Source organism: Lutra lutra, chromosome 8, assembly GCF_902655055.1.
Source record: "Lutra lutra chromosome 8, mLutLut1.2, whole genome shotgun sequence".
Taxonomy (NCBI): Eukaryota; Metazoa; Chordata; class Mammalia; order Carnivora; family Mustelidae; genus Lutra; species Lutra lutra.
This window is the reverse complement of record NC_062285.1, coordinates 85,403,226-85,691,583: the sequence shown is the minus strand read 5'-3', so window position 1 is coordinate 85,691,583 and position 288,358 is coordinate 85,403,226. Positions and strand designations below refer to the sequence as shown.

Sequence of the window (288,358 nt, the reverse complement as noted above, 5' to 3'; positions counted from 1 at the left end):
CTTCTAGGTCAAAGTAGCCCTAGCTTCACTCCAAGCCATCCTACAAACCACTGCCAGACTGACTGTCCCCAAAATACAAATAAGAACACGTGACTTAAAATATCTACTTTCACTCCCAGTCAAGGAACCATATGAATGGCTTTGGTGGACATTGATGGGCTGGTCCCCACACATAGATTTAATCAGGGGGTCTGCCTGATCAGAAGAGGGGGCCAAGAAGAGGGATTTGTACAGAAGTTGTATTTAATTCCCTAGAGTTGCAGAAGCAGTGGACAGAAGGCGGCTGTGCCCGGGAAGGCGGATATTTCATGAGGGTCAGAGGCAGCAGAAGCCATCCTACGGATACAAAACAGAGAAAGCTGGGTTTAACACATAAATAAACAGCAACGTCTACAAAAAAGAGCAGCTGCCACACGGACAACATTATATAAATATCTGTCATTACGATCAACATAATTCGATCACTGAAAATCAGTATGATCTTATTTTTAGCCATAAGCTGTTAAGGCTGAGACCTCTAAAATCACATTAATCATATATTTTTTTAAGATTTTATTTATTTATTTGACAGACAGAGATCACAAGTAGGCAGAGAGGCAGGCAGAGAGAGAGGAGGAAGCAGGCTCCCTGCAGAGCAGAGAGCCCGATGTGGGGCTCGATCCCAGGACCCTGGGATCATGACCTGAGCCGAAGGCAGAGGATTTAACCCACTGAGCCACCCAGGCTCCCCCACATTAATCATATTAATGCTCTAAGACCTTTAGTACCTCCCTGCTCTCTTCAAAAGGAAACTCAAGTTCCTTAGCATGGCAGAAACCAGGCAAATCATGAACAGCCCTACTACTCATGTCCTGTCCTATCAGCCTTCTGCCTCCACACAACAGGCCCTCAAACTCAAATATATTGAATTATGAGCATTTCTCCAAATATGCTCTTCTTTCTTTTACCTCAGGACACATGATACTGTCTCTGTGTGTAATTTGCTTTCCCAAACCCTTCACCTGGTTGTGTCTCTGAAACTCAAGCTTTGGGGCACAGCTCAAGAGTTATCTTTTCTAAGGAGGCTTTCCTGACTAGAATTCAGCTTAGGTACCTAGCTTCCTCTATTCCTTCTCAGAACCCTACAAAGCCTTATATATCATCACCCTGCATTGTTAGGATGTTTACTTATCTGCTTCCTTTTTATACCAGGTGCTCCTGGAGTGCCTGGCCGATATAGGCAGGATGCAGTCATATTTGTTAAGTGAATGAACGGTCAGTAATCCTCTTGGTATGCTGTAGTCCCTGCTCTAGTCCTAGGAAATTTGCATGTACCATTACTTCTTTGAAAGTCATGTGAGCTGGAGGCTGGTTCTTCATTTAATGTGCAAGTAAGTTTGACCAAGATTGAAATTAGTGAGGAGAGCAGAAAAGAACTTAAGAAGAAAACATTGACAATATTTTCTTTTCCTTCCTTCCTATATTCACTGAAGGTTATTACTGATTTTTTCATGTATTATATGAATTACATTGATGATACTTAGAATGTCCCCAAATGTTTAAAATAAGGGTATATTATTTATTGCTTCCAAAAGGACTGCTAAAAGAGGTCTATGTTTCTTTTGTGTGCTCACGAAGTAGAGTTTCTCACAGTGAACACTTTTAATACTCCTTTCTCACTATGAAGAAGAAGAAGGAGAAGGAGGAGGAGGGGAAGAAGAAAGATATACTTTCCCCTTAACAAGGCACAGTATTTGAAATGAATGAGTACTCTCTTTCAGGAAACAAAGATTCGATTAATTCTCCCAATCCATACCAACTATGATTTCACAGGTCTTTGTAAAGAAGTTTTTCACCATCCTGTCATTTTTCTGGCACTGTCATCCTATGCATGGAATAGAAGAATGCACTGCTCTGATCCTTGACCTAATAATAAATTTCATCAAATTTTAAATGAATCTGAATTTCAACAGTCTGTAACAGAGAGCAACATTTGCTTTTTAACTTAATATATTTTTATGGAACAGACTGTTTTCACTAAAAGTTTCTGTCCCAGATTTTACGATCTCTCTAATTTAAATTATCAAGGAAGAGCACCCACTAGTTCCAAATTATTTTGTTAGTATTTTATTGCATAAAAATGGATACAGATAATGACTCGTCAATCATGTTGACACCCTTTTACACCCTTTTCTTCTAGTTGTGAAGTGGAGGTTTTATATTTTTAATATAATTACATTAATACTCAACTAATAGCTTTTCTCTCCACCATTGGTTGAATATTGCTCTTGCTTTATGTTCTGTACAGCTTTGTCCCAAATATGTATCTGAAAAAATACTTAAAGCATTATTCTTTTTCAACACTTACCCAAATCAGTGTTAATAGGCTTCATAGGCCATCAGCCTCCCTGTCAAGATTTAATTTGCAAGGATTACTGTCAATTTTCTTAGTTATAAGATATTTCATACATTCAAAAAGGAGGAGAAATGATAAACACATAAAAAGATGCTCAATTTCATTAGCCATTAGAGAAACGCAAATTGGAACCATAGTGACGTTCCACTCCACACTCCGTAGAATGGCTATATGCAAAACTAAAGATGATAGCAAATGTTGGTGAGGCTGTGGAGAAATGAGAATCCTCACACACTACTCGTGAGACTATACAATGGTACAGATGCTCTGGAAACAGTTTGGCAGGTCTTCAAAAAGTGGCACACAGAATTAACAGATGACCCAGCCATTCCATTCCTAGATAATGCGAACACATGTCCGCAGAAAAACTTGTACACAAACGTTCATGGCAGCATTACTCACATTGGTCAAAAAGTGGAAACATTATAAATGTCCACAGCTGATGAATGAATAAACAAATATGATATCCCCAAACAATAGAATAGTATTTGGCCCTAAAAAGAAATGCAGTACTGATACATGCTACAACACAGGTGAACCTTGAAAACATGACGCTAAATGAGAGAAATTAACCACAAAAGATCCATATTGTATAATCCCACTTATGTGAAATGTACAGCATAGGCGACTTATCTACAGAGACAGGATGGAAATTAGTGCTTTCGTTGGGCAATGGGGGGTTTGGAGGAAGTGAAGAATGACTGCTAATGGGTACATAGTTTCATCCTGGAGTGCTGAAAATATCCTAGAATTGATTATAGTGATAGTTGTGCAAGTCTGTGACTATACTAAAAAATCATTGAATTGTATAATTTCAATGGGTGAAGATATATGGTATGCAAATTACATTTCAGTAAAAATGATAGAAAATACATAGAATGAAAAAAAAACCCTGCATATTACACACATAATACATAGTAGACCCATAAACACATGTTCAAGATTTCAAAATACATTGTTTGGCCATTTTTGCACCAATTTTTTTTAAAGATTTTATTTATTTGTCTGTCAGAGAGAGAGAGAGTGCGCACAAGCAGGGGCAGCAACAGGCAGAGGGAGAGGGAGAAGAAGGCTGCCTGCTGAACAGGGAGCCTGATGCGGGACTCGATCCCAGGACCTTGAGATTATGACCTGAGCCGAAGGCAGACACAACCGACTGAGCCACGCAGGCACCCCTGTACCAAATTTTTTTTAAGAAACAGAAGGCTACAAAAGAACTTGAAATCCCTGGCCTTCACATTTGTCACCTGAAAAATAATTAGTTTCATAAAGTTGGTATGTATTATTCCCATGCATATTTGATCCTTTTCTACTTATGTGTATATCCATAAATTACATATGTATCTGATTTGAATGCTGGGACATTTTACATGCATGGTATAATAAAAATAGCTTTCAAAGCCTGCATTTTTACACTTAGCATGGTGTTTGAAATGTAAAACTGTATCCATGTATACATATGTAAACAGTTCATCCATTTAAATTCTAGAAATTCTTTCACTGTGCTAAAATAGCACAATTAATTTACCCGTTGTTTCAGCGATAAAAATTTAAGCTGTTTCCAAACTTTTGCTACTGAATAAAATACTGGAACAAACATTCTTTGAACATGCTTCTAATGGACATGTTTACAAATGTTTATCAAGAAGTATATATTTGGGGCGCCTGGGTGGCTCAGTGGATTGAGGCCTCTGCCTTCGGCTCCGGTCATGGTCCCAGGGTCCTGGGATCGAGCCCCACATCGGGTTCTCTGCTCTGCGGGGAACCTGCTTCCTCCTCTCTCTCTGCCTGCCTCTCTGCCTATTTGTGATCTCTGTCTGTCAGATAAATAAATTAAAAAATCTAAAAAAAAAAAAGACGTATATATTTAATGTCACAAGTCTCTGGGTTAAAGTTTATGATCACTTTAAACAATGTCTAGGCTAATTTCCAAAACATTTGTGTCAGTTTTCATCCTTGCTGACAGAATTTGAGAATATGAATTCCTGAATATGAATTCATTGAGAATATGAATTCACCCTGGCCATTACTTGGTATTATCATCATTTCAAATTATTGCCAGCATGATTGTGGTAGTATAATATACCATGATATTTTGGGCCACCTGGGTGGCTCAGTTGGTTGAGCATCCTACTCTTGGTTTCAGCTTGGGTCATGATCATGGGGTTGTGAGACTGAGATCTGCATCAGGCACCGAGTTCAGTGGAGAGTCTGCTGGAGCTTCTCTCCTGCCCCTCCCCCGCTCCACCGCTGTCTCATATTTGCATGTACTCGCTCCCTCTCTTTGCATGTACTCGCTCCCTCTCTCAAATAAATACGTCTTTAAAAAAATATGTATCATTGTATTTTAATTTTTTAAAAAAGATTTTATTTATTTGACAGAGAGAGACAGTGAGATAGGGAACACAAGCATGGGGGGTGGGAGAGGGAGAAGCAGGCTTCCCACCAAGCAGGGAGCCCGATGTAGGGCTTGATCCCAGGACTCTGGGATCATGAACCTGAGCCAAAGGCAGATGCTTAATGACTGAGCCACCCAAATTTTTTTCTTGAATTTGGGTGTGATTGAACATCTCTGTCTTTGTTATTTTTTGGATGTTGTTTCTATATTTTTTCTCTATCTGTTGCTTATTTTCTTCTTGAGTTATTTGTCTTAGTCTTACTGAGTCACAGGGACTCTTCATGTATTCTGGCCTGTAATTCTTTGTACGTTAGATCTAGTTTAAACATTTTTCTCAATGTTGGCTTGCATTTTAAGTTTTTAAATAACGTCTTTGTCAAATGCAATTTTTAAATTTTTATGTCATTAAATTTAACAATCCATTTCCTTATGGCAGGTGCTTTTAGTGACATGAATGTGCTGTGCTATATGTTCTTCTAAATGTTTTAAGGTTTCACTTTTCATATATGAACCTTAATCCCCCTGAAATTTATTTTTTGTATTGTGTGAAGTAGATACTCTTTCTTTTTTCTTTAAAGTCCACTTATGCTAGAACCCTTTTCTTTCTGATTAATAACTGTTATAAACGAAGTTCCCTGTATAGATTTTTGTCTATTTCTGGATTATTAATTCTTTCCCCTTGGTCTATTTGTCTTTTCTTGTGTTAATACAATGCCATTTTAATTATTCTACCCCCTAAGTCTTGCTGTCTTGCTATTTTTTCTTGTACCCTATCAGCATTGCTTTGACCAATTACATAATAAACTTATAAACCTGTAAAACAAAATATTTGGGGAAATAAATTTCTCAAAATGATAAGATGTTGGCATTGATTCTGGAATGTTGTTTGGAATAATTCACGGCGGTACCTGTTAGTGATATGTGCAACTATTGGAACATGTTTTGAATCATGGCCATCTGCCTCTGGACCTTGAATATTGTATCTACTGTGGCAAAGGATTTTCATCTAAAGGTGCACAGAACTCTATTAAACCACTGGATCTATGAGAAATACATTAGAGCCTTGTTTTCGATTTTTTTTTTTAAGATTTTATTTATTTATTTGACACAGAGAGAGAGATTACAAGTAGGCAGAGAGGCAGGCAGAGAGAGAAGGGGAAGCAGGCTCCCTGTTGAGCAGAGAGCCCGACGTGGGGCTCCATCCAGGACCTTGAGATCATGACCTGAGCCGAAGGCAGAGGCTTAACCCACTGAGCCACCCAGGTGCCCCATCAAGTTTTCATATATAATATAAAACTGTGAATGGGAAAATTATTTTAAAAGCAAAAGAACCAAATTCTGGAATAATAAGACATAGTAATCATTATGAGTTTTATGGTGTATAACAAATATCCATATGTACCTTATATTGAAGTATTACTTCAAAATTATTGAGTATACTTAAACATACAGGTAGAAAAATTAAGAACATGGAAAAAGTCTTACCATAGTAGTAGTCTTACCATAGTAGTAATTAGCAGTGTCAAACAGGAACTTTTCTAATACTGATTAAAAAAAAATCCTCAATAAAGCCTGCTAGGAAATTTCATCTGAATAATAGCATTATTTAAAACTCAACATTTCTCAAGATGATTTGCCCATATGCCAGTCACCACTCTCAGCTGCCTTATTTCTGACATTGGTAACATTTTCTTTACATTTTTCCAGATTCAAAATCTTGGAGCTACGCTTGATTTATTTTACCTCCATATAATCTACACACAGTAGGCAGAAAAGACCCTCCAAAAAAATGTCCGTGTCTGAATCCCTGGAACTTGTGAATATGTTCTGTTACATTGCAAGGGGAAATTAAGGTTGCAAATGGAATTAAAGTTGTTAATCTGACATTAAAATAAGGAAATCATCCTGTTTGTATGGGTGAACCACCATGTAATCACAAGGATCCTTGAAGTGGCGATGAGGGAGATGGAGGAGTTCGTGTTAGAGTGACTTGGCTTCAGAAACACTCAACAGGCCAGTTCTGGCTTTGAAGACAGAAGTTGAGCCACAAGTCAAGAGAGGCTGGCAACCTCTAGAAGCTGGAAAAGACAAGGAAACAGACCTACCCCCAGAGCCTCTGAGAGGAATGCAGCCCTGCCAACACCTTGATTTTAGCCCGGTGGAACCATTTTGGACCTCTGACCTTTCAGAATGGTAAAATGATAAATTTGTTTTGGTCTAGGCCAACCATCAAGTTTGTGATAATTTGTTAGAGCAGAATAAGAAAAGAATATGCTATCCAATCACCACTCACACCTTCATTAGTTCTTACTTTACACTTCCTCTCAAATGTCTTTTTCATCTCAATTTCAAACGGCAGTATCTAGTTCAGGCCTTCATCTGTGAGCATCGGATGTTGCAATAGATTCCTAACCATGATATAGGGGAAATAGTCCTAAGTTGTGAGTGAAGACACCTAAGTCCCAGTTTGTCTCTTGACAGACTCTCACCATAGCTTGTGACCTGAGGAAACCTTTGTTCCAAACATTCTTATCCTCCACCCTAACACACACACACACACACACACACACACACACACACACCCCTTATCAGAAAAGGAGGGAGTTGAATAAGATGATTATTTAATTCATTTCTAGCTCTTGTTAGGGTAGTCTGTCTAAATCTTAGCTCCTGAAGTCTTTAATCTATCTTATATGTCAATTCAGAATTCTTAAAATCTGCTTTGTATATATTACACACTTATGTCAATTCATGTTGACTTTTCATTGTTTACAAGTTAAACAAGTTCCTATTAAAGTTTTTCACAGGGGTGGCTCAGTTGGTTAAGTGTCTGCTTTTGGCTCAGGTCATGATCTCAGGGTATGGGGATCAAGTCTCCCGTCAGGATCCCTGCTCAGTGAGAAGTCTGCTTCTCCCTCTCCATTTGCTCCCTCCCCTTGCTCATGTTTTCTCTCTTAAGCAAATAAAATCTTTTTTTTTTTTTAAAGGATCTGCCACAATTTGCCTACTGTCCCATATCTCTCCAACATCTTTTTCTTTCCCAGAGTACTTATCTTACCTATTTCAGCAAAAAGTATCAACTCACTTATTCCTCAAACATGGGCTGCTTGAGCTCTTCTCCTTCCCGAGATATCCAGTCCACATCTCCAGTTATTAAGCCCCACTCCTTCTGTAAAACATCCAGCAACCACCATGCCCCACACTTACTGCCACGTTTATTCCTCTTCCTCAATTACTGCCTACACTGTTTCTCAAATTAAGCTATGATGAGAACTTATAAATGATCTAAATTTTCCAGCTTCTCAGGACTGACGACGATGGTGAAAGGATGATTGGAGAGGAATAAAGGAAAAGAGAAACTAGTTCAAAGGAGTAAAGCTATGCGTCTCAAGTTTCTGGAGAGAGAGGAAACAAATATGTTCAAAACTAATCTGGTGCAATCTTGAATTATTATTTCTCTTTTTATGGATCTGTCTTGTCTCCCAAGGTATAAGCCCTTAATAATAGGGTCATTTCTGGTATTTCTTTTTATTCACACCGCCTAGAAAAAATTTTATGTTTTACCAACAAGTTACTTAATTGTTTGCTCAGTGTTGGAATACATATATGATAATGACATCAACACACCAAATCTGGTTTTAGCCTCCACAATTCATGAGGGATAGGAAATACTTAGAGAAGATTTAATCAATGAGTTCATCAATCAAGTTTATATCAAAAGCTCACTTGAGCTCAGTGTATTTTATTCAAATAATCCCCAATGCTGGACGATACAGACTCTCACTTAATCTCCTTCATTTCTTGGCTTCCAGGGTCCACGTTTTTAGCAGCACTTTTTGGTATTTCCAAACATGACTCATAGTTCTTAGATCCCTCTGGAATTTTTCTGGTTTCTGGGAGGGAGTTCTTCCTACCAATGGTCCAAAGCCTACTTCATGGCAAGATATAGTCACAACCATATCTTGGAGCACTCAGGCAAGACGATGGCGTGAATGAATCCAAAAGGTGTCTCATTTTCCAAAAAGAGGGCAATTTCTTAAGAAACAAGGCATTCGTGGAGGGTCATATAAAAAGATATATTCCCATTCTGCAACTTTATGAAACATTTGTAGATTTCCTTAATTTATTTAACTCATAATAGCACTTAGGTTCTTTTCTTAAAACTCTGTCCTGAAACCATCCTAAGCCCATATTTGCAATTCCGAACACAGCACCATCTTCACAGGGGTGTCATGACTTTCTCATTTTATTCTGAAACCAGAAGGACTTCTGCCTGACCAACTTACACTCCTATACTCCACCGGCCTAACAGCTGAGTCTCCATGACAGAGGAAGCTCTTGGCTCAAGTCTGGGGTAATGATTTTAATCCAAAGAGAACATAGTACTTGGTTGCAAATCTTAGACACCATGTCAGCACAGATCCATCACTGTGTATCTGATGTGATGATATTTAAAATCATTACATATGGCTAAGCATTTTATTTTTTGTATTGGTGTTCTCTGTCTGTAGTCTGTTCTCTCTCAGTTTTCTCTTTCCTTTTTTCCCCCACACTTAAATTCATTTCTACATACGTATTTTATCAACTGTCAGTAGAATCCAAATGCCTCTTTCTTTGGCTAGTCAACGACATAAATTTTCTCTAATATATCCTGGCAAGGGCAGTGTATTTGCAATATCATTTCCTTCTCTCATTTAGTCACAGATTTTGAGTCTTTTTCAGACATTCTATATCTTTTTCATACAAATTCCCTCACCTGTACAACATTTCTTTCTTATGCAGAACATGTATTTCTATAAGACATAATGAAACTCATAAGGAGATAACTACCCCGGTCTTTTAAAACCATGATAATATCTTGGACCTAACATGCTATGAGCTAGTCAGTTCAGTCATATATAAGTGTGTGTGTATATAGATACACTTACAATACACAACTACCTTTAAACGATGTATTATATACAGACTCATTCACATACATAGTCATACATCTACATTAACTGTTGCTGATCTAGACATACAACACGGGCCTACCCATACAGCCGTAATCTCTAACACTACCATTTTCTCCTTAACCTTATTTGTCACCACCAGGACCATGGTGTACTGATGGATAACCTGATTACTGTGCCCAAAACTATTTGGAAGAGCATTCAGATGAAAGTGCTTTACTGGAATAAACACAATTAGACTTTACATGGTAATGCAAAATATTTCTTTAATTTTATATTACATCATCTCATTTGAGAATACACAATAAACCTTCTGTGGGCATTGTCAAATTACCCTTTCTTCTAAGAAATCACATTTCTTTTTTATTTCTCAGCATTGTTGTTGTCACCCCATAACACTGGTTCTATCTTAACACTGGAGACCAAAGATGCACTTATGATTCTGTAGAGTCCTTTATGAAGGACTTATGAAAGTAACCTTAGGGGATGCCTGGATAGCTCTGTTGGTTAAATGCCCAACTCTTGATTTCAGCTCAGGCCATGATCAGGTTGGGAGTTCAGTTAGGAGACTGAGACTTGTGTCAGGTTCTGCGCTCAACACAGAGTCTGCTTGAGATTCTCTCTCTCTCCCTTGCCCTCTGCCCCTCCCCCTCACTAAGTAAATAATTAAATAAAATCTTAAATTAAAAAAAAAAAAAGAAAGTAGACTTAGGTGTTTCAGATTCTCTAGATTCTCCAGAGCAGAACAACTCTAACATAAACAAATCCTTCTCTTTCTAATACTGGTCTTTATTCAAAACAAAATGTCAGTGCACAATCATGCTATGAAGAACGAGAGCTGAGGCTAGGAAGAAGGGGCAAAGAACAGGGAGCCCTCTCCTACCACAAATGTGTAACAGCTAGCTGGGCATACCTGATACACAGACCCATAGTCTTGAGGCCCAACTCAGGGCTATTAAGCAATGGCCTGGGCAAAACTCTGACTGACCTAGTCTTCAGGCCTAAAAGGAACAATTGCTTTACACAAAAAGTTACTTTGAATGGGTAGTGAGGCTTTGAGGAGATCGCCTGGGATTATACCTGGAGGAACTCAATCCAGTCTTGATGACAGCAGTGTGGCTTCTGGGGTATAGGCACACGCAAAATCTGACAAATACATGAGACTTAAGACATAAATAACCACAGACAGTGGAGCAACAGGGAGTGTGAAAACTGAAAATGAGGAAGAGACCAGTGCAAGCTTAAGGTAATGTTGACAGTAGTTCTTGAGTGAAATGGCATAGGATGAAATCCTTTAAACCAGTAAGAATCCTAACCTCAGAATGTAAGCTCTGTAAGGGCAAGGATCTAGGGCTTTTGTGGGGAGGAACAATCTGTTTGTGGGCCCTGAGAATCCCTGCACAGCCTGGCTATATATGACAAGAATACAAGACCCTCAGTGGTCTTTACCTGGGCCATTTTTCAGGATTACATTAGTATCCGGCAACTTTGAAGGGAAGAAGCAACATCTCCCAGACAAAGGACAGGCTTGTTACCATTTACTCTGAAATTGATAGATTCTCCAAGGGCAGTGTTCTTCACATGTCATGTAATCCAATGGGTGTGTGGGCACTTACTTATTTTCCCCGTGTCACCCAGTAGCATTTGGGGGGAGTTAGAAATAGATACAAGCAAACACGAAGCTTATTCTGCTTGCTGTGTCATGAGCAATGAAGTCCTGTTTCTCTGACTCAAGAGTCTCCTCTCTTTTGCCAGCATCATGACACAGCACGGTGACAGGCTAGCTTACTAGCTTGACAGTAGAGTAAAATGCTAGACCCTTCACACACAGTTTCTCATAGCTCTAGTCCCAGCACCCAGAATAATACCCAGCACAGAGGGGTCATTCTATTTGTTAAATGAGTCCCTTACTTAATGAGGATTTAAATTTGGTTTATCTCACTATTAACCTCATTTATGAGCACTAAGTCAATAAATTCTTGTGAAATCCCATGGCGTATAATTTATTCCTGGTTAAAAGATCATGCTAGGTGTTTGCTGCTCAAATTCAAATCAAATGGAGTTAGTGCAACTTCTATTAAGAAATGCTGCTGATGGGGCGCCTGGGTGGCTCAGTGAGTTAAAGCCTCTGCCTTCGGTTCAGGTCATGATCCCAGGGTCCTGGGATCAAGCCCCGCATCAGGCTCTCTGCTCAGCGGGGAGCCTGCTTCCCTCTCTCTCTCTCAGCCTGCCTCTCTGCCTGCTTGTGATCTCTGCCTGTCAAATAAATAAATTAAATCTTTAAAAAAAAAATACAACAAAGAAATTCTTTAAAAAAATGCTGCTGATAATTTCTATATATTAATAATGAAGCAGCAGAAAAAGATATTAAGAAAACAATTCATTTACAACTGCACCAAAAATAATAAAATACCTAGGAATAAACATAACCAAGAAGGTGGAAGACCTGTACCCTGAAAGCTACAAAACTTTGATAAAAAAAATTGAAGATGAGACAAAGAAATGGAAAGACATTCCATGCTCATGGACTGGAAGAACAAATATTGTCAAAATGTCTATACTACATAAGACAATCTACAGATTTAGTGCAATCCCTATCAAAATACCAGCAGCATTTTTCACAGAACTAGAACAAACAATACTAAAATTTGAATGGAACTACAAAAGACCCCAAATAGCCAAAATAATCTTGAAAAACAAAATGAGGGGCGCCAGGGTTGCTCAGTGGGTTAAGCCTCTGCCTTCAGCTCAGGTCATAATCTCAGTGTCCTGGGGTCAAGCCCCGCATCGGGCTCTCTGCTCAGCAGGCAGCCTGCTTCTCCCCCTCTCTCTGCCTGCCTCTCTGCCTACTTGTGATCTCTCTCTTTCTGTGTCAAATAAATAAATAAATAAATAAATATTTAAAAAAGAAAAGAAAAGAAAAAGAAAATGAGGCATCACAATTCCAGACTTCAAGTTATACTACAAAGCTGTAGTAATCAAAACAGCATGGTACTGGCACACACACACACACACACAAGACATAGATCAATGGAAGAGAAGAGAGAGCCCAGAAATAAACCCACAATTACACAGTCAGTTAATCTTCAATAAAGGAGGCAAAAATAGGCACTCTGTCTTTGACAAATGGTGCTGGGAACATTGGACAGCTACAGCAAAAGAATGAAACTGGTTCACTTTCTTATTCCAAACACACACAAAAAACCTCAAAATGGATTAAGGACCTAAATGTGAGACCTGAAATCATAAAATTCCTAGAAGAGAGGGCAGTCAGTAATTTCTCTGACATTGGCCATTGCAACATCTTTCTAGATGTTTCCTGAGGCAAGAGAAATAAAAGCAAAAATAAATTATTGGGACTACATCAAACGCAAAGGAAACAACCAACAAAACTAAAAGACAACCTACTGAAAGAGAGAAGGCATTTGCAAATGACATATCCCATGAACACTTAGTACTCAAAATATATTAAGAACTAATAAAACTCAATACCTGAAAAAAAATCCCAATTTAAAAAATGGGCAGAAGACATGAACAGACATTTTTCCAAGGAAGACATTCAGATGGCCACCAGACACGTGAAAAGATGTTCAACATCACTCATCATCAAGAAAATACAAATCAGGGGTACCTATATGGCTCTGTTGGTTAAGCATCTGCTTTCAACTCAGGTCCTGATCTTAGGGTCTTGGGATGGAGCCCTATGTTGGGCTCCCTTCGATAGGAAGTCTGCTTCTTCCTCTCCCTCTCCCCCTCCCCTCTGCTTGTGCTCTCTCGCTCTCTCTCAAATAAATAAATAAAATCTTAAAAAAAGAAAATACAAATCAAACCCACAATGAGCTATCACCTCACACCTGTCAGAACGGCTGAAATCAATAACACAAGAAACAAGTGCTGGCAAGGAAGTGGAGAAAGAGGAAGCCTCGTGCACTGTTGATGGGAATGCAAACTGGTGCAGCCCCTGTAGAAGGCAGTATGGAGGTTTCTCAAAAATTTAAAAATAGAACTACCCTAAGATCCAGTGAATGCACTACTGGGTGTTTCCCCAAAGAATACAAAAACACTAGTTCGAAGAGATAAGTGCACCCCTATGTTTAAAGAAGCACTATTTGCAAAAGCCACACTTTGGAAGTGAACCGAGTGCTGATAGATGAATGGGTAAAGAAGAGGTGGTATATATATGCAACAGAATACTGTTTGGCCATAAAAAAGAATATTGCAACAATATAGATGGATCTATAGAGTATAATGCTAAGTGAAATCAAGCTACTCACAGAAAGACAAATACCATACGTTTTCACTCATATGTGGAATTTGAGAAACAAAACAGTGAGTAAAGGGGCGGGGTGTGGGAAACAAACCAAAAAACAGATGCTTAACTATAGAGAACAAACATGGTTACCGGAAGGAGGAGGGGTGATGGGTGAAATAAGGTGGTGGGAATTAAGAGTACACTTATCTTAATAAGCACTGAGTAATGTATGGAATTGTTGAATCACTGTGTTGTACACCTGAAACTAATATAACCTTGTATGTTAACTACACTGGAATTAGAAAGAAAGAACAAAAGAGCAAAAGAACGGTAGAAAGAAAGAGAAGAAATGCTGTCAATAATTTCTGAATATTTGTCAAATCATGTGCTAATTAGTTACTGAAGATATTTGAGAAAAAGTATCAAAATCTTAATTATGTATCATATTTTAAATTCATGTGTTTAATATAAAAATGCATTTTATGAAGACCATGAGTAATGATTAATAAATATTAATAAAATTAATAAAATTTTTTTGTATTAATTTTTCATTGTATCCAGACCAGAATCCAGAATAGGATGCTTTAGATAAATAAACAACTTCATTTTCCCCTCCCACGGAAAGCTTTGTTCTCAGATTCTCTGAGGCTATTTTCCATTAAGACCTCAGGGGTAATCCTCTCACATGTGTCTTTAATTGACTTGTCAATAAAATGAAAACCCATTGATTAATGATACCTTTCAACTGAGTCTTTATTCCCTGATATGCCAGAGAATAAAGCAGTTTAGACTTGAACTAACATTTGTGGCGCATGTGTTGTGTACTGGTCTCTGTGTTATGTACTTTCATATCCACACTGATGCATAATCTCTTCACAACACACGGCCAGTGTTAAGTCTCCATAACAGGTTCATTGTATTTTCCTCAATATGTCGCAATCCTTTTTGCATGTGGGCTCCACACCTCTCTAAGTACTTGGTAATTTATGGGAAAGGCAACTTTTTAAATTTTTTTCCTGGTGAGATGTTGTAGAATTTGTTTTAGCTGAAAAGAACTTCTTTTTCATTTCAAATAATGTGAAACTGTAAGCCACCAACAGAGGCATAAATAATACTGGAACAAAACTTCAGTGAGCAAAATGGATCATCAATATTTAATCCAAATCTTTAAATATGGTGATTGCCTTGAAATGATCTTCCTGCATAATCTTCTCTAGATGACTAAGATTATGTTGAAGATGCAGAGTACTTTATTATGTAGAGAGAATAAAATCAGACTTTGAAGATAAGCTCATTATACTTTTTCGCCATCACTCTTTCTCTAAGCAATTCATTTTTATAGGATTTGGGAGCCATAAGATTTAGACTAACATGACCATTAAAATCCCATCTTTATGAATGAATGTCAAAGAAAACATTTAGATTATTCAGAGCATCACATCTGGCTGGAAGAGAAAGAAACATGGAGATAGGTAAATTTTCTACCAGGTGTTGTACCAAATAATAATGCAAGACTTTATAAAATGTATATGTATTTTCTATGTCATCACATAACCAGTATGACAAACATGAAGCAGATTTGCCTCACATCTGCCTAGAAACAGAATTTGCAATCATCAGTGATCTCGTTATGGGCAAATAAAATTGTTTTCCTTTTGTTTTCACTTTTTTAAAAGATTTTATTTATTTGAGAGAGAGAAAGAGTGGGTGAGTGTGCACACGTGAGTGGGTAGAGGGGCAGAGGGAGAAGTAGGCTCCCCACTGATCAGGGAACCTGATGTGGGGCTTGATCCCAGGCTCTGTGATCATGACCTGAGTCAAAGGGAGATGCTTAACTGACTGAGCCACCCACGCATATCTTTTAGTCTTCATTTTTTTGAAGCCGTCGCTAGTCATACCTACCTTTTTTAATACTCTTTCTCTGCTTAATGTATATCACAACCATCTCCTTATCAGGCTGTCACCCCCACTGGAGGACTGAAAATCTTTGATTGGAGAGACTACTTCTTATTCCTTTAAGTATATTTGTACAATTAAACATAGCTAAGTGTTTGTAACATTCTAAATAATTAATAAATATTGACTGAATAAATGAATTTGTATCCCTTCTAATTAGTCCTCAACTTAGAGGTTTTTTTTTTTATCTCTATACATACTTCTTTGGCTTTCACCTTTATATGGAAATCATCTAAATTAATCTGTTCCTCCATCCATTCCCTCTGACCTTTGAGTCTTTCAACTCCAAATCATGGCAGGATATTTCCCATTGGATGCCCTGGAAGTCTGTTATCTCAACATGTATTAAATTCTTAATAGTTTCCACTAATTCAGCTCATCTTCGAAAATACAATTCAAAAGTTATTTGTTGTCAGCCTGTGTGAAGGGCATTGCCCTAGACATTGCAGATGAGATGCTTAAGAGTAAGCCACAGTGTCTGCCTTCAAGAAGCTTATAAGATAGTAAGGGGGATGAGCATTTCAAAGTATAGCATAAGAGAAGTAAAAACCAAGGATGGAAAATTTTGAAACTACCTCAGAAGCACTAACCCTTTGGGCAGGAAGAAAGATTCATCTAGAATGGTGCCTGGGTGGCTCAGTTGTTTAAGTGGCCCGCTCTTTATTTTGGTTCAGGTCTCAGATCAGGTCATGATATCACGGTTGTGAGATCGAGCCCTGAGACAGGCTCTGCACTCAACACAGAGTCTGCTTGAGATTCTCTCCCTCCCCCTTTGCCTCTCCCTTGCTTGCATTAAAAAATAATAATAATTAAATAAATAAAATCTTTAAGAAAAAAAGATTCATTTAGAGCTTGATGTGAACTTCAAAATATTTTCGAACATGCTTTGTTCCATGTTGACCCCCAGATCGTCCACTGATTCTTCACATTGGTGTCAATGCTCTAATTAATCCAAAATTTTGGCTACAATTTTTGGATTCTGATGGGCTTTCCCCCTTGCTCCACATTTTTATCATTAACATGCTAGAGGTGGTTTATGTTAGCTCTCCAACCCTAAATCCCTACTTGATGTCCAAGACCATTGACATCCTGACTCTCATCCTGCCTGCCTCAGGTTGCTTCTAAATCTGTAAGGTATATACCAGGAGGAAGTAATATCCATTGTTCAGGAAATACTTTAAGAAGTGCTAGTTGACTTAAATATTAAAGCATGGGTTTGATTTTTAATAGGTCGAGAAAGTGAGAAAATTAATTAAGGTTGAGAGACTGGTATGAGCTAAGACATCAGAAGAAACATAAGGGCACATTTCAGAAAGTGTGGACAGGTTAATTTGGTGTGCTTCTGTCTATTAGGTTCCCAGCTACTTACTTACTCCTCTGCTCACAAGAACTATTTGACCACATTATCCTCATACTCAAAGACTAATCCTTATATTAGGGAAAAAACTAATATGCTAGAAAAGGCAATATGGAGATGGGAAAGGAAGAGAATACACAGTAAAATAAAGCAGGAAATAGCTCAAGGGTGTAGCAGAGTTGCCCAAAGGCAATTTGAGCTTGTTGGTGCTTGTGCATACTAGGATTCCCCATTCATTGGCCTAAGGGAAGATAGTCAAGGGATTTTGAGTATCAGAATTATAAAATAGGAGATACTCCACAGAGTCTCTGAATGAGTACTCACTAGGTGAAATCTATCCTAGCTACCCAGATTTCCTTTCTTTTCCCAGGCAGTATCAGAGGGATCAAGAGCTCTCCATGTTGGCCCATGAGTATGCTAATGACAGTAGTCTCTGCTGGGAGTCTAAAGATGGAAGTGGTGCTGTTCTTTTTGATGAATGCCTCCTCTCATCGATTCTATGGCATTGCCCAGTACCATTACTGCCACCAACTTTGCCTTTCCTCCAAATCTGTCTTACCATTGTGGCTGCTGCTCCCCGCCCCTCCACCATCAATAAACCCAAACCATCTTCTTAGGAGTTAGGAGGTCTTTTGTTACAGCCTGGAGTCTGGGCTGTGTCAATCCAACTGTATGTTATGGAGATGAACAGATAGAATAGAGGAATATTCTAGCATAGAATAGAGAAAAGTAAAATGGTTCTTAGAAAAGGTAGACCTTGTCCTGAGCTATGAAACATGGAGGAAGAGAAATTTTGAAGGGCAGCGAAGACAAAGAGAGCTTTCTGAGATTGAGGTAAAATATCACCTACAGAATTACGTTATGTTTGTGAGTCACACCGTAGAACTGTTTAGCAGGTGATAAGAATTCACATAAGGGACTGGTGACATTATATTTTATCTCAGAGCTAAATATTTTCTTTGAGCTGTCATGACAGAAAAGTAGAACTAACGAACAATAGCCCTTTATGAAGCTGGAATATTTTTCTCTCTTTCTCTAATGAAGAGAGTTGAAAGTTGTCTTTATGAGTTGAAAATTTTCTTCTTCTTCACATGGTCTTCACACAGAGAAAGGAAGGCACACACTTTAAACTCGAATAGGAAAAGTCAAGTTCTCCAGGTACAATTGATACATTTGCTTGGGTACCAAGAGGGTGAACTTCAGTAGGGCCATCTACTATAAGAATGCCAACTTCATCCAATATCATCCTATATTCCCATGTAGGCACATAGATTGGCAAGCTAAGTGAGAACTGAATTTAACCCACTTGCCCCCTTAGCCAGATGCCCTTGGGTAGCACACACCCTGCAGTAAAACAAACAAACAAACAAACAAAATAGGAAATCCTCAGGCTCTAGCTATTTTAAAGTGAATGTGGGAGGCCCTATCCCTCTCTCCTGTTTGACTTGAAAATAGATAGAGGTTTCAAATGACAATTTATTTTCTGGTGCAGTAAGACATAAGCCTGGATTTCCCACCCCCATGCCTATTTTTCCTTCATCTGTTTCCTTGAGATTGCATTACTTGTAGCCTTGAGTGTTTAAAAGGGAAGATCCAATCCATTTATTCAATGTCACTATCAATATTGATCCCAGGGCTATCTACTTGAATGGATTCTCTGTAGGCAGTGCTTACTCTGACTTTCAGGAATTCGGGGAGAATTTACGAGCACAATTCTTTGTTCGGTTAAAAAGGAAACACATTCAAGATATACTAAAATAGCTGAAAAGAAGTGTAGTGCCCTGCTTTACGAGCACAAGATGAACTTGTATTTACTAGACAAAGAATTTATGGCTGGGAGAAGTAGACTTCAGCTTATAAGAATCTCTAACTATCTTTCTACTTACCCCAATAGTGCTCACTGTAGAAAATTGGTTTCTGAGAGACTCTGAAAAATGATAAGGTCATAAACAATTGGATAATAACATTCAAGTACTAGCTTTCTCAACTAATAATGTTGCTGGTATGATTTAATGCAATTTATAAATATCCATTTAAAATATATTCTCCCATTACATAAGTGAAATATAACTCTGTAGATAGGTTATTACATAGAATGTACACAGCTATAAACCATGCTTTCTAGTCAAAGATTTGTGGGAATCTAAAGAAAGTGCAGACTGGGAAGTACTTTTTCAACTTACATAACTATAAGACAAGATGGAGCATTTTATACTTTATGACATCTTTTAATTAGATGAAGAATTAATATCCTGTTTTGTTGTCTCTGATATGAATATGCAATTACATGTAAGGCTACTCACGTTTTTTCAAGTTGTGAGATAGTGAAAAAATTAATAGGGTTTTCTGTTTAAAACAAACAAAAAAATTGGACAAAAGGATCCTATGTTAACACTTTGCAGGATGACATGGATCATGTCACTTCGTATTTTGGCATTTTATTTTCCATGCTTCAAATGGGTATTTTAATCCCTGTTACCTTAAGGTCTGCTGTGACAAAATGAGAACAATGATAACTTCTCATTTCAATAATCCAAATTCTACTTGTAACCCAAACCAATCTCAAGCCTCTGTAGGAAACCCTCCTCGATCCATCTCCTCTCCTTTGAGATCCTCTATCACTCATACCCATATATTCATTTATCTCATTTTAATGCAACCCCATGCAATCTTTTTTTTTTTAAGATTTTATTTATTTATTTGACAGAGAGAGATCACAAGTAGATGGAGAGGCAGGCAGAGAGAGAGAGAGAGAGAGGGAAGCAGGCTCCCTGCTGAGCAGAGAGCCCGATGCGGGCCTCGATCCCAGGACCCTGAGATCATGACCTGAGCCGAAGGCAGCGGCTTAACCCACTGAGCCACCCAGGCGCCCGCAACCCCATGCAATCTTGTATTATGTCTGTCTAATATGTACTAGCTTTGTTTCCTTAGCAACACTATAAGCCCCAGAATAGGAAATGAGGCTTATCCCATTTTTTTTTTCCTGTAGAGAGTTTGGTATAGAGCTGAGCACGGAATTGATGCTACTCAGTTTAATTCAGTAAATTCGAGTCAACTTCCCCCCAAAATACAGACTGTGTAAATTCCCAGGATGTTTGGCTATGTGTGTGAGCATCTCTACACACAGCTCTTTACCCACCACAACAAACTGTATATATTTTTTTCTTTTTTTAACTACCAACACTCACAAGATTTTATCAGCTCTTACCTGTAGTCTACCATTCAACCTCAACTGAAGAACACAACATATATAATCCAAATATGTTAAATGAATTTTGCATTAAGATTTCCTTCTCTCAAGAGACTTACTAATAGTTTGGAAATGAAACATGTTTGTTAAAGTATAATCAGCACCATAATATGTGAACAGAGAATCAATGTGGACGACCTCATCAACTCCATGAAAAGGAGTAAGGAGGAGCTCTTAAAGTTGAGGAGACTGGACAGGGTATACCAAAATCCTCCACAAAAATACATGGGATTAAGAATTTAGATTTAGATAAATTCATGAATGACAGATGTACTACAGATCACCAAGAGGGGAATATAGAATATAAGATAATGTCCAGTATTTACTAGGCACTTACATTGTGTCAGGCTCCATGTAAAAGGTGTCTTCTTAATCCTCATAATGATGCTTGAGTGGGGGTACTATCATCTTTATTTTTCAGAGGAGAAAACAGGCACAGAGGTAACGTTGCACAGTTAACCCACGACAGAGCTGGGATTCAAACCCACACAGTTTGACATAAGATCTGGGGTCTGAAGATAGGACATGCTTTTATCCATTTGGATTGACATTCTAGTGGTAACTACTACATACTCAACATACCTAAAGTTGCTCCTCCTCCCCACCCAGGCCCTGTTCACTGAACTCAAAAAAACTAAAAACCACTTTGATTTGAACTTCTTCCACAGTCACTCTGAGTATACTTTTTCCGGCAGACTCACCATAAGGTGACTCTCAGTGAGTCACACCTTTGCATAATTTCCTTGAGTGTTGGATAAAAGCTAAGCATATGGGAAAGGTAATGTCACTCCCATGATTAGATTACATCAGAGAAGACTGTTTTAGCAGACTTGAGAAAGGTATTCTAGTGTTCAAGAAGCAAACATCTATGTTGTGAACTGCCTGTGGAGGTTACATGGCAGGGGGCAAAGGGTACCCTCTAACACTGGTGAGTGTCACCTAGCCAACAGCCAACAAAAATCCAAGGTTCTCAATCATACAGCCAGCTACAAGGAAATGAATCCTAACAACCTGAATCAGCTTGGAAGCACATTCTTCCTCAGTCAAACTTCCAGATGAAATACAGTTAAGTGGACGCTTTGATTATATTCTTTATTTTTATTTTTTTTATTTGACAGAGACCACAAGTAGACAGAAAGGCAAGCAGAGAGAGAGGAAGGGAAGCAGGCTCCCTGCTGAGCAGACAGCCCAATGTGGGGCTCGATCCCAGGACCCCGGGATCATGACCTGAGCTGAAGGCAGAGGCTTTAACCCACTGAGCCAGCAAGGTGCCCCTGATTACCTTCTTATAAGAGTGATAAACAGGATTCTAAGATTGTCCCCAAGACTCCCCCTCCCCACTGGTGTACACTTCTTTTCTCCCAGTTTATTCAAACATTAACCTAAGTGCTGCTGTGAAGGGTTGTTGCAGATGTGACTAAGATCTCAAATCAGTTAACTTTAAAACAGGGAGATTATCCTAGATAATCAGACATCCTATCTTAATCAGGTGAGTCTATAAAAGGGACTAGGACCTTCCCTGAGAGATCTGAAGTGTAGAGAGTGCTCAACCCGAAGTAGATTCTCCACCACTGGCTTTGAAGATGGAGGGGGTCATATGGCAAAGAATGCAGAGATCTCCATGAACTGAGAGTAGCTCCTTGCTGACAGACAGCAAGGCAATGCATGCCTCATTCCTATAGTCACAGAAACTGAATTCTGCTTGGAAGAGGACCCTGAGGTCCAGACGAGAATGCAGCCTGACCAACACCTTCATTTTAGCAACTTAAGAGTCTAAGCAGAAAATCCAGTCACACTAAACTTTTCACCTATAAACAGTGACCTAATAAACGCTAGGTGTCTTAAGCTGCTAATCTGTGGTAATTTGTTTAATTTGTTACATACCAGTAGAAAACTAATACACTGTACATGTTTGAAACTGACATAAATTGAGGCATTTTGAGTAAATAAAAGTGAAAAAACCCAGTACAGTGCCTGAAATACAGAAGATAGTAAATATTTGTGGGATGTTTTTCCCTAGTGAGCCTCTGAAATACAGAATTTCTTCCTTCATTGTCAGTGATCCCCAGTAACATTTGCAAGAGAAAAGATTCACCACGAAGAACAAGTGAAAAATATTATACAACCGTCTACGGAAACACAGCACAGCCAAACTATCCTGTGGACATCTACAATTTCTCAGGAACCAAAACAAAGAAAATAAAAGTCCGTAAACTGTACCTGCTCATCTCAGAACTCGGGTACAGAAAATCCAAGTTACTGTGCTGGTTCAGGAAAATAGACTTTGAAGTATTTCATATTTTAGTTATTATACTTCTTATTATTTCTCCAGCTTCCAGCCATTCACTCTCTAAAGTCTGAAGATGTTGAGATCATGGAAAAAAATGTCAAGAAATCATGTTCTGACTGAATCATACAACTTGGCAGCTGTGAATTTGTTTGTTGTCTATGTAAGAAGATCTCTGTGCTGAGAATTCAAATGCTTAAATTCTGGCCCATGTATCATAGATAATTTGAATATCAGTTCCAGGGTTCGGGGATCGATTCCAGGGTACATATGTGTTGTCTGAAATTGAGCAGTTCTCCTATAGTTTAAAGCTTTTCACTTTCTGCTTTAAGAGATGTTATGCATCAAGTTGGTACAATCTGAGATGACGTGTCTGGCCCCAGGGGTAGTTTCATATCACGGTTAAAAATAAATGATTCTCATGTATATGTCTGTTAGCCATTTTAGCCCCTCGGATATTGAAATTTGTAAGTGATCCTGACCGTTTCAAGATTCCAAGAATGATGATTGAAATGAGTGCATTTAAAAATCACTCTTTGGGGCGCCTGGGTGGCTCAGTGGGTTAGGCCGCTGCCTTCGGCTCAGGTCATGATCTCAGGGTCCTGGGATCGAGCCCTGCGTCGGGCTCTCTGCTCAGCGGGGAGCCTGCTTCCTCCTTTCTCTTTGCCTGCCTCTCTGCCTGCTTGTAATCTCTCTCTGTCAAATAAATAAATAAAATCTTTAAAAAAAAAAATAAAAAAATAAAAAAAATAAAAATCACTCTTTGACAGTGTAGAGAGAGTCAGCATCTAACATGCTGATTTTAGCAAGGTTACAATTGACATTTGAGCACTACAAGAAGGTACCTTATAAAGAGCTCTTTTTTGTTAGAAACACATTTGAACAATGAACAAAGTTACTTTTCAAGGTTGTGCTGGTAAAGGGAAGTATGGGGTGAGATGTCCCCAAATGTTTACTTATGTAAAAAAATTTACTTATGGTCCACTTGGATATAAATGTATTCTTAATAAGAAAAAGTAAAGTATTTGAGACAGTGATCTGTTCTTTGTTGGTTGTGAGTTTATCATATTTATTTCATTTTTTAAAGCAGACCCTTTTGCTTTTGAATGGAGAAATGGTTCAATACTCAGTTAAAAAAGTGTTTTTTCCTCTCTCCTTTAAAAATTTTTTTTTAAGATTTTATTTATTTATTTGAGAGAGAGACAGTGAGAGAGAGCATGAGCGAGGAGAAAGTCAGAGGGAGAAGCAGACTCCCCATGGAGCTGGGAGCCCGATGTGGGACTCCATCCCGGGACCCCGGGATCATGACCCGAGCCGAAGGCAGTTGTCCAACCAACTGAGCCACCCAGGCGTCCCTCCTTTTAAAATTTTTTTTAAAAAAGATTTTATTTATTTATTTGACACATAGAGAGAGAGAGAGAGAGATCACAAGTAGGAAGACACGTAGGCAGAGGGAGAGGGAGAATCAGGGAGGGAGGGAGGAAGAAGGAGAAGCCCGATGTGGGGCTCAATCCCAGGACCCTGAGATCATGACCTGAGTTGAAGGCAGAGGCTCAACCCACTGAGCCACCCAGATGCCCCTCCTTTTTAAATTTTTAAAGATCAACTAACTTTGCTACCTTGTAGTCCTGCCCTTAGGAATAACTGTTTTTTTTTTTTTTAAAGATTTTATTTATTTATTCGAGAGAGAGAGAGAGAGCACCAGTGGAGAGGGAAGTGAGGGAGGGAAGGGTAGAGGAAGAGGGAGAAGTAAAGTCCCTGCTGAGCAGGGAGCCTGATTTGGGCCTCCATCCCAGCACCCCAAGATCATGACCTAAGGCAGACACTTAACCAGCTGAGCTACCCAGGTTCCCCACTCTGCTTGTTTTGAAAGACAATGTACTGCTGTAGAAAAGTAGATTCATTTTTTTTTTCCAAAGGAGCATGACGTCTTTTGCCTATGAAAATATTATCTTCAGGGATTCTACTAGTATTTAAGAATTTATTGCTTCAATTTTATAAATTTAATACTGCTGCTTACCAAAAAGTCTTACTTACAATCTGATACAAAAAAGTATAAGGGAAGTGTCATTCTTTAAGGGTTCTGGAATGTCTAAGACGTTCTTATTATATGTTGAAAAGTAATTTCCTGTTATAATGACCTAGGGGCTTAGTAGCTCTCTTCCTAAATCTTACCCTTGGAGTAGTACTGTAGGATCAGTAAAACACAGGGAACATACATACACTAGATCAAGGGGTCCTTATATATAAGGGAAAAGAGAGGATTCTGTTAGGGCTCTTCCACACACAGTATATTGAGAGGTTCTGAAAGCCTGAACAAATGATGAGAAGGAAAGAATCATGGCCCTAGCTATGAAAAGATAAAGCCCAGTGAAAGCGCAGTATTATAAATAACTCTCTCGGTTCTCCAGCTACCTCTTGAATCGAATTTCTTCTATTTGCTTTACAAGCCCCATTATTTTCCTACCTCTTGGGTCCCCAAACAGAATTCATTATCTTTCCTACAGCACTGCCGTCATGGATGGCACCACCAGTCAAATATCTAAGAGTTGTCCTAGACTCTCTCTTTCACGGCCTATGTACGATCACCAGCTCCTATTGCTTAAAATTTCCAGATATTTTTCAGATCCCTCCCCTTTGCTTCATTCCCATCGCTTTGGCTTTAAGACCAACCCCAGGCACGTCTTGTCTGAAACACTGTAACAGCCTCCTTCTAATTGGTTTCCCTGTCCCTGCTGTCACATGGCTACCCCCCTCACACCCGGAGCCAATTTCTACAGCGCCAGAATGATCTTCCTAAAATACAAGTCTTGTCTTTTCACTTCCTTGAATGATTTCCCATTACCTAAAGAATAAAGTCCAAACTCTTCAGCATGATATGTGGGTTTTTCATGATTTGGCTTTGAACAGTTCAGCTTTTTTTCCTCATAGTTTCTCCATAGGCAGAATGTGCTTCTCACACTTGATGCCTTTCTCACATGCTCTTGTCTCAGCCTACCCTCAGTTCCCTTTTCCCCTGGTCCATACGATCAGCCTTTACATTTCCTTCTATTTGTCCCGATTGTCTTTTCAGTGGATCTCATCTCCTTTATTTGTCCATGTGCAAGTAATTATGAAGATGTAAAGCTGAATCAACATATAGCCTCTCAAGAATCTTATAGTCTAGGGGCACCTGGGTGGCTCAGTTGTTAAGCGTTTGCCTTCAGCTCAGGTCATCATTCCAGGGTCCTGGGATTGAGCCCCACATAGGGCTCCCTGCTCAGCAGGAAGCCTGCTTCTCCCTCTCCCACTCCCCTGCTTCTGTTCCCTCTCTTGCTGTGTGTCTCTCTGTCAAATAAATAAATTTTAAATCTTTAAAAAAATAAGAATCTTGTATCCTAGTGGAGTTCAGTGGAGCTATAATAGGGTGAGGTGGGTACAAGTAGCAGTTCAGGAAGGAAATAAAATGGCAGTTTTGGGGCACCTGGGTGGCTCAGTGGGTTAAGCCTCTGCCTTCAGCTTAGGTCATGATCTCAGGGTCCTGGGATGGAGGCCTGCATCGGGCTCTCTGCTCAACGGGGAGAGCTGCCTTTTTGTCTTATTTGTATAAGTGTCTGTTCTCTTCCCCCTCTCTCTCTGCCTGCCTCTCTGCCTACTTGTGCTCTCTCTCTGTCAAATAAATAAATAAAATCTTTATTTTAAAAAGTAAATAAAATGGCAGTTTTTGCTTTTGCAACCTTTTGACATCTTCCTTAGCAAATATAAAAACCACAGACCATAGACTGATCCAATGTAGAGTTTCATTTATTCCCTAAACATTTTATATTTAAATTTATTGCCAACAAAAACCATTACTAAATGCAGCAAAGGCATTACTATAACATCATACATAAGCTAATGTATTTACTTAATTCTCTTTACTGCTTTTTGCTAGGTGCTAATAGTCAACAAATACTTGCTTCATTTACTTATTTGTTTTTTAAAGATTTTATTTGTTTATCTGAGTGAGGGAGATAGAGAGCATAAGCCAGGGGAGGGGCAGAGGGAGAGGGACAAGCAGACTCCCCACTGAGCTCAGAGCCCAGTTCCAGGGAATCTCACAACCCCTGAGATCGTGACCTGAGCCAGAATCAGGAGTCTGATGCTCAACTGACTGAGCCACCCAGGTGCCCTGACAGATACTAGCTTCATTACAAACAGACACTTCTCCAAATAAGACATACAAATGATTAACAGACACATAAAAAAAAATGTTCATCATCACTAGCCATCAGGGAGATTCAAATCAAAACCACACTGAGATACCACCTTACACCAGTTAGAATGGCCAAAATTAACAAGACAGTAAACAAGTGTTGGAGAGGATGTGGAGAAAGGGGAACCCTCTTACACTGTTGGTGGGAATGCAAGTTGGTGCAGCCACTTTGGAAAACAGCGTGGAGATTCCTCAAAAAATTAAAAATAGAGCTTCCCTATGACCCTGCATTGCACTACTGGGTATTTACCCCAAAGATACAGATGCAGCGAAAAGAAGGGCCCCCTGTACCCCAATGTTCATAGCAGCAATGGCCAAAATCACCAGACTGTGGAAAGAGCCAAGATGCTCTTCAACGGACAAATGGATAAAGAAGATATGGTCCATATATACAATGGAATATTACCCCTCCATCAGAAAGGATGAATACCCAACTTTTGTATCAACATGGAAGGGACTGGAGCAGATTATGCTGAGTGAAATAAGTCAAGCAGAGAGAGTCAATTATTGTATGGTTTCACTTATTTGTGGAGCATAAGGAAAAACACAGAGGACATTAGGAGAAGGAAAGGAAAAGTGAACTGGAGGAAATTGGAAGAGGAGATAAACCATGAGAGACTGTGGACTCTGAGAAACAAACTGAGGGTTTTTGGAGGGAGGGGGTTGGGGGAATGGGTGAGCCTGGTGGTGGGTATTGAGGAGGGCACATATTGCATGGAGCACTGCGTATGGTGCATAAACAATGAATCTTGGAACACTGAAAAAAATAAAATTAAGATGTTAAAAAATAAACATGATACTGAAATTTGTTCAAGTTTGCTATTGTGCTTTATATTTTGTTCTGGTTCTTAATGAAATATCTTTTTCTACATATACTTAAGCTATCTATACAGTAATTCGGCCACAGTTTATGTTCATTGTGGCTTCATATTTAGTTAAAACACTCACTAAAATACTGTAGTAGCATTGCTTTCCTGTATTGTGTGATTTCCAATTGTCAGGAAATTTACTGTGTACCTGCCTGACACACGCCAGTATTCCATGACATCAAAACATTTCTTTTGAAATGAGTGATTTCCATTTTTCAGGGTTAAAGGTTAAAAGTTCTGCCTACCCAGAATTTATGACTTCCTGTTGGATTATAGTATTCAGTATTTACACAAAACAAATAATACATGTTTCCTCACAAAACCAATTTCAATGTATGTTTGCTAATATCCACTCATTACCATAACACAAATTTTATTATAAACTGGTAATATATTTTACCTACCAATAAATGGCAGCAAATGGAGTACTCCCAGTCAAGGGATTTGGGGAAAGATCTATAGATGAAATAACATTTAAGCAGGGTTGTGATAGATGGTTCGTTATGATAGACAAGACTGACAGAGAATGAAACCAACTTTGTGAGGAAATTTCATGAAGGTAGGAAAGTTGAGAGCATAATTGTGATATTGCTATAACTCAAGAAGACTAAATCAGTGTGTGTAAAAGGAATTTTAGGAGGTAAAACTGAAAAGCCTGATTGGAGCCAGATCATGGAAGCCCCTGAATGACAGGTTATAGATACAGATGTTCATGTTGTGAGAAACTGGGAGCCATTGGAGGTGTCTTTCTGTTTAAAGATTTTATTTTATTTATTTGTCAGAAAGAGAGAGAGCACAAGCAGTGGGGAATGGCGGACAGAGGGAGAAGCAGGCTCACAGCTGAGCAAGGAATCTGATGTTGGACTTGATCCCAGGACCCTGCGATCATGACCTGAGCTAAAGGCAGACACTTAACTGAGCCACCCAGGAGTCCCATTTGTTTGTATTTTATGTACGTTGATAATACAGTGAAGGGTGCCCTTCCGAAAAGATTACCCTGGCAGCAGCACTTTAAGAGTATTAGAAAGGAGAGCGGGGAGATGGGGGACTCCTGCAGAGGGGATCACAATACAGAAAATGTAGCATAAAAGTAATGAGAATCTAAACTAAAGCAGTAACACAGGGAGCCCATAGAAGGAGCAGAAAGAAAAAATGGGGTAGAGAGTCAATCAACAAATTTCATTAGTTATTTGGATCTGGAAGGCAAAGGAGAGAAGAGACTAAGGTTGCCCTTGGTACTTGAGGGAATGGTGGTATGAGTTAGGACAGAACGAATGCACTCATTTTAGAAAGCACTGAATCACTGAATCCGACATGTCACCAGATCATTTCCAAGGAGCTTTCCAATAGGCGGTTCACAATTTAGAAGCAAAAATCTCCACGTCTGGAGATGCTGCTTTCATGGTTGTGGCAGCCAGCCGTGTGAATGTATCCGACAAACTTCTCACCACAGGGAAAGTAGTTAACTGAAGGCTCCAGCTATTAGACTTTAAACTCCCCTCACGGTTTGAGCTGAGGACATGCATGTCACCGGTGGCTCCAGCCAATGAGCAGGTGCGGCAGAATACCAAGGCAGATCAGCCTAAGAAGACAAAGGATTTCTTTGTTGACGAACTTGAGCTCAAGGACTCACCAAGGGCTTTGCTGAGCCTTCTTTTCGCTCTACAGGGCTTCTACCCAAACTTCCCTCTTCCCAATCTTCTCTTTGTCTCTCCTTCACTTGGGATCAGACCTGTCTCTCAACTTCTCTGGACTCTTCTGTTTCACACCCACATAAACTCTTTCCCCATTTAACGCTGTCTCGGCATCTGCTTCTTAAAGCACCTAGATTAACACAACAGTTATTTGAAAAGAAATGATAAATATTCCATATGTCACTTTGCATAATTAGAATTAATGTTCAAAATACTGATGCTAAAATTTTCTAAACTCTTGAATCATTAAAGCAATGTTAAATAATGAAATTTAACTCATAAACCATAAAATTATGTTTAGTAGGTTATAGCTTTAGGTAAGGATGTTCTTTATATTTTAAGAGGTTACTTTAAATGGAAAGGTGGAATCATTATAAAAAATTCTAGTTGTTGGATGTATTAACCTTTAACAAATATCCCCAAGTTATGAATCATTGAATTGGAATCATAAATAAGAGAGACTATTTATTTATTTATTTATTTAAAAGACTTATTTATTTGACAGAGAGAGACCACAAGTAGGCAGAGAGGCAGGCAGAGCCAGAGTGGGAAGCAGGCTCCCTGCTGAGCAGAGATCCTGATGCGGGGCTGGATCCCAGGACCCTGAGATCATGACCCGAGCTGAAGGCAGAGGCTTAACCCACTGAGCCACCCAGGCACCCCAAGAGTGACCTTTCAGCAAGCAAAACTTTAGACAATTAATATTTATTGTTTTCCCAGTATTCAGAAAGATGTACCTCCATTTATGTTGTTCTTCAGTACTCTACTGCTACTTTTTAAAGCTTTTGAGCAACACTACTGCTTCTAATACTAAAAAATACATTCTGATAATATATGTATTTGATAGATGAGGTGAATAAATACATTAAAAAATTAACTTATCACCACTATAGCATATTGCAGTAAGTTTAGCAGACACTGAAGGTCTTTTTGACTGTAGGCAGCGAATAATTTTAAGGGTTCTCTTATACCAATGTTTCAAAACAAAATCCATGTTCTCTAAAAAGACGTGGTTTAGAATCAATCAAAATCAAATGGCTTAGTCAATATAATAATTAGGCTAGCATCTGAATCATTTAAGCTATTATAATTTTTAGGATTATTTATGTGAGAATTCCAAAGGCCAATGTAAATTGAAAATTGTTGCTTTGGTTGCTACAGATATGGGTAACGTATCTCTTCAGATATTAGAATTTAACTTTGAGGAAAACAGTGTATGGATAAGCCTTTACTCAAAGGACTTGGGTTTCTTTACTTTCTTAGGAATTGCTTACTTTCTCTTTTGCATTAGGTTGTGGTTTAGAAATCTAGTATGTTGTTAATTCTGTCTCTATTGGATGCCTTTTGACTCAGGAGACTAACAAACAATCTTAGCAGGAACATCTGTTGATCTTTTGAAAAGTAGCCAATGAATTTGGAGTTTCCTCGGCCAGACAGATCGTGGGATCACAGCCCAGTCCTGAGCTAAACTTAAGGACAATAAGATTAGTTCTGACATCTAGAAAAGAAATGGAACACATGGGAAAAGGCTAGACTTAGAAAAATTAATACCCTTTGATTTTTTTCACAGTTAAAATGAATGGAAAGTTAAGATTAGCGCCTGCTAGAAAAGGCTGTAAAATTTTATATATGCACAATTAAAGGGTCGAATGATTGCATGGAAAATTTGGATCATATAAAACTGCCATGAAAAAACCCAAATATTTGGTCTTGTGCTGCTCAAACTTGATGGTTCATTAACAATAGAATTATTGTATTTGATACTGAAATGCTTAAAATAACTGTTTCTGGAAATAAGGCATCTCTCACTAGTGTACACTACCTTTGGATATTATAGATGACCTCTCTGTAAAATTTCAGGTTTCAACTCTTTTTAGGGTTTTGTTTTTGTTTTTTTTTTTTTACATTCTCTAATTACTCGATAGACTACCATGCAGTAGACTACCTTGTCTTCAAGCCTTCCCTTAGGTGTTATTCTACAGGCTCTTCAATTCCCTACAAATCTTTATTCCTTGTACTTTTCCTTGGTGATAATATTAACTCCCTTGCCCCCAATTGCTATTTGTCTACATGCATTTCCTACCCACATCCATCCTCCTATCCCTATCTTGCTCTCTGCCATTCTAACTACTACATCTTAAGCCCCACCTCTAACCAAATTTATTAAGATAATTTTTAATGGTCTTTGAACTATCATATATCCCCAAATCTAATTCTATTTTCCTCTTACTTGTTTGCCATTATCTGTATATTTCATCTCTCAACTATGCTTGCAAACTTTAAAAGTTACATATGCTTATACGCTACCTTTTTAAAATTATCTCTCATAGGTAACATTTGACTTTACCTCGATCCTGGTAACGTATAACATCTTCTTCACAGCCTCTTTATTTTATTTTTTTTTTTTTAAGATTTTATTTATTTGTCAGAGAGAGAGGGAGAGAGAGCAAGCACAGGCAGACAGAATGGCAGGCAGAGGCAGAGGGAGAAGCAGGCTCCTGCTGAGCAAGGAGCCCGATGCGGGACTCGATCCCAGGACGCTGGAATCATGACCTGAGCCGAAGGCAGCTGCTCAACCAACTGAGCCACCCAGGCGTCCCAGCCTCTTTATTTTTAATTCTCACTTCTAACAAAAATAAAACATGATCAACATGGACAGATGTTTCACTGCAAAACACTCTCCCATTGGCTTCTTCATGAACCCAGAGTCTGCTCATCCTGCTACTCCCCAGGCAGTTTCTTTTCTGCCAACTTTGCCGATTCCTTCTCCTCTACCAGCCCTCAAAAACCCAAGCTGTTTGTGACTTTTTCTAGGTCTTCCTTTCTTACAAATTCCTGTCACTTCAGGTGATTTCTCTTCTTCAATAGCTTCCATTGTCTTTTCCATGGATGTGAAGATTTTAAAATATGGCTGCAAATTCTTTTTTTTTAAATTTTTTAAAAAACTTATTTGACAGACAGAGATCACAAGTAGGCAGAGAGGCAGGCAGAGCGAGAGGAAGGAAAGCAGGCTCCCTGCTGAGCAGAGAGCCCGATGTGGGCCCCGATCCCACGACCCTGGGATCATGACCTGAGCTGAAAGCAGAGGCTTTAACCCACTGAGCCACCCAGGCGCCCCTGGTTACAAATTCTTGAACAATTTATCATTGCCAAAATATTAAGATCCAAACAATATTATCTACATGGGAGACAGTTAATTCTTTGCTATTCACTGGCTACCATTTTCAGGGACTAAAAGAGAGCTCCTTTCCAGATTCATCTTCTCATGCGACTTTCAGGTTACTGTATCAGTTGTCTATTGCCTCATGGCAAACCACACCAAAACATGGTGGCTTAAAACAAGGCAATTGTTTGGCTTACAAATTCACAGGGCTCAGCTGGGTGGCTCATTTCTGCTCTCTGTAGTGCCAGTCAGCTGGAATGGCTTGACTGGGGGTCTGGAGGATCCAGTTTCAATATGGCTCAGTCACATGCTTAGCAAGTTGGAGAGGGCTGTCAGCTGGGAGTCAGCTGTGGCTGTGGCCAGGGACCTCAGTTTCCCTTTACATGGGTCCTTCCATTGATTTCTTGTGTTTCTTTATAGCATGGTTGTTGTTCTGATAGTGAGTATCCCAAGAAAACAACGGGATGTGGGTGACATTTTCATGACTTTGCTTTATTTGAAGCAGTCACAATGGCCTTCCCAAACTCAAAGTAAAGGACCTAGACTCCAGTTTTTGGGTGGGGGCATGGGTCTTGAAGAGCAAATGGGTAGGAGACACCACTACAACTTTTTTTTTTTTTTAAATCACAGTCTGGGGCAATGGGCATTAAGGAGGGCACATGATATATGTGTTAACATGAGCACTGGGTGTTATATGCAACTGATGAATCACTGAACGCTACCTCTGAAACCAAAATGCACTATATTTTAATTAATTGAGTTTAATAAAATAAAATTTAAAAGTAAATAAATTTTAAAAATTTTAAAAATAAAATAAAATAAAGGGTGCCTAGGTGGCTCAGTGGTTTAAGGCTCTGCCTTCAGCTCGGGTTGTGATCTCAGGGTCCTGGGATCAAGCCCTGAATCGGGCTCTCTGCTTAGCGGGGAGCCTGCTTCCCCCTGCTCTCTGCCTGCCTCTCTGCCTACTTGTGATCTCTGTCTGTCAAATAGATAAATAAAATCTTTTAAAAAATTAGAAATAAATAAAATATAAAATAAAATTACAGTCTGCTACAGTGACTAAAGTGCCAAGTCAGTCTCTTTAGGTTACTTCTGGATTATACACATAATTCAAATGCTAACCCATATGCCTCTCTAATTCTAATCAGTACAACTTTTTGTCTAGCTTTCCCCAAGTGTTTAAAGATAGTAGGAAATTGCTTTCATACATTATGTTGCCAAATTGTTACACATTATAATATCATCTATTAACCTATTCTATGTATATAATACATAACATACACTATATATGTATTACATATATGTATTATATATAATACATATGGATTATATAATGATTGCATAATGTAGTAATGCATATCATGTAAATAATTTCATGCATTACAATATCAAATTAGATCCCACAGTAGCATCTAAGTTAAATGCTGATTGATAAGTCTATACTCGCCATGTGTCATCTTTCTTTTTCCCAGCTTCTGGAGGTTAGAAAGTAAAACAAGCAAATAAAAACAGCCCTTTGAACATGTCATCAAAGAATAAGTCCTACAAAAGTGAGATAGTCAAATAGACAGTCAAATTCAATTTATGTCCTTTCTGCCAGATGGCCAATTTTTAGAAGAAGCATTAATTTCCTAGAATATGAACTGTCTCCTTAATTTATTTCTCCTAGAACATAATTTTTAAAAGACTGAAAAAACTATAGTTGGCACCTTTGTAAACATAAACTAGAGAACTTCAAAATTAATACTTAATGTCTCATTTAAAAAATGCGATGAAGTCTTATATTTAACTCAGCTTCACTACCTAACACATAGCAGAATGTAACTTTTAGGATCATCTATCATCTATCACAGGCAGAAAATAACAAATAAACCAACATGCGACATTCCTACATCTCCAGGGTCACCAAAATATTACTCTTTCATAAAAGACAAAAGAGAGCAAGGAAGAGATAATGTTTTATTTTGTTATTTCTTTCCAAATACAGAGTATGCAAGCTAATATCTTGTTTTCCAAAGAAAACACTTGCCTGAATCTAAAGCTCATATATTATTAAGTTTTCAGTAAAAGTCTTGATTCTGTTCATTAACCCTATGCAGAGTATAGATCTTTTATTGGTTTTATGGGTTTACAGACTTGCCGTTCTTAGCCTGATGGTCTGGGGAAAAATTACTTTATCAGTTTCATGTGAAATGAATAAAATTCTGTTTAGAAACAGCAAACCAAGGGGTGCCTGGGTGGCTCACTGTGTTAAGCCTCTGCCTTTGGCTCAGGTCCTGATCTCAGGGTCCTGGGATCAAGCTCCGCATTGGGCTTTCTGCTCAGCGGGGAGCCTGCTTCCCTCTCTCTGCCTGCCTCTCTGCCTACTTGCGATCTCTGTCAAACAAATAAATAAAAAAATATATATATATAAAAAAAAGAAACAACAAACCAAGACACATGGGATGCACTTTATCTTAATAACTTATGTGTTCTTAAGTACGGGAGCTATAACATCTTCCTCATAGTCTTAAATGTTTTTTTACATACACAGATTTTGGGAATGATACTATGAATCAGAATTATGTGGTAAGAGTTGTTTAGAGGATACACAACACCAAAAGAATAAGCTAAAAAGAGAAAAACATAGTGAACCAACTGATTCTTAATTAGTCGTGTAGTATCTGTACCAGAATGAGTTTATATTTAGATTAACTGGGTTCAAGGCCAGGTTCATATATTTATTGTGAAATGAGAATGATTAATAGTCTCTGCCTTTTAGGGTTAGCAGGATTAAATGAGAAATTCCCTGTAAATCTCATTAGCATAGTGGCTGACACAGAGATGGGACTTGATGACTCTGAGCTATTGTGATCATTGCCAAGCTCAGCTGTCACCTCATCTGTGAAGCTCATCTCTTGAACCTTCCCAAATACTTTAATGAGAACTATCCCTCTCCTTCTGTACTCCTTTGGCATTTTGCTTACATCTCTCTTATACTCCTCTCTATTGCATATATTAACATAGATGTTTGTCTTCCTCATTAGATATCAGGTTCCAAAGGGCAAGGTCTATGTTGTCTTCACCTTTACATTTTTCTCTCAGTATACCTTTTCCAATACCTGATACCAGGCATATATATAGATATATATATCTATATATATCTCTTATAGATATATAAGAGATCTTATATATATCTTATATCTTATATATATATCTCTAAGAGATATATATATATATAAGTCTAATATATATATATTAGACTTTAAAAAATATATATTTATTTATTTATTTGAGAGAATGCGGTGAGAATGCATGGAGGGGGGAGTGCAGAGCGAGGGAGAGAGAGGGAATCTGAATCAGACTCCCTGCTGAGCACAGAGGCAGATGCAGAGCTCGCCTGAACCAAAATCATCAAGTGTTGGAGGCTTAACCGACTGAGCCATCAAGGAGCCCCTATATCTTAGACTTTAAATGAATGATTATTAAGTTAAGATGACAGGTTCCTTTTCATCCTTCAGTTTTCGTGTCAAATGTCAACTTTCTGTTAACTCATTCTAAAGAAGCCTCCACGATCCCACCCACCCCCTATCAAAGTAACTCTATTACCTTGTTCTTTTTTTATTATTATTTTGGGAAATTATTTAATTGACATATGTACTTACTTACCTGTCCTGATAAAATGCAAGCACTATGACAGCAGAACCCTTACTCACCACTGAATTCTTAGCACCAAGACTTAAGTGTCAATTTAAGTATTCAGGAAGCATTTCTTTTCTTTTCTTTTCTTTTTTTTTTTAAGATTTTATTTATTTATTTGAGAGAGAGACAGTGAGAGAGAGCATGAGCTAGGAGAAGGTCAGAGGGAGAAGCAGACTCCCCATGGAGCTGGGAGCCTGATGTGGGACTCGATCCCGGGATTCCGGGATCATGACCTGAGCGGAAGGCAGTCGTCCAACCAACTGAGCCACCCAGGCGTCCCTCAGGAAGCATTTCTTAAATGAATCGTTACAGGGCGCCTGGGTGGCTCCATTGGTTAAGTGACTGCTTTCAGCTCAGGTCAAGATCCCGGAGTCCCAGGATCTGAGTCCCGTATCAGGCTCCCAGCTCCATGGGGAGTCTGCTTCTCCCTCTGACCTTTTCCCATCTTTCTCACTCTCTCTCAAATTGATAAATAAAATCTTTTTTTTTTAAAGATTTTATTTATTTATTCGACAGAGAGAGAGAGAGATCACAAGTAGGCAGAGAGGCAGGCAGAGAGAGAGAGGGAAGTAGGCTCCCTGCTGAGCAGAGAGCCCGATGCGGGGCTCGATCCCAGGACCCTGGGATCATGACCCGAGCTGAAGGCAGCGGCTTAACCCACTGAGCCACCCAGGCACCCCTGATAAATAAAATCTTAAAAAAAAAAAAAAAATCTCTACACCTCCAAAGGGCCAGGTATGACAATGGCAGCAAAAGTGATGAGTCCCAGGGACCCTTATTTAAATAACTAGTAAAGTTGGTGATGACTTTTGAATATGAAAAAAGCGATACTCAGGAACAACTGTGAATGAGGTGTCAGTCCCTGCCTCACCTCCTTTGCCTTTGTCATTGCCAGCTGCTTCTGCTCACAGAGAACCCCACCTTCAAGTTTAAACTCGAATTCTCAAACCAATCTTAGCATGAAGAAGGAAAGCCACAAGCAGCTCTTGGAGCCATGACTGGAACAGAGTTCCTAAGGCCTTGGTTATACCTGAATGGGTTAGACCAACTTTCCTTACATGGAAGGATCAGCCAGATAACGCTCCCCAGGCAAGTACTGCCTCTTACCATAGATAATGAAAGAGCCTGGTTCACCAGAAAAGAGCAAGGACATGACACCATTTGAATGATGCAAACAAAGTTTTCAGTCACTATTATTAAAGATAGTGAATGGAGATGGGTCTTCCACTTGGCTCATTCCCGGGGTCTGGTCAATAACTTGGTGAAAACTGATCCAAAAGATCTGGCAGGATCTTTGGTAGAAATAGTGTTGAAGCCTGAGAGTCATTACAGAACAAGGTTTTCTTATTCTTTTTCTGACTGCAGATTACAGGACGCCTAACCAATTATACGGAGCATGGTGTCTCTTAGGGCATGGAAAAGAAACAAATCTTTTTGGCAGAAATCTATGACCGTAGTGTTAAAGAAATTACATGGACTATGTCATAGTATAAAATTATCAATGCTGAGTCTCATCAACTAAGAATGTTACCACTTGGACCACAAATCTTGACTCTGGAGTTCCCAGGGTGGTAAAGATGTAGAGGTGCTGGGAGAGTAGGACACTCAGAGAGGGTGTGGAAACTCCACCATCCTTTCTCACATACCTTGCCCTAAGCATCTCTTCTATCTGGCTGTTCCTGCTTTTTAATAAACCAGTGATTTTAAACACAGAGAGGACACCACACAAAGACAGAGGCAGACTGAAGTGATGCATTTACAGCCAAGGAATGCCAAGGATTGCTGGCAACACCAGAAGTGAAGACAAAGGCATGAAACAGATTCTTCTCTAGAAACTTCAGAGAGAGCACAGCCCTGCCAACACCATGATCTTTGTATTTCTAGCATCCAGAACTATGTGGGAATAGATTTCTGTTGTTTTCATCCACTTAGTGTATGGTACTTTGCTATGGCGGCCCAAAGAAACAAACACTGGTTCCTTTACATGCTGCCACCCCCACGTATAAATCAACCACATCATAAAATTTTCCTCCGAGCACGGCATTCACTTCAAGGTAAAAGAGGCACAAAGATGGTTTGGTTCTTGGAGAATTTATTGTAGCGGCTGGGTTATCCTTTATTGAAGGATTCAGTGCATTTGCAGGTGTGATGGGTTACTGAGATAAGATTAAAGAAAGACACACTGGGGCATGTTCTTTTCTGTGAACATTATAGAAATAACCATGGAATCCTGCCATTTGCAATGATGTGGATGGAGCTAGAGTGTATTATGCTAAGTGAAATAAGTCAGGGAAAGACAAATACCATATGATTTCACTCATATGTGGAATTTAAGAAACAAAACAGTTGAATATAGTGAAAGGGGAAAAAAAGAGAGAGGGAGGCCAACCATATGAGACTCTTAACTATAGAGAACAAACTGAGGTTGATAGAGGGAGGTAGGTGGGGGATGGGCTAGATGGGTGACAGGCATTAAGGAAGGCACTTGTTATGATGAGTGCTGGGGATTATATGTAAATAATGGATCACTAAATTCTATTCCCAAAATCAATATTACACTATATGTTAACTAACTCGAATTTAAACAAAAACTTAAAAAAAAGTGAACTATTTAACTATACTTTACTTCGAATTTTTAATAACAAAAGAAAAAATATCTTTACTGCAATTTTGTCTCTGCTTTCATTTATGCTTTTAACCATCACTATAGCTGCGATGTAAATTACAATTTCAGGGTTAGTACATTGAAACTGACACTAAAAATTGGGGAACCAGGGTGGCTTCCTAGAAATTAAAATTTTTCTAAGTATGTTTTGCAAACATTAGTTCTACAAGAAGGTTGTGGGGAAAAAAGGGAAGTCCAGGAGCAAACATATGTGGTGGAAAATGCATACATTGTACTGGTCTTTTGTTATGTGTGAATCAGAATATCACAGGCTCTGTTATAATCCGTAATAAAACTGCTTTAACTTTGTTCAGTCAAAAAGAAAGAGAGAAACATGAAAAGAAGGCCCTTCAAAGTTTATTATGTAATACCGGATGTAAGATGAGAATATAATTGGTTTAATTGCTTTCCAGAGATAATCTAGCAAGTCAGGATTTTAAAGTATATTGCCTTTTCTGACAGAAGCTACATGTCCATATTCTCAATTGCATTCTATTGGAATTGCAAATTTTGATGTAGGATGAGGACTTAGCTAGACAAATAAGTGATAAAATAGATGACCAAAAAATACCTACTTAAAGCCATAAAATAAAAATAAAAACCAACCTCAGGAAGTTGCTTGAATAAACAGTAGTCAAAGCAGAAGAGAAGCTGTATTTTATAAAGCATAATATAGGCATTTAATAAATGTGAATGTTTTCACTAAAACAAACCTTGACTCTTTGCCTTCATCCAATCCATTAACATATTTTGTCTGCTTTTCCTTCAAAACACCCTAGAGTCTGACCACCATGTTACCACCTCCACTGTACCACAGTGATACAAGTTTCCATCATCTCTCCAGGGGATTATTGCAGTATGCTACTAATTAGTGTCCCTTTGTTAACCTCAGATCATCTCACTCTTCTGTTCAAAACTTTCCAGTTGGCTTCCTACCTCACTCTAAGTAATAGCCAAAGTCTTTGCAACATTCTGAGAGACCTGCATGACCTTCCCTTTGGCTGCCTCCATCTCTCTCACTTCATCTCCTACCAACCTCCAACTCGACAACTACACTCAAACTTTGGTGGCCTCCTTGCTCCTCTCTTCCCTGAAATTTTCTCACTCAGGTATCCATATGGCTTACTCCTTTATTTCCTTTGCATAAAATGTGACTTTGATTTGAAATGACTTTGATAAAATGTGACTTTATCAATGATACTCCCTGTAGCCCATTATTTTTCACCTCAGCTCTCATCACCATGGGCCACACTGTGTATATTACATGATTATGTATCTACTCTCTCTGTCCCCACTAAAATGTAAGTTCTATGAAAGCAGAATGCGGGTGCCCACATATATCGGTCAGTATAGCACGCAACTCTTGATCTCAGGGTCATAAGCTCATGCCCCACGTTGGGCACAGAGACGACTTAAACAAACAAACAAACAAACAAAACAACCCAGAAATATTTGTGTGTTTTGTTCACTGCTCTAGCCTGGTCTTAAAGACACTGCCTGGAACACAGCAGCACTGTAAATCTGTATTTTTCATACACTATAATTCTACATTTTTTTTTGACTCCTTCACTAGGTTCTATGTAAAGCTATGTCTTATTCGTCTATCCCTGTGATCTACAGTGTTCTTTGGATGAATTAATATGAAAGGTTTTTAAAAGAACTGCACTGATTTCGAAAAATCTCTCTACATTCACACCAAATCACAATTAATAGGCACAGATGGTGTTATTTTTAAGTTTGTTTGTTTGAAAAGATGAGAAAAATAACTGAAGAGCAACGCATATTCATTTTGAATATTGACTTCTCATCTTCTTATTTTAAAATTCAAAGTATGCTCCGCCACACACAGAAGGACTGAAGCAGACATTTTTAATTCTCTAGATACTGAAGCCGTATTTCTTAGGCTGATGCAAAACTTAGGCTCCCCGTTTCTCTTATTTGAATTCTCCTTTTCCCCATTGCTATATGCAGAGGATAAAGAAAAACATTCATCCTCATCGAGTATTACAGCAAGCAAAAGAGATGAGGGCTGCTCTCTAAGAGGATTAAACACACAAAGAAGATAATTAACTTGCTGAGGCCCCACAGAAAATCATGGAATAGCAAGAACAGCATTCAGAGTTCCTGTTAGCCTAGGAAAGATTCTGTCCAATAGCTCCGGTTCATGTCACAGAGTTCCTCTGTAGCCTCAAGTGTTAATATAAAATGAGAAAAATATTGAACCTCACACATAATGCAAAGAAAATAAGCTGTTAATAATTAACAAAACTGGTTTGTTCTCGAATATAGTTTGACCTCTATTTTGAGACCAAAAGGCGCTGTATTTTTTGCTATGGTTTTTAAAATCATTCACAACAGCAATGAAACTCCAAATAGGAAAATGTCACTGGGCAAAATGATGAGAATGCAGAGATACAGATTTACTTCTCAAAATACAAGCCCTTATAATTGGGCTTATACTTTGGGATACTTTCCCTGGGTGGGGAAATTAAGAGTGATTTTAATTTTTCTTCTCAGTCGATCTGAAAAACAGTTCCAAGTCTTCCAAATTTGACTTATTCCCTGAGTACTGTTTATTGTAAATTGAAAATGGAATGCCAGGCAGATAAGTCATCATCTAACTAAAGTGAAGCATAGACAGGAATCATTTTTAACAAGCAACTGGACATGGAAGGAAAGGGATAGAGTAAGAGAAAACAGCCGGAGAGGACTTGGGACTTCTTTGATGCCTGCAGTTTCCTATATGCAAACAGCAGTGAGAAATGGGCAATAATTAATTTTTTTTAAAGATTTTATTTATTTATTTGTCAGAGAGAGAGAGAGAGCAAGCACAGGCAGACAGAATGGCAGGCAGAGGCAGAGGGAGAAGCAGGCTCCCCACTGAGCAAGGAGCCGGATGTAGGACTTGATCCAGGACACTGGGATCACAAGGCAGCCGCTCAACCAACTGAGCCACCCAGGTGTCCCTAATTTTTAAAATCATGCCTAAAATTCTGGTATCCTCTAACATCTTAGAAATAAATATTATCAATACCCCTGACTATATTATCTCAGGGAAGATTTTAAATCATTCTGCCATAGTTACGTGTCATTAGGACATTCTTCACCGAATATCCCTTCACCTACTGCTCTCTGACTTTGGGAAGCTTGACTGGATATTTAGGTCTCTGCGCACATGGAGTTGATAGTCTCCTAGCCCTGAATAGCATTGGCTAGACAAAGTAATTCCTGTGGGTATCATCCTTAAGTCTAAAGGTCTAAGTCAAGAATAAAGCAAAAGGAAATTCAAGCATGAAAGGAATTTCTGCCTTCTTTTAAGTAGTGAGATGGGACTATTAGACTACAATTGTTTGTGAGGATACCAATAAATGTGAGGTGTTTAAAAAGAAAAAGACAGGGGCGCCTGGGTGGCTCAGTGGGTTGAAGCCTCTGCCTTTGGCTCAGGTCATGATCCCAGGGTCTTGGGATCGAGCCCCGCATCCGGCTCTCTGCTCAGCGGAGAGCCTGCTTCCTCCTCTCTCTCTCTGTCTGCCTCTCTGCTTACTTGTGATATCTCTCTCCCTGTCAAATAAATAAAATAAAAAAAGAAAAAGACAAATTTTAGATCATAAAACCCACAATTTTCTTATCATGTATTGCAATATCTTCTAAATATAAATATATTATAATTTGTTAGTTGAAAAATAAAAATCTTTGTGTAAACCTTGCACAATCCCTACAAAGGCGCGTCAAGGTTATAAATGGGCCAACACATGTGAAGGGACTGCCATCTGGTGGCTAAAGAAAAAATATTATTTTTGTGTGGGATGGGGGTAAAAACTTGTTAAAGCAAACATTAGTATTTCCCCATTATCACATTTTATTAATCAAACACTTTAATCTTTAGGAGTTAAAGACGTTCAGATAAATAAATATATCTTGTATTTTTAAATATATAAATGATTTTGCTGATAATTTTTTTTTCTGTTTAACAGTGTAATATATGCTAATATAGAAAATTTCTAAACTACGGAAAATTATAGAGAAGAAAGAAAAGTCTATAACCCCACCATCTAGAGACAATCATAGTCAACATTTTCATTACTTTTGTTCAAGTCCTTTTCTATGCATTCACAATTTTTCATATAATTGACATCCCAGAAAGTAATCTATTTTGAGGGATACTTTAAAATATTAAAGTTACATTATGTGTTTTTAACCATGTGATTAAAACTTGCTGTGGTCTGAATGAGGTTCCTTTCCTGTAGGGAACAAATTATGCACATGCATGGAGAAGTGAAAGAATATCTCATGTTAGAAATTGCAATTGGCTCAATGCTGTTGGAAAATAAAGTGAGAAGTTTACAGTTCAGTGAGAATGTTAGGAAGCAGAATTAACAGGAGTTGGAGAGGTATGGACCAGGCACCAGGAGCATGCCAGTTGGATACATGGTTGCTAAGGATAACTGCTGAGGAATTTTGGGTCATGGACCGACATTATTGGATTTGTCTGTCATATGATAATAATAAAATAATTTGATACTAAATACGGAGGGCAGACTGAAATAATGGTTCTCAAAGCTGGCTGCACTTTAGAACTACCTAGGAAGCTTTAAAAATGTGGATCCTCAGACTCCAATCCAAACCAGTTAAATCAGGATCCTTGGGGATGAGATTTTTTATAAATTTTCCCAGATGGTATTATTATATAGCATGGGGTGAGAATCTCTAGACTAAAGAGAGATGAAACTAGATATAGAAGTACCACTTAAAAGGGTGTTACATTAGATCATGTGAAAAATGGTGTGTTCCTAAACGGGATGAGTGACAGCACACACAGCAGTTATTTAACTAGCATAAGTTGATAACTGCACACGAGGAATCAAAGATTATTCTCTGATGGTGCCTTGGTAAATGATGGTGTCAGCAGGAAATACAGTCAACTGGGCACATATGTGGGAAGTGGGGAGCTTATTAAGAGGGTAGGATCTTCCTTTAGATTCATCACCAGTGACACAAACACACTTGGATATATTTCCTGTTTTCCCTAGTATAAATCCTTGGGCCAGCTTATTCCTCTTAGCTCCACCCACTCTTTAATTCACTCCTATGCAGTGGGGGACACCCGGACTCCACAAATCGCATGTTAGGCTCTTCCAGCAGGGGCAAGAAAGGAAATCTACAATACGAGAGGAAGAAAGGATTTGCTCTTTCCTGTTTGATTCTTGGGAGGCTTCCTATCTGCTAAGGGTTCTACTAAAAATCTCTCTGGCTGTACTTGTTCACCCCTGTAGCAGTCACGCTATTCTGTAGCCGCCGCCGAATCCAGTTCGCAATTTTTACACTCACAGAACGAGCCTCATCACCAGCCTCCATAGACACAGCACTAACTGGCTGGTGTCTGCTCCCCAGAAGTCTAGGTTTCAACCCCCAGGGCTCCTTCTCTAAGTTTTTCTCTTTGTTCCTTCAGGCCTACACCTGCTTCCACTAGACCCACCTTACAAAAGATGCTTAAAAGAGTTATTCAAGGTGAAACAAAAAGATGCTAATTAGCCAACAGACATAAAAACATACAACCCTGGTAGAGGTGTGTTAGTGCCTCAGTCAGGAATATGAGGGACTGTTTACCACTTAACCCTAGGATAAAGGTTAACGTACCAGGGCATTAAAAAATAAGTATAGCTACAATAATTTGTTAATGGATACATATCACAAAGGTGAGATAAACTGTGACATTAAAAACATAAAATGGGAGGGGCACCTGGGCGGCTCGGTGGGTTGAAACCTCTGCCTTTGGCTCGGGTCATGATCTCAGGGTCCTGGAATCGAGCCCCACATCGGGCTCTCTGCTTGGTGGAAAGTCTGCTTCCTCCTCTCTCTCTGCCTGCCTCTCTGCCTACTTGTGAGCTCTGTCTGTCAAATAAATAAAATCTTTTTAAAAAAAATAAAATGAGAGAGTTTTGTATGCAATCGAATTTAAATTGTTATCAGCTTAAAATAGACTGTTATATTTATGTTTTCGGTAAGCCTTGTGGTAATGGCAAAGGAAAAAACTAGGAAACCAAAGAATATCACATGGAAAATCATCAATTTCAAAAGAAAGCAACAAGAGAGGAAGAAAAGAACACAGACTTACAGAACAGTTCCAAAACAATAAGATGGCATCAGTAAGTCCTTACATACACACAGGCTCAAAGTGAATATAAAAAATATGTCCCATGCAAGGAAAAACCAAAAGAGGCAGGGGTAGCTAAACTTACATCAGACAAAACAGACTTTAAGCCAAAAATAATAATGAGAGACAAAGGAGGTCATTATATAATGATAAAGGGATAAATTCATCAAGAGGAAATAAAGTTATAAATATATATACACTTGGGGCACCTGGGTGGCTCAGTTGGTTAAGCAACTGCCTTTGGCTCAGGTCATGATCCTGGAGTCCGGGGATCGAGTCCCACATGCAGGCTCCCTGGGAGCCTCTTCTCCCGCTGACTTCTCTCTTCTCATACTTTCTCTCTCTCAAATAAATAAATAAAAAATCTTAATAAATATATTTATATACACTCAACTCAGAGCACTTAAATACATTAAGCAAATACCAACCAATCTGTGGGTAGAAATGGGAAACAATGCAGAACTAGTAGAGGACTTCAGGTGTCCTACTTTCAACAAATGATAGATCATCTAGACAGAAAATCAACAAAGAATCATTGGATTTGACCCATATTTTATTTTATTTTTTTAAAGATTTTATTTATTTATTTGACAGGCAAAGGTCACAAGTAGGCAGAGAGGCAGGCAGAGAGAGAAGGAAGCAGGCTCCTTGCGGAGCAGAGAGCCCGATGCAGGGCTCGATCCCAGGACCCTGGGATCATGACCTGAGCCGAAAGCAGAGGCTTTAACCCACTGAGCCACCCAGGCGCCCCTTGACCCATATTTTAAACCAAACATATTTTAAACCTAACAGAAATATACAGAACATTTTATCCAAGAGCAACAAAATAAACAGTCTTCTCAGAGAGCACATGGAACATTCTCCAGGAGAGATCACATAAGTCACAAAACAAATCAGAGTGAATTAAAGAAGATTAAAATTGTGCCAAGTGTCTTTTCCAACCACAATTGTATGAAACTGGAAATAAATAATAGGAGAAAAGCTGGACCAAAATTTATGAGATGCAGCAAAAGCAGTTCCAAGAGGGAAGTTTATAAAAACATGAAAACAAAAGAATAAAAGGGCACCTGGCTGGCAAAGTCAGTAGAGCATGACTCCTGATCTCTGGATTGTGAGTTTGAGCCCCATACTGTGTATAGAGATTACTTAAAAAAAAAATCTTGGGGGACGCCTGGGTGGCTCGGTTAAGCAGCTGCCTTCGGCTCAGGTCATGATCCCAGCGTCCTGGGATCGAGTCCCACATCAGGCTCCTTGCTCAGCAGGGAGCCTGCTTCTCCCTCTGCCTCTGCCTGCCACTCTGTCTGCCTGTGCTCCCTCTCTCTCCCTCTCTCTCTCTGACAAATAAATAAATAAAATCTTTAAAAAAAAAAAAAATCTTGGGACACCTGGGTGGTTCAGTTGATTAGGCTTCTGACTCTTGATTTCAGCTCAGGTCATGATCTCAGGGTTGTCAGATCAAGCCCCTCATTGGGCTCCATACTTGTACAGAGTCTGCATGAGATTCTCTCCCTCTCTCCCCTCTGCTCCTCCCCCTGCTTGCATGCTCTCTCTAAATAAATAACTAAACAAAGTCTTTGAAAGAAAAAGGAAAAAGAAAGACATCAAGTAAAAACAACAACAACAACAACAACAAACCTAACTTTGTACATCAAGGAACTAAAAAAAAAGACAAAATAAGTCCAAAGTTAGCAGAAGAAAGGAAATAACAAAAATCCCAGCGGGGAAAAGAAGGAAAGCAAGCAAGCAAGCAAGCAAGCAAGCAGAAAAGAGCAAGCAAAGAACTGATTTTTTTGAAAGATACACAAAACTGACAAATCTTAAGTAGACTAAGAAAAATGAGAGAAGACTCAAATAAATAAAATCAGAAGTAAAAGAGGAGACATTGCAATATACCACAGAAATAAAAAAGTTCATAAGAGATTTTGAACATTTATCCATTTATATGTCAACAAACTGGATGACCCAGAAGAAACAGATAAATTCCTAAAACATACCTACTAAGACTGAATCATGAAGAAATAATAAAATTGCAATAGACATATTAGGAGCAAGGAGATTGAATCAGTATTCAAAAACCTCCCAGCAAAAAGCCTACTACCAGATGGCTTCACTTGTGAGTTATACCAAATTTTTTTTTGAATGAATACTTTTTTTTTAAGATTTTATTTATTTATTTGACAGAGAGAGAGAGAGAGAGAGAGAGAGATCACAAGCAGTCAGACAGGCAAGCAGAGAGAGAGGGGGAAACAGGCTTCCCACTGAGCAGAGAGCCCAATGCAGGGCTCGATCCCAGGACCCTGAGATCATGACCTGAGCTGAAGGCAGAGGCTTTAACCCACTGAACCACCCAGGTGCCCCCCAAATATTTAAGTAAGAATTAACATGAATCCCTTTCAAAATCATTCAAGGGGCGCCTGGGTGGCTCAGTGGGTTAAGCCTCTGCCTTTGGCTCAGGTCATGATCTCAGAGTCCTGGGATCAAGCCCTGCATCAGGTTCTCTGCTCAGCGGGGAGCCTGCTTCCCCCTCTCTGCCTGCCTCTCTGCCTACTTGTGATCTCTCTCTCTGTGTCAAATAAATAAATAAAATCTTTTAAAAAAAGTTGCAAAGATACAAACTAATGAAAAGATATTTCATAATCACTGATTGGAAAAATTAATATGGTTAAAATGTCCATACTACCCAAAACCATCTGTAGATTCAATGTAATCGCTATCAAATTTCCAATGGCATTTTTCATAGAAATAGAAAAAAAAATCCTAAAATTCGTATGTAATCACAAAAGACCCCCAATACAGGTAACAGTCTTGAGAAATAAGAACAAAGCTGGAGGCACTCAACTTCCTGATTTCAAACTATACTACAAAGCTATGGTAATCGAAACAGTATGGTACTAGCATGAAAACAGGCATATAAATCAATGGAACAAAATCAAAAGCCCAGAAATAAACCTTTGTATATAGTGCCAACTAATACTTGATGAGGGAGCTGAGAATAGACAATAAGGGAAAGACAGATAATTCAGTAAATGATGTTGGGAAAACTGAGTAATCATATGCAGAATAATGAAATTAATTTGAGATGGTTTAAAGACTTAAACATGAGAACTAAGTGATAAAACTTTAAAAAAAAAAAAAAAACAGGGATACCTGGATGGCTCATTCAGTTAAGCATCTGCCTTTGGCTCAGGCCATGATCCCAAAGTCCTGGGATATAGCCCCAAGCTCAGTTCCTACTCAGCGGGAAGTCTGCTTCTCTCTCCCCACCGTCCCCCCCCACACACAATTTCTCTCTCTCAAATAAATAAATAAAATCTTAAAAAAAAAAATACCGGAAAAAAGAAGGACAAAGCTCCTGGACTTTGGTCTTGGCAATGATTTTTGGGATATGACACCAAAGGCACAAGCAATAAAAGCAAAAATCAGTATGTGAGACTACATCAAACTAAAACACATCAGCACAGCAAAAGAAATAACAAAATGAAAAAGCAAGCTATGGAATGGGAGACATATTTGCAAACCATATATCAGATAAGGAGTTAATACTTCAAATATATAAAGAACTCATAAATTCAACAGAAAAAATCAACCCAATTTAAAAATCAGCAGAGGAACTGAATAAACATTTTCTCAAAGAAGGAATACAATGGCCAACAGGTACATGAAAAGGTACTCGACATCACTAATCACCAAGAAAATGTAAATCAAGACCATAAGATATTATTTCCCAAATCTGTTAGAATTTGGGATGCCTGAGTGGCTCAGTCTGTTAAGTGCCTGCTTTCAGGTCAGGTCATGATCCAAGGGTCCTGGGATTAAGCCCCACAATGGGCTCCCTGCTCAGCAGAAAGCCTGCTTCTCCCTTTCCTTCTGCTACTCTCCCTGCTTGTGCATGCACTTGCTCTCTCTCTCTCTGTCAAATAAATAAAATCTTGAAAAAAAAGATGTCAGAATGGCTATCATCAAAAAGAGAAAAAAAATACAAAGTGTTTGCGTGGATGTGGAAGAAATGGAACATTTATGCCTTGTTGATGGAAATGTAAATTGGTATAGCCACTATGGAAAACAGTATGGAGTTTTCCAAAAGAAAAAAAAAAAATTGAGCTAGTCTATGATCCAGTAAGCCCATGTCTGAGTATATATTCAAGGAAAATGAAATAAGTATTTTGAAGAGATATCTGTACTCCCATATTCATTGTAGCATTATTTCAATGGCCAAGATATGGAACCAACCAAAGTGTTCATCCATGGATCAATGGATAAACAAAATGTGATATGTATGTAATGCGGTAGATATGTATAATGGAATATTATTCAGCCATAAAAAATGAAATCTTGCATTTTGTAACAACACGAATGGAATTCGAGGGCATTATGCTAACTAAGTCAGGCAGAGAAAGATACTCCATGATCTCACTTATATGTGGAATCTAAATTTAACAAAGCAAAACAAGCTGATACTGAGAACAGATTGGTGGTGTTCGAAGATGGTGACGGGGAGAGTGAGGAAAGGGGGGAGAGAGCAAAATGGGGTCAAAAGGTACAAAATTCCACTTCTAAAATAAATAAGGCATGGGGATGTGATGTACAGTATGGCAACTATAGTTAATAATACTGTACTACATATTCAAAAGTGATCATTTTGCAATACATACAAATATTGAAGCATTATATTATATATCTGAAACTATTGTATGTCAGTTATACCTCAATTTTTAAAAATTAACAGCTTGAGGGGTGCCTGGGTGGCTTAGTCATTAAGCATCTGCCTTTGGCTCAGGTCATGATCCTGGGGTGCTGGGATCAAGCCCCACATGGGGCTCTCTGCTCAGCAAGAAGTCTGCTTCTTCCTCTTCCTCTGTCTGCTTGTGTTCTGGCTCTTACTATCACTCTCTGTATCAAATAAATAAAATCTTTTTAAAAATTAACAGCTTGAAATATCACAAATTTGTTATCCCACAGTTTCTATGTGTTAGGAGTCCAGCATGTTTTAACTGGGACTTCTGGTCACTATTTTAAAGGCTGAAATCAGGGATGCCTGGGTGGCTCAGTTGGTTAGGCCGCTGCCTTCGGCTCGGGTCATGATCCCAGGGTCCTAGGATCCAGTCCCACATCCGGCTCCTTGCTCAGCGGGGAGCCTGCTTCTCTCTCTGCCTCTGCCTGCCGCTCTGCCTGCTTGTGTTCTCCCTCTCTCTCTCTCTGACAAATGAATAAATAAAATCTTAAAAAAAAAAATCTGTAAAGGCTGAAATCAGGTTGTGGGCCCACTGTTTACTCATCTGGAAGCTGAACTAGAGACATATCTGTATCAAGTCTCCCTCAAGAACTTTATTAATATTATTCCCCCCTCCCTAATCCACACTGTCGCTCTGTCATTAATTAGATTTTTCTATATATGGACTATTATTTTGTTCCTTTTTTTCTATTTTTATCCGGTGCCATTGCCACAGTGGTTTTTTTTTTTTTAAGATTTTATTTATTTGTCAGAGAGAGAGAGAGAGCACATGCAGGGAGAACAGCAGGCAGAGGAAGAAGCAGGCTCTTCACTGAGCAAGGAGCCCAATGCAGCACTCGATCCCAGGACCCTGGGATCTTGACCTGAGTGGAAGGCAGACACTTAACCACCAGGTGTCCTGCCATAATGTTTACTACACTTCAAATTGAAAAAAAATATTCATGATATCTAAAGAAGTCTTCTCCCTTGTTTTTCTTCATTTTTTAAAAGATTGTATTTATTTTAGAGAGAGAGAGAAAAAAAGTGTGCAAGGGAGAGGGGAGGTGCAGAGGAAGGAGGAGAGAATCTCAAGCCGACTCTGTCATGCTGAACACAGAGCCTGTCTCAGGGCTTGATCTCATGACCCTGAGATCATGACCTGAGCTGAAACCAAGGGTTGGATGATTAACGGACTAAGCCACCCAGGTGCCAGTTTTTCTTCTTTTAGAGTGTGTCAACTAGTTTTTGGTCTTTTGCTATTCTATTAGCATTAGTATGTAGAGGTTCATTTTAAACAATTGGGACTATTATTTGGAATTCTATTGAATCTGTCTATCAATTTGGAAATGTATTAGTTTTCAAGGGTTGCCATAACAAAATACCATAGACTGGGTGGCTAAAACAACAGAAATTTATCTTTTTCATTGTTCTGGAGGATAGAAGTCCAAGATCAAGGTGTTACAGGTTTGGTTTCTTCTGGGCCTCTCTCCTTGGCTTGCAGATGGCTGCCTGCTCCTATGTGGTCATCCATTGGTCTGTGTTGTCTGTATACTCATCTAATAAAGTCACCTGTTACATTGGAATAGAGCTCACCCATATCTCATTTTATCTTCTTTACCCCTTTCAAGGCCCTACCTCCAAATCTCCAAATATAGTCATGTTCTGTTGTTAGACTTGAAGGTATGAATTTGAGAGAGAGGCATAATTTAGTTTGTAATAGGGGAGCACTGACATTTTCCCAATATTGAATCTTCCAATTCATAAACACAATGTATCCATCTATTTATTTTTATATTCTTTAATGCTTTTCAGTAAAATTTATCTTTCCCCATAGAGGTCTTAAAAATTTTGTTGAATATTCTCAATTTACTTCATCAGATCCTTATTCCTTCATTTTGCACTATGTTTCGTGTCTTAGAGTGTTGACATTTATGGACTCCATCAAAAGGTTTCCTTGTCTCCTGACTTCTGAATAGGTTTAGCTAGTGAGAAGCATGGACAGGAGATCTGAGTATTTATTCCCTCACTGCTTGTCTATTACTGAACTCACCATGGTTGGATGCAGCTGTGTTCCTCTCCTGAGTCTTGCAGTTCTAGCCTTCTCTTGCCGTCATAGCTCTGGGAATTCAGGTTCAGATAACAGCTCCCTATCAATTAATTGCCCACTCAAATTTATGGTTAGAACCCCATCTTCTCCCTGGGTTTCACCATTCCTTGTTGCTTACTTTTTTTTCCCTTCTTTTTTTGAGAGTGAGAGAGAATGAACACATAAGGGATAAAGGAGGGGAGGGAGAGGGGGAACCTTACGCAAGCTCCAAAATCAGTGTGGAGCTCCACACTGGGCTTGTTCTCAAGACACTGAAGTCATGACATGAGCCGAAATCAAGAGTCAGAGGCTTAAGTGACTCAGCCACCAGGTGTTCCCTTATTGGTTACTTTTGATCCTGAGTATATCTTAGTAAACTGATCCATTCATTAACCTCTCCTCAATTTCTACATTTCAGTGTGCCACATTTTTTTTTTGCTGGGAAACATACTTTAATTTCAGATTTAATTTCAAGTACTTTTTATGTCCTGATGCTATTTTATACGGCACATTTTTTTAAAATATTTTATTTATTTATTTGACAGACAGAGATCACAAGTAGGCAGAGAGGCAGGCAGAGAGAGAGGAGGAAGCAGGCTCCCTGTTGAGCAGAGAGCCCGATGCGGGGCTCGATCCCAGAACCCTGGGATCATGACCTGAGCCGAAGGCAGTGGCATTAACCCACTGAGCCACCCAGGCGCCCCTATACGGCACATTTTAAAATTACATTTTGTTTGTTGCTAGTTATAGAAATGCAATCAGTTTTGCAATACTTTTTTTTTAAATCCAGCAACTTTGCAAAAACTTTCATTACTTCCAAAAATATATGTTAGATCTTTAAAACATTTTTCTTTATATATAATTTCCATAAATAATCTTTAAATCATTATAGATTTATAACTTCCTTTGCAACACTTATGCCTTCTTGGGTTTTCTAAACATCTGATAAAAAGAATACTATGTTGGAATGATATTACACTAATTGCATTAATCTGTCCTCTAATATTAAACTCCCCTTGAAGTCCACACCATTGATCAGGATACATAATACTCTCAAAAATCAGAATCCAAATGAGGAGGAAGTACACTTTTTCAAAACCAGTTTTTCCCTCTATTTTCTTTTTTTTAAATTGAAGTATCATTGACGTACAATGTTATATTAGCTTCAGGTGTACAACATAGTGATATGACAATTCGGTGAATTATGCAATGCTCACCACTATAAGGATAGTTACCATCTGTCACGATATAAAGTCATATACATTCTTTAGAGATAAGGTAGTTTATCAGTTAAATGCTTACCTACACACAATGAACAGCAAATGGATATATAAGAGTATTTTACTGATTAGCTGTTTTAACTTGTCTTATTTGATTCAGTAATGCGGTTATCCAATCAGTAAACAAACATTTGTTGAGCTTCCACTAAATGCCATTCACTCTTCAGAACTAGAGTACAAAGATGCCAAAGCCATAACCATTGCCATTAAGAAGCTCATAATTTTGTGAGTGAATGGAGTCTCCGTGTGTTTTAGGATCACAGGGTGAGGTTGGCCCAGAGGAAGTAGAACCAAAGATAATGGACAACGCATATGGGAAGTCTATATACAGATGAACAAAATGCTAAGAAAAAAGAATGTGGAAGTACTTCAAGTCCCCACAAAGACTTGCATTTTGAAATATGATACATTTATTACAAAAAAGATGAGGGAGAAGGAAACATTCAGTCATTTGTGATTTATTAGATGTGCTAAAATATTACAGTCTTGGGGCTAAAGTAGTGAAGGAATCACAAAAATCTCTGTCTCTGGTTTACATTCTAACATCAAAGGAAAGAAACAACTTGCCCCAGAAAGGACGTTTCCTGCTTACAAAGGTTTTGTATGAAGAGACAACCGAGAGGTCCTGTTGTTACACAGAGCAGCAAAACCCATACTCTATGTGGGCTGGCTGCAGGAAGATAATACCAAAGTTTCTATTTATACTTAGTTTTTAGATTCTTCTACTGTGTTTTTGCCTAATTATAAAGTACGTGTGTTTACCATACTCATTATTATCTCCATAATAGAATGCAGACTCAATTTTATTGATGGGAGTATTTTATCAAAAAAGTTTGGGGACCACTGTTCTAGAGTCCTTCCAACTCCTTAAAAGGGAAAGTGATTTAAATTTAACTGTATTTAAAGTCACAGAACACGTCTAAAACGCGAGCAGTACAGGAATTTCTATAGAGTGCCTGGAGAAATTGTTTTCTTACGGGCCTTAACTTGTAGACAACCCGAGGGGTTGCCTTTGTAGTTGTTAATAAAAACTGGAAAAAAAAAAAAAAAACCACACCAAAAAAAACCCACCAAAAATTCTCAAACGATGTCTGCTGGTTTGGGCCGCCCTGGGCACAGCTCTGCTTGTTCTGTCTAGATGTTCAGATAACAAGCACAGTCCAGCTAGTTGGATTGCTGGGCGCCTAATCCACACGAGCCGCGAGGTCCAGGGTCTGAGACGCGCAGTCACTCTCGCACTCACCAAACTCCGCCCGAAGACAGAAAGACCGTTTGTGGCTTGTCAGAGCTGGGCACGGGGGCGCCCACCCGAGAGTCTAGAATTCCTCCAGGCAGACGTAACCGGCGTGGGCCTAGCGTCACGTGCCCAACGTGTGCCGATTTCGCGCCTGCGCGCTGCTGTCCTCATGCGCTCTGCGACGGGGCTAACTTGCCTCCTCGCTAGATCGTCACTTCCGACGGACGCTTGGCGTCATTGGGATCGTCATTTCCTGCCAGTACCGGTGTGGACGGTGCGGGTCGTGGCCGCCGGTTCTCCGGTTCTCCCCCTTCCCTACTTTCCTCCCTCCTTCCCTCTCCCTCCCTTGGCGGCTGTCGGTCGCCCGTCGCAGACTCCCTGACCCATCCCCAACCCTTTCCTGACCTCGGTCCTACCCGATTGGTCTCTTTTTCCTGTTTTTTTTTTTTTTTTTTTTTTTTTTTTTTGGCCCAGTCCCAGCCGCCAGTGTCAGGGCGGGGGCCTTGAGCCAGAGGCTGCGGCGGAGGAAAGAAAAGACGAGACGACCCTCGGCTCCGCAGCGGGATCGCTCGGTTCGCTGCCGCCATGGCAATGAGGCAGACGCCGCTCACCTGCTCGGGCCACACGCGGCCTGTGGTTGATTTGGCCTTCAGTGGCATCACGCCCTATGGCTATTTCTTAATCAGCGCTTGCAAAGGTGAGCTGGGCCCCTGGATCCGGGTCCCTGAAGGCTAGGACTGGGCCGGAAGGTAGAGTGGCGGGTATTCCCCGTGCGGAAGCGGGACCTCAGTCTTTGAGATCCGGGCCAACAGGGGTCTGATGGGGAAAACGGTGTATTAGGGAATTCTGCAGCTGGAGCCAAGGGAGGCTTTTCCGATTGACGAGCCTAAGTACTGCCCCCAACTTAAGCCTCTCATTTTACTTTTACTTTTTGGCCCTGGAGAAGCGGGACTGTACCCTTGCCTAGACGCCCCAGCCATCATATACTGTAAATAATCATTCAAGGATGTGGGGAATGGAGAAAATAGGCCAGGCGAAGTAGTATCTTATCTTTTTTTACAGACTTGGTATTGCCTTTATTTTACTGGACATTCTTTTGTGGTATTAACCCCATTTTTTCAGTTGGAAACCGAGGTTCAGGTTAAGAAGTTTGTCCAAAATAAGACTCAAATCTAGGTTATTTTGATGCAGATCAATATTCTTCCCACCGAATTACAAATGCTTCAATGAGAATGTCTGGCTCAGCTCTTCAGTTAATTTATTTCTGGACGTTTTTTAGTGACCCCAGTGGATGAGAACACTTACACAACAAAAGCATTTTAACACTTTGTTATTTAACACGATCACTTTATGTTTGAGTCTTAGATTTTAAGTGATTCGAACTTCTAAATCACACGTCTTTTTAAATGTGTTTTAGACGGGAAACCTATGCTCCGCCAGGGAGATACAGGAGACTGGATTGGAACATTTTTGGGTCATAAGGGTGCTGTTTGGGGTGCAACATTGAATAAGGATGCCACTAAAGCAGCTACAGCAGCTGCAGATTTCACTGCGTAAGTATAGCCAAATCAGCCAGTTTGGAAGATCTCCACGGGTTGTGTTGTGAAGTCCTCAGATCTTCAGCCTCAGTTATTCATAAAATTCTGCCCCAATGCCTACCATATAGAGTACATGATGTTTGACCTCACTAAAATTCTACTCTGGTCCTTCTTGCTTTTGTTCCTCTTCCGTGGTTCTCATCAATTTTCAGAGACTTTAAATGACTTAATCTGTATGTCTGGATTGGGACCGAGGAATCTGCCTTATTGACAAGCAGTCTACATAATGAATCCTGGAGGTCATGCTTGAAAATGCTCAACATGTGCTTCCTGAGTGGTGTCACACTCTTCTGTGATGCCCTAGTGCTGATGGCCTAGATTTTAGCCTTCTCTCACTCCGGTTTTGTTAACTGGCTTTACCCATATTTAAAACTCCTAAACTCAGTTACTCTTTATTTTCTAAGTTTTTTAAGGTTGAAATTTAAATATTCTTGATTTTTTTCTCTTATGTCTACGTTGATTCTACCAGCAGAGTGTCTCCTATGATGTTTTTTATGTCTCTACCACTAGTACCTTTCCGTCTTTTCATCTTCAATAGTCTTCCTAAAAACAAATTTCATGTCACTTCTCTAATGATCTTTCTGGCCTTCCTCTGCAGTTTCAGTGGTTCATGACCTTGAGTGAACCCAAATATAACCTGAGAAGCTTTAAAATACTCAGATGCATGTGTCTGACAAATTCTGATTTAATTGGCCTGTGGATGGAATCCCGAACATCATTTTTTCTTTCCTAAAGTTCTTTTAGTGGGTTCTGATGTTAAGCCTTAGAATCACTGGCCTGGGGGGGTGCCTGGTTGGCTCAGTTGGTTAAGCAGCTTCCTTTGGCTTGGATCATGATCCCAGAGCAGGGAGCCCGATGCGGGGCTCGATCCCAGGACCCTGGGACCATGACCTGAGCCAAAGGCAGAGGCTTAACCCACTGAGCCACCCAGGTGCCCCTCTAGCACTTTTATAATACTTAATTTATGTGTTCTTGCTTTTTGAGGTCAGGTTCTATTTTTTATATTCTCTGGCTTATTTAATACCTTATGTTTGTTGAGTAAATAACTAGAAGTTTTCTAAACTACAGGGCAAAGAATGGGTGAATGATAGATCTTCATTTTGCTTCTGGAACACTTGGCATCTGATACCCATGAGTTTAGCTTTTTGTCCCCCTTCATCTCCTCCAAAGTTTATTTTTTGCTCATTCTAGTAGGAACATTATCATTGGGAATGAATGTCATTGATTCTATAACAAAGGTAGAAATCGGGATTTTCAACTCTAGATTTCAGAGGTTTGGTAGGTTGATTTTATTTATTTACTTATTTATTTATTTGGTAGGTAGGTTTTAAAAATACATTGATCATTATTGAAACTAGGTCCCAGTCTGCTGTGATAAGTTAGTAGTTAATAAAGTGGTATTTAAAATTAAATATAATTAGGTTTTAAATGCAACAAGATGTTAGATGCTATAAACAGCTTTAAAAAAAGACAAGCTTTTGAATTGCAATTCTGAAAGGATACATTTTTGTTAACCTTATTTCTGGGCCCTGTCAGTGTTAATTACTTGAGCAGAATGCTCTGTCACCTCCTGCCTCATGGTCTTGCCCTGATTTTTAAGAGACTTGTACAAAAGCTTGTTGGGAAAGATGCCTGTGTCTGTAAAATCTGTGAAGACTTTTGGTTTGTACGTTTGATCAAGTGATAATACAGTCCTTGGGAAGATAAAGAAGTAGACAAAAATTACTGCATATGATAACGGCCTCTGAAATGGAGAGTGAAAAAGGGGTGGAAAAATATGGCACTTTAAATACTTAATATATTGAGTCTGGGGAAGAGTAGTCAGCATTGTATCTTACTGCCAGAGGAACAGTTATCTTTATTTAGGTCACTTACAGAACATTAATAACCCAAGTCCCACATTCCAGGACATGACTCTGGGTAGGTATTCAGTGTTGTTTTAACATTTCTAGTCTCAGTGTCTATGTTTATAAGTAGCCCTGTGTGAGTGTGAGCCCTGTATCCTGATTCTGTACTCAAATCCTATGACCTTGGGAATTCATTTAACCTCTTAGTGTCATCATCTGTAAAAATAAGAATATAAATAGTACTTATCAAAAAAAAAAATAGTACTTTAATGTCAGTTGTGAATATTAAATGAATTAAAATATTTCTTTTTTTTTTTAAAGATTTTTTTTTTTTAATTTATTTATTTGACAGAGAGAGATCACAAGTAGACGGAGAGGCAGGCAGAGAGAGAGAGAGAGGGAAGCAGGCTTCTTGCTGAGCACAGAGCCCGATGTGGGACTCGATCCCAGGACCCTGAGATCATGACCTGAGCCGAAGGCAGCGGCCTAACCCACTGAGCCACCCAGGCGCCCCAAAATATTTCTAATATTTAGAACATTACCTAAAATCTAATGAGTATGTAAGTGTTATGTGTGTAAGGTAAGGATGATAGCTATCATTCCCACTAGATCAAATTCGTATTTGTCATTTTGGAACTTATGTGGCTAAGGCCATGAAATGTTCTGGTTTTGTGCAAGGAAGGTTGAGTAGATTTAAATATTAAGAGGAAATGCTTTTGGTCACCCCTCCCCGCACCCCACTATTTCCTGCTTTATCATGGTGAAAAGATTTAAGCATTCACTTTGGTTAGGCCTGAGTTGATGTGCTAGCTATGCTTTGTGTTTCTAGTTTGGTCATGGGTTGCTTCTTAAAACTTCGGCTTTGGTATCTTAAAATGGGTGTAAGACCACATGGTTATTGAGAGGATTTGAGAGATCTTTTTCCACTTACATCCTTGGAGTCCAGCATAGCATCTTTGCATAGTAGCTGCTCAGTAAATAGTAGCAGAGTCTTACTTCTCACTTGTTCAGTGTCTCTCTTTTAGGAGTGGGAGTGTTATGTATATTCTCTTATAACGATTTATATAGAGCTTGCTGTTATGGACCTTGAACCAGCTAAAGAATAGCGTCCTCAACTTAACCTGATGACTTGTAGTTGGTATAAATAATTTTTAGGAAGTTCTTCCCCCTCCCCCATTCTTATGTTTCCTGGAGAATTCATGAATGTTATGTTTATGTAGAAGTGAATTTTGCTCTTATGGAGCAAATATATTCAGAGCTGCTCTGTGGGTCAGTTGGGAATGCTATCTTGAGGTAAATTCAGGCAGTTGAGTCAGGTGATAAGTAGTACACTATTGTATGAAACTCCCTGCTCTTACTATCTTTAAATTTATGAAGCTAATATAAGCTTTATTTCTCATGATCCTCTTCTTAGCATCTCCACTTTCATCTCATTAAAATCATCTAGAGGGAGTGCCAAAATAGAGATTATTGTGCTCTGTTCCAGAGGATAATTAAATAGATCTGGAGTTGGACCCTGAAGTCTATAGGTAACCAAAGAGTATGATCACTTTTCTTTCTTTTAAAAGACCATAGAGAGATCCATTTTTCTCTGAATAAGGTTGTTGATAAATTGAAGGTGGTGTTTTTGATGACTTAGTCAACATGTTACAATAGCTAGGCAATGTTTTTCACCCAGAAAAGCCTAATTTTTTGTTAATCCTTTAAAAAAGTTAAGCAGCTCCTCTTTTGAGACTTGAGATAAGTCTGTTCTCAGGATATGAAAAGTATTGAACAGATAGCATTAATCATTACATGCATGAAACCGGATATAAGATGGGTCAGTAGTTTAGGGAGGTGACAAGTACTTCATGAGTTGTGCAGAAGATAAATGCTGCGGGGTTACCTGAGGAAAGGATACTGTTAATGATGCCTCACTGTCCTGATTTGAGCCCTGCAGACAGTTAGGTAATATCAGTTTCATGCCCGGAGATTGAAAACATTTAGGTTATTCCAGAATATTTTTTGGGCTGTAAGCTCTTTTTAGGACTCTTAAGTGTTTAAGTGTGAATAATGTATGTCAAAGTACAAAGTAGTATAAGTGACTGGAGCATGCTGTGTCAGAGTGTTCTCTTCAGTTTTAGTAGTGCTTCTAAATAGGAGGGAAAAGGCTATAGATCTGTTGGGCCCTCCTGGATGATACTACTTTGATCATGTGCTCCCCCACCCCTCTTTATTATTCCCTTTATTTTAAAAAATAAATGCCAATTATATTAAAACGAAAATCTTCATGGAGTATAGCTTGTTCACTCTTAACAGTTCTTTTCCCAGTAAGTGAAGTTTTCTTGTTTATTTTTCAGTTACCTCTTCTGTTATAAAATGAACATTTTTTTTCTTCTTTAGTCTTTTTTATTGGGAGAACCCCTTACAGTATTTTTCTAATGTATTATTTAATCATTATCCCCTGATGTAATGCATACATATGTATGTGTATAGACACACATAGATTTTGGGTTGAGGGTGTCAGAAAAACAGTTGAAAGGTTAAAAATCCTGTGTTAGCATTATATAATAAAGGCTGATATTTTGGGGGTAAGTTAATTGGATTAGAATTTGAGAATTTTAAGAGTCAACTTTGAGGAAGAGATGGGGAGAATATTTTTTTCATCACTGCCTTGACTTAAAATTTTATGTAACCTGTATTAGGGCCTTTCATTCTCCTATAAGTTTTTTTTTAGGATTTTTTGTTTTTCATTCTTTTTTCTTTTGTTTGCATGTATATGAGAATAGAGAAACAAATTGGAAAGATGAAATTTAAAATTGATGAAAGTGTTTTACAGTCTTGGGGTGCCTGGGTGTCTCAGTCGGTTAAGCCTCTGCCCTCGGCTCAGGTCATGATCCCAGGGTCCTGGGATCAGTCCCTCATTGGGCTCTCTGCTCAGCAGGGAGTCTGCTTCCCCCTCTCTCTCTGCCTGCCCCTGTGTCTACTTGTGATCTCTCTCTCTGCCAAATAAACAAAATCTTAAAAAAAATGCTTTACAGTCTTGCTAAAAGGATATTATGGCTGTAGGCTTAAAAGTAAGGATGGGCTGGTTCATGGTTCTCATTTACTTAAATTTGTAGGTCTTTTCCATTGTCAAAATAAGATTTGTTATATGACTTCTACAGGTAAATTTCCTTTAGAATCATTGAAATATTTAGTCAAGTGTATCTTAACAATGAGGGATGTTAGAGATAATGGGAGACTTAGTCATTTGTATAACTTCGTATACTTAACTTTATTTGGTTATCAAAATTGCCATTATATTTATCTTTTAATTTTACATTTTGCTTTCAGCAAAGTGTGGGATGCTGTCTCAGGAGATGAATTGATGACCCTGGCTCATAAACACATTGTCAAGACTGTGGATTTTACGCAGGTATCAGAAAATAGAATTTATTTTAGGGAGTTAAATTGCTGTTATTATAGGACGTAATAATGGTTGTATATTTGATTGGTTTGTATATTTGGTGGGGGATAGAAGGTGTATATGGCTTATATATGATTTAATTGCAAATTAAGCTGTACAAATTGATTTATTTGGTTACTCCTAAAATACCATGGAACTCTTGGATCACTTTTCCATAAGTAGCAACAAGCATCTAAAATGTGCAGATAATGTTTCCTTACTACTTTCAGAAGAGAGAGGATATATTTGAGATCATCAAAGAAGTGTTACTTAGAAGGTAGGGGATCAGGGCAGGAGCAGGGCAGATGGAGAAAATTCTTGTTGTAGGTGGGTAATACATTTGAACCGGTGGGTAATACATTTGAACCGTAGAGCTTAAAAGGTTTGGCAGTTATAAGAAAGATAAATGTTCTCTAGTATTCTCTCAGAAGTAATTGGCATTTATTGCATCTCTTTGTGATGTCTGCAAACTTTATTTGTATTTTAGTTGGTGTTGAAGTTTCAAAGAAATAATAGCTATTAAAATGGCTTACTCTGCTAACAGTTGGCTTGTGTGTGTTTTCAGGATAGTAATTACTTGTTAACTGGGGGACAGGATAAGCTGTTACGCATATATGATTTGAACAAGCCTGAAGCAGGTAAGTGTAATTTATATGTGTTATATTATATTTTCTTTTAATTTAAATACGTTTTCTTGATTAAAGGAATCATGTTCAGTACTCAAATTTGAAATTAAAGATAGTCACAAAGAAAAATGAAAACAATTTATCATCCATTATTAATCACTATTAATATCTTTTAATTTTTGGTTCATAGTCTTCCAGTCTTTTTTTCTGTGCAGTTATCTTTTTCTAATGTTACTACATTGCGCTTGTATCATTATCTTAAAAATGCAAAATTTATCTTGCTAAGTTTTTATCATTTAAGTTTAAAAAGGTATGACAGTGTTACTACTTTTTGGCAAGAAGGAATGGTTGTCTGTAGAAGGTGAGAAGGGTGAGAATTTTAGTGTGTGCATATTTTGTTCATATTTTCGAACCATATGAATATATTAGCTAATCAGAAGAATTTTTAAAATTTAAAAAAATTACAGTTTTTTCATGTCTTTAAATATTCTGTCAAATGGATTAACCAGTCTCTTACTGTGGCCTGCTTGGGCTGTTTACAAATATTAAATATAAGCGGTGTTATGCTTAACTGCCTTATAGTTGCAGATATTTCCACGATTATTCTATAGAATGACTACATAGAAATAGAATTGTTGGGACAAAAAGGAGGTGTACTTGGAAGACATTGGTAGGTGTTACCAAAGTGTAATACCAAAGTATAAAAATAAATATCTGTACCTTACCTGTTTTAGCAAACACTGGTAGCTAACTTTGTCTTTTCCAATTTAATAGGAGAAAAATGATTCTGTGATGTTAATGTGAACTTGAAAAAAAAATTATTCATGAGATTAAAATACTGTTGACTACTGTTTTAGTGTGTTCTTTGTAATAGTCTATTTATGCCCTTTGCCAATTTATCTGTTGTGATGTTCATCATCTTCTTCTGGTTTTAAGATTCTTTATTATATTCTAATTTGTTGTTTGCTTTTAAATTTTGTTAGTAAGTTTTTGGTGGTGAAATTTATTTCCTTTATGAATTCTATTATTGCACAGAAATTGGAAAAGATGCCTTTTCTTTCCTGGTCCATATATTCATCTCTTTTGTGGTATCTTAATGCTTTTCTAGACACATAACATATAATACATATTTCAGAAGCTACCAGATTATGATGAGCAGGATTTTGTCTTTTTTATTTTGTGTTCTTACATTTTGTATCGTGGGTATTATTTATTCATGAATCTGAACTTCAGAAGTTTGTAGGAAAGTCAAAGCTATATTGGATATTAAGCAGTTATTCTCAAGATAGGCTCTTTCCTAAAAGCATTTCTGAGATGAGCAAACAGACTACATTTATAGATGATTCTTCATTGGCACCTGGAGCTATTTCTCTTTATTCTCTTTGATAACTTTGTGCCAAAACATAACAAAGTCCTCGGACATCCATCAGTGTGTTTTTCTGACTCAGCAAGGCAGTTCAGGCCTTGGGCAGACATTTTTCATTTTTTGCCTTTCTCAGCTACTTTCTGAAAGTGGCTCTTCCACTGTGCTGGCGATGGAAATAATAGCAATTAACTGCTTTTACTGTATGTCAGACTCCAGGTTAGAACCCTTTGATGTGTATTCTCTCTTTTTTTTTTTTTTTTAAATTTTATTTATTATTTTGACAGACAGAGATCACAAGCAGGCAGAGAGGCAGGTAGAGAGAGAGGAGGAAGCAGGCTCCCCGCCGAGCAGAGAGCCCAATGTGGGTCCGATCCCAGGACCCTGAGATCATGACCTGAGCCGAAGGCAGCGGCTTAACCCACTGAGCCACCCAGGTGCCCCTCGATGTGTATTCTCATTTGATCCTCATACTCAAACTATGAGGTGTTGTAACTGTTGTCATCCCTTTTTACAGATGAAGAAATGAAAGGGTTAAGTAACCTTTGCTTCAGCAGATTAAGTAACTTGCCCAAAATCAAAGTAGTTGTTGAATGGCTTTGCCTCCAGCATCTGCTTTTGCCCAAAGATAACACTGAATGGTGGTTCTTTTTTTTTTTTTTTTTTTAATCCTTTGAAGGGAAAGTCTCCAACAGAGACAAGTTCCTGTTTTGTTTGTTTTAATTCTTTGCTGTCAATGTAGAAATATTCTTGGGAATTACTGCATTGCATTTTATTCTTGTTTTCTCCTCTCAGCCTCTACTTCCCTCTTTTTTCCTGTTTCTATCAATAGTGGCTTGGACAAGGGTCCCAGTGTTAGTGATAATGTTGGATTAGCTTCTTTTATTTCATTGCATTATTCCATAATGCTTTTGAAAGCAGAAACAGAGCCTGGAGGGAGTGATGTATTTACTCCCAGATACATATAGCAGCATTGTTCTTGGGTTCTTTGTCATGCAGATAAATTTTTGTTCCAGTGTAGAAAAACTTACTGTATTCTTTGGAAACAGTAGGTTTTTATTGTGTTGAGCTTTGAAAAATTACAGTTTAAAGTGTGCTTTTCTTTTTACATATTTAGTTGTTCCAGTATTGCTCAGTTTAAAAAAAACAAATATTAACAAATGTATTTTAAATTGTTTCATTTTAAGAACCTAAGGAAATCAGCGGTCACACCTCTGGTATTAAAAAAGCTTTGTGGTGCAGTGAGGATAAACAGATTCTTTCAGCTGATGATAAAACTGTCCGGTAAGTAATTTTTCTTTAGTAATTTAAAGTTGAAAAATATTTGACCTTAGTGCTTATATTTTAAATATTTCTCATAACTGTATGTAGGAAGAATTATCTCTAAACATTGAAACTTAAGCTGCACATAGGTTTCATTTTTTAGATGCTGACCATTTACTGTTGAAAACCTGGAGCAGAATCCACAAGACAATTAAAATTACATCTTTATAAGCTTGTGCTCTTAACCTGATTCAGTGAACAAGCTGGCTACAGAGAGGTCCATGAAATTCTCGAAATTGTATACACAATTCTGTATGCTGGCACCTGATGTTTTTTCCTGTGGGCATATATATAGCCATCATCAGATTCATACATTTAATATTGTATAGGAACCGCAAATTTCTCTGTGTCATCTATAACGTATGAGTTGGAATAGAGGAGATTTTATTACAACTGTGATTATTCTTCATTGCTTAATCTATAGATATAATTAGGAATTAAGCTTTTTTCTTGAATGAGTAAATACCACCATATTTTCCTCTTCCTTTTTTGCAGCCTTTGGGATCATGCTACCATGACAGAAGTGAAATCTCTAAATTTTAATATGTCTGTTAGCAGTATGGAATATATTCCTGAGGGAGAGATCTTGGTAATAACTTACGGACGATCTATTGCTTTTCATAGTGCAGTAAGGTATGTCCAAGAAATACCTTTTTTTGCTTGTTTTTTTGTTTTTTTTTGTAACTTAAAAATAGGAAGGCACATGTGAAAGGTATTTAACTCTTTAACAAGGCAGATCTTGGCCTATACTATATAATATGGGGAAAATGTTTCCATATCATTAATAATGTATATTTTAAGTATTTGATATACTGAGAAATTAATCCAGTTAATTTCCAATATTTAGGGGATGTTATTGGTAAATTTAGTAACTTTAAAATTTTCTCTTTTTAAATTATATTTTTCTTAAAAGCATCCCTAGACTGGTGTTATAATTAATGTTCATCACTGTATAAAGCCACAGTGATCTTGATTCTCTTCTTAATTTTCCCTTTACAATTTCAGAGAAATAGTGACTTTTTTCTTCTATTCCGAAGTTTGTGTAGACCTAATGATGTTTTTTAAAAGCAGGTTTAATTTGTTTTGTGACTATAAATATAGTTAAATGCCTTTGTTGAAAATTTGAAAAAGATAATTCAAAAAAATTTACCCACTCTTCTTCAACCATAGATGCCAGAATGTTAATGGTAGTTGTATTTTCCTTTAGTCTTTTTTTCTTCGTTGCACATGTGTAACATTATATGTGTATATTTGTATGGGTATTTTTTTTTTTTCAGTTATTAGGGACTTTGTAATTTTAATTTTTTTTAAACTATCCTTAGCTATTAAAAGTTGTTTGAAAATATTTTTGCTTGGCATATTGCATTATTGGTTTTACTAAATTATGTATCAAATTCCTTGAAAAGAGCTGATGTCCAAACTCATTGATGTTCATGTGAAGCTGTTTGTATGCATTGATTTTTATTATATAGCTATAGTTTCAGATTTGGTTATTCTTTCAAAAGTTCAATTGTAGGGGCGCCTGGGTGGCTCAGTGGGTTAAAGCCTCTGCCTTCAGCTCAGGTCGTGATTCCAGGGTCATGGGATCGAGCCCCGCATCGGGCTCTCTGCTCGGCAGGGAGCCTGCTTCCTCCTCTCTCTCTGCCTGCCTCTCTGCCTGCTTGTGATCTCTCTCTGTCAAATAAATAAATAAAATCTTTAAAAAAAAAAAAAAAGTTCAATTGTAAAAACAGAATCCTCTTTAGCAGTTTTATATTTTTGTGGTATTGATGGTTTTGTTGTAGAAGCTTATAAATTCTTAGCAATTGAGAATAATGTATAAATAATACATTATGTTACTTACTATAAAACATTTTCTGTTCTTAAAGATAATGTGTGGTTGTCATGGAAAAATCAAACAATACAGAATTAAATTTCTTAAAATGCAAAAATCTGCATATATTAGCCAAACTGTTGTTAATTAGCCAGCACAGTCATTTCCAGGAAAGCATTCACTGCACAAAGTGTGTTTGTATTCCTGAAATGAATTCCACTTGGGCATAGTATCTTTCTGGACATTATTTGCTAATATTATTTAGAGGGGTTTTGTTTTGTTTTGTTTTTGTCTCTGTTTTTGTTTTTGTTTTTTAAACATCACTATTTATGTTTGACTAGATGAAGATACAATTATTTCTTGGGTTTCAGAAATTAGGAAGAGTTTAAAAGTAACTGATTATTTCCTGATATTATTTATGTAGTATTCAAAATTTATAAATATTATTTAAATTATTTTCCAGTTTGGACCCAATTAAGTCCTTTGAAGCTCCTGCAACCATCAATTCTGCATCTCTTCACCCTGAGAAAGAATTTCTTGTTGCAGGTGGTGAAGACTTTAAACTTTATAAGTATGATTATAATAGTGGAGAAGAATTAGGTGAGTTCTCTTTTTCCTTCTTTAAAATGATATGGGTTACATTTATCAAATGCTGGGTTTCAGTAATTAACACCTAGCAAATTTTTCAGCTCACTAACTAAAGCTTGCTATTTCTAAGTGAAAAAAGGAGAGGATTTTTTTCCACTTTCGGTAGAAATATTTATAGAGCTGTAAACAAAGTATGCCAGACCCTCAATGCCAGACCCTTGTCCTTTTAATGTAAGTTCATTGTATTCTGATAGTCTGTACAATGGTGCAGTATATTTATTGGCGGTAGGAGGTGGCATTCTTACATCAAAATCTTGCTAAACAGGTATAAGGGTATTTGTTCTTTCTGAAATGTAGTGCTGGTATGTAGCCCATCTACCTGGCTCCCCTCTTTGCCAATATGAGAATCTCTAAGCTCTGTAGAGAATAGTGTGGACATGTATGTAATAGTGGTATATATGTAACAGCTATGGTATATTACAGGGACACCTTAGGCATCTGAATTGGAGGGGATTTTGTTTGGATTTTTTTGGAATCTGACTTTTGTTTCACTTTCATAATAGTCCTTCATAAAGGGAGGGGAAGTGCATGTAAGATGAATTTGAAGTAAATGTACATCCTAATTTTACATTTATCTGATTGACTAGGTATGTCATAATCATGGTTCTTGGTATCTACTTCTACCCTTCACAGAATTTGCTTTTTGAACTATTATATTTAGTTTTTATAATTTCTTTTTCTGTAAGCTGCTGCTTTGTCTAGCTGTCCTGCTTTATCACCCAATGAAATTTAGCTTGTTAGAATTATATACAAAAAAAACAAAAGGCAACCTTATGTTTTGTTTCTTTGGGAAACTAATGGATTTGGGTTGGAGAAGTGGAAGTTTGGTGAATGGGCCATATGGAATATATTATAATTGCTTATGGTTCATCCTTTGTTGTTTGAATATGAGACTTTTAAATGAGAGACCTGTTTTATTATCTTTAATGTCAGTTTTCAAAGTTTCAGAATATTTTGGCCATTTTTTTTTTATCTTTTTTGAAAAAGAAATAAATTATTTGCCTGAGCTCTATGGTCACGGTGAACACTATACCAAACCTCTCATTCTTTGTACTCGCATGAAAATTTGTACTCTTGTGATAATACTCTCTTGATATGCACTGGTTGGACAGAGGTGCGGAAAGATGAGGGTCCTTGAGTTGAATGGACCTGAAAACAGAATAGAAGCAACCATTGGTCTAGTAAATAGTAAAGACTTGGAAAACTACAAAGGTGATAAGGCATTAGAAAATAGAAGAGGAAAGTTTATAAATAAAGATATGACTTAAACAGAACAACACTATGACTGATCTGTACATTTTCTCATTTGATTCTTCAACAAAATATTTAAGGCATTGATCTTGTATCTTCATGTTCTATGTGACAGAATGACTAATAGACCCTAGCTAGTCTGGTAGGAAATTAAGAGGCAGAGTGTGTAAAAGAGCTCCATCTGGTGGCTCTCTGTAGTCATAATAAGAATTGGTTCCCTGGTAAATAGGCCTTGATTTTTGGATGTGGAAATTGGGATCGAACTGACAGACTTTAGATCTGCTTTCTGTAGAATTTACTCCCTTCCTTCACCCATTTTTGGATGTGAAACCTCTTTTTTTTTTTTTTTTTTTTTTTTTTTTAAAGAGGGACAGTATGACATCGTAATATGTGCTGCAGTTGGAAGAGGGTAATTTTACAGAGAAATGTTATGTACCACTTTGTGATAAGAATCACTTTATTTTGGGGGGCGCCTGGGTGGCTCAGTGGGTTAAAGCCTCTGCCTTCAGCTCAGGTCATGATCCCAGGGTCCTGGGATCGAGCCCCGCATCAGGCTCTCTGCTCAGTAGGGATCCTGCTTCCCTTTCTCTCTCTCTCTGCCTGCCTCTCTGCCTACTTGTATTCTGTCTGTCAAATAAATAAAATGTTAAAAAAAAAAAAAAAGAATCACTTTATTTTTAATGAAGTTTAGTTCTTTGAGTTTGCACTTAAGGATTTCACATTTTCCAAATAGTACAGATAGTATTTTCCTTAGTGTATCAATCAATACTTAACCAACATTTAAGTATTAAATTATATAATAGCCCTTCTCTTTTTCAGAATCCTACAAAGGACACTTTGGTCCTATTCACTGTGTGAGATTTAGTCCTGATGGAGAACTCTATGCCAGTGGTTCTGAGGATGGAACATTGAGACTATGGCAAACTGTGGTAGGAAAAACATACGGCCTTTGGAAATGTGTACTTCCTGGTAAGAATTTGTATTCAAAGTTATCAAGTTAAGGGGGTACCTGGCTGGTTCAGTTGATGGAACATGTGACTTTTGATCTCAGGGTCGTGAGTTCAAGCCTAATGTTGGCAGAGTTTACTTAAAAAAATAAATAAATAAATGAAAAAGTATCGAGTTAAGCTTCATAGTTTTATGTCATTTTTCATCATTAATTTTATTTCTCTGTTTTTGTCCTGTATAGATTTTAATTTAGATTACATAATAACAGTTTAAACAGAGAAGCCCATAATTATAAATTGGCTACTGTGTTACTTTGGTTAGATTTTTTTGTTGTGTTTTCTGTTCTGTGTGTGTATGTGTATTTTCTGTTCCTGAATTTTTTATACTAGATCATTTGATGAATGATGTGGACCTATTTCAAAATTTGCTGGAGGACAATATAAAGAATTTCTGAGTAAATGTATTTAATTTGTGGTGTTACTCACTGATCCTTACTAATAAGGTGGACATGTTTTTAATAAAAATACTTATTGATCCCAAAGTAGTTTGGTATGAACTTAAAAGTGAACTTTGAGGAAAGACATACTCTTTTAGAATCACAGTTATTAAAAAAGAGGAGGTTCTTATTAGGTTTGGTAGCTCATTGCTTAGAATAGTGTTGGTGTACTCTTCTTACTAATTAAATACTGGAAGTTATTGATAATATTGTAATTGACGTAATCATGGTCGCTTTTCATTTCATAGAAGAAGATAGTGGTGAGCTGGCAAAGCCAAAGATCAGTTTTCCAGAGACACCAGAAGAAGAGCTAGGTAAATACCAATGAATGAACTTTTGTAGAGTCCTGGGGGCTTTAAAATTGGAGTGTTAGGGGGGTGCCTGGGTGGCTCAGCGGGTTAAAGCCTCTGCCTTCCGCTCAGGTCATGATCCCAGGGTCCTGGGATTGAGCCCCACATCGGGCTCTCTGCTCAGCGGGGAGCCTGCTTCCTCCTCTCTCTCTGCCTGCCTCTCTGCCTACTTGTGATCTCTGTCTGTCAAATAAATAACTAAATAAAATCTTAAAAAAAAAAAAATTGAAGTGTTAGGTGAGTTTTACTTGTTGGCGAAAGAAATTTATTAAACATGAACATACTTAAACAATGGGAAGTTTATATATGTATATTTTTATATGCATGTTTATAAAATAAATAAGTATCCACTGCATAGTAGCGGTCGAGATGTAGTGTGGATCTGAGGTGGTTACCGTTACAGTACTTGGAGTCTAACTTAAGGAGGCAGTCGCTGAGATAAAAAAGCAAATTTGATAAGATAAAAAAGCAGTTGTGTTTGTTATTTAACATTTATTAAGCACTTACTGTGTACCAAGTATTGTTTCCCAGATCTAGAATTACAGATTGTAAGATACATCGATCATAAAATATTGTTTGAAACTTGAATAAATAAAGGAGGGGGCCAAATCTTTGAAGATATCACTTCAATTCAGTGCTTATTAGATAGTTGGAATCACTGAAAGCTTAGCCCAGAAAAGGGGGCCCTGGGAAGTTATGGTGTAAAAGAGTTTGATGGGTGAAAAGATGAACTATTTTTTCATTGCACTTTCAGTGGCTTGAGTCTAGTCATGAATGGTATGTGCCCTTGTTCTCTCTTGCCTCCCCTCACCAGCACACTGAAAAAATCTTTTTATTCCTTCATTACACAGAAATGTGTTTAACACAGAAATTTACACAGAAATTTTCTTTATTAAGTTGACTAATGTGGTCATCGTTGTTGTTATTTTTTCATTACAGAAGAAATTGCTTCAGAGAATTCAGATTCCATCTATAGTTCAACTCCTGAAGTGAAGGCCTGAGCATTGGGCATATGCCACAGATAATGTACAAGTTATGGACTAAAACAAACAAGCAGAGAAAAGCATCAGCCTCCCAGAGTTACTCTCTGCTTAAGGCAAACATGAGCAGTAAATAATGGGGAATATGAATAGCTCCAGTGCTGGAACTAACTTGGTGTTACCTGTACGTGAAAAGGCAAGAGTATCAGATGAAGGCAGGTGGAATTAGGCCCTTGTGGTATGATGGTGGCCTATTGTCTTTTTAATGAATATGTGTGAGCCAACAACCAATTTCTCTTATTACACTTAGAGTTCTTGTAGCTGTTTATGTTATTATGGAGAAGAAAAATATATTGGCCTATTTTTCTGACTTTTCCCTTAAAGCAGAAAGCCCTTTTTTTTTTTTTTTTTTTTTTTGCTTTAGTTGTAAAGAGGGAATACGTGATAAAGTAATTGGTTTGATTTCTCTTTCATTGTACACTGCTTCTGAACATCTAATTGTTTTAGTTGTCTAAATAAAATGCCTCTAAAACAAAACAATGTTTGTTTCCTGGGAAAAATACAGATTTGAGTTTATAAATGGAAATTGTCAGAGAAGTTTTTTTTCATCATAACTATATCAAAAGACAATATGGTTAAACAATCTTTAGTAAACATATTGTTTCCTAATTTTGAAATTCAGTTACTTGTACTGGATTTTTAAAATTTCCATGTTTTTTGCTGGGTTTGCACTTAAACCTTCCTCCAATATTGGACAGAAATGCTTGACCTGCTTCTTAAAAAATTTTTCAGAGTAATGACTTAAGTGACACATGCCTAGTTATAAGAAAAAAAATAAGGTGAGTCAGAATTGGCTGAAAGCAGGAAAATCACTTAAAATCATACCATCCCCCAAATCTGTTAAAATTCAGTGAGCATTAATGGCCCTTTTGTGTATCTGTATGTCTGTATGCAGTTAGAAAATATTTTATAAAACTGGGATAATTGTAGCTCTGCAATGTTTACTTTATCTTTCAAGTGCAGATGGCGTTCAAAAAACCTTTTTACCAACCTTCTAATAAAGTGGGTCAACTGGGTTTAGACTTGTACTTGTTTTTTAACACTTGAGGGGTATATTAAACTAGTAATGGAAATACTTTAGACCAAGGAATAACGTCTCTGTCAAATTGCTTTTTGTCTCCTTATTCATCTGTGAATGACCCTTGATAACTTTCCTTAAAAGAAATAACCAAGCAAACAGTAAGTTTCCTCTGTCTTCAAAGCCAGCGGCTTAGTATCTTCAAATCTTGGACTCTCGTGACACCCTCCTTCACTTTAAAGGATATGTGTGACTACATTGGACTTACGTGGATAATTTCCCCAGTTCAAGATTCTTAATGACATCTGCAAACTTTTTTTGCCATATAAGATCATATTTGTAGGAATTAGGACATGGACAATTTTTTTGTGTCTGCGTGTGGGACATGGACATCTTTGGGAAGCCATTAGTCTGCCTATCACACTATGTAATGGTAGAATTTTCTAGTAGAATTAAGCAAAAAGGTCAAGCACATATCTACTTAAGTTGCACTTGTCAAAGTCTCCACTGTTCTTTATGTTTCTAACCCAATCACTTTTCTGTTCTTGTTTTACTAAACCTTCAGCAGCATTTAATAGTTGTCTGCTGACTTGTTTTTAAAGATTTTATTTATTTGAGAGAGAGAGCGAGAGCACAGGCATTACTTCTCAGTTGTAGTATCATCCAGAGGTTTCGCCCAAGAAACACCAGGATTGAGTGTGTTCAGTAAATTGTCTTGAGAATTTTTCCAATCAGTAAATAAAGTTCAATGCATTCTTTTTAATGGCTATAAAATAGTATGGTAAATATATGCCATGATTTATAATTTAAGATGTTACATTTTTAGTAGTTCAACTTCAGTGGAATTATTAATTGAGCTGCCTTTTCTTCTTCGAGACTAAGGGCAGAGGGGTGGGGCACACAGATGTAATTTTCTAGGAGGAGCAACAACAAAATGGGAATTGAAAATCCAGACTAGGGGAGAACATTTCTTTAGTAGCTACCTATGTTTTACATCAGGATTAATATTTTGAATCAAAAAGTGATTCCTGTTGAGTTGCCATATAAGTTAGTGTACCTGTTGACTCTTATACTAGGGGGATTCCTAAGGGAAAAAAATAACTGGAGCAAGACCATTCTCAGGTGGTTTAGCTCTTCTCTCTTTACAAGAATGCATGCACAATTGCCAGTGGGTAGAGTTCCACCTAGACTAGTTGAGAATCAACAGAGTTCCTGAAGGCACAAAGGAGGCATCTAACAAATTCACCTGTGGAAACAAGGCCAGAGCCTCTAAATGATAGCTAATGAACAGTAATAATACTTTACAGGTTGAATCACTTTATATAATAGAATAGAACATCAAAATATCTCCAATAACCCAATGAAGGTAAGATATCACCCATTTTATATACAGAAAACCTGACTTTCAGAGGTTAGATGGCTGGTCTAATGAGTTTGGCTTCAACAAGATAGTGGGAACAGCACTTGTATGGTCTGTAGGGTTATATTGCCTGGATTTTAAACCACCCTCTAGAACTTAGACTAATTTCTCTGAGCCTTAGTTTCTTTCTGTAAAAGGAGATGGTAGGTCTCACACATAGATTTTCTTTTGAAATACCTAACAGTTTTTTGAAACACTGATAATTAGTGTAAGAACTTAACTCGTAGGAAGCACTTAGTATTATATATTTATTCTATCAGTGATTCTCTAACTTTGGGATTTGGGGACCAATCAAAGAAAAAAAGGAATAGATCAGGGCAAGATAGAATGGTTTGCTTCTAAACTTGGCAAGTGTGGGGCGCCTGGGTGGCTCAGTGGGTTGAGCCGCTGCCTTCGGCTCAGGTCATGATCTCAGGGTCCTGGGATCGAGTCCCACATCGGGCTCTCTGCTCAGCAGGAAGCCTGCTTCCCTCTCTCTCTCTGCCTGCCTCTCTGTCTACTTGTGGTGTCTCTCTCTGTCAAATAAATAAATAAAAAATAAAATCTTTAAACTTGGCAAGTGAGGTGGTTAACATTTTTTTTCCCTACAAACAGTCTTCATAAGAGAAAAGATTTTTAAAAATCCAAGTTGGTAGTGAAAGAGCTAGTCTCAGAATAAAGAACTGTTACTTAAATTGAATAAATTTAGCTTCTATAAAAGACTCAATATAATTCTTATTATCTTATTTCACTGTGAGGTAGGAAGTTAGATACTCTCTAAATGTCCTTCCAGTTCTGAAGTATGTCAATTCTCACATTCATACTTTTGCCTAGTTCTACACCTTCCCTCTTTTGACTTAGAAAAACTGGTTATAATCCGTAGTCCAAGTCAGTATTTACCTAAGGAATCTGTGCATGCATTTCGAAATCATGGGCAAATGGAATTGGACTAGATAAAACTGTTACCACTGTAAGAAAAATAGCCCCGCTAGAAATATGCAATCGTTCATCTAACAAATATACATCTGTGACTACTATGGGGCAATGATTCCACCAGACTTTAGGCCTATCAAGAGCCAAACACAAACGGTCCATGCCCTTTGGAAGTTAACAGTTGAATTACTCCTAACTCCCAGGTCTTGTAGGTTCTTGAGGCTTCAAGATAAATGTGATATATCCTTAGAGCTTTAATTTTAACTGAAGGAATGGGGATGGGAAGGGAAGGCAAGTAATCTATCTGGCAATTTAAAAGTTATATTAAAAAAAGTAAGAAAATTTGCATGGATTAGAAAAATAATACTTAGTACTTGAAAGGATTTTACTCTTGTAAGAACCAGTTTTGGCCATAACTCCAGACTGGCATGCATAGTTTACTCTTCTCTGCCCCTGGGTTGATGATTCCTTACAATTAGGTTACATTAACATCATGTGAAGGAACTTGTTAAAAATATGGATTCCAGGATCCTAGAGATTCCGATTCAGGAGGGCCGTGGTAAGCCTAGAAACTGCATTAGTCTTGGGAGAAAAACTCTTGGGAAGTTCCAGTGTAGCCGTGGTAGACTACAGATCATTCTTTGAGAAGCCTTGCCTTAGGGATACTTCAAAAGTTTCAGAACGCAGTAAGTTTAAAAGGGAAGTTCACAAAATGAAAGTTGCCCTCCTCCATTAAGTTTTTTTCCATGGGGTTCATGGCTGGCTCAGTTGGTAGAGCATGTGACTCTTCATCTCAGGGTTGTGAGTTCAAGCCCCATGTTGGGCAGAGCTTACTTGGAACAAATAAGTCCAACAACAACAACAGCAAAAAACCCCTCACCGTTTGCATTCTATCCCTACTATCCTGAATCCTGACAATTTAACTTATTTTCAAACTACAGAGATTAATTACATATTAGTATTAGCAACAGGTCAATTTTAGAAAAAGTCCTTGAGAGATTTTTGTCAGATATGTTGCTAATATGTCAGCTGTAGGAGGCTACCCGGATTCTGGTGTTTGAACTAAGTTAGGATTTCACAGCTTTTATTTGTTTTAGTAAGTTTACATTATATGTGGATATATAAGAAATGGCTTATAATTCGGCTTAGAGTTCTATCTGCCCCAAAAAGCAAAATTTATTGTCTTTGTATCTTTTAGGGACGTCAGTGCTTTCTAGTTGAAGACCACAGGAACCATCCTATAGTTGCATACATTAGGTTTATTTGATTTATTGGATTTATTGGGACACGGAAGAACACTCACCATGTGGAAATGTGAGATATCTCAGTAAGACAGTGTTTGAAATGACATAGGATTTGAGCTCGTGTTACATGATCTGGAGAAGGTTCAAGGAAGCAGAACATTACTCTGGATTGGATACTGGCAGGAAGTGATAATACCCTGACAGGGCATCTTAATTCTTACTTAAAATACAAGAATTATAGGGTTATGTTCAAGCTGAAGGATAAAGAAGTGACAGTTACTTACATTAGCCAGGATAGGAACTGTTTTTGTCATTTTTGTGGTTTGGACAGGTTCATGGTTTTTTTGGAGTACGCGTGGTCTTATTTTTGTTGATTGATCATGGTTACAGTGACCTTGGATGATGTTGATATTCTGTGAAGTTGTTGATGTTCCACTTGGGAGTACCGTGGTCTAGCTGCAAGGACTCCAGTCTGCCAAGGCCTGTTTTTCACTTTTTCCAGGTTAAAATAAAAATAAAGGAAAAATGCTATTATAAGAATGAGTAGAATCTAGACACATTCAGAATACTGAGCAACAGCTGTGTCTTGAGAAAGCAGAGAGGCAACTCGGTGTAGGGGAGTAAGACTGGGATTACTTTTTCTATTTAGCCCCATAGTTGTTGTGTGAACCTGACAATGACAGTAACAGCTTCCATTTGTTGAGCATCTACTACATGTAATAATGTTTCTTAGGGGCTTTACACACATTCAACAGCTTTGCAAGGCATATGGATTTTGATCTCCCCATTTTACAGACGAGTAGTAACATTCCTAGAATCACCTATTTATTAAGTGGAATTGCTGATACATTAAGGGATTTGAACCTTTTGGAACCTACTCAGTTTCCACTATATCAGGATGCCTCTTTATTCAGAACCTTGGTGTCTGCAGGTGTAGCAATAGAGACATAATGCGTACTTGGCAGGATTGTTCCGAGACTCAAATGCTATCATGTATCTAAAAACACCAAGCACAGTGACTGGCTCGTGGTGGATAAGCCACAACCAAGTTTTCCCTCTCCCAGCAAAGTGGAGGTGCCTCTGATTATGAGTAGAGATGAATCGACTAGTAGTCTATGTTGAGTGACTAGACAATTTTAACCTCTGGTTACAGAAAAGTTAGGCTGAAAAAAATGTTAGTATCACAGATTCGGAAGTTAGAGCTCCAAGAAATTGTCAAGGTCATTTCTTAGAGATTAGGAAAGTGAAGCTTAGGTAATTGATGTGCCCAGTGTCCCACTTAATTACTATCAGTGCTATGCTGAGAAACCTGACTTCTCGCGCCTGGGTGTCTCCCCCGCCCCGCCCCGCCCCGCCCCGGGCTCCCGCTGCCAGGCAACAGAACTGCTGCTCCTGTCTAGGTTGGAAGTCAGTGTGCTCTGGGCCCCTGTTTCTCGCTGGCCGCCCTTACACTGCTGCCCTTCACGTATGGGGCTGCAGAGTTCTGCACTTGGACAGTAACTGGGAGGGATCCTCTCCCCTCTCGTTATTTAATCTCACACTATAAAGTTTCTAAACGTATTTATTCAGTGCATTTGGCACCTCAAACATTTTAAAACGGGTTTTGGTAGCATTATTTCGGGAGCCAGTGCTCGAGTCCCACAGCTGCGGGCAGAGGGCAGGAGAGGGGCGGCAGGACCACCCCGCAGGGCCGCGGACCGAGGTCGCACCCGGAGACCGAGTTTGGACGTGGGGACCGAGGTCCACGGCCCTGCCCCCAGAGGCAGCGGGGCGGGGCTAGCGCAGCGACGCCGCGAGGCGGGCGGGAAGCAGGAAGGGCTGGCCGCAGGGTTACTGGGCGGAGAGGAGTCGGCGACTGCTGCAGCGGCCCGCGCCATGTCCGCGCGCAACCGGGGCACGGAGCTGGGTAAGGGCCCCGCGGGTCGTCCCCGCCCGTCTCCCTCGCCTCTCGCCGCCGCCGCCGTCCGCCGCTCGCGGGGCTCGCCGCCGCCCGGTGCCCTGGGGTCCGCTGCCGGGGGTGCTCGCCCTGGCGGGAGGCGGCGGCGCCGGGTCGGTCCGCCCCCACCCGGAGCAAAGGCCGGTCCGCCGAGACTTAGAACTCTTGTGCACATTGGCGCCCAGGCCTTGTGTGGTGAGCGGAAGACATAGGAAAGGATTCGACTTCTCATTTTCCAGCTTAAGTCGTTCACCTTCTAGCTCCCTGGTTGCAAAGAACAAACTCCAAAAACAAAACCCCAAAACCCTCGAACCCCAAAACAAACAAAAAACCCCAACGCAAATAAAACAAGATAAAAACCTTCTTTACCCGCTCAATGGAACCCCTGTGCGATTTAATGCTGGATTTCCGTAGATAATTTTACCACAGCCGTACCCCTAAAACGTCCGTGCTAATGGAAAAGTTATCAGATCGCTGTGCTGTATAACTCACTGTAAATTGTGTATGATTTTAGAAGTACAGAGATTTGTGAAAGCGCCTGAATTATTTCATCATTTTTCATTTTACTGATATTATCAAATATGACTGGCAAGAAAAATTTAGTTCTGATTTCCTAAAATGTAAAAACTTTGTAATTCAAACTTGAGACCCATAATCAGAGCCAAAGGTTAAGGCTCTCAGTTTAAGTATTACAGCTGGGATATCTGTATCCTGGATCTTTATTTTAGCTCTGTGACTTTGGGCAAATTACTTGATCACTCTGTGCTTAAATTTCTTAATCTGTAAAATGGTTGTACTTCTAAGAGCGATTTGGAGATCAAATGAGAGGATTTAAAGTGTTTGGTACTTTGTGGGTAACTAGGAAGAGTTAATTAATAATAGTATGGTATAGAATTCTGGTTTTAGTCCTGATTTTCAGAAAATTAGTTATGATTCTATATAATACATACAAGGCACTTTTTTTTCCCTTTGAAAGTGACTATCCTGATGAAATCGTCTACACTTCAAGAGGTAGTCCAGAACTTTTGTTAAATGGTGACCATGAGTCTTTATGAATACACTTGATTTCTTCACCAAATTGATTCTCCTTTAGTCATTGCCCTTTAGCAGATTATGTTTTAAATTCTAGTTGTATCCCTGAAATGTGGACTTTGGTAATAAATGAGTATTCCCTAGATTAGGAGGTCCAGAAATATAGTGAATGGGGCACAGGAATTGAGTGTAGGTCTTACCTTGGTATTTTCAGGGATATGGCTCTCTAACTTTGTACAGATTGAGGACACTCCACTCTTTTTCCAAAACTTAGACATCTGTTTATTGTTTTTCAAGAAATACAATTGAAGCCATTTTTACTTTCTTTTTAAATTTTTAATTATTTATTTATTTATTTATTTATTAAAAAGATTTTATTTATTTATTTGACAGACAGAGATCGCAAGTAGGCAGAGAGGCAGGCAGAGAGAGAGGAGGAAACAGGCTCCCCACTGAGCAGAGAGCCTGATGCAGGGCTTGATCCCAGGACCCTGAAATCATGACCAAGCCGAAGGCAGAGGCTTCAACCCACTGAGCCACCCAGGCGCCCCCATTTTTACTTTCTTTTTTTTAATTGGCATAATTGACACATGACATTTTGCTTTCTTTATTAGAATTAGCATCATATCCCTACATTTGTTAAAGTAGCAATAAAGATAAAAAACAATTGCTATATAGAATAATAGTAAATTTGATTTTTATGCAACTATTTAAAGGATCATAGTTTTGTTTTATTCTCTTTGTTTAAATAAAATCAGATAAATTTCAAGGATTTTTTCCTTCTCTGGTATTAATCATTAATCCAGACAGAGGTTTAGCCTAAAATGTAAAATAAGTTATTTGAATTATTTATGTACTGGGGAAAAAAATCATTCAGTATTAACTTATGCAGTATATTAACTGATGCCTTTTATAATTTTCTAATTAAAAGTCTTTTTGAATAAACATGGTCACTACTTTTTTAAAGAAATTAACTTGTATTTCCTTGTTACAAAAGGAATTCATGTTTATTGTAAAAATGTTAGAAAATACAATTAGCACAAAAAGACTAATATTATTACTAATCCAATCAGTTATTTATATTTTAGTGTATATAGTTCTAGTTAATAGACTTTTTTAAAATAAATAGGCTCATTTGAGACTGAATCTCACCCTCATGATAAGACCCTTTAGGGAAAACATTCTTTTATCATGGCATTTTGATATGTGAAAGAAAACAAATCCTCTAACTTTAATGTTAATTTTTATGTCTGTGTTTAGGATCAGTGCTGTCTGCTTAACGTGTTTTATACTTAAAACATTCTTTTCTGATTTTCTCCAACTCAAGCATAAAGCTAAAAAACCTTTTTCTTTGGGCAGTGTTTGCCTTAAGTGGATAAGTGACAGCTGTATCCTCATAAAAGCTTAATCAGTTTGGAGTCAGAAGAGGGGAAAACCCCCTAAATCTGGGTCTGGTATTGAGTAGCCTCTGGCTCTGGCCAAGCTACTTGATTTGTTTCCAAGTAGGTCAGTGGTTGTCAAAGTTTGCTTCCTGGACTAACAGCGTTGACAGTGTATGAGAGCATATTAGAAATGTAAATTCTCAGGCCCTGTTGAGATCTTAATGAATCGGAAGCTCTGGGGTGGGGTTGGGCCTTCTGAGTATTGATCAGCCCTCTGAGGGGTTCTGAAGCACACCCAAGTTTGAGAACCACTAGCTTAATGATCTCATGGTGCTATGGAACACTTCCTGCCCTATGTATTCTATTAATTCTATGTGTTCTTTATTTTCCTAGGCACCTCCAGAGTTTTGCCTAAAATGTAGCTACAGCGCAGGCAGTGATCTTTCTTTTTGCTCACTGACGTGTCTCAGGCACCTAGAATAGTGTCCACCACACCAGAGGCCCTCAAACATGTTTATTGAATGAACAAATGAATTTAGAACTACTCCTTGCTTAGGAGAACTGGGGCATCCACCTAGACCTTCTGTGTAGGCAGGTGCTGGTGGATGAACACCTTCCTCTTTTCTGAATATTATTAAAATTTAAATTTGTTACTTTTGTGTCAAGAGGCTTATGAAGGATGTTGACTATGTGGCTTCCTTTCAAATGTGATTTTCTTTGGAGGCATCTGGAGAATGGGGCTATTGTATTAGGTGACTTCTAAGGATCTCCCTACTGGGTATCTGTATATCTGTAAGCTCTTGTGTACAGAAAGAAAAATTTCAAAGTTCTCTGAAAAACAATAACAAAAAAAGTAATTGCAAGCTGAATTTTAGTTTGGAGGGATAGAGACAATTCTCTGGCTTTTCTGTATAGCATTAACAAGAGATGGGTTTAGGCATATGTCCTCAGTTGGAATGACCACGGACCATGATTCCTGAGGAATATGAAGATTATTTTACTCTGTGGAGGTCCTCTATGTAGTGCAGGTCAGAACAAATAGAAAGGGTAGCTTATTTGTTTAAAACACAAATAAAGGAGATTAGCCTTGGCTAGTTGCCAAACCAAGAACCATGATGGATTTTGTATTTTATGAAGCATATTTATTCATTCAAAAAGTAGATATTGAGTACCCGTTGTGCCCCGGGTAGTATTACCTTGGATACAAAATGGACAAGGATAGTTCCTGCTTTCACAGACCTGGGTCTGATTCAGGAGCTGGGCATCACGCCAGAGCTACAATTAAAATGATTGCAAATGTGATAAGCAGTTATTTTTCATTTATTTTTGTCTAAGAAATCAGATAGATATGCCTAAACTGTACCTTAAATGGGTTGTGATAACCAAGTGTTCTGTCTTCTTACATTATAACTTTTATTTTCCCTTGAGGAACTTAGATAAGAACCAAGAATATAGGGAGCTCATTTTTGCCCCTCCTGATAAAGCATAACTTTGATGTAGAATGTAGATTTTGGTAATAGTGATTTTTTTCCACTGCAAAGTTATCTTTAAACAATTTTTTAAAAAATATTTGGAATGAAATTTTAAATCTTAAAGTTAGGCCAAGCACCGGATGCTTGAGAATAATTCTTTAACACCGACCATATGCCAGACACTGTGCCTAGATGCTAGGTACAAAGATAGTAGTTAACATAGAGTTCCAGTTATGTGCCCGGGCCTTGTGTTAAATACATTTTTTTGTTATCTCAATTACTCTTCACAACGGCCCTGTGAAGATTCTATTATGATGCCCTTTTTACAGATGGGCAAACTGAGGCACAGAGGGTTTTAAGTAACTTGCCAAAAACCAGTTAGGCAGAGCTTAGGCAGTGCTGATGCAGCAGAGCCAGAATTCAAACGTAGGTGGTTTGGTGCTGACACTGCCTGCTTCACCACCACAGGTGGTCTCTGGGTGCTAGTTGGGGGCACTCAATCTGTAATACAAGAGAAGGCAAGTCAACAGCTGGTGACTCTCTTAGCTTTTGCCTGTGTCTTTTCTTACAATAAGCCACATCTTTTTTTTTTTTTTTTAAAGATTTTATTTATTTATTTGACAGAGAGAGATCACAAGTAGGCAGAGAGGCAGGCAGAGAGAGAGAGAGAGGGAAGCAGGCTCCCCGCCGAGCAGAGAGCCCGATGCGGGACTCGATGCCAGGACCCTGAGATCATGACCTGAGCCGAAGGCAGTGGCTTAACCCACTGAGCCACCCAGGCGCCCCCCTTTTTTTTTTTTTTTTAACCTTTTTCATTCTTTCTTCTTTTTTTCCTTTTTTTAAAAAGTAAACTCTGTGCCCAATGTGGGGCTTGAACTCATGATGCCAAGATGAAGACTCAAGTGTTGTACAACTGAGCCTGCCAGGTGCCCCCCCCCCCCCCCAGTAATCCACATCTTAACCACTGAGATTTGTTTCAGAGAAGATGAAGTTTATCTTCAGAGAGAATGGAAATATCCAGTTTTTGGCATGTTAGGAGAGTAGGTTTACATGTTACTGAGTAAGAAATTTTCTGGGATGACATGTTAAAACCAGCCTTTCTCTGGGAACTTTTTTTTTTTTTTAAGATTTATTTATTCATCTGAGAGAGAGAGCAAGAGAGAGAGAGCAGAGGGGGGGCAGAGGGAGAGAATCTCAGATTCCCCGCTGACCATGGAGCCCAAGGTGGGGCCTGATCCCACGACCCAAGATATAATGACATGAGCTGAAACCAAGTGTTGGATGCTCACGAGCTGTTGCACCCAGGTACTCCTGGGAATTCTTTATGTAGGTATGCTGATGTGCCTCAGGGCATCATGGGGTGAGGACCTGGCAGTAATTGCCAAGTGATCAGAGTAAAGAGGTTTTAGGTTTTTTTATTTCTTTTTCTTGTCTCTGTATTTTTATAAAACTCCAGCTCTTTTTAGGTGTACCTTAGCTTGCTGGGTTTAAGAATCAGTCCTGTCTCTTGATATCATCTAAAGATTAAAAAAAAAAATAAGAAAATAAGATTAAAAAAAAAAAGAAGGAAAGAAAATAAAGAAATAAATACTGAGAATTTGGGGCATCAGTCAGTTACGCATCTGCCTTCAGCTCCAGTCATGATCCCAGGGTCCTAGGACCCAGTCCCACTTCTGGCTTCCTGCTCAGCGAGGAGTCCACTTCTCCCTCCCCCTCTGCCACTCCCCCCTTGCTTGTGCTTGCTTGCTCTCTCTCTCTGTCAAATTAATACAATCTTTAAAAAAAATACTGAAAATTTGTAATTATTTTATTTTGTTGATTTGAAATGAATTTTGTTCATTTTGCTTTTTCGATTTCTGAGACCTCTATAGTTTCCTGAGAACTGAAGTCTCTTTAGTTGTAAACAAGGCAAACAGTTTAAGGCATCTATAGATTTTAGGGGAGAAATGGCATAAATCACCCTTGAAGAATTCCATTTAGCTAGTTAGTGAGACGGAAGGATGTTAAAATCTTTCTTTGAGTTACAAAAGCCAATCCCTGCTTAAAAACAGTAGGGTAGCGTATTCTTTATTAGATGGCATGTGAAAATTTGGCTGTAGCTCAGGTTAAGTAAGAACGGAATTTAAAAATTTATAGATTTCTGCAGAGAGTGGCCCAAGTAGAGTTAACCTGTGATTTTTTTAACATTATAATTGATTTGTACAATATTTTAAGTTGGTGTGAATTTTATATCTGAATCCAGTTACTTTTTCTCCTTAATACTTAACATATGTATATATTTTTTAGGTTTAATAGGGTAATTTCTCAAACATTTTCTCTTTTAATTCTGGTAATCCTTTGTGGAAAAGTATTAATTATTGCATTGATGAGAAAACTAAAGCATTGAGAGCATAAGTAAGTTGTTTAATGTTTCATAGTAAGAGTTGAGGTCATGATTCAAATCCAGAACTTCTGGTTGAAAGTTCTTTGTACCATAGCTTCATGCGTGTGTGTGTGGGGGGGGCACCTGTACGCACACATGTGCATGTACACATGTATGCTTGTGCACGTGTTCACAGTATTCTAGGTGCTAGGAAAGAAAGATAACATGAAAGTAATTATTTTTATGTAATTATGATATTGGTAATGATGAATTTATTATCCCATTAAATATGGAATATAAACCAGAATAACAGAAAAAAATTTTTTTTTTGCTATACTTTTTCTTTTAACTTTAAAACAGCCTCAAGCTTTTAGGAAAGCTGTAAGGATAGTAGAAAGATTTTTTTCCTCTGAACCATTTGAGAAAAATGGCCGACTGAAATGATGTGTCACTACTTCTGGACGTTTGAGTATTTCATCAAGGATCTGTTTCTCAATGGCTACAACGGCATCGCAGCCATTAAAATGAGAACATTAACATTGATGCATTATTACTGTCCAGTCCGTGAATTTCATTCAGGTGTAGCCAGTTGTTCAAATAAGGTACTTTATTAAAAAAAAAATCCAGCTCAGATTCGCATGTTGCCTTTGTCCTGTGTCTTTAGTCTTCTTCAGTAAGGAATCATTCGTCTTTGATTGACTTGAAGCGTCTTCACATTTTTGCAATCTGTAAGCCAGTTGCTTTGTAGAATGTTCCTAAGTTTCTGTCTGCATTGTTTTTTCGTGGTTAGATGTAGGTTATGCATTTTTGGTATGAATATCACAGAACAGATCTGTGTTCTTCTTGTTGCATGCTCTTAGGTAAGCACACAATTTTGATTTGTCTCATTATAGATGATGCTCATTTTGATCACTCCGTTAAGGTGGTATCTGCTAGCCTTCCCACAGTAAAGTTCGTTTTTAACCTTTGTGATTAATATGTATTTTGTGGGGGTGTACTTTTTGTTGTTATTGTTCTTTTTTAACCAATGGGGGTCTTCAACTTATAACCCTGAGATCAAGACCTTAGCTGAGATCAAGAGTTAACTTGCTGAACCACCCAGGCTCCCTGTGGGGTGATGCTTTGCAACTATTTAAATATCCTGTCTCTGCAAACTTCCAATTTGTTTGTTTGTTTGTTTATATTAGTATGTATTTGAGGTTTCATATCTTCCCAATGGGTCATAATTATTACTGTTATTATTTAATATTCAGATTGTTTCCGATTTTGGTAATGGGAGCCCCGTCAGCCTGGCTTCTCTCTTCTTTTTGACATGACCGTTACTTTTTTTTTTTTTTTTTAAGATTTTATTTATTTATTTGACAGAGAGAGATCACAAGTAGGCAGAGAGGCAGGCAGAGAGAGAGGGGGAAGCAGGCTCCCCACTGAGCAGAGAGCCCAATGCGGGACTTGATCCCAGGACCCTGAGATCATGACCTGAGCCAAAGGCAGAGGTTTAACCCACTGAGACACCCAGTCGCCCCATGACCATTACTTTTAAGTACTTTCTCATTTTCCAGCTTCACGTCCAGGCTTATTTTATACTTTCCCTGCCGTAGCACCAGAGCCAGCCATTTCTCCAAGGAGTGTTTCTTCTGATGGATAATGGTATTTAGAAGCCAAGATCTGGGCAGTTGGTCTGCTCATGGTAAATGGAGTGTCTCTGTTCCCAAGCCTCCCACTTGGCAGAGCTAGAGAATGTATGTACTACACACACACACACACACACACACACACATTACTCTATATTTATCTAATTATCATCTATCTATATCTCTCTCTATAATAAAAACCTTGCTTATCCTCCCCCCACCCCGCCCTCTCCAAACAATGGTCAGAAAGGGAAGGGGGGACAAGAATACACTTTTTAAATTTATTTATTTATTTATTTATTTATTTAAAAATTTTCTTATATATTATAAATTTCTAGTTTTTTAAAAAAACAAAATATGTGGAGTGCCTGCTGTTCATGGCACTTGTTTCTGGATGCTTATAGTAATGGCTGGGATTTCAAAGTAAGCATTACCTGTTCTCTGCTCTTCCTGGAGCTCCCAGTCAACTAAGGGAGACAGTCCTGTAAATCATTACGGAGAAGTAGTCAGTTTGCAGAGATACAGAGGAATTCACAGAGAGTTTAGGGGAGGGGATATTTTTGACAGGGAGTAGTTTCTGCAGAGGGATTGAGTAAAACCAGTATGGTGTATTTCGTTACCTGTAGGAGCGCAATTTTTAGATTTCTAGTGTAATCTTCTCATTCTCTTATAAGGGCTAAGAGTAATATTTTAGTGAAGAAAGAAAATAATCCCTCCTCTTCTGTGTATGAAATACATACACAGTCAATATAACAATTATGTACATTTTTAGATTTTAAAGTGGGCATCCTTTTCTGAATGCTTTTTTACCTTATAAGTCTTCTACTGTTTGTGAGTGTTGATGAGGTTGTCTTTTATTATTCTGATACTGTTCTGATAAATGGGGAAAAAAACTATAAAGTAATAATCGGGGTTGGTTGTATAATTAAATAATTGAAAGTCCTCCATGGTACCTCTTAAGTTAAAAAAATTTTGGGGGGCACCTGGGTGGCTCAGTGGTTGGGCCTCTGCCTTCAGCTCAGGTCATGATCTCAGCGTCCTGGGATCGAGTCCCACATCGGGCTCTCTGCTCTGCGGGGAGCCTGCTTCCTCCTCTCTCTCTCTCTCTGCCTGCCTCTCCGCCCACTTGTGATCTCTCTCTGTCAAATAAATAAAATCTTTAAAAAAAAAAACTGCCTTTATTAACCAAGGCAGTTATTTTAAAATTAAAAAAAAAATTTTTTTTAAGCATCTAAGCCCTGTGGATTTTAATTGTTAGGAAGGAAGATGAACTTTAGGCGCTCACTTAAAATGGGATGCCTCTGCCAGGAAAGAAAGACTAGTAAATAGGACAGCAGATAGAGCCCTTGAGGATGTGATTTAAACATGTCACTCGAAATTGTTTAAGTGGAGAGCTCTGCCCTTTTAAAACACTGTCTGTCACTTGAGGATTGGGTCACCTTGAAATGTGTTCGTCTTTGAGTTAAAGGCATAAAAAGGCACTTTGAAATTTTTCAGTTAACTTTGGTGCGTGTTGTGTGTGTGTCTAACGGCTGTACCTCTTGTCAGCTTGCCTCAGCTGTAAGTCAGTCCCCTGGAAACCAAAGTGGTTGCAAGAGAAGGATAAATGTTTCATCTCAGCTCCAGCAAACTCTACAGAATTTTTAAAATGTTGAGACACTGGCTGCAGCTTCTGACTCTCTTTGTATAGTCAGGTCTTCCTCCCCTAAAGCAAAGTCTGAGATAAGAGTAGCTTCTGGTAATAACTTTCTGAAAGACTGCCACTTAACTGGTGCTTTGGTTCTTTTGGAATGTGGTTAATGATGTCAAGATTGCCGTCTTTGGAGTCTGGCAAGAATATCGGAATTAACTACTCTTGTAATCCAGATGTGGATAAGCTTTTCAACTGAACACCTATTGGACACACTCCTGTCCCCATGGCCACAGGGTAGGAGTGTGTGTGTGTGTGTGTGTGAAGTTTCATTCAGATTTAATATTTGACACTAAACTAGGTGTCCAGAGTACTCAAGGTATGCAGACCCCTCATCTCAGATGTTGAGATCCTTGAATGAACATTTCTGAGCCCCTCAGTAGCTTTAAGAATCCACAGCAGGGGGAGAAGCCCAGGAATCTGCATTTTCCCAAGCTCCCCAGAGGGTTCCTGTGAACACTTCAGATTCAGAACCCTTAAGGAAATTGTAGAGTAACCCAGATTAATTACAGAGTCAGAGAATCTTCAGTTACTCTAAATCATTTTTGACAAATCCTCTGTCACTTTTTTACATTTAATTACTTTATCATATTTTTTATATTTGGCTAACAACATTTCTGTAAGCAAGTTTGAGCAGAAATTAGCCTTTTATTTTTTGATTGCAGGAATTGAAGAAATGAGCATGAAGGCATTTTGGAAAAATCAAGGGGGTTAGGCAGGTACATGGTTGCACCTAACTGAAAGTGCACTGTGTCTGAAAAGGAGCATATTTTATTCAAATAATGCCAATGACTAATGGGAAATATAAGTGCTTTTCATGGTGATTTTGGAAGTTGACCTGAGTGTATCTTCTCTGTGTTCTCAGGCACTGGAGCAGACAGACCTAAACATTTCTCATTACCTGGAGATGCAAGGTGATCTACCAGGAAGAGTGATTTAGTTAATTTGTTGGTGGAAAGAAAAGAAAATATTGATGTTTCCTTGGAGATTATTAATTAAGTTTGTATTGTGAATTCGGTGGGAAGGTAGGTTGTGACAATTCTCGTTATATTTGTATTTGGCCAAGTAGCTCAAGCTCTGTATGTTTTGATGTGTTGAGAGAGATTTTTTTCTCTTTTACTATATAGGGAGAAACTTCAGTGCTTCTGATAGTTTTCCGAAGGAGAAACAAGAAACATATCTTAGTCTTCTGTCTTAATAAGCAGAGTTTATTTTCCTTTTTTTTTTTTTTTTTTTTTAAAGTAAGCTCCACGCCCAGCATGCACCCCATGCTACGCTTGAACTCAGGACTCTGAGATCAAGACCTGAGCTGAGATGAAGAGTTGGATGCTTAATCGACTATGCCACCCAGGCGCCCCTATTTTCCTTTTTCTTTATTTCCCAACGTTTGGCTCTTCAGGATACAATCATTATTATAATTCAAATTCTTTTATTCAGCAGGTGTATACACACACACACACACACACATATATGTACATATATATGTATATATATATAGAGAGAGAGAGAGAGAGAGAGTACCTCCTGTATACTCTGTACTTTTCATGTCTTTGTGAAAGGCACAAGAGCAGTAGAAATTAGGAGTCCCTGCCCTTGAGAAACTTCCCTTAATCAAACTACAGTCACTGGGGAAGCTCGCTGCTATTCCCATAGCGACTTTGCTCGTCCTCACCGTATGCAGCTGCTCTGTTTCAAATGATGAACCAGTCAACATTGGCTTATTAACCTTTAGATTATCATTTTAAAATACTGTGGGAAATCTATTCACATAGGCAAAGATCTGATCCAGATTTCTGTGAGTGAAAAACACCTCCATAGATCTGGCTTCAGGAAGAAAAAAAATCTGTTTCAATCTATAGATGGATACTGTGTTTGATTGGTTGTGGTATTCCCTTGGTAATAACATAATATAGAGAAACGGGGGGGGGGGGCAAGTAATTAGCATGAAGCATCTAGGCAACAGCCATCGATGCTAACAGTGCTCCCGAAACAAAGTTGTTTTTGCATATGACCGTGGTTACTTTTACAGACCAAGTTGAAATTTGGTATCTTGTGGGATGAATGGTGGGAATCTACTTGGCTGTGTATGCCTCACTGAATGCATTTTGGTTTATTTGGGAAGAATGTAGGATCGGGACCTCAGCATTTTGCCCTACCTCTGCATCTGGTCCTGTGATCTCGGGCAGGGGATGTCAGTGTACTGGCTTACATGATGGAGGCTCCTCGGTTGTACCTCTGTCCAGCTCTGGTGGGGAATGTTGATAATGGTGGTAGGCTGTGCATGTATGAGGCAGAGGGAGATGGGCAGTCTCTGTACCTTTTGCTCAATTTTGCTGTGAACCTAAACTTCCCTAACAAATGGAGCACTGGGTGTGATGCACAAATGGTGAATCTTGGAACACTGAAAAAATAAAGTTTAAATTTAAAAAATAATGAAGTCTGTTTAAAAAATTAAACAAAAAATCAGACACATCTCTGAGAATCCTTCCAGTTCTGAACTTTTGAATCTTCTGGTCATTACTTAGAATTACTATTCTGTGGAATCATAGGTCTATGACGTTCCCTGTGCTTGGAATTCATACGTTTTTATTCTTCCCCTGGCCATCACAGTCCTCTCTGGCTTTTGAGGCTCCGAGTTCCAGTGATTGTTTTACATTCCCCTTTCCCCCTTTCTCTGATGATTGAACATGATTGAATACATATTTTCTTTCTCTCTAGATGTTTCATGAGTGTAAATCTTGACTTCATAAATCTTTATGTAGGCAGAGCCTTTTATTTTGTATTTATTCCTCTGCATGGCAGAATATTGATTATAGTCTTACTGTATCTTCCATAAAAAATATCTTGTGGATTCACCCCTTTTTCCTCTCTTTTATTCCTATGCTCGGCTTGTTCTGTGACATATCTAAATCACAATGGTGGCCTCCTAGCTGATTTCTCCACATCTGGTCTGTCTTATTGGCCCCAGGAAAAATCTATATTCAGCTCAACTTTTTCTTGTTTGTTCACACAGAACAAATTACATTTATCTTCTTAGATTTTCTATTTTGATTATTTGGCTTCTTTGAGATGTACTTCCATTTCATGAGAAGTATATACTCCTACTTAATCAAATTAACATAACCTGTCTTTAGTCAAAGGAAATACTTGAGTTAGTGGGGACAGCAAAATAGTGCTCTCAGGAAGTAGTGAATGGGTTTAGCTAGAGAGGACGTCTCACAAGACTGGAAATAGAAATGTCTGTTAAATTCCGTTAAAGGTATATGTCGAATAGTTGAAATTAAGTAAATGTGTTCCTGACTCTACTGATTGTATGTATAACATTCTAGAAGTAAGTTGGGTATAAAATCATAGAGACCTGTGTTTGAATCTTAGCCCTGACGTGTCCTGAGTGACCTTGGACAAGTGATTTCATCTCTGAGTGTCAGTTTCCTCATCTGTCAAATGGAACTAATGCCTGCATGGCAGAGTTAGTGTCAGTATTCAATGAGAAATACTATTGGATCACCCTTAACTTGATAAGTGACTGATAGATGGTAGCCATTATTCCAGTAATCTTCCTAAAATACTGTTTGTTTGTTTTTTAAGATTTTATTAATTTATTTGACAGAGAGAGAGACAGTGAGAGAGGGAACACAAGCAGTGAGAGAGGAAGAGGGAGAAACAGGCTTACCGCTGAGCAGGGAGCCCAATGCAGGATTCTGTCCCAGGACCCTGGGATCATGACCTGAGCCAAAGGCAGACGCTCAATGACTAAGCCACCCAGGCAGCCCTAAAATACTGTTTTCATTATTTTATCTTCTCCCCGAAGAGTCTTTGTTTCCTCTATCGAACTGTTCATCACCGTCTGCTGAGGTGCTCTGCCTTCTCTTCTGGTACCTACTGATTTCCATCTTGTGTTTATATGTTGTCATGATACTTTATTAATAAGCTGCTTGAGGGTAGGATCTGTGTTTGTTAGGTCTCTGTATCCTTCCTTGCACTTAGAAACAAACAGTATTTTAGGAAGAATTACTTTTCATGATGTAATTTGTTTTTAATCAGCGTTTATTAAATGGAATGAATGAAGAAACATTGTTGCCCTTTCCAGGAACTTACTGTGGTTTTTTATCGCCTGGTGTGCAAATTCCAACACTTCTGTTCTTTCTTTGAGGATCCTGGGTCATTTGGCCTGTTCCTGTTACCTCTACCCGCCCCTGCCCAGGTCAAGCCCGATTCTCTGCCCCCTTCTATGGAAACTTACTCCTCTTGTTTGATAGCTATCTTTTAACCCTGAATTATTTTGATTTTTTTTCTCTATAAGTTTTCTTCTCACCATTTTTATCACATTTTCCTTAACACCAAGGACAATAACTACTATATAAGATGCATACCTAGCCGTGAACTTTGGAGAATGAATCACTGTGGAGTATTTAACATGCTTAAAACTTATGTCACCTGGGATGAAATTTTTGTAAAATTAAGTATCTTTAAAAGATGTTTTGGTCTACTTACAAAGGCAATACACAGTCATTATACAAGTTTTTGAAAATTCTTAAATATAAAGAAGGAAATAAAAATTCCCCAGATTTATCCCATGGAGCACTAGAACTCTGAAGGTTTCGTTCCTGTGTGATGGAGAATACACTGAGTAGAATTTAAGAGTTTTGGGGGGCTTGGAGGATCATCGTTGCAAGCATGTAACTCCTTGTGAGTTCTCAGATTGTAAGTACTCAGTAAATACTAACTTCTAGTATAAAAGGCATAAATGGACTCATGAGGCTTTTAGAGCTACTTTCCTCTAATTAGGTGGTGAGGCTGCTTTGCTTTTTTGGTTCACTGAGTGCACTTTTAAAAAACTTTTAAATTTCTTTCCTGTGATCACTATTCTGTAAAGGTTCCTACCTTCTGATTTGTTTGCTCTTTCTAATGTGCTTGAGACAAGAGCCTCAGGGCTAGTAGAAATGTGAATAAATAAACTAAGAGCAGGAGGGTTCTGGAGGAGGTTCTAGTAGCCTTCTGCAGTTGGGGTTCTGCGTGAGAGTTGAGCTTTACTGCCCTAAGGCATCCATTATATCATCACATATTAAGTTCTTTCTGGTGCATCCAGAAGGGTATTCTCCATGGGGCAGAATGAGAAAATAGTCATTCAGATCATTTTTAAATTCTCTGGTCCAGATGAGGAGCCTTGTCTGGGAAATGCTGCTGGGCTCTCCTAACGAGTGGTGTGCATGAACACCATCTGCGGATGCTGTGAAATCCCTATTCATGGATCAGAGCCCTTTCCTTTCCTTGCTCTTTGATTCCTGGCAACATGCCAGAAAGGTAAATTTGAAGCCTGCCTGCTTTTATTTCTAAGCAGTGGTTTACTGTTATCTCATGTCACCAGTTCTATATTGGGCTCCTGGAGGATTCTTAATAAATATATATTGATGGACCAATTGATTCTTTTTAACCTTTTAATTATGAAGGTTTTCAAACATTCACAGAAGTGGAGAGATTAGTGTAATAAACTCGTATACCTGTCCCCCAGTTACAACAGAAATCAATGTTGCCATACTTGCTCTACTCGCCCTCCTTTTTTGCTGTAGTAACTTAAAACTCAAAATGACATCATGCCATTTTGCCCCTACAGCTTTGATGTGTATCTCTAGAAAAACATTCTGTTGTTACAGAACTACATTTTGGACTATATGCTGGACATGCCATGGGTAAGCAGTGAGAATGGGAAAAGACCAGGGGTGTAGATCCACCTGTTTGGATCATTAATCCCAGAGTAACTGAGTCAGCTGGTGTCGGGGATACTCCTTATGAAGCAGGGGACGTTTTGCCTCTGGGTGCACAAGCCTCTTGTTGCACATCTTAAACACCTCTGAGGGGTCTACTTTCAGGGTACCCTTCTCCTTGTTTAAATACTGGGAGGGAGCACCTGGGTGGCTCAGTCGTTAAGTGTCTGCCTTCGGCTCAGGTAATGATCTCAGGGTCCTGGGATGGAGCCCCGCATCAGGTTCCCTGCTCAGCAGGAAGCCTGCTTCTCCTTCTCCCATTCCAACTGCCTGTGCTCCCTCTCTCACCGTGTTTCTGTCAAATAAAATCTTTAAAAAATAAACAAACAAACACTGGGAGAACAGAAAGTACACTTCGCACTCATGTTTGAGAGACTGATGGCATCAAGAGCTACGTGTACCTGGGAAAGCTAGCTTTAATAAGTACCAAGGAGTGATACTTTAATTTTGTAATTTGAAATATTTACCCTTAGGGAATATTGGGTGATGGGGGCGGGGCCTTCTTGCTATATCTGAAATCCCACCATTTTCTCTTCTGGCCACTCTGTGTTTTGTCGAGTCGACCTTAAGTCAAGTCTCTCAGCCTTCTCCAGCTGTTAAATTCTGCCTACAGACAGGAGTAGCCTTCTCTGGAAAACAGGACAAGACCCAGCTTCCCTAGAGAGCTGACACAGTTGCATGACTTCCACAGCTACTTCGGGTCCCCCTGGCCCCCAGAGCTGGCTACGGGAAGCCCAGGGTACCTGGGGTGCACCTCCAGGGGGAAATGCTTCCAGATGAACGTGGCCGCCACGTGTTATCCTGGAGCTCACTCAGACCAACTTCGGAGTTGGCACATCTAATGACTTTGTGTAAGGAGGGGCGGTGGGGCTTAAAGTTTCTGATGACTTGTCACAGAGCATCTGAAAGCACCGGGAAAATCAGCCACCTTGTCAAAACCTGTGCCATGAAAGAACTTGCTGAAGAGACACTGCAGAAGGAGATGAGATGCTGGGGGAAGCCGTGTTTTGAATCAGCACCCAGCAGGTGGTGAATACCACTCAGAATCAGTTTGGAACAAATACTCCCAGGCAGTGTTGGCAATCACTGTGCTCCATAATGTAGCGGGGGTTTGTTTGTTTATTTTGGAAGACAATATCAACTCGAGCCCTGTCTGCTTACAGGCAGGGTATTTAGCACATGTTAGATGCCTGCTGCTTAAGGGGTACACCTACATGCCAAGCTCCTTCTGCGTGTGTTTAAATATATTTTTGAACACAGATAAAGACATTACCAGAGAGCATGAGACGGTGGTAAGTAGGGATCTGGAAAGCATTTGATATTTTCTGCAAATCAAAGGGTACGGAGGAGGTGATTTAAGGCTTGTGTAATACATATGGTAGCTCTACCAGAAATGTTTCTCTTTCTTAAATTTTTCTTTTTCTTTCCAAACTTATTTCACTTTGGCTGTTCGCTCAATTCACATAGTTTAAGGATGAACTCTTTGTTCAAGTTTGAGAATTTGGTTCTTTAGTTCTAGATGACCCGGATTAAAATTTTCTGCAAACATCTGTGCTTGAGATGGTTACCCATTTAATTACATAGAGATTTTTGGGGCGAAAGGAAGTTGGACTTTGAAGTCAGACTGCCTGGGATTCAGATCGTGATTCGTCCATCTGTGATTTTTTGAATTTGTACACTTAAAATAAGGTGGTGGATAAAGGCTAGGTCGTAGAATGATTGCGAAGATTAAATGAGGTATTATAAGTAGAGCAGCTGGCATGGTGCCTGGAACGTAGTAAGCTACAATGAGAATTATTTACTCTTCCCTTTACACAGATTCAGTAGGGATGGTGGAAAGTTCTGACCTTAAAGCCAACGAATAACTGATTGTGAACAAGGATATTTGTTGACTAGACTGTAACATGGGATTATGAGGAAGAGATTCAAAGGACCTAGGGCAGTTGGAGCCCCAGTGTTTGCTGGAATGTAATGGGGTTGAAACTAGAGATGTACCCAATACCTTTACAGTGATTCGCTTTCCTTCATATCGAAATATGATAGAAGGTAGGTATCACTGGGGTGTTTGTTTTTTGTTTGTTTGTTTGTTTTTGGCCAGATGGTAATTTATTCATCCCATATTCTTTTATTTTTCTAATTTTTTTTTCTGCCATCAGCATTTGTGGAAACTGATCAATACCCAGACTATGGAGTAGGTTTTTCATTCAGGTCAGTCTCCTTGGTGTCACTCTATGGCCATGTTAGGTAAATAATCATAGACAAGTACTTCTATGCCATTCAACTAGAATAGCAATTTTTTTTGGTAAAAGTAGGCATGGGTTTCAAAATTCAGAGGTACAAATTTTGTTTTTATTTTTATTTTTTAAGATTTTATTTATTTGAGAGAGATAGTGAGAGAGAGACATGAGATGGGGGAGGGTCAGAGGGAGAAGCAGACACCCGCTGGGCAGGGAGCCTGATGCAGGACCAATCCTGGGACTCCAAGATCATGACCTGAACAGAAGGCAGTCGCTCAAATGACTAAGCCACCCCACCCAAGTGCCCCAAATATACAAGTTTTAGTAGCAGAATTGTAGTGATTCTCAGTAGGTCATTTAAAAAATATTTGCCTAAAAGGTTAAATATCAGAAGTAATATAAATTCACAAACTTTTGGAAATAATTTAACATCCTTTATACAACTTGTCATTCATAGTTTAGTATATCTTACCATAGAGGTAAAACTTAAAAGTAAATGTTCCTGGGAAAGGTCATCTGTTACCTTAAAATCATGAATAAAGTGCAAATGACCATTAATATGAGATTTAGGTAGGACACTGTATGGTGAGAAGGATATTGAGGTACTGGGTAGTGGAAATGGGGCAATAGGTTTCAGGAAAAAAAAGACTCGGTTTTTTGTTTTGTTTTGTTTTTGTTTTATTTATTTTATTTTATTTTTTCAGTGTTCCAAGACTCATTGTTTACGCACCACACCCAGTGCTCCATGCAATACATGCCCTTCACAATACCCACCACCAGGCTCACCCAACCCCCTCTCTCTTCCCCTCCAAAACCCTCAGTTTGTTTCTCAGAGTCCACACTGTCATGCTTCATCGCCCCCTCTGATTTTTCCCAGTTCACTTTTCCTTTCCTTCTCCTAATGTCCTCCATGTTATTCCTTATGCTCCATTAAGTAAGTGAAATCATATGATAATTGATCTTCTCTGCTTGACTTATTTCACTCAGCATAATCGCCTCCAGTCCTGTCCATGTTGATACAAAAGTTGGGTATTCATCCTTTCTGATGGCTGTGTAATATTCCATTATATATATATGGACCATATCGTCTTTATCTGTTCATCTGTTGAAGGGCATCTTGGCTCTTTCCACAGCTTGGTGATTGTGGCTATTGCTGCTGTGAATATTGGGGTACATATGGCCCTTCTTTTCACTATATCTGTATCTTTGGGGTAAATACCCTGTAGTGCAATTGCAGGGTCATAGGGTAGCTCTATTTTTAATTTCTTTTTTTTTTAATATTTTATTTATTTATTTGACAGAGAGATCGTAAGTAGGCAGAGCAGCACACAGAGAGAGAGCAAGGGGGAAGCAGGCTCCCTGCTGAGCAGAGATCCCAATGTGGGGCTTGATCCCAGGACCCTAGGATCATGACCTGAGTCGAAGGCAGAAGCTTAACCCACTGAACCACCCAGGCACCCCCTATTTTTAATTTCTTAAAGAATCTCTACACTGTTTTCCAAAGTGGCTGCACCAACTTGCATTCCCACCAACAGTGTAAGAGGGTTCCCCTTTCTCCACATCCTCTCCGACACTTGTTTACTGTCTTGCTAATTTTGGCCATTCTAACTGGTGTAAGGTGGTATCTCAGTGTGGTTTTGATTTGAATCTCCCTGATGGCTAATGATGATGAACATTTTTTCATGTTTCTGATAGCCATTTGTATGTCTTCTTTGGGGAAGTGTCTGTTCATGTCTTCTGCCCATTTTTTGACGTGAATATCTGTTTTGTGTGTGTTGAGTTTGGGGAGTTCTTTATAGATCTTGGATATTAGCCCTTTGTCTGTAGTGTCATTTGCGAATATCTTCTTCCATTCCCTGGGTTGCCTCTTTGTTTTGTTGACTGTTTCCTTTGCTGTGCAGAAGCTTTTGATCTTGATAAAGTCCCAAAAGTTCATTTTTGCTTTTGCTTCCTTTGCCTTTGGAGACATGTCTTAAAAGAAGTTGCTATGGCCGATGTTGAAGAGGTTATTGTCTATATCTCCTCTAGGATTTTGATAGATTCTCGCCTCATGTTGAGGTCTTTTATCCATTTCGAGTTTATGTTGTGTATGGTGTAAGAGAATGGTCGAATTTCATTCTTCTACACATAGCTGTCCAACTTTCCCAGCACCATTTATTGAAGAGACTGTCTTTTTTCCACTGGATATTTTTTCCTTCCTTTTCGAAGATTATTTGACCATAGAGTTGTGGGTCCATATCTGGGCTCTCTACTCTGTTCCATTGATCTATGTATCTGTTTTTGTGCCAGTACCGTGCTGTAAAAATAAGAATAAGTTTTATATAAATTCTAGGTTTCATTAACTGGTTATTCTTTATTTTCTTGAGCTTAATCTACTTAGTTAAATTTATTATATTTTAATTTTTTAAAAATTTTTAAAAAGATTTTATTTATTTAATTGATAGAGATCACAAGTAGAGAGGCAGGCAGAGAGAGATGAGGAAGCAGGCTCCCCGCTGAGCAGAGAGCCCAATGTGGGGCTCGATCCCAGGACCCTGAGATCACGACCCGAGCCGAATGCAGAGGCTTTAACCCACTGAGCCACCCAGGCGCCCCCTTAGGTAAATTTAAATGAAATAGATTTTATTATTGTTAGTTCTATTCTGTAGCATTTAAATTATGTTTCTGATATTTCCATGGGTGAACTGTGTGCAGGTTCATTGTAGCATGTCAGTATCCTTGCAGACTCTAACTTGTATGACTTGCACAGCATCTGGCACAGGTAGTAGCTTTATGAATAATCTTTTCAATTGCCTTATGATATGAACGTATTTAGTATCCACATTTTTGGACATTTTCAAATTTTAATTTAAGAAGGTCTGTCATCAACTCTCTCACTGAGAGGAAAGAGTTAAATAGATTTTCTTGGCAGCTCTTAACTCCTGGAATAATTGATCAAATCTTCTCAAAGGATTGAGAGTTAGATCTTTACCCAACAGGGGGCCACAGTTGTCTAGCTTCTTGGTGAATTTCTCTGAGGTCTAATGATTCTTTCTGAACACTAGGCACATTTAGGGGCTTGGGGGAATTCTCATCAGAAGTTTTCCTGGAGTATATTAAATTGAAAGGCTGTGTATTTGGAAATCCAGACATGGTGTATCTTCATGAAAGTGTAAAGGAGTAAAACCAAGATCTGGGCAATGAAATGCCTTGTGATGTGGGAAATTTTGTCTATTAGCAATTTTATTTAAGATATTAATTTGACCAAAAGCATGGAAGAAGTGATTTTTAGGTTACAGTTTCAAAGGGTATTGTCACTTTAAGGATTAATTCTCAGCAGTGTTTGGTATGTAAATATGTGTGTGTGAGTGTGTGTGTTTCAAATTTGACAAGCATGTATGAAATCCATGTAGATCCCAACTTGCTTTGCCTGGCAGAGTCACAGGCATAGATAGAAGCTGAATAACCACTACTTGACTTAGGTGGACAGAGTGAGTTCGTTTCTTAAAGGTGAAGGATAGGCCAGTTAGACAGTAAAAGAAACTGTCAAGGGGCACGTAGGTGGCTCAGTCAGTTAAGCGTCTGCCTTTGGCTCAGGTCGTGATGATCCCGGGGTCCTGGGTTAGAGCCCTGAATCAGGTCACCTGCTCAGCAGGGAGTCTGCTTCTCCCTCTGCCTCTGCCCCTCTCGCCATGGTCTCTTTCTCTCTCTCAAATAAATAAAATCTTTAAAAAAACCAAACAAACTGTAAAGAACTTTTTGTCTTCTTGCTTCTGAGATACTTTCTCTTACCCTTATAAAGCAAATAATCTGAAATGTAATGATATTTCAGTCATGGTGTAAGTCCGTATGTTAAGTCTTAAATGTAAGTCCTCATGGTCGGTAAGAAAGGAAAAGCTGCCTCATTTAGGCATATAATGGTTTCTAATGACATTGCTGAAATAGAGGGAAAATTAAGTAGCAGAACAGAACGTAGAGAATTATTGGGAGACAATCAGTGACCCTTAATGTTGGATGTGGCCCTGGCAGCAAATCTCTTGGGGGAATTATTAGAGTCATAAACGAATTTGTTAATATCCAGTAGTTTATAAACACTGAAGAGAGATTGGCTCTTTGGTTTTAATCTTGGGCTCAAACTCTCAAGATCTCAAAAAGATCCCTTTCAGAGAACAAGAGAAATGTAAACATTTCTCCATACCCTGTAAACAGGTATTCTCCATACCCTTCTGTTGTAAAACATAAAGTCTGTTGGAATTATCTTGATTAATTATAAAATGCTTCCCCTCTCCTCCCTTCTAAAATATTATTTTATTTTTATTGATCATATATGTGTGTATGTGTATATGTATGTATATATATAAGTATATATATATGTATTTATTGACCATAGATTATACTAACTCCATCCATGTTGTCAAAAATGGAAAGGTTTCATTCTTTTTTTATGGTTGAATAATATTTCATTATATATATATATACCACATCATCTTTATCCATTAATCTGTTGATGTACACTTGGGCTGCTTCCATAATTTGGCTATTGTAAATAGTGCTGCAGTAAATGTAGGGGTGTATATAGTTTATACACATATACATATACATATACTATACATATACATACACTATATACTATACTATGTATATATATACTATGTATATATACAACTATATACATATACATATACTATACATACACTATATACATATACATATATACTATGTATATAGTGTATATACTATATGTATATAGTATATATAGGGGTGTATAAAGCATTCTTTGGGTAAGTACCTAGGAGAGGAATTACTGGATCATGTAGTAATTCTATTTTTACTTTTTTGAGGAACCTCCATACTATTTTCCAAGTGGCCGCACCAGTTTGTATTCCCACCACAGTGAACAAGGTTCCTGTTTCTCCACATCCTGGCCAGCACATGTTGTTTCTTCTGTTTTTGATTTTAGTCATTCCGACAGGTGTGAGGTGGTAGGTATGTCATTCTGGTTTTGATTTACATTTTCCCCTATGATGAGTGATGTTGAATATCTTTTCATGTGTTTGTTGGCCATCTGTGTATGTTCTCTGGAGAAATGTTTCTTTTTTTAAAAAAAAAAGATTTTATTTATTTTTGGGGGAATGGAGAGAGCACAATCAGGGGCAAGGAACAGAGGGAGAGGGAGACGCAGACTCCTGCTGAGCAGAGAGACTGATCTCAGGAGCCTGGGATCATGACTTGAGCCGAAGGCAGACGCTTAACTGACTAAGCCACCCAGGCACTGGAAATGTTTCTTTTTCTTAATAGCTCCCTTTTCTCGTTTTGTGGATGAGGATGTTACTTATAGTCATTTTCAAGTTTTCTTCTGCTTCCTACAACGTTTTATTTCCTTTAAGTACCCTCCACTCCCTCATCTCGACTCCCCTCCACTTGTTTTTATTCTGCATCTTTCTCATTAGAAGCTTTCCTCCTGTAACAGGTAATCCTTTTTGTCCATTTATATTTAATAATGAGGCATTTGTGTGGTAAAGAATTTAATCTTGTCCAAAGAGGTGTCTCTTTTGCCCTTGGCCCATGGGTGTTAATCTTAAGCTTCTGAAATGTCCTGCCATGTAGAAGTGTCTTTGTTTACTTGGGGGCTTTGGACCATGACAGATAGTCTAACAGTGTGGTTCATGTTGAATGCTTTGGGTCAAGTGGTATCTGTTCTTACCCCTAAGGGCTGGAGACAGCATTTTTGTGGCCAATCCCCAGCAAAAACTTGGGACACCAAGGCTCAGGTGGGCTTCCTTGGTTGGCAGTGCTCCTCATATTCTCACACGTTGCTACCAGGAGGCGTTAATGCTGTCCGTTGCTCCACCAAGAGAGGACAGCTGGAAGCTCTGCATTTGGAGCTCTCCTGGACTCTGCCTCACATGTCTCTTCCCTTAGCTGAATCAAATCCATATCCTTTTGTTGAGATAAACTATCACCATGAGGATAACAGTTTTCTAGCTTTTGGTGAGTTCTGTAAGCCTTCTTGTAAATGATCAAATCTGAGGTGGTCTTGGGGATCCGTCCCCCACAAGCTTGCAGTTGGTATCAGGAGTGAGCCTTGTCTTATACATTTCCTTCAAGCTCTGTAGCAGCAAGAAGCTCATTTGAACCTTTCTGTACATTGATGGGGTTATAAACCATAGAGTGATCTTGCTGGGCCGTTTCATTGAAAGACTCCAAGCTCAGTGTCTGTGAATCTTTTTTCTCGGCCTGGGCAGTTTTTGCAGAACTGAATCCTCCAGTCTTTTGCTTAGGCTAGCATAAACCTAACTGCTGGTTGAGTAAGGGGAGGGTAGTAGCACTGAATACGGACTTTCATTTATTCCTTTTATTTTTCTCTATAATAGTCTTGACGGCAGAAGCAATACAGGGTGTTGAGTGAGCACATTAATAGGGACACCTAATGTGTATGGGGCATCAAGGAAGGATTCATAGAGAATGTTTAAATGGATACCCATAGGTGGGCAGAGAAAGCTAGCTAGGTGAGAATGAATGGAATGGTATTCAAGGCAGAGGGCTTGTAAATTAATTTGAACAGATGTGTCAGTTTTACTTGGGAAGGAGGAGCAAGGAAGGAATCAGTTTGTTAAAATGGTCCATATAATCAGAAAAGTAGTACCAGGGATATAATACCATAGACAGTTTGTAGACTGAAGGAAATACCTCTGTTGGTGGTTAATTATGTTAACTAGCCAATACCATATCTTTTCCAGATATGTAATAAAGGCATTGAGGACCTAGAGTAAATTTTTGTTTAGAAATCAGGATTTAGGGGCGCCTGGGTGGCTCAGTGGGTTAAGCCGCTGCCTTCGGCTCAGGTCATGATCTCAGAGTCCTGGGATCGAGACCCGCATCGGGCTCTCTGCTCAGCAGGGAGCCTGCTTCCTCCTGTCTCTCTGCCTGCTTGTGATCTCTCTCTGTCAAATAAATAAATAAAATCTTAAAAAAAAAAAACAAAAAAAAACCCCAGAAATCAGGATTTAAACTTACCACACTGGGTATGTGAAATTCGACTTCTCATGAAAAGTTGAATATTTAGATAAGTCATATATTTTCTTGTTAATCTTTATTGAGTTCTTTGTTGACTTTGCCTTCCAGATATCACAAGTTTTTGGTTTCATAATGGTAATCTGGCCAACTATAGTAGACAGTGAAACTTAGATTAGCTATTGCTTCTACCTAAGTATTTAGATGGCTTGAAGAACTTTTGAATTTACCTTTAGAATACTAAGGCACTAGTATTATACTTTCCAGGTTTAAAACTTTCAATCTCTTCCATTTGTCTATTTTGTTAAATTCTATCTAGTGTTAATCTTCCAGTCTTCACCTTTCATGATATGATCCTAGCCTTTCAGCCTTTGTTCTGTCTCTATGTTAAAAAAAAATTTTTTATTATTCCTGAACTAAATTTGAGTTATTTCCCCTCAATGTTTTGCTTAGAATGTTGCTCTTGCCTTCTCAGCCACCATCCCTACCTTAGAGAATGCATGTAAGGTTTCTAAGTTACAGTTGTTCAGAATATCCCTTCAGGATAGCCCCATTTTATTTATATCTTCATTTGACATTATCATTTGATATCAAAGGCAAAAGAGCCTACCCATTTGGCTTACCTTTTTACCTTATTTACCTTTTTCTCTTAACCATTTAATTAATTAATTTATTTTAAAGTTTTATTTATTTAAGTAATCTCTACAGCTAACATGGGGCTTGAACTCACAACCCGGAGATCAAGAGTTGCATGCTCTTCTGACCAAGACAGCCTGGAGCTCTTCTTTTAACCATTTTATTTTATTTTATTTTATTTTATAAAAAGATTTTATTTGTTTATTTGACAGAGAGAGAGATCACAAGTAGGCAGAGAGGCAGGCAGAGAGAGGGGGGGAAAGCAGGCTCCCTGCCGAGCAGAGAGCCCAATGCAGGGCTCAGTCCCAGGACCCCGAGATCGTGACCTGAGCCGAAGGCAGAGGCTTAACCCACTGAGCCACCCAGGCACCCCTCTTTTAACCATTTTAAATTAAGCTTTAGTTTTTCCCTTCCATGTTTTTAAAGAAGTAAGTGTTCATTATACAGAACCGGGAGAAATTTGACTACAGTTTTCCCCTTTTTCCATTCTACCATATATACCAACTGCCCAAATAAATTAATACTGGTCTGGTATTTCAAGTCTGGAGTGTCTTGTGTCTGAATTTCAGTATTCTCCGTGACCTGGTACCACTGTACCTGGGCAACCATATATTTACTCTGACACTTTTTTGCCATTATTAGTGTTCTGGGAACGGGCTATAACCATTCCTGTATTGGTCTTCCTTCAGACTATACCTAGTAGTTGAAATATCTTCCTTCTCCTTGACCTGTGGTTAATTTCTACTGATCTCTCAGGTCAAGTTGGCTTGTTGAAACCTCTGGCCAGCCTAGAGTTCTCGTAATGACAGAGTTGGAGCTAGCACCTGGTCTCTTGCCTTGTTCGGCGTTGTCATGCCCTCTGTACTGTCTTGCCTGCTGTTCAGTTGATTGAATGATGCCTGTGGTTAAAGCAATCAGAGAAGACCTACATTGTTAAATTAGCTAAACTGGGAGAAGACCTTGAAGGACACCTATTGAGTGCCTGGCATGGGATTGGTGCATCATTAACAGTTGTCCATGGTTTTCCAATTCCAAATTCAATGATGACGCATATCCCAGAGCCAGAATGTGGAATTCCTTTTTTCCAGGGTAGTGCTGTGTACCCAGAGCTGACACCCCCAGGAGCCTGTGAATCTCCATGGTTGCCAGTCCAGCATTAGGCCCCAGCAGATAGCCAGTGGGTTTGGGTTATTACCACTGTACTGTTGAAGTTTTACTGTAAACTCACTTGGTACTATAGTAAATTAAAAAAGAAACAGGTGGGAAACTATTGGACAGTTTAATTGTCTCTTTCTTTCACTTCCTGATTCAAGCCAAGAGTACATTTCTGAAATAGCTTTGATATGTGAATTGCTGAGAAAAACTATATAGTGTTCCAACCTGGCAGGTTAAGAGTTCTTTGAAATAGTTAATGAAATGCTTCATACTGGGAACCTAGTAGAAATACTTAGTTTCTGAAAAACCTTTTGATAATGCTTCCCTTAAGAGTTTAAGAAAAATGCCAACAGAGTAAAAAGTATTGCTTTTTTTCATAGATTTGAACATATTTAAACAATAGTTAAAAAAAAAAAAAATGCCCGGGCGCCTGGGTGGCTCAGTGTGTTGGGCCGCTGCCTTCGGTTCGGGTCATGATCTCAGGGTCCTGGGATCGAGTCCCGCATCGGGCTCTCTGCTCAGCGGGGAGCCTGCTTCCCTCTCTCTCTCTCTGCCTGCCTCTCTGTCTACTTGTGATCTCTCTCTGTCAAATAAACAAATAAAATCTTAAAAAAAAAAAAATGCCCGTGAAAAGCTGCTGTTCATTCCCCGGAGAGGTCAGTCATTGGTTGACGCCAGTTTTATTATAGTGCATGATATTTTCAGTGCTAATAGAACTCTTTGGAAGACAGTTTAGAAAAACAATGGATGGATATCAAGTTTTGAAAAGCTAAAAAAACGTACAAGCCTTGTAAATAAATTAGGCTAAATTTAAAAACATGTGTGTCCACCACATCTAGAGTTTCATTAGTGTTTGAAAGGACATTTAATTGAAGTATGTCTTAGCCTGTCTAGGCTGCTGTAACAGAAATACCATAGACCAAGTGGCTTATAAGCAACAGAAATTTATTTCTCACAGTTCTGGAGGCTGGTGAGTCCAAGATCAAGGTGCCAGCAGATCTGGCTTCTGATGAGGACTGACTTCCTTGTCAATGGCTGTCTTTTCTCTATAATCCCACATGGCAAAGAGCCAAGGGATCTCTCTGGGGCATCTTTAATAGGAGCACTAATCCCATTCTAAGGGCTTCATTCTCATGACTAATCAATTCCTAAGGGTCCTACCTTCAAATACTGTTACACTGGGGATTAGGTTTCAACATATGCATTTTTTGTAGGGGTGTGTGTGTGTGTGTGTCAGGGAAATGCATAAACATGCATTCATACTGTATATATATATATATGGTGAGATGTACTAATCTAAATGTATAGATTCCTGTACAAACAGTTTCAGTGTAATTTGAAGTTTGGGCAAAAGAGGTGCCTGGGTGGCTCTGTCGATTAAGTGTCTCCCTTTGGCTCAGGTTGTAATCCTGGAGTCCCAGGATGGAGCCTTGTGTCAGGCTCCTGGCTCAGCGGGGAGCCTGCTTCTCCCTCTGCCTCTCACCTGCTCATGGTCTTTCTCTCTCTTGTTCTTGCTCTCTCTCAAATAAATAAATAAAATCCTTAAAAAAAAAAGTTTGGGGGAAAAATAACTCTTAGTCTGCCATTTTATACTTGTGACACTGTTTGCTACTGGCAACTTTCCATATTGGTTTTTGTATGTTACGTATTACTATGAAATAAGTGGCTCCAAAAATTTGCAACCTAAAATAGTAACCATGTATTACCTAAAACATAACCATGTAACCTAAAACAATAACCATGTATTACCTCACAGTTTGAGGGGATCGAACTTGGGAGTGGTTTAGCTGTGTGGCTCTGGTTTGGGGTCTCTCACAAAGGTGTAATCAAGTGACCAGCCAAGGCCGTAGTTATCTGAAGGTTTGCCTGGAGCTGGAGCTCCGCTTTCAAAGTGGCTCCCTCCTGTGGTTGGCAGGTTAGTGCTGGAGACTGGTCAGAGCCCTCTACTCTTCATTATGTGGACCTCATGCTAGAGCTACCCGAATGTCCCTGTGATGTGGCACCTGACTTCTCCCAAAGAGAGTGATACGGAACAGAAGGCAAGAGCCACACCAGGTCTTTTATTACCAAATGTTGGAAGTCACACATTGGTATTTCCCGAGTATCTTAATGGTCACCTAGGTCAGTCCTCTTCATTGTGGAAGGAGCATGAATACAGGAGAGGAGGGTCACTGCAGGCAGTTTGGAGACTCTCACAGTTTCCCTTAGTCATTATGTTATTCATTTTAGCTTGCCTTTGTTTACCATTTCCTTTAGTTACTAAAAATTTCAAGCATTCTGAAAAGCAGAAAAACTCATGGAAAATCACCAATAGATACCAGTCTCCTAGACATAATAGCTGTTAGTGGTTTTCAGTTTGCTTTGGTGATTCTTTTCTGAGATATTTTAAATTAAAATTATAGATGTCGTGACATTTCATTTATAAATACTTGTTTGTGTCTTTAGGGAGTAAACATTTTCTTACACTATCCTGTCATTGTCACAATAACCAAATCTGAAATAATTCCCTGATATTATCTAATACCAAGTCTTTATTTACATTTCTTCACTTGTCCCCAAAGTGTATTTTGTACCTGGTTTGTTCAAGCCAGAATCTAAGTAAAGACTATGCATTATATTCAATTGTTGTATTTGTCTCCCTTCATCGGGAATAATACTCATTTCTTTCACTGCCATCATTTGATGATTAGGAGTTATCTAACTTGTAGCTTGCCCCAACTTTAGGATTTATCTGATTATTGCCTTGTGATGTCATTTAACTCATTTTTTTCTCTTCTTCTGTATTTAATTTGGAAGTCATATCTTAGTTTGGGTTCTCTAGAATCAGTACATATATGAATAGACAGACAAATACAGATGAAGAGAGTTAATATAAGGAATTAGCTCATATGATGATGGAGTCTGAGAAGTCCAAGCTCTGCCATTGGTGAGCTAGAGACTTGGGAGACCCAATGCTGCAGTTCTAGTCCAAGTATGAAGGACAGAGAGCCAGGAGATGGTATCAGTTCTAGTCCTAGTCCAAAGGTCTAAGATACATGTGAGCAGATGGTGTAAGGTCCAGTCTGAGTCTGAGAGCCTGGGAACCAGAAGAGTCAATGGTGTAAGTTCTGATCCAGGTCCAAGTCTGAAGGCAAGAGAAGACCAATGTCCCAGCTCAAAGACAGTGAGGCAGAAAGAATGCTTTCTTACTCAGCCTTTTATTCTATTCAGGCCTTCAGCAGATTGGATGATGCCTAGCCACTCTGGGGAAGACAACCTCCTTTACCCAATCTACTGATTCAAGTGTCGATCCTGCCCAGAAACACTCTTGTAAGACACACATGGAAATTATGTTTAAACAAATGCCTGGGCATCCTGTGGCCCAAAGTTGACATATAAAATTAGCTATCACGTACTTAAAACCTGATTAGATTCAGATTAAACAGTTTTGGTAAGAGTACTTCATAAGTGTTGCTGTGTCTTTTATATCATGAGGGTCATACTGAGTGTCTGGTTATCCCACTATTTGTAATATTAAGTTTGATCATTTGTTTAAGGAGATTATAGCTGCATCTGCCAATCGTGTAATTCCAGTTTACGCCCCCTATTTTTAAAGATTTTATTTATTTATTTGAGAGAGAAAAGAGAGGGCAAGCGAGAATGCACCAGCAGGGGGAGCAGCAGAGGGAAAGGGAGAAGCAGGCTGCCCGCTGAGCAGGAAGCTGGATGCTGGGCTTAGTCCCAGGACCCTGAGATCATGACCTGAGCCAAAGGCAGACACTTAAATGACTGAACTACCCAGGCGCCCCTCCACTTTACCCCTTTTAACCTGCAAGTAATGTATGCGGTCATACTTCCATACCGTGTGAATATCTGGGTTCCCCACAAACTTTTCACTCAGGGTCTTTTGCATCTAGGTCTCTGGGATTAATTTCCCCTGCAGCATTGCTTCGGGCTGCCCTTGGCTCATTTTAACCAATAGAATGCAGCAGAAATGAGGCTTCAGTAGCTGTTTGTATGATTTCAGGAGCCCTGAGCTGCCTTGTAAGATGTTCAGCTACCCTGTTGGGGAGGGCACTTGGAAAAGGAAAAGTTCTGGTCCTACGCAGAGATTTACTGTCCCAGCAGATATTACCTGTATCACTTATTTCATTAAGTGTGGCAAAAGAATGTAGTTTGTTTTAATTTGATTCTTTGTGTTAAGTCCCACATTTTTCTTCTCCCTTCCCCTCAGATGCCAGTACTCTTCCACAGTCTTTGCTGTTTTTGAATCCTTCTTCCCTGTCCCCAGAGGTCTCCTCCTTCTGAAGTTTTCTCAACAGATAGTAGCTGTGTCATGAATCTTGGTTAAGTGAATGGTTGTAATTCTTTTGTTCTATTGTATCAAGGCTTCCTCAAACTGTCAGTCCCCTTTCTCTATAATCTATGTACGTTTTCTAAAAAGATTTATTTATTTGAGAGAGAAAGAATACAGCGGGGAGGGCGGGAGGAAGAGGGAGAGAGAATCGTATACAGACTCTGCGCTGAGTGCAGAGCCCAGCACAGGGCTCGATCTCACAACCCTGAGACCACGACCTGAGCTGAAATCCAGAGTTGGCTGCTCATCTGACTTGCCACCCAGGTGCCCCTATAATCTATATGTTTTTATCATTGGTTCCTCAAATGTTTATAGATCATTTTTTTTGCATGTCACTTATGTGCAGTGATGGAGAGCAGGGCTTGGGGAGGTAGAAATTTGTATATTAATGAAATGGTCTGAGTCTCTTAGCTTTGAGGAAGCTCCTCGTGTTGGCAACATCAGAATAGTTCAACAAACAGTGCAAGGTAACCACTAGATTATGGGCTGGTGCGTGATACATAGTAAACACCTAAATATTTGGCGACTGATTTGGGTAAGAATTGAAACTGTATATTATCTATTAAGCTTCCAGTGGAGCCCAGAGGAAGGTTTTATGTTTGAAAGGCTTGGGTAAGTTGCTCAGGGTAACATAGAGTAGGAGTTTTGATAGGGGTGACATCGTGTGCAAACTAGAATACTTTGGACAGTGAAAAGAAGAGTTAAAATACTTAAAATGATATCAAAAATATTTGTTTATTGCCTGACAAATTCTTTTTATATTTGTAGTGACCTATTCAAGAGAAAATAGTTCTATTCAAAAACTTAAAAAACCCACTTCATTCTAAAAATACAGTCATGTACATCAAAGCCAAAATAATGTATTTGTCTTAATTTATCTCAACACATAAAACAACATAAGTTGAGTCATTGCTCTGCTTTAGCCAGTTTCTGAGCTGTTATCAATCTGTTATGTCATTGGTATCTTTTTGAAGAACATTGAAAAAATTCTTCAAATAATTAAAATGTTTGTCAATTTTTTTTAAAGTTGCATTTTAAGTTTCTTAAATTTGAAATTCTTTTTTTTTTAAGATTTTATTTTTTTATTAGACAGAGATCACAAGTAGGCAGAGATGCAGGCAGAGAGAGAGAGAGGAGGAAGCAGGCTCCCTGCTGAGCAGAGAGCCCGATGCGGGGCTTGATCCCAGGACCCTGGGATCATGACCTGAGCGGAGGGCAGAGGCTTTAACCCACTGAGCCACCCAGGCACCCCTGAATTTGAAATTCTTGACATTTTCAATCGATTCTTCTCTATGGAACATACTATTTCTAATTGAGAAAATATTTTCTCTATGGATGCTGTGGTATCCGGTAAGCTTAGACCTAATTCTCTAAGTAGAGGTTGTTCTTAGTTCTCGTTTTTTAAAAAATTGAAATGTATAAATATTTTGGCACAACTTGTTTCACAGCTAATGTATTTCTCCTTTATGCCAAGGCAAAATAATATGTATTTTTATAAGATGAAACTTGTCAAATAAAATGTCTCCATTTAAGGTTCTTTTGACTGTTTTGTGAAATCCAAATACTGTAAAATCTCAAGCCTGAATTTCATTTCTTCCCAGTACAGAATATAAATGTATCCCATTTAAAATAGAAGTTGGTGGTAACTAGCCTCCAGAGATGGACCAGGTCTCTAGGACTGTCGTCCCTGACAGCATCAGGCTGCCCTTGACTCACTTTGTCCAATAGAGTGTAGCAGAGGTGAGGCTCTAACAGCTGTTTGTATGATTTTGGGAGCCCTGAGCTGCCTTGTAAGAGGTTCAGCTACCTTGTTGAAGAAGGCACCTGGAACTCAAGAGGTTTTGGTCCTCCATGGAGAAGGAGAAGGACACCTAGCGTCCAGCAGAGCCCAGTCATTTAGCTGCTTTCTCCAAGGCACTGGGTATGAGAGTGAAGCCATATTGCATGTTCCAGCCTCCCGCAACCCACAGAATCAGGACAAACGATAAAGGGGTTGCTGATTTTAGCCGGGACATTCTGTGGTGATTTGTTGTACAGCAGTGGATCGTCAAAACAGATAAGTTGTGGTGTTCCAAAGTGCAATTTTAGAATTTTGAAACTAAGCCTTGTTTACTGGTTGAAATGCCCTCATTTAATTTGTTAAAATCTTGTCTTTACTTCTGTGGGGATACATTTTAGTGTCTTCCTGTTTGCGGTGTTTACAAACAGTTGTCATCAGTAATTGTGGTTCATGAAGTTTCAAAAGCTGGAGGCTTTTGGTGTTTTATTTACATAACAGGTTTAAAAAAAAAAAGATTTTCAACTGACTTTCAAAAACAATAAAGCCAACTTTAAAGGTCTGATTTGCCAAATAGTTCAGGACTAGTTGTACATCAGCTTAGATTGACTGACAAAATGGTTCTTTTAAGAGTTGAGTCTTTCTAATACTCAACTGATGATGATCAGTAAAGAGATAGTACCTACTTCCAGGAAGAAGTATTTAATTTTAATTAGACATCAGCTTTCTCACAAAGATCAGGTAGTTCACTTATTTTGTGTGTATATAAAATATTTAAAATTTAACATCTACAGCTTGCACTTCGTTACAGTATGGAAGTTTATTTGGATGAAATGATAAATTATGTATCTGTCACAACCATATCCAAGTATATTTCTGCTCCGTAACTTTCTTAATAAGAAAATTGTTTTTATCATGATACTATCTTGATCCATATCCATGTTATCATTTCAAAATCAAATAATTATATGTTCAACACCAACTTCTTTAACTGAATTTACAGGGGCAGTCAAAATGATGTCAGATGTTTACCTCCAACAAAATAGACTTCTGAAATTTTTCTTTGATTTGATAAATTAGAGTTTTAAAATGAGCCAGTATTTGAGTTAATTTAACAGATTTTCTCTTTGAAGGACCTGTGCCTCTGATAGAAAAGTGGTAATCTTTAGTATACATATACTAGGAAATTTGGATGTAAAAATGAACTGTATTTAGAGGACAGATCTTCCTCGACTTAATGGTGGGGTCACGTCCTAATAAACCTGTCATAAGTTGAACATATTGTAAGTTGAAAATGTAATTAGTACAGTAACCCACCAAACATCATAGCTTCGGTGAGTCTACCTTAAATATGCTCAGAACACTTACCTTAGCAAGTGGGCAGGATTATCTAGCACAAAGCCTAGTTTATAGTAAAGTGTTAAGTAGCTCATATATTAAATATATATATATATATATATATATATATATGTATATATAAAATATATTAAATACTGTACTGACGGAGAGAAACAGAATGGTGGTTGTGGGTACAGGATGGTTGTCACTGGATCCGTGGTTCCCCACAATGACCTCATGGCCGGCTGGGAGCTGTGACTGCTGTTGCCAAACATTATGAGGGAGGATCCCACTACATGTTGCTAGCCCGGGAAAAGGTCAAAATTCCAAACTGGAATTCTGGTTTCTTTTTTTTTTTTTTTTTTAAAGATTTTATTTATTTATTTGACAGACAGAGATCACAAGTAGGCAGAGAGGCAGGCAGAGAGAGAGAGGAAGGGAAGCAGGCTCCCTGCTGAGCAGAGAGCCCGATGTGGGGCTCAATCCCAGGACCCTGGGATCATGACCTGAGCCGAAGGCAGCGGCTTTAACCCACTGAGCCACCCAGGCGCCCCGGAATTCTGGTTTCTACTGAATGTGTATTGCTTTTAAAGATTTTTTTTTTAATCTTTTTTTTATTTGACACAGAGAGAGAGACCACAAGCAGGCAGAGAGGCAGGCAGAGAGAGAGGGGAGGAAGCAGGCTCCCCGCCAAGCAGAGAGCCCGATGCAGGGCTCGATCCCAGGACCCTGAGATCATGACCTGAGCTGAAGGCAGAGGCTTAACCCACTGAGCCACCCAGGTGCCCCTGAATGTGTATTGCTTTTATACCATTGTAAAATTGAAAAGTTGTCAATTGAATCATCATAAGTTGGGGACCATCCATGCTCATTTTATCTAACGGGAAAGTCATGCTTCAGAGCCTTCTGTAACCACATCTTCTGAATTGCCATCTTTAAGCGCAGGCTTCTTAACTGCTAATTTTTGCAGTGTATAAAGATGCTTGTTAGCAGCTTTGGGTCTTGGAGTCAGTGATATCTCTGTAGAGCTATTTTGGCACGTGATAAATGTTGAAAAGCATTTTGTGCAAATTACAGATCATCAACTTTTCTGAGAAATGGAAATTCAGAATTTAATATTTCATTAAGTTCTCTTTTTTGGAGCTCATTGTTGCTAATGGATTTTTTTTTTCCCCTTAAAATGAAAGGGTAACCCTAAATAGGTTTAGATTTATAAGATATAAAAACGACAAAAGCATTGCTTTCAGTTAGTTCTCCTCTAGGAATCTAGATATTCCCCACACGTACTGCTTAGTCACCTTACCTACAGGTTCTCCCACTTCTCATGTCCTACCTGGTGGCGTGGTGCATCTGTGTCTCTTGAGGGGCTTGGGCCCAGGCCAGGGCACGACTGGCTGGGATATTCAAATGTCTTCAGAGACATATTGCATACTGCTACCACCACCTAAGATTGGGAGGAGTCAGCCGTCACTAGCCACAAATATTGCAAGTACCCTCAGGTGTCAGTGAGTGGCCCTCCATGTGAAGCGTTAGCTTTGCTATGTCTGGGAGATGGGGAAGAATTGTGTTTTTTCCTTACTGAGTGAATCACATGTTCCAATGAAGTCTCTGTTCACTGCACTTTCCTCTTATACTCTAGACTGGAGAATGTGGTAGAAATGTCTGTGAAACCCAGCCTGATTTATGTTGTTTATTAAAAAATGAAATACAGAAGCAAATGCTAAACTGGATGGGACAGGAGAGGGCAAGTGGGGCACAACCTGGGTAAACCAGGGTGATGGGGGTCATCGTAGTGAGGACCAGAAGCTCAGCAGATGGGACCAGACTGGGAAGAGTGGTCGATTTTATGGCAGTGGTCAGGGCCTGGAGGCAGAGGGATTGGCCCTGATGGTTTGTCCCTGTCTGTGGACTCTTCCATGCAGAGACTTACCTGAGCATATTTGTGGGTCCTGAGCAGAAGGGGCTCTTGCTTGAATTTTGTGCTCTGTGAACCTTGAAGCTGCTTCTGGAATATCAGCTTTTCCCAGACTGCTTACTCTCCAGACCAGAGAATGAGCAGCTCGTATTTGTTTGAAGGCGGAGTACATATGCTGCAGTCAGTGTCCTGATGAGGTTCTGACCGTCCTGATGAGGTTCTGACCGTCCTCTCCTCCCCACTACTATTGTTCTGGTTCAAGCTACCACTTGCTGTTGCTTGAGCCTCCTAATTGGCTTCCCCTTAGCAGCCAGGGGGACTTTTTAAAATGTAAATCTAAATCAGATCATTTCATTCCTCTGCACAGGGTTCTCTGAAGACTTCCTGTCTCACATATGTCCTTTCCATGCTAAAAAAGTCCTTCTTGAGGGGCTTTCAAACCTTAAGGGCCCTGCTTCACAACAGGCCGTGTATTTTTTTTTTATATTTTAATTTTTTTAAATATATTTATTTGTTTGACAGAGTGAGGGATTACAATTAGACAGAGAGGCAGACAGAGAGAGGGGGAAAGCAGGTTCCCCGCTGGGCAGGGAGCCCGATATGGGGCTCCGTCCCAGGACCCTGAGATCATGACCTGAGCTGAAGGCAGAGGCTTAACCCACTGAGCCACCCAGGTGCCCTCCGTGTATTTTATATTGCAGCACCATACAGGCCTATGTATGTATAATTGAAACAAGATTTTTGTAAGTGACCCTTACTTGTATTACATATAAGATGTCCTAATATATTCCATTTTATTGTTTCTTCTTCTTTTTGAAAAGTACTAGTTGCAGCTGACAAATTTGATTCCGTGACATGTCCATGGGTCATGACTCAGAGTCTGGAGAGCATTTTCCTATCTGATTGGTCCTTGCCCTGCCTCTCTGACTTGATCTCTACCACGTCCAGTCCTCCTTGCTTACTGTCCTCCAGTTACACCTGTGTCCCTGCTTGGCCGTGAATATGACATGTTCACTCTTAGTTTAGGGTTTTTGCATTTGCTCTTTTCTCTGCCTAGAACACAGGTTGGTGGTCTCATTGCTTACTTCCTTATTTTTTAGAAGATTTTCTTTTACTTATTTGATAGAGAGATAGAGCCAGAGAGCACAGGCGGAGTGAATGGCAGAGCGAGAGGGAGAAGCAGGCTTCCTGCTGAGCAGGGAGCCCGATGTGGGACTTGATCCCAGGACTCCGCAATCATGACCTGAGCTGAAAGCAGACACTCAACCATCTGAGCTACCCAGGCACCCCTCCTTATTTTTTGTTTTAAATATTTTATTTGTTTATTTGAGAGAGAGAGAGAGCACATGACGGGGGAGAAAGGGGAGAGGGACAAGCAGACACCCCCTCCCCCACTGAGCAGGGAGCCTGACCTGGGGCTCCATCCCAGGACCCCCTAATCATGACCTAAGCTGAAGGCAGATGCTTAGCCGACTGAGCCAGCCAGGTGCCCCTCACTTCTTTATTTTATATGGGGCTCTGTTCAGTTGTTTTCTTATCGGAGACTCCCTGACTGTGCCCATCCCTACTTTCTCCATTCTCTTATCCTATATAACTTTTCATTGTAGCCTACAGGTATTGCATAATAGATTCAACACATATTTACATGTTTATTTGTCTCATTTCATGAGAAAAAGCTTGTGAAAGTAAGGATTTCGGTTTTTCATTCATTGCTGAACCCACTGAGCCTAGAGCATTGCTGTCACCATTGTAGGTATCCCTTTTTTTATTAGTTGAATGAACAAATAAATGTAATTCATAGACAGATGTGTATTGACCAAACTTTCTAGGAGCAACGTCCCTAACCTTTCTTATATCTTAAGTGTAAGGTACTGACTTTGGGTTGAAGACCCCCAGAGACTCTGTGAGCAGACCTAACGCCATTTGGTCTGGGAATTCTGGGATCCTGTGCACCTTGCACTTGGACTGGAAGGAGAGTGTGATCTCAGGGAAAGTCTGGACCTTTGGCTCCATAGACTCCCTAACAATGGGGAAGGGCATTGCTGTGGGTAGGCCAGTGTGGGCCTATCTCTCCCAGGTGTGATCTTTGTTTCATCTAGGAATTATATAATAGTTTCTGTCTGGTGGTCTGGGGTGCTAATGTTTTACTGATCTTTTCTATGGGAGCAATGATGGTGGCGTTCTGCGGTCGTCATTTCTGCCTGGCATCATGCAGTTAAGTCAGGCTGGGCTCATGGAAGGACTCAGTGGCAGAGTTTGGTCATGACAGGTTTAGGGTGTGAAATGCCTCAGGGAAGTGTTGTACGATGCTGATGCCTGGACCACAGCGATAGCCATCTTGCTGGTCTACCTACCGTAGTCTCTTTCTACCTATCCTGCACATTGCTGCTTGGCAATGCCTCTCAATTCAAAAGAGTTAAGTATATTTTGTTTTTACTGCTCAATAAGGTGATGCATGCTCTTGGTAAAAATTTTCAGTGTTATGGAACTATATAAAGAAAGAAAGTAGAAATCTTATGTAATTCTAGCTCTGAAGAGAAACTCTTCTATCAATTTGGTATATATTCTATTATATTTTGCACTGGTACCAACAGATATATGTTTTATACTTGTATTTTTGTTTTTATAAACAGTTTTATTTTAGAAATTCACTGCTGTGCAGGCTACTTGTTTGCACTGAGTAAAGTATCATAATCGGTTTTCCATGACAGTACTTACTGATGTACCTCATTCTTTTAAATAGCTGGGTCATATTCTGTATTATGGATCTGCTCTATTTGAAGCAATCATGGATCTTGGTGTCATTTACAACAATGCTACCATAAATACCTTTTCATATTTGCACTTGCATATTTGTGTAAGCATCTCTGTGGGACATATTCTGTATGCTGATTATTTTTAGAAAATACTTCTTTAATTCTGTTACAGCCCAGTTTGGAAATCTTCAGTGGCTCTGATCACTTATGGGATAAAGTTTAGACCAGTGCTGTCTATTAGAAATATAATGTGCAACACAAAGTAATTTAACATCTCCTAGAGTGCACGTTATAAAAGATAAAAAGAAACAGGTGAAAATAATTTTATTAGCTTTTTATTTAACCAAATATATCCCAGATATTATATTTTTAGTGTATAATCAATATCAAAACAAACTAGAGAGGGGAGCCTGGGAGGCCCAGTCAGTTGAACATCTGACTCTTGATCTCAACTCAGGTCTTGATCTCAGGGTTGTGAATTCAAGCCTTGCATTGGGTACCATGCTGGGCTTTAAGAAACCCCAAAATGAAGAAACATAATTACACAGATTTTTTTTTTTGTACTAAATCTTTGAAATCTGCGGAGTACTTTACACTTAAAGCACATCTTAAATTGGACGGTTCCACGTTTCAGATGCTCAGATGGTAACATGTGTCCAGCGACTACTGATGGATAGCACAGATCTTAGACTCTTTTGCCTAGTACTTTAGAATTTTAACAAAGAAGCCACAGTGAATCAAATAGAGCCAACTTGCCTCTGCCTCTGACACTCCTGTTCCCCATAAACTTTCAGAGCTTCCTCTTTACTTTTCCTGAATCCTGCCCATCCTCTGGGAAGGTTTCTCAGCCATGGTACTGTTGACTTTGGGGGCCAGGTGAAGGCAGCACCCTTGATTAGGAATGCCTGTGGTGCTCACTTGGGCCGTCATTTGTGGCACATTCAATAGACAGTTCCCCTACTGAGGCTCCTACTTATGGGTTGGCTGTCTCTTGCGGTTCTTAGTGTGACTCCAGGACACACAGTTCAGCACAAACCATCAGGGAACCCTGAGGATCAGGATGACCTCCTCACAAGTCCTGGAGAGTGCTTGACATGCCCGAGGGCTGTGCTGTGAGGTTTGGGGTAGAAAGAGCCAGCAGGCACACACATGCAAAGACCTGAGTATTTCTTAGGGTCTGAGAGTGGGATGTCTAAGGTTTGGGGGGTTAACTCTTTATTGGCTAATTTAAAGCAAAAGAGCAGGGGTTGGGGCATGTGAAGGGGAAGCAGGGTCACTCAAGCAGCCAGTTCTTTCAGTCACCCAGGGCTTTCTGAAAGAGGAACCTTTGTGCGTGGGAGCTGTCTAGTTCCTTGTTGGTTGGTTTGTTAGTAGCTGTGTCATACCGCTGGCCATGTGTTTATTCAGGATGGATGTCCTTTGAAATGGATGCGTCAGCAATCCAAAGCTTAATGTCAGGCACTTACACTGTTGAGAGACTGACCTGTACATTGCAGGGTGTTTACTGCATCCGTGGCCTCTGCCTACCAGGTGTGAGTGGCCCTCTCCCACTGCCAGCTCCGTCAGCCAAAGACATCTCCAGACTGAGAACCTCCGCCGTAGCGTCAATCTCTCATCTCCACTTCATCTACTAAGAGTTTTTTTTTTAGCCAACTGAATGAGCCTCCTCTGACCTTCCCTTTCTCTGAACTTGACTTACTGTCCAGCCAGCATGGTAAGCTGGCTTACCACACTTCCGGGGAAAAAGCCATTTGTGGTCAAGTGTTTGAGAAATGCTGAATTAAAGACTATTCAAGAGATTTCTTTCCTGTGGGAATTTGTGATAGTCTCATGTGCTCAATGCTTTATGCATCTCCGAGAGAAGCTAACCCATCTAGCATGTCCCAAGCTCACTGCTCGTTGTAGTGGAAACCTTTCATTTTTTTTGGCTGGCCAGCAACGAACACGTGTCCTCATCATAGTGTTGGGTCATTCTATCTGTCCTACGTAGAACAGGTTGGAGGTGCTGCAGAGGAAGGAGTGGGCCTTCCCTCTTCCCTGCCCCGCTCAGGCATGCATGGGTCAGGCGTCTGATGCTTTCCTCTGGAACGGGAGGATCTGAGTGAGCTGGGGTGGGTGGCAGTGGTGGTGTCTGCAGCTGGGCTGTGAAATCTTGGCCAGGCTGTTGCTGTTCCTTGCTGGCCTTGTTCTTCTAGCTCTGTCCCTGTCTTGTGGTCTTCAGTTCCTGTCTGTTGTCTGAGGTTGTTCCTCCAATCTCTTCTCAGTTCTCTGAGCTTTTACGAACATCCTTCCCGTTTTGGTCCAATCACCGAAGTCGGTTTTCCTCATTTTTAATCTATGATTCCTGACTGATGTGACCAGTGGAACCGGTTGGAAACGTTGGTTAGATGCATTGCTTTGTGTCCCGCTGTGTTGGCTTATATTTCCTATTATTCAGCTCTCCCCAGTCTGGGGCATTATTCCCAAGCTTTGTCATGACAGCAGCAACCTATGTCAGGCCACTGTGTCTCCCATTGTGCCGCACAGAGCCTGCCCGCCAGAAAGGCTAAATGCAGAGGTGGTAGGACTGCACATGCGCCCCTCCCTCCGCCAGACGGCTTGTGGCTCTCTAGCTGCATAACCGCAGCCACCACCTGCTGCTGAACCTTGGGGGCTGGGGACAGAAACAGGCAACCTGGGCATCGCAAGGGACAGTATGCAGAAGCCAGAATAAGTGATGAGGTTCTCCTTCTAGGGCCTCGATCAATCCACAGACATTAGCAGATGATCGAGAAGGAGAATAATGGACAGAAATTGAATGGTAAAGAGCAGTGAGCAGCGATTGCTGGGAAAGAGCTCATGGCTCAAGGAGGGATGAAGGGTAAGAGAAAGGAGGGAGGCCTTAAAATCCCCTTGTGATGCTGCTGGGGGAAGCCAGGTCCAAGAGCACACATGTCTTGTAACATGAACTCAGACTCTCTTCCGCTGTGGTGATGTGTTCTGAGAGAATGTTGTACCCCTCGTGGCTGTGGGTACAAGACATACTGGAAATGCCACCAGAGGGAAGAGGAGTGTAAGCAGAGAGTATTCAATGTTGGCACCGAAGGAACAAGTGAGCAGACCCCGCTGGCCTTCAGCTCAGTGCCACATTATCTGCATTGAAGTATTTCAGAGGGCGTAGTAAACTCATCGCTCACCTGAACTTGGATTGGTATTCTTTTTTTTTTTTTAATTTTTAAATTTTTTTGTTAACATATAATGTATTATTAGCTCCAGGGTATAGGTCAGGTAAATTGCCAGGTTTACACACTTCATAGCACATACCTTCCCCAATGTCCATAACCCCACCACCTTCTCCCTACCTCCTCCCTCCAGCAACCCTCAGTTTGTTTTGTGAGATTAAGTGCTCGCTTCAGCAGCACATATACTAAAATAAGAGTCTCTCATGGTTTGTCTCCCTCCCGATCCCATCTTGTTTCATTTATTCTTTTCCTGTCCCCCAACCCCCCCCCATATTGCCTCTCAACTTTTCTCATATCAGGGAGATCACATGATAATTGTCTTTCTCTGATTGACTAATTTTGCTAAGCATAAATTCTAGTTCCATCGGTTTGGTATTCTAAATAATGGTTAGGGATGGCGAATGTATGTGGGATGGGAGCTGGAGATCAGGTCAGAGTAGCTGTGGGGAGATGTTGTAGTAGTAAGGCTCTTTGAGCAGTGGCAATTTATGGTGTCTAGTTGTTGGTATCTTGGTTTCTAGACCATCTGTCTGGGTTGTAAGGATTGGGCTTACACCGTACCATGTCGGAAGAGTTGGCTCGTGTCCACTCGGGGCATGGGTGCCCTTGAGAGCTCACCCGGGGCTTACTGGGTGGTAGACTAGACTTGGCGAAGAAAACAAAGTCTTGTTTCTTTTTTTTTTTTTAAAGATTTTATTTATTTATTTGACAGACAGAGATCACAAGTAGGCAGAGAGGCAGGCAGAGAGAGAGGGAGAAGCAGGCTCCCCGCCGAGCAGAGAGCCCGATGCGGGGCTCGATCCCAGGACTCCAGGATCATGACCCGAGCTGAAGGCAGAGGCTTTAACCCACTGAGCCACCCAGGCTCCCCCGAAGTCTTGTTTCTACCAGTTAGTAAAGATGAAGCTCCAGGCATGGTCTCTGTCTGGTTGTGTCTTTGGTCAGAACTGGACAAGGCTGAGTCTGCTCATTTATAGAAGTTGAGTATCTTTTGAGCCTGGAGGGATCAGGCATGCAGTAGCATCCAGTGCTCTTTTCTCTCACCCAGCTAACCTTTTCCCAGGCTAAGACTGAAAGGCCAGACATGATCAGGTTGATATTTCACTGGTTTCAGTGTCTGAGGTAAAAAAATAAATGTACTCTGATGCAGGGGGCTTATTGAGCAACTGTTTCTATGCTGGGCACTTGCACGGATGGGAAGTTGTGGCTGGACATTGCAAATTAGAATTGAAGATAAGTGGAAAGAATGAAAAGAGAAAACATGGGAAATTTAACCTTTCTTTCCTCAAATTTGGGAGAAAAAAAATCTCTGATAACCTATCACAATTTATCTTTCTCCATTAAGAACAGAGGTAAAATCAAAATACAAAATAAACCTTTCATGGAGTTATCGTTTTGTGTTACGTGTTTTAGGACTATTGTGAGGAAGCACGAGAACATCCATGGAAGCATCAGTGGATGTGACGGGAAGACCATGTGGTGGATTTGTAGGGAAAGTGATTTGTCTCTACTGAGATGTAGGAACAATAATAATAATAAAAAATTGTGAGAAGAGTATTTGAGAACAAATTTATAACTGACAGAAGAGCCCAAAAGCCATCTAAACGACATACTAAGAGACACAATAGGATATTTTTTCATGGGACAGTTTTGAGAAAAGAGTATTATCGCCTTCCAATTATGGCTTCATGTCTCTTTTCCCCAAAGGCACGTGTACTTGAAACCCTTCCTGGCCCCCATAAGAGAAGATTCTATGGTACTGACGAGATTGTATGTATTAGAATCACTTCTCCTGGAAAGGAGACACTAAAGGGTACTCGAATAAAATATTAAAAATTATGAAGGACATAACAAAGGCCAATCAGTCCTTTCTTTTCCCCAGATCCCATAATATGAGAACAAGGGTTATTTGATGAAATTAAAGAGTAGCAAATTAAATGCTAATAAAATGAGATAGTCACTTATATAATTCATTACCATGGGAGGTCACAGAGGCAAATTCTGTGGCTGGATTAAATATGGGGCCGGATAATTTTATGACCGCTAATGATATTTTTAACAGTAGAGGCTGATACTGCAAGAGAAGTAATCCTATTACATCCTCCAGGAGGTAGTTTGTGGGGACCTCTGGTAAGTGGTGTCTGAGAAGTGTGAGAGCCAGCCTGGTGGGTTCTAACCTTTGGTGGGGAGTTGTACTAAAAATTAGTTTTTAAGGTGGATGCCCTCAGGTTTTCCGTTCGTGCTTGAGTCCCAGCTTCTCCTGTGGAGATCTGTAAGTTCTTTAATCAGAAGCATTGGAGTGCGAAGTTCCATCATTCAAGGTGAATAAGTTCCAGAGATATAATGTACAGCACCGTGACTATTGTTTTATGTTTTTTACAAGATCTTATTAGAGAGCGAGTGAAAGTGAGCCCGGGGAGGAGCAGAGGGAGAGGGACAAGCAGACTCCGTGCTGAGCGTGGAACCTAACTGATGACCTTGAGATCATCACCTGAGCTGAAATCAAGAGTTGGACACTCAACCGATTGAGCCATCCAGGCCCCCCCAGTGTGACGGTTGTTAACAATACTGTATTGTTTGGTCGAAATCTGCTGATAGAGTAGACTTTAAATGTTCTCAACCCACTCAAAAAAGGAAAAAAAAAGTGGATAATGGGTGAAGTGGTAGATATGTTAATTAGCGTGATTGTGGTGATTATTTCATCCACCATACAGATGTATACCTTTTTTTTTTCTTTTTATGAGAGAGAGAGAGAGAGCACAAGCAGGGGGAACAGCAGAGGGAGAGGGAGAAGCAGACTTCCCGCTGAGCAGGAAGCCTTATGCAGGGCTTAGTCCCAGGCCCTGGGATCCTGACCTGAGTAGGTCAGGGCAGGCAGATGCTTAACTAGCTGAGCCACCCAGACCTCCCCTCAAGACGTATATCTTGAACATATACAGTTTGTCAGTTATACCTCAGTAATACTAGGGTGATGGAAGTAAACACAACAAAAATTTTTTTTTAGAGAAAGCAGGTGGGAAGATATTACCCAGAATTTGATCGTTTCTGTTTTTTTTTTTTTTTAAAGATTTTATTTATTTATTTGACAGAGATCACAAGTAGGCAGAGAGGCAGGCAGAGAGAAAGAGAGAGAGAGGGAAGCAGGCTCCCCGCTGAGCAGAGAGCCCAACGCGGGGCTCGATCCCAGGACCCTGAGACCATGACCTGAGCTGAAGGCAGAGGCTTTAACCCACTGAGCCACCCAGGCGTCCCGATCGTTTCTGGTCTTGAGGACCCATTTATTTTATTTATTGAATGCCACCCACAAGTCGGGCACTTTGCTTAGAGTTTTAAAAATCTGTTGGGACTCTAAACATTTTGACCAATCAGTGCATTCAGAATAAGGGGACTACACTAAAGGTAGACTATAAAGTTGAATTAAGTACAACAAAGCAAAGGAATAGCTCAACCTGTATGATTCAGAAAAGGTTTACAGAGAAGGTGGCATTTGAATTAAGTCTTAAAGGGTGGTGGGAGTTCACTCTATTGGCAGGATAACAAGGGGCAGAAGGAACGACCAGCACATATAGATCCAGGACAGAATGTGACATAATTGCCCGTGAACTCCTGGTAGATTAGAAAGGCTGCAGCACAGGCTTGGAGGGGCAGAGAGGGAGAAGAGGTGTCCTATCAGGTCAAAGGGAGCCAGGTGGTGAGGTCTTGGCGATTGCCAGAGATGTCTCTCCAGTAGCCACGCTTCCTGTGGTGGTCGTGTGGGTGGGGAGTAGAGAGGAGGTGGAGAGGGGCTTCCAGAAAGGGTCATGTGATGGATCAAGGATGGCCCCTCAGAGCCCTGGCCCCCTGCAGCATAGGCTTCCCTCTCTTGGCCACTGTCAACAGTTGCTTGGTGGTGAGTCTTATATTTCACACGACTCTGCCTCACTGATTTTTACTGTCTGTCTGAAATGATCTTTACCATAAACCTAATCACTCTTATTAGTAGTTTTTTATAAAAGAAAAAGAACAAAATTTCCCCTTTCTTTGAGAGAGGGGTTCTTATAGGTCTTATAAATTAGGCTGAGTCTGGTCTTATTTCTTTGGGCTTTACCTAGAACCCATCTTTGGATGGTGAAGAAGAGACAGATAACGTTTGCTTGACCTTAGACTGTGATGTTGGCTCAGCAGATGAGCAGGAAACCATACAGTGTCTTGGAGGAGCAGATGGATTGAAATGTTAAAAATCTGTTTTGCTGGGGCACCTGGGTGGCTCAGTGGGTTAAAGCCTCTGCCTTTGGCTCAGGTCATGATCCCAGGGTCCTGGGATTGAGCCCTGCATCAGGCTTTCTGCTCAGTGGGGAGCCTTGCTTCCTTCTCTCTCTCTCTGCCTGCCTCTCTGCCTAATTGTGATCTCTGTCAAATAAATAAAAATAAAATCTTAAAAAAAAATCTGTTTCGTTAAATGATTTCGGATAACAAAATAATTTAATTAGGGAAAAAAAAGCTCCCAGACTCTGCTCCTTATTCAGTGATACTTAAATAAGTGTATCATTATTAATCACTCAGACTCTGACTTGTAATTTCTACAATATTAATATTGATAAGAAGAGTCATTTGGAAATGAGAGAGAATGTCTTTGTAGAAACATGGTCTTATTTTTGTGGTGGATGCAAATACTGTATTATTATTATGATTATTATTTGTGTTGTTACATAGTACAGTAGGCAGTCAGCAGTTCCCCCCCATATTAGAGAGAAATGTGTATGGTGGTCCCCTGTTATCTGTGGGGAATGTGTTCCAAGAGCACCCCCAGGGGTTGTCTGAGACTTTGGACAGTGCTGGACCCTACATACATACTGTGTTTTTTCCTATTCATACACACCGATAATAAATTTTAATTCATAAATGGGGCACATAAGAGATTAACAACAGTAACTAATAATAAACTAGAACAGCTATAACAATATGGTATAATAAAAGTTACATGAATGTGATCTCTCTTGGAACACTTGATCGTATTGCCGTCACCTTTCTTGTGGTGAGGCGTGATGATAAAATGCCTGTCTTATGAGAGGAAATGAGGTGAATGACATAGGCATTGTGATGCAGTGTTAGGCTGCTATTGACTTCTGATACCCCAGAAGGAGGAGCATCCCTTGTTGGACTGCACCTGACCCCAGGTAACCGGAACCGTGGAAAGCAACATCGTGGATAACTGGGGCCTATTCCTCTTCCACAGTAGTTCTTTAAGGCTCTTCTAAAAAGAAGGTGCTAGAGGGATATAAAAATGAAGTTAGTTATAGGAGGTAAATGGCTAGGTGCTCAGTTTACTGTGAAGTCACCTATGTGGTAGAGCGTTGGGGGATAAAACTGAATTACATGGAGATACACCCTGTGTTTGGTGTTAGTCACTCACAGATAAGATCATGACTCACAATATAGTGAGGACAGGAGACCATTCTACCACAACTCCTTGATGAACTAAATCCAAGTTGTGTAGTACAGCTGTATCCAGATGTTAGCTCTATCTGGGGAGCTGGCAGTGTTTTTCACAAAAGCTAAGGGCTGGTTTAAAATAGAAATTACAGTTAACTCAGAGAGATGGAGGGTAGGATCAGGGTAGGGAAGAGCATTTCAAAAACAGAAGCAATAGAGATAACTCCCAGAATTTTGAACACCTTGTTTTTTTTTTTTTCCTTTCCCTTTTTTCTAACTTCTGTCAATGTTGTAACAACTTCTTCTTCTTCTTCTTCTTCTTTTTTTTTTTTTTTTTTGCTTTTTCCCAAAAATTTTATTGGGGGAAAACTACAAAACATTTACAGTACAATGTTTATAGTCACAATTTGTAGTGAACTGATTCCCCAAAATACATTACAACTCAAGTTGAAATGTTGTAATTTCTAATACATTCTGAAAATGTCCCTTTTGAGGAAAGAATGGGCTACATCATACTCGCTTCTAGTAGATATAAATCTTGTCAGTAAGGGGGATAGTGATCAAGGATTCCTTTAAGCCCCAACATTAATTCACTTAAGTATTTATTAATCATTTGTTCTCCTGGACTGGACACTTACAAATAAGTCTTTGCTGTCAGAAGTGAGGCACGCAGCACGGGTAACATAACATTTTCCTCCCATTAGACGTAGCTATATATGCTTCTGGTTCCCAGCGTACTACTCGGTTTTACACGAAGAGTGCCTTTCTATGACTGGGTTTCTTTCAACAAGGTTCTTTATTTGTAATTGTGCAAAAAAGCAGCATAAGCTTTAAAAAGAGCTTTGATGCAAAATGATGTATCTTTTCAAGGACCATGTATAGGTGAATATATTTATTAAGAAGTGTTTTTCTTTCCCATTTAGACCTTAGCTGGATCTCCAAAGTACAGGTGAATCAACCCGCAGTTCTGAGGCGTGCAGAACAAATCCAGGCTCGCAGAACCGTGAAGAAGGAGTGGCAGGTAAGGTTGCTTCTTGAGCACTCTGCCCCGGTAGTGTACAATGCCTGGTCTCTTCCCTCAAGGCCACAATATTGAATTTCGCTCAGGATGCATCTAAACTTAAAAGATTGCTGCTGTCCATGACTTATTTTAATAATTCATATGTGATGATGATGGGTTGGAGAAAGATAACACATTTATCCAAACAGGTTAAAAATCTTATCACTCTTGAGTGGCAAAGCCGCAAATGAATTTGAGGCATCTTTATTCATGAGTGAATTAAATGGCACATTTCCTCAACACATTTATTCAGCTCCTTAGACATACCTTCTTTGGTTGTCTTCTATTTTAATTTTTAAGCCGTAACATCGAAACCTGATGTGTCTGCTGTTGAGGCCCTTAGGCCTAAGCATTGACCTTCTTTGACCATTGTGTTTACCTTACTATTAATTTTCATAAAGCATTTTCCAAAACTCGAAAAGTGATGTTTCAAAGGGACTAGTGGTCAGCATACCCTTCAGTATATACTGACCAACGGTGAGCTGTGTGTCATAGGACTAAGAGGAATTCAGAGTTCATGTCACAAGTGAAGCAAAATAGTGTGATTGAATCCTTTAGGATGACATTTTACATTTTGCTCATCCTTGGGAATATTCCAATGGAAAGATAAAAGGAAATTCATTAGAATGAGTTAGGAAGTATGAGTATTATTTTATTTTATTTATTTATTTTTTTAAGATTTTATTTATTTGTCAGAGAGAGAGAGGAGAGAGAGCGAGTACAGGCAGACAGAATGGCAGGCAGAGGCAGAGGGAGAAGCAGGTTCCCTGACGAGCAAGGAGCCCGATGTGGGACTCGATCCCAGGACGCTGGGATCATGACCTGAGCCGAAGGCAGCTGCTTAACCAACTGAGCCACCCAGGCGTCCTGAGTATTATTTTAGAAATGGAATTGAATTAGAGTGAAAAACAACAACATCAAAGAAATTAGAGACTCTTTTTTAAATGTCTTATCCCAGATCCCAAGGCTGGAGGTAAAATATCAGACAGAAATCCTCTTCTTCCCAAGTTCTGTCATATGGTAGCTTTCAGGGGCTCCTAGTGGAGGAGATGGAGAGGTCTGGTGTGGGGAGGCTTAATCTATTAGGATTTCACTTTGGGATACCAATGGAAGGCAAAAAATTTTTTAAAGATTTTATTTATTTGAGAGAGAGAGAGAGTGTGCACATGCATGGGGGAGGGGCAGAGGGCAAGAGAGAATCTCAAGCAGAATCCCTCCTGAGCCAGAGCCCAGCTCAGGGCTCAGTCTCACAACCCTGAGATCATGACCTGAGCTGAAATCAAGAGTGGGATGCTTAACTGACTGAGCCACCCGGGCACCCGGGAAAAATAATTTTTAAGGCTACTCTGTAATCATCTTTTATTTTATTCTATGCAGTGTTCCTCTTATTGGTCACTCTTGAGCAATGTTTATATCACATATGAGAAGGACATGCCTTAGAACAGTATAGATGTCAGATTTTAGCACCCATGTTTGTCTAATGATTTCCTACTAAGTAACTGGGTTGGAGATGACTTTTTTTTTTTAATCTTGCTTTTACTTTTCTTAAACCAGGCTGCTTGGCTCCTGAAAGCTGTTACCTTTATAGATCTTACTACACTTGCAGGCGATGACACATCTTCCAACGTTCAAAGGCTCTGTTATAAAGCCAAGTATCCAATCCGGGAAGATCTCTTAAAAACTTTAAACATGCATGATAAAGGTAACATTGTTGTGTATAATCTGTCTCTGTTTACGTCTTTACAGTACTAATTACTAAATCTAAGAGGATTTGAGACAAGATTCAGCTGCTAAAATGGTAACAGCAATAAAATCCACGGGAGAATTGTATACATAGGCAAATAATTGAGATTCTTCTCTGAAAAACAGCAGGGAGAGAATCTGAGTCTCATTTTTAGGTCAGTTCTTTCCATCCTGGATTAAAGTTGCTGGTAGAGAGTTTCTTTATTTTTCTTTCCAGTTCTTCAGTGTGGGAAATTTCTGTCTAGTGACTCTAAAATACTGATTCTCATTCCCTAGCCACACGTGCAAAAAGCCAGTCTCATTACTTAATAATCACATCTCATACATAAAGTATTTTCTGTGAGTAAATGAAATACATTTGAGAATAAAATGCAAATGGGGAATATTGCATGCTCGTATATTAGGTTAGATCTTTTGAAAAAAAGTTACATTCACGCTTTTAGTATGCATGAAAGGAAGGACTTTCTAAAGTTGCCATAAGTTTAGAATCTTAACATCTTAGGAATGGAGGAGACCTTTGAGAGTTGATCCCCTTTTTCTAAATGAGGAAACCAAGGTCTGGAAGGCTAAAGGTTATTTCCAAGACCATGTGCCATAGGACTCACTGGGCTGATTTTAGGAGCCATGTCTTTTGGCGGAGGGATGCTTCATGATTCCAAAGTGCCTATCGGTAATAAATATGCAACTGGAAATGTGGCATTGGCCCAATGCAGGTATTTTATCCCAAACAATTTGAAGATAATTTATAGACCTAAACAACTCCACTGCTTTTGGAAAATATGTGTCTTTGGGGTTGACAATAAAAACACCACCTACGTATAAGCATTGTTATACAAGATTGTTTCAAGTAACAACTTTGGAGGAGAGGCTGGGGAAAAATGGGGCAACTGTGTAGGAGTCTATGTTCTTGCTTTGTTTTATAGTGGCTATTTGATTTTTATTTGATTTCTTTAAATTTAAGAGCTTATTCCTCTGAATGAGGGCTCCAGATCCAGATTGTATTATTTCTTGCAAGAGAGGGAAGAGGATTAGTTAAATATCACTTTGCTATACTATCCTGTCAGGTTCTCATCCACTTTCTTCATCCACTGTCTATTAGCTGTACAAATCTGGATTATGTGACCTACATGAAATAAAATATTTTCATTGAGTCAAGCCCGTTATGTTTATCGCTTAGCAATCTTTAAAAAATGGCATTATGTTGACCTCAAAGACCGGTGCCCCACAATTATTTTATTCCGTGACTTGAACAAGGAGCAAATGATCCCTGTTGTCAAGGACTGGAAAGGAATGTGGGGGAGTCAAAACTTTTTCATTCGTTGCAGTGTCTTAGGGGAGTTATTTCTCCTCTCATTTCGAGTTCTGCCAGGGTGTGGTGTAAATCATGAAAAGCTTGTTGTGCAAGTTGAACTTCCCATGAAGTAGGCTGTTACGATCTCTTTTCTCCCAGGCCTCACGACCGCGGCCGTTTGTGTTTATCCTGCGAGGGTGTGTGATGCAGTTAAAGCGCTGAAGGCCGCAGGCTGTACCATCCCCGTGGCTTCAGGTAAGATTATTGTGGCTTTTGCTCTTGTCTTGCAGCCTGTTTCCAGTTTTCAACTCAGACACCTGAGGGTTTTTTTTTGTTGTTGTTTTTGTTTTTAAGATTTTATTTATTTATATGACACAGAGAGAGAGATCACAAGGAGGCAGAGAGGCAGGCAGAGAGAGAGGAGGAAGCAGGCTCCCCGCTGAGCAGAGAGCCCGATGTGGGGCTCGATCCCAGGACCCTGAGATCACGACCTGAGCTGAATGAAGGCGGAGGCTTAACCCACTGAGCCACCCAGGCACCCCCTGAGGGTTTTGTATACAGTTTTATACTATGATTTTAATTAGCTTTATATATTTAATGATTTCTATTTACTCATTCTCTCCATATCTACTTGCCTCCTAAGTAGCAGACCACATTCATTCCCCAGAATACAGAACCGTGTCCCTGCCCTTACGGAAACTTGGTTGTTTAGGAGGAATAAGCAAGTTGAAAACGTCATAATGCAGGATATGTAGTAGTATATATGTGTAAAAGATGATAATAAAGATACACAGAAGGTACAGTTGTAACTCAAGAGTGGAGAGTGATTTATTTTGCGGAAGTTGGTGATGCTCAGAGAGTAACAGTATTCACAGGGGAGATGATACTGTGTTGGGGGGTCTTAGAGGGAAAGGGGAGTTGGCGGTGTTGCTGAGACAGGGAATGACCTTTTAAACAGAGGAACTAGCCTGTGGGAAGGCACAGAAGCACATTCAGGGAACCGAACCACAAGTGGTTTGTCATTGTCAGATCTAAATTGGGATGAAGTTGGGGCGGGGGGTGCCCTGGGAGTTGAAGCTAGAGATGGTAGATCTGGGCCAGATCACATAGGGGAAAATGGCCCGGTGAGGGCATTCAGGGTCTATGCTGGTGTTGGGGAACATACTGCAAGGTTTTCAGCAGAGACATGTCATGATTAGCTGCATGATCTTGTGAGTTGAGGGGTGGTTGTGGGTCCAGTAGAGTGGGGTGACAGGGAGTTAGGGAGACTTACCACAGTCCACGTGTGAGGTGAGGAGTGCCACCCTAAAACCTGGGAGTTTAGTAAAGACAAGAGGGTATGTTCAGGAGTCATTCACTTGAGATAGACTCAGGAGGACTGGACTGGGCATGAAAGAAAGAAGAGTATTTAAATCTTCTGTATAAGTGAGGGTGTAGAGTGTGTGTGAGTGTGAGTGAGTGTGTGTGTGTGTGTGTGTAAGGATAGATATAAAACTAGATTGTACTTTTAGAAGATGTTAAGAGGAATATCTTAGTGCTTTAGAAGAGGAGTCTAAAAAGATGATTAATTTATTTTATTAGGGAGACATCAAAGAAACACATGGTTTTGATATACAAGCTATTTGTGAAGATTCCGAAAGTGTTCGGCAGCTACCTTAAATTTTTCATCAGCCTCATTCAGTTCAGCTTTTCTTTTGCACAACAGAGAAACATCTTTCCTCTAAGATAGCAGACCCAAGGAATTTAATAACATCAAGGAAATACAAAAGGTTATCTTTAGTAATGGAAATGGAATTAATGATGCACATGGAAAAAATGTTAATGATTTTTCAGAGGTATAGCTGTATTTTTTTTTTTTTTTTTAATTTACACCTGGTCTTGCTCTTCCCAACTTGCCCCTGCCCCAGTTTTGTGGACAATATTAGGTCCTTTTCCCTCCTGCAGTCTCCTCCCTTTATTCTCATCTGCTTGGCTCTTTATTTTAAGATAGGCAATGGGAAGAACCTATATTGCAATTTGGTTGCAACAGCCATAAATGTGAGTGAGTAAATCAAGACTACAGTGGTAACCAATTTGATTAAGAGCAGAATTCGTAATTAACCAGTCCATCAAGACAGGGCTCTAGCTACTGTGTTTTATGACTGTCACTATGATGATACATATTTTCTTAGTTTCTGTTTACTTAAAGCCCTCTTATGAGCATCTCTGCAGAAACTTAATTTCAGGTTTTCAAACTATAAAATACTAATATTTGTCCTAACACCAATACCATATGAGGTGACATTCTGTTTCTTCAGACTTCACTTTGTAAGACAGGCGTGAAGCTCTTTAGTGTCATTAATGCTTTGGTCAAAATACTGTTTTGTTTTTGTTTTCATTTTTGTTTTTTTTTTGTATGAGGTTCCTTATTGAGATACTCAACGACTGAAATTTGTCTTCCTCCTTCCCTCCCTCCCTCCTTTTCTTCTTTCCTTCCCTCCTTTCTTCTCTCTCTGCTAGTGGCCACTGGCTTTCCAGCTGGACAGACGCGTTTAAAAACACGATTAGAAGAGATCAGATTGGCTGTGGAAGATGGAGCTACGGAAATCGATGTGGTGATTAACAGGACATTGGTGCTGACGGGCCAGTGGGAAGGTATGTGCAAGTCCTTACCTAAAAGGGGGACATAGTGCTACCTGTGGAAATCAATGGTGAGGACTGGAAAAGAGGCAGCATGTTTTGGAAGTCATTGTTCTAGGTTACATGTCACCAGATCAGAGGGTAAATTTGAGAGAAAATGTGGCTGGTATTGATCATGGCTTGTTCCCCTCATCAATCCTTGGCAGTTGCCCACATGCGTGAACTTTTTAGATCCCTTCGAGTGCTTAGGTGAGTGGCTGTTTCTATGCACTAGATTATTAATTTTTCTGTTCTCTACTATTTTATGACTCAATGCATAAATCACTCTAGGCAAGTCATTTATGCAAAGTTTATTTTAATAGGTGGAGGAAACTTCCCCTTTTTAATGTTAATCTTTGTGGATTTTGAGAATGTGGGATTAGTAATAAGTCTGCTAAGTCTATTTTTACTCCTGCTGTTCTTACACATAATTCCTATGGATACTATTTTATGTTTACCTTTGAGATTCATGATTTACTATCACACCGATTATGATAAAACATTACCCATTTCAATAACTAGCTATTGTTTTTATAATTAGATATTAAAAAATAGATTTGACTGGTGCCTTAAATATATTTTGTATATTAGAGATTGTTGATAGCTAAAATAATTACAATTTTCTACTTTACCAAATCAGTATAAAAGTAGTTCAACTAAAAATTTTTTAATCAAATCATAAGATAAAGCCAGAATAATATGTTACCTCTTTAGATATGTGAATATCAAATACATGGTATATTTTATTCTAATTACAGATGTTGTACCTGCTTGCTGTTAAAGACAAAAATTCTAATCTGTAATAAAGGAAGTAGATGCCCCACATAAACTCATCCGCTAGAAATAACCTCAATAACAGTATAATGCACAACTTTTCAGACTTTTTTCTCTTCATATACACACATGCAACTGATGCCCTTTTTTAAAAGTTTAAATAAAAAGTAAGATTATGCTTAATGTATTTATTTCTTAATCTATTTATTGCACTTGCCAATATTTCATGGGTATCTTTCTGTGACTCTCATTCATCAATCCATCTAGATTGTCAAATGTGAATCCTAATTCCATTGTTTATCCATTAAGAATTGCTTTTGGTTACAGAATAGCAACAATTTAGTCAGTAGTGTATTTATTTATTTGTTTATTTAGTCAGTAGTTTAAACCTCAAGGATTTATGTTCTTCTACAAAGTCTGGAGGTAGATATTTCAGGGGTACTTTGGCAGCCCCACAAAGTCCTTGGTCACTTACACTACTTGGATCTTCCACTCCCAAAGTGTGTGGCTTCTATTCCTGTACTTAAGGGCACTCCATTGTCTGAGGTCGCTTCTGATGCCATCTCCCAAATAACAGGAAAGAAGGACTGTCCTATCCTAAAAGCCTCCCACAGTATTTTTGCTTCCATCTCTTTTGCTCAGACTAAGTTACGTGGCCACCGTGGCTGCAAGTAAGGCCAGAAAATGTAGTTTTTTAGCTTAGAATATTAACTATGTTCCTGTACATTCTCAGTAAGTTAGATGGGGCACATATTTGTGCCCAGACGGAAAGGACTGAGGGGAGTTCTAGCATGGAAGGACAGTGTGCCATGAAGAGCCAAGTGGGGTCTGACAGTAAAATCCTTAATAGCAAAGGGCTTTGTGAAACCACAATAACAGCAAAATTTAAATGAGAAGAGCTAAGAAGTCAGAAGGCACAGCTGTTAGCTGTGGGGCAGGTCACCCCAGAGATTTCAGCAGCTCCGAGAGCATCACGATCACCTATACCACAGTCTGAATGATCTAGAAGGAAATGTTGAAGCCGTTCCTGTTGCCCTACTCCCAGCTGTACTCAGTAGCATTTTTAATCCTTACCCAGTTTAAATTCTTGACAGTCCACAAATATCTTTTTGTGCTTTTGATTTTTGTTCCCTTTTTTTATGGTTCATGTGAGCTTTGGCTGATTGCAATCATTCTTAAAAGGCGTATTTTAAATGGGTACCCTTTATCCCTATATATTGATTCTTGTTTCCTTCTAGTCATAGATTTCAGGCCAGAATTAGAGGGAAAAAATGAATTTGCATAATATTGAAAACAAATTTGGAAATAGACTATGTGATTTAGTTAAATAAAAAAAAAACTATATCCCCTGTATGTCTTTTATTAAACAGTTGTAGACATAGAAGTATAGTTTCTATTATAACTTGTGCTCTTGTCTCTAGAATACTAATTGGGAAATAAAATATAATAGGAGATGGGTTTTGATGTAATTGTCCCTTAATGAACTAGGAATGGTTGTTTTTAGGAACTGATAATTTCCTAATAACAGGCATTCATGCAAAATATAATAACACATCTTTGTCCTAGACCATACTTTTCTATTAACTTTTTTATGGTGTTAATAACCTCTTGACCCAAAACAAATTGAAAAGGAACATTTAATACTAGAAATTTAATTCTAAATAGAAACCTGCAATGACTGAAGCCTTTTTTTTCACTGCAGTATTTTTCTTAATTTGCCTCAATTTGATTATATATTTTTCAGTGTCACGCTTTCATATTAGCTGTTTACTAAAATATGAGCCTAAAATTGATTTCTTGGAATGTGCAGACAGAAATGTCTCAGGCTAATACCTGTTCAAATGCAGGTCCCTCTCATCTGTGCACTGAGGAGTGTAGGACAGTGGCTGAAGCATGAAAGAAAGGATCCCAATTTTAAAGCTGACCATTCAGAGTGTATCCTAACCATGTCTTGTGGTCGCAGGGTCCACAGTTTCAGGGGTGAACTCAAAGAGAAGACTGGAAGAGGGGCTTGTACTCCTCTTCTTGAATTCTCCCTGGTGACAATTTGAAATCTCTACTCCTCGAGTTTCTAATTCTTTTGCCCACCCACCTTGAGGCTCCTTTCCTCTTAGTGGAAGACGGAGCTGCTACTTCTCAGAGAAAACTGATACCACTAGAGAGGAACTCCCTTAGGGTCCTTACAGCAGGCTCTGTTTTCCTTTGTTTCTTCTTTTCTCCTTCCTCCTAAGTGTGGTCCCTTTGTGGAAGCTCCCATCTCCTCCCACATTTCCGGAGACCTTACTCCATTTGTTGGCCATTTTTTTTCTGCTGTGTCTTTAGTTTCTGTCTCTACTAGCTCATTCCCATCAGCATCTAAACATATGTAAGCTCTTCTTATCCATTAAACCGTTACACACACACACACACACACACACACACACACACACACAAACTCACATTCCAACATTCCCCCTCATCCCCAGCTAAGTCTCCCTTTCTGTTCTTTCCTTCATGGCTAAAGTTCTTAAAAGAGTCATATTTACTTGTTTCTCCTGAATCTGCACAAACCAGGATGCTAATGACCTCTTATTTTTCTGTGCCCAGGGAATATTCGTCATTTGTTTGTCTAGCTTTACCATTCAGCATTCGGCACAGTGCACTGTCTTCCTTCTAGAGATACTCTCCTGTCGTGGCGTTGGTGACTAAATTTTCAGGTTTTCCTCCATGTTTCCCATTACTCCTGTGTCCCTTTGTCTTGTTTGCAAGCTACTCTGCCTCCCCCAACATCCTGGAGGTGTTGTTAGTCCTTACGTCCTGTCCCAGCAAACTCTCAAACTTCTCCTCAGACTCTGCATATTCTCCCTTGGAAATGTTCTGTCTTCACTGATTTCAGCCACACCGTGTGCTGACGACTACAAAACCTCCTGAGCACCAGAACCAACATCCACCAGACTCCAGAATGTGTGCTCTTGAAAACATGTTGCTTTTTCATGCATCATTTTATAATTTTTTTAAAAGATTTTATTTATTTATTTGAGAGAGCGAGCACAAGCAGTGGGGAGGAGGAGAGGGAGAAGCAGGCTCCCCACTGAGCCTGGAACTCAAGCCAATGCAGGGCTGGGTCCCAGCTTATGACCTGAGCTGGAAAGCAGTTGCTTAACCGACTGAGCCACCTATGTGCCCCTCATGCATCATTTTTACATACATAGACCAGTGACTCTTGATCAAATCAGAGAATCTAGCCATTTTAGAAGGAAATCTATTAAAAAAATATTTGACTGGGGCTCCTGGGTGGCTCAGTGAGTAAAGCCTTTGCCTTCAGTTCAGGTCATGATCTCAGGGTTCTGGGATCGAGCCCCACATAGCGCTCTCTGCTCAGCGGGGAGCCTGCTTCCTCCTCTCTCTCTCTGCCTGCCTCTCTGCCTACTTGTGATCTCTCTCTCTGTCAAATAAATAAATAAAAGTTTTTTTAAAATTTAAAAAAATATTTGACTTGAACACTTTCTCTTAAATACAATTTAATTTCAGAACTGTGGTATCCACGACAGCATTATCCTGGAGCACAGTAACGCTCCCCGGGCTGTGGAAATCTCCAAGATGACCCGCCCCCGGCTAACAGTTCAGGCTGCTGTGCCTTTTGACTTCACATGCCTTTTTATTTAAGCATTTTTGTTAGTGTTGTTTTGCCTGGCACTTTACTATTAAGCTTTTTACCACCAGATCCTGATTTGCTCATTATGGCACACTGTCTTTCCCTGTCTGTACTTCCCTCCATCTTTTCTATTTGGGCACAGAAATGTACACCATTACTAGAAGGGAGAATAACTCTGGGAGACTAGAGGGCTGAAAGCACATCTTTGCATCAGACAGACCTTGGTTGGAATCCAGGTGCTACCATTAGTAGCTGTTTTCTCTTAGGCAAGTTACTTCTCTGTGTCTTCTGTTCCTTCTCCTCAAAATAAGAATAATGGCATCTACTTCCCAGGGTTATAAAGGGGATTCAATTAGATAATGTATGTAAATCCGTCATCCTGTTGCTTGGCCCAGATGAATCCCTCCATGCCAGCTGCGGTTTCTTCTCTTCCCCTCTCCTCCTTCTGGTGCGATAGTCTGTTGTCAAGGGAAGTAACCATAATAGTACATGTATTGAGTAAATGAAGTAGAACTCTAAAAGACTTGGATTTTAGTCTTTGTAATTTTGATAATTTATACCTAGTCCTTGGGCAAACACTTCACTTCTCTCTGCCTCCATTTAAATAAGCTACCAGTGAGGGGATAAAACTTAATGATTTCTATAGTCCTTTAGAGCTATAATGGCCTGTGATTTTATATTTGGTGTTTTCATTGTGTGGGATTATTATTCCCTTGATAAGGACCTGTAATACAGTATTTTTTCATGATGATATTAAAGTCGACATCTACGTTGCATTTCTTAAACAGCTCTTTGAAGAAAGCATTCACCAGAAGGGGTTCATCATCTCATAAATCTTATTGAACTGGTTTTGAAAATTAAATACATCCCATGCTCTGTAAATATAGAGGTGCTCATTTCTTACTTTTTTATGACCTCTCTCTGCTGCATACATTTACCTTAATACATTACCAGCGACATGGAAATGGTATCAGATTCTGCCTCGTTCGAGATTCTCCCAGTTCTTTGAGCTCAGGACCTAGAGCTGACTTTACTAGTCTTTGGAAACCCATTCCATACCGGAGCGCCATCAGACATGACCCCAAAGGTGGCTAATTCCGTGACATTTTCCAGCATAGTGTGTTCGGTGTCACACTTGGGAATATTGTTTGTGTCCTGTATCCAGAGCCCTAGTTTATCCTCTTCAGTTCCTCAGCCCCAACTTGCTCTCCTAAACTTCGTTTGTGGAGTACGTGCCTCACACTATTAAGAGTTTCAGGGGTGAGAGAATGAAATATTTGGGCCAATGCAATCGTGTCTGTTATTGTGTCTTAGGAAGTGGATCCTGAAAATCGTGCATCTGGGCAAAAATTTATTTTTCTTGTTGGCTTATTTTGCATAGGAAGGATGGTAGAAGGAACATCTCTTAAAAGAAATTAGAATTTTTCTTCATTTTTTAGAGCTGTTATTCATAATATGAGAAAAGCAATCTCTAAATCCATAGACACTGTTTGGGGAGGAATCACATAATCTATAATCTGTGCTTTCTCTGTTTGGGGGTTTGTTTATAACAGAAAAATTCTGGAGATACTTATGGCAGCTGTAGGCTTTTATAGTTTTTGTTTTTAGGCTATGATTCTTTAAAACTTCCAATACTATTGACCAAAATGTGTGTGTTTTATCTCTTGTAGGTTATTTTACTACCTGGTGTTTTAGCTCTTCTCTGTTTTAGTCTTACAAGATTAATTAGTTACCTTGGTGGATGAAAACTGTTCTTGAACATTTTGTGACTTTTTAAGTTTCAAAAGGTTGCTGTACAATTTATATTAAGTGTTTTACTGTACATATAATTATCTTTTCTGGCCATTCTTGTGCAGTGTTGAACATCTTTCTGGTACTCAAAAAATAATTGCTTAGATATATTCATTAACAGTTACTTTTTAAGTGTCTTTGAATAGCATGAAATATAAAAAGGAAATCTACTTTATGACTTTTAGATAGGAAACATGGTCTTTAAACACTGGAATTTTTACTAAAATCATAATTTATATTCATGAAAGCTTTACTGATCACATAGTTTTCTATGTCTACAGCAGTGCTTTTCCAGAAAAACCTAACTAACTGATTGCCAGGAGCCTCACGATTAAGAATATACCTTCTTTAGAGGTGGAAGCTGGAAAGAAATAAGATCATTTTGAATAGAGAAAAGTGAGATGCTATAGAAGCAAGTGTCTGCTGATACAGGGAGGCAGAAGGTAGCACCAGTTGTCAACCGTTTGGGATGCTGTCCAGAACAGGGGCAGTGTGACCCCCTCTGCTCCCTGGATCTACATACTCATCACACAGGTCTTTCCCAGTGTGGCTAGGTTCTCTGATTCATGTCAGTGAACACACTCCATAAATACAGCCTCCCTTGTTTTTTAGCTGGGAATGACGAGCAGAAGGTCAGGCTATGACCTCTATTTCTCCTGCTCAGTGTGGCACTAGTGGGAGGGATGCTGGGGGGACAGACAGGAGACAGCTCCTCTGCTGGCTGCTGCCCTATTGATTACGCATCTACAATGTCATGTATCCTGGGTTTCTAGTACACCCACTTTTGCTACTCCTGAAAACCTCATTATAAGTCAAAACATTTATTATCAGGTTTTTAATGTGACATCACAATGCCAGCCACTTCTCTGGTGTATGTGTTTTGTTATATTTTGCATTATTCTGACTAATTTGCAGTCATGGTGTTTGAATTCCATTTTCATTTGTCAGTCATTTTTATAATGGCCTTCCAGATTATTATTTTTCTGTTATGTGCAAGAATTAGTCTTTCTCTTTTTTAAATGGGGGAATTTTTAGTTTCTGTAATGTTTGAATTTTTAACAGGGAACATGGATAACATGTGAGTATGGGAGCAGAAAAATTAATAAAGGCTCTAGGGAATAAGGTCATGAAAAGCTGTAACGGTAGGACGTTTACTGAAGTATTGTTTGTAATAGCAAAAAATCTGAAACCTTAAGTATTATTGGATGCACATGATTGAATAAATTATTTATAACCATGTAGTGGGAGATTGTGCAGCCATTAAAAATTGTGTTACAAACCTATATTTATTAATATAGAAAGATATCTGTGATATTTCGAAGGGAAAAAAGCAGGTTACCAAATAGTATGTACCACAAACAATCATTTTTTTTTTTTTTTTAAACGGAATGAGGGGCACCTGGGTGGCTTAGTGGGTTAAGCCTCTGCCTTTGGCTCAGGTCATGATCTCAGGGTCCTGGGATCAAGCCCCGCATTGGGCTCTCTGCTCAGCAGGGAGCCTGCTTCCCCCTCTCTCTCTCTCTGCCTCTCTGCCTACTTGTGATCTCTCTCTCTCTGTGTCAAATAAATAAATAAATCTTAAAAAAAATAAAAATAAAAAACGGAATGATTGATAATCTCAAAAGCCCTTTTGTAAGAAAAATATCTAGATGCTAAATAAATTACAGCAGCATATGTGAAATGTGTCTTTTTAACATTTTGAGTAATTTTAAACTTATAGAAAAGTTGCAAAAATCATATATACAACAGTTTACTCTTCACTGAGATTCCATAGTTATTAAATTCTGCCCCATTTACCATTTGCCTTTTCATTGTCTCTTTGTGTGTATGTATATATGTGTGTGCGTGCATGAGCATATATATAAAATTATGTACATGTAATTGTTTTAGTTATTTGAGATTAAGTTGCTGGCCTGTCAATCCATTACTCATAAACATTTCAGTGTGTATTTTCTAAAAACAAGAACAGTTGTACCAAGTCACAGTACACCATCAAAATCAGGAAAATAACATTGATACCATACTACCATTAAATCCACAGACTTTGTTCATTTTCCAGACTGTCTCAGTAATGTTCTTTATTAGTTTTGGGATCAGTTGTTACATGTCTCTGTAGTCTTCTTCAATCTGAAACAGTCCTCAATCTTTTATTTAGTTGGAAAAGTAGATGCATATTATTTTGTAAAATATGCTCCATTTGGGTTTGTTTGGTGTTTTTCTCATGATTAGATTTAAGTTATATATTTTGGGGAGAAATACCACAGAAATATTTCTCAGTTTTCCTCAGTGCATTATTTTAGGAGTTATAAAATGTTGACTTTTCCCATTATGGATGATGTTAATTTTTAAATGGCTAAAATGCTGTCTGGCAAGTTTCTTCATTGTAAAATTAGTAAGTATTTTGTGTTTTAAGAAGTAATTAATATAGTATATGAGTGAAGGTATCTCAAGACTATGTTAATATCCTGTTCCTCATCTAACTTTTATTCAGTAGTTTTAGCATTCGTTTGTAATTCTTCTGTTATTACTCTGGTAGTTGTCAAATAGTGATTTTTCTAATTCTGTCATTTCTTCTGTACTTTTTAGTTAGCATTACTTTCTCCTCCCCCACTTTCTTCCTCTCTGTAAGAACTCCTGGAGTTCTTTTTTACTCAGTTGGTTATAATCTATCACTATCATTATTATTTTGGTACTCAGATTATTCCAGATTTGGCTAGTGGGAGCTGCATTAGATGGCTGTTCTGCCCTTCTGACATGTTTGTAGTATTCATTGAGAACTTCCTTGAATTCTTATCAAAGATATTTTAGGCTTACCTTTAACTTTTTCGGCCCGAGCTCTGGAATCAGCCATTTTTCCATGGAGCTCTGCTTCCTTTTATTGAAGACTGGTATTTAGAAACCAAGATCTGGGCGCTCAGTGTGCTCATTGCTGCAAGGCTGTGGTTTCTCGACCTTCTTTCTCAGTGGATAGATCTAGGAAACAGATGAATGTTCACATATACACGATGAACACATATAAACACACATGCATTTATATCTGTTTGTCTGTCTTTCTGTCATCTATCTATATCAGAAACTATGAGTTCACACTGATGACTTCCTTACAAGCTGATATCACATGGTTATTCTTGTCCTTTCTCTCTCTATATGCCCCTCTTTCTTGTCACAAGAAATCTTTTTTTTTTTTTTATGATTTCACTTGTATGTGGAATTTTTTTTTCCCACAAGAAATCTTTTTCCCATTATCCTCAATATACTTATTTATTTGATCAGTTGCCTTGTATGTAACAGTCTCTTGACCAGAGAGCCTGTCTCCCTAGTCTAGTACTGTGCACTCAGGCTGGTTGAGCTCACAAGTCCTCCAGAACTCCCAGCCCTCACTGATGAGGATATCACCCCCTAACCCTAATCTGGCAGCACATGAGTCCAGAGTTTCCCAAGGTCCCCGTGACATGCCATTTCCAAGTTTGCCTCCCCCTTCATGGCGGTGTGCACCTGGGAGTATTTCAGGTCCCCCACCTCTCTCTGGCTGAGAGCTCCCACGAAGTAGAGCTCCAAATTGTCTTTCTAAACCAATAACAAAAAGCTGTTTGGTCTTAATTGTACCAATGTAATGTTTTGTAACCAATCAAAGTTTATCTTCATTTTTATAGCTGCTTCTTATTAAAGGTGGATCCAAGAGAAAAAGTGAATTGATTACCTTCATTTTCATTTAAGTAATTACTTTTACATTTATCCCCTGGATTTGAGATGTCTTTGAGCTCCAAAAGTAAAGATCTCCTATCCAATCTTGACTAGAAAAATGATGCTTGGTGAAGTTCAGTAACTTTCCCAAGTGACACACAACTAATTATTGGGCAAACAAGTGCAGAAAGTCCTGATTCAGACAAGTGAATTTCACTACAACAAATGTGCTCTTCTCATCCCATCCAGACGGCTCATAGAACAATTCATAGATTTTTTTTTTTTTAGTTTATTGAATCATACAAAATTAAGTTATTTTATGTTTCTGAATTATTCTGGAACACTTCAATTTCCTCTGCTTTGTTTTCCCTGAAAGAATGAAAATCAGGTGCTAGGGTTGTGATGCTCGTCTGTGATGTTAGTAATTTGAACTTAATGGGAGTTGACATCCCTTTAGGTTCCAGGTTTCGATTATACTATTATACTAAGTTCTTCAGTTTATTTTCTTGAGAATATATTTTAACAACAGCATGTGTGTGCCTGCCTGCATGTATGTTTGTGGTGGGATAGAGAAAAGTGTGAGGAAATTTTAGGCAAGTCATTCATCTCTCTACATTTCACTTTTTGCATATGAAATGTGGAGGTAAGTGCCAGCCACCCCATGGGGATATTTAACTGAGGCATAGAAAACACTGAGCATTTTTGAAGGAAGATGCTTGGAAGACTTAGGGGGTTTCTCATTCTTTTCAGTAGCTGCTCCTTATGAAGAGTTTTTTGGAAAGAGGATCTGTTGAACCTGTTAATTCCACTGTAATTTCCTTCACATGTGTATTCCAGTAGCAATTATATAAATCCACATCCTGCTGCTGTCCTTTCCTGCAGATGTGGAGGAAAATCCATCCATTTGTTTTTCTGTTGTTTTGCTCATCTATATTGGCAAGAAAATGACAGTTGAGTACGTTAGAGGACATTATGATCTGAGATTGTCTAGGTTACATTTCAGCCATCAGGTCACTTGGATTTGCATGTGTCATCTATCACTGTGATGTCAAGGTGCTTAAAACTACCTAGACACTAATAATGCTTGTTTGTGGCTTTCATGATTTGTGCTGGAGTGAAGTGGTCTATTTTCCTTACATGTTAAATTTGTAAATTCTGATTATGCTTGCATGAGTATTAAGACAGTGCTTGTTCTGTTTTGTTTTTCAAAGTTACTTTTGCATTTCTGGAAGTATATAAGGAACAGTTTGGAAATCTAGTATTGAAGGATTAATACCTAACTAACTGCCTTTGTTCTGTTCTAGCCATATATATTATTGTATCTAATTATCACAAAAATATGTGAGCAAACTGGGGCTCTCTAAGTGATCAGGCTTAGGAAAATTGAATGATTCCTATAAATTTGCATAACTAGCAAATAGCAAAGCTCTTATGCCAGAAATCTGGGAGCATGGGCTCCAAGTTAAAAATGTTTTTGATGTAGTAAACATTTTCCCCCCAGCCTGCTTTCAAGGCTCCAAAGAGGTTGTGTTTATGTTCTTTAAGAAATGTAAGTCACAGTATCCCTTGCTTTTGTAAGTCCCTCTCTGTTGGAACCTAATAAGCACTCAGCATTAATGACCACCAAGGCCAGCAGCAGAAAAACTAGTAGCTGACGTTCCTTGAGCATTAACCTATATACCAGAAACTGTCCTTAGCACTTTATACATATGAGCCTATTTAATGCTTCAAATAACTCCTTGAGGTGTGCATACCTCTATCATCCCCATTTTATTGAAAAGGAGACAGAGACAAAGTTTAAGAGTTAATTGTCCAGATCAAAAAACAAATGAGTTTTGGCACTGCGGTATGAACCCAGGTAGTGGGGCACCCATACTGTTGTCCCACACTGTAGCAGACTTCTCAGTAAATATTTTTTATATTAAAATTCTGAGTTGGAAACTAATGAAACCAATTCAGATTAAGTTTAATGGAAAAGGCATCTGTTGGGAGGACATAGAGTATAGCTCACTGAGTCGGTAAGAAGCCTGGACATATATACAGTGGAATATTACACAGCCATCAGAAAGGATGACTACCCAACTTTTGCATGGGACTGGAGGGGATTATGCTGAGTGAAATAAGTCAAGCAGAGAGAGTCAATTATCATACAGTTTCACTTACTTGTGGAGCATAAGGAATAACATGGAGGACATTAGGAGAAGAAAAGGAAAAGTGAAGGGAGGGAAGTCGGAGGGGGAGACAAACCATGAGAGACCGTGGACTCCAGGAATCAAACTGAGGGTTTTAGAGGGGAGGCGTTGGGGGGATGGGTGAGCCTGGTGGTGGGTATTAAGAAGGGTATGTATTGCATGGAGCACTGGGTGTGGTGTATAAACAGTGAATCTTGGAACACTGGGAAAAAAAAAAAAAAAGAAGTCTGGAGAACCAGGCTTGGCAAACCAGCAGGACCATGAAAGACTGGGAAGCAGAGAATACAGCCAGATGTGCCATGGGAAGAGGGCTTCTGGGGCCACTTCTGGTGCTGCCACTGCTGGCAGGTGGCCCTGGGTCATGGGGCTCTTGGATGTGCTGCCATTGGTGATGCTTAAGTAGTAACACTAAGGAACATCCTGCCTACATTGTCACCTTTGCATTGCTTGGGAAGATCCAGAGGCCCAGGTAGAAGCATTTGCTTGATGGAGCCCAGGTCACATTATACGAAGGACAGATTTGGTATGCTCTTTGATTGAATTGCTCTGGCATATTCTAGGCAGAATAGTAACAGAAAAAAAAAAAAAATGACCAACTTCCCAGTGTGGAACCCTAAAGATTAAAGTACTTGCTCAGAAAAACTGGAGCCTGTTATGTGATGAAATAGGTCAGTAAAATGATTTAAGGAGTTGGCAGTTAGAGAATGAGAAAGCACTGGGTTACGTATTCATTTAAATCCAATTATGCTCTGAGTGGCCAATTTGGATCATGGATTACAGAGCATCACTTCCAGGAGGCTGACGATTGAGTCATAAAATACATCTCTCTTTCTTTTCTTCTTTCTTTCTTTCTTTTGGGGGGGGGGCGGTTATTTTCACGGTAGGGGAAAATATTGGCTGGATATCAAAGGTAATACTCTTTAGAAAAAGGCTGGTAATTTCATTCAAAAATGTGGTCGGGATCACTGTTTTAAGAATTTTATACAGATCAGGTTTCACCTCAACAAATGTTGTAATAAAACATTGTCGAGCCTTATATGATGACACACTGGTTGTAAGTGCTAATCCATAGAACAAGGTTTTGGTACAGTACAAGAAGTTGGGTGCAGGGGGGTAGGGAGAGGGTGGTGAGGTTATGGACATTGGGGAAGGTATGTGCTATGGTGAGTGCTGTGAAGTGTGTAAACCTGGCAATTCACAGACCTGTACCCCTGTATTTTTTATTAACATATAATTAACATTATATGTTAATAAAAAATAAAAAATTATTAAAAAAATAAATAAAAGTCTGCCTGAAATTTCAAAAAAAAAAAAAAAAAAAAAAGAAGAAGAAGTTGGGTCAGGCCATGAATAAGATTTGGCTTTTATTACACTTACTTGAATCTCACTTTACTAGAATTCTGAGCTTAAATATCATGGTTAACTTTCTGAGCGCTTACAATCAGAGTATTTTGTATATATCTTCCCTTTTAATTATCGTAATAACCCTACAAAGTAAGTATTATTATTGACACTTCAAGGAGGGGACTGAGGCTGAGAGACTAACTTGCCCAAGGTCGTGCGGGAAGGGATGGAGCTGGGTTTTAAATCCGCATTTGTCTGACGCTCGAGCCTGCTTTTGATGGCAATGCTGTTCTGTGCAAGAAAAATCATTAATTAAGTCGCGAGTTAACTCTGGGTTAGCATTCTTGAATTTTCAGATCAAGAGATTTCCTTGTCACTGGTTCTTAGCAAACAACTTTCTGTTTTTAGATTCAGTAACTTGAGAAATGTCATTCCATCCAAGATTCGTTCCCTGAGTTAAAAGAATATAAATTGCTACTGCCACTTAGTCTTTGCTGTCTATACCATTCCCACACATGTTGTCGTATTGGATATATGGATGAGATGACTTCTCACGATTTTTGGAGGATGGGCAGGGTGAGGTAGGTAGTGTGGGATCTCAGATCATCTCTAATGTTCCAAACCACTGATTATTAGGGATTTGTGAAAATACTCGGTCCTTTCTTGAAAAACTTTCTGTGGGTGCCAGCTCATGACAGTGACAAACACTAAAATTTACCAAGCATCCTGTAAGAGAATATTTGCTTTTATTTGTATTTTCACTTTGAGCTGCAAGTTACGTTCAGGTTTTCCAGGATTGGGAAGCCGGGTTTTCTTCACCTTGTTACAGTTTTCATGGTTTTGACTGCATTTGCTGACTTGTAACTAATTTTTAATCTTTTACATGTACTTTAGGAAGCCTATGAATTCAGGAAGTCTCATGTCTGCATTGAAAACTGCTTACCCTAACCCTAACCCTTATTATGAATGTTTCTTTCCTGCTTGGTTTTGTCCATATGCTTATATCCTACAAAATATATGCATATGTGGAGGAGCAAAAAAGCCCCATAGTCCTGTTAATGTGGTAATAGCCCAAGTTCAAGGAGTAAGAGCAGCTGGCCTGATGCAGGGCCAAAGCCAAAATCACTGGTATCATGACAGAAGACTGTGTTATGTAATTTTTCAAAAATCTTATACTCATAGGAATTTTGTTCACTAAAAGTCTGTCAACTTAGTTTGAATATGAAATGTTTTCCCCCTTGATTCTTTTGTTGTTGTTGAGTGTAGGTTTGTTTTTCGTTTGTTTTTTTTTTTTTTTGTATATGTGTATTTTTTTTTAAATGACCAGAGTTGTTTTTTTTTTTTTTTAAAGATTGTATTTATTTATTTGACAGAGAAATCATAAGTGGGCAGAGAGGCAGGCAGAGGGAGAGGGGGAAGCAGGCTCCCTGCTGAGCAGAGAGCCCGATGTGGGGCTCCATTCCAGACCTGAGCCGAAGGCAGAGGCTTGACCCACTGAGCCACCCAGGTGCCCCTGTTTATGTGTATTTTTAACCAAGCTGCTTTCAGGGTGCTATGTGGAGCCCTCAAAAACCAGATTTGCCACTGGGCTCAGGGGTTAATAGAGTCAAGACTGCACCTGTGAGTCTCTTTCCAACTGGCTTTGTGCACGTACATCCAGCATACCAGGCTGGGCTCAATGCTTTCTTGTCAGATATTTAGAGACATGCCCTGACAGATCGTGGGGAAGGTGGTTATGTCTTTATTGTCATTAGCAGAGCTCTCAGGAAGGGCCTGCTTTATAATCTCACAAGAGAACTTACTATGTGTGAATGGAAGAACTAATAAGGACCTGAGGATTTTTTTTTCCTTTAGTTTGCAAAATGGTACACCCCCGTATATGGTAGATAAATGTCTTTTTTCTTGTAAGTAACCAACATATGGGAGAGGTAGAAATTATTTGTCATTTGCATGTCATTATAATGATATTTAAAAAGCTGCGTGGCTCTGGACCTTGGGCAGGGGCGTGGAAAGTTCCACGGTAGCTAACCAAGCACTTCTTGTAACAGGATGCGAACGGCAGAATGCTTTAGGCGATATTAAATTGGGGTGATTTTTAGAAAGTGACAAATGTTTTATGTTTCCTAAATCCAAGATGGGTTCTACCAGCTGCACATGGCTGCCAAGTTATGTTATCACTTGCCTGCTTTGTAACTGCTTCAATTATTTCCTCCCCCAGCCCTGTATGATGAGATCCGTCAGTTTCGCAAGGCCTGTGGGGAGGCTCATCTGAAAACCATCTTAGCAACAGGAGAACTTGGATCTCTTACTAATGTCTATAAAGCCAGTATGATAGCAATGATGGCAGGTAAGTGTTTATATTCACATGACGATAGCTATGGAATTGATGTTTTTGGGAGAAATAAGTAAGCTAAAAGATTTGGCTATTAGCGAAAAGGGGCTAACCACTTGGAAATTTGGGTGGGAGGACTCAGCTATTTTGTGAATACACTGCAGTGTGCATTGGTCACAAACTTGGCTTCCTCGCACGTTTTTTTGGTGGCATTTCCTCGCTGCACTATCCTTACAAGGCAGTAGATGGCTCTCTTGTTAGCGAATTGCCTTCTTCTTTGATTATTCATTCATCAACATATGTTAGACAGGAATTTCTTTGACTCTGACTTATTCCTCTCTGTGAATTTAAGTGTTTGATTTTTCTCAGAGATGTGCATCTGTACCGGCTCAGGCAGCCTGTGCTTTTGTTTGTGTTAATTTTTCTTTTTAAAGGTAGCGCCGTGTCGTTGCTTTTTATACTTTCAAAAGCAGGTTGACTTCCTCTTCATCTCCTTGAACAGCAGACCTGTCCGTTCAGACATCCAAGCCTGAAACCTGGGAGTCAGGCTGGATTCCTTCTTTTCCTCACCTTCCTATAAACAGTGAATGAGTCCAGAGAGCTCTACCTCCTCTTTACTGTATCTAATGCATCTCTCCATCCTGCGTGCAGCCATCTCCGGCCATTGCCGTACCCCACACGGATCACTTCAGTCTCCTCGCTACTCTCCCTGTCTCCACTTTTGTTCCCTTCCAGTCTGTTTCCCACACTGTTGCCAGAATGGTCCCTTAAAAATGCTAATTGGGTTTTGGTCCTGCTTGTTTAAAATCCTTTGGTGGCTTGCACTGCCTCCAGACCCAGTTGGAAACAAGGGAACATACCTGTGCATCTGTCCACTCGAGCTGATATTTGCCAGCAGGGCACCTCAGAAGCAGGTAGGCTTTAAGTAATCTTGCCACCAAATGATTCTTTTAAAACATAAGAAAATATGAAGGTGTAGGGCCTATGAGGAGAGAGGTGACAGAGGGAGTGACCTTCTCTTCAGCAAGATGTGAGGGAAATATAATTCACTTCCATGAGCAAGAAACAAAACATGCACACAAAGTCTTCACCGGAAGCTGCACTCTCCACCCCCTATACCCCCCATACTCCCATCACTGTCAGAGAGTCAGGGTCACCCCAAGGAGCACCTGGCCTGCCCACTCAAAAAAAAAAAATATATATATATATATATCCCTCAGTGGCTTCCCTTCATCATCAAGGTAAAATGTAAATTCCTTCAGCCTGATTTTAAGAAAAGGTCCTTCTTAACACTCTGCCTGTGCCTCCCCATTTTCCTTTCACACCATATGCTCCAGCTCTATGGAATTCCCCGTAGTTCTCTGCAGATGGCACCATCCAGACCTTTCAAGGCTTGCTACATGCTACACCCCCTGTCTGGAATACCTTTTGCCCGAGTAATTCCTTCACCTCTTTGACTTCAGCACAGGTGTCCCTTCTTTCAAGACCATTTCCCCAATACCGCTTCCCCCCTCACCACTTGGTTCTATATCTCTTCTGTGTGCCCCCACAGCATTCTTTTGCAACCTCTGCCAGGTGACGTAGCACACCATTGTGTGATCAAGTATTGAATTTTGAGGTGCCTTACTAGTGGCTCCATACATGGGTGAAGATAGAGGACTTCTCAGGTCTTCAGTCTGGGCCTCTAGTGTAGTCCCCCCTCTAGACTTTTAGTATACGTGCTGCTGAAGAGAGCACTCCCCCCTCTAGATTTTTAGACTCGTGTACTTTTTGAGTATTGTCAGACCGAACATCAGTCCCTGGAGCGCTACTGAAAATCAGCCTGCTAGGCACTCACGGAGCTATTGCTCTGCTCATTGCTCCTGTATCCAGATGATCTCTGCTCTGGTTGTCTCATTTCAAGCATAATCTCTGAAAACCTAAGGATAAGGAGGAATGGAACACATTAAACAGTGGGTCCTCTGTTATGTTGGCATTTCAAAGTCCCGCAATAACAGAAGCCTCGCTGTAGCTCCTATGAGCCTGGGCGAAACCCCTTGGTGTCCTAAGTACCTGGGCAATTCCCTTTTCATGCTCCTCTCTGGGACAAGGGATTGTTAGCCTAGAGTGCTATGATCCAGGTCACAGTGAAAGTATATTCATTCTGGGAGGTCGGCCAACCCTATCGTCCTCTCTGCACCTACTGCTCATCATAGGAACGTGGTATTAAGTCATCATGCCAAGAAGCCCGTTCTGTCCTCCACCCCATCCATCCACAGAAGAAAAATGTGAGTAGGAACATGCTCTCCCCATCTCTTCTATCTACTTGTATCCCTGTCCATGCTTATCTCTTGCATTTCTTCACTTAAGCAGTGTCTGTTGAGTACTTGCTCTGGGTAATAAAACTTGTATTTGTAGTGTGCTTTCCCAGATTCTTTAAAATAATATTCCTTAATATTCACACCAACCCTGTGGTTGACGAAGAAACTTAAAAGGTGACTTTTGTAAGGTCACAAAGCTAATGGATCACATAGAGTCATTATTTGAACCCAGGCCTTCTGGCTCCAGAGTTATTTATTGCTTTCTCAGCTGTAACACCACTGTCTCCCAGGGCACTGTGCTTGACCTTATAATGAGTTAAAGGCATACACAGTCTGTGCAAGGTATAATAAGTGAAAGCATCCAGCATACTTCCTGACCCATAGTTTCTGGTTCCTATTCTCTTAAGAAGGTATATAATAGAAATGAGGTATGTTTTGAAGAATTGTTTTAAAATTTTGAACTAAATTTACACTTATATAAGTTATAGCTCTACTTTGGCATTTTTATTGATTTTATTCCTTAAAAATCAACTTCACTGAGGTAAATTTATATACATTGAGGTGTTAAGTGTCCAGTGTGATGACTTTTTGCAATGTGTATTTTCCATCATCCCATGAAATATCCTTTGTGCCCCTTTGCTTTCAGTTCTACTCTTTTTACTTCTGCCCCAGCTGCAATCAGTGCAATGATTTTATCACCATAGATTGGCTTTGCCAGTTTTTAAGTTGTACAATAGGTACTCTTTTGTGTTTTTTTTCCCTCTACCCACAAGATAATAGCTGTGAGATCTATCCATGTTGTTCTATGTATAAGGGACATTGCTTAGGGACATTCTATTGTACAAATATACTGAGTTGCCATACTTATAAAAAGTTTATAATATTCTGATGTCTATAGGGTCTGTAGTTATACCTCCTTTTTTTACTTCTGGTGTTGTCATTTTTGTTTTCTTTCCTGTTATTACTTATTTTCTTTCTTTCTTTCTTTCTTTCTTTCTTTCTTTCTTTGGAAAGAGTTTTGTTAGAAGTCTGCCAATTTTATTAATATTTTCAAAGAGCCAATTTTTTGCTTGCTTGGTTTTTTCATTGTCATTGAGTTAAAAAATACTTTCAATTTCCCTTGTAATATCTCTTGATGTCTAGAATGTTATTAGAGTATTATTTAGAATAAACCTTTACCCTGGAGCACCTAAATACATAAAGCAAATATTGATGGACATAAAGAGAAATCAACAGAATGTTTAATTTCCAAGTATTCTGTGCTTCTTGGATATCTTATTGCTATTGATTTATAATTTAAAATTCTGTTAAGCTCAGGGAATATCCACTGTAAGAATTTTTTGTCTTTTGAAATTAAAGAGATTTATAGCCCATTTTTTTCTATCTTTAAGTATACACTTCAGGGGCACTTGAAAAGAATGTAATGTTAGGGCGCCTGGGTGGCTCAGTTGGTTGAGTGACTGCCTTCGGCTCGGGTCATGATCCTGGAGTCCCGGGATTGAGTCCCGCTTCAGGCCCCCTGCTTGGCAGGGAGTCTGCTTTTCCCTCTGACCCTCCCCCTTCTCATACTATCTCTCTCGCAAATAAATAAATAAAATCTTTAAAAAAAAAAAAAAGAACATCATGTTAGTATTTGACATCTTAGACTGTCATGTAAGATATTAGTGGTAGTATTCTGCGAATATCAAGTAGGTCAAGTTGGTTGATCATATTTTTTAGATCCGGTTTTATTTTATTTTGTTTTGGTCTACTTGTTCTATTTATTACCAAGAGAAAAGGATGTTAAAGTCTCCAAATATGATTGTAGATTTTTCTCCTTATCCTTTTAGTTTTGTCAGTTTTTTCTAAATGTATTTTGGAGCTTTGATATTTAAGTATGTATACTTGGCATATCTTTTTTCCATCCCTTTTTATGAATATATATATATATATATATATATACACACACATACATATGCAGTCTATAACCCATCTTTGTTTATATATTTAAAGCTCTCTCTTGTAGGCTTTTTTAAAATCAAATTGTGAGAATCTGTACTTTTTAATTAGAATGTTTTGTTCATTTTCATTTCACACAATTTTTGATATGATAGAAGTTAAGTCTGTCATCTTGCAGTTAGTTCCCTATTTGTTCTGATCCATTTTTTGTTTTGTCTTTTCCTGCTACCCTTTGGGTTCATTAAATATTTGAGAGCACTTCATTTTATTTTTTTTGTCTGTTGACTTTTTATCTACAGCCTCTTTGTACTTTTCAAGGAGTTTCTCAATTATAATATGCATCTTTAGCTTAGCACGATTTACATAGATTTCATATTATTCATGTGTCATGAAAGTAAAAACCTTAACAACAGTTGTGTTTACGCTTTTCTTAGTCCTTTGAATTATTTTACTATTCTTCTTCCACCTATGTATAAACTCCTTAATATGAGGTGATTTTTGTTTTAACAGTCATTTGTCTTTTAAAGAAATTAAAAGAAAACTCAGCAAAACTAGTCTTCTGTATTTTCTCACATGCACATCATTTCCTTCTTTATTCCTTCTTGTAAGTCTGCTGGTGACTAATTTTCTTAGATTTTGTTCATCTGAAAATGTCTTTATTTTACACTCATGTTTCAAGTATTGTTTGCTGAATATGGTGTTCTAGGTTATAGTTTTATTCTTTTTTTTTAAGATTTTATTTATTATTTATTTATTTATTTATTATTTATTATTATTATTTATTATTATTTATAGAGAGAGAGAGATTACAAGCAGGCGAAGAGGCAGGCAGTGAGAGAGAGTGGAGGGGAAGCAGGATCCTTGCTGAGCAGAGAGCCTGAGGCGGGGCTCGATCCCAGGACCCTGAGATCATGACCTGAGCCGAAGGCAGAGGCTTAACCCACTGAGCCACCCAGGTGGCCCTATAGTTTTATTCTTATTTCAGTACTTTAAACATGTTACGCCATTTCTTTGAATTCTGTTTGTTCTTGTTTTCCTATAAGTAATGTTTCATCTTACTCTGGCTTTGGTCAATCAATATTTCTCTTTATCTTTGTTTTTCACTAATTTGACCATGATATGCCGAACCATGGTTTTCTTCGTATTTATTCTGCTTTTAGTTTGCTAAGCTTCTTGGATTTGTAGGTTGATGTTTTCCAGTTTGGGACATTTTATAACTATTTTTTCAAATATTTTCTACCCCATTTTATCTGTCCTTTCTAGGATTCCAAGTACATGAATGTTAGATATTGTCCCACAGGTTACTGAGGTCCTGTTTATTTTTTTATTTTTATTTTTTAAAGATTTATTTGTTGATTTGAGCGAGAGAGAGAGCGTGAGTGCAAGGAGCAGAAGGAGAGGGAGAGAGAATTTCAAGCAAACTCCTCCCTGAGTGCAGACCCTGACACCAGGCTTGATCTCACGACCTGAGTTGAAACCAAGGGTTTGATGCTCAGCTGACTGCGCTACCCAGGCATTCCCCTGTTCATTTTAATTTTAATCACTTTTCTTCTCTTTGTTCTTCTGAGTGGTTAATTTACATGGATCTTCAAGTTCATTGACCCTTATTTTCCATCTCAAATTTGCTTTTAAGTCCATCTAGTGAAATTTATGCTATTAAACATTTTTAGTTTTAGAATTTCCATTTGATTCTTTTTTACGTTTTTTTTTTTTTTATTTCTCTGCTGATGTTCAACATTTTTCACTCATTGAGCTCATATTTTCTTATAAGTCTTTCAACATGTTTATTGTAGTTGGTTAAAAGTCTTTTATCAGCTCATTTATATATCTGGAATACCTCAGGGTTTGTTTCTTGAGCTGCCAGTTTTCAAGTGCCTGAAAACAGTTGCCTTTTATATTTTGTTCAGCTGTATGGTTGTTTGTAGCAGGAGGGTAAATCTGGTGCATTTATTCTGTTGTGTCTTTGTGGCTTTTGTTTTCCTATTAAGTTAGCATGAAAATCTGAAAAGGAAAGGTGTTTTATCATTTACATTCATAATAGCTGTCTTGTAATATTGATAGGCATTTAGGTTATTGCAAGACAATTCTCTGGAGAGTAAGCTATTATTAGTCTGATATCACATATCATTGTAAGTAAAAAGTTAACCTAGGTATTTGCATTTTTTGGTCCACTAAATGTTTACTAGCTAGCTTACTTTTGGTTTAATTTTCTTTAGGAATCTTTAAGAATGTTTTAGGGGAAAGAGCTATAGGTCATGGGCATTAGAAGACCAGGATTCCTATTCATTCTTGCACAGTTTATGACTTTAAGTGGATCAGTTAATCTGGTTATCAATTCAAAGAAGTAATGTGTATGGCTGATTTATAAAGTATGAAATAAGTACTCTGCAAGTTGTTAAGAAATATCAGCATACCTTCCTACGCCATCCTACCTCAGGAAGGATTCATAATTGAATCTTTTTTTTTTCTAGACTATTACAAGGCATTATTCAGACTATCACTTTTTAGAACCATCTGGTGTAGCTGCAGGAGATAGAGTATATTGAGCTGGATTCCTTTCTGTACTGATCTCCAAGCTTATTAATATGTTAGTAGGATTGTTTCATGAATCTTAGGAACTGTTTTTGCCAACTTTTGGCTCTGTCTTAAAAAATAAAAGTTTCAAAAGAATCTGATTAGTTGAGAATCACGTTAGATGTGGCCCAGTTAATTTTTTTATGCCACACTTCTCCGCTATGGTTGTCATATCTCCTAGTTCTTTTACTCTGGGAAATATTGCAGCCACCTTAGCTCTTTAGATGGGTATCAGAATAAAATATTTAATTGGAGATCACTTACTCAGCAACCACAATGATCCAGAACCAAGCCAGTAACCAGGAGGAAAAAAAGTAAGAAAACATTTCAGAGAGATGAAGTATATATAGTATAATCTATAGTACAACAGTAGTGATAGACAATAACATTTCTTGAGCATTTACTATGTGACAGGGGCTATTTTTAGGGCTTCACATATATTTACATTTAACCTTCATAGTGACTCCCTGAGGTAGGTACTTTCCTGTAACAAAGTGGGAACATCAGTTAAAAAGGAATTTTGCTGCAATTCTCCATGGTCATTATTGATATTTGGAAACATTCTAGATACTTTTGTCTTTGTTACATCATTTCCTCTGTCTGTTATTGCTTTCTTTTCTCCTCTTAGCTGTTCTTAAAGATTTAAATATAATTTTCATCCTTTGTCAAATCTCTCCATGATCCTCTAGAGGCAGACTTAGTTATTTGTTCATACTGTTGTGCTCCTAGCACAGTTGTAAATACCAGTAGCATTTGTCATACAGTATCATCATTCACTGTTTTACCTGTTGAGTCTTTTGCAAAACTGTGAACCTCCCTGAGCCAAGGACTGTATGTAACTTATTTATATTTCTCTGTAATTACTACTAGGCTTGCTATCTAAGAGAGCCTAAGAAAATATCTTGAAATACACGAGTGAATGAATGAGTGGATGGAAGGATGGATGGATAAATGAGAAAGAAAGAGATAAGGAAAAGTAAAAATAGGCAAAGTAAAAGCTGAATACCTAGACTCATCTTTCCACATGAGCCACAACCTTGTAGAGTTTGGACATGTTATGTTAAGAGCAAAATTTTATTTCAGTTGAACAAAAAGATAGTTTATACTGTTGCCAAGGAGATTATGTATTGAGGCATTGTTTGGATGACCTAAGCAGTGGTATGACATATAAAAGGTTTGTGAGAATTCTGAAGGGGCTCTAGGGCTAAGAAAGAACTAAAGACAACTTTCTGCCTTGGCTTTTTGGTCAAAGAAAATGGATCTGACTTTCATGTTCCTGTCAGTGTGGTGAGAGCAATGCAAATAAAGGAGAAACGGAGGTAGGAGTAAGCAATTTGAAGGGAATATAATCAGGAGAGGGAAACGAGAGCCATATTTTTTCATCACACAATCCAAGAACAAGGTAATAGGAAGTAAGATAGAAAGGAAAACATGCTTAGAGAAAAGAGTAGTCTAAGGCAGGTCCGTCTCCCGCTAAGGGATTTTAGCCCCGCAAACGCCCACATTAAGAATAATGCCAGAATGTAGAAAAGTGGCTTTATCTTTCAGTAGCGGTGGACTGTTCACACACACGCAACAGCTAACAAGCTCTGCTCTGAAGTTATTCTAGACCTTATCTTTGGAAATAATGCAGGCATGATAAATAAGGTTGGAGTAGAAAAGCACTAAAGATGCAATCATAATGTCATCAGGTTTGAATTGCTGATGAAGATCTGTGGGTAGAGTACGAACACAAAAATATGGGGTTTGAGAAAAGCAGACCTTGAAGGAATGCAAAATGAGTTTTGAACTTGGCTGGAATTTTGTAATGTATAGGAAATCAAAAATGAAAAAAGTAGGAACCAGGGGAGGGGATATTTGAAATTCAACCCAATAAGATCCGAGTAATTCAGAAACAATAAGATGAAGCAGAGAAATAAAAGAAAATAGAAGGGAAGCCATTAAAAGCAATAAAACGAAGGGCAGAAAATAAACAGTGGGAAACTTGTTATGACTGAAGAAAACCGAAGGTCTAAAAGAAATGCTGTGATTAGTAGCAAATTAACATCTAAGACTTTTAAAAAACCATTTTTTAAAATTTAAATAGGAGTCAAATGGTAGAGTAAATGACAGTGTAGATTTATTTTTCGAAAGATTGTCACCAGTCACACTGAATCCTTCATCTTGGGCTCTTATCTTTGTATACTGAAGAAGTAGTGATCCAGATGGCACATCTAGACCCCTGTGGTGATCCAGCCTGGTTTTTCTCATTTGGGGGGGTTTTAAAAATAATATCTTGCCTTTCATAGGAAGAACATTTAATTTATGAAAAGGTATGCTATAGTTGGAAGTTCACCACTGCGGAAAGCATTAAGAATATAGATGTGTATTGGGGGTAAGAGTTAATGGATCTAAAGCATAAATTGATTTACAGTTCCTTAAACTAGCCCTGAGAATTAAACCACTTCTAGGGTAAAAACTAATTAACTTGCCATTTCATTCAGGGAGCAAATTTAAATTTAGCCCCCGCCCACCACCATGAGAGCAGAACTTTCAGACTTACCCCGTCACACCCACCCAACCTGCGTCCTCATCTACCCTCTTTCCCATCCTTTGTTTTGTGCAAAATAGAGAGCTTAGTGGGAGAGAGAATCTGCCATGTTTTCTGGCCTCCTAGCCCTACAGGAACCTCTGATGGTCCATTTTGGTATATGGTATATTGTTCTTAAGAAAATCACTATACATTTAAACACAGAGTGTTTTCTTTGCCTCTTCATGGCTGGACTTCCAGGGAAAAAAAGAAGCAGCTTGTGAACATAGTTTTGTATGTGGTGTGTACTAGTATGCATAAAATTTTACTGTGTGAGATTTTTGAAAATGTAACCCACCTTATTCTAAAATCTTGCAACACCTTCTCCAGACCTAGATTGCTCAGAGGAATTTATGGGCACAGAGGCTAACACATGTAAGGGCCTAGGAAGTGCTTGTTGAAGTGCTCAGTTGTCAGGTATGGGGCATCAACAGATATAGTCATAAACAACATATGGAAAATTCAGTCTTTTAAATGAATCTCTATTTTGCTTTAAAAGAAACATTAAGGGACTTTTTATTTTCATGTCTCGGTGAAATTCTGATACATGACATAGAGGCCAGACCTGTTAGCTATTGGATCATGTTTCTGAGATTCTGTGACTCATTTGTCTTTGATTTCTAACATGTTCATTATTTATTCTTTAATGTCCGTGCTGGATAGTTACGGATCTATTAGCAAACTCTTAAATGCTGGGAAAGCGGAATCCTTGAATGGGTCTCTCAGCATATCACACAGGGTAGATACTTGGTACACATTTTGTTGAATGAGCAAATGAATAAGATAATAAATCACGGGAGGTTACCAGTTCACAGATTCTTTTGGCTACTGTCTTAAGAGGGAACTAGGGGAGGTACCTTATCACCTTCAAAGGGATGAAAACCTGATGCTCGGAAGTTAAGTGACCAAGTGAGACCAAGGCCATGCACTGAGGAAGTGGCAACATTGTGAAGCACTTCTTGACTCTAAATTCTTTTTTTTTTTTTAAGATTTTATTTATTTATTTGACAGAGAGAGTGAGAGAACACAAGCAGAGGGAACAGTGGGGAGAGAGAGGGAGAAGCAGGCTCCCCACCAAGCAGGGAACCCGATGCGGGGTTCGATCCCAGAACCCTGGAATCATGACCTGAACTGAAGGCGGACGCCTAACCATCTGAGCCACCCAGGCACCCCTTGACTCTGGATTCTATACACAGTCCTGTTCTCCACCCTGTAATTGCTCTGTATTTAAAATATTATATATAAGCTATGTGTAATCTTTGGGGGCACAGATGTATTTCTAGAGTCCCTGAATGAGATTTATATGTTGACCTATACTTTTTTATTGACAAGCAAAGTGAGGACAATATAGAGGAAATAAGGACAATAGAGAGAGAAAAACTATAGGGGGTGGCAGACATGAAGTAAACATGAAAGAGAATTGTGAAAGCAAGGCCAGGGGCCCATGCATAATAGGCCTGCAATAAATCCTTGTTGGAATGAAAAAGAAGGGTGCCAAGAGCACCCTCGCCTCAGAAAGATTGCACTGTGTGTGTGTGTGTGTGTGTGTGTGTGTGTTTACCTGCTCTGCTGACGATCCCATGACAACACTCTGGGAACTTCTGTGGGGTCATGACTTCACGGTCGCTGCTTGATTTCTGCACTGAAGTTCTTGGTTATTTCCAGATTCCCTTCCTGAGTGCTGAGAGGATAGCTAGGAAGTGATCCGGAAAGTGGACTTTTCTCTTATCCTCCTGATGGGGCAGTCTGAGAATGAAGGAGCACAGAGGGTGACCTAAAAGGGTTTGGGACCATGGTAATGGCATTGGAGCCTATGTGGAGGAATGTCCCAGCATAGGATGAGGGACATGGAAAACTTCCTGTGAAGAGCGATCAGGAAGAAAGTGGACACCTTAGCTGGGAAGATGGCAGTCGCTGAGGTTGTGGTGTTGTATTCAAATACTTGTATTCACGCATCCAAAAAGGATGAAAAAGCATGATTGTTCCTGATGAACCCATGGTAGGAGGACTGGGACCCAGCTCTTAGAAGTTATGGGAGGATGGATTTTGGCCTGCTGTAAGGCAGAGTTCAGTGAGGGTCCAGATTTTCCAGAAATTGGATGGGCCGCCACAGGAGGTGGGAGGTGTTGGAAACACAGACTGGGTTTGCCTGATGGAGCTGCTGTTCTACGTTACACTCAGCGTGCGCTAGAGAGGCTCCGCCTTTCACAGCTCGGTGGAATCCTCTACAGGAGAGAAAAACCGTCTCTCTCTCTCTCTTTCTCTCTCTCTCACACACACACACACACACACACACACACACACACCCCTATTACATGTACGTGAGATATTTCAGTGTAGATTATAATCCAGTATAAGCAGGGCCCCAAATATGGAAATAATGAGAAAAGAGGGGTGTATTGGTTTCCTCAGTTTCCACCTCAAGTTGGGTGATTTGAAACAACAGAAGTGTATTATGGTTCTGGAGGGTAAAGGCCTGAAATCCAGGTACCTGCAGGGCCACTCTGCTACTGTAATCTGCAGGGTAGAATTCTTGCCTGCCTTTTCTAGCTTCTGGTGTTTGCTGGCAATCCTTGGCATTCCTTGGCTTGTAGATGTAACACTCCATTCTCTGTTTCCATCAACACATGGTCCTGTGCATTTCTGTCTGTGTCTCTTCCTTCTTTACAAGGGCACCAGTCACTTAATGACCCCACTTTACTCAGCAAGACCTTGTCTTTATTCAACTAATTATGTCTACAATGACCCTATTTCCATACAGGTCATTTTCTAAGGCACTGGGGATTGGAATTTCAACATACCTTTTCAGGGGGCAAGATTCAACCCATAACAAAGAGAAATAGGGTTCTTGTGCTGTGTTTCTGTTGTTTCCCGTAAAGACCTGAAGATGTTAGAAAAAATACTTTGAGTCAAACCAGCAAACTTAAATTCAGGTACAAAAGATTGATTTTTCCCTCTAAGCAATGTTGGATGGTTTTGTGGATAGGGGAAATCTAGTAGATATTAAATATTTTTATCTGCAAAAAGCATTTGGTAAGGTTCTCAATGGGAGATTAATGGCTAAAATAAAGAATGAGGCATTAGGAGATAAATTTGCTTATGAGCAAGAGACAGAGACTAACAGTAGAAGGAAATACTTTTTAGATTGGAAAGGAGTGACATACAGCACAAGCCAGGAATCAGTTTTGGGACCTATGGGTTTTTCACTTTATTTTTATTGGACTTTGTAATAAAAATACAGATCTTCAAACAGTCCAAGACAGAGTGAGTAATACTACAAGCATCAGTAATCAAAAGTTATTCTCTATCATAAACTAAATGACTGATAATAAATACCGACAGAAGACTACACAATGTACCATAATATTATAAAATGGAGCAAGCGATTCTCCTGTGTTCTGTTTTCTTCTGCATGGGTGAATATTTCTTTATTTGCTCTTTAAAAAGTATTTGCAGATTTCTAGGTTTACTTTATAAGCCAAATCAATGAAAAATATATATATATTTTTTAAACTTGGGAAGATGTGCTAGCTGAGAGAAAAATTGGTTGAAGCAAGACAAAGGTTATATTGCCATCACTAGTATAAAGAAATTAGGGACCCTGTGTGTTAAATTGCTCAGCAAGCTATTCAGTAAAAAGACTTAAGGAGTGAGGGGGCGTTCTGGAAATCATCAGCTTATTCTGCAGTCATGACTTTAATGGAAGCATATACAAAAAAGTCATTGTTAGGATGATGAGAAGCTATGTATCCGAGGCACTGAAATATTCTAGTATGGAACTTTTCTCTCTTCATTTCCATTTTAAAAATTTTAACATAATGGCTCGAAACAATCCATAAAATTCAGTGATTGTGTAGGTAACTTGTGTCCTCCCAGGAACTAGTTAAGTAGGTGGAAAACACACTTGTAAAATTGGAATTTTGCTTGCAGCTCCTTTTGTCTCAGTCACGAAAAGGTTTTTACAAATTCATCTCTGTTTTTTCTTGATTTGTACATTGTCAGAGGAGCCGAGAGAAACAGAGCTACTAAACATTTAAAAGTTAACTTGTAAAAGTTGCAAATGCTTTGAAAACCAGAAAGGATTATAAGGTATAAAGAAGCCTCATTAACTTCAAAGCTTTCATTTTACAGGTGAGAAAACCAAGATCCAGAAGGGTCAAATTCACAAGGAATTTACCCAGGGACAAATATTCTAAAGTCAAAACAGTCTAGAAGGAGGTTCTCAGCCCAAGCTGCATGTTAGGATTTCCTGAAGAGCTTCATAAATAACCTGTTTAAAAGGTCCCACCACCAGAGATCCTGATTTTAATTGGTACTAACTGGAACCAAGAGAGTTGGTACTTTTAAAAACTTTTTTGAGTGTTCCTACTGTCTAGGCAGGAGGTTTGGAATCCAGGTTTCCTAAGGTTAAGACAAGAGTTCTTCCCACTCACCCTGGTATTTTCGAAATTATTTAGAGAGAGAATTTCAAATTCTAGGGGTTTCCAAAATTTCGTGAGCCTAGACAGCTCACAGTTAACAAATCTGATTGTCCTGGTGATTGGTTCCTTTCCAGATTGCTTGTTTGGAACACTAAGCCTGCACGCCCATAGAAACAAGATCATAAATGGTCAGCTGTACATCAGTAGTTCTGTAGGTCCTAACCAACACATGAAATAGTGGTTTTGGAAGGACGTGAATTTATATTTTTAATTAAGTCTCCAAGAACTTAAGGATTAAAGATGTTTAACCCTTTTATCTCCTTGATAGAAGTATCTTGGTTTCTCCTCCTTCTGCCTTTAACATATTAGGTGTAGGGTTTGAGTGGGGACTCCCCCAGTTCCAGGCTGTGCCAAGAAGGAAAAAGGGGTCTGGGTAGGGGGTGGTGAGGCTGCAGTGAGGACTGAGGAGCCAGAGGAGAGGGAAGGAGGCTAGTCAAGAAGGGCCAAGCTGTTCTGCCATCTTGATGCCGGGGGACATTCCTTTCTTTTGAATATGCTTATGCTATAGGCAAGTGTTTAGTGAGCATCTAATGTTTATCAGATGCTCTTCTGCACATGGGAGAGGCATAAGAGGGGAGAAAGGGGAGAGAAAAACCAGACAGAACCCCTCCCATTAAAACACTAACTGTACCTCTTCGAAGAGAGAGTGAAAGGTCAGATTTACGATTGCCTCATTGGCAACATGTTAGGACCCACAGGGACTCTTTGGCCAAGTGCTGCATGAGCAGGGCTACCCTCTGGAGAGGCACAGAAGGTTTCGCAAAACAAGTGACATTTGTGGAGGTGTCCTTGGGTGCACATAGATGTAGAGGAAGCTATGGTTGGGATGGAGGGTCAATGGAGAAATGGCAGGAGAGGCGGAGGCGAAGTTGCTAAGTTGCTAGTGGCTTAATGCCCACCAAAGAATTTGGGTTTCCTGTTTGCAGGTAGGGAAAGTTTTTCAGCCCTTGAAAGTGTCTAGCCTGAGAAGCTCATGCATTCAGCTCTTTATCACTGGGGTTTATTGAAATCTTTCCCGGTTAGCCTCCCTACCCCCACCCCCAGGGTAAAGATCAGTAAGATATCGTTACTCCAGATACTTTGTAGTAGTGGAGCAGCGCCCCGGTTTTCATTTTAGGAACATGGCCTTTGGGCCCTGTGTTTAGACTGGAGAACAGGGAACCTGTTGGGAAGCTGTTATTACAGGCTAGTTAACGTCATGTGGGGCTGAGTTAAGGGAGTGGGGTAAGGATGAAGAGGAGTAGACAGCTGGGGGAGACGTCAAGGGGACAGCACGAATAGGCGTTGGTGAATGATTCTAGGCTGAGCAGGGGAGGGACAGGACAAACCAACTCATAATGGTTCCATTTGTCCACACCCTCAATGTAGTCGCTCACAAAGGTGTGCCGTTTCCCCAGGGCAGGGAGTTCAAGACAAATGAGGCTTCTTCCCAGCCCTGGAAACCCATCTTTGCTGCCCTTTGATAAGACCTCCACCGGTTCATTGCTTTGCTGGCTTACTGCAGAATGCACAAAAGTCTTACCCCTATTCCTCTACTTTTCTGTTCTTGTAACAAGGAGAAAAATATTTAGTGTTTTTAAGGAAATCTGATTAAGGCTGTGGCAGTGAAAAAGAGAGAGGCTATTTTTCTGCTGAGAACACGTGAACAAGACAGGGCATATAAAGAGAAACGGAGAGGAGAAAAAAGGAAATGCATGCTTTTACTTGAATTATCGGGGTGATACTTTGTTTTGCTAGTGGCACAAGAATGAGTGTTACGGTGTGCTTTTTGTAAAAAATTTATCATCAACTGGGGCATCGAAAGGAAGTTTCCTGTGCTACAAAACTGCTAAATTGGGCAGGGACAACAGAAGAGGCACTGAATAGTCAATGAAATTGGAAAGAATTTAGATCATCCATGTCACACAAAGCCTGCAAAAGGCTGTTTGTAGAATGTTAGCTGCTATCACACTGGTTTGATATTAACATTCTAGTGAATAATTAAAATATTCCTGTTTATTTTTTAATAAAAAGCAAAAGCATATAAATTACCTCAGAGTTTATAGTGTTACCTCTAGTTGCATTCGCAGACTTTGCGGTTTCTGCCCGGGATTGTAGATTAGGTAATTTAGGCAATTAAAAAAGCAGATTTTCCTCTGCCTTTCTTGGTGTTCTCATTTTAGAGCATTCAATATTATAAGGCCTTTCAAAAACATAAACCAAAAAATCCTTAAAACAGCTGAGACATTTTCATTATAGATGGTATTCTCTAAATTGAGTGGTTATTAAGTATATCCTCCTACTGAAAGTATTTTTGAAGTACGTTTCTCATTTTCATCTGCTGTCCGTAAGCACACACCCAGCCATGGCTGATGCTGGATTTCTTCCTGCTGGCTTTTTAACCAGACTCCCATGAAGTGATTAGGTACTCCTTATAACATAGTACAATTTTCCGTTAAACCCATCCCTTTCCACTAACTGTTTTCTTTGTTTGTTCTTTCAGGGCTAGACTGGAAAAGTTTTAATTCCAGACAATTGGCTCAGAGAAAAGAGTGACTCCCATAGGGATGGGAATGAGAGTCATGCTCAGAAACAAAGAGAGTGACAGGCGCTTCTGAAACCATAGGCTCACGGTCTTGCGCGATGTTGTATTTGCTGCTCCTAAGGGATGCCGTGTTCAAATAATCCAGACAGGGATGCGATCACTGGAGGCTCTGCCTGAGTTTCTGTCTGTTGGGTGGGGAATGCAAAGAGGGGAATGCAGCGAGGAATGCAATGGTATTAAAGGAAGAATTTCCTAAGAGGGCAGGGTCATGAGAGAACATAAGACTGACCGCTCTGCCTCTAGGCCCCAGAGAAGGTCATGGCTGGGACATTGGAGGGGGAGGCATTTGGCTACAAAGTTATTGAGAGAGTGTAGGTGTTCTGGGAGCTTGGAAAGGAGATCTCAGTGTGGACTTTTCAGCCCAAACATCCCTTTCCTTAGTGCCCCAAATAGGTCCAATTAAATAAAATTAGGATGGTTTACTAGGCACTTTAAACAGCAAGATTATAAACTCCATAAACTGTTTGCTAGAGTAATTGCAGATATAGAAAGAAATACCAGGTAGGACCCAATGTTAATAACCTTGACTTAAATGTGGCTCTTCTTCATGACCAGGGAGTAGGAAGAACATTGGCAGAGAATTTGGGAATGCCCCTGCTCCTCAGAGCTGCCCTCACCACAGACCTGGATACCCAGCCCTTCTCTGCCTTGTCATCTTGAGATTCCTTGTGAAAATGCAAACCCTGTTGGTAATTTAAAGCTTTGAGTGACTCATCCCCAGCTGGCCGATGATATGCGGGTTGGGTAATAGAGATGGACAGTCAGAGGTACCCAAGCCTCTCCTTCTTTTTTTTTTTTTTTTTTTTAAAGATTTTATTTATTTATTTGACAGAGAGAGATCACAAGCAGGCAGAGAGGCAGGCAGAGAGAGAGGAGGAAGCAGGCTCCCTGCTGAGCAGAGAGCCCGATGCGGGGCTTGATCCCAGGACCCTGAGATCATGACCTGAGCCGAAGGCAGAGGCTTAACCCACTGAGCCACCCAGGCGCCCCCAAGCCTCTCCTTCTTAGAGGAATTGCTCTGCAGAATGCTTAGGAGGGGTTAGTAGAACTCAGGTTCATGCTTTTGGGGGCTGACCTGGGACTTACTATCAGGGAAAGCATTTTTTATATGGAGAAGCATGGATTGATTTCCAGGCAGCCATGAATTTACAAACTTTTGGAATGTAATCCATATCTAGATTGGAGAATTGTGTATGAAACCTTTCAATTTACTAATTAAAGGTAGAAAAATATAACTGGTTTATCAGTGTAGTCAACTAAGAGTTTAATATATGCAGATCATTTAAATCTGAAACCAGCCATTTAAATCTAAAACCATTTAAATCTAAAACCAGCCATTTAAATCTTCACAATACAAATACAGAGAAAAAAATTAAAAACACACCTACTTCCTTCAGAGACCTTACATGAGGCAAAACTAAACTAAAAAAGCTTTACCCACTCCCTGACAGCTGTCCCCCCACCAAATCTTGTTTCTTTTCTTTAATGTATCAATCTAGAATAATAAAAGATAACTTTTAAGTGCAACAATTCTCAATTTTTGTTAATGAAATGAAAAAAAATGAAGTTAATGAGGAAGAGGGGGAGCATTATTTTCTGACCTAAGAAGAGAACTAGCCACTTTCCTAAATTTTTATTAGCAATCACTGTAACTTATGAAATTGTATGCTGTCTTCTTAAAAAAAAAAAAAGGTGTTTGCAAATGTAGTCTTTATAGAATGGCAACAAATCACTTAGTGGGACTTTGGTTCTTTGTTGCATTCCTCACCCCCCCTCAAAGTTAACATGGATTATATTTATGAAAAATGTTTTTTAGGAATTAAAGAAAATCCTATTATAAATTAAGATGGAGATACCTTGGGTGTTTTCATTTTTTTTTTAAGATTTTATTTATTTATTTGACAGACAGAGATCACAAATAGGCAGAGAGGCAGGCAAAGAGAGAGGAGGAAGCAGGCTCCCTGCTGAGCAGAGAGCCCAATGTGGGGCTCGATCCCAGGACCCTGAGGAGCCCCCAGGACCCTGAGATCATGACCTGAGCCAGAGGCAGAGGCTTTAACCCACTGAGCCACCCAGGCGCCCCCCTTGGGAGTTTTCAAATCAAAGTTAGGAACCACTGATTTATAAAGATCATCTGCGTATGTGTGTGACTTAGTGCAACGGATTAGAAACCTTTTGGTAATTTAAGGGGATTTAGGAACCTGTTTTAAGAATTAGTCTGTGAATAACTAGATAAAGAAGAAACAGCAATGATGATTTGGTTTCATGTCCTATAGAGCTCAAATAAAATTTTGCTAAAAAAAAGGAGTTTTAGAAGTTTGAAGGATTATTTTCTTTCTTTTCATGCAGTCTACTTGAAAACACATTTTCATTAGCTAAGCAGATAATGAACTTGACAACACATGGCCTTGGATGATTTGGAATACTGGAAAAGTAGCGTCAGAACTGAAAGGTTATTCTAAAGACCGGCTTGCCTCCCACCAAATGAATAAAGGAAGGTTGTGTATTGGGGGACAGTTTTTCAGCTACAACCGTGATTTCAAAATTATGTTCTGTGAAACAGTGTTTCAGTGAAAACTTCTCTGACAAAAGGGTCTCCTGGTCATACAGCTTTGGGGATGCTGTGTCATATATACTCCAGGAAGACACTCCTAGTGCACATGTATTTAGAAAAGACCCTGAAGGCTTACAAAAAGGAAAATTGTGTATTTTTGTTTAAGCCCATCATAGCAAACATTTCAAAGTAAGGCCAAGTTTTTCTCATGTACCATTATTAATATTGAACCAAAGAATAGAGTAAAAGAATACTCATTAGCTTCTGTCAGGTCCTGTAGACATAGAGGATTGCGGTCTGTGGAAATGTAACTCTTGAAGCAGACAAGATTGCAGTCAACACAGCAGCTACAGAGGCATAAGCATGCCATTCATTGTAAGGGGCCATTTGCAGAAAACCTCCCTTGCGATCTCTATTAACACTGCCCCCGTGTTCCCATTCCTGTGGCTCATATCTGAAATTCCAGGGGCACCTGGGTGGCTCAGTGTGTTGGGGCCTCTGCCTTTGGCTCAGTCATGATCTTGGGGTCCTGGGATCGAGCCCGCATTGGGCTCTCTGCTCAGTGGGGAGCCTTCTCCCCCCCCACCCCCACTTGCCTCTCTGCCTACTTGTGATCTCGGTCTGTCAAATGAATAAATAAAATGTTAAAAAAAATACTATATGAAATTCCACTGTTAGATCCTCATTCTTTAGTTTAAGCCTTTTAAAATTTAAATCTCTGTGAAAGTAGTACCTTCAGTAACTTTGTGACATTACTTGTGCAAAACTATTTGATAGGTGACAAGAACTAGGTGTGGACTTCTTGAAAATATTTGATTAAAGAAAATCCATTGAGCTGAAACCATAGGTTACAAACCCTTCCTCACCCTGTCCTCCCTCCCCACCCCTGAAGTCAGGACATTTGCCCAACCCCAATCAGAAACTCTTCCAAAAGAAGAGAAAAATTTCTCTCTAGGCTGAAAGCAGCCTTGCCAATCAAGATATTTTATGTTCATGTTATAATTAAGTAACTTAGAAAAGGAGAGCAGAGGACACCTGGGTGGCTCAGTGGTTAAAGCCTCTGCCTTCGGCTCAGGTCATGATCCCAGGGGTCCTGAGATCGAGCCCGGATTTGGGCTCTCTGCTCAGCAGGGAGCCTGCTTCCCCCTCTCTCTCTGCCTACTTGTGATCTCTGTCTGTGAAATAAATAAATAAAATCTTTAAAAAAAACAAAAAAGAAAAGGAGAGCAGAAGACATTTAGTATAAATTTGGTGTATTAAACTGGCAAAAACGAGGACTAAAATCAGATAATTGAAACCCAAACTGTACCAATTAGTGAGGAACCCTAATTTAGAATATCCTGGAACTAAATTGTTCTTTCTCCATCCACTGTTCCTCTGGTTCCTCTGGCTGAAGAGAAACCTCAGCCACTCACACCCTCACATCATACCTTGTGGACTCCAATCTGTCATTGCACCTAGTTGTACTTGCCAACTGTCTCTCCCCCTCCAGCACTCTGTGCAGGCACTTAGCTCTCAAAATGGAGCCATTTCCAGTCAGGAAAGCTTCCTAGTCATTGCAGAGCACACAGCAGTCATCCACAAATATTTGTGTTAGGACAGAATAAGTCGAGGAACGATCGCCCATAGTCAGGAAGCATCATCCTGCGTTGCCATCAAGGATTTCTCAAGATTTCTTCTTGAGCACATTAGCCTTAAAGATATGTCTTCCCCATCTGTCACTCCCAGCTGGAAGCATCCAACAACTGCTTTATTTGTAATGATTTGTCAGGTTATTTTTAAAGCTCTTAGGGCAGTGTCCAGCACATGGTAAGTGTGGTGTTAAGTGTTGATTAAAGAGAATTAATGAAATAAAAATAATTTGTTTATACAAGTAGGCAGCTGTGGAATCATTGAAGAGTTCATTTGTGTTCAGTATGGTCATGAAGTTTCACTAAAGCTTGACTGATAGGGAATTCATGTGGATTGTGCCATTATTGAGTTTATATTCTGACCACTGTGCTAGTTGTATATGACCAATATCATGATGAATGAGGTAGTTATGGCCCTCAAAGAGTATGTCTTCACTGGCTGAGGAGTGAGGGCAGATATATAGAGAAATTTCTCAACTTATTCAGGCCCCGTATCTTCTCCAACTTGCTTTTTTTTTTTTTTTAAGACTTGTACCTCAGTTTCTTCCTGCATTTTCTACTATTGCTAGAGCTCCCCATATTCTCTGTTTGTTGATAAGACAGTTACTTTCTCTCAGTTTCTTCCATAACTTGTTCATACAACTGGTATGTAGATGCTTCATTGACTGTCGCTCAGATGGTTGCTTCTCTAGCAGAAAACTCTGTTTTTCTGTGGCTTTTCACTTTTAGCTTTTCCTAATAATTCCTGACAGCTTTCTTGAATCCCCTTTCATTTGCTACTTTTCCATCCACATTTTATTAAGCTGGACACAGACTCCTGTCTGATTAACGAACGTGGGTGGAGTGGGGAGTAAGAGGCCTGGATAAGTGTAGTTGGTAGTATTGTAGGGGTCCTCAGCTGGGTAGAGCAGAGCATGTGTATGGGAGGGTGTGGGGAGGATGATACTTTGTGTCATGGTTGTAGAGAGGGATGCCCTCTGTTAATCTGTTAATTTAAGGTGCCACTTCTTATTGAAGGAAACATTTCAACTCGACCAGACAAGATTTTGACTGAGAGAGAAAGAATAGAGAGTACAAAGTTAATAGGGCAGAGGGTGTTTTGCCAAACAGTAACTAGTCTAGGTTAGGAGGCAGGGGTGTGTAGTGGTTAAGAGGCTGGACTTAGAAAAAGCTGTGTTACATTCCATTCATGACATTTAAAAACTGTGGTCATAGGTCAATATCTGTAATCCCTGTTTTTTTCATTAGTCAGTGGAGATCCTAAGAGCACCTGTCTTTGAAGTTACCCTAAAGATTAAATGAGGGTAGATGTATGAAGGGTTTAGCTGGAGTCAAGCACCTGGTGAGTTCTCAGAAAGGGGGACCTACTCCTTCACTTCTACCACTGTTACTGCTGTGGCATCATCGGCATCAGAGTTGCCTGGAGTCTGAGACGCTTGTGAGTGAGTAGCAGGAGAACAGTGAATACTAGATTAGATTCAGATCCTAGCAAGTGGAAATCCTAAAGTGTTATTCTTTAAGCAGTTGAAGGTTGGAGATGAAAAAATGCCATGATCAAACCTGTCTTATCTGTCCTTTCCATATTACAACACTTTTTAGCTCCTCATACTTAAAAAATGTTGTGCTCTTTAGTTTCCATGTGTAAGATATAAAAAAAAAAAAAATGGGCCAGGTCAACTCAGAAAATCTTCTTTCTCAAGAGTAAATTTATGGTATTTCTGACAGAAACACAAGTATATGGATCTCCAACTTAAGTTGACACTGTGAACTGTCTCTAACCCAGTTTTTTAAATGCCATTTTACCTTATAGGTTATCATTGTGAATCCCATTTCCTATTTTTGGTAATAAACTTTTTTAACAGCTGAAATTTTTTCTTCACCGAGGTTTTACATTTTTGAGTTACCTCTGTGTTCACTTTGGATTTTGACATTTAATGGCTCCCTGAAATACCTGGGAGAAATTATATCTGTGATATAACATGTACTTCCGAGGAAGGAAGTAAATGCCACACTCAAAGCAATTATATAGGTAATATTAAAAACATTAAATATGTATCGAGAATTTTAAATGTAGGTTTAAAAGGGAGGGTAGGTAAAGACCTAACTTATACATGTTAAGAAACTATTTATATTCTGTTTTCTGGTGGGGGGGAATCTCCTAAAAATGAATAGCCTTTTAATCAAACGTATTAGTTTTGTAATAGGAAGTTCTGTGAGAGACAGATAAAACCTCCATATTAAGTGTGTAGTGTAAGCTGTTTGTCTGAAATATACATCATTACCGTATGGTTATATGTTATTTCTATTTCTATTTAGTTCCGGGAAAGGAACCCATAGCCTTTCTGCTATGAGGGAAATTCAGGCATATATATTCATTGGCAAGGCAGTGCTTTTAAAAAATAAAAATAAAAAAAAAGTGTGACATCCAGGGAGATCCTAGATGAGTTTGAGTGAATATGCAAAATGGATCCAGCTCTCAAGCCTGTTGTATTAGTCCATGACTTTTGCAGAGTCTAGGTCAGGACCGTTCTCCCTACCTAGTTCACAGACTTCCCTTTCCCTCTTTTCTCCTTGCCTCCTGTGTTTTTAGGAATTCGTGAGGGATTCTGATATCCCAGTGAGGCACACGACTTGGCAGAAGTGGTGGTGACACTTTCTGATTAGAGACAATCCCCCCTACCCCCATAGAGGAGCTGTGTGGGGTTCTAGCACTTTCTCCTTTGCCGGCACATACCTCTTTTGATGGAGGACTCAAGGCCTCTGGTGTTGGCGGAGTAAAAAGGAGGAAGAAAGCTAAAAATGAAGGCATGCCTCCTTGAGAAATAGAGACAGAATTCTAACGTGAAAACTGTGAACAGTATGAGAGAGGCAGCATTGTTTTTGGAAGGGGTTGGCAAGTGCTAACTGTGGTGACCCCAGGGGCCAACTCCAAGGATCCACATGGCAAATACTTTCTGTTCTGAGCCTTTTCAAGGTGTACCCATCTGTAGATCCGCTAATGAGAAGCATATGATAGGAGTCTCCAGGTACAGTGAAACAATCACCTAGAGATAAAACTCCCCACAGAAAAACTAACACAACTTCTTTTATGAAAGACAGGTCACTGTCGAAAGTAAGTCTACACACTTAGCATCCATTGTTGGAAAAAAAAAAGATTTATGATGACATTGAGGTATGATAATCTCAAATATGCTCTGCATTGTTTTTAAAAGCTTTGTGTTAAAATTCATAGCACTTTCTAATCCTGATAAAGTAGCCTAATTTTCTAGCTTGCTTTGTTCAGTAAAATGTATTTCTAAATCCATTTTAAGCAGCTATTTCTTCAATTTGAGTAATTTTCTCTCAAGTTAATAGATTCCACACAAGCATACCTGACTTTTAATGTTAATATATACTATACATTCCAAACTTGCTAGTGACAATAGAAAGCACAATCAAAATGAAATTCAGTTGTTTGAAGCATATCTACCTTGTTATTTTGTTAAAATGCTTCTTCATTTTACTCTTCTTTGCCAAAGTTTAGTGATAGCAAATCACATTTTACCTTGTACTGAGGTTCCATCTCCCTTTTTCCTCCCATCAAATGCGGAGGGAAAAAAGAATATGTTAGATATGCTTGTGTCATTTTAAGATAAGATGACTTTAAAACTACCATATCAATAGAGGATATTTGCTTAACATAGTAATTCCCTACATCAGTAAGTTCGGCTGCAGGGGCTGGCTAAAAAGGAAAGCATTTTGATTTTGAGGCATTTGGCATCAGTAACTTGATTTACAGATTGATGTTTTCACTTTATATTGCATCTGAAACGCTTTTCTACTTTATCCAAACCATTACACCTATACAATAACAATGCTTGTGGGTATTTCTGGTATTTTTGTTTGATCATAGGGTACTAGCCTAATCTCAAGAATCTCATTTTTTTCTTCTCAGCACTGCCACAGTGCTCTCTGAAAAACTGAGGGTAATGTGATGGAGACAGATAAAGATTTTTTTTTTTTTAATTTAAGTAGCCAGACTAAGAGAAAGTGAATATAACATCTATACCTAAGTCATTGTTGCCTCTAATGGTACAGAGTCCTGTAAAGGAAAGCCTTGACTTGTACATGCTGCTGTGTCTACATGTGGACAATGGTACTGGTACTTAGTAGATGGCCAGTAAGTATTAGTTGAGTGGCTATGGAAGGGTTGAGAAGGTGAGTGGTTGGGTTGAGCACAGAGCTGTAAGCACAAGGCATATATGGTCAATGAAGTTTTAGACTTAGTCCTGTCTGTTTGAAAACTGAAAGCAAGGCCAATTCTAGACAGGATTAGGGGATGGTCAGCTGGCCAATTTCCTAGGGTGCTAACCCATAAAACATATTGAAACCATTGAAAATGGTGGTTTTCTCTGCAGTTACTAGAATTTTGCAGTTACTAGAATTCCTCTACAGTATATGAATGGGATTGGGTATGAGATATTCCAGGGACATGCTCTTAGTTCTCCAGATGAATAATCTACACTTTTCAAGAAAGGCAGGTCTGGTTAATTACAGAGCTTTTGTTTGGCTGAGTGAAGGATTCAGATTTGAGGGCAGAGCTGAATTGCTTGGATAAGAGAATAGGTAAGTGCTATCACCAGGGATCTTCTTACTCTCCCTCTAAGGCAGAATTCAACCTTTTTTTCCTAAATAAATTTAAACCAACATGTAAAGGATGTTAATTTAAAAGGACATCAAATTGTAGCCTACACAGAGTGATTACAGACTTTGGTGTCCCATTGAAGCTCTAGACTAGTGCTGTCTAATAGAGATAATATAATTTAAAAAATTGTAATAACTACATTAGTAAAGTAAAAAGAAACAGGTGGAAGTAATTATAATGTATGTTATTTAACCCAATATATATCATTTCAGTGTGTAATCAATTTAAACTTATTTATGAAACATTTTTTTAAGATTTTATTCATTTATTTGACAGAGATTACAAGCAGGCAGAGAGAGAGGAGGGAGCAGGCTCCCTGCTGAGTAGAGAGCCTGATGCGGGGCTCGATCCCAGGACCCTGGGATCATGACTGGAGCCAAAGGCAGAGGCTTTAACCCACTGAGCCACCCAGGTGCCCCTGAAACATTTGACATTACATTTTTTATACTAAATCTTTAAATCCCTTTGTGCCTTTTGCTCTTCTGGCACATCCCAGTTGGGATCAACAACACTCAGTAGCTGTATCGGTGAGTGACTACCATCTTGAACAGTATGGCCCCAGACTCTGCACAGGGTGCTCTCTGAATCCCAGAAGGCATCATTGAGCTGGTCCTCAAAGGTCCTTTCATTAAAATTCTCTCTCTTTGACCAGCATGAAATTATCAGTGTTGGTGCCACTCTTCCAGAATCTTTTCAAGGAACTATAATGTTAAGTGTGTTGAAGTATTTTTTCTTCAAAAGTAGTGCTTCAAGTTGGTTAGTGCTTTGAATATGAGTGCTGTTCATTTGTTAACTTCCATCTACTGAGCAAAACATTGTCAACAGGTAGCATATCTATTTCAAGCAATGACAGCTAAATGTTATGTTGTAATGGTTGATGACAATTAGAGAGGAAGCCTGGATTGTGGATGTCCTACTTGGGAGCTGGTGGGAACCACTTACAGAGAGGACTAGGTGTTGCCTTTAAACATGAGTTCAAGAAAGGGGTGAGGGTACAGTTGATTATACATACTTGATTTGTCAACTTACTGATAATTTTACTTAGAGTTAGTTTTATTATTTTATTTTATTTTTTACAGATTTTATTTATTTATTCACCAGAGACAGCGAGAGAGGGAACACAAGCCAGGACAGAGAGAGAGGGAGAAGCAGGCTTCCTGCTGAGCAGGGAGTCCAATGTGGGGCTCTATCCCAGGATCCCCGGGATCGTGGTGCAAGCTGAAGGTAGACTCTTAACGACTGAGCCACCAGGTGCCTCTAGAGTTAATTTTATTGGATAGTTTTTTTTTTCTCCCTCTTTCTCATGAATACATTCTCTTTTGCTTTTTTATTTTAAGTTGAGATGTAATTCCCATAAGATAAAATTCACCTTGAAAGTGTGCAGTTCAGGGGATTTTAGTATATTCACAAAGTTTTGCAACCCATTATCTTAATTCCAGAACCTTTGTTTTAATTGCAAATCTTCTAGGGCTCATTTATCTCAACTTCCCTTCCTGAAGGCCTTACTCAAAAGTGGGAGTAGAAGAAGAGAAGTAAAAACTCAGAAGTTCAGGGTACCTGGGTGACTCGGTTAAGTGTCTGCATTTCTGCTCAGGTCGTGATTCCGGAGTCCAAGGATCGAGTCCCACATCTGGCTCCCTCCTCAGTAGGGAGCCTGCTTCTCCCTCTGACCCTTACCCCTCTCATGCTCTCTCTCTCAAAAAAATAGTCTTTTTAAAAAACCCAAAAACTCAGAAGTGCAGCCTAATTTTCGGAGCTCATTTCTGAACTGATATTCACAAACATCCTCAGGAGCACTAATACAATATTAAAAATTAGGGGCACCTGGGTGACTCGGTTGGGCTTCCAACTCTTGCTTTATTATTATTATTATTGTTGTTATTTTTATTTTTATAACATATATTATTTGCCCCAGGGGTACAGGTTTGTGATTTGTCAAGCTTACACACTTCACAGCACTCACCATAGCACATACTCTCCCCAGTGTCCATAATCCCACCAACCTCTCCCTACCCCCCTCCATCCCCCAGCAACCTTGAGTTTGCCCCGATCCCATCTTGGGGCGCCTGGGTGGTTCAGTCCTCAAGTGTCTCCCTTTGGCTTAGGTCATGATCCTAGGGTCCTGGGATTGAACCCCATATCGGGCTCCCAGCTCAGTGGGGAGCCTGCTTCTCCCTTCCCTATTTCCCCTGCTTGTGTTCGGACTCTTACTTTTGTCTCAGGTTATTATTCCAGGGTCATGGGATGGAGCCCTTGGTGGGGTTCCGTGCTTAGCACGGAGTCTGCTTGTCCTTCTCCCTCCCCTTTAGCCCCTCCTCCTGCTCTCACACGTGCTTTCACTCTCTTTTCCTCTCTCTCTTTAAAATAAAGAAAAATTAGAGGAAGAGACGAGCGAGGTTTAGGAAACATTCTGTCGTTTCTCAGTTGGCTGACAGTATGGCCTTGTAAACAGTTGAATTCAATAATCCTTTTCTTTTTCCAATTTTGTTAAAAAAAATGAAAAACAAAACATTTAGAGTTGTTTGAAAGAGTAAATAATTTACATCTCCTCTAGAAGAGATGTTGTTTGCATTGACTGGAAACTCCATCTCTAGCATTATTACAGTTCTGAAACTCATTTCAAATCACCTAAGTTTTAGAAGTGAAGGGAAACTTACCACATTAGAGGTAACTCAGGGACTCTTGTTTGCGTCAAGCAGTTCTAACACATATCTTTGTATGGTTAGCGTAATGGTTTAGAATATTCTCCCAGGGACATTACTGTCAATTACCAAGGATTATATAGTCAGAGTCCTCACCTTGTTTTCCATTTGAATCATACTGTTCTGCATTATTTTAAATGGCCACGTTTTTATTTTTATTGAGGGGGGAAGGCAACTGCAAAGAATGTGGTTATCATGAACTAATCTTACCCTTGGGGTATTTGAGATATTTTCTAACTCCGAGATTGTGATTGCTTTCTGATTGCCATTCTGCTTGAACATGCCTTGCTGCTTAATTATGATGCTCTGTTGCCTTGCTCACATGACGGACTAGACCAACTGAGGAGTATTTTCAGATCTCACTCTCTAGATTGAAGGAAAGAACGGAGAAAGCAGGTGTTTTCATTTTTTTCTTTCCTTCTTAAGCTTTTCCTCTCTCTTTTAAAAAACTTCCCCTTTCACAAGGTTAGTTGTTATCCCTGGACCATGTAAGGATGTCATTGTGGTTTAATTGTCACCAGATTGAGTATTAGCACCATACCATTACCTCCCCCAGGGCCCTCTGCTTCCGCCTTCAGCCTGGCCAGTTCTTCAGCTGTAACACTGGACCTTTCTATCTCACCCGAAATTATTGTCAAGTCTATGTTGAATGAAAGAACATAGTCTGAAAGAAAATGTTTTCATCTGGGGCTTCATATTTCTGCGTGTTATATTTGTTTAAAAAAAAAAAGTGGCCCATTGCAGATTGCAAGTATAAATTAGTATCAGAATCACCATGCAAAACTCTCTTGCTAACTTTAATCGGTAATTTCTTAGAGAGCTATGGAAAACATGGTGCTAATGAATAATGTGCCCAAAAGCTCTTATTATAGGGTTGGCATGAATTCCGCTTAATGACAAGCTTTCTCAAGCAGCAGTTGATTTTAAATCCTATTTTTCATTAGCAAAGTATAAAATGTTAATAATACCTTCATTGTGCTGTTCTTTTGTGGATCTTCCGTGTTCGCCACAACTGTCTTTAAGATCCTGCTAGTAACTTCCTATCTCATAAATAAGATTTGTTCGGGAAATAAAAATGTATGTTTTCCCATTGTTAGCTATATGTTTTTCTAATAATCACATCTGAAGCTTATTATGCAGTAATAGCCTTAAGATATTATTTTTTTTTAATGTACTACTGTGGTCTTAATACTAGTTTTTAATCTCTTCTTGTTTCTATGAAGTCTGAATGAGATTTTCAAAATTGAATAATAATTTGATCCGTTAATCTTTTGAAGCTAGTAATTTTATTTTCCTCTCTTTGCAGTCTCTGAGGTTCGCAAATGAATAGAGCTTCATTACTGCAGTCTGCATTTAATAACCATTATCCATTATCTTGTAATTAAGACTCCCTGTAACGAATCATGAGGACAATGCAAAAATACATAGTACATTTCTTTAATGAACTGGAAAATGTTCATCTTGTTCTATTTAGTAATGAGTTGCTGAATAGTCATTAAATCCACTGGAGAATAGAGCTAGATGGATTTTGAAGACTGTCTTGAGTTTGTGGTTAATCTATTAGAATTAAAATTTCATCTTCTATTTTTATCAACAGCTGATTAGAAGTCATTCTGTTTGACCAAATTGATTAGAAGACCATATACAAGGGCAGCTGTTGTTTAATGAAAGTTTTTAATGAAACTGTACCATGGAGACTTGTAATTACAGACCTTAGAAAAGCTTTGAGTTGCTTTAGACCACAAAAAAAGTATTGTGCTAGAGATTTCAGATTAAGAAAATTAAAAACATACAATTGCATATAATACTATAAATTTATTATTAATGTTAATTCCAACTAACCACATTTGAATTCTGGTCCATTTAATGTGTTACTTTGGACTTTTCAAGCCTTTTATCTCCTAGTTTAGTCATTTCCTTGAAATTGTGGGCACTGATGGAGGAACATTTATAATGGATAGCTGTTTTAATTGTGAGATATTTTCTCAGAAGGTTTTTTTCCTGAAGCTGAGCAGAGGTGAGTTTGGTCAGTGTTGGATTTACATGACCCCTGAGGAGAGTTTATGGTGCTTTGTGATATTGGTAATTTGAAATCTAGCATTTATTTCTCTAAGGTAATTTTGTTTTAGCAGAGGGGCAAGGGAAGCAATATTAAAATAAGAAGTAAAACAAAAGTGTGTGCCCACTTAGTCCCACTGGAAAATCCATTGTTCTTTTGACAGTAGTAAAATGCTAATGTACTTTCTGAAGTATTTTGTATAATTAAAGTCTTATGTATAATTCTTTGTATATATAAGATTTGTATATATGTATGTATGTATATATATATATGTATATATGTATATATATATATATGTATATATAAAGTCTTTTGTATAATTAAGTCTTATTCCTGGACATAAAGAAAAAGCTGTATGTCTGAACTGCCATTTTAATCTCTTGTGTGGTCTCTGGCTCTTAGTTATCCTCAGCCCATCCAAAACACACCAAATTTACTGTCTTTAAACACTAATATCAAGTGGTCAGACCTTATGCTTCCTCAAGAACTTAGGTCTCAGGGTAAGCTGCTACTTCAAAGTCTGGAGAGATGGTGACTCCTGAGAGTCAACCAAGATCTATTAGAGCCATAAACTGGTAAAAACACTTAAGTGATAATTGTAGCAACTTGTTGGAAGCTGAGTGTGATGCCAGCACTTTTGCTGGTCTTACCTTCAGGAACCCTAGGTTCTCACAGTGAAGAGCTGAGAAAGATCTCTTGGCTCTGGTGGCAGGGGTGGCGGGGAGATAATCTTTGCAAAATATGTACAAAGCATTCTCCTTAACGAAGGCCTGCTCTCCAAGGCAAAAGAACTTGCTAGAATCATATCTCACCTGGGAGAGCATTTCCCTTTGACTCTTCCTGCCTCATCAAAGTGGGATAGAAAAGCTAAGACACATTTGTGAAGGTTATAACCTAAAGTCTACTGAAAGACTGAAGTTTAATCATAGAATTATGAAATGCTTGTTCTCCCCTATTCGTTAATACCGCACCAACAGGACTCCAGTAATCTAATGGATTACAGCTAACAGAGCTTAAAAACAGGGACTCTTTCTGAGGAGGAAGACGTAGGAAGCCTAGAGTAAACAGGGCAGACAAAAAATAAGGATACTATAGCATTGAAGACTTTGGCACTGGTGACTACAGCAAATATAAAACACAGCCAAGCTCCTGGCCAGATTAGCATAAAATGTCACACGAAAGGCCTCTGTTCCTATGTCATATCTGGCTTCCAACAACAAGTTACAAGAGATGTTAAAAAGCAAGAAAAAACACAGTCTGTGGAGAAAAAACAAGCATCAGAACCAGATTCAGACATGACATAGATGTTAGTATTATCAGAAAGAGAAAATTAAAATAATTGTGACTAATATGTTAATAATTCTAATGGAAAAAATAGACAACATGGAAGGATGATAGGCCAGGTAAGTAGAGAGGTAGAAATTCTAAGAAATAAACAAAAGGAAAAGCTAGAAATCAAAAACACTGCAGCAGAAATGAAGAATGCCTTGACAGACTCATTAGAAGACTGGATAGAATCAGTGACCATGAAGATAAATTCAAAGAAACCTCCGAAACTGAAACATAAATAAAGAGATAAAAGGATGAGAAAAACAGAACAAAAACTGAGGGACAATTTCAAAAGGTGTAACACATGGATAATTGAAATAGAAGAAGAAGAAAGAGAAAATGGAACAGACAACATGTTTGAATTAATGGCTGAGAATTTTCCAAACTTAATGACAGAGAACCAAACCATGGATCCAGGAAGCTCAGAGAACACCACAGGATAAATATGGAAAAAACCAAGCCAAGCAAAAAAAAACTACACCTAAATATATAAAATCAACCTGAAGGAAACCAAAGACAAATAGAAAATCTTGAAAAAAGCCAGAGAAAGAAAGCACCGTACCTATGGAAAACAAAGGAAGTAATTACAATAGACTTCTCACTGGAAACCATGTCAGCAAGGAGTGAGTAGATGAAGTACTTAAATGTTCAAAGGAAAAAAAAAATCCCAAGCAAAAAATCTATATCCAGTGAAATTTTCCTTCAAAAGTGAAAGCACTTGGACTTATGTAACTCAGGGACTATGTTGCCAGCAGACCTGCCCCCTAAGAAATGTTTAAAAAAGTTCTGTAAGGAACAGGAAAATGACATATATCAGAAACTCTCATCTCCATTAAAAAAAAAAGAAGAATGAGAGACGCCTGGGTGGCTCAGTTGGTTAAGCAGCTGCCTTCGGCTCAGGTCATGATCCCAGCGTCCTGGGATCGAGTCCCGCGTTGGGCTCCTTGCTCAGCAGGGAGCCTGCTTCTCCCTCTGCCTCTGCCTGCCATTCTGTCTGCCTGCACTCGCTCTCTCTCCCTTTCTCTCTGACAAATAAATAAAATCTTAAAAAAAAAAAAAAAAAGAATGTCAGAGAAGGAATACATGAAGAATAAAAATAAATTACTTTTCTTTTTCAATTGACCTAAAAGATAACTGTTTAAAATAATAGCAATAGTGTACTGGGTAATTAATACCACATGGATGGGATAGGAGGGAAGAATTAGGAATACTTTGTTTAAGGTACCTGCAGTACCTGTGTTGTGGTAGACTATTATTTGAAGGTATACTTAAATTTGTTAAAAATGTATTTTGAAAATGCTAGGGCAACCAGTAAAGAAAATATAAAGAAGAAAGTATAATTGATATGCTGAGAGGAGATAAAATGAAACCATATAAAATGTTCAGTTAAATCCAGGGAAAGCAGAAAAAGAGGTATAAATATTAAGAAAGAAAAATAAGACAAAGAGCCCTATCTTAATGAATGTCCTCTGTGAACTTGAAAATATGTAGTTTGCTGTTTTTTTTTTTTGTTTTTAAAACTTTCTATAAATACCAGTTTGATCTTGATAACTGATAATTCTGTTAAAGTTAAATATATCTTTGCTCATGTTCTCCCTGTTTATCAATTACTGAGAGAGGGGTTTTGAAGTCTCTAGCTATAGTGATAGATTTGTCTGTTTTTCAGTTCTATCAAATTTTGCCTCACATATTTTGATTCTCTATTATTAGTTGCCTACATGTTTAGGATTATTGTGTCTCCTTGGAGAAATGACCCCTTTATCATAATGTAAGACCCTTTTTTATCCCTGATAATATTCCTTTTTCTGAAGTCTGCTTTGTCCAAAATTAATATGGGTACTCTGCTTTACTTTGATTAATGTATCTTTTTCCATCCCTTTATTTTTAATCTTCTAAATCTTTATTTTTAAAGTGGATTTCTCATAAACAACATATAGAAGGGCCTTGTTTTTTGTTAATCTATGATTTTTAACTAGTGTATTTAGACCACTAACATTTAAACTGATTATTGATTTTCAAGTTGGATTAATATCTGCAAGGAGAAATGGTCCACATGAGCCCATATCTATTAAGGAAATTATTTTAATTTTATTTAGTTTGTAAATATTATATATAATAATAAATATACAAGCATGTATTTATTTACATAAACTATGTTATAACCTATTATAAAACTATATTTTAATTCCAGAATATTATAAAATAATTTTCTTTAGTATTTATTTAATAATTTATTAAATTATTGAAAAATTAAAAGGAAATTAAGGAAAGCACTGGCCAAAGATGGTATCACTGATGAATTCTACCAAACATTTAAGGATGAAATATTACCAATTCTCCATCTCTTCCAGAAAATTGAAGAAGAGAGTACTCACTTTGTGAGGCCATCATTACCCCAATACCAAAGCCACATAAAGATATTGCAAGAAAGGAAAACTATAGATCAGTATTACTTATGAACATAAATGCAAAAAAAATCCTGAACAACATATTAGCAAAATGAGCTCAACAATGGATAAAAAGAATTGTATCCGATGACCAAGGGGGATATACTCCAGGTATGCAAGACTGGTTCGGTGTAATGTAATCCACCATATCAGTACATTACAGGGGAAAAATCATATGGTCTTATCAAATTACACAGATGAGTCATTTGACAGATTTTAACATGCATTTATAATAAAAGCTATCAGAAGACTAGGAATACTAGAAAGAACATCTACCAACAACCTTTAACTAACACACTCTGAGAAACTAGACACCATTCCCAGAAAGTTGCCCTAAGAATACACCAAGAATGTTCCTATTTGACACTGTACTGGAGAGTCCTAGCTAGTGCAAGAAGACAGAAGAAGGAAATTAGATTGGGAAGTGGGGCAGGCCAATAATGGGTCCCAGAGATATGACCACGTCCTAACCCCCCTTCCCCTGCAAACCTGTGACTATTACCTCATTTGGGAAAAAGGGTCTTTGCAGGTGTGATTAAATGAAGGCTCTTTGAGATGAAGTGATTATTCTGGATTATCCAAGTGGGACCTAAATGCCATCCCAAACGTTATTATCAGAGAGAGGCAGAGGAAGAGACAGTTTCTGCCCAGAAGAGAAGGCAATGTGAAGATGGAGGCAGAGGTCTGAGTGATGCAGCTAAGGAACGCTGGCAGCTCTAAGAGGCTGGGCGACTTAGGGAACAGATTTCTCCCTCAAGCCTTCACAAGATGTGCATCCCTGCTGACAACTTGATTTTGGAGTTCTGCCCTACAGAACTGTTAGAAAATAAATTGCTGTTGCTTTAAGATACCGAGTTTATTACAATTTGTTACAACCACCCCAAGAAATTAATACAGGAGGAACCATATAAAACTGTCTTTGTTCACAGAGCAAAAAATCCACCCCCCCAGACCAACAGGCTCTTGAAAACTACTGAGTGAGTTTACCAAGGTTGCATGATACAATATTAATATAGAAGGTCTCTTGCCTTTCCATCTACTAGCAGTGTAAACCATGGGAATTTGAAATTCAGAACTACTATCATTCATAACAGCAATCCATAAATTGATTATTTGGGTATGAGCCAACAAAAATATGTGCGTAATCTAGATGTCCACCAATTAGATTGGATAGAATCCAAAAACTGATAACACCAATTGCTAGTGAGGATATAGAGCATCAGGAACTCTCATTCCTGCTGTTGGGAATGCAGAATCTTCGGAAGATAATTTGGCAGTTTCTTTCAAAGCAAAATATGGTCTTACCATATATTCTAGCATTTGCCCCTCTCAGTATGTGCCCAACTGATTTGAAAATTTATGTCCACACAAAATCCTGCCTATGAATGTTTGTACCATCTTTATTCGTAATTGCCCCAAACTGAAGCAACCAAGATATCCTTTAATAGGTGAATAGTTAAACAAATTAGGGTACATCCATACAATGGAATATTATTTATCAATAAAAAGAAATGAACTGTCAAGGCATGAAAAGACATGAGTATTAAACCTTATATGCATATTGCTAAGTGAAGAGGCAGCCTAAAAGGCTGGATGATTCCTACACATGACATTCTGGAAAAGGCAAAATGGTTGCCATCGTAAAGTGATCAGTGGTTGTTGGCACGGTGGGGGGAGATACAAATGTGGCACATGGGGGATTTTTAGTGTGGGGAGAGTGTTCTGTGCAAGCCTGTAATGATGCATATGCGACACTATATGTTTGTCGAACTACTAGAACCTCCGTGAAGACTGAACTTTAATGTATGCAAATGAAAAATCATTTACATGATCAGGGGATTCCAAGATAGAATGTGGACTGTGAGCAAAGAATCTTTAACTGTATTAAAAATATATGAAACGGCCTCCCTGAAGGAGGTAGGAAGAAAGGTGCTGACCTGAATAACATTATAAATGAGGGTCAGCTGGGTCCCTGGGTGGCTCAGTCGGTTAAGCGTCTGCCTTCGGCTGAGGTCATGATCCCAGGGTCTGGGGATTGATTCCCGAGTCAGGCTCCCTACTCAGCGGGGAGTCTGCTTCTCCCTCTCCTCTGCACCTCACCTTGCTCTTGCTCCCCACCTCTCTCTCTCAAAAAAAAAAAAAAAAAAATCTGTAAGCAAGTGTGGGCTGTAAAGCTAAGGATACAGGAAGATGCACATGAGCACTGTATAGGCTTTGATAAAGTTGTTTCCCATGGTGTAGGTAACAGTTCTGAGAGCGTTATGTGTGGAGACTGAATGTGAACAATGAAATGAGTGACAGATGTCAGTGTTTGGTTTCTCACTGTTGAAGTGGAAGTTTACAGGTAAAGAAGGGGGAGGGGGCTGGAGTGATCCATGCGGTAATGGGTTAGAGTTGGAGTCATCAGTATTATGCGTGTTTAGTTTAATACAAATATAGATTGCTAAATGTGGAATTATTAAAAGATGTGTGTGTATAAATGGGTTAGTGTACATACATAGATTTCCTTGCTAGGCAGCAGAGAGAAACAAGACCCCACAGTAGCAGTGAGTACACCTAGCACCAAGATTTTGGGTTCTAATACCATCCTCTAAGAAGAGGAACTAGGGCTCCTTAGAGAAATGGCTTATTCTAGGACTAGAGCAGAAAGCATAAAAGATAAACCTGGAGCATTTGGCAATACCAAAGGAAGTGCTTTAAAAAACAAAAATTCTACTTGATGGAGGTGTGTCAAAGGGATATAGGAAGGAACTGAAAGAGCCCCCAGTGGTCAAAGCTAGAACCATTTGAGCAATGAAATAAAGTAATATTGGATTATAAAGCCAAGTATAAAATAAATATCTCTGAGTCTGTACTGATATAAATAATTGTAAATAAGCAAATGAGAGGAGACAAATCTCTCATGCAAAAAAAGCCCACATAATTTATGATGTTATTCCCCCTAAAGGTGGTAAATTATAATTCCTTATTCCTTAAGTGTGGGATACACATAAGGGCTTCTTCCCAAGGCAGACAGTATGGAAAGTAGGGAAAAGAGATGACTTTGCAATAGAGAAACCCAGCAAACACGACCTCCCAGGTGCGTACAGTCAACATCACTAGTGGTGGATCATGTTGATGGAAGGTACACTTGATATGATATGGTGAGAATGGCACTTTCCCTCTATGGTCTTCCTCCCCAGAAACCCAAAACCCCAGTTTAATCATGAGAGAAATGTCAGACAAGTCCCAACTGAGGGAGCTTTTACAAAATACTTGACCGGTACTCCTCAAACTGTTAAGGTCATAAAAATAAGGCAAGTCCAAGAAACTGACACAACTAAGAGGAACCCATGGCAGTATTATAAATGTACATATCAGAGTATCCTGGATGCAATTGGCTTCTAAGTAAAACTAAGGAAATCTAAATAAAGTATGAATTTGGGTTAATAGTAATATATCTATCTTGGCTCATCAATCATAACAAATGTACAAATGTTGTTAATAATAGGGGAAACTGGGTGTAGGGCATGTGGAAACTGTACTAGCTGAAGTTTCTGTAGCTTTACATCTGCTCCAAAATTTACAGTTTATTTAAAAATAAGTAAAATGATATATTCTTCTGAGCCACCTGTCCAGTTTTGTTACCTGAACTGGAATAAAACTCAAAACTGCCTTCCCTTTCTCATTAGTCAGTTAAAGATGGGAAATATTGTAGTTTGCTTTTTCTTGGTAGCTGTGGCCATCCATCTATCAACCAACTTGATCCATCCATCCATCCATCCATGCATCCATCCATCCAAAATTCATGTATTGAGCCTTGAATGTATGTCATGCTCTGGGGATACAGGTTCCTAGAAAGATACCTGGTTCCTAGAAAGAACCTGCCCTCAAATGTTCCTAAAATACAGTAAGAAAGGGGGACAAACACATGATGTGCAGGCTGTTGTTACTATACCTGGGCCCTTGTTGCTCTCATGACAGGTGTTCTCTTTGCTCCTCCCAAATATGTTAGGAGAATCTCCTCCCTTACCCTAACTCTGGACTCTTTCAAAGGAGTTTGGCTCTTTTGGTTAACTTTAAATTGTGTGGTTTTTTAAGTGACCATACCTTTTTCTTGGGCCTCCAAATGTAGCTTTGGTCTTGTAATAATCTTCTTTTCTAAGATGCGTGGAAGAATTTAGATGATAGCTGGTGTTGTACCCAAAAGCTTTCTAATGATTCAGAAGACAGTATTACACCTTAGGAAAGCACATCTTGGTCTCATTGTGAATTCTTTGGGGATGTTCCCCTCCCTCTTAAGATCTGTTTGGATCCCCTTGTTTGCTCTCATCCCCTTGATTGTCTTATTTCTGGTGCTGTGGGGATCAGGCCTTGCTTCTGTGGTCTCATTCATTCACTCATTCATCAATCAGTTTAGCTCATGCCTACTTCAGGGCTTTTGTACTTGGCATTTCCCTGCTTGTGGTTCTTTTCATAGATGCCTTTCATTCAGTCTCTATTTGAATTTCAGTCTTGAGAGATGCCTTTTTGGTAACTGTTTAACTATAGCTACCTTTCCCCAACTCCATCACTCTCTAACTCATTGCATTGCTTTTTTTCATAACTCTCCGTCTGACATTTATTATATATTTGCTCATTGTCTTTCTCTTCTAGAAAATCAGCTTACAAGGGTGGGAGCTTTATTATTTTGTTTAGTGGTCTCTTCTCAGTATCGACAACAGTCTAGGACATAGTAAGCACTCAGTGGATGTTTGGTAGATGAATGTATGCGAGACAGATAACGTCTCCAATTCTTCAGTGGGCCTGCAGACACCCCTCCCTCCAAAGGCTTCTGATGACTTGCTTTCATAAATCCGAATTTCTATCATGTATTTACAGATTGAAACCCTACCTAGGTCCTCAATCCATTTATATTTATGAATGCTTGAGAGTTTTCAAAGTGCTTTCACATAGATTGTAGCTTTTACTTCCCTGTAGGAATTAAAGCTATGAAGCAACTAAGAATTTTCAGATGAATTTTATAGACATGAAAGTTTGGGAGATGAAACCAGATCTTCTGACTTCTAGCTCTTCAAGTGATTACTCAGGATTTATGTTCCTTCTCCAACTGCACCTAGAATGTATGCTTTTGAGGTCAAGGGTTGGCTTATTTGTTGTTTTATTTTCCACTGTGCCTTACACACAGTGTATTTACTTAAAGGTAGGTTGATTTGAATCTTTCCATCCACAGAATAGCTGTAGAAGTATTTTTTCTATTTGAAACTAATGGGGAAAGTTTTAGCCACATCTTTCCCCCACTTCTATTGACCACTTCTTTGACGGACCTGGGGAGAGTCTCAGAGGTCAGCCTTATTAGCTATGGTCCCACAGAGTCGGTGGGCTAGGGCTGTGAATTGCACAGGACTCACTTGGGAACTTTGTTTATATTCAGATTCTGATTCAGTGGACTAGTATAGGACCCGACAGTCTGCATTTTTAGTAGGTAGCCTGGTGGTGCCCATACTGTGCTCTGTGGTCTGCATTTTGAACGTTTTAGGGGTAGGTAACCACATGGAAGATGGAATCTCTGTTTGGCTACCTGACTTTGTCACCCTAGGTAAGTTTCTTGGAGACACTATAGCCTGTTGGTTCAGCTGTATTACTTTGGTTAGAATTCTACCTCCCTCACTTAACTGTTACCCCAAGCAAGTTATTTAACCACTCTGTATCTCCATTTCATCTTTTAAAATGGGGTATTAGTACTTACCTTATACAGTTGTTGTGAGGAGTGGCTGAGTTATTACTTGTTAAGCACCTAGAACAGAGTATAGCACACGGTTATAATAATTTCTTTGTCTCCTTGTGCTATTCTGTTAAACTACATCAACAGGTTTAGGACACATGTGAGAAACAAGAGACAGAAAGTTGTTTAAGGTGTTTGTAGGTTATGAAATAGCATGACATCTTTCGTGAAACTCCGAATCTCATTGGAAGACAGTGCTTTCCTTAAGGAACAGTGCAGTACAAATCATTCTTCTGGTGTTGTCACAACTGGACTCTTACTTCCCATCAAGCACAAGAAAATGAGGGGAAAATGCGTGAGCACTGCAGTTTTACAGTAAAGTGCCGTGATATATGATATTAAGCACATAGCATAACATTGTTCTGTTCATCTCAGTTATGCATTAAATAAACCACCTTGATTTTCATTGATGATGTGGAAATATGGAGGCAGGGGCCCCAAGAATCTGTGAGAACCCAATTGGTACTTAATTTCATTCATTTTCTAGTAATTGGGGGTGGAGGGTGGGAAGTATGGACAGAATTATTTCAAAGAGAGATTTTATTTTTCCTTTTTCAAATAACTAACAAAATATAAAGTTGTGCTCCTCAGGAAAAAAAAATTTACATAGCTCATTTCTTTCACTGACTAAAAAGTGTAAAAATAAGTTTTTAATTAACATGGAGGGTTTTTTTTTTCTTTTTCCCTTTTGTTTTAGGATCAGATTTTATTAAGACCTCTACTGGAAAAGAAACAGTAAATGCCACTTTCCCGGTAGCAATAGTAATGCTACGGGCCATTAGAGATTTCTTCTGGAAAACTGGAAACAAGGTATGTTATTGCCAGCAAATCTTTCTTTAGAGTAAAGAGAATGTTATTTATAATACTAGTTACAGCCACAAAAACTGTCTTTATATGCAGAAGGTGTGAATGAGTTACCTTTATGAAGATAAATGTTTAATTTACCTTTCATTACAAAAGAACACATTCATGGAGAAAAATGTGCGATTAACAGAAAGTGAGTGTGAGTGTGGGAGTAAGTATGTGTGATCAAGATGTAAACTCACTTTATGTGCTTTTACTAACTGAAGACAATTTTATCACTGACAAGAGATTCCTAAATGGGTTCTTTAACGAACTAATTCTGCTACAACACAGAGGCTTTCTGGTAAGGCGTTGGCCAGCGAAAACAGGTTAATGCAGAAATTAAACTTCCTTGAGGAATGGAAAGAATTGCAGAGTAACATTTATTGAATGATAAGCTGTGGTGGTGATATGAAAAGTATGCAATATAATGGGAAATAATCTTTTCCTGTCATTATTGAAGGACACACATAAATTGGTTTTTCTGTTGGGAAACCCCCGGTCCAGAAAAACTTATTACTTTTAATAATATGAGGTGAAGAGAAAATTCTCGAGGAGATGAACTTATTAAACAAAATAATGAAATGCTGTGAAACAGCAGGGAAAAGGTAGCTAGACGTTATATAGCTCTTGAATTAAATATCCATTTTTGCGTTTTATGGCAGTTGGATGTGCTCTTTGGAAGACTGTTAAGCTGAGGAGGGTGTGTGCTAGCTTTTGTCAGCTTTTCGAAAAATAATACATATTTTTTGAAACATATGAAGTTAAAGAGAAAAATGCGTATGAGGTTTTTTTTTTTTTTTTTAAATGAGTTTGGATTTTCCTTTTCACTTCTAGTTGCTTGTTTAGCTGCAAATTATCTCAAAGGATTTTTTTTTTTTTTTAAACATCTCTGGTGAGAAAGGTAGTTTGGTTTTCTTTTCTTTTTGTTTTTGTTTTGTTTTGTTTTGTTTAATGAGACTGCCCTTCCTCAGAAGGCATCTTTTAAAATCAATCTCTGGATTTCTGCCAAATGGAAACCCGAAAAAGACCTTTAATCCTTTGCCAACTAGATGTGATGACTTCAGATGTGACTGTATCTTCGGTTCATTTTGGAACTGGAGACCGTTTTTAGAATGTACTGGGTTTGAGAGGAAGTGAACTCCTTCCAGAATTTTCTCCTTCAGAAAAACTTCCTGTCTTAAAAAAGCACAAATAGGAAAGATAGCTACTGTGACCTTACATATGACAGTTGACTCCATTTGAGTAATCTCTTCTTTCAGTTAGCCTTTCTGCACTGACCCAAGTAAAAAAAGTTTAGTCGTTAAAAAAGAGACTCTATCTTGGGTCCCCTCAGCTGAGACCACCACCATTCGTTTAGACCGGTGGTTCTTATTTTCTGCAAAAGTACAACGAAATAAATATGAAGCTTTTTATGTTTAGAGATGCCTGGGCCCCTCATCCCTCGCACTTCCAGAGGAGAAGTAATCCTCAGGCATCTGTATGTTTCGGAAGCTCTGTAGTCAGGGTTAAAACTCACCATTGGAGACACAGTCCTGCTGTGTTCTCAACAAACATGTTCTGAGTAGTTAACTGTGTGCCATGTTACCCTCTGTTAACAAGGATGCAAAATGAACAAGGCCCTTCCCAAGAGAGCTCATGACAACAAGCAAAGAATTTCAATAAAAGTTTTAAGTGCTCCATGTTCTAGGCCAGAGTGTAGTAAGAAGGGACTCTTTGCTGCCTCTCAGTGCTTGTTTTTAATTGTATGGGCCTTTTCCTCAGGTAATAAAGTTCATCCCAGTTTTATTAGGAAACAGACAGATGCAAGTAAAATCCCATTCATTTGAGTCACATTTGATTTCACACAGTGAGGACCTGTGTATGTATCTGCAAATCAGGAGCATCCTCTCAGGTTGTTGACAAGTTGCCTGGGCAGCCCTTACACTGTAAACTTTCTACATCATTGATTTAAGGGGTGTTTTAAAATGTGATGGGCCGTCTTCCAGACCATGATTAGTGTCACTCTGAGCAGCAAAGGTTTAATATTTCATAACTGATTTCATTGCAGATTTATGTTTTCCATATTCTCTCCCTTAAAAAAAAAAAAAAGGATAAACTTATGCTAGAACCTCTCTTTAGAAATGTTGCCAAACAGACTTGCTGACACAACTGAACTGTATGGAAAAATCTACATGCAGCACAGCCTAATTGACAGAAATGCGCTTATGATTAACATGTATGCTAATACCAGCTAATTGATTTTTGGGGCCTATTCACACTAGTCTCATCCTATGTATCTCCCGTACTCACCCCATGTCCCTGCAGTCTTTCAGAGCCTCCTGGGCTCCTGGGTAATAGGCAGATAGGGTTAGGATCAGTGGACGGCTGCTGCTTAGCTGTGTGGGAATGAGTGACTGAGGCAGGGAGACCAAACGAGAGACTGACCAATGTTAGTGAGAACTAATGAGGGTCTAAACTAAACCAGCAGAAGTGAGAGGATGAAGGAAGTGTGTGGGGGGTGGGGCGACATACAGAAATTAAGGTGGGAAGATTGGGAGGACTTGACTGTTGATTGATTGGGTGTGGTGTAGTGGGGAAAATGGCGGCGTCCAGGTTAACCCTAAGTTTTCAAGCATGTATGGGACCATTCATTTATTGTCTCTCTTGTTTAGCATTCTTTTAGCCATTAACCCCATGTTGGGGCTACCTATTGAATCAATGGCTCTCAGGGTTCAAATGCCTGAGTTTTAGTTCTTGGGCTGTGCAGTGTTTTCTCGATTGTTCCTGCCTGTAGATTCTCTCCTCTACTGGATTCAAGTTCTTGAGACAAGTAAATCCAGATGAGCAGGTTTTACTGTTTAGAGAACACATTTATCCATTTCTAATGGACTCAAGGACATCATTTGTAAACATCAGATATTGGCTGAGTCGTGCTGTTTTATGTTCACCTTCAAAGACTACTGAACTGTGAAGAGCTCCTACACTGTCTTTTTCTACTGTGCTTATTTGACTGCTCTGGCTGCTTCATAGAACTCATTCCACTTACGACTTAGAAAAAAGTCCCTACACTGAAGTTGGTGAAAATAACTGTCAACTCTCCTTCCTGATTGCTGCCAGTTTGGTTCATGTGGTCTCCCTGATTCTCTTCTCTTATTTTCAGTACCTGAGTGTGTCTTTTGCATCTCGGGATGAAGGGCTGAGAGGTGACTAGACAGGCTTACTTGTAGAAATCTAGGATGAATGGGCTTTTGTGATCTCTGTTTTCCTTATTTATTGACACCTCTCTTGTTTATCCCCAGTTCACAGCTATAGTCTAGATGGTTGAAGTTTATGACTTTCCAATAAGTGCAATGTTAATGAGGGTTATTAACGCTCACTAGTGTCTCCTTAGAAGCAGTGACATTCTTTCCATTAATTTTGGAAAAGTCATTTTATAGTGTGAATGGGCATGAGTCAGTGATCTAAGCTCTTGTGCTGGGTGAAGTGAAATAGACTTTTAAAAAAGGGAGAGTTGGGGTGCCTGGGTGACTCACTTATTAAGCATCTGCCTTTGGCTCAGGTCATGATCCCAGGGTCCTGGGATTGAGCCCCGCATTGGGCTCCCTGCTCCGCAGGAAACCCGCTTTTCCCTCTCCCACTCCCCCTGCTTGTGTTCCCCCTCTTGCTGTGTGTCTCTCTCTCTGTCAAATAAATAGATAAAATCTTTGACGACAGAGAGAGAGAGAATTGAGATCCTGTATTAACGCAGTAACATTTTTTTGTTGTTAAGGATTTTATTCAGTTTTGATAGGGAGTGAAAGTAAGAGTGTGCATGAGTAGGGGGAGGAGCAGAGGGAGAGACTCTCCTGCAGACTCTATGCTGAGTGTGGAGCCTGACAAGGGTATGGATCCCGGAACCCTGAGATCATGACCTGAGCCGAAACCAAGAGTTGGAAGATCAACCAACTAAGCCACCCAGGTGCCCCTGCAATACCATTTTTTAAAGCTTTCCAGTGATAATAAACCTTGTTCTCTTTCCCACCTTCCCTTGTAGGTAGGCTTTAAACCAGCAGGAGGCATCCGCAATGCCAAGGATTCCCTTGCTTGGCTCTCTCTCGTGAAGGAAGAGCTGGGCGATGAATGGCTGATGCCAGAACTCTTTCGAATAGGCGCCAGTACGCTGCTTTCGGACATTGAGAGACAGGTGTGTAGTAATCCATTGTCCTTGTGACAGATCGACAAGTGTGTTTTTGAGAAAGAAATGAAAAATTCCCTGTTGTGCTATGAGAACTAGAGAAAACAACTCATCTGATTTACCTCATTGCACCCAAACTTCTGCTTTCTTCCAAGCAAACTTCCACCTGAAGCTGGTTGAATGGAGAATCTGCTGAAATGCAAAATAATATGGGGCTTTATAATGAAACATGAATTACAGTTATTATTATTTAATAGTATAATTATTACTTGATATATATGACGCATGATAATTATTAATCAGCCAAACTCTGATTTTCCTCACAGATTTACCATCACGTGACTGGAAGATATGCGGCCTATCATGATCTTCCGATGTCTTAAATCAGTGAGCAGTTCCAGGAGAGTTCTTTATAGCAATGTTTAAAATGTGTTTTTCTATGTAATTGCGAAAATTGTTTGATTAAAATGTGAGAGAATGGATAGGTAACTGATTTTTTTCCCTTAAAACTTTCACTGAATTTAATTCAAAGAGTGAAAGGAAAAAAAAAACAACTAATCCGTACATGGTATTCTTTTTAGGCAGCACTGAAGTAGTCCTAATTACTTGAAGATCTGTATTGTTAATTTTGTGAATATTTTCTCTTAAAAATTTGGAGTGAAATATTAACGAGAGCTTTGACAACATTAAATTCTAAGGAGAAAAAAATGTTAAACTGCCCAAGAAACGTGCCTTAGCGAAAGAAAACGCAGCATCCTGAGCTGTTGGCCGTACTCTAATGACTTCAGGAGTCACTGACTTGGCACTAATTTCCTGCCAAGAAAATCTGTCTTTTGATTTTTGCAACAGATATACTCTTTTATTAATTGTTTTGCTAATGGAACCTCTGTCATTGTTTCATGATATTATGGCTATTGCATTTTTAAAATAAAAAATCCCTGTAGTTTATTTTTTTGAAAAAAAAAAACAACTTTGAATTGTAACAATACCTACTAAAAAATGAATCCATTAAACATAGAGATTTTAGCAATGTCTTTCTGAATCTGTCTAATAGAGTCTGCATATTTATATCAAAAGGCACCTCAGTAACACTGTTAATGAATACAACTATATCCTGAAACTTTTAAGATTTTCTGGCATAATAGGGGCAAAAATAGCCAACAGGGGATGCCTGGGTGGCTCAGTTGGTTGGATGACTGCCTTCGGCTCAGGTCATGATCCTGGAGTGCCGGGATCGAGACCCGCATCGGGCTCCCAGCTCCACGGGGAGTCTGCTTCTCTCTCTGACCTTCTCCTTGCTCATGCTCTCTCTCACTGTCTCTCTCTCAAATAAATAAATAAAATCTTTAAAAAAAAAATAGCCAACAGTAATATAGCACTTAATATGTGCTAAGCTCTTTACAAAGATCAATGTATTTAATCCTTGTGACAGTGCTGATGTTATCGCCCTTTTATACAGATGAGGGACTGAGGCACAGAGAGTTGAAGCAATTGGTCAAGGACCACAGAGCTCACGATCGGCAGAGTTAAGAATCAAGCCCAGGCTGACAGTCTGGCTCCCAAATGTGTACAGTCACCCAAGGGGGGAACCACTGTCCCTCAGCACACACAGGCTCATCATCAGAGCTCACTGTCCGCTCTAAGGAAGGGTCATCTGCTTTGTGGGCTACTTGTTCCTTGGCTCCCTGTCCCTCCCAGTTTTCCCCATCTGCCATTTTGGTTGCTAGCCCCTCTCCTGCGTGATAGAACCCACGTTTTCTTAAGTGGGGATTTTTGTGGAGTGAGTCTCCAGCTACTTCTAAGCAGGAGACCACAGCCTGGGCATCCATTTTGGTTTCACCTGATTGTGGGATGGTAGCCAGCCTCTCCCTCATTCTAGCCCTGTGACCTTGGTCCAGTCAGTTCACATCTCTGGACCTCAGCTGCTTCATCTGTAGAAGAGAGGGGTTGGGCAGGTACTATCAAGGTCCTTTCAGACCTAAAATTATATTACCCTAAGGATAATTACAACAAATTCTAGAAAATGTTTTATGGCTATAAAGAGAAAACACTTTTGTAGCAATCTAAATTAGAATTTGCCTCTCGGGAATCAATTAGGCAAGTCCCCAAAGCTCCTCTCCAACTGTAAAGGAAATGACTAAAATAAGAAAGGAGAAGAAATCCTGCTTTCCCCCATTCCCTTGGCAGAAAGCTGACTCTTGACTTACACCTTTGGATATGGTCAGTAGCTCCGATTGCCACATCCACCCTCATAACATGGCAGCCCAGGTGCCCACAGCACAATGGCCAGTCACCTTTAGAGAAGAAACTTTGCAGAAAAATAATTGCAGTCTATCACCTTTGAAGCTATTCCAATTTCGCAGGGGTTTCTGTTTTCCTCCCATTAAACCCAGCTGGTCATTTTAGTTGATCAAGTGAATAGGCATCATTATCTTCAATTCTGATTTATATGAGGCATCCACTGAAATTGACCCCTGCGGACAATTATAGATTCACATAGGAAATTAAGACTGTGAGTCCCTCCAACCTATTAGAGGCTGATGAGCATGGCCTGATCTGAAGGTATGTAATCTTTTATTTTGGGGGACAATTTATCCAAGGACTCTCAGGCTCTTCATCAGGAATGTCTGCCCCTTACCTGACTCTGGAAATCAAATGTAACACAGATGACTCTAATAGGAAGACCCTAGTAAATGTTGATTGCTATGAAAACATAAGAGGAAGAGGTCATTTTCGAGGTGACTGTGATTTACTATAAGCCGATCTGTGTACTTCAGAACATAAACAGCAAATGCTTAGGCTATCAGAAAATGAGGGCCGTGTCCTGTGTTTAAAGCTGAGTCAATAAAGCAACCCCTGTACCAGTTGTCCCAATTGTTCATTAAAGCATATGAGGCCTTAAAGTTACTTTTTAAACAACAAATCATATAATTTGGAGGCTTAAAGAGACTTTAGGGAATATGTATTTCTAACTATCACTATCATTCTTTATGAAAGAAAAGAGTCCAAATGGGGTGGTCACTTACGTAAGACCATGTAGAAAGTCAGAGCTGAGACCAGAACTTGGGTCCATATTTTGGCTGTGAAATAGTTTACAAAACATAGCCAGGGCTTTGGAATTGGAAGTTTCTTTCTTGTTCATACACTCTATCGCATATAACATTAAAATTGTCAATGTGAGAAATTCAGACTTTGAAAAGACCCACTTTTGCCTCTTATGAGTCTTCTGGGGGCGCCTGGGTGGCTTAGTCAGTTAAGTGTCTGACTCTTGATTTTGGCTCAGGTCTCGGTCTCAGGGGCGTGGAATCAAGCTGACTCAGCACAGAGTCTGTCCCTCTCCCTCTGCCCACCCCTGCCCCCAACTCATGCTCTCTCTCTCTCTCTTTCAAAATAAATAAATAAATAAAATCTTAAAAAAAAAAAAAAAGTCTTCTAAGTGGTGTTTTAGAGACCAAACATCTAAATCTAGCCCAGATGATGATGTGGTTAATTCCATCCATTAGGCTTTGCAAATTTGGGGTGACCTCAAAAACTGAAATTTTTTTAAAAAGAGAAAGTTGAATGTTGCTTTATTGTGTTTGTTATTTTTTTTTAAGGACAAAAAATGAGAAGGGGCTTGTTTGGATTCTGGTTTGTCTACAAATGTAGAAAAAATGACTAGTGCAATCACAAAACAATTTCATAATTACAGTATCTTTGCCTCATTTTAGTTTATTTCAGTACTAACAGGAAATTTAGGCAAATTAGTTTGCATGAAAAATAGCTTCTAAGGAGACCTGTATAAAAGCAGGAACTGTTAGAAATCTTATCTGGAAGTCTCATCCTCTGTGCCCAGAGTCTCTATCTTGACAGAGCAGAACAGTTTGCTAGGCCATACATAGATATCTTACATAAACCACATCTAGAGAAATCAAATTAGTTTTTGGGGGGAAAAAACAACTTATACTTCTAGTATAGAGAGAAACCAATATTAATTTTCCTTCTACTGACCTGATAATTTTTTGATGCAACATAAATAGGGCCAGAGTGGAGACAGAAGAAAGAATTTGAATAGATCATACTTTCAAAGGAAATGAAGCATTATGGCCATTTTGGCACTGAGAAAAAGGTATGAGGTGAAATCAATTTCTACATTTGTTTTCCTGATTGTGCTCAAGAGTCTGGCTTCCCAAAGGAAAATATGTATTTTATAACCACCACCAAATGATCCTTTCCAGAAATGACCACAGGTAACATCTGGCCAATATATAATACATGTAGTAAAAATAATCATTTTTAATTAACTAAAACCTGCTCAGGAGAGAGAGTCAGAGGAATATCCATCTGGTCAATCTTACTTAATAGGGCAAATGAGGATCAGAATGTTTAATGCAATATATGTGGGAACACTTAGTGACCTTACAATGAACTAAAACTTTTTTTTTTTTTTTTTTTTTTTTTTTTTTAGGAAGAGCAGGGATGAAAGGGAAGAACCAGAATATCTTGAAATGACAGACCTAAAATTTGATTTTTTTAGAAGTACATGTTGTACTTTAAAACAGATGGAATATAAGAGACCCAGGTTTTGGGGCATTATTTTCTATGGTCAAATGACAGAAAGTGTGTTTTAATCTATTTGAATGGTAAAATGAGGTTGTACTTTATTCTGGAGATTGACAAGGATTACGAAGACTTTTAAGTGATTAATAATAAAGGGAAGAAGAACTAGGATTATTTAGCCCAAGGAGAAGATTGAAGAGTACTTAATGTCTAATGGCCCAAGAAAAGTTTTATATTGGCTCGCAGTAACCAAGAGTCCTATATCCCCTCTGTAGCAGAAGAAATGAGTGTATGTTATATGAGAAGTTAGGTTAATTCTAGGGCAGAACTCCTTTAATAGGTACATCTTTCTCTTCCATTCTCAGAAGTAGATTGTCCTTTGATTGGGGTGGTTTGGTTGTGCTTCCAAAGAAAGTGGTTCTCAAACTTTAGTATATATGAAAATCACCAAGAGAGTTTTTTTTTGTTTTTTGGCTTTTTGAAGATTTATGTATTTATTTTAGAAAGAGACAGAGAGGAGGCAGGAGAGGGGCAGAGAGAGAGAGGGAGAGAATCCTCAAGCAGACCCCGCTGACCATGGAGTCTAATGTGGGGCTCAACCCCCGGACTCTGAGATCATGACCTGAGCCAAAACCAAGAGTGGACACTTAACCAACTGAGCCACCCAGGCACCCTGAGTTTTTGTTTTGTTTTGTTTTGTTTTAATAAAACACTGAATTCTTGGCCTCAAAGTCAGTAAATTGTCTGTGGAGCCTAAGAATTTGCATTCCCAGGAAGTTCCCAAATGATGTTGATGCTCCGGAACCACACTGTGAGAACCCCTGGACTAGAATGCCTTGTACTCAATACCTAGACTGAAGTAAGTGCATCTCTTTGTTGGTAAAATCCGCTAGCTACAGTACTTCTTTCTCACTAACCTGCAGAATGAATGTGTATATTTTGCTGCTTTTCATAGCCACGAACCAGAGAGGGAGCAATGGAAATGACATTATCCCTTAACCCATTCACAGTAGGCAGTGAACTTGACTACACTTGGGACTCAAAGGCAAGCTTTGGAGCCTCGAATAAACATGTTGATGAGTTTAGGATCATTATCCATAAAATCTTCCCAAGGCTTTCAGCAAGCCAAGATAGTAAATTTCAGCTGTATTCGATTTTCCCTATTTGGAATACTTTGACTTTAGTGATTCCAGTGTAATTGCACTTAAAACTAAGACCTATTGTAACAGAGCCCATTCTTTAACTTATATTTAAAGTAGATAACATGTTGTAGGGAAGGGACTTTTCACAGATACTTGGCTTCTTAATTTGAAGCTACCATGTAAGTGATCTCTAAACCAGGAGCTAATGAAAACATTAGGTGCTTGGTCTTTTTAACATGAAAGGATGTTTTAAATTTGTTTTTGGCTTTTTAAGTGTGTGTTCTACCCCCATGATGCGTTATCAGGCATGGTTCATTGTTGCAAATAACAGAACCCCCCTCTACCTACAAGGCAGCCATCTAGGAATAATGCCCAAACCATTCTTAAGAGCCACTCCACTCTTCAGACAATGTTACCATCACTGGGTGCTTGGTACCAGAACCTCTGCCTTTGCTGTCCCTGACTTACCATGGTAGCCAAATATGGATTCCTCCCATTGCTCTCTTGGGTGTGAAAGTCCTGTGTGGTTGTGTCTGATTGTTGGGACCTCGGTTACATGCCTGTACTCTAGCTATAAAGGAAGCTTGGGAAGCCAGTTTGGCCTTCTTGGGGGAAAGTGACACATGGTATTCCAAAGATGCTGGGTGGTCACTCATCATGATAGTTCTCAACCACAATATAATAAGGTAGCACTGGAGAGATTGTTCATGTTTTGTGCTAGGAAAGAGTTCATTGCCCCTCGGCTGTCTTTCCACTTCTTATGAGTCCCTCCAGTCGACTTCTGCAAGAGCTGCCCTTTCTCTCTCGATCCCACACAACAGGGCTGGAGAAGCCCTATGAAGTCCTTCCTGTAGTCACTCTCATTAGCCATATATGACAGTGCCCCTTATATTTAAACTTCTATATCTCTAGACAGCTATATATTGACTTCCTACCATGAGTAATGATGAAATTAGTTTTTCTACTTCCTCCCCCATTTTCCTCGCCAGCACACCTGATTCTTGATGATCATATAATTTTTCATATCATATTCTTACCACTTTGACATGTACTTATAGCTTTATTACAGGATTTATCAGCTTCAATAATCTTTCTATCCTCTGCTCTAGCAGATGAGAAAATCAGCATATTGACATTACTACCCACCATCTGTCCTCTTCCCCTCCAAACCTTTGCTAGATTATTTCTACATCATTAGAGTTTATCACATTTAAATTCTGCTCTGTGACCATAACCTCCACAATTATTTTAGTTTTAGTCCTACAGTTAAATGAAGTCAATACTTAGGATCAGTATGCCACTTATCTCTTTACTTTTCAGAATTTGGCCTGTATTAGTTTCTTCAGGAAGGGCTTGGGGTATATTACCTGAGTTTTTACAAGCTCAAAAAATGTGCATTTTCATTATACTTTAATGACTCTTTGGCTGTGTATAATTCTTGGATCATGTACTTTATTTCCTGCAGACTTTGCCATTATACTATTGCTCCAGTGTCTTCCAGCACTCGACATTTTTGTGGAAAGTAACAATCGGACTTAAACTTTTTGCCTTAATGTACAACAGCTTTTTTCTTGGAATTCCAGCAACTTTATTAACACATGATTCAGGGTTGAATGTTTTGCATACATTCAATATATTCAGTGAGTCCTCTCAGTCTATAGAGTCATGAATTATATTTCTGAAAAGCTACTTTGAAGCATATCTTTAAATTTTTTCCTATTTTATTATTTTTCAATCTCTTCAGGATATTAGTTACTGCATATGTTAAGGCCTTTTTATATCTGTCCTGTCTAGCTATTATTCTGTCCTAATTCTTTTGAATTTTTTTCTACTTCATTGAATTATACTCTTTTTCTATTCCTCACATACTTGTTTCTTTCCATGTTTTTAACAGAATCTGGTTGCTGCCAATGATATGTTTGATTCCTGGGCCCTGCCAAATTGTATTTCATTTCCAATTGACTTGCAGTATCTTCCCCAAGCTCTTGTATATCCGATATGAGCTCTTGCTTTATAGGTATGGGACCTCTATTTAGGTCTTTTACCTTTCAAGTTTTTGGCAATATTTTTGGCCCAAATGTTCATTTGTTCTATGGGAAGAAAACATTTCTGTTGTATATTTTTTGCCTTCCATTTTATCTCTATTTCTTTTATTTTCCTATAGTAAGTTTGTATGGATGCATATTTTTGAATGAGGTCAGTTTTTTTTTTCTGGACCAGCTACTGGCGGGAGCTTTGTGAGGGAGAGATGCCATGTCCATGTTTTCCACTAGCAGGTGTTCTTGCTATTTCCAGATGCCTAAGTTCCTTATGACATAAAACTGTGTGTTTGAATTCTTTTTCCCTCACAACCAGAGATCACTGGCTTTAGGGCTACTCACAGAGCAGTCTTGTCATCTGGCCCTGTCTCAACAATAGGCTACTGCTTGCAAATTTTGGGTTGCTACATGATTTTTCTTCTAACCTTATCTTCCCTGCTTTTCTTTGATGCCAAACTGGGCCCAGGGAAACTGCTGCTGCCAGTCCATGCACCACATATCCCAGTCAATCCACAGAAATTCTGGGTCTCTCCTCGTAAGATGGGCCACCTGCTTTGATCTGCTGCCTTTGTCTGAGGCCACTAGTTGGAATTTGTAACGATTTTCCATTTAAATAGGAAAAGTTGTTAATTGTGTTTGGGGTGAATATGAATTCTGACTCACTTTGAAATTAGGAGCAGAAGCAACAGCAATTCCAAAATAGCAAGTGCCAAGAAATGGGGTGCTGGGTTTGTAGTGCCCAAGGCAGCTGGCATTACTCAGTATCTCACTCTCAGATAAAACATCTTGCTGGGGTGCCTGGGTGGCTCAGTGGGTTAAGCCTCTGCTTTTAGCTCAGGTCATGATCCCAGGGTCCTGGGATCAAGCCCCGCATCGGGCTCTCTGCTTGGCAGGGAGCATGCTTCCCCCCTCTCTCTGCCTGCCTCTCTGCCTACTTGTGATCTCTGTCAAATAAACAAATAAAATCTTTAAAAAAACAAAACAAAAACACAACCCCTCCCCATATTCCCAGTTTGAACGTGGAGAGGAATAACAAATAAAACTGGACTTGGAAAGTGCCGGACATGTAGAAACTGTTCAAAAAGTTTTAGTTCAGGGCGCCTGGGTGGCTCAGTGGGTTAAAGCCTCTGCCTTCCGCTCAGGTCATGATCCCAGTGTTCTGGGATCGAGTCCTGCATCGGGTTCTCTGCTCCGCCGGGAGGCTGCTTCCTCCTCTCTCTCTCTGTCTGCTTCTCTGCCTACTTGTGATCTCTGTCAAGTAAATAAATAAAAAAATCTTTAAAAAAAAAAGTTCTAGTTCTTTCCACCGTCATCATGACATTATTTTTAAGAAGGTAGAAAATCACACATGTAAAACTGTACTATTTAGGTAATAAAAATCTAATCATTTTAAGAGTATAAACAGGCCTCTGCTCTAGTTTGTCCTACTGGGATCCTTGAAGCCCATCCCTAAGCAGCCTCAAAAAAGAAGATTCAAAATCAGAAGCCATTTCTCACTCTTCCAACTTAATGTAACAACTGCTTTCTATCATTCTTTATGTCATTATTATACTAAAATTATTGTCTAGTATTTTTTTCTGATTTCCCCTCTGTGGCAGGCAGGTTGTGAGGAGAAGTGGGACCAAGTGATGGAGGGGGGGGTCTCAACTAATTAGGGCCAGTCTTACACTGCAGGACCAGCAGGCAGATTTCTTACCTGGGGCTGTGCAAGTATGGGGTTCAAGAGTGGAGATAACTTCAAGTCAGCAATGAGGCTCCAAATGTGTCTGTTAACAAATGCATCAACCTGGGGTGGGCATAGGGGGACATTTAAAACTAAGAGATCACAGAATAAGAAGTTGGAAGCAAGTGGCAAACAAGTCAAGCAGAAGTGGTCTAGGACAGGTTCTTGATCTTCATCATGATGACACAGTAGGCCTAGAACTTGTAAAGGACAGGGACAGAGCAGATAATCTTATATTTCGTTTATTCCTTTGCATTACCTTTCTGCCTTCCCTAATTGGGAACCCTGAGGAATAAGCCTGTTGTCACCAGCTGGATCCCCCCCTTTATAATATCCAGCTAAATACCACATAAAGAGTAGGTGACCCAGAGTTATTTACTAATTTAAAAGAAAATTATCACTTCGGATAAATATGGGGGAAGATGTGATTATAAAATAATACTGATCTAGAAGATAAATATAAAATATCAGTGCCATCCAAGGAGACAAAAGTGCAATTTCGCTAGTGAATGCAATTCTAAAGTAAATATTTTTAGAGTAGTTTTTCACAGAATAACCACACCTTGAGTTTAATGCATTTTAGTCTGGGGGAACAATGATACATTTCACCAATGGTTTCTGTAATTTCAGACTGGGGATTTGCTGGATGAGTTGCAAATGTATGAAAAATGGTTCGGGAAAACAATTTTTATTCATTAAGTTGTTTGTTTTGATAGATAAAAAAGCACTTATCTTTCTAAAGCAATGTTTATTTCGTGTTTTGAGTGGCAGAAAAAATAATTGCATGTTTGAAATCTTTGAAATATGTTTTAATGCTTTTAAAATGACTTAAGAGCAAATGTACCAAATTTACCCACTTCTTGAGCCGTCCTGTGGTTGAAAGTTAGCTTTGCTTTCTAAGTTTTATGGAACCATTTACTATGTTCCTTGATAGTATCTTTTAAACTGCAGTCAGTGTCTGTACCTCTGGTCTGATTGGACCATCTGACACACCTATAGCAAGATTTTGCAAAGAAGAGATACTACAGATACTGTGTAAAGGCTTGATTGAAGCTCTAAAAATGGATAGGAATATTTTTAAATATAATAGATCTATACAAACATGGTCTTATAATAGGATTTTGTTGGTAGATTCAGCATGTATGTGCCTGGTATATATACAGAGAATTAGTTCTCAGTAAAGACTAACTGCTTTTCTAATTTGAAATGCTTTTATTTTGATGAGACAAGGTATTTTAAAGGATTTGGATAAGCCTATAAAATCAGAGCCAAGATCAGTCTATAGAACTTCCTGAGTGCCTATTCAATGTGTATTTTAAGTTACTGAGAATTCATGCTGTTGTAGCATTCTCTGATCAAATACTTGCCAGTAGTAACTAGTAATTGATACTTTATCATACACTAAGTATGTGGCAGCTACTGTTCTAAGTACATTATATATATTAACCGTTCAACCTTCACAACGTGCCTATGAGACAGATATGATTCTTATCATTTTATAGATGAGTCGATGGAAGCATAGAGAAAGGAAGTGATCTGGGACATCTGGGTGGCTCAGTTGGTTGGGCGTCTGCCTTTGGCTCAGGTATGATCCCAGGGTCCTGGGATCCAGTTCCGGATTGGGCTCTCTGCTTCAGGGGAAGCCTGCTTCTCCCTCTGCCTGCTGCTCTGCTTGTGCTCTCTCTCCCTCTCTCTGGCAAATAAATAAAATCTTTAAAAAATATATAAAAATTAAAAAAAAAAAAGAAAGGAAGTAATTTGTTTTAAAGCCACACAGATAGCCAGGGCTTGAGGCCAGTTACTCTTGGTTTTAGCATCTGTACTTCTAACCACTGTGACAGACTACATGCCAGGAGCTTGGTAAAATGGAGCCTTTGTGCCATATTTCTAAGAAGGGGAAACTCACCAGAATTACAGAATTTCAGGGGTAAAAGCAGCCCCCCCAAAAAAAAGGTCATTTAATCTAACCATTCTGCAGATGATTGTGCTCTCAAGGAGTCTGCAGGCTGCCGTGGAGATGGGGAGAAATAACAATACAGTGGAATCTCTATAATGAGCTGTTCAGGGACAGAAACATTGCCCTCCTTATAGGTTAAACATGTTATATCAAGCTTTTATTATATTTACTGCTGGGTCTTAGGATCTGGGATTTAGCCCATGTTATTTCCAAATCCTTATATAATGAGCTGTGCTACTGCAGGTTTCTACCATTATAGCTATAAATACAAAACACACAAACACACAAAGGCATGCACCCAAGTATAAAATTACTAGGGAAATGGGAAGGATAAAAAAAAATGAATTGTTAGGTTGGAGGGATTATTACTGGTGGCACTGGTCTGGCTAGATCTTGATAGGAAATGAGAGTCATTTGGAAAGATTTCAGGGGCATCACACAAGTTGAGTACAGATTTGTGAGGGTCAAATGATGTAGATTTCAGATGGTGCAATGACACGCGTAAATTATTTCATAGAGAAAGGGAGCCTGTGTACTTAGTGCTTCCAAATATGTTGACAGAATAAACGTAGGGGCTAAGAATCTGAGAGCTATATCAGAGATGCTGTCATAAATATCATTTCCCCAAGTTTTGGAAGGCAGAAATAGTTCATTATTTGTATTTGTGTTCTTTATGTCTTCGTGTAATAGTCTGAGTATCACTTGTTGAATTTAAGTGTGCAAAAGTTATGTAAGCAGAGGGGAGAATACATCAGGCAGTTAAAGTGTCATCTAATAGGTAACATTTGAGTACAATAAGAGGGTTTATAGATAAGGGATCTTGTTTGTGGGGGGATGTATGTGTGGAAGTGGGATGGAGGGTATGTTACATTCCCATTCCTGTTTTCTGTCATGGGAATGAAAGCCACTAGGATACCACTCCCCTCAGTTTCTCCCGGCTTTTCCCTGTAGTCATCTACCTTCTGGAAAGATGATGCGGTGTACCTACTTGTTGACTCTGGGATAAGGAACTCAGGATTGCATGTAGCTCAAGTCTTTCCTCCTTTCTCCTCTTGGGAGCAAGCCCTTTTTCTCTTTCTCAAAATTTAACACATGGGGGGTTGAGGGGGTAGGAGAAGAGTAAATGAAACAAGATGGGATTGGGAGGGAGACAAACCATAAGTGACTCTTAATCTCACAAAACAAACTGAGGGTTGATGGGGGGAGTGGGTTGGGAGAGGGGGTGGGGTTATGGATATTGGGGAGGGTATGTGCTATGGTGAGTGTTGTGAAGTGTGTAAACCTGGCGATTCGCAGACCTGTACCCCTGGGGATAAAAATATATGTTTATAAAGCTGTAAAAAAAAAATTAATAATGGAGGGGCGCTTGGGTGGCTCAGTTGGTTGAGCGTCTGTCTTCAGCTCAGGTCATGATCCCAGGGTCCTGGGATCTAATCCCACATTGGGCTCCCTGCTCAGCAGGAGTCTGCTTTTCCCCCTGCCCCTACCCACTGCTTGTGCTTTTGCTCTCTCCCATGCTCTCTCTCTCTCTCAAATAAATAAAATATTTGAAAAAAAATTTAATAATGGAGCATGGAGGCCCGCAGTTGCCCAGCACTGTCTACATCTGGGTGGGTGTATCTGTGCAGTTCTGGGGTGAGCGTATCAAGAAGCCCATTGCTGCCAAATATAAGCTAGCTCTGTCCTTCACAATCAGCCATGTTGGTAATGAAAGTGATACTTGGTTCTCTCTCTGCTTGTTTTGTTTTGTTTTTGTTTTCTTAGTTTATTCAGAGCTTGGAGAGGGTTATAATTTATTGAGTTCCCTCAAATCTCAATATAGTCACCAGGGACAGGCATTCCTGGAAGTGAGAATAGTATTTATAAAAACATATAGGACTGAAAATGCATATTATATTTGGGACTTCTGTATGGCTGTAAGAATGAGCGTGATAGAATAATTGTTGAAAGTTTAGGGTTGAATCAAGAAAGGACTCATGGCATGCTAGAGTTGGACTTGATCCTTTGGATTTTATGGTTCTCTAAGTACTGTCTGCAGACCTCTAAGGTCTCCAAGAACCTTTAAGGGAGTCCAAGAGGCCAAAAGTACATTCATAATAATACTAAGGGAGTCCAAGAGGCCAAAAGTACATTCATAATAATACTAAGACATTGTTTACTTTTCATTCTCTTTCTCTCCTGAGTGTACAGGAAAGTTTTCCAAAGGCTACATGATGTGCAGTATTGCAACAAATTAAATGCCAAAACAGATATGAGACTTCTGCTTCTACTATAATAGAATATCTTTTAAGCCAGTAATTAAAGAGATTTGCAAAAATGTAAAGCAATGCCATATGTCTCACTAGTGGGTTTTTTTTTTTGAAAATAGTTTATCTCTCATAAACATGTTATTTGTGTTAACACATAATGGGTTTATTTTTTAATGTATTAAATTAAAAATTCAAATTTTTGTTTATGTTAACTTATAGTAACATATTAATTTATAATGCAGAAAATATTAATAAGTGTAACCCATGTAAATAAAAGCTCTTTGGGGCCCTGAATAATTTTTTAAAACCATGAAGAGGTCCTGCTACCAAAAAGGTTGAGAGTGACTCCTATGAACAATGAAGAAATTTTGGAGGTTTTAAAATAGAGGAGCAACATGATCTGTTTTATATTAGACATTAAATTCTTCAATAGTTACAAAGGATGTCCATGACCAGTGTTGGTAAAGATGTAGGAAATGAATATTCTTATGTTCCATTGGTAAGAATATGAATCGGTATAGCTTTCAAATGGGTGTTTTGGCAATATGTGCCAAATGATTGTAAATGAGCATATTCTTTGGCTTAGAAGTTCTACTTTTAGGGATTTATCCTAAGGAAATAACTGAAAAAATGTTAAAGATAGAAACACCATATATTAATATTTATTGTAGTATCATTCATAATGATTAAAAATTTTTTTAAAAAATGGGCACTTGGGTGGCTCAGTCAGTTAAGTGTCTGCCTTCAGCTCAGGTCATGATCCCAGGGTCCTGGGATCAAGCCCCATATCGGGCTCCCAGCTCAGCAAAGAGTCTGCTTCTCCCTCTGCCCCTCTCCCTGCTTGTGCACATGCTCACTCTCTCTCTCTCAAATAAATAAATAAAATCTTTTAAAAAATTAAATAAAACTATTTAAGTGCACATGTTTTAGGTTCTGCCAATTTTAGAAATCTCCACTGCATGGGCCAGACTAAGCCTTGATTCCTTTATTTAATTATAATGAGATGGAGACTGCTACATTTCAATAGGCAGAGGCTCCTGAAAAGTTTGCACATGCCCTTTATCCTCAGTCAAATTCGGTGCTCAAATAATGTTCCAAATGCAACTGCACTGCCTTCAGCCATCTCCCCCTGAGGTGAGAGAGAGACTTAGAAACTCCAAAGGGTCCAGACAATCAGGGCTGGCATCGTTCCCCCAGGGCTGCAAAGCAGCAGGAATAGAAATAGTACACAGTTCTATATCCACAGATTTTACTGGGCTACTGTTTCTAGGGCAAAATATTGTGTAAGCCTACAATAAAATTATTTTACATCTTCCTGATGCCGTGTATAGGATGTAAAAATACGAGGTTTTTTTTTTTTAAGATTTTATTTATTCATTTGAGAGAGAGAGAGACAGACAGAGAGAGCATAAGCAGGGGGAGTAGCAGAGGGAGAGGGAGTAGCAGACTCCCTGCTGAGCTGGGAGCCTGACATGGGGCTCAATCCCAGGACCTGGAGAATGTGACCTGAGCTGAAGACAGATGCTTAACCATCTGAGCCACCTAGGTACCCCAAAATATGAGTTTTTCACAAAGTACTTTTTTTTTTTAAATAAAGGAACACATTTCATAAACTACACAAGTTCTAATCAAAGGATTCACTGATGTGACTCTGTTTACAATAGTGCAAATATGCAGATTTCTTAGTGTGAGAGTACAATGACCCTTGATAATATTAGATTTGCTCTCACAAGAAGAAAAGGAAACGTACATGGTTGACACCAGAATTTTCAAGCCCATTTAGAATTTCCTTAAGAAATTCCAGCAGTAATCTAACAATATGGAATTTGTAAAATTCTGGTATGGAAAGACTACTAGTGACCTCCAGAATGAAGAAAGATGTACTTCTGTTTTTTTTTTTTTTTTAAAGATTTATTTCTTTTAGAGATAGAGCATGAGAGCGCACAGACACAGGAGTCGGGGGAGAGGCAGAGGGAGGGAATCTTAAGCAGTCTCCTTTCTGAGCATGGAGCCTGTTGTGGTGCTCCATCCCATTAACCATGAGTTCATGCCCTGGGCCAAAAGCAAGAGTTGGCGCCTCAACTGGCTGAGCTACCCAGGTGCCCCAAGAAAGATGTACTTCTTATCTTTGTGCCTCTATAGGTAAGATTTTGGTTTTGGAAACCCTTTGGTTTTCTTTCTTTCTTTTCTTTTTCTTTCTTTTTTTTTTTTTTTAAAGATTTTATTTATTTATTTGACAGACACAGCAAGAGAGGGAACACCAGCAGGGGGTGCAGGAGAGGGAGAAGAAGGCTTCCCACTGAGCTGGGAGCCCAGTGTGGGGCTTGATCCCAGTACCTTGGGATCATGACCTGAGCTGAAGGCAGCCGCTTAACGACTGAGCAACCCAGGTGCCCCAGAAACCCTTTGGTTTCTTTCGGGATTTTTTCCTTTGACTTTCTCTGGTTTGAAATTGATAAGCCTAGGCATTCTGTTTTTGGAATTTATCCTGTTTGGTATTCTCTAAACTTCCTGGATATGTGGTTTGCTGTCTGATAATCACTTGAGGATATTCTCAGTCATTATTGTTTCAAATAATTCATCTGTTCCTTCCTCTCTTTCTTCTCCTCTGGTATTCTCATTATGTGTATTTTACACCGTGTATAGTTGTCTTGGATATTCTGTTGTTTTTCTCAGACTTTATGCTCTTTGCTGTTTGGTTTTCAAGGATACTATTGGTATATTATCTAAAGACCTGGATGAAAAGAAGGAGGTGGCCTAGAAGGTCCACAGAAAAGGTGTTCCAGAAAGAACAGCAAACAAAGCCCCTGTCTAGAGGCTTTAACTGGAGCAGGAGGATAAGTGAGAAAAGGTTTTGAGAGAGAGAGGAGATCCAAGAGGTGAGTGGAGGGCCTTGTAGGCTATAGTATGGGGGTTGGACTCTTCTACCTATCTCGAGTAGGTAAGGGAATGAGAAGCCCATAAGAACTTAAGCAGAGGAGTGACACAATCTGAATTAGGTTTTAAGATGATTACTCTTCCTGTATTGAGAGTGGATTGTAGTGGAGCAGGCCACAGCAAGGGCAGCCAGTTAAGGGACCATTGCAATCAACTGACCACCAAGAAGGAATAGTGCTTAGGGCTAGACAGGTGGCAGTGTCGGTGAAGGTGGGTGGATAATGTGCAAACACCTGTATCCAAACAGTCTTACGAAGTCCAGTTTACTGCCCCATTTTACAGATGGGGGATAGGGTAATCTTTTTTTTTTCCTTATCCTAATCCTTTTGCAGATGATTGATAGGTTTTAATATTTTCCCCTAATTCTAACCTGCAATTTTTTCACTCCCATATAGAAAGGAAAGCACAGAGTGTTACCTCCCTATTACAATCAGAATCCACATTTGTAGATATTATTTCTGAGAAAGTGCACATTTCAGGTTTCTAATTCTAGCCCAATTTTTCTTTTACCATTTTTACATGTTGTGACAGGTGGCTTAGAAATACTTTGATTTTTGTCTCTTCATTACAATGCATTGAATGTTGAAATCCAGTTGTTGGGTTTTTATTAGTTTAATACGTCTTTTGGCATTTTAATCCTCAAAATGTCATGAATATTAGAGGCTATTTCATTATATATCAGTAGTACTCAGGTGCTCAGAAGTTCTTTCTTAGGTAGTGTCCAGAACAAGATCCTCAAAGTCATACCTCATTTCTGTTGCAGTGTTTTTGTTTTATCTCTAGCATTTTATTTTGTTCCCCCCCTCTTGGAATTTCTTTCTGCTTATATTGCCCATCTGTTCTTTCACGTTGTCTACTTTATCTATTAGCACCCTTAGCATACCAGTCATATTATTTTATTTATTTTTTAAAAGATTTATTTATTTGAGAGACAGAACATGCACAAGCAGGGAGAGGGGCAGAAGGAGAAGCAAATGCCCCACTGAGCAGGGAGCCTAATATGGAGCTCGATCCCAGGACCCCAGGATCATGACCCGAGCTGAAGGCAGAGGCTTCACGGACTGAGCCACCAAGGTGCCCCTCATAGTCGTTTTAAATTCCCCATCTATAATAATTCAATTCTAACATCTCTGCCTTGTCTGCTTCTAATGCTTAATCTGTCTCTTCAAATTGTGATTTTTGCCTTTCCCGGTGCCCTCTAATTGTTTCTTGATAGCTAAACATGGTCTACTGGGTAAAAGGAACTGTTATAAATAGACCTTTAGTAATGTGGTGATGAGGTGTGGGGGTGGGGAAGCGTTCTATGGTCCTATGATTAGGTCTCAGTCTTTTAGTAAGACTGTGACTGTGGACTCCGAACTTCACAAGTGTTTCTAAGTTTTTCTCTCCCTCCTTAAGTAGGACAGGATGGTTAGAGCGAGCTGGAATTGGGTATTTCCCTTCCTCAGGTTAGTCACACTTTGATAATACCTGACTAGGTTAGAATCTGGTTAACTCTTTCCCCTGACGGTAGGTCTTATTAAAAGGAGAATCCTCTGAGGTATTTCAAAGTAATTCCTTTCCTCTCCCGCTCTGGAAGCCCAGGGCGATTTTTCTCTTATATTTACTGTGGGAATGTGGTTGCACTCCTAAGGGGTGAATCTCAAAATATTGTTAGGGCTCCCCTATGACTGGGTCCCTTTGGAATTTTTAACTTAGTCAGACTTGTCTGCACTGAGCCTCTGGCAATTCATCAGTTAAGTTCGGATTTTCCTACCCTGGCGCTGCTTCCCGAAGTGGTTTCCGCTTGTGAGTCTCGGCTCTCCTAAACTATAGCTCTTTGTATTTGCCTGTCTGTCTCTGCAATCGTGGAGGTGGTGGTTTGCCCTGGGTCCTCCTCTCTCTTGCAGATCCAAGAAGAGTTATCGATGTTTCAGTCCCTTCAGCTTCTTCCTTGTTCTTAAGGTGGAGTGGTGACATCCAAGCTCTTATATGTGGAACTAGAAACTAGAAGTGTAAATCACTAAAAAAAAAAAGAAGAAGAAGGAATGCATTAAACTTGATGTTTAAGATCTCCATTAATAGATTTAAAAATAAATGAAGAAATCCATATAGGTCTGTAACCCATTTAACCATTTTTTACCAATGGCCGTTTCTTGTTTTTTTTTTTTTTTTTAAAGATTTTATTTATTTATTTGACAGAGAGAAATCACAAGTAAGCAGAGAGGCAGGCAGAGAGAGAGGAGGAAGCAGGCTCCCCGCTGAGCAGAAAGCCCTATGTGGGGCTCGAACCCAGGACCTGGGATCATGACCTGAGCTGAAGGCAGTGGCTTAACCCACTGAGCCACCCAGGCACCCCTCTTGGTTTTGATAATACATTACAATTAATGTAAAGATGTTACCAATGCAGGAAACTTGGTACACAGGAACTCTGTAGTGTATTTTGCAACTTCCTGTGAATCCATAAATATTTGAAAATAAAGTTCTTAAAGTAAAATGAAGTTAGCACAAGAAGAGAAAAAATTCAAAGCCTTGATGTATAAAAAGCTTACCGATGAAAAAATACATTCTAGTAGAAAAATGGACAAAAGTCATAAAGAGGTACTTTATAAAACATAGGTAGCTAAATTTATAAAAAGTTGTTCAAACTCACTAATAGTCAAGAAACAGCAAATAGAAGACTTACCACTTTCTATTGATCAGCCTAGTAATGTTAACAGTGGATTAATAATACCAAATGTGGACAACTGTATGAGTAGGTGGGCACTCCATCTACTGCTAGTAGAAAGGTAAGTTGGCACAATTTTGTAGGAGGCCAATTTGATAACACACACAGGCACAAAAAGTTGCAAATTAATATACATTAGGTCACTACCAACACCTCTTCCCCAAATGCAACCACTATCTTCTAATAGTATATCTTAGTTTTGCTAAACTTTAAATGCATTCAAACAATATACATATAATTATGTATGGTTTTCATCATTCAAATTTATAGTTTTGCATTTTATCCATGTTGCATGCAAAAATAATATATTAATTTTCATAGCTGTAGAGTATTTAATTGTATGCATATAGTAAAATGTAGTATCCATATATTTGTACTGTTACTAGTTTGGTACTATTAATAGTGTAAGAAAATCAAAGTATATATAAAGTATTATGTCAATTATACTTATAAATTTATACATAGAAAAACTTGGAAATAAATAGTAATAATTGAATGTCCCAGGGTAGTAAAAGCAAAAGATGATTTATTTTATTCCTTACAGTTGTGTAAGTTGTGTTTGATCATTTATTCTTTTTAAGATTTTGTTTTTAAGCAATGTCTACATCCAGCATGGGACTCGAAGTCACAACCCGGAGACCAAGAATCACATGCTGTACTGACTGACCCAGCCAGGTACCCCAATCATGTATTACTTTTATAAAATCAAACAGACTTACATAAAATTTGTCAACCAAATTTATTAAACTCTGATTATTCTAAGTATACAGAAACAATACTCTTATATTTTTAAACCTTATAATCTCAAAGATAAGCTAAGATAAGATGGTAGGAACACCTAAACAAGCATAAGTCAAGTAATGCTCTTTGGAGAGCTAAGAGGAAATCTGTAAAGAAAAGAATGTGAACTTGGCACTTAGATCCAGCCTTAAGTCCTACCTTTATAATTTGAAAGAAAAACCCAAATAGCTCAGGTTTCTCATCTAAGAATGAGGATAATAATATTACATCATCTGAGCTATAATGAGAATTAATCGATATATAGATGCCTAATATACAGAATATGTTTAATTATTAGGAGTTTCTTTTCCCAAAGAGAGCTGTGGTAATAAAAGAAGTAGGTTTCGGAAAGTTTGGAAAGAGAAAAGTAAAAACACAGCGAAGAGCCGAGAGGTCCTAGATTATTCCGGTGGAGTCAGATAGGGTGGGGGAGGGCTGTAGGGGAGAAAGAAGGCGCCCACAAAGACTGAAAGGGAAGTGAGCTACCCCTGAGCGAAGTACCGCTTCTGATTGGGGGTGAGGAGGGATCATAGTAGAAGGGGAAATGGGAAACCCGCTAAATTATTTCTTACTGTCCCCCTGGATTTATGCTTCTTGAGGACAGTCACATGTCCGTCCAGTTCCTCTTCTATCTTAGCTCCTAGAACAGTGCATGGCCCCTGGTAGGTGCTCACTGAATATTTATGGAACCAACAAATGTTAAATTACAGTATTTTTTCACATGGAATGCTTGTTCATACAACTTCTTTTTATTGCCCGGGTCAGAAATACGTTATTTATTCATTGTTTTCACTCATTGACTATAATAGAGTTACTGGATGCCTACATGTGCCTGAAAGTTGGCCTATGGTCATGAATAACAGGGTGAGCCCTGTCTTCCAGCAGTGGTGGGCTAAAGCCAGCCACCCTTACTTGTGAGGGTCAACTGTTAAGTGTTTAGGAATCTCGTTAAGCAGAGCCATTGCAAAAAATTAAATTATATGACTTTATGAATAAAATAAATTATATGACAAATAAAGGTAATAAACAATCAAATATATTACTTCCTGATTCCCTTGTATTTTACCATCATGGATGCTTTGGAGGTTCTTTCTCCCATGGTGTCCGCACAGCAGAAATACTCTTTACCTAGCATCGCTGCCCATCTGTTCCAGCTTCCGATAAGTGACTATCGTGTTGGTAGCCTGAGTTTGGTCCTGGTGGAAGTATCTTTACCACAGAAGTCGATAAACACCATAAATCAGGGTTATTGCCCCCACCACCTCCAGTTGATTTTTTTTTTTTGCTTTTTAAATATTTTATTATTTTTTAAGATTTTATTTTTAGATAATCTCTACACCCAATGTGGGGCTCCAACCCACAACCCCGAGATCAAGAGTCACATGCTCTGCTGACTGAGCTAGCCAGTCCCCCCAGGAGAATCCATTTTTAAAGACTATAAGAACATCATCCTCAAAGAGAGTATCCTACCATGCATAGAGATCCCTAGGAAAGAATCTGGTTTGTGGGGTTTATGGTCAGGGAGCAGAAGGTATGGCTAACTAGGGGTGTCTCTGTGGTAGAGCAGGGCTTGGGCCCCTTTATGAGGCTAAGAGGCAAGGTGTTAGTCGCCCCAAGAAGGGGGACCAGGAAGAGCAGAATGGGGCAGGGGTGATCCAAGTGGCAACCTATTCCTGAGAGCTGATATATCCCAGGCGGTAGCACAGGGGATGCCAGTGATTGCCTTTTGGCCACCAAACCCCAGGACTTGGTGTCAGGGAAGGGACTCAGGAAGCCCCTTGGTCATCATCAGAGTACATGGGAGAATGACTGATATTAAGTCCTCCTCAACATAAGTGTACGCACATGTACACACACGTGTACATGAATAGGCATGTGTATGTGTTGTGGGAGGAGTGGAGTTGAGACTATTTAAATACTCACATCTTGCCTTCATTCCCGGAATAAGTGAGATCTGAGTCCTTGTGTGTGAAGTGAGAACAAAGATGATGTGACTTGGCAGTACGGTGTGAGAAATAAGAGGAATGGATTTAACTCGAAGATTCTGGGGCAGGCAGAAGTGAGGAACAGAAGTAGGCACATGAATTCTGGAAACTGGAAGCCCATGACCTGAATCCTGTCCATATGTGTGACTACCGCAGGAAACTCTCTTGTGCCCGCCTTTCTGCAGTGGACCCTTCCTTGCAAGCGACCCGTGTTCTTGTTTCCAGGTTGGATAAGGCTTTCTCTTCCTTCTTGACAACAAGGTCCTGATAAATTTAGAAATATAGTAAATAATCCATGCTCCATGATTCATTTCTTCTTTATTGCAGTGTGATAAATCAACCTAGGTTAGTAAGTGCTGATGAATTAAGTTTCATATTTTGTCAAAGCAAAGCCTAGCACTTAACAGCTGAGGTCACTGGTTTCTCCTACAGGATTTGGACTCAGATGGATGAGAGTGCAAGTCCCAACTCTTCATTTCTAGCCATGTGATAGCAGTTGCCCTTACCAGGCCTCAGTTTTCTTGTCCATAAAATGGGGATAATAATAGAACCATACCCATTAAATGTTACAATGAATATAAAACACCTACCACATGTAGAAAGCATTCAAAAATTTAAAGTTATTTTTTTAATTACTTTATTTATTTTAGAGAGAGAAAGAGCACAAGCCAGCGGGGTTGGCTGGGGGTGGGCAGAGGGAGAGGGAGAGAGAATCTCAAGCAGACGCCATGAGCATGGAACCCAACATGGGGCTTGATCTCACAACCCTGAGATCACCACCTGAACCTAAACCAAAAGTCGGTCTCAACCAATTGTGCTACCCAGGTGCCCCTAAATTTAAAATTGTTTTTATGGACTTAATGTAATGATTTTACATTCTTGCGAGCCAGAAATTGTGTGTATCTGTGTGCGCATGGGTGCGTGTGTGTGCATGCGTGCGTTTGTGTGACAATAAGCGTGCTGTGGAAATGAGAACCAGTCTTTGTGGCTCTAATAGCAGAATAGTCATTGCCAAGCTGTTGATATGCTCGGCTATCTGGTTTCTTTCATGCAAGATAATGTCTGTGAGCTATATCCCTATTGGTGCTGTATCAGGAGTTTTCTCCTTTTTACTGAGGAGTGGTATCCAATTTTATGACTATACCACAATATTTTCACCTATGGATGGACATCTGGGTTATTTCTAGTTTAAACTTCTATGAATAAATTTGCTATGAACTTTCTTATACATGGTTGTGCACATCTGTTTTCACTTTTATTGGGTAGATACCTAGGAGTGGAATTGTGGGGTTATTGTACAGGTTATGTTTAACTTTTTAAGAAACTCCCATACCCATTTCCAAAGGAGTTCCACCAATGAACATCGCCCCCCAGCAATTTATTTGTGTTCCGATTGCTTTAAATCTTCACCCATCTTTGGTAACACCGATCTTTTTACTTTTATTCATCCGACTGGTTGTGTACGTATCTCTCTGTGGTTTCATTTGCTGGTCAACGACAATGTTGGGCATTTTGCCAAATTTTTGTCCTCTGTGCTAATTTTGTGTTCTCAGTCAAATGGAGATGACAATAATCAAAAATCATTCACATCCACAGTATAAAATACCTTACAGTTTGCTTATTGATTAACTTTTATTTATACCCCAGCTGAATGAAGGGTTACCGTGTACCTATCTCTAGGACATGTGTTAGTTTCTGCCTTTTCTGTGCATTTTTATTATTACTATTACCTAACCGGTTTTAGCACAAAATAACCGTTCTTTTGGTAAGCCTCCTGATTATTTATATGATAATCATGAAGTGGAGCCTTTCAGATTACTTAATACCTTGTATTTGGAGGCGTGCCTTTCTTCAGGAGTGCTCAAAGCCCTTTGAAGTTAATATTCATTCTTTGTGAAGTGGGTGGGAAGCACTGGGAGAAGAAACTGCAATTTCAGAAGGCAAAGAGACTTAGCCCAAATCTCGAAGCAAACTGGTGAAATTTAGACTATAACTTCAATCACAGTCATCAGCTCTATCGCCGGATCTACTGACAGCCCATAAACCAAGGTATGTGTCCTTATGGGGTCAGGCTGATAAAGGTTTCAAATAGGGGCGCCTGAGTGGCTCAGTGGGTTAAGCCTCTGCCTTTGGCTCAGGTCATGATCCCAGGGTCCTGGGATTGAGCCCCGCATTGGGCTCTCTGCTCAGCAACGAGCCTGCTTCCCCCCGTCTCTCTGCCTGCCTCTCTGCCTACTTGAGATCTCTCTGTCAAATAAATAAATAAAAATCTTAAAAAAAAAAAAGGTTTCAAATAAAGTCAAGTTGCTTCATCTGCTGATATAAAGTTAATATAGTTTTTCCCCCAAATCTTTGAGAACTGGAAAGTTATCATAAGCCGTGCCATGGAGAGTCCCTGTGGATTTGTGAGCTGATGGTTATAAAGAAAACCAGAGTCATTCTGCCCCATGGAAAAAGATGTGTGAGAATGCAGTAATGTAGAAAAAAAAAAAGTTTCAAAGAACAATGTACAAAAATCTCCTATCCTCTCGTACACACATAAATATTTTCAAATAAGAAGACTGTGTTTTGAAAAAAACAACAAAGAAAAGGATCGGACCTCTAGCAATAAAGAAATAAAACACACCAGTGTTCTGGGTTGGTTTTTCCCACATCTGAACATATTGCATATTTAAAGAGTCACTCTAAAGTAATATGTGTGATGTTTAACAAATATGCCAGAATCCACACACCCAAATAGGTGCTTTTTTCTCCAAAGTAGGCATCTAGGGATGTTTATACACTTTCTTCAATGTCACTTTGTCACTGATGAAAACATTTTTGGAATTGCTATTTTGGAATTGTCTTCAGAGCCTTAGGAACATTCTTTTGAATGTCTTTGGGATTCTGTGGCTCTGTAAAAAAAAAAGTACCCCTCAAATACTCTCTCACACTTTATTGTCTTAAGTCTTAGGCTCCTTATCTTGGGTCTCTTGTTACTCATCTTGTCATTCAGACATGACAATTAGTTCCACAATTTTAACTGCAACCCTCACTGCTCTTCTTGACCACCATCTGGATTCTTTTTTTTTTTTCCTGCCTGAGTTGCTACAGGTAGCTCCATGTGAAAACTCTTTTGGTCCAGCCTCATACCAGGAACAATTTTTTCGCCCAACCCCAAGGTATACAGAACTGCACATCCAATGCCTCCATCAACCCCAGGAGCAGTAGACAGAGATCTAGTGGCAGCAATTCTCATCCTCTAAGAGCAAAACGAACCTGGTAAAATGGCCCACGATCATTTGGTACCAATGACAGACGTATAGTGGATGCCATGTAGGTTCAAGACGCACAAGGAAAATAAAGGTTGCAAAGTGGCTATGAAGTGGTAGGACGGGATTTCTGCTATAAATCTGAATGCTGCATTGACTCTTCCACTAGATGAAGGAATGCTGCTTTCAGGGGTGGCTCAAGTTCGTGTCTGGCTCCCACTATATTGGGTCGAGCTGTGGCTCTGCTCCATGCCTTCTCTCTGGGACCCGCACTGATGAGACCTGTCTCTTGATAGAGGAAAATGAGACATAGTGAAACATACCCTCACATTCAGGGCGCTGACAGCAAGATTACAATAAATATACTGCTTGCCATTGTTGGTTGAAGGGAAAACTAGTTCAGATTTATTTTTTAAAGGTAGAATTTTTTTTATTATTTTTATTGTATTGTATTTTTTATTATTTGTTTTAAATATCTTTATTGTGGGGAGGGCATTTATGTTCCTATATATCTCCAGCAACTTGAAACTATTTACACTGTATAAACAAAAGCAATAGATGGGTAAATGGAAACACCAACAATAAAAGTACATTAGTATTTTCTTTTGGATAGTACAGTTTATAATGGCATTTACCAGTTTATTTTCCTAATTGCATGTTACCTGAATTAATATAAACACGGGAAGTATTTTCAAATTGCAGGAAAGCAGTTTATCTTAAATACAGAAACAGGGAGGCTCTATTTGTTGGCAACTCCAGGAGTTCCCAAAGAGAAATATGAAACTGGCCCCAGACCCAGAGGACAAGGAGAGACCAAAGAAAGAGGGAAACCATTCCCAATTGGTAGGGGACAGTTTCTGTTTTATTTTTTGTGGGGGTGGTGGGAGGAAGGGGCTGAAGGAGAGAGAGAATTTCAAGGAGGCACCAGGCCCAGCACAGAGACCAAAGAGGGGCTCCATTGATCTCACCACCCAGAGATCACGACCTGAGCTGAAATCAAGAGTTGACCACTTAACTGAGGGATCCCCCCACCCCCGCCTTGCCCCCCCGCCCAGGCCTCCCAGCGGGTAGCAGCTTTGATAAGCAAGGGAACTTACACAAGAGGCTTGCAAGGGGCACCTGGGTGGCTCAGTGGGTTAAAGCCTCTGCCTTTGCTCAGGTCATGATCCCAGGGGCTTGGAATCCAGCCCCCACCCCCCATCATTCGCCTCTCTGCTCAGCAGGGAGCCTGCTTCCTCCTCTCTCTGCCTGCTGCTCTGCCTATTTGTGATCTGTCAAATTTAAAAAAAAAAAAAAAAAAGAGGCTTGCAAAACTTTACATAGAGGTCTTAATGAGGCTCAGTCACGTAGATGGGCCATGTGGATGGCCCTTGTGGACTCGGCAACACTATACAGCCAAGGTTGTATTCTTGAAATCTCCAGAGCTCTGAGAATAGTGGGCGGAGCATACATTCCAAAGATGGAGAAGGGGCTGGGGAGCCTCTGATTGCCTGATTCCCCGGGGCCAGTGCTCAGGGCAGCCCGACATCCTGTGCCCTTCAAGGGCCTCCTCCAACACTGTGGTCATGGCTCCTGCTCCAGGATGACCAGTTTGTGGAATCCGTGAATACTGCTCATAGGATGGGGTAAGTCAAAACCCAGTGCATACTTGGCAGTATTTCCCATGCCAGATTTACCTGACGAATCTGACTTAAAACCAAAAAGAAACCCACCTACTTATTGAAGGCACTACAGATTCATGTCAGGATATAGATTGTGCCTAAGAGAATCAGTCCGTAAGCACGCGTGGGAAGGAGGCAGTCAGGAGTTTATGCGGAGAGGAAGGCAGGGGAACTGAGGCAGGCTTCTGGGCGGGGAGGGGAGGCCGGCGCCTCTCTGTTCTTGTCTCCATCAGCGAGGCTGCCACATCTCCTCGTGGAAGAGGAGCAGAGTAGTTAAGGCAGGAAGTTATATTGCATTTTGTCTTCTGTCCACGCACTTAGTTCGGTTCCCCACATGCAGGGGAGAGGATAGCAAAGGCACTCTGTCAAAGCTCCGTCATCGAAATCCTACAAAGGAAACGGATTTTAAAAGCCGCAAGAAGGATTTATGACTTCAGGGACCTATGTGAGTCCTTTTATTAGCCTAGTACATCATTTCTCCCCCATCTTTATGCTGACAACACTGCTCAGCCCTTCTCTGGATTTCTTGTCAAACTGGGCAACTATATAAAATGAACAGACGAGAGCTGCCGCTGATGGATTCCCAGGTTCGCCTGTACATTAGGAGCAATTTTATTCTGCTAAGAGATTCTCTTATGCAATCTTCCAGTGAGGGGCTCTTGGATTGTTTCTGACAACTACGTGTTTCTAAAGAATTTTATTTTTTCTTATGGTGGTCTTCCTAGGAGCATAAATCAACATGTAAAGAGAATAGCATGCTAGCCTAAATAGCTCTACAAGAAGTTCTTTGAGAGTTTGGAGATGGCTCTGAGTAATCTGGCTTGGCCACCAAAGTCGGTAAATGGTGTTGACCCTTCCAAGCTGTCTACATGGCTGGCCTTTTTTTTCTACTCACTTTACTTAGAAATGTGCAGTTCATAAGGGAAATCTCAAATATCTTCTCCGTAAAGTTTCCTGAGTTTTGGCAAGAATGAGTTAACTTCTCCCTCCTTTGTATCCCAACAACAACAACAAAATAGTTGCAAAAGTTTCATGAACATTTACATGTTCTCCTGGCATTATTCGTTGACCCACCGATTCTCTACAACAATCCCGTGATGTCTGCACTGTCATGTTCTGAGACCCAGACTACTTAAATGACTTGACCAGGATCACACAGCTACAAAGTTGAAGAACGTGAATTTTAACCTATACAGAATCAGTGTGCTCCAGACTTTATTTTTTTATTGTTGATATATTTTTTAAAGATTTTATTTATTTATTTGACAGAGATCATAAGTAGGCAGAGAGGCAGGCAAAAGAGAGAGAGGAGGGAGCAGGCTCCCCGCTGAATAGAGAGCCCGACTCGGGGCTTGATCCCAGGACCCCGACACCACGACCTGAGCCAAAGGCAGAGACTCTAACCCACTAAGCCACCCTGTTAATATTTTTTTTATTGAAGTATATTTGACATACAGTATCTTGTTAGTTTCAGGTGTACATCATAGAGATTTCAGTATTTTTATATGTTAAGAAATGATACTCACAAGAAGTCTAGTTACCATGTGTTGCCAAGTTAGACAGTATTTAGGGCATTAATCTGGGCCCTCCACCGTGTCCTCTTTATACTATTAACAGCCTAAAACTTCAGGAAAGATCACAACTTTAGTAGCCAATCTTTACTGGGTATTGAATATGGCTGAGATACTCTGCCAAATGATTTCACAAACAAAGATTGGCTACACAGTTGGTGGCACTGAGTGCAAAATGAAATTGGGGTCTTTTGTTCAAAAAGGTACTAAAATATAAAGCTTTTCCCCTTTCTTCCATGGTCTCTCTCTTGACTTCGTCACAGTGTTTTTCCCTTTGCTCCTTAATTGTGGTTCATTTTTTTTTTACTGATTACTAATGTAAAATTTACCTTTTATCTTCATATTTATGTGTGCTGATTTTAAACACAAACATAATATTTAACTTACCTTCCAAACCACTAAAATTACACGACTAGGGTTGCTTGTGTATTTTGTTGCTTTTTATTTTGTCGTTTTTGTTCCCGTCGGAGTAGTGGAAGCTATGAGAAACTAGCTCAAATGTTTTTATTTCACTTCTTGAGAAGTGCACCTTCTACCAACACTCTCTACATTTGGTTGATTGCTGAGTAAGTAAGGGCTGCAAGAAGAACTAGGGGCTACCCTATCTTTCCCTTTCCTTTACCCTCATAATTTTCAGCGTAAGTGTTTGCCTAATGCAGGGAAGTGATATGCAAGTAAGAAAGGGTGTGATAGGGTTCCTTGGTTGTTCCTGCTTCTTTGCAAACCCTGCCTTCTCTTCTTTAATGGAGATAGAGCTGACCTATAACATTCCAGTAGTTTCAGATGGACAACATAATGATTCAGTGTTTGAATATATTGTGAAATGATCACCACAATAAGTCAAAACCCATCACCATACATAATTACATTTTTTTTTTCCTTGCAACTAGAACATCTATTTTCTTTCTTTCCAACAGGTTTTGGTTGCGAAGGGAAGGAATACCTCTAAGTCCGTCCGTGCCATCATTTACTCAGTTAGAGACCCATTGCATGTACCTGATTCTTGCTTTGAATCTGACTGCACCCCTGTACATGATAGGTCCCCTGGAATCCTGTGCTCATGGGCATCCTGTTATCTGCTTGTGGAGTGAACAAGGAACTCACCGAGGCACATACCATGCACATCGCCTCCCCCCGCGCAGGCTCCATTGTCACACTGCACTTCACTGACAACACACGAACTCTGTGATGAAATTATGAAGAATTTCAAGTTAGTGACAGCAGAGCTTTACGCCAAGTGTGGGGCCCTTCTGTGTTAGTTCTCAGGTTGCATGTTCATGAAGTTGGCCCTGGCTATGAGATAGTACATAATTTTTTAAAACAACTTTCAGATGAGATAGTGATGGTGGGAGATGTAATATTCATTCTTAAGGGGCACCCAGATGGCTCCGTCGGTTAAGCCTCCGACTTTGATTTCATCAGTTAAGCCTCCGGGTCAGGTCATGATCTCAGGGTCATGAGATCGGGTTCCACACTCTGCAGAACGTCTGCTTGAGATTCTCTCTTCTTCTGTCCCTCCCTCTGCCTCGTGCACTCTCTCTCTATATCAGATAAATAAATAAATCTTAAAAAAAAAAGAAAGTAATATACTTCAGTTCAAACAAACAGAAACGGGAAGAGCCTTGCTTGGAACTTTAGTTTATCTGTCTAATCCTAGAGCTAATATTTCTAACTATTCAGTACTGTAATAACTCAGCTATGCAACTTCCTATAACCATTTGTGGATTTTAGAAATCTAAAAATAATGATCACTGAGTGGGCTACGAAGAGTCCAAAAATGGTGTACCCTCTCTACTCATTTTCCCCTGTAGCACTTAGCTAAAGTACCTTATCTCCTATTGTACTTTGTATTTTCTAAATACATTCTTTCCCAATACATTACCTTATTTTATCATCACCACAATCCCAAGAATGACTTGGAGTTGTTACTCGCTCTGTAGGTGAGGAAATCGGGGCTCAAATATATGAAATGACTTTTCTAGGCTATTCTTTTTATCAAGGTCAGATCCAAGGCTAGAGTTCTTCCCTTTCCAAGTCACCTCTTGAGTTAAAACTCAAACATAACAGGACTGTGGACAGATGGTAAAGGAAGGGAAAATATTGGCTCAAAGAGCAAAATGAGGTTTTCAGATTTCCTTTACATAACGGGGAGCATGATTTTGTGGGCAAAACCTGTGAACTGAGGTCAGAAAGCCTGGACTTTATGGCTGCCACTTATTAATTGAAGAAACTTGGAAATTTCCACTTCTAAGCCCCCAGATTCTCATTTGCAAAAAAAAAAAAAAAAAAAAAAAAAAAAAAGGTATTTATAGGACCTCAGAAGACTATTGCATCAAATAAGAAAACTTCTGGAGTTCAGTAACAGTTAGTTTTTCTATCCCTACCACTCATAATCTACTGCTCTACAGATACAGAGAACTCAGTCCAATATCCTTTTATTTCAAGGAGGCTATTCTGGCCAGAGATGAGTTCAGAATGAAAAACACCTAGAGTCTTATGTTCCATTCTTCAGCTTCCCATGATCTCTGACTCTGAATCTATCATGTCATCATTATTTAGGTATGAGGAAGACACACCACCATGTCCTGTGGTTAATACATTAAAGATATGCTTAATGTGCAAGACTATGGACATCCCAGTCTTTGTATGATACCAGTTCAGAAATTTCATTGCAAGTCATTTAAAAATATGAACTAATGTGTACTCACTAATGTCTAGCTTGACCACACTTACTAGATTGGAGATCATTATTAATTTCTTTAATATTGTAATAACATTGATTTAGATGAACCCTTATAACATAGAAAGTATATAGTATTTAGCAGTAATTAACATCTTTTAATGAGGAAGAATTGCCAAGTAGTTTTCTCTCTTGGCTTTGTTGTGGCAATGGACAGTTGGATGAAAATTCCACTTAATCACAAAGGGAATATCTCATGTCTTGTGTTAAATTTGCCTTCAATGGACTAAAAATCATGCTTTGGTACTATATTTTATCATAAAAAGGCACATTTGAATCACCAGTGTCATAGAATGTGAAATGTACAAATGCCATAAACTTTATAGATAAAGCCATTCACCTAGAGATCACATAGATGATACAGAATGAGTGCAGAAATTTGATCTGTCTGCTTACTGACTTGTGTGGGTCTTTAATACTGGTTTTGCTATTATTATTCCTCTAGAATCACAATATAAAATTTCATATTTTTATGTACATTTATGGTAAATGTTACCCTTTGCTAACCAGAGAGGCATTTAGGCAATTGCCGGGTATGAAAATTGCTGACATTTTCTGAATTTCAAATGACAAATGAGATGCTCCTGTCAGTTTACTGTATAACTCCAGAGCATATGGTGCTTCTGCTGGTGGGTGTGATTTCAAAGTTTGCAAATCACACCATGAGAAAGTCCCTCTGGTGGGCTCCTGGAACACTTAGCAACTGTGAATGTGAAGTGACAGTACAGAGGGAAATGACTAAAAAAAATAGCTTTTTTTTTTTTTTTTTTTTTTGACAGTGAGAAAGCAGTACAAAGTGAATGCTAAGTTAATTCAGGGAGGTGGTGGGATAAAGACACCCATCTAGCAAAGGGAAAAAAAAAAAGCAGTTTTCCCTTTTATAGAACAAACCAGGAAGTTATCTAAATTCTTAAAACAGAGTGTATAATGTCAGATTTCAGAGCAAGAATAAGAATTAAGAAACTGACTGGAATTAGAATAGTCATCAACTCGACCACACAGAAGCTTAGAAAAGGAGGGGAGATCATTTCAAGGGATAGAATATGGTGCCGAAATTATAGCTACACCGGAAAGTACAAAATAACTCCAAATGATAAAGATTTGAAAGGAAAGCCTCTGCCATTCAAAATGGGCAGCTTACTTAAGACCAGCTTGTGGCAGAATCCCACGTCTTCACTGTAGCCTGAATTAATGGGTCCCTCAGTTTTGCTGTGTTCCATAATGTCCACATCCCAGAGCATTTCTACATAATGCTGAAACCACCAGTCAGTGACATGAAAAGCCAGTGAGATTTGTTACTGGAACTGATCAACTGGCCGGTTCCATCACAGTAGTTCAGCCAACAGCCCTAAGGACCACTGTCCCAGACTCTTCCTTGGAATTCAAAAACATTTCCTGTTATCAACCACAAAGTTTTAATTTAATTGCATGCCTCAAGAGTGCAGAAGAAGTGTGAGTGACTTAAAATGATGCCTCCAAACTAGGATTGAACTCGACCACCAGCTTTTTTGGGTCTCCAACTTGTAGACAGCTGGCGTGCAACTTCTGAGTCTCATTAACCATGTGAGCTAATTCCTAGAATAAATCTCTACCTTCCTACCTACTATTTATCAGTCATCATGTTGGTTCTGTTTCTCTGGGGGAACTCTGATTAAATACACTAAGGGCTTAGGACAGTGCCTGGCTCACCAAAAGAGTTCTGGAAATGTTCACATTAATTGTCATTTTTATTATCATCATTATACCTCTGACCCCTTTCCTTTACCAATGGCATCATTACTACAGTCTTTGGATTAATACTAACCAAGCTTATTTTCAAAATTCTGTAGAAAGACATCATTGGTGAGTAAATTTGATTTATAGGAGCTGTCTGTTTCTTTTCTTAAAAGTAACGGTTATTAGGCCCACTCCATCTTATTTGCTTGCAAATCTTAGTTTTTCCGTACTTCTCCAAGAAATATGGCAAAACATTCAAAGCCTCTATAGATTTTTGTTTTGTGTGACACTTTTCGAGCAGATAAAGAATTGCTTACCGAAGACATTTTAATAGAACTAGATTTAAATTTACTTCCCAACTGTTTACCTTTTCCAAGTTTCTTTAGTAAATGAGGGTATACATCTTGAGATAAAGGAGATGGCTGTTGATATTAATGCTCAACAAAATCCAGACAGTCATACGGTGCAGCTCTCCAGTGTTCCGCTTTCATTTAATATCAAAGTGTCATAGAAAAAATGAGAAATAATGTAAAAAAAAAAGTGTGGTATATGGAATCCAACAGAAAATCATGACAGGAAATATTAGATTGTATGTTACTTTAGGGCAAGGTTACAATATCTTCTTCATTCTTTGTAGCTTCACCAGACTTAATAAATGTTGACTGAACTAACAGTCATGGATTATGCCCTTCATATATTAGAAACAGAACTTTTCCTTCAACATATAATTAGCGTATTTCTTCAGAGCAGCAGGATAAACAGAGACTGCTAGGTGTTTATAGCAATGCTATCATTTCATTTTATAGAGAAATAATACAAAGAGAAGGAGAAGGTAAGTCATAGTTTCATGCTGGGTAACTCTAGGCAATTATCTATTACTATTATATCCTTATTAGTTGAGATGCTATTGTGATTCGATGTCACAAAACATTACCCTTCTCTGACAGATATTATAAGCCAAGTTGCTTACAAGAGCTAGTCAGCCTCAAAATGACAGAAGTCCTGTGTCCCCATCAGATCCAGTGTTAAGAAAAGTTTCATCTTTCATCTGTCACACTTAATTGATGGATGTAACATCAATTGCAGGACCCACATTTGTAATAAAAAGGTATTTAGGTGTTCGACTGACATAATGCTCTGAGGATATGGGCTGCTGCGTCATGGGGAAGGAAGCCACTGGGATAGGGCATCGATGGCCTTGCAGGGGAACGTAGTCGTGTGTGAGACATAAAGGAGTGCCAGGAAGCTACCAAGTTCAGCTTGAAGGCATGGCCAGTGCAAATCACTCCAAGATTACAGTAGTACAAATTGTCTCTGAGAAGCAGCCATGGGAACACAACGGTTGCCAAAAGCAAACCAGACTAATAATGACTCTTGAACACTGAATAAGTACTTCAAACCAGGTTTTCATGACCCTAACAAACAACCAGGTCCACAGAATGCCTTCCTGAGAGTGAACAAAGCATTCCTATAGGTGGACACATGAGAAGAAGGCTGCTTTCTAGTTGGTTGGGCCCGTTAATCATCTCTGGCCCCTCAACCACAAATCCCCTCTTCATTGCCCTGCTAGTGATCCTGGAACTCCATCTGAGATGAAGATGAATTGCTGTGTTGTCTCAGCTCTCAAGATGTCCTCAGGGTAGGGGAAGAGACAGACAAGTAAATAGACAATGGGGAGTTCCTGCCCCTGTTGGGCAGAAACACAGGGTACTTTGGAGAAGGGTAGGATAGAGACCCTGTTTCTATTGTTGCATAACAAATTAGTCCAAAACACAAAACAACAATAAATATTTACTGTCTTACATAGCGTCTATGCATCAGGAATCTGGGAGTAGCTTAGTGGAATGATTTTGGCTTGGGATCTCCAAGGTTATTGTCAAGGTGTCAGCTGGGGTCAGACATTGGAAGGTGCACCTAGGGCTGCAGGACAGCCTTTGAAGATAGCTCACTCACATGATGAGCAGCTGACACAGCTGTTGGCACAAGGCTTCACCACACTGACCTTTCTGAGGGCTGGTTGAATGATTTCAAGATGTGAAAATGGACTTCCACCAGAGTAAGTGATAAAAGAGAGCCAAGTAGGATTTATTATTTTTATAACGACTTAGCCTCAAAAGTCACACATTTGGCCATGCCCTCCATTTTACACAGGACAACTTTATTCAGTCAGAAGGAGCACACAGGAGCGTGAGGGTCAGGAAGTAAAATCACTGCAGTACCCTCTGGCTAATGCAGATTCCCCAGAACAAGCTGGGGGGCAGAAAGCTTCCTGCGGGAGAGAACACTGGAGCTGAGTTTGAAGGGCTTTGCTAGCAAGTATGTAGAGTAGAAGGGTTTTCCGAGCAGAGCTATGAGTGTGTGCAAGGGCATGACAAGATGAAAAGGTAATGGCAGGTGTTCTAGTACCACTCTGCGGTAGGATTCAGTGTTTTGAGGTTAGGAGGGTGGTATTGGGCAAATGCAGGGAGAAATGAGTCTGGATAAATCATTGGTAAAATCACAAAGGACCTGTTTTGACATTTTGCTCAGAGGAGATGGGTAATTATGAGCCGATTTTAATCAGGATTATGTTTCCAAATATGTGCATCTCAGAAGGAAGGCACCCAGATTCTAATACAGTGTTAATTTCCAACTTTTCTTAGAATCAGAGTCAGATGCCTTCAGTGTGGACTTCCTGCTTTCTTCTTTGCTCCTTCTCCTGTGTTCTTCTCCTTAAACACATCTGAATCATAAGCGGTATGGCCAGGATAAATTGAGAAGTTGTGTTCCAGTTTTCTCCATCAATCCTGGGAAGTTTCCTTTAAAGACCTGCTGCTGAGCTGTGGGTGTTGCAAGGAACTCTGTTTGAAAATAGATCAAGAGCAATCAGCCTTAGTCAGTGACAGTGGTTGAGCCAAGAGACATCATTGCTTTGAAGGACATTTTATACGTGTCAATGTGGCAGATTTTTCAGCTATAATCATAAGCAAGAAAAATAATGCTGTCAACATTAGCATTTTCTTTGTTTTGATTTTTACAATTTTATTTTATTTATTTATTTAATTTTTTTTGAGAGAGAGAGTGAGTGAGCGGGAAGGAGGGGCAGAGGAGAGGGAGAGAGAATCTTAAGCAGACTCCATGCTAAGCATAGAGCTTGACTCGGGGCTAGATCCCATGACCCTGAGATCATGACCTGAACTGAAATCAAAAGTTGGATGATTTACTGACTAAGCCACCCAGGAACCCCAACATTAGCATTTTCAAAGGTGAAAGACCACTATGCACACACACACGCACACCACACACACACACACACACACACACACACACACACACCAGTCCTGGACCCTGGATTAGGAAGCATTATCTGTCTCTTCCAGGAACAGAACCAATCTGTTAAATCCAATTTCCAGGTTTCCATAGAAGAAGGAATAGGAATAAGACAGAAAATTAAAATCCTTACATGATACTCCAATCTTACTTTTTATTACTACTGTAATATTCTTCTCTTGACAAACTTCAGAGGTGTAAGCAAGTCAGTTTACATGTAAGAAATGGCCTAATTTTAGTCTCTTCCAGGAACTCATTCCCATGCCTTGGTGCTTTGCCTTCCTTTCTCAAGACCATTGGCTAACCCACTAAGCTAAGGAATATGCATGGTAGCCTTAACATCTCTGGCGAATTGAAAAGATCCCATTTTATAAATTTCACTTTTCAAAGCTGTACTCTTATTGGAGATGATAATGGATGTGGGGAGTGTGAGATATGAAAAGAGATATAGTAAATCACAAGATATATAATTGGTCTCTGAATAATTTAAAATTTATTTTTAAATATTTAAAGTATTTAAAGTATTTAAAAATTTATTTTTAAATACTACTAGACCCTGGGTTTTGCTTGCTACTGAGATAATTAGATAACAAAGGGAAGAGTCATTAAAAAACTCTTAGTGAAGAGGAAGTCCATATTGCTGATTCCTGGCCTAATTTTTTTCCAGAAGTTCGTAACTAAACAAGTATAGCTCTTAGGAAATACTCACACACTTTTAAAATTCATTGTCCATTTAAAAGAAATATAATCTTTTTTTAGAGTTTACTTTGGGACCTTCTACCTCCTTATTCAGTCTACTCTGAGATATTTCTTGGTTCCTTATATGTTTTCTCAGTGCTTTGCCACTGACTTTTACCACTCGTGATCTGTAGAGGTCCAAGCACTGAGGAACCTTCCCAGCAGCTGACAGAGATACAGGAAACCCTGGCTGACAGGGGCAGAATTCCCAAACAGGGTGGAGGGTGCTAACTGACCCCAAAGTTCTCTTCCTCAGTTCCAGCTATTTGAGTTGACTGTGGACAAAATCTCAGTTGGTCACTTAGTTTGTTAGCAAATCCAATAGTTAATTTGGTGGGTCGACTTAACTGGCACAGATATGTGGTCAAACATTATTCTGAATATTTCTATGAGGGTGTTTTTGGATGAGATTAACATTTAAATTTGTAGAATGAGTAAAGCAGATTTTCTTCCCTAATGTGGGTGGGACTCATCCAGTCAATTGAAGGCCTGACTAGACCAAAAAGGCTGACTATCTCCCAAATAAAAGAAAATTCCTTCTGCTTGTGGGCAGAACTGGCTGCTCAGTAGAGTATAATTATTTCGGGGGCAGGATGGGACAGGGAAAATGTCTCTCTTTCTAACGTCACAAAAGTCTTCTCTATTTCATGGAAGGTGCTCAAAATTCTCCCTCATTCTTTTTTTCTTGATATATTTCCAGCACTTTCAGGGGTACCTGGGTGGCTCAGGGGTTAAGTATCAACCTTTGGCTCAGGTCATGATCTCAGGGTCTGAGCCCTGTTTGGGGCTCTTTGCTCATGAGAGAGTCTACTTCTCCCTCTCCCTCTGCCTCTCCTCCCTGCTTCTGCTCTCTCTCTCAAATAAATAAATAAATAAAATCTTAAAAAGAAAAGAATATAACATTTCAAACAGTTATTTTTTAGCATTTTTGAATCAGCTGAGATCCTGAGAGGAAATCAGAAACCACATTAGGTATTTCCACAGAAGGAACTCAAAATAAAGCATTACTTAAACAAATGCTGGAAAAATGAAAAAGCCAAATGTGAACATTAGGTAACACAGAGACAGTAATTACAGGAAGTAGCCACCACTCTGGGCCCTGAAAAAGAGGAAAGAGATTGGAGTTATTTAAACCCAGAAACTTGAGGGAGAGGCCTTTGCAAGGTTAGAATTCAGGCTTCTCAGAAAGGGGAGCTATTCAGCAGCTTCTAGCACTTTGGGAAATCAGAGGAGTGGCCCCTGGATTTAAGACTCAGAGCTTGGAGGAAAGATGATTCCCAGCTGGTGCTTCTAGGTATCTGGGAGTGAGGAAGAAAGCTGGAAAGGGGACCACTGCTACCACGAGGCTATTGTTGCCAAGATGGGAACAACTGGCATATAAAAGCCAGTCTCCATGCTCTTTCTCTCTACTGCTCTCTATTGGTCATCTCTAACAGACCTAGGAGAACTATAGTACTAGTCCCCCATGGTCTGGGGTTTCGGTTTTGTTTTCTGTGGTTTCAGTTACCACAGTTACTTGGTTTGGAAGTAGATAATTCTTCTTCTGACTTATCATCAGAAGGTCAGTGGTAGCCTACAGCTACGTCACAATGCCTACGTCATTCACCTCACTTCATCTCATAATGTAGGCATTTTATTACCTGACATCATCACAAAAAAGAAGGATGAGTACAGTTCAATAAAATATTTTGAGACAGTGAGAGACCACATAATATAACATTTATTACAGTATATTTTTATAATTGCTTTATTTTATTATCATTGTTGTTAGTCTCTTACTGTGCCTAATTTATAAATGTAACTTTATCATAGTTTCTTATGTCTAACAACATAGTACATATAGGGTTCAGTACTCTCTGTGGTTTTGGGCATTCACTGGGGATCTTGTAACATATCCCTGTAGACAGTTTTTGCCACATCTGAGCCCTAGCATTACAGAGTAGAGAGGGATGGGTTTTGGTCTAAAAGACAGTAGCTTAATAACCAGCAAGTTTATTGTGAAGAGAAAGATTTGAAAACTGGTTTTGGTAGAGAAGAAAACCTAGGGAGATAGATTTTAATGGAATTAGAAGGGAATATGAATGAAATTTCTAGCAGGGTAAACAGAGAACAGGAAGTTATTCTTTTGTAGTGTCAGCTTTGAGATATTTGATGTCTCTAGATAATAATGTTAACATGGAAAGGTTAAAAGCTAGTTGTAAATACTAGCAGGTATGTAAATAAGATAATAATATACATCTGTGCTTATAATCTATATTGCCTATCCAACTATGCAGAGAATGGTATGGAAATACCTTATGTCCACATGGGTATTTTGTAATCTTCAATAACCTTGTAAAAGTGATTAAACTTATTATAGATAAAAGAAATAACTGTAGTTAACATAATTGAACACTAAAACATAATCACTTTGCAGAGTGCCTGGGTGGCTCAGTCAGTTAAGCATTGGGCTCTTTTTTTTTTTTTTTAATTTTATTTATTTATTTGACAGAGAGAGAGAGATTGCAAGTAGGCAGAGAAGCAGGCAGAGAGAGAGAGGGAAGCAGGCTCCCTACTGGGCAGAGTGCCTGTTGGGGAGCTCGATGTGGGGATCGATCCCAGGACTCTGAGATCATGACCTGAGCTGACGGCAGAGGCTTAACCCACTGAACCACCCAGGAACTCCAAGCATTAAGCTCTTGATTTCAGCTCAAGTCATGATCTCGGGGTGATGGGATGGAGCTCTGCAACAGGCTCGGGGCTCAGCGTGGAGATGGCTTAAGATTCTCTCTTTCTCTCCTTCTGCTCCTCCCCCAGCTCCTGCTCTCTCTCTAAAATAAATAAATAAAATCTTGTTAAAAACATGATCACTTTGGGAAATTATATACAACATTCCAAATATTTAAAGAGTTAACGCTGGATAATTAACATGTGACTGGCAGTAGTTTAAGTGCTTTCCCTGTGTTAACTCACTTAGTTCTTACTGTAACTATTTCTTTTGTTTTCCCATTTTATAGAGTAAAAACAAAAACAAAAACAAAAAACTGTGATAGAGAGAAGTTATTTGCCAATAATACCATAGACATAAGGGGCAGAACCAGGATTTTACTCCAGTATTTTGAATTGTTAGTTTAAAAAAAAAAAAGCATTTAAAAAGTCCCTTCAAGTTGTATAATAAGCCTTAGTTTCCTTCTCTGTAAATATGGTTACTCATTCCTGCAGGATGGGATTTGCGTAAAGATTAGATAGTATAATATTTGTAAAAACTACTAGTATAGGGTGTGTCATGTATTAAGTCCATAATACATGGTAGCTATCATTCGTACTTCTGAATATCATGATTGAGAGAGGTGAACTGTAAGTCGTCTGTGGGTGCTTGTGATATTTTGGAAACAAATAAAAATGTTGCCTGAAACCAAGATTAATGAGGGAAGGGAATAGTCACACCGGCCACTAATACAGCCTGATAAACAGCAAGCTGTTCTATAAAGGAGAGCATGGATTTGATTATGTACTTTCTAAATGGCTACTTATATTAAGATCATTATCAGAAAAATCATCTTAACTTTTAAAATCTCAATTTCCTAAATAAATGAGGAAGCAACAAAACAGAGCAATTACTAGCAGAGCCCTATTATGTTGCTTTACCTTTTGGCCTGCCCTACTAGCCCTACTCAATCTGCACTCAAGAGAGAAAACTCCACTTTGGGACTGGAATACTGATGGGCTGTAAGGTGATTTATTTTTCTGTTTGCTTTAGAAAAAAAAGAGAGATGAGAGTATAATATAGAGTAATGGCTGCATTGTGTGATTGTGGATAGAGCAAATATAATAATATGCTTCTCTAACACAAAATAATAACTGATTCCTTCTCATTATTCTTTAAGTGCATGAACACACAATACAAATGTTCTGAATGAAAGCCCTGTGTTTCAAGGTTATTTATTGAAGAGACCTCATAAAAATGTCTGTATAAGACTGTGACTCCATATTGGCTAAAACTAATTTACAGGGGCCACAAAGAAGAAAAGAAGGAACCCTTTGCTCTTGGGGTGTTTTAGGAAATTTTGAAACACAGTTCGAACTCTTAATACCCAAAGCATCTCGGGTTTGTAACCAAGGCAACTCCTCCCGCTCTGTGTTCAGGCTTTCCTGTTGATTATCTATTGTAATGCCAATAATTGCAGCTGAGAGGAGTCTCTGTTTGTTGTGAGAGACAATTAGCACTTGAAATAAAATAACAGATTTAAATAAATTGGGAGACTCAACAGTGTGACCTGATCTCTTCGGAACAAGCAACAGCTTTGGAATATGACTGACTGTTGTGTTTGCAGTAGCCTCCAGAGTGAGAGAACCATCGTCCCAAGTTACTTGAGGTCTTACTGGAGATTACTCTAGTTGTTATGGCTGAAAACCATTTGTTTCTTCTTAGATTATAGTGGAAAATTGTTTAATAAGCCCAAACCTGCAAGAAGGTGATACTGAATTTTCAATGATAAGCTTATTCAAGCAACTTGTCTCTACATGCAATGCTTCTTTAAAAATATTTCTTCCAATTACTGTCATAATTACTCTTCACTGTTACATAGACTGTATTTTAAATTGCTGTTTCCTTTAATTCAGATGTGAATGGAAAGCTTGCAATTCCTGATCTCACCTGCAATTTTTGCTTTCAAAATGAAAGTCATCATTAGCACTAAGACTTTTTACTGAAACCATTACATGGTACAAATTCTCGAAATCAGTGTTAATTAACCCATGGATCCATGACTCTTGGGGAGTTTTCCTAAGTCCCCATAAATCTTTAGTGCTCTGAGGAAGAATAAGTTTTCCCTGACTCAACTAGTTTTCAGAGTCTCAATTGTTATTTGTATAAAAAGTCACTCTGGTTCCATGTTTCCATGTGACAGGATTTCTGCCAGAATGAGCCTCTCGGCCTCTCCCTTCAGCTCTCTGATTTGTGAATTCAAGAGAAGAAACCAAACATGCTGGACCCAGCACCTTCTGGGCTTCTCTTTTTCAGAGTGAGCATGTCCACCGAATTTATGCAACCCTATGGCCCCTCTTCCATGTGGTAAGGGCTCTGTTTCTAGGGGGGAAATGGCCTATGGCTGTCAAACTATACCAGTGAATAAGGAAACAAGTCTTTTAAATTCAGTGATAATGGCAGATCTAAACCCACCTTCCCCAATCAGCTTTAACAGTAATAAAGCTGGTGGTTTGATCTCCATCTGTCTATCTCTTCTATCTTCAAATTGGTTCTGAATTCAATTGGGGAAGAGAGATGTTATTTACTGGCTGGCCAAAACACCAAACATATGTTTTTCATATCAAATGTAGTTGATAAATATTAAATAATGACAAAGTCATAAAATGTAAATTCCATGAGAACAGAGTCCTTCTGTGTCTCATTCACTGCCATTTCTCTTGTACATAGAGGTTCTTAAAAACATCTGTGGAATGACTGAAGTTATAGCTTCTCTAGTTCAGATCACTTGTATTCTCACTCACATCTTAGAATAAAGCATTTGGGGCACTTCCTATTTTTCTAACACCCAAAAGATTAATGAAAGATGATCTCAATGTAAATGAAAGGACTGGAGCCACAGAATCATTGAATTATTCACAGTGGAGATGGACAGCATGTTGTGCCTGGGATTGGAATGTAGGCTTATCTAATTCTAAGGCTTATTCCTGAGCCTAAGACCACAGTACTGGAAATCTCAAAGGATGGAGAAGGAACAAAGGACTCTGTTGTGGGCCAGTAGCAAAATCTAGTCCTAAGGAACACAAAGGAAGAATTTGAGTATGCGAAAGGTGGGTCACATAGGAGATAAGGAGCTCGCACGATACTGGGTATGAAATAATCAAAGAGTAATGTCTCTGAGCCACTGTTTCTAACAGGATGTGTAGACTGACAGAAAGTATCGTGGCATGGGATGCTGGGAAATACGTCTTCAAAATAGGAAACCCTTCTTGTTGCCAACAAGAGCGTACTTTCAAATCTACACTTTGATCCAGTCTGTCAAACAGACAGTGACTGGCAGAGTGACCTCCAGTAGGACAGACATTAGCCAAACACAAATGAGGAGTGTAAGCTCCTGGGGGTGCTTACAAGCATTTGTAAAGGAAAAGACAAAGATTTTATCCCAGATACCTCAAAACAAAGAGAAGACAGTCCTAGAGCCCAAGAGTGTAGAAGAACTGGGGCAACGCACAGAGAAAAAGAATTGGGACCAGAACAAAACAGAGATGATCTATTCTTTTGCTCAAATGAGGTTAAGGTTCCTACAAGGAATTGGTATGTCCTCTCCAGCGTATGGTCCTGTCGTCTATAACCAGACCTAAGAATAGCAAAATGTAGGTGGGTTTCATTCCCATGTATGGCTTCAGGCATTCTCCAGAAATCCCTTAATGAAGTCCCCAGGCTGCATTAATTCTTTGGGGTATTGTTATATATAGCCCTTGACTATTACTGTTAGGATCGTGGCGCCTAGCATGGATAGGAACATGCAAACAGAATCGCATAAGCCTGACTTAATAAGGCATATTACTTAAATAAGAGAGTCCCTGGAGTTCTAGCGGAGCAGTGCCTGAATGCAAGCACTGGAGTTGGAGCACCTGGTTTTGAACTCTGCCGGACCGTTTACTAGCTAGTTGTAAAAGCTCAGGTTAGTTACTCAGCCTTTTGAGCTTCAGTGCCCTCATCTGTAGACACGTACAAATACAGATAGACTGTAATAGTCCTTACATCATAGCGCTGTAGCAAGAATTCAATAAGGGGAATCATGTACCCTAAGTATATCAAATGCATTATTACCCATTTACATAAATCCGATGAATTTTCTGAAATAGGTGATTCACATAAAGCCCTTGCATTGTGATTGGCATATGATTGAGTTTATACAAATGGTGAGATAGTACTGTTAATGGGTCCTTGCAAGCATGTGCCGAGTCCCTGCTGTGTACTAAGTGCCTGTCGAAAATGCATGGAATAGCCTGCTACCGCTCTCTTACCATGCTTTATATTTCTGGTTAATTTCAGTCTCTTGAAGAGCTGATAATTTTCCCTTTCTCTACCATAGTAGCCATTTTTCATTCCAAAAAAGCATAAACAGTATATGATTGGGCTACCTCTCCCCTTCCCTAAAGAAATTTTAATGACAAGTGAGTTGGTGGGATGATCAATAAGCTGTGGGTCTCCTGCTTTTCCCATTCTGGGAGTGTTATTTAAGGACTCTTATGTTTGTGGCCCACTTCCTCTCCCTTTCCCTCTCTTCTTTTCTTCTTAATTCCTAAGCCTCTATCGTGTATATTGTGTAGTGCTAGAACCCGTGGAAAGTCCCAAGAAACAAATACACACACACACACACACACACAGTCCTTGCTCTCAAGAGAGGTGAATGGCAATACAAGACACTGTCGTGAGATACATATTAAAGCTGTTGATGATATGTGATCAGTAATATATATCCCTTACACATTTAGCACACCACATTATCAATCTCTGTTGTGATTTAGTTTTTAATTTCTTCTTTCACCTAGAGATAGCTTTAGTCTATAGATCATGATGTTGAAATCATGTTATTTCAATGATACTGGATGAACTTAGTACCTTAAGCAGGAGTAAGTTAGAGATCCAGATGACTACACGAAAGAAATTCAGTTTATCGGTAACATTTTTGAAATTTGATGCATTATTTTTAGAGGGGCTGTCAAAATCATCACCAAATTCCTATGGGTGTGTGTATGAGCATAAAACGTTAAAAGAAAATTTGCTGACTAATGATACACAGAGAATTGTTCCAAACATATCAAATGTTTTGATAAATGGAGCCAAAGTATTTGGGAAATGTGCAATGAAACACAGACACTCACACAGGAGGAAAAACATGAAAAGTAGTAATGCTAAATGGACTGGGTGATAACCAGCAGCAAATTTATATGAGCATGTAATGCAATGGGGTGCAGGAAAAAAAAAGCAATATGACTTTAGGTAGACTAGACAAAGAAATCACATTATAGATCAAGAAAAATGTAGGCAAGTCTGTTTATATCTTCTTGGTGAAACACTTTTGGAATAATACACAAGATCTCCGGATTTCAACATAAGGAAGACGTTGAAAAACAAAAGAGATTCAGATGTGAAAAGCACAAGTGATTATAAGGAACTGCCAGATTGATTTATGAGGTATGAATGGCACAACGACCACTTAAATATGTGCATATATGTTAGTATCTCTTCCAGAAACCCAACGATTATCAAAATAATTATAGTCTTCCGTCGTTCTATTGTCAGGGATAAGCATTTGGTGGCTTAAGTAAAATCCGTTACCTTGAAAAGGAGATTATTTTAAAATTTCTCATCAGGCCAGCCCTCTCCAGGAAATAAAAATGTGTGCAATTCACATACAATTGTCATTTTCAAGCTCATTTGTAATAAACTAAGGAGACTATGTTCTAAAAACAAATGGTTCTCGTGGCAATAGAAATGAAAAATAACCCTAGGTGATAGATAACTAGTAGTCACTGCTGAACTTATTCCTGGCCAACAGCCCACGTGCAGGGTTTGAAATTTTATAAATATATTATCTTAAAGGCAGAGGTGACTAATAACCTTGGGAGGGGAGAGCTAATAGAATGGAAGAAAGAAATGGGGGAAAATAAAAAAGGCCAAAGGCTGAGATGTGTCCATTCAGTGACATAGTTTCTTAGAAAAGGTGAGAGAGTCTGAACTAATTGAATTATCACCAGGAAGTGCATAAATTTATCTTGTTCACCTGAAAAAAAAAAGAGAGAGAGAGCAATATTATAAGGCACAATATTATACAGAACAATTTTACAGAACAAGATCATACAGAATATTAAACAATTATACAGAACAATATTATAAGGCAAAAATTACTAAATGTATTATTATATGAATATATTAAAACACATGCATGTTTTAACTATAGGATAAAAAACAGTCCTTGTTACAAATCCTATTTATTCAAAAGGCTGACTATGCATATAGAAACGTTACAAAAGCAATAACTTTACATTCTTTATGTAATCAACTGACGTTTTGGCATTTTCAAGTGAACTGAAAAAAAAAAAAACCCAATAGCAAACATGGAGAATTTTAGAATACATATATCTCAGAAATGATTACCTTTTATTTATAAATAGACTCTAGAATATATTCACTATGAATTACTTTCCATTTGGAAATAATTGCCTGTAAGTGATATAAAGAAAAGGAAAATTATAGGCAAACACACAATTTGTAAAACTAAAGTATTTTAATGATTGTGGTTCCATGTATATTTATGCTGGAGTTTATGGGAAGTGTTTTGAAATTCATATAGAGCACTGAAAAAAAAAGTTATAAGACAAATGATTCAAGCTGAGGTCAACCAAGTTACAAATCAAAATATAAATGTACTTCACAGTACATTTATTTCCAACATAGTTCATAAAATAACCTGTTTATTTCCTGAAATAAAGCATATACATTTTACGTTTTATTTTAGTCAGAATTACCATCTTTTGAAAAAGCCAGAAGTAGCTACAATCCTATCACTGCTCTATGTAAAAATTCTGATTGCTCACCATTATTTATTGAATTAAATGAACAATTTTCAGCTTATGGGCAACAGTGATCTTTTCCAGTCTTTTCTGCAGTGTGGATGACTCAATCAACTCTTCTGTTCTCATAATTCATGACTTATAACTTAATAGTTGGTCACTTCTTTTTGAAGTGAACAGAATGATTTTAAGCTCTTTCCTAATCATATTGACATTGTTTCAAGTTCTTAGAAGAAATTTCATGTGTTTCTTCTGGATTTGTTGTTGCAAATTCAAATGTCTATCAAGGTAATATAAATAAGGTCAGTGGATCTGGAGAAGCCAGACCAATGGCTGTAAAACACACCCTAAGGGTCAGCCTCTACAAAATTTTGATTGTTGACATGCAATAATGGTGTCCTTGGTTGCCAGCTCTTTCAATTCTTTAAGAGGAGCCAGAAATTACTCTTATGTGAAACTTCCCACTTGAGAATATGAAAATTCCCACTTGGGAATTGATTGGAATTTTTTTAAAAAAATGCTGTAGACCCCAAAAGAAAATAAAATGTTTCCAGGCCAAATATGTTCTATGGACTGCTAGTTGTAACCTCTGTGACAAACTCTAAACCAACTGAATCCCCAACCCCTAATTCAATTTTCTGCCCCAGTCTCCTTGTTCATGACAGCTCGTGAACCAAGAACTGCCTTCCCTATTTTCCCATCACTTCACTCTGAAACTTTCCTTGATCCTCTTCTTTGAGATCTCTCTCCTCTATCTTCAGATCTCCTTTTTTTCTCTGAATCTGTGTCATAATAAACCTTTTCTACCCCAAATTCTGCCTTGTATCTCAATATCTTTTATTATTACTGCTAACAGTATAAACTCCCTGAAGGCACAGGTTATTTTACTATGCTTGGCTCTTAGGAGACATTCATTAAATGCTTACAGAATTAAATTGAATTGGAGATGGCAGCTATCATTTAGAGATGCCCCATCAATAGTATTTTTCATGGAAACTTTCATTGAGCTGAACAATGTAGAGTTAATATTTCTAATGCTAGAATCTAGTGAAAAAAAAAATCAGTTAAATCACGTTTCCTTAACAGATGGTGCATCTGTGTTTCCTAATGCAGTACCCTGATTGTGTATAGTTGTCATAATTAAGTAATAGCTCCCTGCACAATCTTTGGTAACAAGAACCTTTCCTAGATGTGGACTTCCATTATGTTCCAGTCTTGATCGATAACTGCTCCTGCATTTGATTCAGCATGGACTGTGTCTGAATGGATATCTTTCTTTGACCAAGTTCAATATCCTTTGAGATATTGAGATATCCTTCTTTGATGAAGTTCTTTTCGTTTTCAGTTTGGGAAAATAGGCAGTTTAGAGTGAACTGGGCCTGGACAGTTATTTCCTGAAATGACCTGGGTCACAGAATTTTCTGGCTTTGTGGTTATTCACAGCTTGGCATAATGCTCAAGTGAGTATCATGGGGGACTCAACAGAACTTGAGGAGTGTTGATGAATTTTTTTCCAGGCTCTCGAGCACTAACTACACTTACCCATAGAGCATTATTTAGAAATTGTTACAGTTCAAAATTCTTCCTGTTTGATCTGTTTGGAGTGCATTGTTTATGAGACAGTTGGGTATGTGGTAGAAAGATCCTTGAAACTGAAAGCAAGAGATCAGTTGTTTGATCTTGAAAAGCAAGCAAGTTACCTGAGCACCCTCAGTCTACTTTTCTCATGTGTAAGATAAAAAGATGATGTGCCTGCCTCTTAGTGTAATCCTTATTTCAGGATTAAAAGAAAATATTGTATGTGAAAACCCTTTGTGAACATGCTTTCCAAGTGTTCCGTTTTTGTTTATTTAAAGGACTTATGCACTTGTTCCTTTGGTGGTAGATATTTAATTTCTTGGGAACCCTTCTGAGTCAACAAACAATGGCTGGATCAAATCGGGCCAAGCCCATTGGTTACCTCTTGTCTTATGGGTGCTTCGCTCAACTGTAGCAATGCTGAGTACTCACCACAGAAACCTTCGGTCCCACAAAGTAAAAAATACTTAATATTTAGTTCTTTACAAAAACGTTTGCCTACTTCTGCAGTTTTTCATTTGCAGGAGATATTCAAACATTTGGCTTCAGATCTGAAGAAGAACACCCCAACTAGACCTTCTCAGATTTACTGTTTATTTTTCCTGTGGTCACAGGGCAGGAATGAAAACACCTGTGGGATTTGGGACCAGAACAATAATTACTTCTCAGTCTTATCTCCTGCAGCCAGAAGAAAACATCTGCTTTTTTAATTCTGCAGAGAAGGGCAGAATTAAAACTCTCTAGGGACTTGGGCTATATCTCTGGCACAGAGAAGGAAGAGTAGAGGCAGGCAAGAACATTTCTGGTTTAACTGAATGCAAAATTAACACAAATCGAATTAGCTGAGGGTGAAGCCTTGGCTTTAAAGTTTAAACCTAAATAGGTCTCACTGCTGTTCTCGAACCAATGGATAGTTAGTGGCAAAAGTCCCACTAATTCTTTGATTTGTTTAATAAAAGTCATTTAAAAAAAATCAAATGGATCACTGGGCAGGAATTTGACCAGAAACACCTTCCAAGTGATAATTAGCTAGCCAATTTTTCCCCGAGTTTTATGTTACCATAAATATTCATGACACATTCCCCATCAAATTGTAAGTTCTTCAGGAAACACTGTTATCAGTTTAAGAACATGAATCAGACTGATAAAGCTAATTGGTTAGGGTTCTTTTTTCTCCTTCATTTTAAATAAAGCTGTCGAAGGTTCCCAGGGTAATGAAGAGCTTTGTTGTTATGACAACTGCTTATTCCTTTCCCTTTGAAGAAGGCTGTGATGTGATAGGCAACACATCAGGAATAATTAAAACAAATGATAAGCGAGACACATCCGCTTAGAGGAATAAACCAGCACAAATTTAAACAATTTTACTGGTTTTTAGGTACTCTTTGCCTGGCAGGAAGTTTGCATCATCTGTGCTGGTCATTTGTGCCAATTTCCACCATTTCTTGGTCCACGAAATGTGTCACTCTGAGAGGACGTAAGTACAGACTGAGATCTTTCTTTTGTCCCATGCTTCTCACTGTCTGACCTACTCTTCTGCAGATGGTCTGAAACATAGAACTGATGGTTTATCAGGGCAATGGGGCACTCTAAGATGATTCCAAAAGCTCATGTGATTTACTTAACTCTTATTTCTTCAAGCGAAAGGGAAATTGTGCTGTGGTCTTTGTGCTCACTCCCCGGAACCATAACACGGTGTTCACTTGTTGCTTTGTTCTGGGCCTTTCACATTCCCTCTCTCCCTCAACCTCTACAATGACTCCGGGGACTTATTGATATTACCTTCGTATCACAGAGGACGAATATAAACCCAGAAAAGTCTAAGGGACCTACTCAAGGTAATACGGCTAAAAATAGTAAAGCAAGAATTCAAACTCAAGTGCTTTTTGACTCTAATTGATCTTTATATAATTCTATCACTGAAGAATACAATTGGTTTGAACAATTAAACCTTAAAAGATAATCTTCTACTTTGGTAGGCTGTTACCATTAATCCAATTCCTCCTTATTTTTTTAAAAAAATTATTTTATTTTTTTTACTATTTAAAAAAATTTTTTATATTAGCATATAATGTATTATTTGCCCCAGGGGTACAGGTCTGTGAATCATCAGGCTTACACATTTCACAGCATTCACCATAGCACATACTCTCCCCAATGTCCATTACCCAGCCACCCTATCCCTACCCCCCCAACCCAACAACCCTTAGTTTGTTTCATGAGATTAAGGGTCTCTTAAGGTTTGTCTCTCTCAAATCCCATCTTGTTTCATTTTTTTTTCCCTCCCACCCTCCAAAACCCCTTGTCCATATACCACAGCTTCTTTATCCATTCATGTGTTGGTGGACATCTAGGTTCTTTCCATAGTTTGGCTATTGTGGACATTGCTGCTGTAAACATTCAGATGTACGTGCCCCTTCAAATCACTACATTTGTATATTTAGGGTAAATACCCAGTAGTGCAATTCTGGGTCATAGGGTAGCTCTATTTTCAACTTTTTGAGGAACCTCCATACTCTTTCCCAGGGTGGCTACACCAGCTTACATTCCCACCAACAGTGTAGGAGGGTTCCCCTTTCTCCACATCCTCACCAACATCTGTCATTTTGTGACTTGTTAATTTTAGCCATTCTGACTGGTGTGAGAGGTGGTATCTCACTGTGGTTTTGATTTGTATTTCCCTGATGGTGAGTGATACTGAGCACTTTTTCATGTGTCTGTTGGCCATCTGGATATCTTCTTTGCAGAAATGTCTGTTCATGTCTTCTGCCCATCTCTTGATTGGATTATTTGTTCTTTGAGTGTTGAGTTTGAGAACTTCTTTATAGATTTTGTATATGCCATTTGCAAATATCTTCTCCCATTCTGTCAGTCGTATTTTGGTTTTGTTAACTGTTTCCTTTGCTGTGCAAAAGCTTTTGGTCTTGAAGTCCCAATAGTTCATTTCTCCCCTTCCTTCCCTTGCTTTTGGCAATATTTTTGGGAAGAAGTTGCAGCAGCTGAGGTCTAAGAGGTTGCTACCTGTGTTCTACTCAAGGATTTTGATGGATTCCTGTCTCACATGGAGGTCTTTCATCCATTTTGAGTCTATTTTTGTGTGTGGTATAAGGAAATGGTCCAGTTTCATTCTTCTGCATGTGGCTGTCCAGTTTTCCCAATGCCATTTGTTGAAGAGACTGTCTTTTTTCCATTGGACATTCTTTCCTGCACTGTCAAAGATTAATTAGCCATAGAGTTGAAGGTCCATTTCTGAGCTCTCTATTCTGTTCCATGCATCTATGTGCTTGTTTTTGTGGCAGTACCATATTGTCTTTATGTATTTATGTATTTTATATCTTTATGTAAAAAAGACTTTATGTCTTTATGTATTACAGCTTTGTAATAGAGCTTGAAGTCTAGAATTGTGATGTCTCCAACTTTGGTTTTCTTTTTCAACATTCCTCTGGCTATTCGTGGTCTTTTCTGGTTCCATATAAATTTTAGGATTATTTGTTCCATTTCTTCAAAAAATTGATGGTATTTTGATAGGGATTGCATTAAATGTGTAGATTGATTTAGGTAGCATAGACATTTTCACAATATTTTTTTTTCCAATCCATGAGCATGGAACATTTTCCATTTCTTTGTGTCTTCCTCAATTTCTTTCATGAGTACTTTATAGTTCACTGAGTACAGATTCTTTGCCTCTTTGGTTAGGTTTATTCCTAGGTATCTTATGGTTTTGGGTGCAATTATAAATGGGATTGACTCTTTAATTTCTCATTCTTCTGTCTTGCCGCTGGTGTATAGAAATGCAACTGATTTCTGAGTATTGATTTTATATCCTGACACTTTACTGAATTCCTGTATGAGTTCTAGCAGTTTTGGAGTGGGTCTTTTGGGTTTCCCACATAAAGTATCATATCATCTGTAAAGAGTGAGAGTTTGACTTCTTTGATTCAGATGACTTTTATTTCTTTTTGTTTTCTGATTGCTAAAGCTAGTACTTCTAGTACTATGTTGAATAGCAGTGGTGATAGTGGACAGCCCTGTCATTTTCCTGACCTTAGGGGAAATGCTTTCAGTTTTCCCCTATTTAGAATGATATTTGCAGTGGGTTTTTCATAGATGGCTTTGATGATATTGAGGTATGTATCTTTTATCCCTACATTTTGAAGAGTTTTGATCAAGAAAGGATGCTGTACTTTGTCAAATGCTTTTTCAGCATCTATTGAGAGTATCATATGGTTCTTGTTCTTTCTTTAATTAATGTATTGTATCACATTGATTGATTTGTGGATGTTGAACCATTCTTGCAGCCCAGGAATAAATCCCACTTGGTTGTGGTGAATAATCTTTTTAATGTACTGTTGGATCCTATTGGCTAGTATTTTGGTGAGAATTTTTGCATCCATGTTCATCAAGGATATTGGTCTGTAATTCTCCTTTTTTTTTTTTTAAGATTTTATTTATTTATTTGACAGAGAGAGCTCACAAGTAGACAGAGAGGCAGGCAGAGAGAGAGAGAGAGAGAGGGAAGCAGGCTCCCTGCTGAGCAGAGAGCCCGATGTGGGACTCGATCCCAGGACCCTGAGATCATGACCTGAGCCAAAGGCAGCGGCTTAACCCACTGAGCCACCCAGGTGCCCCTGTAATTCTCCTTTTTGATGGGGTCTTTGGTTTGGGGATAAAGATAATGCTGGCCTCATAAAATGAGTTTGGAAGTTTTTCTTCCATTTCTATTTTTTGGAACAGTTTCAGGAGAACAGTTTCAGGAGAATTTTTAAATGTTTGGTAGAATTCCCCTGGGAAGCCATCTGGCCTTGGGCTTTTATTTGTTGGGAGATTTTTGATGACTGCTTCAATCTCCTTATAGGTTATGCATCTGTTCAGGTTTTCTATTTCTTCCTGGTTCAGTTTTGGTAGTTGATATGTCTCTAGGAATGCATCCGTTTCTTCCAGGTTGTCAAATTTGCTGGTGTATAATTGATCATAATATATTCTTATAATTGTTTGTATTTCTTTGGTGTTAGTTGTGATCTCTCCTCTTTCTTTCATGATTTTATTAATGTGGGCCCTTTCTCTTTTCTTTTTGATATGTCTGGCCAGGGGTTTATCAATCTTATTAATTCTTTCAAAGAACCAGCTCCTAGTTTCATTGATTTATTCTACTGTTCTTTTGGTTTCTATTTCATTGATTTCTGCTTTGATCCTTATTATTTCTCTTCTTCTGTTGAGTTTAGGTTTTCTTTGCTGTTCTTTCTCCAGCTCCTTTAGATGTAGGGTTAGGTTGTGTACTTGAGACCTTTCTTGTTTCTTGAGAAAGGCTTGTATTGCTATATACTTTCCTCTCAGGAATGCCTTTGCTGTGTCCCAAAGATTTTGAATAGTTGTGTTTTCCTTTTCATTTGCTTCCATGAATTTTTCATTTTCATTTGTTTTTCATGAATTTCCATGAATTTGCCTCTATGAATTCCATGAATTCCATTAATTTCCTGGTTGACCCATTCATTCTTTAGTAGGATGCTCTTTAGCCTCCATGTATTTGAGTTCTTTCCAACTTTCCTCTTGTGATTGAATTCTAGCTACAGAGCATTGTGGTCTGAAAATATGCAGGGAATGATCCCAATCTTTTGGTACCAGCTGAGACCTGACTTGTGACCCAGGGTGTGATCTATTTCACAAATGTTCCATGTACACTAGAGAAGAATGTGTATTCTATTGTTTTGGGATGGAATGTTCTAAATAGATTTGTGATGTCCATCTGGTCCAGTGTGTCATTTAAAGCCTTTATTTCCTTGTTGATCTTTTGCTTAGATGATCTGTCCATTTCAGTGAGAGGGTGTTAAAGTCCCCTACTATTGCCGTGTTATTGTTGATGTGTTTCTTTGATTTTTGCTATTAATTGGTTTATATAATTGGCTGCTCCTATGTTAGGGGCATAGATATTTAAAATTATTAGCTCTTCTTGTTGGACAGACCTTTTAAGTATGATATAATGTCCTTCCTCATCTCTTATTATGGTCTTGGCTTAAAATCTAATTGATCTGATATAAGGATTGCCACCCCAGCTTTCATGTCCATTAGCATGGTAAATTGTTTTCCACCCCCTCACTTTAAATCTGGAGGTGTCTTGTGTCTAAAATGAGTTTCTTGCAGACAGCATATCAATGGATCTTGTTTTTTTTTTTTTTTTTTTATCCATTCTGATATCCCGTGTCTTTTGACTGAAACACTGAGCCCATTTACATTGAGAGCAACTATTGAAAAATATGAATTTAGTGTCATTGTATTGCCTGTAAGGTGACTGTTACTGTAATTTATTAATACATAAATATTTATTTATTTATTTATTTATTACATAAATATTTATTTATGTATTAATTTTATTTATTTATTTATTTATTTATTTATTTATTTATTTATTGTCCTGAAAGCTTTTATCTGTCCTATTTTCAGTGACAGCCTCACTGGATATAGTATTCTTGGCTGTATATTTTTCTCATTTCTTTCTTTCTTTTTTTTTTTTTTTAAGATTTTATTTATTTATTTGACAGACAGAGATCACAAGTAGGTAGAGAGGTAGGCAGAGAGAAGGGGAGAAGCAGGCTCCCCACTGAGCAGAGAGCCCGATGTGGGGCTCAATCCCAGGAACCTAGGATCATGATCTGAGCCGAAGGCAGAGGCTTTAACCCAATGAACCACCCAGGACGCCTATTTTTCTTGTTTAATGCTCTGAATATATCATGCCAGTTCTTTCTGGTGGCCAGATCTCTGTGGATAGGTGTGTTGCCAGTTTAATATTTCTACTATTATATGTTACAAACCTCTTGTCCTGAGCTGCTTTCAGGATTTTCTCTTTGTCACTGAGACTTGTAAGTTTCACTATTAGATGACAGGGTATGTACCCATTTTTATTGATTTTTGGGGGTATTCTCTGTGCATCCTTGATTTTGGTGCTTTTTCCCCTCCACCAAATTAGGGAAATTCTCTGTTATAATTTGCTCCAATATACCATCTACCTCCCTCTCTCCTTCTTCTTCTTCTGGGATCCCAATTATTCTAATATTTTTTTCTTATGGTATCACTTATTTCTTGAATTCTCCCCACATGGTCCAGTAGTTGTTTGTCTCTCTTTTGCTCAGCTTCTTTATTCTCCATCATTTGGTCTTCTATATCACTAATTCTCTATTCTGCCTCATTTATCTTTGCAGTAAGAGCCTCCATTTTTTATTGTACCTCTTAATAGTTTTTTTTTTTAATTTCAACTTGGTTAGATTTTAGTTCTTTTATTTCTCCAGAAAGGGATTTTATTTCTCCAGAAGGGGATTCTCTAATATCTCCCATGGTTTCTTCGAGCTCAGCTAGCACCCCAATAATCATCATTCTGAACTCTAGTTCTGACATATTACCAATATCCATATTGGTTAGGTTCCTAGCCATTTGCCCTACCTATTGTTCTTTTTTTTGGGGGGGGGGGATGATTTTCCACCTTGTCATTTTATCCAGATAAGAATAGATGAATGAGAGAACAAAATACTAAAGGGCAGTAATGACCCCAGGAAAATATATGCTAACTAAATCAGAAGAGACCTGAAACTGGGGGGAGAAGAAAGGGGGGGAAAAAAGAAAATATATATATATATATATATTAGGCTGGTGAATGGAATAGAGCCACACACTGGATTTTGGGTGTATTTTGGTCTGTTAGAAGAAACTACCTCCCAAAATTTTAAAGAAAGAAAAACTTATATATATACAAAAATAAGGGTAAACACAATGAAGGGATGGAATATATCTGTAAAGATGAAAATTTAAAAAGATTCTAAAAAAGGAGTTGATAGGATAAGAAGTTGGTTGAAAAGGAAAAGGAAAAAAAAAAGAGGAAAGAATGTGATCAGGCTGGAGACTAGGACAAAGCCATGCACTAGATTTAGGGTATATTTTAATCTATTAGAAGAAGGGTACCCCAAAATTTTAAAGAAAAAAACCTATATGTATACAAAAAATAAGGTCAAATGCAATGTAGGGATCAAATATGTCCATAATGGTAAAAATTTAAAAAATTTTTAAAAAGGTATTGATAAGATAAAATAATTAAAAAGCATTAAAATTAGAAAAAGGAAAAATGAAAAAAAAAAGAATAAGAAAAAACTAAAATTAAAAAAATTAAGACTAAAGGATCATGGGAAAAAAGCAATGAATTCTGTATGTTGCTTTCTCCTAGCTCTGGAGTTCCACAGTTCTCATTGATTAGTGAACTTGGTCTTGGTTGGATGTTCTTGCTGATATTCTGGGAGAGGGGCCTGTTGCAGTGATTCTCAAATGTCTTTGCCCTTGGCAGAATTGCACCATCCTTGGCAGGAGCCCAGCTAATTAATCTGCTCAGGTTCGCTCTCAGGAGCTTTTGTTCCCTGAACGCTTTCTGTAGAGCTCTGGAGGATGGGAATGAAAATGGCAGCCTCCCAGTCTCTGCCCAGAGGACCTGAGAGCTCAGGGCCCCATTCCTCAGTGAGCCTTCCGAGAAAAGCAGTCAGTCACTCCCCTCTCCCTGTCTCTGGCTGTGCTCTGAGCTCACCTGGCCTGTGACTAATCATTTCTATCTCTGGCACATGGCCCTGTTTGGAGTCTCCAAACCCAGTAGATTCCTCCAGTGTGCTCCTGCATGGCTTGCTCTGGAGGAGGAAGGTGAGTCTCCCTGGGTCTGCCACTTGTGGGGTCCCTTCTCAAAGAGCAGTGCTCTGACTGTGCCATGGATCATGGTTTAAGGTAAGCCTGAGCCCACTGCTCTGCTCCATCTCTGCAGCTCGCTTCCCCTCTCCGATGCCTGGGAGCTCTGCCACACTCAGACACCCCATGACTTTTTGTGACCCCACAGGTCCTGAGACCACACTGTCCCTGTGAGGGCTCCACCCCCTGCTTAGCCTCTGGCGTGACATTCCTCAGTCTAGCAGATTTCTAAAAGTTCCAATTTTGTGCTCCGTGGCTCTACCACTTGCCAGGAGCCAGCCCCTCCCACCATGGTCTATCTTCCCATATGTTGCCTTGGATTCACTTCTCTGCAGGTCCTACCTTCTAGAAGGTGGTCGATTTTCTGTTCCTAGAATTGCTGCTCTTCTTCTCTTCTCTCTCCTGTTGAGCTTGTAGCTGTTCGGAATGGTTTGATAACTCTCTAGCTGAACTCCTGGGACCTAATGATATTGAGGTCTCCTATACCTCTGTCATCTTGCTCCTCTTCCCCTCCTCATTTCTTTGTTAAGCACTTAACCTAATGTATTTTCCATCAACCCCAGGACTCGAACAATTGGGGGTTAAAAAAATTGTATAGATAAGACACAAATCCTTGTATTTAAAAAAAAAGTAAGACTAAGATAGAAAATATTGGGGTTCCTTCACACATAGGGAGGGTAAGTATTGTTTTATGATTTTTTTTTTTTTACTTTATATGTGCTTGTGTATATGTGGTGTTAAGTCATTGTCTATAATGTTTCAAAGCCAACTCTCTAATACTATCATTGTTCCCCTGCTGATTCCCTAATTCCATTTTACTTCTCTTTCTCTGCCTTTTTTGGTGCTGATAGACATGAAGTGTGCTAGGAAATATTTGTCTTTAATAAATGGTATCCGCAAAAACAGACTTGGCTATTCCTCTCTGAGATAATACCAAGAAAAAGTATGCTGTCCCTTTCACATGAAAATTTAAGATATTATTTTGTCACCATGAGGGTCAGGGAGCTGAACCTCAATGAAAATGATGCAGTAGCCATCTAAGCCAAACTGCCATGCACATTGACATGCTTTTCTTCCAATTTTCTGTTAACTTCTGTAGTTTTACTGAATGGTTCCTGGTGCTTACCTGCTGCTCTTCTTGGAAATAGCCACAGAGAATTGGGAGGGAAATTATATGTGAGGAAGGAATATGAGAGTGTATTGTATAGATAGATGTATATGTATTGATAGATGTGTATGCTTCTATGAAGTCTTCTTGCCCAAAATATTTAACCTGAATTCAGTGAGGCTGTAGACCTAATCTGTAAGGTTGGGAGAAACATGGGGATAGAGACATAAGTTAAATGATGCCATAGAGAAACAGATGAATCCAGAGTGTGGGATACTCTAAAGGACAAATTAGTGTGGATTTTCCAAAAAAGGAATGCCATGGAGATTATGAGAGACTAAAGAAATAATTAACAACCAAATGTGCTAACTAAGGCCTGATTGAATACTTCTTAGAAAAAGAGTTTACGAAAGTCATTTTTGATAAAATGGAGGAAAATTAAATATGAGCTAGATGTTAGATATTACAGAATTATTGTTAATTTTCTTAAGTGTGATCATATTATGGTTATATAGCAGAATGGCTTTGTTCTTAGGACATCCATGGTGAAGTATTTAAAAATGAGTCTTGTCCATAATCTGTAATTTAGTTTCTAATAATCTATCTATCTATCTATCATCTATTAATCAGTGATCTATCTATTTAAGAAGAGAAAGATATACTGAGAAGGGTGGCCAAATATTTGCAACTTGTAAATCTAGGTTAATGATATGTGGGTATTTTTTAATACATTCTTATCACTTTTCTGGAGGTTTAAAAGTTTTCAAATAAAAGTTGGGAGAACAAGCAAAACATAGGGTATGATTTTCCATTTATATAAAGTTCAAGAATAGACAAAACTAATTTATGGTGTTAGATGTCAGGATATCCATTACCTCAGGGAAGGGCTGCATAGGGATTATGATTGGGAGGGGACACATGTGGACTGAGGTCTAGGACTGTACCAATTCTTAACTTGGGAAGTAGTTACATGACTGTGTTCCCATTGAGAACTTCCTATTTGTGAATGTTTTCCATATACCTGTGCTTAAACAATTAAAAGAGAGTAGAGAAGTGATATTTTAGAGTAGCTTCTTTCTGCTAGGGCCAGTGACTGATTTTTTCAATGTGAGGAAAGGGAAGGTAAAATGTTGGACCTATCAAAGACCATGTCTGAGCTTTGGCAAGACTTCCAAAACTCTCTTGAGTTTGGGAAAATGGGGGCTTAAGCTAATTTGTATAGTTCTGTATGTGGCTAGTTAAAAAAACGTTTTGCTGTTAAAATTGCTTATTTAGATGTAAAATAAATCATAGTAATTAAAAATGATTATTGCTTCGGATGTTGAACTTGAAAGACCTCCTATACAATGTATGATTATCATACTACTTTAGGTCTATTATTATATAGTTGTGTTATAACTATTTCTGCAAGATTTTTACAGTAGGATCCAAAATAATGTTTTTTTTTTTAACCATGAGAATTTGTGTTTATCTTCCAAAGGTAATGTTACTGCCAGGTGGAATGGAATCTGGTTTATGAGCAAAATTGGATTTCTCTCAAGTGGTATCTCTCTAAGCATTTTACTCTGAATTAGGAAGAGAATGACTAATTCTCCTCAACTTCTATGACTCAGCTCCCACTATGGATGGTTGCAGGTCTACTGGATGATTGTTTGGAACATTTTCATTTACCAAAACATTTGCTGCTCACAGGGGTGCTAGATGTGTGTTTAAATTTTTTGAGAAATTGTTGAACTGTTTTTTATAGTGGTTGTTCCATTTTCCATTCCTTCCAGCAGTACATGAGAGTTCTAGCTGCTTCATACCATCATTATTTTTTAATTTTAGAGATATTAATACATGTGTAATGGTATTTCATTGGGGTTTTAATTTACATTTCCCTAACTACAAATGATGTTTAAAATCTATTCAATACATGTGTATTATTTTTGTTTTACATACTAATTATCCTTTAGGATAATAAATAAAAAGAAAAAAGATTCTTTTATTATTCATAGTTTCTAATGCATTATTTCTGCTTGTGCCTTTAAAAAATATTTTGACTTCAAGCAGAGAGAGTCAATTATCATATGGTTTCACTTATTTGTGGAGCATAACAAATAGCATGGAGGACAAGGGGAGATGGAGAGGAGAAGGGAGTTGAGGGAAATTGGAAGGGGAGGTGAACTATGAGAGACTATGGACTCTGAAAAACGATCTGAGAATTTTGAAGGGGTGGGAGGTTGGGGGCACCAGGTGGTGGGTATTGTAGAGGGCACGGATTGCATGGAGCACTGGGTGTGGTGCAAAAATAATGAATACTGTTATGCTGAAAAAATAAAAAATTAATTAAAAAACAACAAAAAAATATTTTGACTTCATTTTTGAAAGGGTTTTTACTGGACATAAAATTTGAGGTTGATGCTTTTATTCTTCCAGTACTTTCAAGAAGCAGCTCCACTGTCTTCTCAGTTGTCTTGTTTCCAATGAGAAGTCTGTTATCCTCCTTATCTTTGTTCTTCTGTACATAATGTGATTTTTTTCTTCTTGCTCCCTAAATAATTTTTCTGTTTACAACTGATTTTAAGCCTTGTAATTATGATGTTTCTTGGTGTAGTTTTCTTTGTGTGTTGTATTGTTCTTGGGAATTGTTCGGCTTCTAGTATTTATGGGTTTATAGCTTTCATCAAATTTGGAAAAGAATTGATATTATACCTTTAAATATTTTATCTGTCCCTTCTCTTTTATGGGTACCATTTGAAGATGTTCTACAACTCATGGAAGATCTGTTCATTTTTTTTTTCCAGTGTTTTTCTTTCTGTATTTCTTTTTGGATGGTTTCTAATTCTATGTCTGAAAATTCAGTAATATTTTAATCTGCAGTATCTGATCCATTGCTGTTCCCAAAAGGGGCATTTTTCATTTCAGACACTAGTAGTTTCATTCCTAGAAGTTTGAATTTGCATCTTTTATATGTTTTCATGTCTCTAATTAACATGTTCAATCTTTCCTCTAACTTAGTAAGCATATCAAATTGTTACAGTAACTGTTGCAGTATCTTTGTCCACTAATCCCATCATCTGTATGATTTCTGGGGAAAATTCTATTGTGGGGTCTAATTCTTTTATACTCCAGGAAAACCCATTGTAGATCTCCACAATGCTGCTCATAGCTCCCTCTTTCCTGTGAATTCAAGCTGCTGTGGCTTACCCAGACTTCCAGCTCTGTTTCCTCAACTCAGGGACATCTCTGGGCTCTACTTGGGTTCTCTTTGTTTGTGCTACAGCCTGGAAACTCTCCCAGTTAGGGAGCTGGGGCATTCCTAAGGCTCACCTCATTTCTTTCTTGTCTCTCAGTGATCCTTGTCCTTAATTTTCTGATGTTTGATTCCTTGAAAGCCACTCCTTTAATATATTTTGTCTGGCTTTTTTTAAAATTGTTTTAAGCAGAAGGGTAAGTCTGGTCACTGTTCTTCATCTTGGCTGGAAGTGGCTATCTCTATGTCATTCTTAACCACCCCTTAGAATTTCATTACAACCACCCCTACTATCACCACCAAAAGAAAAAAAAAAAAGCCCTCTCAGAGCACTGAATAATGGTGAAGGACATAAATGTACACATAATTGATACTTAACCAATGTTACACAGGTAAATAAATGAAGTAGTGGGGAAAGGATACTTCTGAGGAGAACTAAAAAAGGATGAAAAGAAGCAGAATCATGTTTGCTTTTTTCATACCACATGTTGGTGGGTATAACAGGAATAAACCTTCAGTTGTGCCATTTGTCAGGTATTACTGGTTTAGAAAGCAATGGTGGCAGCTGTAGATGCCAGTGAAATGAAGCATTACTATTTAGCAGAATGAGAACACTTCAATTTTTCATGGTAATATGTTCATAGGAATAAAAGAAAATATTATTTTAGCAGATACTAAAAGAAGTGGGCTGAGATTTATAGTGTCTGCAGTGTAAAATATCTTTGGATTGAGATGTGCGGTTTGTGAAATAATGTCCTAGCTCTTCAAAGACCAGTCTCTTGCTGCCCTGATCCCACCCTGAAATTGCTTCCTTCCACACCAATGAAACCATGGATTGTGTGAATGTGGGCATGTTTGGGAGAGCCCAGTGTGTCAATGTAAAACATCATTTTAGCTGTGTGTAATGAGGAATCCTGCAGCCTGAAAAAATGGGAGACCGCTGTGCCTACCAGCATTACTGTGAGCACGTTGTTCTCCACATAGAACTGGGGGCTGCTGTTAGTTTGAAAAAAAAAAAAAAAAAGGAGGTGCAAACTAAGCCAACTTAGTATTATACAAATCTTGGGATACAAACTGCCCTGAACTTTTCTTTTAAATCCACTTAAATACCCAAAAAGCTTTAAGAAGGGATTTTAATGACTTAATATAAGAACTGTGCATAGAATTAGCATGTCTAGAATTTTTTTTTCCTTTAAACTTTTGAATAAAGGATGACAGTTTTTGAGATTGAGTTATGTGGCTTATTGACATAAAAACCATGTATCACAGGGACCATTTTAGACAGTGGGAATATGGCTTTGTTTTTATCCCTCAGGGAGGAGGCTGCCTCTCCACTGACTTCCACAACACAGCCCAGGTCACCAAGGTGGCAACTGAGAAGATGAGTTAAGACTGTGGTTTCTATATGGTGCATAAAAAATCCTGGAATCTATCCTGACATATTTTTCAAATCAAATTCTACATCATGTGAAAATTCTGTCTCTGTTATACCTAAGCAACATGATGTGGTTGCAAACATCTGATGAATCCCAAATTTTCATCCACTTCTCATTTGTTTGCTTTCATTAAGCTGTGCTATCCCATTGACCTCTCAACTTGCAAATATCCCTGGAGAGATATCATGCATCTCACAGTGAAAGTTATTATCAGATAATTTTTCCCCCCTCTTTCACAGAAAAGATTGTTCAAGATGAAAGGTCTGAATACCTTGGGAAAGGAAGGAATAATAGAAAGGGTTGCAGGAAAGGGAGACAGGATCCAAAGATGTACCTCCTGCCTTAGCATTTTGGTAAGGGGCAGCAATACCTTTATTCATTTGTTTACTTATCCAATTATCAATCATTTACTGAGTGTAAACAATTTATCATTTTTTGCCCGCTTTCTTGCCGAAAAGGAACTTTTGTCTTATGGATTCATAGCACAAAGCCAGTTCTCCATGGAGACATGACATAGACTCCAAAGCTACAGAATAAGTTATAGGAAAAAAAAAAAGACTGACCATAGTTCAAAGTACAAAGTGCTATATAAATGAATGTATCAGGTTATAGCAGGCACGGTTCAGAAGAAAGGAGAACTCTGGGAAAAACTGTAAGATTTAGTGAGGATGGACCTAAGATTTCTAGTCTGGGCAAGTAAGAATCATCATAACTGAGATACAGAATACAGACAAAGGAGCACATCTGGGGAAAGATAATTAGTTCAATCTTGGAACCATCAAGTTTGTAGGCAACATCCTGTTGGTAGTTGGATATACTAGGCCTGGAGCTAAGGAGAGACATTTCTAAACTAGAGGTAGAGATTTTGGAGTTCTCGGTCTCTAAATGGTAGTTGGATATGTTGTTTGATGGGATTGACCAGGAAGATCAAATACACTGAAAAGAACGTCATACAGTATGATAACTTTAATTGGCAACATAAGCAATGCAGAGAAAACTGAACTGGGAGGTAGGGGCACAGAAAGGCAAGAAAGAAACCAAGGGATGTGATATGACAGAAACCAAGAGAGGGGAAAATTTCTTGGAGGTGGGAGGGAATTGACAGTGGTGTCAAATGTTTTGGGTTAGTGCAGTCAATCTAGAAATTGGAAGTTAGAGGAAGAATCAAATAGATTCAGGAAGTCAGACTTCAGTAGGTTGAAGGGCGTATGTCAGGGAGAGAAGTGTAAATGTTAAATGCAGTCTCTGAAGGCAAGTTGTCTGTGAGTTTATTAAGCCCCTCCAAAATGTGGTCTCTGGCCCAGAGATATACAGAAAGATATATAACAGAGATATACACAAAAATGTATACATATGAATGCTAATCACAGCATTATTTATAATGATAAAAAATTGGAAATACCCTTGATGTTCAGTTATAAGGCATTAGTTAGGTAATTCATGATTCAGTCATAGGATGAAAAAAATTCCTCCCCTAAAGTTATATTGAAGGAAATACATACACAGAAACAAAAAAGCTTATATAGTATGTTTTCTAAGACTTAAGCATTCATTTTTTTAATTTTGGGGAAGTCATTAAAAATTCCGCCTACATCCAAACTAAGCCTGGCTATGAAAGCAGGGCAGAGATAAGTGGAAGGATCAGTCAAGGAATGTTTTGTTTCCTTCATCTTCCTTTCTCTATCCTCCTTCTTACTCTTTAACTGGAGACACCAGAACATGCTTATTAGCTTAGAGGAAGGGGACAGTAGAGAAAGGCTTACAGTACTGAGGATTGGGCATGGATGGGTTAGGGACGAATAAGTGGGAAAGCAAGATTCACCTGAAGTTGGAAGAAAATTAGATCCAGTAAAGAGATGAAGAGTGTAATGTTAAGCAAGAATGAAGATGGGCGGGGAAGGAGCTAATTGGTGGGGATATATAAAAGCATGTAGGTGGGGGACAGGAGACAGAAAGTTTGAGAAATGTTCTTCAAGGAGCTTTACTTTTTCTGTGAAAGTAAAAGCTAGATCATCCATCTGCAGAATGTAAATGGGGCATTGCAGGACTGAAGACTTTTGAGAAAGGCTGAAGTTTAGGAATAGGACCATTTGTAAGGGATGGGAAATGACACAGCAGTCTTATGAATGAAAACTTATAGTGCATGCCTTGTTTCCTTTCACGTCAATTCCATGATAAGACAAAAAAAAGGGGAGTAGAGCGTTAATGTGTTCATGATAGGAATTTACCTGCACAAGTGCGTGAGTGGATAAGGGCCCATCTCTCTAGCTCATCACCATCATTAATGTGTGTTTATTAAATTGTTGTGACCAAGGCACTGAAGAGATGGTAAAAATGATGAGATATACGGTGCCCATCCTTATGGAACTTACATCTGGTTGGGGAGATGAATCATAGCCACTTGAAAAATTAACCACATTACAAGGTAATTTTTTTGTAAGTGATGAAAGTGGCATAAGGAATCAGAGAAATGATTGATCACTTACAGCTGGAGTAGTCAAGGAAGATTTCATATTATTCTTACATTGCCTTTGTGTATTTATTTATTTCTCTTTTTCAATAGAGTACACACTGCCATATTCATCTTCAACTTCATCACATTTTTTAGTACATAACAAGCACTCAATAACCATTGCTGAATGAATGGACTAATGAATAAATGAATAAACAAGTCAAGTAAGATTTGAATGGGAGGAGGGGTAGAAATTCATTTTAGTGGGGGTATGCTAGCATATAAAAATGTACAAGGAGAAAAGAAGAAAGGAAACAAGAAAATAGCATTTACTGTGTAATTACATGCCAGGCTTTGTTATATATGCCTTTACTTATGATTTAGGCTCATTTCATTGTCATGATAATGTTGTAAAACATATATAAATAGCCTCACTTTGAAGGATGAAAAAGTTTCAGAGAGATTAGGGGACTTGCTTGTGTAGTGAATAAATGTCAGCTTTGGGACTGGAACCTCTGAACACAAGCTGGGACTTGGGCAGTGGAGAGGTGGGTTTTTATATACTCCCTTGTGAGGATGTGGCTCTCTCCAGTTTGATTATTTTTAAATTTCTGTAACTACTAGTTCTGTTTCAGCTCAGCCTGTCATAGATGGCCTGAGTTCCCACTGTTTGAGTTGTCAAGGCAAAGGGAAGCCTTCAATATGGCAAAGAAACCCTTGGTGGCTTGGCCCTGGCTTGTCTCCCCTGGTAACTCATTCTCAGTAACTGTCCCTATTCACCAATATGAGTATGAGTGCTCCTGATGTCCTGAACTCTGCTCATTCACTCACCCTTCTCCACCTTCCCTCACGCTGTTTTCTTAGTCCCAAGTGCTCTTCCTCATCTCCGTACCTGTTCATCTCTCAAAATTTAACTCCATGGCCACTTCTTCTTTTTCTGACTTGCAAAAAGTATTGGTTGGCAGATATAGATATAAATATAGATAAATACTAATAAAGCCAAAAATATAGATATTTTTGGCTTTATTAGTTTTCCTCACGTTCTCTTGGCTTTTTCCTACAAATAACGATGTTAAGCGATTCTTGTCTTCTGTCTCCTCCCCGAGAGAGACCCCTGGCCAGCTGAATATTTCTATAGCTACAGGGGGCCTCTGTACTGCAATAGTATGAAACACAACGGAAACTTGTGCACTTATCCCTAAGGCTATGACTCTGAGATTTTGTACCCTCTGTAACTATGGAATGTCCTCCCCTAGTTCCATGGGATAAAGAAAAAAGAATCGAAGTTAGGCATACATGCATTGATTTATTCAGAGCCTATAAAATTGTTCACTTTTCTCAAGTTCTAGAATTCCCAAACCGTTCTATCTACCTTCTCTTCTGCCCCTATTACATTTCTATCCATTTTGGGGGTATCTCCTGAGCTACTTCAGAGAAGTAGAGAGGATGCTTCCTCAGGCTCTGCCCAGAGGGTGAAGTCAGTACGCAACCATGCAGGCCTCCTCCAGAAAGCCTTTGAATTTCAGAGGCTGGAAGGGAAATGCTAGTGCCCTGAGTTAGGCTGTCTCTCAGGAATAGCATGAACTAACACCCTTGTCTAGCTCTAGAGATTAATTAGCACTGTTCTAAAATAAATTCCTTAGAAGAATTTTGCTTCTCTGCAACGGGAAGCCATTTTGAAATTTGGACTAATTTGCTCTTAAGTGTGACTAAGGATGACCTCCTCCTAGAGAGTCATCTCCTGGAAGTAGCTGATACAAGAAAGCCCAGCACCACTCCTACTAGGGCTATGAATATACCCCCAAGGCATGCAGAGGGCGTGGCAAATGTGGTCTTCATCATAAGCTCTACTTAGGGTGAAGTGTTCCATGTGGTGGTGGTAATGGAGATTAGGGTTGATACACAGTTAAACCTGACTCAAGTTCAAAATATTTAGACAGCCCTGTTGGCATCCACTGGGTAGAAAGCCAGGAAGGGAAAGAGGACTCTTCCAGGAAATCTTAGGAAAGTCTTTGTTGATCCACTTCTCTATAGTTAGAAGGCAGCTAGAAGAATAAAGCAGCCACAGAGCACCAAGAAGTCCACGAAGATTCCCAGCTTGTCCAATCCTTCTTCCGATCTTCCATCTCTCCCTCATTAGTGCTGAGAAACTCCCCAAGGAACCCTACTCTGCAGCACTCCTGCCATCTTGCTCTAGTAAAGTGGTATTACAGAACAATTTTAGACTACCTCCTCATTAAGTTTGACAAAATGTGATAAAATTTTTGCTTCTTATCAAAGAGAACAAATTTTGTCTTCCAACAGGTATACAGGCTAAATAAGGATGTGCACCTAAGGATGTTATGACTAGAAGTGGGAAGGACAGGATGCGGGAAGGTATATTAGGTACACTAGGAGACCAGTGCCATAAAGGATCAAAATTACATCTTAAAGTGTTCATTAATATGGTGACTAAGATTCCTAAATCTCTGTGTATTAATAACAACTAAAACACATAAGTAACTTAAATAAATATCTAACCTTTTTGCTAAAAGGCCAAGTTTTTTGTTTTGTTTTTGTTTTATTTTGTTTCTTTTTGAGTTTAGATAAGGAAATTTGAGGCATCCTGGAAACCCTTTTCTATTTAAAATATATTCTCTAAATTACAGGAAGTGCAGTGACTAAAGAGAATAGGGATTATCCAAGTTTCTAAGAGCACTAAAGATAGAAACAAAAGCAAAAACTCAAACATCATTTTGGCTACACATTTGTATACAATTAAGGTTATTTAAGATAAATTCTTAGATGTGACTTTGCTGTGTTAAAGTATATAAAAACCTTATAGCTGTTACCATTATAATGCAGTTCCAGATTCTCAAGCTTAATTCATTTTCACAGACTTATTTAACACACTAAAATTTAACACACTTATTGAGTCCCTTCCATTAATTGTGGTTCAAAGGACCACTTTAGGGCTGGAGGCAAAAAAGTAAATAGGATGTAGTTAGTCCCTACTCTGAAGGAGTGCCTAATGGAATGGAGGAGGCCGACATGTAAGTCAATTGTGACAAAAGAGCCAGAAAATGTATCAGGTATGTGAGTAGTTAAGAAGGCAGTGACTCCTTATACCTAAAGGTCTTGAGAAAACCTACTCAGATAAAGTGACATTTTAGTGAGGACCTTGAAGGATAAGTCGACGTTCTCCTGGTGGGGAATTAACTTAGCAGAGGGATTCCAGAGTCACCATGAAAGAACAATGGTACTGAGGACCTGATGTGGCTGCATGTGGGGGTTCTGGTGGAGTGGAGTGAGAAGACAGAGTTGGAAAAGCAAGTTTGAGTCAGAATGCATCTTTTGTTCTTTTGACTTGGGGGGAATCTTAAGAAGACATTCAAGCAGAGGAGGGACACTCTCATATGTTTGTTTGGAGTAACACCTCTGTTGGCAGCGTTGTGACTAGAGAGAGGAGGTAAGAAGGTATACTAGGAGGTTATGGTCATAAAAAATCAGAAATAAGACAGAAGGGTGGGGAAGAAGGGATGAACCTATTTGATACCTTTGAGTGAAGTAGTGAGATTTGGTAACCGCTCAGTGTAGGATAATGGTAAAGAAAAGAAGGGTTGAAGTCACTTGGAGATTTGGTTTAGGTGACTGGATGGATGATTATGATGACGATTACGAGAATAGTGTGCATAGCCTTGAATGTACTGAGTCTGAAGTAGGTAAAAATGTCCAGGTAGAAACACCTCCCAGAAACAACTGGAAGAATATACGTGGATCAGGAGGATAAATACTTGCAAAGGTGAAGGTGTTTGCTTTGAAGCAAACACATGACAATTAAAATTGAATATGGGGGTAAAATTCCCCAGGGGTACCTAGTAAAAAAAATGCTTTAAAATATCAAATTTAGTGAACATTTGAGAGGAGGAGAGCCGATGAATTAGAGTCAGAAAGTTAAGAGAACTAGCAGAAAGTTGTGTGGAAATGTTAAGGGAGGAAAGAGTTTGAAGAGGAAGAGTTTGGTGAAAACCACCTATGCTATAAATAGGGGAAATACAAATGAGTTGCACCTAATGATTGTCTTAGTCGGTGTTCTCCAGAAACACAGAACTACTAGGATATATATAAAGATATTTGTAAACATAAATAAATAAATATAAAACATTTATATATAAATAAGTATGAAGAAATATGTTATATTGAATTGGTTGATGCAGCTATAGAGGCTGAGAAGTACTAAGATGAGTAGTTAGCAAGCTGGAGACCCAGGCCAGCTGATGGTATAGATCCAGTCTGAGTCTGAAGGTAGGAGAAGATGGATGTCCCAGTTCAAAGACAGGCAGAGAAAGAGAGGGAGTTCTTTCTTACTGGGCCTTTTTGTTCTATTCAGGCTTTCAGTGGTTTGGATGAGGCCCAGCCACTGGGGGAGGGCAATCTGCTTTACTCTCAGCCTACCAATTCAGATGTTAATCTCATCCAGAAACGACCTCACAGACATACCCAGGATAATGTTGAACCAAATATCCAGACACCTCATGGCCCAGGCAAGCCGTTACATACAATTAACTATCACAGCAGTGAAAAATAACTAGTGACTAGCGAACTTACCAGAGGAATTCTGGTTGAGTGGCTCTAGTGATATCTAGATATCAAAGGATTGAGAAATAAACAGGGGAGTGTGTACTTCTCATCCAAGAAAGTTAGCTGATGGACAAGGAAGAAAAGAGAGAAAGCAATAAATTCAAGAGGAACATAAGTTGAGGAGGAGATTTTTTTTTCTTAAGGTGAAGGAAATTTGAGTGTATTTAATATTTATTGGCTGAGACAGGCACTTGTGAAGAGCAAATGATTGAAGTGACACATGAAAAGAAGAAATAATTGATAGGGCAGAATATTGAGAAAGGCCAGAAAGAATAAGGTTTAAATGCAAATAATTAGAAAATAAAGCAACCCAATGATGATGATGATAATAATAATAATATAAAGTGAGAAACACGTTCCATTGCTCAAGTACTAGGTTTAGGCTTTAAACATTCAGAGATATGAAAGATTCAGAGAGAGTTATATCCCAATACATGTTCCATGCATTTATGCAAGAAAATAAATACTATCAAGTGATTACAAACACAGGTGGTAGGATTTTTGTTTTCAAACTGCCCCAGGGTGTGAAACCTGATCATTATAAAGGTATCAGGAACACTATCTTGAATTGCTATCTAAAGCCCCTGCCTAATTCATCTGGCTACAATCTCAAACAGATATCAAGTCAAAGAAGCTACTAAGCTCAGAGAAGAAATGTCACAGAAAAATCTTGAAGTGTTAGAGATTTTTCAAGAATGACATAATTATCTTCCATAGCATTCAACCCCAGAATGGAAGTGAAATGAGAGATTACTCTGAACAGATGCAGAATGTCATCGTTACGCAGGATTGAACAACACTGACTGACTGACTGACAGGAAGATTTAGCCAATAGGACACTCTGTTCTATTCATCACTGTCTTCCAGGGCTTGGCACCTAGAAGACATTTAATAAATATTGGTTGAATGAGTGAATGAGAATGTTGTGATCTTAGAAACGTGTTCGAAGTCTTCACTTAAATTGGATTTCAACATACAAAGAAAATTCTTCAAATGCCAAATTCCTAGGCATCTTTGGAACTCTGAAGCAAAACTCTTTTTCAACACCTAAGACCAAAAGGTCCTGAAGGTGCAAGGTGAGATGCAAGCCTGTGGAAACAAAGTTTGCCTGATACATGGCTCGACGGAAGAGAAGTGAGGTGTAGTGGAGGCTCTGGTGGCCTGTCCAGTTCCCCTGAAGACTGAGGCATGCCTGTCCTAACACGTCGGAACCTTGGTGGCTGACAGCTCTTAGCTGAGGGACCCTCAGGAAAGAGAGAGCTATTTAGCCTAAGGCCCCACTGCTTCTCCAGGAGCAGCCCACGTTCACTGACTGGGGCAGTGGTGGTGGTGATCAAGCACCCCTGCCCCTAGCCTCAAGGTGAGACAACTCTGAATGGCTATCCTAGCTCCAGAGCTTTCCCTAGGAGTGCCTGAGGCCTGTGTTTTGCCACAGTTCCATTCTTTGCTCTACCCAGTTGGTTCACTCCTTCTCAGCCATTGGTCCCCATGAACACAACCTATCAACCTCGTGCATGCAGTTCTCTGTCAGAGTTGGCCTGCTGTGGAGCCTGACTGGATACATTCTGTGCCACTTTATGCTTCTGGATAGATAAGAGGGCTCTCTTTGAAGAGCTAAAAGATTCCAGGGAGAACTGGGCTAAGGGCCCCGGTTCTGGTTCAGTGCTAGACTCCCAGGTGTTTGGAAAAATTAAAAATGGTGGCCAGAGAATCTGGGAGGGCTGGTTTGGCTCACATGGGTCTGAATGAGTGTCCTTGTCTTCTTATGTAGAGAAGGTCAATTCCTCACTCTTGTAGCGCACGGCTCGAAGCTATACATCAGTGCCTTCAGCACCAGAACATGCTTTGTTAGGGTTCTTGTTTCCTTATCCCAGCTCCTCCAAAGGTTATTTCCCTTTTGTTTTGGTTGTTCTTAGCAGTTAGAATTAATTTCTTTATTCTTACAAGAGCTCTAATTCTGAGTGAATAAGCAGCTTCTCTTTCTGACCCAGGAGAAAACTAAAACTCTTTAATTTCTTATCTTCACTAGAGTCTCTTCCCAAGACTAGAGCCAAATCTAGGTATTTCCTGAGACTCTTAGAACACCTTAATTTTGAATCTCTTTATTCTATCACTTGGTTGCTTATTATAATGTTAAGACATTTAAAGATGGTTTCCATTTAATTTTAAGTATTGGTAATATTTATTTAGCACTTATTTATTCGTGTAGCATTTCTTTTTTTTTTTTTAAAGATTTATTTATTTATTCATTCGACAGAGAGAGATCACAAGTAGACGGAGAGGCAGGCAGAGAGAGAGAGGGAAACAGGCTCCCTGCTGAGCAGAGAGCCCGATGTGGGACTCGATCCCAGGACCCTGAGATCATGACCTGAGCCAAAGGCAGCGGCTTAACCCACTGAGCCACCCAGGTGCCCTTGTGTAGCATTTCTATTTAAAATAGAACACATACAGAAAATCACACAAAAATATGTAGATTAGTGAGCTATGGAATAGGACTTTTCCAGCTCACAAGAAACCCCTCCATGTACCCCAACCAAATCTCAGCATTCCTTCTCCCCAAACTAGTCACCATCTTGAGTCTATAATAATAGCTTCTTTGCATTACTTTATAGTTTTCTCAAAAAGTAATGCATCTCTAAACTGTAATTTTGTCTTGCCTATTTTTCAAATGTAGGTCTTTTAAATCTTTTTTAATCTGCAGTTCCCCTTCCATCCCTTTCTTTTTCTCACAAATTCTCTGTTGGAGAACCTGAGGCCTCAGATCTGCAGTTTCTCATGGTCTAGATTTTTCCCTTTAACATTTCCTTCTCTCCTCTGTAGTCCATACAAATTGGCAGCTGGATCCAGATACTTGGCCAGACTTGTATTTGATCCCTTTTGCAAAGAAAGGAATTTTAGTCCCATTTCATCATTCAAATGTCTTTATTGAAGCTGAGATTGCCCTGTATTTGACTAGTAGGATCCTCTACATGTGGCTTCTGAGTCCTTTTAACTGACTCCTTGATAACTTCCTTGTTATTTGGTATAACAAGGTTTCCAGGCTCATTTTGTTGATGTACAGTCCCAGACATGGAAATAGTTATTTCTCTAGGAAGCATTGGGTGGTGAGGGGTGATGTGGCGGTGGTGGTGATAGGACTTCAAAACCACAGTGTGTTTGCTGGGAATGGTGCTTGTTTCCAGATCTCCTCAGTGGACAGAGTTACTTTATGAGATCCTATCCATAGGCTTGATTTAGATTCAGGATTTTTTTTTTTTTTTTTTTTTTTACTAAACTTCTGTATTACATTTCTATTTTTTTCTTCCATACCAAAAATCTTAGTTCTTGAGGACACAAGGGATGACAGAATCAGAATACCGCACTGTTGTTCATTTGTACAGTTCCAATATTATATACACAAATACTGCCAATATGATCCCTGAAAGTAACTAAAATGTTTTTTCATATACTTTCCTCATCTCACATTAATTTTAATAGCTGTATTATATCTGCATTGCCTAAGAATGTAGCCATTAATCCTATACTTTCCCCTTTTAATGCTCATTTGATCTTAGTTCTGTAAGAACTATATATTTTATATATTTAGTCCTTACCATCAGCCCTTGTGTCTATGTCTTTCTAGTGATTTTCATTCTCATTTATAGTATACTCTGACGACCATTTACAATATATTCCTCAGGAAGGGCTCATGGGAATAACATTCCTTGAATTCTTACATGTTGATAGCAGTTTGTTTATGCTCTTCATAGCTGTAAGTCAGTTTTGCTGGATAAAAAAATCTTTTTCTTTGTGTTTCCTTTAGACATTCCTTCAGTATGTTAATTAGGTTGCTGTATATTTTTTTCTATCATAAAACATTGCTGTTGTAAAGTATGATGGTAGCTTAATTTTTTTCCCTTACAAATCACTTACCTTTCCCTTAGATGCTCAAATAATTTTTTTTCTCTTTAAAACCATATGCATTTTTTAGGATATGCTTTGGCATTGGTCATTCTGAGTTGATACACACAGGTGGGTAGTGTGCTCTTCCAATACATTTTCTCAGTTCTTTTTTAATTTCAGGGGAGTTTTCTTGAACTATTATTTTAGTGTCTGTTCTCTTCCTTGCTTTGGTTTTCTTCCTTGGGAATTTCTGTATTATGGAATTTGAATCTTCTTTGCCTGTCTTTCCCTGTTACCTTCTTTTTAATCCTTTTTATCTCTTTCTTTATTTCTTTTTGATTTTTAAAATCTTTGTACTTTTCACCTTCTATTTTCTGGAGTCGTATTTTGTGCTTATTTGCTTTTGTGTTTCTTCTAATGTAGTCTTCATTTCTGAAATGTCTTTTCATTAATTTATAATTCTTTCCTATGCTCTGTCACCTCATTTCCGAGTTTTTCTAATTCTGATTTATATTGTTCTTATACATCGTGCATCATTTCTTAATGCTTTAGCTCATTTTGAAATAGGTTACAGTTTTGATCTGTCCCTGTCTTTCTGATATGCTTTTATTATCTGTAGTGATGTTATTCTGCTCTTTATTCTCTTTTATCTTATAATAACTTTGCATAGGACTTGACTTCGATACTTTTCTGCTGCTCATTTTTATATGAAATCAGATTTCTGAAATTTTAGAGGACTGGTTCAGAATAGCTTTTCTAACTTCACAGAATTTCCTCTTTTGTTGTTTTCCAGAAATTCTGTTTCTGAAATTTTAAAGGCCTGGTTCAGGGTAGCTTTTCTAACTCAAGAGAGTTCCCTTTTCTGTTGTTTTCTAAGACTTCCAAGTCTTTTCCAAAGCTTCTGTTTTCCTTCTGCACTTTGATTTGTATCTTTGCTTTCTTGTCTCTATTGGGCCTATTCTGTTCAATTTTTATTGCATTCCAGCAATTTCTCTGTAGTGCAGAGCCCTTTCCCAAAAGGAAGACTTGTCCTGGAAGAAAGCTTGAGAACCCTTTTTTGCACTCAACCCTTACTGGATTAGCTAAAACCTTGGATTCAGTGGCTATTGCCAAATGGGTACATGGTGCTTTGTCTTTGTTTCTCTCTACTTTCTTCTGCACAGACCCTGATAGTAGCCTTACTGGTGTTGTGGCTGTGGTAGTTTATCCTCACTGGCCGGTATTCTGAGGTTTATAAAGAAATCTAATTATCTAGTTCATTGTAAATGTTGACCATGCATTTTGGTTTGCTATTTAATTGACTTATGTGTCTTAATGTAGAAAAAATATAAATGTAATATAATGTAAAGAAAAATATACCATGTCCACTGATGTGGGAAACAAAGGCAGAAGAAAAATAGTTAAAATTTATAAAAATTATTAAATTTCCTCACTACCTACAGCCCATTGACAAGTCCTTGAAACAGTGACATCCCTCTAGGGGCTCAACTGCTTCAACGTTAATACTTTGCTAAGGGTAAAAGACAATCCTAGACTAAGACCCCCCAAGATCCTGTAAGTCTACTTTAATGTGTAAAAAATTGCTTTGGAAATTTCCTTTATCTCTAACCCCCTCCAAGATATGTGTTGGCAATCATCCCCTAAGCATATGGTCCACCAATATACATCTGAAGGGTCTCATGACTGAAGTTTTACTAGATGGTAATAAATGACTTTTTCCCAACAATAGATAGCCCTCTCAAGGTCCTGAAACTTTGCTTCCAAAATTCCTTAGAGACTTATGCTATCCCTAACCCCCTCCCAACTTGAAAGCATATAATGGACCACTCCTCATGACCCCAGTGCAACGCTTTCTGCACAAGGGTCCTGTCCCCGTGCTTTACTAAAATCACTTTTTGCACAAAAGACTCTCAAAATTTTTTTTCTTGGCCTTCAACTTCGAGCCCTAATATCATCTTTCCTACATTATCCACCATCATCTACTCCCTAGCACTAAGTATTTGCCAAGCACTCTATATATTGACTTATTCAATTTTCAGGATGTCCCAGTGGGGTAGGAATAATTATTTTTCTTATTTCACACATAAGAAAACTCAGACTGGGGGCGCCTGGGTGGCTCAGTGGGTTAAGCCTCTGCCTTCAGCTCAGGTCATGATGTTGGGGTCCTGGGATCAAGTCCCGTGTTGGGCTTTCTGCTCGGCTGGGAGCCTGCTTCCCCCACCCCTCCCTGCCTGCCTCTCTACCTACTGTGATTTTTCTCTGTCAAATAAATAAATAAAATCTTAAAAAATAAATAAAGAAAACTCAGGCTGAAGGAGTCAAAGGGTTTGTTAAGATCACCTGGCCAGTAACTGATAGTGCTAGAATTTGGACCTATGTCTGTTTGATCCCTATGTCTGCTAACATTTTTTGTAAAAAATATTTTTAGATTGGTTCTTTAAAATTTAAAACATACATTTCCATAGACTGTTTTCCTAATGAAGTGGTTGTAATTAAATGGTTAAGAAAATATTTGCAACTTTTTTTTTTTTTGAGCAACAATAATTTATAAAATTTAATTCTACCGTCATGCAATTGTATCTACATAGGCAGGAAGAACTAACATTTGTTGGTCAATTCAAATAGCGTTAAAACCTCCTTACGGTTGGTCTATGAAATTCGTATCATTCCCATTATACTAAAGAGGAAGCAGGCTCAGAGAGGACAACAGGACCTTAGGTAAAGCAAAATTACTTCCCTTGAACCTTAATCTTCAGCCTCCAAATCCCAGGGTTATTCCCCAAATGCCATAGAAGTTCAGCATAGAAGTATATAATGCTTCCTCTTCACTATATTTTTCCCTCTCCATTTTTTCAGTCCCCAATATCTCCATATATTTCCCTAGTTCCATCACAGCTCCTTGTTTTCACATTTCTGCCCAAAGAGGAATTGGGTAGTTCACCTTAGTTATCTTTGATCTCATAGTTTTGGTGTTTATTTATGCCCATTAACTATTCTTAGTACATTCAAAATCCAAGTCAAGTTTAATTCTAGAATTATTCTTTAAATCTAAGCTACATGGAGTCCTGTTAAATTTAAGAACATGATCTGTGGGGCGCCTGAGTGGCTCAGTGGGTCAAGCCTCTGCCTTCAGCCCAGGTCATGATCTCAGGGTCCTGGGATGGAGCCCTGCATCTGCTCTCTGCTCAGCAGGGAGCCTCCTTCCCCCTCTCTCTGCCTGCTACTATGCCTACTTGTGATCTCTTTCCCTCTGTCAAATAAATAAATAAAATCTTTTTTTAAAAAAAAAAGAAGGACATGATTTGTATTAGGTGCTGAGGTGGCAGTCAGTTATTTTGGAAGGGAAATAACTTCAGAGGCAGAAAAACCTGGGATTATGACTTATAAATGGTATGATATTTTAAAGATACTATATTTCAGCTTTCTTAAATATAGTATCCATAGACCGTTAATGGAGGTAATAGCTACCACATAGTTTTATGAAGATTAAATAAAAAATCATGTTTAAAATATTAAACAGTAATTGGTACATGGAAAGTCATTAGAAACATTATTTTCCTTCTAATTTTTTGTTGTTGTTGTACATCCATGAAGTCTTAACATCTATAATCAACACAATCAATAAATTCAGATCACCTGATGTCTTAATCTAGCATTTTAACAATTGATGTTCACCAAATGACACAGCAGCACCACTAATTCCTGGAGGATATTTCAAATGAAAGGAAAATTTACATGTATGTTTTACAACAATCTTCCTTTTAAAACTTCATGTGGCAGTGTTAGCCTTCTGGTCAAATCAGAACAACGTGCGTATTTTGTTGGGCCTGACAGTGGAAAATGTGCATCTTTAAGCATAAGAATGGGATGATCTTTTTCTTTTGTGCACATCCCCAAATTTCTCTAATGAGTATATATTATGTTCAAATTGAAGACCCTGACATACTTTATTTTAAAAATCGAAATGAGCGTAGTTGAAAATTCCTTGGCTAGTCTCAAAAGTTTACTTAACCCATGATGTACCTGAAATACAGTGCAAATATGTGTATACATGTATATGTAAATATATAAATATGTATACATACACATATTTGATTAAAGCAACAAATCATGCATCTGCAATATTAAGTTTTAGCATAATTATTTAGATGCATAAGGGTCAAAGATATAAGGTTTGTGTTCAGAGAAACATCAGTTTGAACTCTAAATCTTTATCTTATTTCAGTTACCTTGGTCAAATTTTTAAGCCCATTCAAAATTCAGTTTCCTTTTTTTTTTTTTAAAGATTTATTTATTTGACACACAGAGAGAGAAATGGTAAGAGAGGGAACACAAGGAGGCAGAGTGGGAGAGGGAGAAGAAGGCTTCCTGCCAAGCAGGGAGCCTGATGCAGGGCTCGATCCCAGGACCCAAGCCCAAGGCAGATGTTTAACAACTGAGCTACACAGGTGCCCCAAAATTCAGTTTCCTTATATGTAAAATGGGGATCATTTCCTATAGTTGTTCTGAATATAAAATGATGTGATGTACAGGAAGCAAAGCAATCATGAGTGCCCAGAAAGAAAGAGCACTCACTAAATATGAATAGTTGTTAACACAAAAAAACAATAAATAAATTAGGCTTGGTTAAGGGAAGTAGAGGGAGGATTATAGCCATCCTGAAAATAAGTTTTGTTTTGTATCAAGCTTTTAGAAATAGATGGATTTCTTGTTTGTTTTAGAGGGGAGGATTTTTAGTTATCAAAGATCAATGAATGCCTTTAAAAGATTTTCTCACAACTGGGAGAAACAAGAGTTTAAACAAGTAGCCTTAGCGTAGGTGGTCCAGTGTAGACTTACATGTTCATACACGATATAAAAAGCATATACAGTCGAGATTTTTGATGTGTAGGGGCCAAGGGCAGCCTGCCCCAAGATGGGCCATTTGGCATGAACATTATATTGAGTGGAAAGTACAGAAACAAGAAGTACAAAAGTACAAAATCCAGAAATTGCAGGGAACTGCTTGAATTTACATTGAAATTTAAATTACAAAATTTAAATTTTTAAATTCAATTTTAAATTTGAATTACATTAATACTCAACTGCTTAAATTTACATTGAAAAGAGAGTTTGTACCAGGAAGAGAGCTATTAACAGAGAGCCTTTACCTAAGAAACTTATCTGCACAATGAGGTAATCTTTGCTTTTATAAACAGCTCCTTTCACCTTCTTGCTAATGAGCTTTCTCCCCTTTGTAATCTTAGACCCTACCCCTCTCCTTAGCTCATATAGGCATCATATTGCCTCCTTGTCTTTAGAATTTCCATGCCTGTGTGGATTCCCTCTTTGTATACTTATTAAATGTGACTTTCCTCTTATTTTGTCTCATGTCAATTTGATTCTAAATTCAGCTAGAAGGACCTTAAAGGGAAGAAGATTTCTTCCTCCCAACAGGTGTCACTTGGAAATTGACTTCCTGTAATGTTGTGGGGCCAAATTGGAAATTGACCCACTGGAACAGTATGTACTTGACAGAAAACTTTGTCAGGCCTCCCCAGGACATGATTTGGAAAGCCATTTGTAGCACTGATAATTTAAACAAATTGTACTGAAGTGGTAACTTGAAATATGCATTGGTGAGAATTGTTGGAATATTCACCTGCAATGAGTTTAACTGGATATAAAAGTGTGGTTCTTTTTGGGTAAGGTAATACACCCTACCTTTCCCCAGTACGTTTGTTATTTTGTGACATTTGCTGTAGAGATAATAGAAGTATTTAATTTTACTGACCAGAATATAAGATTTGAAATGTATACATGTGAGGGCTCCTTCTCTAATTTATGACAGTAACATCATTTGCTCAAGGATAAGATGCCTGTTAACACACAGAGGCCAACACAGAGGTCATTTTCCGTGTCCAGACCTGGAAAGGATCGAGAAAGTTTGGGTATAGTGCATGTATTGCAAAAGAAATCACATAGTACCTCAGGCAGTGTTGCCAGTTGAGGTGCATTCCTGCTGATTAATGATTGCATCTGTGTACCTGCCTTCCTGGCTCAGCTCTTCCCCCACTTCTCTCCTTAAAACTATCTGGGAAGTCCAGTAGTGTTGACGATAAACATGGGTGAGAGCCAATAGGCAGTTGCCTCCAGTGCCTTCTATGAAAGAAAATCATAATGTGAAAAGAATCTGTTAGCTGATGTTAACTGTAAAACACCTGCTACAAATGTTAGTTGTGATAAATACATAACAGATGATATTCAGCTCCAAGAATCTAGACAATTCTTTTCATGTTCCCAGTTCTTAGCAAAAGTGCATTTCTTAGCAACTAGTTGTTTTTATTTTCTGATAGATATTTTGTGAACTTTGAAACAGATGTCAGGAAGGAAGACTCCTCTGCCCTTCAAGGTCCTTCTGGCTGGATTTAAAATCAAATTGGCATGAGGCAGATGAAAGGAGAAAGCCAAATTTAATAAGTGTACATATCAGAAATCCACACAAACCCAGAAATCCTAAAGACAATGAGGCCACAGGAAACTTATATGAGTTAAGTAGAAGGGGGGGGGGTGCTGAGGATACAAAGGGGAAGAAGACCATTAGCAGGAAGGTGGAAGGAGATGTTTAGAAAACAAGGTTGCTCCATTATGCCTTTAGTTCCTTAGGTAAAGGCGGGGGTGGGGGGGATATATCTGTTAATACTTCTCTTCCTGGTATAGGCTCTCCTTTCCAATGTAAATTTAGGCAGTTGAGGACCAGGAAGAGAGCTTTTCCTGCAACTTCTGGGTTTTGATTAATTTCAACTCAAAATAATGTTCATGCCAAAGTGGCCCATCTTGGGGCAGCCTACCCTTGGCCCCTACACAAATAATGATTCACTCTTTATTTTGGTCACTAGGAAGTTGCATTTGTAGTCCATCTCACAAATCCTACAATGCCTAAGCTCTAAAAACATGAACTTTTAGGTAGTCAGTTATCTGGGGAACAGGGATCTATCTCTAGATATTTCTGTCTTCATTTTTCCTTTAGCATGATTTCCTCATTTATCATTTATTCCCTAGTATATATGCATTTCTGTCAGTCATTTCAAATCCTGTTTGAATCTAGTTAAATTAGATCCATACCTAACATTTTCCAAGCCAGAACAAGAGTTCATAAGGAGGCCTACATTCTTTCACATTGTGCGATCCAGTAATGAAATCCTCGCTTCTTAAAGAAGATAAAGTTGCAAGGATTTCATATGGTCTGTTCCATTTATTGTCTTTTGAAGAAAAAAAAAAAACTTTCTTGCTCATTTACTTGTTATGATCAGTAATTACATCTTTATCAAATAAAGAATTTGTAGGCTCCTGTTTCTGAATTCTCTGTGTGGGGTAATATAGTTTTTAAAAATTCTGTCTTGACTTAGGTTTGAAGCCCTGGCTAGAGGCTGGTCGTTTCCCCTCTTGAGGAGCTAAGTTCACACTCACAACCACCTGCTTTATATGGGTTGGGCATACCTGAGGACGGTATATACCTGCTTTAATTACCCTAGGGCCAAATGCTTGACAACCAGAGACAGCCAGCCCACTTGCCCACAGCCTGAAGAATTTATTCAAATTAGTGAATCCCAAACCTGCTTACTCTGCCTCATGCTTTCCTTCCCACAGAAACCACAATAAAGTTGCTTGTTCCCCACATCCTTCTTCTGTCTCATGATTGACCTGGTTGCTTCCCTTTTGTGGTCCTTTGTGGCCTGCTGTGTTCTCCTCAGGGAAATGTGCAACCAAACTGTAAGCTCTTTTCAGTTTCTCTCTCTTTTTTTTTTTTTTAAAGATTTATTTTTTTATTTATTTGACAGACAGAGATCACAAGTAGGCAGAGAGGCAGGCAGAGAGAGAGGAGGAAGCAGGCTCCCTGCTGAGCAGAGAGCCCAATGCCGGGCTCGATCCCAGGACCCTGGGATCATGACCTGAGCCGAAGGCAGAGGCTTTAACCCACTGAGCCACCCAGGCGCCCCAGTTTCTCTCTCTTGATCTGCATCTGGTCTGACTGTATCTCCCTCAAGGTGATATGGTTAAACCAGTGAGTGATACTTAACAGATGTCTATTCACTTTCATTGTTCCTGGTTTTTAAAAATTTTAACAGTCCACTCTTTAAAGATTTTCTATTTATGTTTTTAGGTTTTCTGTTTTGTTTTGTAAGATTTGCTTTAGTATTTTCTTTTTTTTTTTAAAGATTTTATTTATTTATTTCACAGAGAGAGATCACAAGTAGGCAGAGAGGCAGGCAGAGAGAGAGATAGAGGAGGAAGCAGGTTCTCTGCTGAGCAGAGAGCCCGATGCGGGACCCGATCCCAGGACCCTGAGATCATGACCTGAGCCGAAGGCAGAGGCTTAACCCACTGAGCCACCCAGGCGCCCCGCTTTGGTATTTTCTATCATTCTTTCGATTAATTTAAAAGATTAAAAAAATGTAATCCCCATAAAGTACACTGCAATATATTTTTGTCAAAAAGAATGTAAATTCAAATGTATGTATAAAACAAACAATTAAAACTTTTTTCATATGTGCTTGCAAAAAAAGTTATAGTCTCCTAAAATATTAAAAATCTATTAAAATTAAAAGGCAAAATACAAATTATAATTAATGGATATCAAAATTTAAAATATTATTTAGTAGTGCTGACATTTTAAATTTAATTTTTAAGATACTTAATTAAATCTTGTTAAATATTTTTAGGCAGAACTATTCACAATCTGAGAGTTCAGTATCCATCAGGTTGCAAATGTAATGAAGCAGTGTCATGTTCCATGTGTGTAATGTCTAGCCTAGGGGTTCTCAACTGGGGAGATTTGACAATGTCTGCAGACATTTTTGATTGTCACGAGTAGGGCTGGGGAGAAACTCTTGGCTCCTAGTGGATAGAAACCGGCAATGCTACCAAATCTATGTATCTCGCAGTGTCCAGGGGGGCACCCCCTCTCCACCAAAAAACAAAACAGAAGACCAAAAACAATGTGAAGAACTATCCTACCCCACATGTAAATAGCTCAGGGGTTGAGAAATCCTTCTGTACCTCTATGTATGTGTATATGTGTATGTGTGTGTATGTGCCTATGGGTATTAATTGCACACACACAAATGTAAGGGTAGTATGAATCATTTAAGATCATAAAATGTTTCTCAGCGATCGAGCATAATGGCGGCACCCATTGTATTAATTTGTGAGTACCGTGAATTGGAACACAAAGAAAGTCAAGGAAACATTTACATGGCTGGGAAATAATACTTTGTTATGCAATAATCTTTGGTGTTCATGCTTCCTCTGAGGAAACATTTGGTAGGTTAATTAATTTGTCTTGTCTCTGGAGCACCTCTGCCACTGAGATCTTCTTCATACGCCAGAGCAAGGCCCATTCATCAGCAGTGACACCACCCACAAACTTTTCCAGCAAGTGAACGAAGTCACTGTATGTGTGCTGGATATGGGGCATGGGGAGAAGGGTGTTTCTCTGGGGTCTTAACAGTCTTGGTCATAAGGCTGGATGTTTAGACTATAAAAGGCTCTGCGCCAGGGCCAGATCCCAAGGGACAGAGGCACCTGTGTGGTCCTTAAGACATTTATTTGTGTGTGAGCTCAGTGTGCTATGGGGACCCTCTAAAGCACCTGTGCAGCACAGAGACCTTTAGGCTCATATCTAAGGGGAGTACTAACATTAATACTTAAAAAAAGAAAATGTGTGAAATTTGAGGCCTTGGATTTTCAGCTTGAAACCACAAGGTATTTAGGTGGGAACCTAGTCAGAAATGAATGGAGCCTACGGTGATATTAAATTTTGTTTTACATTTTTACTTGAATACTGTAATAAAGAACAAGCATTTCTGTACATCTGATAGACCCCTGAGTAAAGGGGAGAGCATGTGTAGACTAATCCCAGGCAAAGTTGTTTGTGCCTAGAGCAAGATTACAAGTAGAAAAGCCTGATGTGGGCGAGGCTGGGGGCACAGGGACCCTTGATCCTGAAGCTGCCTTTGCTTGATTCTACCCAGGGGATCACAGTGAAAGAAAACTTAGGTTTAAATACTTTCACTTTGCTGGATCTTATTTCCCTTCCCCACTCCAATTTCCCTGGTTCATTTTCTCTTAATTGGTCCTGATTGGAAGTCATCATAAATCAGAATAATTTCTCTTTCATGCTCTTCAAATTTTAACTTACCAAAAAAAGTCTTTAGCTGGAAATGTCCATAAAAGATGAATGTCAGTGGTTTCATCTCTAACAGGGAGAAAATGAAACTCAGACATTTTGGAGTCACAGTCAAACTACCTCAGTATGATTGTGAATTGATTTATACAGGGCCTTTAAGAAACTTCATGTCCTTTTTGGAATATACTAAGCAGGAATCACTCTCTCACAAATCCAGAAATTATAGCCACCCGTGAAGTTAAATGCTGTATCTGTCTTAGCCTGGGTCTGTACTAGGCTGATAATTTACTTTAAGACTCAAAAAAGCGATTTGACTTTGCTATCTAGTACTTGAAATGGCTTATGTAATACTGAGTATTTAGATAAAGGCTAAAGATTTCTTTCTTTCCTCTCCTTCCTTCCCTCCATATCTCCTTCCCAATCTCCCCCTTTCTTTCCCTCTCTTATTCTCTCCCTCCTTCTCTCCTTTCCTTCTTCCCTTCCAGATTTCCTTCTAGATTGATGAGATCGAGAAGAGGTAGGGTATGTGTGAGTAATGTCATTTTATTTGAATAGTCACTGAATTTATCCTATCTATTCATTAACTTCCTCAGTTAGAATCTGGGCATAAACCTCAGAGAAAGCTTAAGAAGATATTTTAACAAAACAAATCCAAGTTCCCAACTTAAATCGTGGACTAGTCTATTTTTTGGAACAGTTTAAAAATTTTTCAAAATTCAGTACATTAGTGCTGTGCAGATAAGTCATGAAGGTCAACCAGAAAGTTCCAGAAAAGATTAATATTCAAAGAGTAGAACTTTCATTTTGGAGCCATGTCTCACTCTTTCTGTTCAGTAGAGATCCTTCCAAATAGAGCTCCTCTCATGCTGTTGTCTTGGTTAAGGTCAATAGGAAGGCTGCTTTACATTTTTACTCTCTGGTCATATGATCTTGAAACCCTGAGTTTCAGTTTATTCATAAAATGGGACAAACACTTTATTTGCTTTGCAGAGTTGTGAAGCCTAACGGTGGTAAATATTAGTTACAGTCCTGCTCAAACCCCAAAGTTTTATGCTGATGCAAGACAGTAGTACTGTGGCAAACATCAGAGGGTGTGTGTGTGTGTGTGTGTGTGTGTGTGTGTGTGGTTTAAGATTTTATTTATTCTGGGAGGTGGGGTGGGGAGAGAGATCATGTGCACAAATGCTAGTGAATGAGCATGCAGAGGGGGAGGGGCAGAGCAGGGAGGAGCGGAAGGGGAGGAGGAGGGAGGGGGGAAAGACTCCATGCGGAACACAGGGCCCAACTTGGGTGATCCAACTTAACCTACTGAGCCACCCAGGCATCCCCAAACATCAGTGATTTTAAAGAATGAAGATAGGACAGTTGTTATTTTATGGAGAACAAAGGGTGCAGAATAGAATCCTGGGATAAGGTGGGTGGAATGGGTAAGGTGACTCTAAGAGGAGGGGTAAAAAGGCAAAAAAAAAAAGTTTTTCTCACTTTCGGTCTTGCTCAGGCTTTGTCTAGTATTTAATCATTACTCTCATCTGATAGGGCCATTTACATTCAGTCTACTGAAGGAAAAACAGATCTTAGGGTTTTCAGATTTAGGAGTGGCATCTACATGAGATACAGAAATATTTTCTCCCATAGGATGTATAAAGGACTACCTGGCCAGCAAACTGTGCCCCTTCCCTTAGCCTTCCAACATTTTGGGGGGGAAAAAAACCCAAAAATGAAGACTTCTAAGTATTCATATCTTGAATAGGATTTCCTATTTTACTAAAGTAATTGGGTTTATAAGATACACATCTGCCTATTTTTATGCCTGTACATGTACAGTACATGTACAATAAGGTGGTAAAAGAAACAGATGGGAAGGGGAGGAAAAAGAAGGGGCTGCAAAGGAAGGGGAGAGAAAGGACAGGAACAATGTGTATTGGGCATTTGCTCTTTGTCAAGCACTGCATCAGACATTTTACATTTTAGAAAATTAAACCATATAGTCTAGTATTTTCTTTACCAACTCCAGTGACTATTGGACATTGAGACTAAGTTATAGTTTTCAGATTAAGTGTTAAGAGTTTGGTGAAAAATTACTTTTTATTCCCCTGAGCCAGGTGGTATCTTTAGGTGGTGTTATAGTCAGTTTGGGCTGCTCTAACAAAAATACCATAGAATGGATAGCTTTAATAGCAAACACATTTCTCACAGTTCTGCAGCCTGAGAAGTCTAAGATCAAGGAGTTGGCAGATTTGGTATCTGCTGAGAGCCTGCTTCCTGGCTCATGGGCAGCCATCTTCTTGCTGTGTCCTCACATGTGGAAGTAGGGGATAGCTCTCTGGGGTCTCTTCTCTCACAGGAGTAAACCCACACATCACCTCCCATAGGCCCTACTTCCTTATACCATTAGGTTGGGGGGGCTAGGATTTCCACGTATGAATTGGGGGTGCGTCACAAACTTTCAGTCAGGAACAGATGGGGAAAAAGAAATGCCTGCTGCCTCACTAAATAGACAACGCATAATCCTATACTTTTAAGCCAGACATTGGTACTTTATGGTGCAGCCTGGCAGCTAAGTGTCATAGACTCGGACAGAAAGCTGAAAGTCCTGATGAAGCTACTCACCAGCTCTTGAGAATTTTTCTGTGTTGCCTCCTTAGGAACAGCAAGTTTAGTGATAAGAGATAGATGAATAAAGCCTAGAGACCAATTAACAGGCTAGATGTGCCTTATCTAATCAGACTGTGACAGTCAAACAAAAGCTTTCCTTGAGTGCTGCCTACAAGGTGTTTCATGGAGAACATACATGCTTAAAATGTGTGTTTTTTAGGTGAACACACTGGGATTACAGATCTGATTTTTTCCAGGGTTGATGGAATACTATTGCTTTTTTTTTTCTTGCCTTCTTTTTTCTTTTTTTTTTTTTAAGATTTTATTTATTTATTTGACAGAGAGAGATCACAAGTAGACAGAGAGGCAGGCAGAGAGAGAGAGAGAGAGAGAGGGAAGCAGGCTCCCTGCTGAGCAGAGAGCCCGATGCGGGACTCGATCCCAGGACCCTGAGATCATGACCTGAGCCAAGGCAGCGGCTTAACCCACTGAGCCACCCAGGCGCCCTTCTTTTTTCTTTTTAAGAGTCTTATCTTCAGGCTAAGGGGATTTGAAGTCTTCAGTGAAACTTTACATTTTCCACATTTCAGAGATACTTGACTCATCTGGCCTGCTGGAATTTGCAGACCGATTCATAGAACTCATAGAAAAACAGGGGAAACAAAGACAGGGATCATGCTGAATTTGGCAGTCCACAGGATTTCTTTCAGTAAGCGTGGTGAGGTGCTTTTGCATGGTGGTCCACGTGATCTGCTGTTGTAAGTGTCTGATAAGCCAACTCTCTGGATAAAAAGTCCCAAATCCCCCCATTTCATATGCGGATGAGCAGCTCTTCTGTTAGAGCAATAGAGTTCTGGGACAGTGGCTATTTTGACTTTCCATCTCTTTACTGTAAAACAGCTCTCCCCTCCAATTAGCTAAGATCAAGAATGCCAAAGATGGAACCAGTTTAGGGAGGAGTGGGTTGGGAGAGGGGAATGAAAAATGAATTCTATCTGGACAATTGAAGGTCTCCATGTACAAATAAGATGGGTTAAGAAATAGGTCTGGAACCCAGAATAGAGGTATGGGCGACAGATAGAGACATGGCTCTTATAGGCATAGATGGTAATTGACACTATCATGGCTACTGATGCATAAAATGAGAAATGGAACCTAGGGTGGGACTGTGGAGGAATACCAAATTCTTGTGTGGTGGTGTTCAAAAGAAAATCACTATAAGAAAATCAGCACCAGAACACATGGTTCCCAACTGGAATTCAATGGAAACGTTCTGCTGGTCTAAGCCATGATGATAACTTTTCAGCCGTCTTCATAAATTATACTCTGAGATGGATGGTCCAATTAGTGGTGGCTGGTGGCAAAACATGGAATCTTTCAGAGTCCAAGAATGCATAGAAATTTGTGTGTGCAGGAGGCAGCAGACCAGAGTGTGGGAAAATGAGAGAGGTAGAGAAGAAGATGCTGAAAAGGAGGGCAATGCAGAGGTGTGTGTGTTTGTGTGTGTGTGTGTGTGCGTACGCACGTGTACGCAGTTTGAGCTGCTGAATATTCAGTGAGTATCCTTCTGTTTAGCAGTCATTTATAAATGGACTAATACTGTGAACAGAAATGTACTCCAAATGTACTCCATTATGTACTTGACTCTTTGACAACCTGCATCAGTTACCTAGGAAAAGCGTTACTATGAAGTTTAAAATTATGCTTCCAACAGTTAATCTCTGCCATCAATGTGCATTCACAATTCAAGAAATTCAAAATATGAGTGCACATTGTCTTCCTTGGGTTCATTTATTAATTTTCAAATGTATTTATCAAACATTAATTGACTTCGCTTTTTGTCTAACATTTAATATAAACATATACAAGATCAGGGAAAATTATTTCCTCCGCTTGTAGGGCAACAGAGTCACACAAGAGAAGTATGAGAAGTGTGGAGCTGCCTCCTTCGGATCCATCCAGCAAACCCTCTACAGATAGACTTCCCCAGAAGGTCAGCTATAGAAGCCAAAGTTTAGGCCATCAGACAGCTGTATTGCAACAAGAACAGCCTGGGCAAGTCTTGGTCCCTGACAAGCAACATATCTAAAACTTAATTTTTCACCTTCCCATTTTCCCTTCAACTTCTCCTCTTCTCGTATTTACTTCCTTATGATAGCATCACCACCCCTCAGGAAGAGTTTTCCCAAGCACTTTCTAAATTGTGACCCATTCATGGGCTATAAAATCAACTGGGTGGCTTGTGACCAACATGTAAAAACAAAGCCAGGAAAGAACACACCATAGTGCATTGCATGTCGTGAGGTTAAATGTTGTTCCAGAAAACTCCAGCATCTGTTCTACATATGTGTATATGTATGTGCGTACCCTGAATCTCAATGTAAAATGTTTCTTGGTGGATCCAGTATAACAAATGAAACCAAAAACAAAACCAAAAAAAACTTTCTGAGAGCTGCTCTTCTTTATCTAGTTGTTATCCAGCTGAGAAACCTGGGAGTCACATTAACTTTCTTCTTCTGATTAGATATATTTCCTTTCCGTCCTTTCCACTACTGCTTTCATTCAGGTCTCCACTGTTTTATTGAGATTTACAGCAGTAACCTACTCACTATTCTGTCTCCAGTGGTGCCTTTCTTCCATCATCCTTCATGTGTTTGCTGGCACCATCCTTCTGGCACATGGTCTGGCCCCAGCCCAGTCCCATCACCTTCTACTGTTCCTTATACAACTCTTCCATCAGTCGCACTAAAAGAATGCCAGTCCCTGGATACTCTTTTTTACCTCTGTGCCTAAGCTCATGTTGTTCTCTGCCTGGAAGCCTCTTGGATTTTTCGTGTCCTTCGTTGCTATGTACTTAATTCTTATTCTTCCTGTGGGGCTTAACTCAAGACTGCTTCTGATAAATACTCCCTAGACCATCCCTCTGGTTTCCCTGGTCTTTGTGGTCCAAAACTACTTTGTATACCTCATCACATGCATTGCATTATCTGAATTTCTGTTCCCAACCTAGGGAAGGAAGAAGTATAAATAAACTTTTTTGCTACACCTCAATTTATATGTTAAGCCCCCATTCTTCCAAGGGAGATGGGCACTTCATATCTGTTAAGTTGAGGTTTATTTTGTTTTTTTTTTCTGGAATAGAGGCTGAATTTTGGGGGCTTGCATGGTGCTAAGGTTTGGTCAGAGGGGAGAATCTGGGGAGGGAGAAGAAAGGATCCTTGATGTTTTCTCTAAAAACCAGCATCTACTAAATCTCTATCATCCCATGTTCTGGTTTGAGTTGTGGCCCTCAAGAAATATGTCAAAGTCCTAACCTTCAGCCCCTGTAAGCATGACCTTATTTGGCAATAGGATCTTTGCAGATATAAAGCCAATTAAAATGAGGTCATACTGAATTAGGATAGGTCCTAAAATCCAATGACTGGTACCTTTATAGAAAGAGAGAAATTTGAAGACACAGGGAGGAGAGCTCTGTGAAGATAGAGGCAGAGATTGTAGTGATGTGCCTACATGGGATTGCTGGCAACCACCAGAAGCTAGGAGAGAACACAGACCAGATCCTTCCCTAGAGCCTTCAGAGGAAGCATGGACATGCTGAGACTTTGGTTTTGGGCTTCTGGTCTCCAGAATTATGAGAGAATGCATTTCCATTGTTTTAAGTCACCTGGTTTGTGGTATATAGTTATAGAGTCCCTGGGAAATGGATCTACTCCATCAACCATGTGGGCCTTTCAGGCCCCTGCTGCCACCATGCCTTGCTAGGTAGGAAATCTTTCTTATTTCTACTGGATTTCACTATATCTCTTCTCTCCTCCTGTGTTGTGCTTCAGTTTGGCAAAGTTACTTAAAAAAGTAATATCCTGCCACATGATTAACACACTTTCCTATAGTCTATGATTTACTTGACTGTTTCTGGAACAAAGCGATTATAACTTTTTGATTTTATATCTGTAGTGCCCAACCCATAGTGTGTGTTTAATAAATGAGTCTGGTTGACAGTATGTCCAGAGGAGAAAATAATGAACAGAGGCTCTCAGATATCTGTGTGTCAACACCCTTTGCAATACTAGAATTTCTGGCAACACACTTAAAGGGATTAAAACACAAAAGTTGGTTAAATAAGAAAATTGGGAAAACTGAGAAAAAAAATGTTCATTGTGATCATGCTATTCCCTTGCTGCCATTCAACAGCATAGGACTGATTGTTCACTGCCCAGACCATGTTTTCTTGTTTATTTATTTACGAAGCAACGTTCTGACAATTTTAGTAGTCACATGATGTGGGATCACAGATATACTCAGATATCCAAAGAAAATGTAAATTCTTAATTTTTTTTAAAGATTTTATTTATTTATTTGACAGAAGAGAGAGCACAAGTAGGGCAGAGGAGAAGGCAGAGAGAGAGGGAGAAGCAGGCTCCCCGCTGAGCAAGGAACCCAACATAGGGTCCAATTCCAGGACCCTGGGATCATGACCGGAGCCAGAAGGCAGTCATTTAACCAACTGAGCCACCAGGCACCCCTTAAATTTTCAATAGTAATCTGTTCCTCACAAGCTTTCTACCCTCATGGGGGAGGGGGACCCACCTATATTTTATTTTTATTTTGTTTTATCTTTTAAAAATATTTATTTATTTGAGAGACAGGGTGGGGAGGGACAGGGGGAGAGAGAGAGAATCTCAAGCTGACTCCCTGTTGAGCATGGATCCTGACCCAGGGCTCAATCTCATGACCCTGAGATCATGACCTGAGCCAAAACTTAGAATTGGGCGTTTAACTGACTGAGCCACCCAGGCACGCCATTTTTTTTTTTTTTTAAAGATTTATTTTTTGAAAAACCCACCTGTACTTTATTCTAGTGCTTTTAAATAGTCTCTTCATGTAATTTGGCCTTTGTGTAGAGACTTAAATAAAATGCTCAGTCTTGGGGCGCCTGGGTGGCTCAGTGGGTTAAGCCTCTGCCTTCACCTTGGGTCATGGTCTCAGGGTCCTGGAATCGAGTCCCACATTGGGCTCTCTGCTCAGCGGGGAGCTTGCTTCCCCCATCCCCCGCCTGCCTCTGCTTACTTCTGATCTCTCTCTGTCAAATAAATAAATAAAATCTTAAAAAAAAAAAAGCTCCATCTTGGAATCCCATCTCCATATGTGTAATATTAGTTTCCCAGCGGGGTTAGTTTCCATAACAAAGAACCACAAACTGGGTGGTTTAAACATAGAGATGTATTGGCTCACAGTTCTGAAGTCCAGAAGTCCAAAATCAAGGGGCTGGCATCTGAAGGTTTAGGGGACTCCTTCCTTGCCTACTCCTGACTTTTGGTCATATGTTAACAACCTTTGGCGTTCCTTAGCTTAGCTGCATAATTCCAGTCTCTGCTTCACTATCTCATGGTGTCTCTGTCATCCCGTGGCTGTCATCTTATACGATCACCAGTCAAATTGTAACAGGAGCCCATTCTTAGCCGATAGCACTTCATCTTTTTTTTTTTTTTTAAGATTTTATTTATTTATTTTGAGAGACAGAGAGAGAAAAAGAAGAGAAAGCACGCACTTGTAAGCAGGGGAAAGGGCAGAAGGAGAGAGAATCTTAAGCAGACTCTGTGCTCAGCACAGAGCCCCACACTGGGCTTGATCTCATGCCCCTGGCATCATGACCTGAACGGAAATCAAGAGTCGGACACTTAACCGACTGAGCCAGCCAGGTGCCCCCAGTATCATTTCATCTTAACCAATTATATCTGCAATGACCTTATTTCCAAGTAAGGTCATATTCTGGGGTACTGGGGGGTAGGAATTCAACATATTTTTTGTGGGGTACACAACTGAAACCATAATACCCATCTTTCCTTGAAGGTGGAACTGAGGTGCATAAAGGAAGGTAATTGCTTACTTGGCACTGGGTCACTATTTTTTGCATGCTTGCTGGTCTCTGCTGAGAGGCGGCTGCCCTGAGTTGCCTGTGGGCCTGTGTGCTAATGTGCAACTTTGCCTGTTCTTATCCTAATGGTGTCCTCTGCTAAAGTGTGATATTGATGTGACCCATTCTCTCTCTGGTCAAAACTCCACTAATATCCTGGCCTTCCTTTGGGAGCATGTGGGAAATTTGCTGTCCAGCTTCTCAACCCTGGCTTGTTATCAGAGACTGAGAGCATTCAGGAGAACTGAATTCTGGTTTTCATTTTGCCGAAATGTGATGAGTCATGGAGATTACATTACTGTAGCCACTCACAGATAAAAGGAAATGTTTAGGCAGTTTCTTTCCAGACTTACAAATTGGAGACGCTTGTGTTCTTACATAGCTAACTATAGGTTTCTCCACTGTTCCCTGAACCTAGCCTGCTACTTCTACAAGGTTTGGAGAAGGCATGGGTAGGGGAAGAATATAATAAAGTGTTCTGATACCTGCCTTCTTCTTCTACCAGTCTTCCAGATTTTTCCCACAGGTCCTTAGGATGAAAGGGATGGGCCTTGTTTTTCTTGTGTGTCAAATGGGCCTTCTACCTTAGGACAATAAGCCTACTGACAGGTGAGAACGGAGGAAGGCGTATGCCCTTTCCATTTTAGAAGGAACCTCTATGATTTGTGTCTTCCAGACATGGGTTTAACATGGGGGCCTTAATATGTCTTTGAATGGAGCATAACCGAAGATAACCAAGTAGACTGGCTTCATATGACAAAAAAAAATCTTACATGCTAATAACTTGAATTAAAATGTATAAGTTAAAAGAATAGGCTTTGGTGTGAGACTGCCTGGGTTCAATCCTTGGCTCTGCCCCTTTCTGTTTTGAATTTGGGAAAGTTGCTTGTTATGAGTCTCTATTTACTGGTCTTGAAAAAGGTAATAATACAAACAACCCCCTGAGGGTTATTGTGAAGATTCAAGGAAGTAATAAGGGTTTCAAGGGCACCAGGCACACAGCGATTGCTCAGGACACATTGGCCGACATGACTAGTGGTATTTGTTTGGCATTGCCTACTTTGCTATTATGCTGTGCCTTTTGTTTTTTTTACTCCCAGTAGTCCCCTCACTACGGCATTTTATCTGACAAGACGTTGCTTGTCACACAACAGTATATAACCTCAGTTTTAACACAGATGCTTCTCACACTGGGATCACAGATTGCTGTTATGCCTATGGAGGGTTGGCAGGCCCTCAGCATGTGGCAGAAGACTGATTCAGGAACCCCGATCTTGAGGTGAATAACCCCATAGCCCCAACGTAGGCAAGAACTTTCTAGTTGGTTAGCATCTTCAGTGCTAAAACAGACATGAATTATTTAATTTTTGTTTCATTTTTAACTGGTGTTTTTCTTTGTATTCTGAATATATAGGCAAGATGGTAATTTTCATCTGTAGGACGATTTTCATCTTTCTATGGGAACTATGTAGCAATGCAAAATAAACTATGGAAAACATTATGAAACGAACCTTATTCTTCCTCATGGAAGTCCTCATGGAAAGAGGAATATCTGATTTTTAATTCATACTGCTGTATGGAAAACTTTCTAATGATTTACTGATTTTGAGAATGAGATCTCAATGAGAGGGACAGTTCTATAAGAACAGAAGACTGCCATAGCCAAGTTTATATTTAGCTTATTACTTTTGACAAAGGACTTAGTTTGTTAGACTTATTACATGGAACTCTAGCAAATGGTTTTGTGGCAGATTTTGGAGAGTGATGGAACCTAATTCACAAGAGTGCTCCATCTGTCTTTGCGTTATTAAATGCTTATTGAAATATAACTAAGTCTACTAGTTTTCTTTCTGGAGATTATAGGGTTGAAAATTGTTGAAGTGAGAATTAGTGAGGTTCTGCTCTATTTAACTCAAGTTTTGTCTACTATAGCTTAAAAGCCATTAGTTCTTGTTCTGTCTTCTTGATTAATGAGAATAATTGATTCCTGTCTTCTTTTTACATTATCCATTTATGTATTTTTGTCCATTAAGCTTTCCCTTTTAAAGTGATGTTTTCAAGAAATGCCATATAGATGATCTGTGAGTAGAGGTTCCTGGTTATACTAATATGAAAGGGTGAGTAACCTTATTTCTGGGTCATTAAACCAATTGGTGGAATTGGAATTAGACAAACAGATCTTTTCCATCTCTAACTTTAGTCTGTCTATCAGATTGGAATAAAATGCTTTGCTTAATGCTTTTCATTTCCCTACTTGCCCACTAATTACTTGAGTCTGTTCTTTATAGAATTTTAGAGCAGGAAGTATCATTTAAAACCATGTAGCTCAATTTCATCAAACTGTAGATGGCCCAGGACAGTTAGGTTCTCAGCCTCAGGTTTTCTCACACGCCTGAAACATTTTCCCCCTCATTCTTTATATGGGTATTGTCCTGTTACCCGCTAGCTGAAAGGTGAAATGTTAAATGTCATCACTTTAAAAAGACCTTCTCTGACTCTCGTGTCTGGGAAGGCTCTTTGTCCTTTCCCATGACTGTTACCTTCTTGATTTTCTTCCCAGTACCTACTGTATGAGTCGTAATATGCAGTGAACTATATGTTCATTTTCTGCCTTTTCTGCTGCACTGTAAGACTCACAAGGGCAAGGTTGGGGATGGAACTGGTGATCACCCAGTGGCCCGTGCCCAGCAAGGTCTCTGATACCTAGTTGGCACTTGCCCTAACAGCTGGAGCCAGAACTTTCTCTTTTTTCTTCTTTAGTTACACCACATGTGGTTGTGTGCATGCACGCACGTACACACATTCCTGCTATAAACCAGCAACAATGTTTACCTAAAATCTTCGGTGGCTTTGACAGCCGTTAGGTTTTTCATAGTGTTGAATACTCAGTCCACATAGAAGTTTTCATGTTAGTGTTAGGGGCAAGGGGCTACTACAATTATGCAGAAAGCATTAGCTGGAGCATCTGGGAAGTAGAAGTCACTGTACTTCCTTTCCCAATAGGAATGTAGATTTCAAAAATGGAAAACTCACAGTGAGTTAAAGATCTGACTTTGCAAACAGTATATAAACATGGCTCAAGTAACAAGCTGAGGGCAGGTATTTTGGAACTTGGTTGCAACAAGAAACTGTGCAGAGCCCTAGTTTGTTGCTGTTGTGCAATTTAAGGTCACCTGTCGAGTTTTCGAAAAATACAGATATCCTGGTTCTGACCCTGGAGCCATTGGATCAGAAACTCCCGTGGGGGTTCCTCGAGTCTATATGTTTAAACATTGCCACTTGTCATTCTGTCACATACCAGAATTTAGAACAAAATAGGGAAAGAACTTCGGTCCTGGATAACCAAATTTGTGTTCAGCATGTGGAGTGTGTCCTCTGGAAAGCCAATAAGCCTGTAACTGCCATCGATGCAAGATTATGCCCACTATTTAAGTTTCTTAATTGAAGATATTTTGTAGATAATCTCGGGTAGTGTTACTTTAGGCTCCGGTCTAAATGGACTAAAGAACAGTTCTGAAAGTGGTTCAGACTTATCTTAAATGCGGCCCATCTACATGGTAACTTTGTGGGAATGATTACTTTTCCTGGAAGTAGGCCAGTTGTGCCTTCATGTAGATTTGTCACCTCTCTCTACCCACTCACCATATGGATTTCTTCTCCTGTTTTAAGTCAGGGTTCAGGACTTGCCCCATTCAGAGAGATTTCCATAAATAGCTCCCTGAGCATATGGTTTGTCGCACTGATCCTGATCGACCTTCCTAAGTAGCCATGTCTTGTGCTCAGGCTTCCGTGAGTTGCTTACGAGTCGCAACGTCTACTTACCTAGCAGTTTAGCAACTTCTTAAAAGGGAGGACAAGGGCCCGGAAACGTATGGCCCAGCTGATACACCTTCAGTAAATATGTGTTGACTGAATGAATGGCTAGTCCTGCTGATTTCAGGCAAGTGTTTTTACAAGGG

The 288,358-nt window shown here is 39.0% G+C and overlaps 2 protein-coding genes and 1 long non-coding RNA gene across 3 annotated transcripts; all 3 read left to right on the top strand.

Moving 5' to 3' along the window:
* Positions 1 to 54,864: 54,864 nt before the first annotated feature.
* Positions 54,865 to 72,367, top strand: STRAP (serine/threonine kinase receptor associated protein). The gene is made up of 10 exons (XM_047741891.1): positions 54,865 to 55,318; positions 56,039 to 56,174; positions 61,382 to 61,463; positions 62,059 to 62,131; positions 64,670 to 64,766; positions 65,301 to 65,438; positions 67,082 to 67,218; positions 69,337 to 69,486; positions 70,210 to 70,275; positions 71,251 to 72,367. The coding sequence occupies exons 1-10, from the start codon at positions 55,207 to 55,209 to the stop codon at positions 71,310 to 71,312; spliced, it is 1,053 nt and encodes a 350-aa protein (XP_047597847.1). The 5' UTR covers positions 54,865 to 55,206; the 3' UTR covers positions 71,313 to 72,367.
* A 5,315-nt stretch (positions 72,368 to 77,682) lies between these two features.
* On the top strand, positions 77,683 to 193,135 carry DERA (deoxyribose-phosphate aldolase). Its single transcript, XM_047740914.1, has 9 exons — positions 77,683 to 77,851; positions 125,915 to 126,012; positions 127,606 to 127,753; positions 129,245 to 129,340; positions 131,585 to 131,719; positions 147,381 to 147,509; positions 187,808 to 187,920; positions 191,969 to 192,118; positions 192,436 to 193,135. Exons 1-9 carry the CDS (start codon positions 77,821 to 77,823, stop codon positions 192,490 to 192,492), a joined length of 957 nt encoding a protein of 318 aa, XP_047596870.1. The 5' UTR covers positions 77,683 to 77,820; the 3' UTR covers positions 192,493 to 193,135.
* Positions 193,136 to 193,468: 333 nt separating this feature from the next.
* Positions 193,469 to 224,516, top strand: LOC125106616 (uncharacterized). The gene is made up of 4 exons (XR_007129371.1): positions 193,469 to 194,671; positions 196,129 to 196,217; positions 211,984 to 212,077; positions 221,568 to 224,516. It is a non-coding gene; the product is annotated as an uncharacterized LOC125106616 (long non-coding RNA).
* Positions 224,517 to 288,358: the final 63,842 nt, after the last annotated feature.

Excerpts from the sequence above, each read along its gene's own strand:
- STRAP (XM_047741891.1), top strand. The coding sequence starts at position 55,207 with ATGGCAATGAGGCAGACGCCGCTCACCTGCTCGGGCCACACGCGGCCT. Across the intron at positions 61,464-62,058 it reads AGACTGTGGATTTTACGCAG|GATAGTAATTACTTGTTAAC; the intron begins GTATCAGAAAAT and ends GTGTGTTTTCAG. Across the intron at positions 69,487-70,209 it reads TTGGAAATGTGTACTTCCTG|AAGAAGATAGTGGTGAGCTG; the intron begins GTAAGAATTTGT and ends TTCATTTCATAG.
- DERA (XM_047740914.1), top strand. The coding sequence starts at position 77,821 with ATGTCCGCGCGCAACCGGGGCACGGAGCTGG. Across the intron at positions 127,754-129,244 it reads TTTAAACATGCATGATAAAG|GCCTCACGACCGCGGCCGTT; the intron begins GTAACATTGTTG and ends CTTTTCTCCCAG. Across the intron at positions 129,341-131,584 it reads TACCATCCCCGTGGCTTCAG|TGGCCACTGGCTTTCCAGCT; the intron begins GTAAGATTATTG and ends TCTCTCTGCTAG.